This window comes from Lithobates pipiens, unplaced genomic scaffold (genome assembly GCF_037356315.1).
Source record: "Lithobates pipiens isolate NorthernLeopardFrog02 unplaced genomic scaffold, aLitPip1_a1.2 Scaffold_19, whole genome shotgun sequence".
NCBI lineage: Eukaryota > Metazoa > Chordata > Amphibia > Anura > Ranidae > Lithobates > Lithobates pipiens.
The window spans coordinates 487,079,195-487,367,552 of NW_027507764.1; the positions used below are offsets into that span (position 1 = coordinate 487,079,195).

The 288,358-nt window shown below is 45.1% G+C and overlaps 3 protein-coding genes across 9 annotated transcripts; 2 read left to right on the plus strand and 1 right to left on the minus strand.

The window, feature by feature from the left end:
* Positions 1-20,531: 20,531 nt before the first annotated feature.
* On the plus strand, positions 20,532-136,553 carry LRRCC1 (leucine rich repeat and coiled-coil centrosomal protein 1). Of its 5 annotated transcripts, none has more exons than XM_077492954.1 (20): positions 20,532-20,650; positions 31,125-31,208; positions 34,525-34,730; positions 41,589-41,654; positions 61,015-61,182; positions 64,685-64,857; positions 66,130-66,345; positions 67,256-67,449; positions 82,147-82,345; positions 86,146-86,294; positions 88,728-88,932; positions 90,492-90,631; positions 97,825-98,026; positions 113,047-113,232; positions 118,310-118,484; positions 119,515-119,678; positions 121,256-121,464; positions 121,567-121,704; positions 129,173-129,308; positions 135,046-136,553. In XM_077492954.1, exons 2-20 carry the CDS (start codon positions 31,150-31,152, stop codon positions 135,166-135,168), a joined length of 3,108 nt encoding a protein of 1,035 aa, XP_077349080.1. In that variant the 5' UTR covers positions 20,532-20,650; positions 31,125-31,149; the 3' UTR covers positions 135,169-136,553. The 5 variants fall into 5 exon arrangements, with proteins under 5 accessions (XP_077349080.1, XP_077349081.1, XP_077349084.1 ...); XM_077492957.1 differs by lacking the exon at positions 34,525-34,730 and adding an exon at positions 44,504-44,671 and having other exon boundaries at positions 20,581-20,650; XM_077492955.1 differs by lacking the exon at positions 61,015-61,182.
* Positions 136,554-189,039: 52,486 nt separating this feature from the next.
* On the plus strand, positions 189,040-237,119 carry E2F5 (E2F transcription factor 5). The gene is made up of 9 exons (XM_077492961.1): positions 189,040-189,280; positions 215,816-215,925; positions 216,166-216,327; positions 220,511-220,554; positions 226,657-226,721; positions 227,466-227,685; positions 229,210-229,401; positions 232,641-232,685; positions 236,755-237,119. The coding sequence occupies exons 1-9, from the start codon at positions 189,158-189,160 to the stop codon at positions 236,862-236,864; spliced, it is 1,071 nt and encodes a 356-aa protein (XP_077349087.1). The 5' UTR covers positions 189,040-189,157; the 3' UTR covers positions 236,865-237,119.
* A 4,722-nt stretch (positions 237,120-241,841) lies between these two features.
* Positions 241,842-264,506, minus strand: RBIS (ribosomal biogenesis factor). 3 transcript variants are annotated; one of them, XR_013277682.1, is made up of 5 exons: positions 264,370-264,505; positions 249,559-249,678; positions 249,361-249,474; positions 242,519-242,648; positions 241,842-241,941 (listed from the first exon to the last, which is right to left on the minus strand). XR_013277682.1 is itself a non-coding variant. In XM_077492959.1 (4 exons), exons 2-4 carry the CDS (start codon positions 249,670-249,672, stop codon positions 241,873-241,875), a joined length of 297 nt encoding a protein of 98 aa, XP_077349085.1. In that variant the 5' UTR covers positions 249,673-249,678; positions 264,370-264,505; the 3' UTR covers positions 241,842-241,872. The 3 variants fall into 3 exon arrangements, 2 of the variants coding, with proteins under 2 accessions (XP_077349085.1, XP_077349086.1); XM_077492959.1 differs by lacking the exon at positions 242,519-242,648; XM_077492960.1 differs by lacking the exons at positions 241,842-241,941; positions 242,519-242,648 and adding an exon at positions 242,791-245,387 and having other exon boundaries at positions 264,370-264,506.
* Positions 264,507-288,358: the final 23,852 nt, after the last annotated feature.

A 288,358-nucleotide genomic window follows, 5' to 3' on the forward strand; every position in this document is an offset into this window, starting at 1 on the left:
CATGTGGTGCCCAAGCGGCTGATGTTTTGGCCACGTGAGATACGCTTGAGACATATGTTGCAAATAGCAGCGGTGCGATCTGATGCACTCGTCTCAAAAAAGGCCCACACCAAAGAACTTTTAGAATAACGCGCAGAGGAAGCGCTCTGCGCAGGCGGAGCTCTGCGGTGTGATTCAGTCGGTGTGCTGCCCCTAAGCTGGCCCCCGGAGGGCATCCTGCCTCGTTGGACATGTGCCTCCTCCTCCTCCTCCTCCCTCCTTCCAGGCACCCACGTGGAGTCAGTGCCCTCATCATCCCCTCCCTCTTCATCGCTGTAGCAAACCTGGCAGTATGCTGCAGCTTGTGGAACATGACTGCCAGATTGCTGTGCTTCTTGAGCATCCTCTCTCTCTGCGCTCACGCTACTGCCTTCCTCTAGCTGAGTGTCATCATCAGAGCCCACCAAACACTGGGCATCCTCCTGGAGCATGTACCCAACACTGTGCTCAAAGAGTTCAGGAGACTCCTCAGGAGGACGTGGTGGGTCTAGGGAAGGAGTCACTGATGATGACATTGAGAGGAGGGACGACGATGTGTTGGCAGCTGCTTTTCTACTACCCTGAGACTGGGTGAGAGAGGATGAGGAGGATGAAGAGGGCTTGGTCATCCACTCTACCAAGTCGTTGGCATGTTGCGGTTCAACATGTCCAGCTGCAGAAAAGAAGGACAAGCATGTCCCATGGCCACGTGCTGATGACAATGCACCGCGTCCACGACCAGCACTGTTGTCTCTAGACACAGAGCCTGCTTGCCCTCTTTTATCGGCTCGCGCCTGTCTGCCTCTCCTTGCTGGCCTTCCAGACATGGTAATGGCCTGAAGGGAGTTGGGTAAAACAGTAGTTGGGTAGTTTATATTGTGCTGGAGGCACACAACACCCACTAACTCCTGCAGATGCCTTTTTTATAGAACAGCAGAGTTAAAGGGGTATATACAGATGTATACTGTGCTGTGCTGGAAGCACACACAACTTCCAATAACTCCTGCAGATGACAATCGGGCCCAAATAGAGAACAGCTATGTAGGTGGATTATAGCGGTATGTACTGGGTACAGAGCACGCACACAGCACGCACTATCTCCTGAGTGACACTACTGACTGCAAGCTCTATTGTTAAAGATGGACCACTAGCTATATAGGTGAGGTGAATATCACGGTGTATACTGCGGTCAGGGCACGCAGACAATAACCAGAAAACAGCAGAGTTAAAGGGGTATATACAGATGTATACTGTGCTGTGCTGGAAGCACACACAACTTCCAATAACTCCTGCAGATGACAATCGGGCTCAAATAGAGAACAGCTATGTAGGTGGATTATAGCGGTATGTACTGGGTACAGAGCACGCACACAGCACGCACTATCTCCTGAGTGACACTACTGACTGCAAGCTCTATTGTTAAAGATGGACCACTAGCTATATAGGTGAGGTGAATATCACGGTGTATACTGCGGTCAGGGCACACAGACAATAACCAGAAAACAGCAGAGTTAAAGGGGTATATACAGATGTATACTGTGCTGTGCTGGAAGCACACACAACTTCCAATAACTCCTGCAGATGACAATCGGGCCCAAATAGAGAACAGCTATGTAGGTGGATTATAGCGGTATGTACTGGGTACAGAGCACGCACACAGCACGCACTATCTCCTGAGTGACACTACTGACTGCAAGCTCTATTGTTAAAGATGGACCACTAGCTATATAGGTGAGGTGAATATCACGGTGTATACTGCGGTCAGGGCACGCAGACAATAACCAGAAAACAGCAGAGTTAAAGGGGTATATACAGATGTATACTGTGCTGTGCTGGAAGCACACACAACTTCCAATAACTCCTGCAGATGACAATCGGGCTCAAATAGAGAACAGCTATGTAGGTGTATATAGTGGTATGTACTGGGTACAGAGCACGCAGACAGCACGCACTAACACTACTGACTGCAAGCTCTATTATTAAAGCTAGATCACTAGCTATATAGGTGAGGTGAATATAGTGGTGTATACTGCGGTCAGGGCACAGACAGTAACCACTACACAAGAGCAAGATAGTAAATCAGCCAAAAACGATTGGTGTGTAACTGTGTTGAAGGTACACAGAACACCCACTGCTTCAGACGCCAACACACTACACGAGGCTGCCTTAATGGCGGCCTTATATAGTGTGGGGCGTGCACTACACAGCCTGAGCTATGATTGGCCACAGGCAGGATGCCTGTGGCCAACCATGGCTCTCCTCGCTGCTGGCGCTGCGATTGGCCAAGCATGCGGGGTCACAGTGCATGCTTGGCCAATCATGAGACAGCAATGCATTGCGCCATCGCAGTGCATTGTGGGCCACACGAATTTTGCCGCGAACGGCCCAAACGTTCGGAATTCGGCGAACGCACGAACGACCGATGTTCGAGTCGAACATGCGTTCGACTCGAACACGAAGCTCATCCCTAGTTGTTAACCCACTTTCAGTCATTTGAGTGTCACCTAGTGACAGTGCCGCCCCATCCCCCTCCTGCTGCAGGAATAAGCAATATATTTTGCAGAAGCAGCGGGTGGGGCTGAGGTTTCTACGCTGACGTTAGCGGGATGCGAGGAGGAGAGGACAGGGGAGACACAGCCAGATGGTGAAGGAGGTATTTTTTAATGAAACACAGAGAAAGGGGGGCACTGTATTAAGATACAGAACAGATAATGTAAAAATATATTGGTTATTCCTGCAGAAGGAGGGGGATGGGGCTGCAGTGTCACTAGGTGACATGCAAAGAGGGGAGGAGGGGGGACAGAGGAGACAGACACAGAAGAGCAGGCTGCGGATGACGGAGGCACGCAAACAGACCATGGTATCAGGCACTCAGCAGCCTTGATTATCGTGGTCTGTTTGCAGAGGGGAGGGTATAGCCAGGTATTACAGGTGTTACAGGGCCCCAAATTACACAGCACAGGCACTGTGCTGTGTAACATGATTTAAAGGAGCAGAATCTGTGTTGTTTTTTGGGGGGTTAACAAAAGATTTAATAAAAGCAGCACATTTTACACACATTACACATTGTTAGGCACGCAGTTAACCCATAGGTTGTCCATAGATGATAATTACTTTCCATTTATATAATAAAAAATTAAAAAAAACAGAGGCGATCAAATACCACCAAAAGAAAGCTCTATTTGTGTGAAAAAAAATGACATACATTTAATTTGTGTACAGTGTTGCATGACCGCAAAATAGCACAGTAGAGAATACCAAAAAATGCCCTAGTTATGAAGGGGGTAAAATTTTCCGGAGGTCAAGTGGTTACTAAGTGAACATACCAAAGAATAGAAGCCTCTGCTCCAGTCTGAGCAGATAAACAGCAATCTACTACACATGTATAAATCATTTTAAAGGGTTAAACAACTCCACTATCTATGATAATCACACATGGAAATAATTCTTAATACGCCAAACATTCCAGGCACTAAGGGTACATGAACTGTCAAAAACTAGTCACTGTTTACATGTCAAACATATCAAAGTCCTATAGCACCATGCTCACTTCTAACAAATAGCACATAACTGAGCCACTGCTCAATGTGTCAATGTACCCAAGGATAGGAGCATGTGAAACCTTGTCACACCTCAAGTTTGTTGCGTGCCCCCATGTGACTTCTGGCCAGGCCCAAAGCCATTTAGCTTTTCAATCGGAGTGGCTGTCCTAGGTATAGTGCAGTTGAAGGCAAGAACCAGTAGGCTGCGGTTTTGCAAGATGACTGTGGAAAACTAGTACTATTACAAAAAGGGGAAAAAAAAATTCCTGGAACTGCTTAAAAAATGTTATCTTTAATTTGTTAGTCAAGTCCATCTAAATCTACTAACAAAAAAAAAATTAAAAAATTATTGCAGCCACCACATTTAAAGTGGAGCTAAACCCTCCTCTTCTTTACAGCAAAGGAATCTGCTATTTTTCTGTGTTGCCAGCTGCAGTAGGGGGCAGTGTGGTGCTCGATTCAGCTCATCACATGGCTCCTTTTTTTGTTTTGAATTAACTTTATGATAAGTGTGCAAAACATACCCTTCATTCACTGCAATGTAGGGCACTGTGACGTGCTGTGCTGCCTTAAATTGCAGTGCAATTCATGGTGTGTTGCAATCAAATGCAGCATGTCTGCAATTTACGTCAGCATGCTGCAGTGCAGTACTAGGCTGCATTGCAATGTGAATAGGACACATAGAAAGCATCTGCTTCACATGTGTTTCTGATGTGACAGACATTTCAAAGTGTGGTAAAATGTCTGTCACTGCATATAGTGTGAATTAGCCCTTAATGGTTTGATCTGTACATGATACCAGTGTTGAGGTGCAAACAGGGCACATAGAGAACAATTGTTTTTTTGTGCACTTGCAGAATGCATGCAGAAAAACTGACATTTCTGCACATGGTGTGAACAAGGTCTTGAAGAGAAGTTTGGGATTTAAAAAAACACTAATACTTATCTAGGTGGGTGCTGCATCAGTACCCTGTTGCCTCAACACCCAAAAGTGAGCAATTTAAAGACTGCTGATCACTCAGTTTTCAACCTTCAGTGAGCAGAGAGCCAGTGACTGTCAGTCACCCCTTATAGTTATAATAGTCAGACCCCCGAATGGGGTAGTGGCACAATGTGGTCATGCTTCCCATCTTTAGCCCCTCCACAGTTGGGAAAGTCCCAACGGTCAGCAAAATGGGAGACTGGAGTCAAACGGAAAAAAAGTACTTTTGCACATAACATTGCGAGCGGATTACACAAAAAACATTCTTGCACAACATCAATATAGCATTTATTTTAAGGAGTATTTAAAGACAAAAATATAAGGCCCACTTATCAGATTCCTCACCCCCTCTGATGGCCCATTGATAAAATTGTATGGGGGGGAAGGGTTTGAGGTGACTTTGGCAGCCAAAAAAAAAAAAGCCTACAGCACTCTGCCTACATTTAAGGACACACATAACATTTGTACACATTTGGGGGGGGGGGGGGGGGTTATAAATTAATTTAAGGACACGAATAACATTTGGACAAATTTTAGGAGGTGTTTCGGGGAAAGCAGTACAATGGAGCTGACAATATACATTGTTAAGGGACTAGGCTATAGGTGTATATGGGCCCAGGATAGCATGCTGGGGAGGTTAGTGAAGGCAAATATGCATGTAGGCCAAAAAAGGAGCATTAAAAGCTTCCAGCATGCATGAGGATAAAGGGGACATTCACAGCATATTCCAATCTTGGTAATTAGGGAATGATGAAATAAATACAATACATTAGTAAACATTAAATACATATAATGTGATGTTAAAGGAGAAAACGTACCTTAATATAGTCCTTCTGCAGGACCTGGATGATGGCAGAACAGGTCTCTGGAATAATGATCCCCAGAGCCTGGGGGGGGAGATGCCTGTTGAGAACTTGAGGTCCTGCTGGCTTCTCCCAGTCACCAAGTACCACATTGTGTTGACTAGCCTCTGCTGGGGGGTGATGGCTTGCCGCATGCAGGTATCCTGCCTGCTGATATAAGGGGTGAGCAAAGCCAACAGACAGTGAAAAACAGGGTCTGTCATCCTGAGAAAACTCCTGAAATAATCAGGATTATTCTCCTGGATCTCACGAAGCAAAGGCATGTGTGAGAATTGGTCACGCTGGAGGAAGCAATTCCTGGTCCATGAACTCCTCGCCCAGTTCATGGACTGAACTTGGGTCAAAGTATAAACCCCAACACCAAGCCCCCACACAGCATGAACTGTACGGCGAGTACATAACCGAACCATGGTTTCAAAACGGTTGGCTGGTCAGAACGAACTTATCCGAATGCACTGAAGAACAGCAAGGCCTATGAAGAGCGAGCTGAAAATCAGCAATGAGCGGACAAGAACGCACTGAAAAAACAGATACGAACTGACTGCACACACTGAAAACCAGATAGAAAAGCACAAACTGAACAGCAGTAAAACGATCTGAAAAAGCAGTAGTCTGAAAAGCGTGAATCGTCTCTGACCAAACTTCTACTAACACCAGATTAGCAGAAGGAGCCCAAAGGGTGGCGCACTGGGTCTTGAACTTCCTTTTTCTAGTCCCATTGTACGTGCTGTACGTCACTGCGTTCTTGAAGATCGGACTTTGGTATGATCGTGTGTACACAAGACAGTTTCAGCAGAATTCCATCTGAACTGCTTTGGAAAAAACTTCAGCCCCCATTCACACCTATGCAAATTAGATGTGTGTTTCCCCGCATCTAATTTGCATAGTAGGAGAATGTGACTGGCTCCCTATGGAGCCGGTTCACATATCTCCGGGACGGCTGCGGATCGCACTGCAGAAAAAACGCGTGCGTCTTTGGCTCCGTTTCAGGGCCGAATTCAGGCATAGAATCGGCCCTGATTCATCCCTGAAACGGGGAACAGGGACGCACAGCACTCCTGTGCATTCTACAGTGGATTATAGTGTGAACTTGGGCTCAGCGTTTATTCCGATGTGATATGTATTTGTGTGTACAGGGCATTACCGGTTCACTGAGAGGATGAGGCAGCAGCCAGCCAGGCATCTCAGAGGATCCCGACATTAAACTTGGTCTCTTCAGAGTATAGACCAGCTGGGTGACATCAGTGGGCTTTAACCAGCTATCGGCTGAAGACGAGTTAAAAAATTGATTAACAAAGTGCACTCTTGTGATCCCCAGGAGAAGTAGGGCCAAAAGAGCTTTGGCCCTACTTCCCCTTTAACCACTTGCCTACCAGGCACTTTCACCTGCTTCCTGCCCAGGTCAGTTTTCAGCTTTAGTGCTGTCACACTTTGAATGATAATTGCACAGTCATGCAATACTGTACCCAAATTACATTTTTATGATTTTTTTGACACAGATAGAACTTTCTTTTGGTGGTATTTAAACACCATTGGGTTTTTTATTGCCTGCTAAACAAATGAAAAGCTTCTGAACGTTTTGAAAAAAACCAACCCTTTTTCTTTGTTTCTGTTATAAAATTTTGCAAGAAATTTTTCTTCTTCACTGAAGTGCACTGATGAGGCTACACTGATAGCCACTCATGAAGAGGCACTGATGAAGCTGTACTGATATGGTGGCATTGATGAAGAGGCACTTATGGGCACTAACATGCTGCACTGATAGACACTGATGAGGCTGCCCTGATCATCAGGGCACTGATGATTAATTCCCTGATTATCAGTGTAAATATCTGCTGTCACAAGAATGCCGGTTATCAGCTTTCCTTTCCTCACAGTGACAGCATTGAAGAAAGGAAATGCCGATAGCCATCATTTGTTTACATCAGATCAGCTGTTTTTGGTGACAGTTGATCACATGGTAAAGAGCTAATGCCATTGGCACTTTACCCTAATCAGTGATGTGCTGTGTCCAAGGGACACGGCTCACAACCGATCCCCGCAAGCGGTGTGACTGGGAGGACATTATATGATGTCCACCCAGAAGGAGCATAGTCCCGTCTGGCCTATAGCAGATTAAAACTGGTTAAAGTAGTTGAACTTCATAATGTTTTCTTCCTTAATGCATTCTAGGCATTAAAATAAAAAACATTTTGTTGCTTTTTTCTATTTTTCTTTTTTTTTTTCCATTTAGAACTGATTCTAAAACTACAAAAAAAAAAAAAAAAAAAAAAAAGGACAACCATTAAATTAAAAGGCAACTATAGTTTCTCATTTACTCATGACAAATGACTTAACCTATAAAATCTTCTTTTTAATTAATGAAATCTAAATCACTGTATCTGTTGTAGCAGTCTCCTTGGATGTTAAAATGGTGATGCATAAGATTCTCGCTAAAAAACAACAGACATGGTAGTTAGCATTTATGCTTGTTACAGCTCAGCAAAGAATATTCTCACTTTGGTTCTTTAGCTTCTTTTAAATTTAGGAATAAGAAGCAATTAGTAAAACATTGTTTGATCTTTAAAGTACTGTGCCTTGCAAAAGTATTCACCCCCTTGGCATTTTTCGGGTTTTGTTGCCTCACAACCTGGAATTAACATGGATTGTTTGAGGATTTGCATCATTTAATTTACAGAACATGCCTACAACTTTGAAGATATATATTTTTTTCTTTATTGTGAAGCAAACAACAAATAGGACAAAATAACAGAAAAAGTAAATGTGCATAACTATTCACCCCCCTAAAGTCAAAACTTTGTAGAGCCACCTTTTGCGGCTATCACAGCTCCAAGTCGCTTTGGATAAGTCTCTATGAGCTTGCCACATCTTATCACTGGAATTTCTACCCATTCCTCCATACAACGCTGCTCAAGCTCCTTCAAGTTGGCTGGTTTGCTCTTGTGAACAGCAATCTTTAAGTCTGACCACAGATTTCCTATTGGATTGAGGTCTGGACTTTGACTAGGCCATTCCAACACATTTACAAGTTTCCCCTTAAACCACTCAAGTGTTGCTTTAGCAGTGTGTTTGGGGTCATTGTCCTAGCCTCAAATCACACACAGAGTGGTACAGGTTTTGCTCAAGAATATCCCTATATTTAGCACCATCCATTTTTCCCTCAATTCTGATCAGTTTCCCAGTCCCGACTGCTGAAAAACATCCCCACAGCATGATGTTGCCACCACCATGTTTCACTGTGGGGATGGTGTTCTTTTGGTGATGTGATGTGTTGGGTTTGCGCCAGACATAGCATTTTCTTTGATGGCCAAAAAGTTAAATTTTAGTTTCATCAGACCAGAGCACCTTCCTCCATACATTTTTGGAGTCTCCCACATGCCTTTTCGCAAACTCAAAATGTGCCATTTTGTTTTTTGCTGAAAGTAATGGTTTTCTTCTGGCCACTCTGCCATAAAGCTCAACTCTATGGAGCATACGGCTTATTGTCCTCCTCTGTACAGATACTTCAGTCTCTGTTGTGGAACTCTGCATCTTCTCCAGGGTTATCTTAGGTCTCTGTGCTGACTCTCTGATTAATGCCCTCCTTGCCCGGTCTGTGAGTTCTGGTGTGGCTGTGGAGAGGAAGAAAGCTTCTTACTCTGACATACAATGAAGAAATATGTAGGTTGCAATTGCTGACCTGCTTCTGAAAAAGCCAATTGACTTACTGTTGCTCTGAGTCATTGGAATAAGTATTCAGAACAAATCAGTGCATATTACTATTTGATTTGTAGTTGTGAAAGAACCCTTAGGTCTCATTCCCCCCTAATGCTTTCTAAGCCCGTTTTATTTTTGCACGTTTTCACACAACACACATTGGACATTCTCTTTTAAGGAGCACTTGCGGAAGCCTCCTGTACTTTTGCTTCCGAGCTTTGTAGTCCCACCCATGCCTCCCATGCCTCCTGGTACTGAGTCGGTCAGTGAAGATGAACCCATGCACCTGGGCTTCACACATCTCTCTGCGGATGAGACAGCCTTTAGGAGGAGGGAGAGATTGTGCCTTTATTGTGGCCAGGCAGGCCACTTTTTGAAGTCTTGTCCTACCCGTCCAGGGAACGCCCGAACCTTGAGGTCCTGTCATGGACAGACCTTAGGTGGCATTGTTTTGTCCCCAGTTATCCAGAAGGATAAGCCCCTGGTTTTGGTCACCCTTTCTTGGGCTGAGTCGTCCATCGAGATACAGGCTCTAATCGACTCTGGGGCTGCAGGCCTGTTCATTGATGCTGCATTTGTTTCACAGCACTCGATTCTGCTGCAGCTGTGTGACACTCCACTTGCCATTGAATCTCTTGACGAGAGACCTTTACAGCCTGCCCATGTGACTCATGAGACGGTTCCATTGTCCATGGCCATAGGGGCTCTTCACCATGAGATAATTAAATTCCAAGTTATTTCCTCACCCAGGTTTCCACTGGTTATTGGTTATCCTTGGTTACAGAGGCACAACCCCTCTTTTGATTGGCTCCGTGTTGAGGTTCACTCCTGGTCACCACAATGCAGTGAGACATGCTTCCTGAAGGTATCCAAGGTCCTGTGCACCTCTTCACTCCCCTCCCTGCCAGAGGAGTACCACGATTTTAGCGAGGTCTTTGATAAAGGTCAAGCTGGTAGTTCGCCTCCACACCGGTCTTATGATTGCGCAATTGACCTTCAACCTGGTGCAATACCTCCTCATGGCCGGGTTTACCCTTTGTCGGTCTTGGAGGATAAGGCCATGGAGGAGTATGTTGCTGGCGCACTTTCTCGAGGTTTCATCCGCAAATCCTTGTCTCCGGCTGGTGCTGGTTTCTTCTTTGTGAAGAAGAAGAGCGGTGAACTGAGACCTTGTCTCAGTCATGTCACGATTAAGAATGCCTACCCGATTCCATTGATTACAGAGTTATGTGACTGCCTCAAGGGAGCAACGGTTTTTCACGAAGCTTGACTTGAGAGGGGCATACAATCTCGTGCGCATTAAGGAGGGCGATGAGTGGAAAACTGCGTTTAATACCAGAACAGGCCATTATGAATACCTGGTAATGCCTTTTGGCCTTAGCAGTTTTCCAGGAATTTATTAACAATGTCCCTGGAGAGCCACTACACAGATGTCTGTCGTGTGCTTCAGAAACTAAGAAAGGACAATCTCTATTGTAAACCGGAGAAGTGTGAGTTCCATCGTGAACAGGTTACAATCCTGGGCTATGTCATTTCCACTGCTGGTTTTTCGATGGACCCAGAGAAACTTTCGGCAGTCCTATAGTGGTCTCGACCTGTGGGTTTGCGTCCTCTGCAGAGTTTCCTGGGTTTTGCCAACTACTATCGGAAGTTTATTCGTAACGTCTCGTCTCTGGTCAAGCCCCTGACTGATATGACCAGGAAGGACGGTAACCCACAGAGTTGGTCTCCGGAGTCCATTATGGCCTTTGAGACTCTCAAGGCTGCCTTTGTTTCTGCTCCTGTGTTGGCACATCCTGATCCTACGTTGCCTTTTATCCTAGAAGTTGATGCTTCTGAGACTGGAGTTGGAGTCCTTCTGTCTCAATGTCCTAACTCTGAGAGCGCTATGCATCTGTGTGGCTACTTTTCCAAGAAATTGTCACCTGCTGAGTGCAATTATGAGATTGGTGACAGAGAGCTGTTGGCGATCATTTTAGCCCTGAAAGAATGGAGACATCTCCTTGAAGGTACCACTGTGCCTGTTCTTATTCTTACTGACCATAAGAATCTTACATTCTTGTCTGAGGCTAAGCGACTCTCTCCCAGAAGGGCGCGATGGGCTCTTTTCTTGTCAAGCTTTAATTACATTGTCTCATTCTTACCCAGTACTAAGAATGTAAGGGCTGATGCCTTGTCACAACAATTTTCCTCCACTTCCAAGTTGGAGGTTCCTATGATTCCTCCTGATTGTATCTTGGCTACAGTTTGCACCAGTCTTACTTCTCCTTTGGGTGCCAAAATTCTTGCTGCTATGGTCCATGCTCCCCCTGAGAAACCTTGTGACCGATGCTTTGTCCCAGAGAGTCTCCGTAGTGCTGTGCTCCAGACTTACCATTCTCCCAAGGCAGCTGGCCATCCTGGGAAGAATCAACTCATTTGAGCCATTTCCCAACAATTCTGGTGGCCTAGTCTATGGGCTGATGTTACTGCCTTCGTAGCTGCCTGTCCAGTGTGTGCTCTTCCAGTGGGCCTCATACAACCCATACCCAATGGAGAGAGGCCCTGGACTCACCTGTCAATGGATTTCATTGTGGAGTTGCCCAACTCCCAAGGCAACACTGTTATCCTTATGGTGGTTGACCAATTCTCAAAGATGTGTCATTGTATTCCACTTAAGAAGTTGCCTACCTCTAAGGAACTGGCTTCCATTTTTGCTCGGGAGATCTTTCGCTTACATGGGCTACCCAAGGTGATTGTCTCGGACAGGGGCAGTCAGTTAGTCTCCTGGTTCTGGCGAGCCTTTTGTGCACAGTTGGGAATCCAGCTTGCGTTCTCTTCTGCGTATCACCCGCAATCTAATGGGGCTGCAGAGCAAGCCAATCAGTCCTTGGAGCAATTCCTACCTTGCTATATTTCTGACCCCCATAAGAACTGGTCAGACCTATTACCATGGGCAGAGTTTGCTCACAACAGTGCCTTGAATTCTGCCTCCCGATTGTCTCCATTTATGGCGAATTATGGTTTCCAACCTTCCATGTTGCCTGACTCGTTTGTTCCGCAGAGTATTCCTGCATTAGAGGAGCATCTCTGTGGTCTTCGTTCCACTTGGGTACAAGTCCAGGAGGCTTTGCGTCATGCTAATGATAGGTACAGACTCCTTGCTGACCGCAGATGCCTGCCTGCGCCTTCCTACCAGGTTGGGGACGGGGTCTGGCTGTCATCTCGCAACCTCTGGCTTTGTGTTCCCTCACTGAAGTTTGCACCTCAGTTTATTGGGCCTTTCCGTATCCTTCGCAGGATTAACCCAGTGGCTTACGCGTTGGACCTTCCTCCTAGTATGCACATCACAAATGTGTTTCATGTCTCCTTATTGAAACCATTGGTATGTAACCGATTTACCACCTCTGTGCCACGCCCTCACCCTATTCAGGTTGAGAACCATGAGGAGTATGAGGTACAATCCATTGTTGACTCCGATGGGTTCCGTGGGCGCATACAGTACCTGGTGCATTGGAAGGGGTACGGTCCGGAGGAATGCTCCTGGGTTTCATCCTCAGACGTACATGCCCCTGTTCTTCTCCGTGAGTTCCATAGACGTTTTCCCCTCAAGCCCGGGGGCCCTCCGAGGGAGAGGGGTGATTGAGGAGGGGGTACTGTCAGGGCAGGCTTAGCCCTTCCTTCTCTGGGCTGGTTGCTCAGCTGTCGGCTAATTGCCAGCTCTCATTTCTCTCCACAGTTATCAGCTGTTCCTGATCATGCTTGTCTGACCTTCCTACTTAAAGCTGTTCATCTCATTTCACCTCTGCCTTCGCCTTGGTCACAAGAAACCATCTCCTGCGGTTCTGTTTAAAGACTGGCTTGCTGACATCCCTTCTGGTACTTATCCTGCTTGCTGTTGCTCTTACTTGGATCCCTGACTTCTGGCCTGGCTGATTACCCGATCTGGTTATTGAACTCTGGCCTGGCTGACTACTCTATTCGGTTACTGGACTCTGGCCATGCTTTGACTACACTTTTTCTATTTACCTTTTTATTTTTATTAATAAACAAGTGTGATTTAATTGTACTTCTGTTTCGTTCTCATTCATGGTTTCTGACACACAGTTTGTCCCCGCTAGACCTCTCTTCACACACCCTGCTGGTAATATACAAAGTCTGGACACAGGGTTGGAGATCCCATCCCACCCAAGACTGTGGAAGCTCCAACCTACAGAGCCCCAGGACAGAATACCAAAACCTGGAGAAAGCTGTGAAAGCAGTCTTCTCCAGTCCACATCTATGCTCTGCAGTCTTGCACCAAGCAAATGTGCCCACCCTGTGTCCCCCAAACTACCAATTTTACAGTGACAGCATATATAGCTATAGATCTATATATATATATATAGAGAGAGAGAGAGAGAGAGAGAGAGAGAGAGAGAGAGAGAGAGAGAGAGAGAGAGAGAGTTAGATAGAGAGAGAGAGTTAGATAGATAGATTCATTATAAACTGATGTAATACCTTTGGCTATCTTTAAATTAATTCTAATTAGTACTTATATTTTATAATATATATATATATATTCTATCCATCTAACAACATTATATTTGAATATAAGCCAATTTCATACAGTGTCATATATACACCATTCAAATTGACTACACACACTGTTTGAACATTGGATTATCTTTCTGATATTTCCAATGTATAAATTACTGCTATATACTCTGCAGTTGCTGTCGCCTCCCCCATTCTCTGTGGCTTCCTCTGCTCTGGCTGTATACACCGGTCACATTCAGGTATATTCACATGTATTGGATTGAGGAAAATATATAATTGCTTATACATAAAAAGGAATACTTATATCACTAAACCCCTGCCTGCATTTGGAGTTACCATTTAAACTGTCCTTCATTACAAGGTTTTTGTCTTGGGCCTCAGTATATCCCGCTGGCCAATCTCCTGCTGCGAGAGGAATGTACCCACCCCTCTCTTTGGTGACTTTTCCTAACACTTTAGTCCATTCAAAGACTGGTCTTGATGCCCAGATGCTGTATATTGGCAAATCTACAGACCCAGCCCACTGCCATATGCCTTCCCTTGTTTTTAAATGTTACATGATGGAATGTTGAAACTCTTTATGCTATCAAGTGCTATCATGTAAGTGTACAGGGCAAACCTTTTATACAACTTGCTTACTTGATTATAGATTCTGTACTAGTAGAAATGTACTGTTCCTTAACTATGTTATAGATACATTTTCCTCTTCACACACCTCTGAAGAAGGAGAAAGATCACACTCCGAAATGCGTTTGATGCAAAGAGGACTTCATATGCGTTGTAAATATGTTGACAACATCCAAAATTGTTTAAACATTCCATTGCTTTATATTTGTATATGTGCCATTTTTAGTGATCATGAAACTAACGATTATTTTATTAATTGATTAGTTGGCCGATTATTGTTTTGATTAATCGGTTAATAACCTTAAAAAAAAGTGTGGTGTATAATTTAGTTAATATGTAAAGTTTTAAAAAAAGGCAATTTTTCTCAAATATCTCTATGCAGTGGTAAACATAAATAACCAAATACATGGTTAGAGAGCAAAATATCTAATTCACTCTGAGAATAACAGACAGAAGAGATATACTGTATATACTATTAGAGGAGATATATAATGTGTATACTATTAGAGGAAATATACTGTATATACTATTAGAGGAGATCTACTGTATATACTATTAAAAGAGATATATAGTTACATAGTTACATAGTTAGTAAGGTTGAATAAAGACACCAGTCCATCCAGTTCAACCTGAGTATGTGTCTACAATTGTCCCTATCCCTGTACATTGCACACTCAAATCTCAAGGAGCCCACAATCCAAGGTCCCCATTCATATACTAGGGCCAATTTGGACTGAAGCCAATTAACCTACCTGCATGTCTTTGGAGTGTGGGAGGAAACCGGAGGAAACCCACGCAGGCACAGGGAGAACATGCAAACTCCAGGCAGGTAGAGTTGTGGTTGGGATTTGAACCAGCGACCCTTTTTACTGCTAGGTGTGAGTGCTAACCACTACACCACTGTGCCACCCAATACATAATATTGTATATACATATATTGTATATACTATTACAGAAGAGATATATTGTATATACTATTAGAGTAAATATATACTGTATATGCTAATAAAGGGTGAATCTGGTAAATATCAGACTCCGAGATCATTTTTTTTTATTTAACCACTAGGGATCCACGCTATAGCTGAATGACGGCTACAGCGCGGACCTGCTTTGCCGGGACGACGTCTAATCCCGTGCACGAGCGGCCAGCGTGCCCCCGGAGAGGCGCGCGCGGCGCGCTCTGTGATCAGCGAGTCTATGAGACTCGCCTGACCACGGATCGAAGCCAATGACAATGTCATGTGATCACAACAGAGCCGGTAATCGGCTAAAATCCGATCACTGGCGGCCGTGAGAGAGACTTCAGTCCCGATCACGGCCAAGTCATCAGTGCCCACCTGCCCCCTGCCAGTGCAACATACATATAGTAAAAGTGCCACCCATCAGTACCACCCCTTAGTGCCCATAGTGCCACCCATCAGTGCCCATAGTGCCACCTATCAGTGCCCACAGTGCCACCTATCAGTGCCCACAATCTGCCTTAACAACAGTGCTGCACCTCATATGCCACATATCCGTGCCCATCAGTGTCATCTACCAGTGCCCATCAGTGCCGCCCATCAGTGCCACCTATCAGTGCCCATCAGTCCCATCTATCAGTGGTACCTATCGTGCCCATCCGTGCCACCCATCCATGCCACCCATCCGTGTCATCTTATCTGTGCCCATCTTTGCCCATCAGTGCCGCCTTATCTGTGCCCATCAGTGCTGCCTTATCTGTGCCTATCAGTACCGCCTTATCTGTGCCTATCAGTGCCACCTTAACCGTGCCTCTCAGTGCCCACCAGTGCAGCCTATCAGTGCCCACCAGTGCCGCCTCATCAGCGCATTTCAATGAAGGAGAAAAATTACCTGTTTGCAAAATTTTATAACAAACTATTAAACATGATTTTTTATTAATTTTTTTATTTTGCATTCATTTTTGTTTGTTTAGCAAAAAATAAAACTCCCAGCTGTAATTAAATACCACCGAAAGAAAGCTCTATTTGTGGGAATAAATTATAAAAATTTCATTTGGGTACGGTGTTGTATGGCCGCGCAATTGTCATTCAAAGTGCATCAGCGCTGAAAGCTAAAAATTGGTCTGGGCAGGAGGGGGGTTTAAGTGCCCAGTAAGCAAGTGGTTAAAAATGCAGCATAAGGACGAGGATCCTGTGGTCTGATGAGCCCAAGATAAACTTATTTGGGTCAGATCGTGTCAAACATGTGTGGTGGCAACCAGGTGAGGAGTACAAAGACAAGTGTGTCTTGCCTACAGTCAAGCATGGTGGTGGGAGTGTCATGGTCTGGGGTTGCATGAGTGCTGCTGGCACTGGGGAAATACAGTTCATTGAGGGAGCCATGAATGCCAACATGTACTGTGACATGCTGAAGCAGATCATGATTGCCTCCCTCTGGGCCGCTGGGCACTATTCCAACATGATAATGACTCAAAAGATCACCACTGCCTTGCTAAAGAAGGTGAGGGTAAGACCCCTTTCACACCACACCGCCCATTGCATCGGCGGTAAAACGCCGCTATTTTTAGCGTTTATTTTTACCATTTCGGGCGCTAGCGGGGCGCTTTTACCCCCTCGCTAGCGGCCGCAAAAAAGGGTTAAAACCGCCGGCAATACACCGCAATAGCGGCATTTTGCCGGCGGTATTACAGCGCTGCCCCATTGATTTCAATGGGGAGCAGCGGTGGAGGAGCAGTAAACACACCGCTCCAAAGAAGCTGCTGGCAGGACTTTTTTCTGACGTCCTGCCAGTGTACCGCTGTAGTGTGAAAGCCCTCGGGGCTTTCACACTACAGACAATGGTGCAGCTTCTTTAGGGCGGATTGCAGGCGCTATTTCTAACGCTATAGCGCCTGCAAAACGCCCTGGTGTGAAAGGGGTCTAAAGGTGATGGACTGGCCAAGCATTTCTCCAGATGGACACTCTATTGAGCATCTGTGGGGCATCCTCAAACAGAAGGTGGAGGAGTGCAAGGTCTCTAACATCCACCAGCTCTGTGATGTTGTCATGGAGGAGTGGAAGAGGACTCCAGTGACAACCTGTGAAGCTCTGGTGAACTCCATGCCCAAGAGGGTTAAGGCAGTGCTGGAAAATAATGGTGGCCACACAAAATATTGACACCTTGGACCCTTTTCTGGACATTTTTACTTAGGGGTGTACTCACTTTTGTTGCCAGTGGTTTAGACATGAATGGCTGTATGTTGAGTTATTTTGAGGGGGCAGCAAATTTACACTGTTATACAAGCTGTACACTCACTACTTTACATTGTAGCAAAGTGTTGTCACATGAAAAGATAGAATAAAATATTTACAATATTTACAAAAATGTGAGGGGTGTACTCACTTTTGTGAGATACTGTATGACACCAGTCATTTGATGGTATGACAGTTTGGTCGAGGACACAAACAAATGTGACAGTTAGCATTCCTGGAATTCCAGAAATGTAACCTTTTCTGAAACCGTTAAATTACTCAATATAGTTCCCCTTTAAGATTTACTGCTGCTCTGAGCCTCTGGGCTTCAGCAAAATGGCAGCCTCCAGCAAGAAGGAACAGGAGGCAATTTACAGCACACAGTAATTTTGGAATGTATGTTCCTTGCTAAAGAACACTATTTTTTTTACCAATCTATGAGTAAAGTTCCACTTTAAGGGCACTCCAAGAGCAGGTAGCAGGTACATATTTTGTCGTTCTGTGAAAAAATGCACCACGTTTTACTCCAAAAAAAAAAAAAAAGTTGTGGAGCTTCATTGGGGTGTCTGTCTTATGTAGATTAGACTATACAAGTGAATGGGCTGCCCCATGTACAATGATGAAATGCTTTAAAACCAACTTTAACCCCTTCCTGCCCACCGTCAAATGACTGCGGTTCTTGTTCTGGGTGGACGTCATAGGACGGCCCTCCAGAACGACTGCTCTCACATGCAGCGCAGCCGCGTTGTGTTGCTAGGACACGGCATGACCCTAATCTGTGTAAATAGCCGCGGCTCTTTAACCATGTGATCGGCTGTGTCCACTCACAGGTGGTCACACGTAAACACGGAGATGCAGGTAATCGGCGCTCCTCGCCTCACACTGACAGAGTGTGAGGAGAGGAGAGCCGATCAGCTGCATCTCCTCACAGAGGACATCTAGGCATGTAATCAGGACACTCATCATCAGTACCCTAATTACAATTAAATGCCACTGCCAACAATCAGTGCCCACAATTGGCACCAATCTGTGCCCATGAGTGCCAGCAATCAGTGGCCACAAGTGCATCAACGGCACCCATCAATGTCACCTATCTGTGCCCACCAGTGCCACCTATCAGTGCCTATAAGTGCCGCATATTCGTGCCGCCTCATAAGTGCCCATCCGTGAAGTAGAAAAATTACTTATTTACAAAATTTACTGACAGAAACTAAGAAAAACTGGTCTTTTTTTGAAAAAAATAAAAATTCCAGGAATGATTAACCACTTCAGATCCGCGCTATTGCCAAATGACGGCATTAGCGCGGACCTACATTTTCAGGACTACGTCTATTGACGTCGTCCTGCTTACGAGCGGCCTGCGCGCCCCCTGAGGGGCGCGCGCGGCGCGCTCTGTGATCGGCGAGTCCGTGAGACTCGCCTGATCACCGATCCGTGTAAGGGGTCGATCCCGACCCCTTATCACGTGATCAGCTGTCAGCCAATGACAGCTGATCATGTGATAGAACGGAGCCGGTAATCGGCTATTATTCCTCCTCGCGCTGACAGCGCGAGGAGAGAAAAAAAAAGCCGATCACCGGCGGCCGTGATCGGGACATCAGTCCCGATCACGGCCATCAATACAAGGGACCACCTGCCACCTGCCTGTGCCCACCTGCCTCCCGCAGTGCCATCCTGAAGTAAAATAAAAGAAAAAGTAAGTGCCCCCCGTCAGTGCCCATAGTGCCCACAGTGCCACCCCACAGTGCCACCCAATCTGCCTCAAAGGTGCTGCACCCCAGTGCCGCCCATCAGTGCCCAGCAGTGCCGCCCATCAGTGCCCAGCAGTGCCGCCCATCAGTGCCCAGCAGTGCCACCTATCAGAGCCACCTATCAGTGCCACCTATCAGTGCCCATTAGTCCCATCTATCTGTGGTACCTATCAGTGCCCATCCGTGCCACCCATCCGTGCCACTTATCCGTGCCACCCATCCGTGCCATCTTATCTGTGCCCATCTTTGCCCATCAGTGCCGCCTTATCTGTGCCCATCGGTGCCGCCTTATCTGTGCCTATTAGTGCCGCCTTAACTATGCCTATCAGTGCCCACCAGTGCAGCCCATCAGTGCCCACCAATGCAGCCCATCAGTGCCCACCAATGCAGCCCATCAGTGCCCACCAATGCAGCCTATCAGTGCCGCCTAATCAGCGCACTTCAATGAAGGAGAAAAATGACCCGTTTGCAAAATTTTATAACAAACTATTAAAACATGATTTTTTTTTTTTTTGCATCTTTTTTTGTTTGTTTAGCAAAAAATAAAACTCCGAGCTGTAACTAAATACCACCAAAAGAAAGCTCTATTTGTGGGAAAAAAATGATAAAAATGTCATTTGGGTACAGTGTTGTATGCCCGCGCAATTGTCACTCAAAGTGCATCAGCGCTGAAAGCTGAAAATTGGTCTGGGACTGAGGGGGGTTTAAGTGCCCAGTAAGCAAGTGGTTAAATACCACCAAAAGAAAGCTCTATTTGTGTGAAGAAAATGATAAAAATTTCACATGGTTACAGTGTAGCATGACCGCGCAATTGTCATTCAAAGTGTGACAGCACTGAAAGCTGAAAAATGGCCTGGGCAGGAAGGGGGCGAAAGTGCCCGGTATTGAGGTGGTTAGAAAATACAAGCAGGATTGTGAGCTGTGTGGGTCTAAGCTGGTCCTCTGACATCCATCTATGAGCTTCTGTAGGTACGAAGCACAATGGAGAGAAGAACAGGCCACTCACTATTCCTTCACATAAACACACTGCCTCTTCCATTCCTCTACAGCCATAGAACAGAACAGCCCACTTCCATATCTACTACACTGCGCCCATAGAACCTTCCCAACCGCCATTCCCTCTACAGCCATACAAACTGCTCACTTCTAGAACACTTTACTACAATGTATACATAGAACTTTCCAACCGCCATTCTCACTCTACTCTGCTCTCGTCCTATCACCGCTCCCCTTTCATCTGAAATGCTGCCGGGCTACGGCAATGAGCAGCGCTCTCCTATTGGTTATTCGCAACCCCGGCCGCTAATTGGGACGGAGAGGAGAGGTGGGCGGATTTGGGCGGAGTTGGGTTCCCCGGGAAGTGTATGGTTGCCATGCCGCCCTGTACTTCCTGTATGGACTGTCCAGCCGTTACAGGGATCCGGATGGGGTGCCGGTGTGCGGCTGACAGTGCAGAGTGCAGGTGGGTGATGTGCAGAGCCGCTCCTCATAGCAGTGAAGGGTGTACAGTAGATGTATGGAGGAAAGCTGACGGGTGTGTGTTCTGTCATCTGTGTGAGGATGTGTGTCAGGGCGGACTGCCCCCTCTCTGCTCAGGACCTGAACACCCCATCATGGCTGTCTATGGTACTGCTGGGACTTTTAGTTCTCCAACAACCGGGGATCATGTGGCTTAACCACTTCAGGCTCAATGACCGGGCCATTCTTTGCGATTTGATACGGCGTCGCTTTAACTGACAATTGCACGGTTGTGCGACGTTGTACCCAAACAAAATTGACGCCCCCCCCCCCCCCCCACCCACAAATATCGTTTTCTTTTGGTGGTATTTGATTACCTCTGCGGTATTTATTTTTTGCACTATAGACAAAAAAAAGAGCAACAATTAAAATTAAAAAAAAAACGCAATATTTTGTACTTTGCTATAATAAATATCCCCAATATTTTATTTTTTATTTTTTTTTAAAAAAGCTCTTATTTTTTCTCAGTTTAGGCCAATATATATTCTTCTACATATTTTTGGTAATAAAAATCACAATAAGCGTATATTATTTGGTTTGCGCAAATTATAGCGTCTACAAAATAGGGGCTAGATTTATGGCATTTTTATTTTTTATTTTTTTACTAGTAATGGCGGCGATCTGCATTTAATTATTTTATTATGGCGGACACATCAGACATTTTTGACACATTTTTGGGACGATTGACAATTTTATATATTCATTAGTGCTATAAAAATGCACTGATTACTGTATAAATGTCACTGGAAGGGGAGGGGTTAACACTAGGGGGGCGATCAAGGGGTTAACTGTGTTCCTGACTGTGTGTTCTAACTGTAGGGGGAAGGGACTGACTAGAGGAAGTGATGTATCATGGTTCTTAGCTAATAGGAACTCACGATCTCCCTCTTCTCACAGAATAGGGATTTGTGTGTTTACACACACACACACACACACACACACATACACATACTTCGCTGTTCTGCCGCTCGTGGCCGGCGATCATCGCGACCACCGGCCACGAGCATCGGCACGCTTGCTATCCCGCTTAAAGGAGCCAATGTGTAGCTACAACGTCTCGCGGGAACGTGCCCACCTGCTGCAGTATAATGACAGTGACTGGTCAGCAAGTGGTTACAGTAGATGTAAACCAATCACTGCCACCTCATAGAAGCTCCAACCTCTTCATCAGACATTAAAGTAGAGGCAAAGCTTCTTCTTTCTTTCATTTTGGATATGAAAATGTAACGGAGGTTTAGAACCCCCCATTAGTTTCATTATTGCCATCTATGTCCCCATGTGAGAGATTTCTATTCATGTCCTGTCCCAAAGCCAAAACAGGAAGTGAAAGGCAATCCAAGGCTGTCACCAGAACTAGTGTCCCCCTTGGAAGATCCCCTCCCCCCCCATTCCTGTTCTGGTGACAACCCAAAATGTGGGATTTTCTTTCATTTCTAGTGATAATGGTAAACAGGACAAATTCGGGGGGGGGGGGGGGTATCTCTCTAATGAGGGCACTGACAGCAATAAAAGTGGCGGGTGCTTTATTCTCCCCCCACTCTATCCACAACTAATAATGGTTTATTCCTTTTCATTTTTTATTTAATTTTTTCGTTTTCTTATATATTTTTTTGTTATGTTTAGTTTTGTTTTTAATTTACCTATGTTTATAAACATGTATCCATTGTCTGTTCTATAAATGTTTCAATGATTGTGGACTACTATGTAACTTTTGTTGTAAATGATCAAATGCTTTTGGAGGTTATACACCCATTTAGTTGTATGTTAGATTAGACAACATGAATAAATGGTATTTCCCAGTCACTTGACTTCCTTTTGTGCTGCTGTGTGCTTCATATAAAGTCCCACCGCTTGTTCTCAATTTTAATCAATGATTGGGATGGAGGCAGTTACCCCTTTGGTTCTTGCCTCATTTAAAGTCCCCAAATTCCTTTTCTTCTCATTATAAAGTTTTTAATGTCTTAACCACCTGACATCCAAATGACGGCCACTGCGCGGATGTGAATATGATGGCCTCCCCTGTGCACGCTCTCTGCACGCGTTGTGATCGGAGTCACTGAGACTCGGGTGATCACCGATCCGAGTAAGGGGCCGGTCCTGGCCCCTTGCCATGTGATCAGCTGTCAGCCAATGACAGCTGATCACATGATGTAAACAAAAGCTTGGTGATGTTTTTTTTTTTTTTTCTTCTCACGTTGACAGCTGAGGAGAAAAAAAAATAAAAGCTGAACACCGGCTTATCTTAAAGGGACATCGGTCCCGAAACAGAAGAGGCAATTATGCCTCATTTATAGAGTAACAGTGCCCACAAGTGCCACCTATCAATGGCCACCAGTGGTGCCATTCAGTGCCACCCATTAGTGCCCATCACTGCCACCCATCAGTGCCGCCTCATCAGCGTACATCAATGACGGACAAAAATTACCCGTTTATAAAATGTTAAAACAAAATAAAAAAAAAGTTTTAAAAATTCGGTCTTTTTACATTTAAAAAAAAAAAAAAAAAAAAAAAAAAAAATCGCGCAGGTGATCAAATACCATCAAAGAAAGCTCTATTTGGGGGGGAAAAATTATAAAAATTGAATTTGGGTAAAGTGTTGTATGACCGAGCAATTATCATAGTAAGGTTGAATAAAGACACCAGTCCATCCAGTTCAACCTGAGTGAGTGTCTACAATTGTCCCTATCCCTGTACATTGCTACACCCACATCGGTCCCTACCCTCAAGGAGCCCACAATCCAAGGTCCCCACATATAATAGGGCCATTTTTGGAGAGAAGCCAATTAACCTACCTGCATTTCTTTGGAGTGTGGGAGGAAACCCACACAGGCACAGGGAGAACATGCAAACTCCAGGCAGGTAGTGTCGTGGTTGGGATGAGAACCAGCGACCCTTTTTGCTGCTAAGTGAGAGTGCTAACCACTACACCACTGTGCCACCTTCTATTGTACAACTTTTTAATGAGCCTGTGCAAATTGTAGTCTCAGTTTCCTGTTCTTAGTTGACAGAAGTGGCACCTGGGGTGATCTTATGCTGCTGTAGCCCATCTGCTTCAAGGTTCGATGCATTGCGTATTTAGAGATGGTATTCTGCATACCTTGATTCTAACGAGGGGTTATTTGAGTAAGGCTCGGTTCACACTGGATGCTGATATGGCTCACAGCAGGGGTCTTGTGCGTCTTGGTTCACCATTTCAGGTCCAATTTTGGGCTGAATTCTGACCTGAAATTGACCAAAAGATGCACAGGGCTCCTTTGCAAATTCACACCAGAGCCGCATTCGAGATATGTGAACCGGCTTGTCGTGGCTGCCGGGCACACGCATCAGGTCCCGACTCCCCAGTGATGCGGCAAGTGCACGCTCTCCAGAATGCTGGGAAGCCGAGGACGTCATATGACATCCACCTGGAGGGAGGAAGGGTTCCTGCAGCCATCATTTTACGATGGCCCAATATGGAAGTGGTTAAAAATTATGATTTAACCACTTCCCGACCAGCGCACGACGATGTACGTCGACAGAATGGAGCAGAGATCAGTGTTCACTAAATGAAAGCCCAACCCCCCCCCACCCCCCCCCACAGTTAGTAACACACCCCTAGGAACACTTAACCCCTACACTGCCACCCACTGGTTAACCCCTTCACTGCCAGTGTCATTTACACAGGAATCACTGCATTTATATAGCAGTGATTGCTGTATAAATGACAATGGTCCCAAAAATGTGTCAAAAATGTCCGATGGGTCCCCCACAATGTCGCAGTCACAATAAAAATCGCTGATCGCCACCATTACTAGTAAAAAAAAAATAATAAAAAATGATTAATAAAAATGCTATAAAACTATCCCTATTTTGTAAACGCTATAACTTTTGCGTAAACCAATCAATAATCGCTTATTGCGATTTATTTATTTATTTATTTTTTTTTTTTTTGTTACCAAAAATATGTAGAAGAATACGTATTGGCCTAAACTAAGGGAAAAAAATGTTTTTTTATATATTTTTGGGGGATATTTATTATAACTAAAAGTAAAAAATAATGCGTTTTTTTTTCAAAATTGTCGCTCTATTTTTGTTTATAGCGCAAAAAATAAAAACCGCAGGGGTGATCAAATGCCACCAAAAGAAAGCTCTATTTGTGGGAAAAAAAGGACGTCAATTTTGTTTGGGAGCCACGTCGCACGACCGCGCAATTGTCAGTTAAAGCGACGCAGTGCCGAATCGCAAAAAGTGGTCTGGTCTTTGACCAGCAAATTGGTCCGGTCTGAAAGTGATTAAATCAATCCACCCTGTTGTACATAGTAAGGTTGAATAAAGACACCAGTCCATCCTGAGTGAGTGTCTACAATTGTCCCCATCCCTGTACACTCCCATTGGTCCCTACCCTCAAGGAGCCGACAATCCAAGGTCCCCAGTCATATACTAGGACAATTTTGGACAGAAGCCAATTAACCTACCTGCATGTCTTTGGAGTGTGGGAGGAAACCGGAGTATCCGGAAGAAACCCACGCAGGCACAGGGAGAACATGCAAACTCCAGGCAGGTAGTGTCATGGTTGGGATTTGAACCAGCGACCCTTTTTACTGCTAGGTGAGAGTGCTAACCGCTACTCCACTGTGCTACCCAAACCAACTACTACTCCTCCTGCCCTCACCGTTTCCAACGAAAATATAAAAGTGCGGAAACTTTTTGAAGACCCTTCACAGATTTTATATTACTGTGAGTAGAGTGGGGATATTTACTGAAAACAAAAAGTTTTGTCTTTGCTCGTCTCTGGAACCGAGGCTTTCTGGCATACCATTGCCCTTCTCCCCACCTAGGACACCCTAACACTGCTCCTACACTAAGACCCCTTTAACACTGGCAGCGCCCATCGTTGGCACTAAAATGCTGCTTTTTGGGCTCTAGCGGGGGCGTTTTTTTTTCCCATAAAAAGGGTAAAAACTCCCATCTTGCAGCACTTTGGGAGCACTGCCTATGCATTGCAATGGGCAAGGCGTTGTGGGAGCACTAAATACAGCACTCCCAGAGATGCTGCTTGCAGGACTTTTCATAACTTCCCACAAGTGCGCCGCTCCGGTGTGAAAAGACGCACTGCAATGAATGGAAAGCGGTTTTCAGGCGCTTGGCAGAGGCGCTAAAGTGACTGAAAATCACCCCAGTGTGAAAGGGGTCTTAATGCACTGTAGCTAGACACACATACACTGTACGCTTAACTGTCAGTTGTGCAGTGAAGGGGCAGTGCGATGCGTGTTTCAGCACATCATGTTGTTTAGGCCTCATGCACACTGGATGTTTTTGGATGTTTTTACAGCAGCTGTTTTTGGCTTCAGACATTTTTTTTTTCTACAGGCAATAAACTCTCCAGCATGTTCTCCTTCTCCTATGTGTCAATGCACACATAAGCTGTTATCAACTGTTTTTGGCTGGAAAAAAACCCCCAAAACTAGGGGTTTTGAGAGGAGTTTTTCAGCTGCAAAAACCCTCTAACGTAAACAAAATAAAAAAAAAAAACGCTCAAAATCTTTTTTGATCCATTGGAGGCAAAAAAAAAACGATGAAAAATTGCTATTTCAAAAAGTTGAAAAACTCACTTCAAAGCTACTGGCGGTTTTAGAACATTATAATAACTTCCAGTGTGCATGAGGCCTTATAGGGATGAGCAGAATTGTGTTCGGACAAGTGTCTGAATCCGCGGAAGCTATCCTGCCAGGAAGCTGTCATAGCTGACATCTTCCCCTACCCCACAACTGCACACGGAGGAATATCTCCATCGCCTATGATTGGCTGTCACCATAAAGAGGAAGTAAACCCTAATGAGTTTACTTCCTCTTTGTTTCCCTGCAAAGGTAAAGCATAATGGACTACTATGCATCGCATAGTAGCCCATTATGTGTCACTTACCTGACACAGGAGCCAGCAAAGTCACCGCTGTCCCCTGTAGCACAGAGCGTCCATCTTCTTTCCGGGTATCGTGGCTCTGACACTGTGATTGGCTGGAGCTGCGATTACGTTACTCCCACATATGGGTAGGGAGCCGCCGCTAACGGCATATTGCCGTTAGCAGCGGCATGCTCAGTGCGCCTGCACGTCACTGTGCCGTAGACAGCGGTGCCTGTCTTTTTGCAAATATCTCCTAAACTGTGTAGGTTTAGGAGATATTTATTGGACCTACAGGTAAGCCTTAACCACTTGCTTACTGGGCACTTAAACCCCCCTCAGTCCCAGACCAATTTTCAGCTTTCAGCGCTGATGCACTTTGAATGACAATTGCGCGGGCATACAACACTGTACCCAAATGAAATTTTTATCATTTTTTTCCCACAAATAGAGCTTTCTTTTGGTGGTATTTAGTTACAGCTCGGAGTTTTATTTTTTGCTAAACAAACAAAAAAAGATGCAAAAATAAATAAATAAATAAATCATGTTTTAATAGTTTGTTATAAAATTTTGCAAACGGGTCATTTTTCTCCTTCATTGAAGTGCGCTGATTAGGCGGCACTGATGGGCTGCATTGGTGGGCACTGATGGGCTGCATTGGTGGGCACTGATGGGCTGCATTGGTGGGCACTGATGGGCTGCATTGGTGGGCACTGATGGGCTGCATTGGTGGGCACTGATGGGCTGCATTGGTGGGCACTGATGGGCTGCATTGGTGGGCACTGATGGGCTGCATTGGTGGGCACTGATAGGCATAGTTAAGGCGGCACTAATAGGCACAGATAAGGCGGCACCGATGGGCACAGATAAGGCGGCACTGATGGGCAAAGATGGGCACAGATAAGATGGCATGGATGGGTGGCACGGATAAGTGGCACGGATGGGTGGCACGGATGGGCACTGATAGGTACCACTGATAGATGGGACTGATGGGCACTGATAGGTGGCACTGATAGGTGGCTCTGATAGGTGGCACTGCTGGGCACTGATGGGCGGCACTGATGGGCGGCACTGCTGGGCACTGATGGGTGGCACTGGGTCGCAGCACCTTTGAGGCAGATTGTGGGCACTGTGGGTGGCACTGTTGGTGGCACTGCTGGATGGCACTGTGGGTGGCACTGTAGGTGGCACTGTGGGCACTATGGGCACTGATGGGGGGGCACTTTTATTCAGGATGGCACGGCGGTGGGCAGGTGGGCACTGGCAGGGGGCAGGTGGTCAGCTGTATTGCTGGCCGTGATCGGGACTGATGTCCCGATCACGGCCGCCGGTGATCGGCTTTTTTTTTCTCTCCTCGCGCTGTCAGTGGGAGGAGGAATAATAGCCGATTACCGGCTCCGTTCTATCACATGATCAGCTGTCATTGGCTGACAGCTGATCACGTGATAAGGGGTCGGGATCGACCCCTTGCACGGATCGGTGATCAGGCGAGTCTCACGGACTCGCCGATCACAGAGCGCGGCGCGCGCGCCCCTCAGGGGGCGCGCAGGCCGCTCGTATCCGGGACGACGTCAATAGACGTAGTCCCGGAAATGTAGGTCCGCGCTAATGCCGTCATTTGGCAATAGCGCGGATCTGTAGTGGTTAATCTAGGCTTACCTGTAGGTCAAAGTGGTCTGTAAGGGTTTACAACCACTTTAAGGCTTGGTTCACACTGGGGTGACCTGTCGGGCAACTTAGCCGCCTGACACAAATCGCGCTTCATTCAGTGCAATGGAACCATTCTAATCTGAGCGACTCAGAAAAAGGTTCCTGTCCTGTACTACTTTTTGTTTTTCACCCTGAATAAAACCTGTTATCTAGGTGGGACATACCTGGTTATGTGCATAGATAATTGTTTTTAACCTGCTGCCCACCCTCTTAAACTGCTTTTTTTTTTTTCTCTGTGGATGTGCATTGCTGGATCTTGGTCTGCAGCTCATAAAAGCAGTTTTACCTCCAAACTAAACAGTGCAGTCACTTATAGCACTTCACGGCCATGGCAAAAGTTAAATGGCATGTTGCATTCAGCAGGCAGTACCACTGCTGTATATGACCCATTCAAATGAATAGGGCCACAGTCCAACTATAATGCAATAGGGATGCACTGGTACCATTTTTTTTTTTTTTTTTTTTTAACGAGTACCGAAACTTGTTTTTTAGTACTTGCCGATACCTACTGCAACTGTTTTGTTTTCACTTCAGCTGTCCGCAATGGTACAAAGCATTGAAAAGTTATTTAGGAACAAAATAGATTTTTTTATTTTTTTTTTATTTTGTGCTTTTTCAATGTGAAATGTGTTAATATATATGTGTAAAAAAATATTCACTAACAAAACAACAACAAAAAAAAATTTATCGTTTATAAAATAGATGTGAACAAAGAAAAAAAAAAAGCAAGAAAATAATAATTACATGGAGGACAATAGGGAGTTCATTAAGGCTGATTAGAGCAAATTAAGGGTTAATAAGGGGTCAAATAGAGGAACATTTGTCAATCCCCTGCAGATGAAGAAACAAAGATACAAAAAAAAAAAAACAATGTTTCTTTTAATTTTAGTGTTTCAGCGGCTGAGCAATGTTGTTAATAAACATTGCCGGCTGCTTCTTTTTTATTTATTTATTTTTTTGACAGTTCCATTTACCCGGACTTCTTTAACACTTCAGCTGTCAACAAGGGATACCCATTGACAGCTCAAAGAAGCCTGAAAGTATCGGTGCATTTGTACGAGTGCAAATACTCGGTATCGGCACCGATACTAGTATCGATGTAACCCTACCCTGCAACCATGTGCACCAAGATGTTTCAATATTTTGAGGGTTAAATTAGGTGAGGAGGCAACATATCACCCCCTAACTGCCTGTCAAACAACCTTTAACCACTTGCCGACCGCCGCACGACGATGTATGTCCTATTTTTGAAGAGGGATATCTCGGTAACGGCAGCAGCTGCTGCCACAACCGAGATATCCATCTCTTCAGGCGGCGGTCGGCTGTACGATAACGGTGGTCTCCGCGGCGGATTAGCCGCGAGATCACCGCTATCGGCGGCGGGAGAGGTGCCACCCCCCCTCCCGCCGCCCTCCCGCACCTTCCGCCGCTTACCGAAGCCGTCGGTAGCGGCGGATGCGATCGGGTCCTCTTCCTAGCTGGGCATAGAGACAAGTGAAGCTAAGATGGCCCTCACTCATCTCTATACCATAGGAGGGCGGAAGCGACGTCAAAACGTCACTTCTGCCCATACCTCTTAAAGGTATATTTTTTTAAATGTCAGATTTTCTGTTTTTTTTTTTTTTATTTTTTTTTTGCATTTTAGCCCAAATATGAGCTCTGAGGACTTTTTGACCCCAGATCTCATATTTAAGAGGACCTGTCATGCTTTTTTCTATTACAAGGGATGTTTACATTCCTTGTAATAGGAATAAAAGTGATCCATTTTTTTTTTTTTTTAAAACAGTGTAAAAATAAATAAAATCAATTAAAATAAATAAGAAAATTTTTTTATTTTTTTTTAAAAACACCCCGTCACGACGAGCTTGCGCACAGAAGCGGGCGCATACGTGAGTAGCACCCGCATATAAAAACGGTGGTCAAACCACACATGTGAGGTATCGCCGCGATCGGTAGAGCGAGAGCAATAATTCTAGCCCTAGACCTCCTCTGTAACGCAAAAAATGCAACCTGTAGAATTTTTTAAATGTCGCTTATGGAGATTTTTGAGGCTAAAAGTTTGCCGCCATTCCACGAGCGGGCGCAATTTTGAAGTGTGACATGTTGGGTATCAATTTACTTGGCGTACCATTATCTTTCACAATATAAAAAAAATTGGGCTAATTTTACTGTTTTCCAAAAAAAGTGCGCTTGTAAGACCGCTGCGCAAATACGGTGTAAATAAAAGTATTTCAATGACCGCCATTTTATTCTCTAGGGTGTTAGAAAAAAACAATATAAAATGTTTGGGGGTTCTAAGTAATTTTCTAGCAAAAAAAACTGTTTTAAACATGAAAACACCAAGTCTGAAAAAGAGGCCTGGTCCTTAAGTGGTTAAAAAGCAATCCACTGCAGATAGACACACATGTGAAAGCTCAGAATAAATTACAAGACGAAAGCTGTTGGCTACTGGCTTGTTTATAGTTTTGTCGTATGTGATTTACGTCACCTCGTTCTGAACAATCTGATTTTTCCGACAACTTTGTGCGACCCTGTGTATGCAAGACAAGTTTGGGCCAAAATCCATCTGGAAAAATCCGATGGATTTTGTCTTTGGAATGTCCGATGTCCGACCGTGTGTACGGGGCATTACAGTACCTTCTGTGTTGAACTGTACTGTAATTGTGCTGTCCCCCCTCTACATTGTAAAGCACTGCGTAAACTGTTGGCGCTATATAAATCATGTATAATAATAACAGTGTACAGGGGGTTCTGAGTCTAATAAAACTGTTGCCTTTGAATGTAATGTAAATAAAATAAATGTAAACTGACTTTAAACTTGCCACACTTAGGAGCTGCTGATCATTCAGAAGAAAGATGGCCGATCGAGATCCTAGTAACAAGGAGTTAAGCTTGATGGATAAGCAAATCACCAGGTAAGCTGTGTGAATGTATCATTTTGGCTATGAATAATAAAATGACAACAAAAAAAATCTTTGGAATGCAGTGATTTTTCTTCTTTTTTTTTTTTTTTTTTTTTTTATTGATTTTTTTTCTTTTTTTTTTTTCCCAGTGACACATCTTTCTCTATCCAGTTTACACAAAATTAGTGCAAATTACAGTAACAAATGGTAACCAATCAGCTAGTGGAAACATTTTACAAGAGATGATTTCTGACTGGCTTCTACAGTGGGCTTTGCATGAATTGGTGCTTTTTAGGTTTGGACTTGAATTTCGATTTGAACGGTTCTACATTTGCAATATTGGCTGAACACATTCTAATGCATGAGAAACAACCTTTCCTATGCATATATACAGCTCCAGGAATAGAGCCAGGGTGTTGGGGATGATGTAACGCCAGCGTGCATGTGCAGGAGGAACGATATCGTTGGTCACAGAAGATTGTCATGGGACTTGGAGGTCTGTGGTGTCTGTGGAACTGTCATTGCTGGAGGAGGGCACTGTATAAGGGTACATGTTACAGCAAGAGCCCTTCCAGCAGACTTTAGTTCCACTTTCAGCGCTCAAATACATCAGATATGTTGGGGCTGGGCTGTCAGCTGTTTCCAGGCAAAATGCCACATTTCCAATCGTATCAATTCAGTGTTACTGTGGTGTGCTCAGAAACAAAGTACTGCATGAGTACCTTTTTATTCAGTGCAGTGCATTAGTGCTGCTGCAATGACTGACTAAGAATTCTATAAAATAAATAAGTAAACAGTAGGATGCATCTGGATTGGCACTGTATCTCTTAGCACACATCAGCGACTGTGATCCATGCAGCTGGCTGGTAGAACTGCACAATTCTGTCTAAAATGAGAATCACAATTTTTTTATTTTTTTTGCTTAGAATAAAGATCACGATTCTTGCAGCGTAACATCTTTCACATTATACAAAAAAACTGGGCTAACTTTACGGTTTTTTTTTTATTATTCATTGAAGTGTATTTTTTTCCCCCTAAAAAATTGCATTTGAAAGACCACTGCGCAAATACAGTGTGACATAAAATATTGCAACAATCGCCATTTTATTCTCTAGGGTCTCTGCTAAAAATTATATATATAATGTTTGGGGGTTACAACTCATTTTCTAGCAAAAAATACTGATTTTAACTTTGTAAGAAACCAGTGTCAGAAAAAGGTTTAGTCTTTAAGCGGTTAAACTGACCTCATTTACAGACCGAAGTTCATCCCTTTGATCTAAGAATGAAAAGTTACTAAGTTTGTAATTATCTATCAGTGTAGACAATGTTGTGAGAAACTTGACAGGTTGCCTGTTTTTTTTTTTTTTTTTTTTGACAGCTGAGTGAGCAGAGAACTCTCTACACTTGTTACATGAATGAATCAGGAGATTCTGCATAGAGATCATGGAGGGGTAGGGTTGAATCAAAATGACGATTTTTTTTAACAATTTATCGTGAAGCTCAAATATTCAAATTTTGTTCCCTGGTGTGGAGGAACGTCATACTGGTCATACATTGCCTAGACTTCCTAAATGCATCTTGGGATATAAAAGTTTTAAAATACTGGATAATAATCCAAAAATGTCAGCTAAACTATAACATGGAACTCCAGTCAAAACTTTTTTTGATGTTGGATAATTCTGGAAAAGAGTACAAACTCTTCCGGGGCTTTATTGCTAACTTTATTCATATTGAACAGATTCTTCTTTACTTCCAATCTTGTAGGTTCCCTCCACTGGGAAATTGAAGAAAAGGTAACTTTTCCCAAAACCGACAGCAGTAGTAACCTAGCAGAGGTTCTAACCTTTCCCAGCTCCCTAGGACTTTTGTTGTCAAAGTTTAAGCTTAGCCCTCCCACTCCAACCCCCTTAGCCTTCCTACTGGTCCGTGAGATAACCCATCACAATAGAATACCAATAGTAAGGCTTGGTGAATTGTAGTTTGTATGTAACTTCAACAACCCCTAGTTCTACTCATTGTTTGGTATGCCGTTTTCATGAAAGGCAATGTCTGTTCATGTATCTTTTCATCACATGCTTAATTTGAATTGCCTATGTTTGACAAGCCTACGGGTGAAGCCCTAACTGGGAGCATAACGTGTATAGGAACTGGTAAGCTACATTCACTGTGGATGCTGTTACTTATATCTTTTAAAGCGGGAGTCCGCCGGGACTCCGCGTTTTTTTTTTTTTTTTTTTTTTTTTTTTTTTTAAAGCCAGCAGCTACAAATACTGCAGCTGCTGACTTTTAAAATAGTGACACTTACCTGTCCAGCGCGCCCGCGATGTCGGCACCCGAAGCCGATCTCTAGATCGTCTCTCGGGTGCTGCCGCCGCCATCTTCGGTATGGGAATCAGGAAATGGAGCCTTTCGGCTTAATTTCCCGGTTCTCTACTGCGCATGCGCGAGTCGCGCTGCGCAATAAGGACGGTCCCCGCTGCCTCTGGGATCTGTGTGTTTCCCAGCAGGCAGCGGGGCACTTGCGGAAAGGGGCGGGCACTTGCGGAAAGGGGCGTAATCTACGCCCCTTTCCGCAGAGAGCTATCCCGGAAGTGGGTGCAGATACATGTACTGTACAGGTAATCTGCACCCCCCTCCCCCCTGAAAGGTGCCAATTGTGGCGCCGGAGGGGGGGAGGGTTCCGATGAGCGGAAGGTCCACTTTAGGGTGGACCTCCGCTTTAAAGCTGTTGACATAGCACTTGGGGTGCTTATTTTTAATGTGAATTTACCCATTGAGGAGCTTTTTAATATAATAGTACTATACAGAGAGCACTATTCCTGGTCCCATTTTATTTTACATGCATACCTACCTGAGGTGGAGTAAAGTTGGCCACAGATGCCTAAATAGCCCGTGGTAGGGCAATAAGTGCATTGAGACCTTGATTCATATTGAGGTCAAATAAGGAAGCTGGTGGAGAGTCGGAGGAGAACAGGAGTTTTATCCCCTAGAGCCAGAGAAAGCTAAAGGCCCATGGTGGGGCAACAAGTGCATTGAGACCTTGACTCATACTGAGGTCAAATAAAGAAGGCATTGAATGCATATGGGGTGGATCACCTGCAGTTTGGAGGAACTGAAGAGATTACTATTACAGAACATTGGTGGTGTTTTTTGTGGACACTTAAAAAGATTGTGGGTGGGTCTTTGTTTTTTTTTGTTATAAATCTTTTATGTTCATTTATGTGATTGTGCTACATATATGTTTATTACAAGTCTGGTTTACATTTTAAGAGTTCAATCTTTTATGTTCTGTATATTACAACTTCTTTTTTTTTTTTTTTTTAACCAGCCTGTTGGACATTAATTTGAACTCATTCCTCCATTCAATCAATTTGCACTGTAATCACATCTCTGAGATTGAAGGCCTTGCTCACCTGCACAATTTACAGCATTTGGACCTGTCATCCAACCTAATAAACCAGATTAAAGGACTTGATTCTCTGATACATCTTCAAAGCCTGAACTTGTCCTGCAACAAACTCACTAGAATAGAAGGTGTGTGATTTGTATGTAAATTGTATTGATATTGTATTCTATCTACGTGATGCATGTAACATTTGGACATATATCCCAAGATGTTATTATTCGCACTAGAAACTTAAAGAAGAGCTTTGAGGGAAAAAGCAGGTAGCCAATGTTAGCTGGTATTTTGTTCACTACAAAAAAGAAAAGAATGGAAGGCGTGCACACCTAGTGCATTACCAATGACAAATTTAAAATAATGATAAAATCCATAAAAAGTGGGTACTCACAAAGACGTTATGTGAACAAAATACCACAAAAAAACAGTCACTTGCAGCGCTACGGGGTGTTCTAAAAGGAAGGGCAACAGGGACATTGAGTGATAAAATCCGCTGGAAGTGACTGTTTTTCTGTGGTATTTTGTTCACATAACATCCCTTTACTTTCAGCGTCCGGTATGAGGGATCCTTATAACCATAGAGGCTACATAGAACTATTCTGTAAAAGGGGGCATTATGTGGTGCACCAGAGCAGCCAATTGTAAGTATTGCCTTTTAAGGATCCTATGGTTGCTATGAGTTGTGGCAGTTTTCACATTATTTCACACACATATATATATATATATATATATATATATAATATACACACACATATACATATTCTTTTCTACAAGAATTCAATATATTCAGTTTCCTGCTTATAACTTTTATCTATGTACATCCAATATTTCACCACTATTACTTTTAATATAAACAATAACCCCCCCCCCCCCTCCCAAAAAAAGGACCCCCTCAGCCCCATCCTTCCTCTCTCCTTCTCATCCCCTTTACCATGAAATAGGACGTATAAACTTTAGTAGCGAGATCATATAAAATAACGAAGGTAGGGAAAACAAATAAATCAACACCTTTATATTTACCTGCCCCCCCCCACACACACACACACACTCTATATTTAACCACTCCACAACATACAATCCAATTTCCTTCAACAAAATCAACACCATAAAACTACATTTCTTCTTTCCCTTTGCCCTTCATATACTCCCCCCCTCCCTTCCCTCCCTCCTCTCACCTCTTATTCTATTCTTGTGTCATTGTGCTCGTCGAGTGTCCTATTTAAACCCTTGTATGGGGAGGGGGAAGGAGAAAAGTGCCTCCTTCCCTCATCCCTTAAAACCTTCCATCATCTTTGTGAAAATGTGTACACCCAATGAATTTTAATACATTTTTAATTTGGAACTAAAATAATCCAGATCCTAAATCCCTTTATTTAGTACAGGTACTTATATAGTATCAGTCAATTTACACAGCGCTTTAAATATATATTGGACATTCACTGATGAGGATAGGCAACTCCTATCCTCATATTGATTAGTGGTTCCAAATTAATAACTACTGCAGTAGGGAACAGACAAAAAAGATACGCTCAGCATCTTTCCAAATAACTGTTCTGCTTTATTATGACGCAATCAAAGGTTTTTATACACATGATTATGTAGGTAACCCATTAATATTACAATTGTGCATTTATGGTAACAAGGGGCATAACATAGGCAGACTAATTCTAATCAGGACTCGAAAGAATGCAAATATGTAATGAAAACATTATTAGTGCTGTGTGCACAGTGAGCAAAAGCACCCTGAGGCGATTCAGTTCGCATAGGTAGCGCTATACAAGTTACTTATTAATTCTGTTACTCTCTGTAGATGCTGGCACTCTGTACTCTTAAACTACTTCTGATAACGCTTTTTACTGTGGCCTTTGCAGTAGCATTTAGAAAACATGTCCATACAGACAAAATGCATACTTGTAAGATCCTGACTTGGGCATCGGGTTATATCTTTTTATAATCTCTTGAAGGGATGTTCAGCTTTTGGTAACAGGTAAAACATGAAGTGGTATGTTATAAAAACAACTGTGTTGAACCCTGGCTCTATCCCACATTAATTTACTAAGGCAGCCATAACTGCTTGTGACTGATGACATAGTCCATGTGTCAAGCTGGAGGGAAAAGAGTGGCTGGCAGACATTAAATGATCACCTTTTCCAAAGTCCTGTTTCATAAGAAGTTGCCCCCTGTGGACCACTTGCTCTTCTCATTCTGGGGTCCTTAAAGTTGAATTATTAATCCCAACTATAATGGGCCAGAACTCGGGTGGAATCTGTGAGTTGCACAGACCCAGCAAGTGTCTGGGGCTATAATGCAGCATCCTTAGTCTCCTGGTCTGCTTCCATGTGTGAGTTTTAATGTTAGCATGGCTACCTCAACAAGAACCTGGAAGGCTGAGAACAGCCAATCAAATTAACTTAGCATGCTTGATTGGTTTACCTGCCAAAGTAAAACCAAACTACTGGCCCTGCAAATGGAACCAAAAGCTCTCTATATCTTGACTATATATATGAATATATATTCTTTTTATAGCTCACAGGCTTTGCTAAAACATGGAGCTCTGCTTCTTGAGCTGGGGAAAAAGGATCCAATGACTCAGAATACAGAGTATCCTTCTGAGTGATAAACTGCATACTTGGTATGGGTATTGTCATCCTCCAGTATAAAACTGGGATCAAATCTACAAAAAAATGTAATATCTGGATCTTCAGGGAGTGTACTGGGCTCACAGCAGCTGATTCCTACGTCATCAGTTTAACACATGTGGTTTTTCTTTTGTCTCCGGCCTCCTCCAATAGAGGCAATAAGGTGGCTGGATTCAAATGTATGCATTTTGCATTGTTAGATTTGTACATAAACAAAAAAATTCATATTTTGAACCTTTCGTTAGACAAACATTTAGTTACCTGTATATTTGCTGCACAAAATGTGGAACCATTAAAAATTAAATATTTGGCCAAAATAATGTCTGTAACTTTGTCCTAATAGCATCTTTGCATGAAGCTACATCTCTGATATATTGGGGTGAACCCTGCAGTACTGGGTCCAGCTTGCATAAATATATTACAATGGCTTGCTTTCTATCATGCGGTTTGTGTAAGAACTCCAGTTTCATGTTTCAAAAACACAACTTTTTTTCCTGGCAATATAATAATAAATGATAACAATACCCTGCGGTCATGCAGAGAGTCCATACATCCAAAATATTCTTCTGCTTATACCACTGCACTTACAAGGAAAAGGGGCACATCATTTCACAATCCACACAAATAGAAACAAAAGGACCAACAATCTGTATATGATGGACCAGAAAGCCAAAACGAAAAACTATAAAACAACTGGCTGCAGGTGACATCTACCCTAACAGGGTGTGTGGACTTGATGTGATGGGTCTGTTATATTTAAATTTTATTTATTATTACTCTCACATCACGGACCGCACATCAAGTGATTATCAGACCTTAAGATTTAATTTTTGTAGCAAAACTCATCTCACCTCATCCCGTATCTCATCCATCTTGGCTTTATTAAATATTATGGCAGCTGTATTCCAATTAACAACCTCATCTTAATCTTTTTTTTTTTTTTTTTCTCTCTCTCTCTCAATAAGGGCTTATTGTATAAAGGTAAAATTACAAAATTGTTATCTTAAACTAATCCCTAAAATTTCCAGATTAACCTGGATTTCATTTACAACCAAAGGTTGTCTAAACCAGTTTCAATATATCTATATTATTAACAAAATTGGCAAACTCATTAGAAATGAATACTCAAATAATAATTTCAATAGCGCACACTAATGTATATCCACAGATCTATTTCCTTCAAGTGGGACGGACATATTACTTAATTTTACTTAATTTCCCTTTTTTAAATGCACTGTTTCCACTATCAAAGGATATTGAATTTGTGTAATACACGGTTAAATGTAACCTTCATTTTACCATGTTTGGAAAACAGATTCAAAAATAATTGTGATCACATTGTTTCTCATTAGATTCCTTAACTTGGCACATTTTGTTATAAATGTTTTGTCTAAAAAACTGAAATTGGCATGGTGTCCTTCCAGCTTATCACTGACCTCTCATCCCAGCTACATTCTTTCAGGAGAGCGCAAAGGAGGGGGTCACATCTGCATACATGAGACACACGAGATAGAACTAAAGGTTCCAGCCTTCACATATCTACAGGAAGATCTCTCTAAAATCGCTTACATTTTTCCCATATGTACACAACACATGCATATCATTCTCTCACTTTTAACTCTTTACTATTTCCTTGCTTAACTTCTGCTTTCCTTATTTTGTTCTGCTATCCTTTGCATCCCATGTATTGTAATCCCATACTCTAGCTTCTATGATCAGATGGACAGCCATAGTGCTCATTCCATCCTCCTTCTCTGAAAACATATAAAGTATTCTGTTTTAACTCATTTCTCTATTTCTTGACTTTACTAGTTGTAGTGCCTGACTCCAAATTTATCCCGCAACTTAACATCAAACATCAAAATGTCCCTTTCTGTGTAGTGTTAATTAGAGGTCGACCGATATATTGGCCGGCCGATATTTGCCGTTTTTTAATTAATCGGCATCGGCCGATTGTGGTGAGAAAAAGGCAGATTTAGAACTACAGCGAGACTTGCAAATGACTTCTGTAATAGAAGTCAATGCAAGTTGCCTGAGTTTTCATAGAAGCAACTTTCCTCCTCTCTGGGCAGTTTAACCATTTAAAGACTAAATCTTTTCTGACACTTGTTGCTTACAAGTAAAAATCCTGTATTTTCTGCCAGAAAATCACTTAGACCCCCCCAAAAATTATATATATATTTTTTTATCAGAGATCCTAGGGAATAAAATAGCGGTTGTTGCAATATTTTATGTCACACGGCATTTGCACAGAGGTCTTTCAAATGCAATTTTTTGGGGGAAAAAAATACACTAATGATTTAAAAAAACAAAAACAAAAAAACCCTAAAACAGTTAAGTTAGCCCATTTTTTTTATTTTTTGTCCAAAAGTTTTGACTACCTGTTTTTTATTTAATATAGTTTTTTTTTTTTTTTTTTTTTTTTTTTTTTTTTATATAAATCATACATACAAGTAAACTGATTGGAGGTTTGTTTTGTTTAATAAATGTTTAAATGTAAGAAATTTTCTGTATCACTTATGAAGGCTGCTTTCACACTGGAGCGGGCAGGCGTTGATGGTAAAACGCTGCTAGTTTTAGCAACGCTTTACCATCATTTTAGCGGTGCTATTCGGCTGCTAGTGGGGCGCATATAACCCAGCTAGTGGCCGAGGAAGAGGTTAAATGTGCCTGTGAAGCACCGCTGCCAAATTGCATTGCATGTGCTTCGGCAGTGGTGCCCATTAATATCAATGGGCAGGAGTGGTGGAGGAGCGGCATACACCACTCCAAACGTGCTGCTTGCAGGACTTTTTTTTTTTTTTTTTAACATCCTGCCAGCGTATCGCCTCAGTCACACAGACTGCAGGGGAGCTGTTTTGCAGGCACTTTACAGGCGTTATTTTTAGCCCAAAAGCGCCTGAAAAACGCCCCAGTGGGAAAAAAAAAAAAATCGGCCCAAAAAAAAAAATCGGCATCATATATCGGCCATCGGCCCCCATGACTTCTAAATATCAGCATCGGCCAGAGAAAAACCCATATCGGTCGACCTCTAGTGTTAATTGTCACCTTTTGATCTATCCTGCTCACATAGATAGCTGTTTACTCTGCATGATTCTTGGTCCCTGTGGACTTTGGTGGTAACCCAGTTACCCATTGTGGATCCCTGTCCACTTTAACTATTAATCTAGGGGCTCAGTATAGGCAGAACCGCACCTTCGGTTCATATATAGCGCTCCTCTTGCGCTGGGCATTTTTGAGGGTCTCTTACCCTTCATTCCCTAACTTAATTTAATGCCTGTAATGACTGGCCGGTCTTCTCTACGTGTGCCTATACCCTCTTGCCTCTAAACTACTTTATCTAGCAGATGTACTACATTTACCTGTGAACAGCACTATTCTTCCCTTATCTATGACACTCCGATGGACAGTAGACAGTGACCACATAACGCATAACCACCAATCAATACAATTCGATTAAGGGGAGTAAAATAGGTACCCTTTGTCCCGAAAAAGCCTTACTGATCAAGGAAGTCTGATAACTCGAATGTAAGCAAAAGGCTTACTTCAGCCGGCAGATTATCAGAAATTCCCGGATCCCCTCAAGCTCCTCGGTTTGTATTCTCAGGGTCACCTGCAAATCCTCCTCCTGGCTGGCTTGCCACTTGAGCTGGACATTTTATAGATAGGCAACACCTATCCTCATACTGATTAGTGGTTCCAAATTAATAACTACTGCAGTAGGGAACAGACACAAAGGATACGCTAAACATCTTTACAAATAACTGCTCTGCTTTATTATGAAGCAATTGAAGGTTTTTATACACATGTTTATGTAGGTATCCCAATTGTACGTTTATGATAACCAGGGGCGTTACATAGGCATAATGTTCATAATTCTAATCAGGACTCGAAAGAATGCAAACATGTACTGAAAACATTATTAGTGCCGTGTGCACAGTGAGGACAGTGGGCAATACATACAAAATAGAATACAATTATATACAGAATTTACAAATTTCCATTTCACTATGCATGTGTGTAAATTATGCCAGTGAATTCCTCTCTGAATGCAGTTTTGGGGCATTTAAAAAAAAAAAAATAATTATGCCACTGAACATCATTATAAAACACAAACCTAAACGCCACAGTATGAATGGACACATTGGCTGAAATAGAGCTGTGTTCAGACGTATGGAAAATGCCTCTAAAAGCACCCTTTTTTTTTCCTGGCAGTTTACATGAGACCTAATTAAACAAAAAATGCAATTGTCAAAGGGTATTTTGTTTTATTTTCAACTATTGCTGTTGGTGATTGTCTTTGAGGAGTTTTTGCAGTATCTCTTAAATGCTTTCTTCTGATTTTTACCTCAGGGCTGAATAAGTTATTAAATCTCAGGAAGCTGAATTTATCGTATAATCGCATACATGACCTTAGTGGTAAGTGGATTTGCAACCTCTTGTTTCCGCAATTGTTTTTTGTTAGCTTGTGAATTGCCAGTGAAGAGCTTTTATTAATGACCAGACATTTAAGGCGAGACATCTTAATGCAATGGAACGCTTCATCATCTCTGTTTGTGTAATGGGTTGTGACAGTAACATCTTTATGATAATATCACATCTCACACGTTCCAGAAATGATTTGTATTTTCAAGCCTTTTTAACATATTAGAGTTTGGATGTATTATTGTACAGTCCGAACACAGTCAAAAACAAGGCGTAGATGCATCAATCTATTTTTTTTTCCTTTGCCGCATATATAGTAATGTAGGGTAAAGCCCTCCAGTTTGGGGTAGTCTAGCTCGTAGAACCCTCCCCCCCCCCCCCCCCACCTCCTTCTTCTTCTTCTTCTTTTTTTTATTTTTTTTTCAGTTTTCCAACTCCAGGTCCATAGAAATTTGTTGTTATGCCCTCCAACTGTCATTGCTTGTTCTGTATTCCCAAACTTGCTCAATGAAGCTTGCTGTGCTATCTTTAAAAATGAATGTCTCCACACAAAAGTATTTATGAATTTTGCTGAGTCCTGTTTGAATCTAAACTCTTCACATAATATAGCTGCTGGGCAATTTTAGAGAAACCGTCATTACTGTAACAATCACCTACTGTTTATGGGGTGATCATACCAGGAAAACTTAAAAGTAGAAAAGTTAAATGTGTATATTTTTTATATATATATATATATATATATATATATATATATATATATATATATATATATATATATATATATATATATATATATATATATATATATATATATATATATATATTATAAAAATAACAAACAAGCCTATACTTACGGTACCTTCTCTATGTAATGATTTTGCACAGAGCAGCCCGATGCTCTTCTGGGGTACCCCGCTGGCACTCCAAGCCCCTCCTCTTCATCAGGTGCCCCCACGGAAAGCTGCTTTCTAGGGGGGCACCCATGTGGGGTCGCTCTCAAGTCCCGCTGCTGCATCCATTAACGCAGGCAGCAGGACTCGGCCCTTCCCCCCCCCCACTCTCGTGTCACTGAATTTGACTGACGGCAGAGGAAGCTAATGGCTCCTGCTGCTACCAATCTGTCCACTGTGGAGAGATACAGTGGCTGGGGCCGCTGTGCTCATGCACATCCCTGGATTAGATCGGGTTTAGGTAAGAAAAAGGGGGGCACTGGGGGGAGCTGCAACACAGGTTTTTCACCTTAACCACTTCAGCAGCGGAAGGTTTTACCCACTTCCTGACCAGTCCATTTTTTTGCGTACGGCACAGTGTTGTTTTAACTGACAATTGCGCGGTCGTGTGCACCTGTACCCAAATAAATTTGATCTTTTTTTTCCCCCACAAATAGAGCTTTCTTTTGGTGGGATCTGATCACCTCTACAGTCTTTATTTTTTGTGCTATAAGCAAAACAGCAGATAATTTTGAATAAAAAAACAATATTTTTTTTTTTACTTTCTGCTATAAAACATTCCCAGTTAAAAAAAAAATAACTAAACTAATTTCTTCATCTGTTTAGGCCCATATGTATTCTGCTACATATTCTTGGTAAAAAAATCCTAATAAGCATATATTGATTGGTTTGCACAAACGTTATTGCGTCTACAAACTATGGGATAGATTTATGGCATTTTTTTACTAGTAATGGTGGTGATCAGGGATTTTTAAGCCAGACTGTGACATTGTGGCAGACAAAAAGTACACTAAGTGGTGCTTTTTGAGGTCTAGTGATCAGTGCTGAAAAAAAAATGCACTGATCACTGTATAAATGACACTGTCAGGGAGGAGGTTAACACCAGGGGTGATCAAAGTGTGTCCCTGGGAGGTGCTTTATAACTGTGTGTGGGACCGATGCACTGGAGGAAAAGAGATCTGTGTTTCAGCTTAGCAAATGACAATGTTTATATAGGCAGACTGCTGCTACGTCTCTCCACTTAACGATCGGCGGGTCGTGGCCACCGGACCCTATGATTGGCTTCCGCTGTGTCCAATCACAGTGGAACTGGCGCATCCCCTGCACCACGTACACAAAATAACGTACAGGTCCGTGATTTTGTGCAGCCGGGCTGCCCTGGCGCAGTATATATGCAGTGGGCAGTCCAGAAGCGGTTAATGCATAGAATGCATTAAGGTAAAAAACCTTGAGGCTTTACAACTACTTTAATTTCTAAGTCTACTTGCAGCAGCATTCTAAGACTAGCCTATCTAGTCCTGTAAACAAGAAATCTCTATACTTGCCTTATCTGTATCGGGTCTGGTCCCACGCTAAGCTGTTAGCGGCAGCTTCTCTGTGTAGGTGGGTGCAGGATAGGCAGCCGACAACAGATGCCCCATAGTAACTCTGTGGGTGATTTCGGCTCTCTCTTGCACACAGCATCCGCCAAGACTGGATTAGCTTCAGAAAAGGTATGTATAGCCAATTCTTATTTTATTTATTTATTTTTGCTTTTACAGGGTTAGATAGGTAAGTCTTAGATTGTGGCTGTGAGTAGATTTAGAGATAGTTAAATAGTTTTGGGCTGAACTGCTACTTTAAGACATTAGGGACCTAAGGGTTGATCCCTTTCACATTTGTATTTATTTTATAATTGTTGGCTGTAAAGGCTGAGGGTTTTTTGCCTCCCTGCATTCTATGCAGAAAGGTAAAATAACCTTCTGCATAGAATGCACCTTCTGCAACTAACACTCTACACCCTCCCCACCCTTTTCCTCAGTTCCTGCTGTACTTGCCTCTGTGGGTGATGAGCTGCCAATACAGTGGTCCAGAGCTTTGAAATCCCTGCTTTTCTCCCTCTTGCCTCTTCAGAGCTTCCAGGACAGATCAGCGATGCTTTGTGTCAGTGCTGACCAATTAGAATCGCTGTAATCCATAGTTGAGGTGCTGCAGAAAGAATGGGAAGAAGAGCGGGGGGTTTAAAATCCTCAGACCGCTGCACTGATTCACGTGGCAAATGACTTCTCATCGCCCACAGAGGTAAGTACCGCAGAGAGCAGAAGGGTGGGGAAGACTGTATAGTGTTCATCTTTTCATTTTTTCTGAAATGGTGAATTTACACTTTAATGAAACTGATACTAAGCTGTGTATATTTAAAAAAAAAAAAAAAAAGATTTATTAATGAAAAAGCAAAAGCCCATCCAACACTGGTTAACAGAATACAAGTGAAAGTGAAAATATACATGAACAGTGACAGAATACCTAACTAGTCACTTATGATACAATATATACAGTATAGGGCAGGGATATGCAATGAATGGACCTCCCAAATGTTGCAAAACTACAAGTCCCATCATGCCTCTGGGTGTCATGCTTGTGCCTGTCAGAGTCTTGCTATGCCTCATGGGACTTGTAGTTCTGCAACAGCTGGAGGTCCGCTAATTGCATATCCCTGGTACAGGGTATGTAGTACTGAGGGAAACTATATAACTTCCAGTTCTCGACTCTCGCATACCAGGAAGTACACTGATATTTTTGTTCAGGAGGATACAAAAGATACAATTTTCAGATTACATTAAGGCACAATTAACATTTCTAGATTTACTATTAGAACAAAACAATATATCACTATTGCGTTCAGGTCCACTGTAGGTTTGTCAATTTAATGGTATCACTTAAACCCCAAACTTTCTACATATATAAAGGAAAAACAAAAAATACTATTTCCCTTTAATTGGATTGCTGGCAGCAGTGTTGATGTTTGTGTCGGTTAAAAACCAGCCTAATATATTTTAAAACCACGGTCAGAATCAACATTAATATCTGTGTTCAGTATTCCCAGATTGAAGCTGAATGGTGCTTCAAAGGCTTTAAGAAAGCTAATTTAGTTTTCAACTGCTTTGTAAATGTTTGATTCTGATTCCCCTCAGACTGGCAATTGGCAAGCTAGAATTTATAGCTGAACTCCGGGGAAAGGAAAAAATGCTTCCTTGCCATAGGGCTGCTCCCACACTGCAAAGGTTTAACGCTCGTTTAGGTCTAGGGAATGCAAAAAGCAGTTTTATCTGATCCTCTGCTCCTACAGGCTCCCTCCAGGCTGTAAGAATGGTCCCCTCTGCCTCAGACATCAAGACCTATAGCCCTACAGTGGACATGAGGTTGCCAAGGGACAGTTCACTGTCGGAGTGTAGGGGTGAAAAGAAAAGCACTGGGAGAGCGGGGAACCGGTTAGGTAAAAGTGTTTTTAGCAACTCCCTAGACCTAAGAAAGCATTTAATTCTAGCAGTGCAGAGGTAGCCCCACTAGTGTAATAAATATATATATATATATGCGCCTCTGCACTTCTAGGGTTAAATGCTTGATGTAATTTATTGCAGTGCAGTCCCCTTTTTATATTACAGTGCCCCTAGCAATCACAGCCTCCTCCATCACAGTGCCTCTGCCCCCCTTTCCTCTCTCCCCTGCACAGGACTCCTACCTTTTAGCAGGGCAGAGGCTGTGATCACTTCGTGCTTCCTCTCTAGGGCTCCCCCGCCCAACCGACCATGTCATCCAATTAGCAGGGCAGTGGGTTGGAGGAGCTCTCCATTCCGATCTGCAGCTGCTCCTGCCCTGCTGATTGGATGCTATTGTTGGCCGGGTGGGTGAAGGAGCTGGGAGAGGACAAACTGGCAAGGCCGCACAGCAGGAGGTAAGCGACAGCTGCGGTCTGTGATAGCCCTGTGCGGATTATGGTCGCCGCTAATCCTCCTGCTGTATGGCCTGGTCAGCAACAGGCCGCGGCCTGTTGCTAGTTGGAGAGTTGGTAGTTGGAGATTCCGGTTTTCTTTATCGTACATCATGGGACACAGAGCCTTAACCACTTGCTTACTGGGCACTTAAACCCCCCTCCTGCCCAGACCAATTTTCAGCTTTCAGCGCTGATGCACTTTGAATGACAATTGCGCGGGCATACAACACTGTACCCAAATGAAATTTTTATAATTTTTTTCCCACAAATAGAGCTTTCTTTTGGTGGTATTTAATTACAGCTGGGAGTTTTATTTTTTGCTAAACAAACAAAAAAAGATGCAAAAAAAAAAAAAAAAATCATGTTTAATAGTTTGTTATAAAATTTTGCAAACAGGTCATTTTTCTCCTTCATTGAAGTGCGCTGATGAGGCGGCTCTGATAGGCTGCACTGGTGGGCACTGATAGACATAGTTAAGGCGGCACTAATAGGCACAGATAAGGCGGCACCGATGGGCACAGATAAGGCGGCACTGATGGGCAAAGATGGCACAGATAAGATGGCACGGATGGGTGGCACTAAGGGGCACTGATAGGTGGCACTGATGGGCGGCACTGATGGGCACTGGTAGATTACACTGATGGGCACGGATATGTGGCACTGGGGTGCAGCACCTTTGTTGAGGCAGATTGTGGGCACTGTGGGCACTGCTGGGTGGCACTGTGGGCACTGCTGGGTGGTACTGACGGGGGGCACTTAGTTTTTAATGAGGTGGGCACTGGCAGGGGGCAGGTGGGCACTGGCAGGGGGCAGGTGGGCACTGGCAGGGCTGGCCATGATCGGGACTGATGTCCCGATCACGGCCGCCGGTGATCGGCTCTTTTTTTAGCCGATTACCGGCTCCGTTGTATCACATGATCAGCTGTCATTGGCTGACAGCTGATCACGTGATAAGGGGTCGGGATCGACCCCTTGCTCGGATCAGTGATCAGGCGAGTCTCATAGACTCGCCGATCACAGAGCGCGCGCGTGCCGCTCAGGGGGCGCGCAGGCCGCTCGTGCACGGGACAACGTCAATAGGCGTAGTCCCGGCAAAGGAGGTCCACGCTGTAGCCGTCATTCGGCTATAGCGCCGGTCTCAAGTGGTTAAATAATTACTTAATGGGTTATAGACTACCTTCAAGTGTTGACACTGGTAAACCCAATCAAGGAAGTTTACTCCCAATATAACCCCTCCTCCTTCCAGGAGCACATCAGTTTTTATCGCCAGTGTCTAAAGGTGTCACAAGTGAAGATGTGCTCTGAGGAGCTCCAGGAGGGATCCAAGCTGGCTTTAAACAGCCTCCATAGACCAGATCCATCCAAAGTGCCATTGAGGCCTAAAGGGATGGTACCTGGGGCCTCGTACCCAAAGCACAAGGTTTTGCCTGTAACGCCTCTTTTTGTAGGCCTGGACCCCAGCAACCCAGAGCTTAGGTCTTGTTATGTTACCTAAAGCTTTCTGATAGGGTGTTTTTACAGGTCCAAGGCAGTTGGAACTCCGTTTTAGGGACTCAGTCCTTGAAGGTTTTCTACACAGCCCGCCGTGATGGGTAAAGGTTGGATTGTTTGTTAAATCAACAAATCGGGTGGCAAGGATAAGGTAAGGGAAAAAAAAACTTTGGTATTAAAAACATCTATGTATTTCTTCCAATAGGGAAAAATTGTTGTCATGCCTTTAAATCTCCACTAGAGGGAGTATGTGCACATAACTTACTCTGTTAATCACTGGGACCAGATGGCTTGCACCCGAGGGTACTTGGGGAACTCGGTCAAGTAATTGCCAGACCATTGTTCCTAATTTTACTGACTGGAATGGTACCAGCTGATTGGAGAAAAGCCAATGTAGCACCAATATTTAAAAAGGGCCCAAAATACATCCCTGGGAATTACAGACCAGTTAGCCTAACATCAATAGTATGTAAACTCTTGGAGGGGATGATAAGGGACTATATACAAGATTTTAGTAATGAGAATGGTATCATTAGCAGTAATCAGCATGAATTCATGAAGAATCATTCTTGCCAAACCAATCTGATAACCTTCTATGAGGAGGAGAGTTGCCAGCTAGATAAAGGAAGGCCCGTAGACGTGGTGTATCTGGATTTTGCAAAAGCATTTGACACAATTCCCCATAAACCTTTATTGTACAAAATAAGGTCAGTTTGCATGGACCATAGGGCGAGTAGATGGATTGAAAACTGGCTACAAGGGTGGTGCTAAATGGGCAGTACTCGGAATGGTCAGGGGTGGGTAGTGGGGTCACCCAGGGTTCTGTGCTGGGACCAATGCTATTTCATTTGTTCATAAATGACCTGGAGGATGGGGTAAATGGTTCAATCTGTGTATTTGCAGACGACACTAAGCTAAACAGGGCAATAACTTCTCTGCAGGATGTGGAAACCTTACAAAAATATCTGAACAAATTAATGGGATGGGAAACTACATGGCAAATGAGGTTCAATGTAGAAAAATGTAAAATTTGGGTGGCAAAAATGTGAATGCAATCTGTAAACTGGTGGGAGAACCTCTGGGGGAATCTAGGATGGAAAAGGACCTGGGGGTCCTAGTAGATGATGGGCGCAGCAATGGCATGCAATGCCAAGCTGCTGCTAAAAAAGCAAACAGAATATTGGCATGCATTAAAAAGGGGATCAACTCTAGAGCTAAAAATTCTCCCGCTCTACAAGACTCTGGTCTGGCCACCACACCTAGAGTATGCTGTCCAGTTCTGGGCACCAGTCCTCAGGAAGGATGTACTGGAAATGGAGCGAGTACAAAGAAGGGCAACAAAGCTAATAAAGGGTCTGGAGGATATTAGTTATGGGTAAAGGTTGCGAGACGCTTGAGAGGGGATATGATTTAAATTTACAAATATCATACTGGTGACCCCACGATTGGGATAAAACTTTTTCACAGAAGGGAGTTTAACAAGACTTGTGGCCACTCAGTAACATTAGAAGAAAAGAGGTTTAACCTTAAACTACGTAGAGGGTTCTTTACTGTAAGGGCGGCAAGGATGTGGAATTCCCTTCCACAGGCGGTGGTCTCAGCGGGGGGCATTGATAGTTTTAAGAAACTATTAGATAAGCACTTGAACGATTGCAACATACAGGGATATACAATGTAATACTGACATAATCACACACACAGGTTGGACTTGTGTCTTTGTTTCAACCTCACCTACTATGTAACTATGTTGTCTTCATTGTAAGCTCAGTCCGTGTCTGATTGCAGCAGCATGTAGAGGGAGACTCTGCAAGGTAAAAGAAAGCTGGAAAAGTGTTTTCTTTTCCCTGATGGGACCAGAGGGTTAGGGGGACAGCAGCGCTGTTCCCCCTCCCCCTTACATTACCCCCCCCCCCCCGCCGCAGGGGGGCGCGGAGGTCCAGCTAACACTGCTAATGTTTTACTGTGGCTATTTTTTCTTATTATATCTGTGCCTATTGCTGGAATGGTCTCTGCCTCCCCCCCCCCCCCCCCATGTTGGATCTGGACTCCAAAAAACGCCACGCACAGGCACTGGAAGATTTTAAGTAGAAAAAGGACGGAATTTTTTCTTGGAGGGGGCGGTGCCTAAACACAGTGCTGTGAATGTCCACGAAGACTCACATCAGGCTAAATACATATAAATACCACAGCTGTGACAGTTTCTCCTCGGCTGATGATGAAGAGACAGGCAGCCTGCAACACAAGGACACGAGCTGTGGGACACGTATGGGTTGCAAAACTGGCATTCCTAATACAGAAACTACACTCTTTTTCCCAGCACTCGGGCTAAACTTTTTAGCGGCTTTAAAAGTCATGACTATTTTCAGCAATTAAATGCAAATTTGTATAGTGCCTCTGTTTTTGTACTTAGGACTATGCCTGCCAAAAAAGACACCACAAAAAACAAAAAGATACTAAAGGTTTCATCGCCAGGCATTAGGATCTCGAGTCGCATTTCCACGCTATCATCCTCGTCTGAATTACCAGTTATGGCAAGCCAGGGTGAGCCATTGGCACAAATTGATGGTGCAGCTGCTTCTCACATCTCAGCCCCAGTATACGTGACTGAAGATGCCCTTTCCTCCTCCCTGCAGGGTCTGGAAGAAAGATTATCAGCTTTAATCGCATCCTCCATTCAAATGAATAGGAAGCGTGCTAGATCCCTATCCCCCACTTCAGAACTTTTGCAAGGGGGACAGTGGGTACAGGATGAGGTGTTAACCTCAGTCGATCAGGAGGAAAAGCAAAAAGATGATTCCTCTGCGGAGGAAAGGACGGTAGATGAACCTTTTTCAGCCTCACAGTCTGAGAAGTTGCTGATACAAACTCTTATAAGAGATGGTTCGTTCTACTTTCATGCTACCCCTAACGAAGTCTCCTGAAAGCTCAGCTTCTTCCTTGGGTTCCTTAAAACCTTCTCATCCTTTCCATGCGTTTCCTGCACATGCATTACTAGAACAGCTTATTTTTGCTGAATGGGGTCACCCAAATTGTCCTGTAGACAATGCACAGATGCTTAAGGATCCAACAGATAAAAAGTTGGAATCCCTGCTAAAATCTGCCTTTTCCTTGGCAGGTGCCGTTACTCAGCCTGCAGTTGCTGCGATAGGCGTCTGCCAATCCCTAAAGGACCAATTTAAACAGGCCCTTAGAGAGCTTCCTGCAAATGAATGCACAACAAGCTCAGGATTTGGCTGAACTCATAGTTTCATAGTTAGTAAGGTTGAATAACATCCAGTTCAACCTGAGTGTCTACAATTGTCCCTATCCCTGTACATTACACACTCACATTGGTCCCTACCCTCAAGGAGCCCACAATCCAAGGTCCCCATTCATAAACTAGGGCCAATTTTTGACAGAAGCCAGTTCACCTACCTGCATGTCTTTGGTTTGTGGGAGGAAACCAGAGTACCCGGAGGCACAGGGAGAACATGCAAACTCCAGGCAGGTAGAGTCGTGGTTGGGATTTGAACCAGCGACCCTTCTTACTGCTAGGTGAGAGTGCTAACCACTACACCACTGTGCCGCCCTACCAAAAGCATTATGCTTTGCCATAGATGCCATTTAAGATTCTATGCACCAGGTATCTCGCCTTACGCTTATGCTTGTGAATATGCATAGAATCCCCTGGTTAAAAAACTGGTCAGCTGAAGCACCATGTAAAAACCTCCTAACTGGGTTCCTTTTTCATGGGGAGCGACTATTTTGAGAAAACTTGGACAAATATAGCCAAACAATTTCTAGTGGCAAAAGTACTCTTTTGCCAGTCAAAAGAAAGTATAAATTCCCTTCATTTAAATGGGCTCTTTCCCCTGCGCCAAGGGCTTCCGCCTCTAGGCAGTGGCAATGGCCTCCGCCGTCAGACTCTATAGGAAAACCTCAGGGTCAGACCCAGGCTCAAAAGAATTCCTGGGGTCGGAAACTTCCAAAGCGGAAACCTAAAGCCTCATGAAGAGGTGAACCCCCATCACCAAGGTGGGGGAAGACTCCTGCAGTTTACAGAAGTATCGAAAAGGGAAATTCAGGACAGATGGGTCATCTCCACGGTAACGCTGGGGTACAAGCTGGGATTTCGGGACTTTCCACTGTCTCGCTTCCTGAGGTCAAGCGTTTCCAAAGATCCGGAGAAGAGACAATCTCTGTTTCAGGCACTAGACCGATTTTAATATCACAAAGGGTGATCATACAGATCACCACAAAAGAGCAAGGTCTGTCTGGGGTTTTATTCAAATCTTTTCATGGTACCAAAACCAAATGGAGATGTCAGGCCCATTCTTAATCTAAGAAATCTAAATTGGTTCCTGAAGAGCCGCTCTATTTGCATGGAGACAATCAGGTCAGTAGTTTCTATCCTTCTAGGAGGAGAACTTCTGGCATCAATCGACATCAGGGATGCATATCTGCATGTCCCTATATTTCCCGCTCATCAAAAGTTTCTGCGGTTCGAGTTAGAACAGTAGCATTTCCAGTTTGTAGCCCTGCCCTTTGGGCTAGCCACAGCCCCCCGGGTGTTCACCAAAGTGCTGGCCCCACCTCTAGCCAGGTTAAGGGCACAGGGCATAACAGTCATAGCGTACCTAGACGATCTATTGCTAATAGATCAGTCGGTGGCTCGTTTGGAGAAAAGCGTACGCATTTCAACCAACTAGTTGCTTCCGCGACTTTTTTGCAGGATCAAGCTGGAAGGAAAAACAAGTAAGTAATTCTGGTGGCACCAGCATGGCCCAGAAGGTCATGGTATGCAGAAATCGTAAAGATGACAGTGGAGGGCCCATGGTCCCTCCCACTATGGCCAGATCTGCTCTCACAGAGACCGATATGCCATCCTACCTTACTGTCTCTAAATTTAACGGCTTGGCTATTGAAACCCACATTCTGAAGAAACATGTGCTTTCCCAGTCAGTTATCTCTACCCTGATTAATGCAGCTTCCAGAACTATATATTATAGAGTCTGGAGGGCTTACGTTTCCTAGTGTGATTCCAAGGGTTAGCACACTCTGAGATATCGGAGATATATCATAGGCAGAATTCTTGCCTTTCTACAATTAGGGGTAGAAATTAAATTGGCCTTGAGTACTATCAAGGTCCAAGTCTCAGCTTTATCAGTCTTATTTCAGTGACCACTTGCTACTCATTCTTTAGTCCGGGATTTTATACAAGGGGTAATGTGGCTTAATCCGCCCGTCAAACCTCCCTTGAACCCTTGGGACTTAAACTTAGTTTTGTCTGTGTTACAAAAACAGCCATTTGAACCGATACAACATATTCCCTTAGTCCTTTTGACAAGGAAGTTGGTATTTTTGGTTGCTATATCCCCAGCAAGGAGGGTTTCAGAGCCATATTTGATTTTTCTTGAGGACAGAGTGGTATTACGCCCTTATGCAGGCTTTTTGCCAAAAGATATTGAACCTGAACCAAGATATTGTCCTGCCATTGTTTTTTTTTTTCCAAAACCACGTCCCAGGGAAGAGAAGTCACTACATTGTCTTGATGTGGTGAGAGCAGTGTAAGTCTATTTAAAGACAACTGCTCAGATTTATAAGACTGATGTCTTATTTATTCTGCCAGATGGTCCTAAGAAAGGATAGGCAGCATCGAAATCCACTGTTGCTAAGTGGATTCGGCAAGTGATAATTCAAACTTATGATTTAAGGGGTAAGAGTCCCCCCCTTTTAAAAAAAAAAAACAAAAAAACAAACTATTTTCAAATCAATGATGGGAGAATCATGTGAAAAACATAATTGAAAAAAGAAGAAAAGTAAATTCCCGGAAAGAAAAGCAGATTTCCGACCACTAAAATTCTTTTCTGTAGCAACATGCTGTGAAATTGAAGGTTTGGTTGGTCAAATTTTCGAAATCAATGGTAGCACCATCGGATCACAAAACTTATGATTTTGAAAAAGAATTTGTTCGCAATTTGACCCATGTATGGCTTGCATAAGGAACTAATTGTGTATTATCGTTACTAGAGATGCGCCGAAATTTCAGCTGCTGAAAATGGTGTTTCTGGCATATGGAGAAAAAAAGTGGCGCTAATGGGGATGTGTAAAAAATGAGTACTCCCTCGCTAGTGAGGAAATAAATGAGAAACCAAGGTGCTGCAAACACCTTAAGAGTCAAACACTACCCGTATAAAGTAAATAGATCAGTAATTGGCGTTGCATTCCTAAATAAATATAATTAAATAAAAATTGCTTCACTGTAAATAAACACAGTGATAACAATATAGTGCAAATGGCCATAAAAATAAATGACGGTAATAAAGGGCATATGTAATGAAGCAAAAATAATCACATGCAAATGTGTTGAGCAAATAGCTAGAAAAGGTTTTAAATTAACTGTGAATACATAAATAAATAAATATCACATAAATAGATAAATGAATAAGTCCATATAGCAAAAGTGCAAATAGTGCTAATAAGACACAAATGGATGCTCGCCAAGGTCCAAAGTGCACAGTGCAGTGTGAAGGTGTTCTATAGGATCATCAGGTGGAGGTTTTCTATAGAAAAGAGAAAACTTGTTGCACTATAAAGCTGGAAATCTAAATAGCTGCTACCACAATATTGTTGGATGCAATACAAAATATTCAAAAAATTCAGTGTAGCGCTTAAAAAAATATATACAAATAAATACAAACAAAAGTTCATTATTGGTGCCTTGAAGAGATGTCTTTATAATCACTAAATGAAGTCCATTTGGCCTCTTTGAAGAGATAGGAGAAGGAGACCATCACAAGCACCCAATCACACTGCCTCTTACCATCAGCACAAAAACTGTACACAGAAAGCAAAAAGCATGTATGGTCAGGTCTCATATTCCATCCTCTCCTTGGACTGATTTGCCCATACGAGAGAAATACTCTCATCCAGAAACCTCATCAGATGATATACATATAGATCTCAACCTAACCTGATGACGCACTATGGTGACGAAACGTTGGGTGACTGAGGGATCAGTGACGTGACGTGCTAGCTGTGAATCGAGGAGTGGTTCTGCCTTGTTGGTAGGAAGCGCTGGATGCTTTCCTTTCTATATGCCTTTATTGTATTTAGGAAATGTGAGTTTATATTTATTGGGGTTTATGAAATAAAAAAATCTTTTTTTGATGTCTGCGCAATGAGGAAATTTCTCTCATCTTTTTATACATGATAATCGTACTATTGATTTGGAGTACTCCTGTGCAAATAAGGTTGGGCTGAGATCTATATGTATATCATCTGATGAGGTTTCTGGACGAGAGCATTTCTGTTGGATGGGCAAATCAGTCCAAGGAGAGGGTGGAATCTGAGACCTGACCATGCGTGGTTTTTGCTTTCTGTGTACAGTTTTTGTGCTGATGCTAAGAGGCAGTGTGATTGGGTGCTGGTGATGGTCTCCTTCTGCTATCTCTTCAAAGAGCCCAAATGGACTTAATTTAGTGATTATAAAGACATCTCTTCAAGGCACTATATATATATATATATATATATATATATATATATATATATATATATATATATATATATATATATATATATATATATATATATATATATATATATATATATATATATATATATATATATATATATAATATATATAATATATAATGAACTTTTGTTTGTATTTGTATATTTTTGTAGGAGGTGTTCTATAGTGACATCAAATAACTCTGTGGCCGCGTACACACGGGCGGACTGTTCGTCCAACTTTGTCCGCTGAACAGTGTTTCAGCGGACAGTCCGCTCGTGTGTGGGCTTCAGCGGACAGTCTGACGAACAAAGTTTTTCGGAATTTCCGTAAGACTGTCCGCTGAAACTTGGTTTGAACAGTCCGCTCGTGTGTAGGCTTGTTCGGCAAACTAAGTCTCGCGCATGCTCAGAAAGAATTTACACGGCGAAGGTTGCATTGCAGTGTATCGGACGCCGAATTTCTCGTCCCGTCGTACGTGCCGTTCACGTCATCGCGCAAGTTTTCAGCGGACTGTTCGTTCGTCGTGTGTGGTCAAGTCCGCTCATGCAAATTTTGAACGGACTGTTTGTCAAACTGTTTGACGAACCTAGTTGGGCGGACAGTCCGCCCGTGTGTACGCGGCCTGTGACTTTCTGTGGAAGGTGGATCTTCAGTGTATAAAACACCCATGGGTGTACTAAATTATTACCTTACTGCTGTAAGGTAAACGGCATTAACCACTGGAGATCCGCGCTATAGCCGAATGACGGCTACAGCGTGGACCTGCTTTGCCAGGACTACGTCTATTGACATCGTCCCGTGCACGAGCGGCCTGCGCGCCCCCTGAGGGGCACGCGCGATGCGCTCTGTAATCAGCGAGTCTGAGACTTGCCTGATCACGGATCGGAGCAAGGGGTTGATCCCGACCCCTTACCACGTGATCAGCTGTCAGCCAATGACAGCTGATCATGTGACACAACAGAGCCGGCAATCGGCTATTTTTCCTCCTCGCGCTGAAAGCGTGAGGAGGAAAAAAAAAGCCGATCACCGGCGGCCGTGAGAGGGACTTCAGTCCCAATCATGGGCAGCTCATCAGTGCCCACCTGCCCCCTGCCAGTGCCACCTAAATATTAAAGTGCCACCCATCAGTGCCCACAGTGCCACCTATCAGTGCCCACAATCTGCCTCAACAACAGTGCTGCACCTCAGTGCCACATATCCGTGCCCATCAGTGTCATCTACCAGTGCCCAGCAGTGCCACCTATCAGTGCCCATCAGTCCCATCTATCAGTGGTACCTATCAGTGCCCCTTAACCACTTCCCACCCGGCCAATGCATATATACGGCCGGGTGGGAGCCGTCTATTCCTGACAGGCCGTTCAGGAACGTCCTTCAGGAGTAGCGGGATCGCGCGCGCTCGCGCAGCGGCGCGATCCCGATGTGCTCGTGTCACCCGGACACGGCACATCTCAGATCGGCAGGAGGGCTCTGTGATTGGCCCTCCTGATCACATGACGGCCGTGTCCAATCACGGCCGTCATGTGATGTAAACAAACAGCCGGTTGCTAGGCAATCGGCTCTCCTCTCCTCACACGGAAGTCACCGCTGAGGAGAGGAGAGCAGAACGCTGCAGCCGGCTGATGATCAGTGAGTATGGGCTGCTTTTTACAGCTTTTTACTCACTGATCATCAGTGTAGTGTCAACACACAACACAGTAAAAACACAGTCCCCACATATGTCCTCAAAACACACATGTCCCCAAAACATACATGTCCCCAAATAATAAAAACACATGTCCCTAATAATAAAAACATGTCCCCCACATATGTCCCACTAAAATCACATGTCCCAATGATTATCTGCACACATATGTACGTGATCACCTGCACACATATGTACATGATCATTTGCGTACATATGTCCGTGATCACACAAACCAATTATTATACACTTAACGGAATTTTTTTTACCAAAAACATGTAGCAGAATACATTTTGGCTTAAATTTATGACAAAATTTGATTTTATTGGATTTCTTTTCAAATAGAAAAAATAAAATATTGTTTTTTTTCCAAATTTCCGCTATTTTTGCGCTTATATCGCAAAAAAAAAAAAAAAACGGAGTCGTGAATAAATAACACCAAAATAAAGCTCTATTTGTGCGAACAAAATGATAACAATTTCATTTGGGTACAGTGTAGCATGACCGCGCAATTGTCACTGAAAGCGCTAGAGCGCTGAAAGCTGAAAATTGGGCTGGGAAGGAAGGGGGTGAAAGTGCCCTGTATTGTAGTGGTTAATGACACCCATCCATGCCACCTATCAGTGCCATCTTATCTGTGCCCATGAGTGCTGCCTTATCTGTGCCCCATCAGTACTGCCTTATCTGTGCCTATCGGTGCCACCTTACCTGTGCCTATTAGTGCCGCCTTAACTGTGCCTATCACTGCCCACCAGTGCCGCCTCATCAGCGCATTTCAATGAAGGAGAAAAATGACCTGTTTGCAAAATTTTATAACAAACTATTAAACATGATTTTTTATTTTGCATCTTTTTTTGTTTAGCAAAAAATAAAACTCTCAGCTGTAATTAAATACCACCAAAAGAAAGCTCTATTTGTGGGAAAAAAATGATAAAAATTTCATTTGGGTACAGTGTTGTATGACTGCATAATTGTCATTCAAAGCGCATCAGTGCTGAAAGCTGAAAATTGGTCTGGGCAGGAGGGGGGTTTAAGTTCCCAGTAAGCAAGTGGTTAAGAGAGAGAAGGGAGCAAATCACTCGAGATGAAATGGTTCCTGCGCTTCCTCAATTTGATATTCTTGCCCCTTTTTATTGCATTTCTACTCTGTATGCTGTTTAAAACATACAATAAAAATTCTTGGTTAAAAAAAAAAAGTAGCATGGATGCGTTCTTGCTGTGTTCTCAGTGCATTTCAATGGGGAGGTGCGTTTTTTTGGTCAGTTAAAAAAAATGCATTAGAAACTTTTTTTTTTTTTGCCACTACAGCGAATTCTCCAGAGGGACATAAATCAACTTTCCGTTTATCACTGTCTCATTTCGTCTTCACATCATTGTAGCATCTCATTATATATCAGAAATTATCAATATCAATAACAATTAAATTAAATATTTTTCCCTTATTAAATTCATATCTTTTATTCATCATACGCCTCTTTATTATTCCCATTCCCATTACCCATCCCCCCCCCCTCCTTTCCCAAGCTAAATGTCAGCGTTTTCCCATCTCCTCTTATCCTCCTCCCATATTGGTCTATTATGGTCTTAAATAATCTGCATAACTCCAATCCTTCTTAAAATCTTTCCAACATTTCCATTTTTTTATTATCTTCTCCACTACTCAACTTTTCCATCTTGTATACCTCTTCAACTGCATCTACCCACTCCCACATCGTTGGACTTTCCACCTCCTGCCACTTTTTGGGAATCAGTTTCTTCGCAAGGAGGTGTGGGATGATAGTTTCTGATATTGTTTTTCGTTACTCTTTGTTCCGTGGAAAAGTACAATCCAAGGATCCACCTTCACGCTTATTTTAGTTATTTCTCTTATCTTTTGCAAGATCTTTCCCCAATAGATTTTGATTTTTGGGCATCCCCACCATAGATGTGCCATTGTTCCTGTGGTTTTACAGCCCCTCCAACATTCTGCCGATCTTCCCTGTTGGTATTTTGCAGTCTTATCCGGCGTGTTGTACCATCTAGTTAGGCACTTCTAGTTCATTTAGGCTGTTTTACTGTCTATTGCCGAACAATGTGTTAATCTTAATATTTTGCTTATGGTGTCTTTATCCCTCTGTGTTCCTAATTCCTTTTCCCACTTTTTGATATATGGCGGGGTCTCCAGCTCTCCCACCGACATCAACAGTCCATACATCCTGGATACAATTCCTTTAGAGTTGTCTGTTGTACAGAGTCGCTCCAACATGGTCAGCTCCTCTCCAGATCTTATTGGTTGAGGTAAGCTTCCAATAAAATGGGCCAGCTGGAGATACTGCCATTCGCACATTACCATTAAGCCCTTATGTGCTAATTCCCTAAGTGTTATGAGTTTCCCTTCTTTCATAATATCTTTTATTTGTATTTTTTCTTTTTTTTATCCAATTACCTCCTATTTCCTTTTTCCCCGGGGAAAAAACTCATTTTCCTTCAGTGCTATAAACGGTGAATTAAAGTGCCCATTTGATTTTTTATAAACCCCATCCCACATTTTTAATGCTATTCATGTCAGCTCATTTGTGTTCGCATCCAAAACCCTAAATTTTGGAGGGTTCCATACTATTTTATCTAAATGTGCCTTACTATATGTGTATTCTAGGTGTATCCACCTTTTCTCATTTCCTGTCTCGCCCACCCATTCGACAATTCTAGACAGCACTATTGCCTTGTAATAGTTGTATATATCCGGGACTGCAAGCCCCCCTCGCTTTTTTCCCTGTTTTAATACTGAATAGGAAATCCTTGGTTTTTTATTCTTCCATATAAATTTAAGCAATAAGGATTTCAACTTTGAAAAATAACCAGCAGGGATTTCGATCGGCATCATTTGGAATTTGTACAAGATCTTTGGGAGGATAAACATCTTTAATGCGTTTATTCATCCCAGCCATGATAATGGACTATTACCAAGTCTTCTAAGTTCTTTTTTAATTTCGTTTAATAGTGGGATGTAATTTAGTTGATATATCTTCTTTAAGGAATTTGCCAGTTTTATACCTAAAATATTTCAACTCTTTACTCCATGTATATTTGCATTCTTTTTGGATCTGTTGTACTTCTTGTTTACTAAGGTTGATGTTCAAAATTTCAGATTTTATTTGGTTAATTTTAAAATTCGACAATTCCCCATAATATTCCAGGGCCTTATTTAACTTGGGTAATGTGTTCTTAGGGTTGCTAATATAGAACAATACGTCGTCTGCAAAGGCAGCCAATTTATGTACCTCTTTCCCCACTTAAATTCCTGTAATTTCCGGGTTATTTCGAATTGTAGAAAGTAATGGCTCTAACGATAATACAAATAAAAGGGGGGACAGAGGGCACCCCTGTCTAGTCCCATTTTCCATCTCAAAGGGCAAGGAGGGAGACCCATTTATCTTTATAGTTGCTGTAGGGTGATAATATAATGTTTTCATTAGACAACATTTTTAACACCACAAAGGAAGCACAATGGACCAGTGTGAAAACATACATAGAATTTAAAGAGATGCATTTTTCTTGAGCTTTTCTTGCACCAATACAGGCTGACCAATAAATTCATATTCATTTAATTTCATGATGTTAATTAAAAAGTCAAATGTATACATTTTTATATATAAAATTGTACTATATTTTTTTTAAACTGTCATTTAAATTTTTTGGCCAAGTCTACCCTGCATTTTCGGTTTCAGCACCAAGATTTCCATTCGGTGCTCCTCCTAATCATTACTGCACCAATTAGACTTGATTACTAAAATATATATATATTTTTTTGTAATGGATGTAAATTACAGCACAGCCTTGTTTTTTGCTTTGTGTCACTCAATAATCGGTTTGTTTTACAATGAAAGGATTGTAGCAGCCCAACTTGAACCCAGGTTACCGCCATAGTAAATCACAGCTGAATATAAATCTCACCTACGTTCTAGCCGGATTTCATGTGTATTTGGTGTCTTGTCCCTGTTTTCCAGGTTTAATACCGCTCCATGGATGGAATCACAAGCTTAGCCACCTTTATCTCCATAGCAACTGCATTAATAGCATGGACCATGTACTACAGAGTATGGTGGGGTTACAGTTTTTAGCTCACCTTACATTGCAGCAGGATGGCAAAGGCAACCATGTTTGTTTTGTAGCAGGTAACCAGTATAATATTTTTTTCTTTTGTTAGCTACATTATTACAGCAAAAACTTGTTACACTGTCACAGACAGTTACACTAATACAGACTAATTAGTGGTTGAAGGTAGATGATGAGCTACTTGAGATGGCCTCAGCAACTTGTTTTAGTAAATGGATTAAATTATTAATTGGGTGTGCTGTCTCTTTAAATGTAATTTATGAAAACATTTTGCTATGTGCAATCATCCAGCAATACAAATAAAATGTAAATGAAATCAATATGTGCATTTTGTGTAACAGATTTATCATGCAATAAAGATTAACCACTTCCCGACCAGCGCACGACAATGTACGTCGGCAGAATGGCACGGGCAGGCATATTGGCGTACAGGTACGTCCAATATTCAATGCCACCCTGCCATCGGGAGCGTGCCGCCGGCGGCGCGCTCCCGCACTGGTCGGGACCCCCGTGAGTCCGGTCGCGGGACCCGCGGACTAGATCGCCGCGGGCAACCCCGCGATCGTCTCATGGAGCGGCCAAATGGAGGAAATGCTGTGTAAACAACATTTCTCCATTCTGCCTAGCAACTAGTGACGCTGATCTCTGCTCCATGTGATTGGAGCAGAGATCAGTGTTCACTAAATGAAAGCCCAACCCCCCCCCCACAGTTAGTAACACACCCCTAGGAACACTTAACCCCTACACTGCCACCCACTGGTTAACCCTTTCACTGCCAGTGTCATTTACACAGGAATCACTGCATTTATATAGTAGTGATTACTGTATAAATGACAATGGTCCCAAAAATGTGTCAAAAATGTCCCATGGGTCCCCCACAATGTCGCAGTCACAATAAAAATCGCTGATCGCCGCCATTACTAGTAAAAAAAAAAAAAATAAATAAAAAATTATTAATAAAAATGCTATAAAACTATCCCTATTTTGTAAACGCTATAACTTTTGCGCAAACCAATCAATAATCACTTATTGCGATTTTTATATATTTTTTTTTATTTATTTTTTTTACCAAAAATATGTAGAAGAATACGTATCGGCCTAAACTGAGGGAAAAAAATGTTTTTTTATATATTTTTGGGGGATATTTATTATAACAAAAAGTAAAAAATAATGTGTTTTTTTCAAAATTGTCGCTCTATTTTTGGCTATAGCGCAAAAAAGAAAAACCGTAGGGGTGATCAAATACCACCAAAAGAAAGCTCTATTTGTGGTAAAAAAAGGACGTCAATTTTGTTTGGGAGCCACATCGCACGACCGCGCAATTGTCAGTTAAAGTGACGCAGTGCCGAATCGCAAAAAGGGGTCTGGTCTTTGACCAGCAAATTGGTCCGGTCTGCAAGTGGTTAAATATGTAAAAAAAAAAAAAATTATAATCATGTGACCAAAATGTATCAATTCAGAACTCCAAATTCAACATCATAAACTCTAAATCCATATAGCATATGTGGATGAATAAAAATGCAATTTCGCAATAACCTAATAAATATACTGAATAATAAGTCCAATAATTCATAGAATGTCCCAAAACTGGTGCTGTGAAAGATCCAAATACACAAAATCTCTTTCAAAAGTTCTCCACCACCAAGTGTACAAACTCCTTGCCAGAAAGATCAGACCTCTAAACTATAGGAGTTCAGTCTAGCACAGATGTAATAAACCCAGGTTCAGCAGCCTGGGATGTATCATCAGCAGCCTGTCCCAATAGATTGCTCCAGCATCTCTCCTAGGACTCCGGCAGCTCTGCACGTCAAACTCTGTGATATGTAATTTAGAGGTAACGGGCATAAACTCCATGGCCCAGTATCAAATAAATAAAGTCCAAGTTTTTAAAAAAAAATACTCGCATGGATAGTGATCAACCAGCATGAGACATCGAAAAATGGCTGCCTGACTCTGGTGTGCATAATGATGTCACAAGTAAGCTCCTCCTAATGTTTTTTTTTTTTTTTTTGGAAAAACACGTCTTTGGAGGGGACTGTTGCATTCCCCATGGTTCCATTGCAAAGGTAAATATATCTGACACTTTGTTAAATTTATAAGCTGTCTGGAGCTCTGTGTTTATGAGGTCTATTTGAAAGACAAAGACCAATCAACAACATAATCTGCTATTTAGTGAAAAAATATATATAATCAGCGCAATAAACAATGTGACTGTGAAAATAAAAATAAAATAATCAATATAATAGCCTACTAATAGGCTTGACGTGATTGCTGCCCACACCACTTAGAGTGTATCTACTTGAGACTCACAATAGGTAATAAACAAAATATAATATATATATATAGTTGTAGCTCAACCAAAAGCTCATAAATCAAGTCCAAATATTGTCAAAATTCCACCATAGTGCAACTTTCAGTGACAGTTCATGGATATCCAATGACTTCCGTGACCACCACCTCTAGCTTGAATGCCCGCTGACCTCCCATTGTAGACCCCACTACAGAGTCACACAAGCCTGTAGTAATATCTCTCAGTATGCCTCGGGGAAACCCTTCCTCCTCCTGGTGTTCCTGGACAAGACAGACCCCCTCCCAGGTTCTCATGATATGGACCCCATTACAGAGTGACACACGCCTGGTGAAATTATCTCTCAGGGTACCTCGGGAACATGAATCCTCATCACAGTGCACCTAGACAGCTCAGACCTCCTCCTGGGATCTCATTCAGTCATGTGTAGCAATACAAAACAAAGGCAAACCATAGTGCTATCTGCTAATAACATTTAATACAACTTAACTCGGGGATAAAATACTCACGAATATGAAACATTCATATCATCAATAATGATGAGAATGGAAAAAAACTTCCTGAATGGTGGCACTTCACACCTGTACACGTTACGCTCTCTAACCTGCTGAAGAAGCTCATTAGAGAGCGTAACGTAACAGGTGTGAGGTGCCGCCATTCAGAATGTTTTTCTCTGTTCAACTCATTATTGATCCCTGAGTTGAGTTGTGTTAAATGTTATTAGCAGAGAGCACTATGGTTTGCCTGTGTTTTATATGGCTACACATGACTAAAGGATTCAGGATTTATATAGCTCCAACAGTTTACGCTGCGCTTTACAACATTAATTTGTTGCCTGACCTGCCTGAAAACGGCTAAACTTGTCATCTTTTTCCATGGGCATCTTAATGTAGGAACATTCTAGTTGTTTAGTCTCATTAGCTGATTCCCCCCCCGTATTGAATTGTATATTAATTGTACGGTCTGCCCTAATGTTATAAAGTGCTGCGTAAACGGTCGACACTATATAAATCCTTTATAATTATAATAACAATAATAATTAGCCATGATGAATAAAAACGGGGTGTTAAAGGAGATGCTGCAAACTGCTTCCTTTTTTAATGATCGAATTTTTGGAAAATCTATAATTCTATTCCTGCTATTTTTTGATTGTAAATCCATTGGATTTTAGCACTGTGGTCATTATATGTAATTTAGAGATTGTCCTAAATTGTCTAAACTCTCATTCCAAAAACTATTATTTTTGTCTTTAGGATACCGAAATGTGGTTCTTGGAAACCTGGCACAGTTAAAAGCTCTGGATGGTGTTGGTAGATCAGGCGAGCCTGTTCTTGGGTTTGATGTAGAGTCTTTAGATGTTCCCAATCTTGACTTCCTGGAATATTTGATCACCTGTGATAATGATCCTGGCAGCAAAGAATTAAAGGTACCACGTTTGCCATTGTTTATTGTCTAATGAAGATTAGAAAATGTTAGTAAGCATCAAAATAGTTGTTCAGGGCAATGTCCTAGCTTTGTTTTTTGCTTTTTTCTGGCTCTCAGATTTGAGGCTTGCACTCTTTTTGTTAATGGTGCAGACTCAAACTGATAAGATTGATGCTGTATGTAATAATTGAAAGCCTAATCAATAGTGTGTTGATGGTGGCATAAACTATTAACGTATATCTAAACTAAAGGTGGCTGCTCTAGTTTCCTTTTTTCTGGATTTTTTTACTTTTACCTTGCTGTCCTGTGAATAACACAATTCCTGCCCTGTGGCTACACTCACCCCACTGTATTTCTGGCAAGAGAGAGAGCCATGGTTTTCATTCAGACTGGACTTCAAAAATGTGTTCCTTTCTTCTCCATTACAAGAGGGTGAAGAGATAGTTTACAAAAGGAAGATAATATTGCTTGCGCTTTCCGTTCAGTTAACAGGAAGTGACAAGGACACTGTATTAGTAATTACAAAATTGGAAGGGCTTGTTAAAAAATGTTCTTATACTGAAAAAAGAAACCACTGCAGTCACCACCTGGACTGGTAAGCTACAACACTTATCTGTATTCATAAAGGGCTATTAAAGGAGAAGTACAGCCAAAGCTCATTTGGTTGTACTTTTCCAGAGAAACACAGGAGTGCAGATCATTCTGCACTCCTGTGATCTGTTTCCTTCCAGGCTCAGGAAGGATCACAACCATATGGTCGGGACCCACCCACATGTCTGGACTGGCACCCGGCTCAGCCTCTCAGCAAGCCACTGAGAGCCTGAGCCGGGTGCTCCCGCCCCCCTCAACAACCCAGTGCTCCAGGGAGCGAGGAGAGGCAGAGCAGAGAGCGGTGACTGACAGCCACCGGCTCTCTGCTCTGCTGAGAACTGAGCGATCAGCAGGTTTTGATTGCTCAGGTCTCAGTCTTAGAGCTGGCAGAGACAAATGCAGCATCGGACTGATGTTGCATCCACCTAGGTAAGTATGATTCAGAAAAAATTCTCATACATCTTTTTAAATAAAATACTGTCTTACAGCCCTTGGTTAGGCATTTGTGTGTACTGGGCCTTTAGTATTGCTACTCTTTATTGTTTAGGAAAATAGACATTAAATGCGTTTGACACAGAGCATTATTTAAAGGAAATATATTTAATTTTATAGGGCTAAAAATAAAATTTTAAATGTCCCATTGCTAAATGATTTAAACACTGCACATTTATTTTATCACCAGAGCTCAACAAGTGGTCCTGTCATAACACCTCGAATCGATCAGGTTTTATCGCAGTATCGGCAGAGGCCTGTTGGCCTCAGTTCAGGGCACTTAAGTAGATGTATAGATGCTACGACCTCATCAGACCAAGAGTCCACCAAACATCATGATTCCACCAACATTCTGCGTGAAATGAGGATTAAGAAGTTGGAGGAGCAGATATCGGAACTTCTGAAGGTTTTTGACTTCTTACCTTGGTTGTGGCTCATTTTGTAATGTTCAAGCTGAACTCTAGGATTTTGGATACTTTGTAAAATGTACTGGCATACCACCTTGTGGACTTATCTCTATTATCTACAGCTGACGGTTTTACGGAGCTCTGTGAGTGCAATTTTTACAGCGCTCCCCGCGCTCTGACAGGAGATATGGGACTTACACAGCAACAGCTCTACCCGACCCTCCTCTCCACTGTCTGTTCACAGAAGGCTTGTATTTTTTGAATGAGTTCACATAATACAGAGCATTCTGTGATTGGTCAGGAAGGATTAAGGGGCTGGCACAACAGCTGTGTGTGACTGCAACTGCAGCAGCTGAGACCAGAATGTCCAGTGCTGGAACACGAAGTATAGCAAGCACGCTGTTCCTGGCACTCAGTAAACATGTCAATTGTAAATTAACCACATCCCGGCCTATAGCAAAATGATGGCTGTGAGGTGGCTCTCCCACTCTGACTGGATGTCATAGGATGTCCAGCAGAACAAGCCACTCGTGCGCACCCCCGGGGGCACACAGCACGGCGATCGGTAGTGTAATTTTTTATATTTTTTTGCATTTGTTTAGTAAAAAATAAAAAACCCAGTTGTGATCAAATACCGCCACTGCTCTATATGTGGGAAAAAAATGAAAAAAAATTCATATGGGTACAGTGTTGCATGACAGCACAATTGTCGGTCAAAGTGCGACAGCGCTGAAAGCTGAAAATTGGCCTGGGCAGGAAGATGCTGAAAGTGGCAGGTATTCAAGTGGTTAAAAAAGGAAAGTCCAGAAGCTTGCGTGCCCCTTGTTGGACATAATACAGCACAAGTGACTGAATTCTTGGAGTTCAGCTTTGAAGTGGCAGTTTTTAATGTATTTCTTTTATTTACAGGCTCCACGACCCAAACCGGAAACTCCTATAAAACCCAAGAGAGACACTGACCCCACAACTGAGAGTGACTTTGAAAGTGAGAAGGAAAATGTAAAGACCTCTGTAATTAAAAGGAGCAAAATTCCTGCTTCGAAGAATAGACAGACACAGAAACAAAACTGTCATCAGCAATCAAAGACCCGAACTTCAACTAGGTATCCCTGTGGCTAATCGCCTCTTAATCTTATTATTTACAAATCATTTTGTGAGCGCAATATTCCTTTTTGAAGTCCACATGAAAAATGCCTATTGCTGTGAGAACATCCATTAATCTTGCAGAAAAGAAACTAATGTGCAAGTGTATATGCTTCTAGTCCTCAGGCCCAATGCCAAATTGAAAAATGATTATCAGTTTTTGTCAAGGTAACTGATACATACTGATGCTGTTAAACTTGGTCTGCGCATCTATACTTCAAAAAATTCTGGTCATGAAAGGGTTAAGGAAATGGTGTTGGTAACCAATTATTCAAATTGAATTTCTTTATCCGTACTTCATGGGACACAGATGCTATAGTAATTACTATGTGGGTTATAGTCCACCTTCAGGTGCTGGACACTGGTACACCCTAAACAGGAAGTTGCATCCCTATATAACCCCTCCCCTTCCGGTAGTATCTCAGTTTTTTCACCAGTGTCTAAGGTGTTGGTCACGAGTGGAGATGTGCTGTGCTGAGCTCCACTGGAGCAATCCTTGCTGGGGCTAGCTATGCAGCCGGATCCATTCAAAGTGTCTTTTAGGCCGAATTGAATGGTACTCGGGCCTCGTATCCAAAGAAACAAGGTTTATACCTGTAACGCTTCTCTTTTTAGAGAGCTGGACCCCAGAATACAGTACTTTTGGTATTAAGGCCATAAAGTTTTACTGGCGGGGTGCTTTTTTACAGGTCCAGGATTGTGGGTTCCCCGAGGGTCCCCGGTTCCTGAAGGTTTGTTAACAGAGCCCACCGTGAAGGCTGAAGATTGGGTCTGTTGTTTTTTACCACTGAAAACCCTGCGGTAGGAAAGGTAAGTGGATTTTTCTAAGAAATCTTTGCATTTTCTAATGAAATGTCTCCTTTAATTAGTAAATGTTGTCATGCCTAAGTGTCACCACTGGGGGCTGTATAGCGCAAATACCTTCTCGTGCTTTCTCAAGAGATCACGCTGTGTCCGAAGCAGCAGGCTTCTTTTTCTTCAGCAGGCAGACCTCCAGGAAGTCTGGGGGGGTTTTCCTCTTCTCCAGACACCCCCCACCTGGGCTGTACTCTCCCACTCTCCTCGAGGTAAGCGTTGGGAGAGAGCAAAAAAAAACAAAAAAAAATTCAGCACACTGCTCCTACTCGGTGGCGGCTTCCAGGTCCCCTCCTCGCCATTTCTCCCACACAGAACGATCCCATCGGACCAGAGGCCTGCGCAGAAAAGCTTTTTTTCTCTTTCGTTCACTGACTGACACAGCTCCATTAATCTTGACCATAGGGTTGTTACGCCACCTTCAGGAGAGGACTTGGCAGAACATGTTATACATGTGAAAAAACAGAACTTTACAGTTCCGCCCAGGGAGTGGTCCCTCCAGTGACATCCCCTCAGCCTGCTTCCTGCAGCTCAGTTTTTTTCTGCCTAGTGAAGGAGATGGACCTAGGAACCATGCGGGCCCATGGGTCCTGGGATTTTTTTGCAGAAGTTTGTCTCTTGCGCAAGATTTTGGATCCTGTGATCTACTATCAACAGCCGGCTCGGTGACAGGCTGGATACCCTTATCTATGCAGTTTCCTCAGCCTGGCCATCGAGCGTGTGCAGACCATAGCTACGCGCTGGGTCGGCCACAACATGCCCCTCAGGATCCAGGGGCGGCCGGTGAGCGCGACGCTCCTGGGCACACATATGACTGGGCTACTGATGTCTGCATCACAGTGTGCCGTGTGGCCAGCAGGCACCCCGTACTCTTTGGGAGTGGGTCTGTGATGGGATGTCCCGAGCTCGTCCGGATGTTAAGTACAGCTCTCCCTGCCTTGGCGAGGTTGAGCAGCTGGGCATTCCCTGGGAGGTCGATTCAGGGGTCACTCTCCTCCCTCTCTTCTCTCCCTGTTTCTATCTCCCCTCTGTGGGGGATGCTGCAGATGGGCTGCTGAGCGGTGTGTGTTCCTATAGCCAGGGGTTCTCCAGGGAGCTCTCACCTGGATGGGGGGGCTGCGCTGAGTGGCTGTGTTCCTGGGTGTCTGTGGTCTCCCCTCTGGGTGTCTGGAGGTCTGCACATGCTGATCGCCATAGCGCTGTTCTGCCGCCATTTTCACTGTCTTTCCCCGTGTACAGTTGTTTGTCGGCCATGTTTGGTGTGCCTCAGTGGGAAGCATGGTCAGGAGCCATTTTACTGTAGTTTGGCGGCCATTTTTCCTGTGATAATGTCCCTTACACTGGATGGCCGGTGGCCATTTTGTTGTAGCCCAGCACGGTTTTTGTGCTCCGCGCTTGTCCCTGCTGCTCAGAACAGCGCATTTTTTTTTTTTCACTCGGGACACCTGGGAGCTGACACAGGGCACTAGTAGCTGAACAGCGCAGAACTCTGTCAGGGTGGTGAGTCCTGCGGTGGGGGCCCCTCAGTCTGCAGCAGCTAGGAGGGTGGGACTGTCCCCAAGGGTGGCAGACAGTGTGGGTCAGCATGGCTTCAGAAACTGATGTTTCTTCCCCCTAACTCCCTGTAATTGCAATCGGCTCGTCTGCAAACAGTGCAGTGCCTATGGACGCTTTGTCGGCGGTCCTGAAAATGTTTGTTGCCAGGGTGGAGGCGTTGTGCGGGTGCAAGGTGGTAGAAAGTGGTCCCTGCCCCGGGGAGACCTCGAACTCTGATGCAGACTCGGGCCCTGCTGAGACTGGTGGCCCCTGCTTTGTTGCTTCAGATGATGCTGACCAGGACCAATCGGACAGTGAGCATGAGTCCGGGTCCGCGCAAGAAAAGTGTTAGTTGGAGCACTTATCACAGCTGTGCGTGATACTCTGAAGATTCAGGATACAGCAGGATCCTCTGCTGAAGTAGTGGTCCCCTTTGGGTCCCATAAGCCAGCCTGTGCACTTATGGTGTTTCCATATCTGACTTATTTCGATAAGTTCAGATACAGAAATGGGGGCGACCGCAATGGACCTTTTCGGTCCCAAAAAGCATGGCGGTGCATTACCCCTTTGAGGAGAGCCTTCTTAAATAATGGTCGGCTCTTCCGGTCGTGGACCCCCCAGTATCCAGCTTAAATAAGTAACCACAATCCCTGTAGAGGGGACTCCTGTGTTTAAGGACCCCACGGGCAGGAAGGCTGAGGCAGTGGCCCATTCCTTGTTTACAGTTGGGGGGTCAGCAATACGACCAGTACTGACCACAGCACTTGTGTCGCAGACACTTACTGAATGGGCAAAACTTTTGCACCATGAATTGGAGAAGCAGCAGGCTACCCCCGTCTGTGTGGGTGCAGTCAACCCAGGGCCTCTGGTCGGATGAGGAATCCAAGTTGCAGTTCAATGTGTTCGAACTCCGAGCAATCAGGCTTTGCCTCTCCACATGGTCAATGAGACTACAAGGGCGTCCGATCAGGATCCGGTCAGACAACGCCACGGCGGTGGCATATGTCAAACATCAAGGAGGAACAAGAAGCTTGGCTGCAGCACGGGAGGTCTCTCACATCCTTCAGTGGATAGAGCGACAGGTACCGGCCTTGTCGGCCATTTACACCCCGGGAGTAGAAAACTGGCAGGAGGACTACCTAAGTCACCAGATGCTGGGCCCAGGAGAATGGGCGTTGCATCCAGAGATGTTCAGGCTACTGTGCCTGTAGTGGGGCACACCAGACATGGATCTTCTGGCCTCCCATCTCAATTGGAAGGGGCCAAGATTCGTATCCAGGATAAGAGATCCTTGGACAGACACGTCAATCACACTGGTGGCTCCATAGGATCAGTACCGACTGATCTACACTTTTCCTCCGCTAAAGCTACTACCACGTCTGCTCCGCAGAGTGGAGGCCGAGGGGGTTCCAGTAATACTGATTGCCCCAGATTGGCCTCGCCGTCCCTGGCGTGCCGACCCAGTACACCTGGTTGCTAAGGTTCCCTGGCGACTGCCGTTGCGAGAGGACCTTCTGTGTCAAGGTCCGATTCTCCATCCTGCTTTACCATCGCTGGTTTTAATGGCATGACTGTTGAGAACCAGGTACTAAGGAACCAGGGCCTGTCTGACTCAGTGATTTCAACTATGTTGAGGGCACAGAAATCTTCTTCTCGGAAGATATACTGTCATACCTGGAAGGCCTACATCTCTGTGTGAGCAGATGGGGTGGCGTCCGCGCACCTATTCAGTTTCCAGGATCCTGCTCTCCCTACAGCGAGGAGTAGACCAGAAATTGGTCTTAAGCACCATGAGGGACAAATATCAGCCTGGCTGTTTTTTTCCAACGACCCCGGGCGTCTCACTCTCAAGTGAGCACTTTTATTGAAGGGGTCCGGCATGTAGTCCCTCCGGTGTGTCCACCTTTACCCTTGTGGGATCTGAACCTGGTGCTATCGGCGCTTCAGAAACCACCGTTGAAGATCATCAGAAAAATTCCCTTGTTGACTCTTTCTCAGAAAGTGGTCATTCTAGAGGACATTACTTCGGCCAGGAGGGTTTTGGAACGGACAGCTTTGCCTTGCAAGTCGCCCTACCTGGTTATCCACCAGGATAAGGTAGTGTTGCGTCAGCAACCTTCTTTTCTGCCGAAAGTGGGTTTGGCATTTCACATCAATGAAGACATTGTGTTACCATCTGTGTGTCCTAAACCGACACATCCTAAAGAGGTGGCCCTTTATTCCCTGGATGGGACAGGGCTCTAAGGATATGCTTGTCTGCCACGGCTCCCTTTCGGAAGTCAGACTCTCTGTTTCGGTAGCTGGTCCGAAAAGAAGTATGTCGGTCTCGTCGGCCACCATTTCCAGGTGGATCAGACAGATTGTGGTACAGGCCTACACCTTGAAGGGGCAGGTGCTCCCCTTTCCTGTCACGGCCCATTCCACCAGGGCAATTGGGGCCTCTTGGGCTTCCAACATCGAATGACAGTTGCTCTAGTGGTAAGGCGGCGACTTGGTCATCTGTTCACATTTTTACCAAATTCTACAAAGTGGATGTAAGCGCATCGTCTGATGCCTGCTTTGGCCGCAAAGTTTTGCAGGCGGCCGTGTAATGTTGTAATTCTGCACTCCCTTTTCTGTTTAAAGAATATACAGTTAATTTTGAGTATAATGCACTGTTGCATTGTTGACCACAAGTTCTGATGCGAATAGATAAGGTGGTGACTCCCTTGTTAAGGAGCACTTCTGGTTGTGGGTGAAGTTTTTTTTATTTATTTATTTATTTATTTTTTAATGCTGTTCCCACCCTTCATTATGACACTGCTTGGGGACATCCCTATGGTCAAGATTAATGGAGCTGTGTCAGTCAGTGAACTTCAGAGAAAATAGGATTTTTGTACTCACTGTACAATCCTTTTCTCTGAAGTTCACTGACTGACAGAGCACCCTCCCCTCCTATTTTATGTTATACTGCTTGTTGACGTACTGAGCTGCAGGAAGCAGGCTGGGGGGATGTTACTGGTGGGTCCACCCCCTGGGCGGAACTGTAAAGTTCTGTTTTTTCACATGTATCACATGTTCTGCCAATCCTCTCCTGAAGGTAACAACCCTATGGTCAAGATTAATGGAGCTGTGTCAGTCAGTGAACTTCAGAGAAAAGGATTTTAGGGTGAGTACAAAAATCCTATTTATTTATTTTATTCTTTTAAAGAGGAGGGGGGCAAGGCTTAGCGCAGCATTGGCGTCCTCCAAAGACCAGCAGGGTAATGTGCTTTTTAAAAGCTCCATTTTTTTTTCTCCCCCGCTGCAAGCTGATAGAGGGACACGAGCTAAAATGAAAGAGGTTTGGTGACACAGACATTTCCTATTTGACACATTTACTATTTGCATCAGGCTGAGCATTAATGGCAGCGGCAGTGGCTGGACTATTGCTCAAGCAGTTGATTTCTTCTGGTAGTACCTCTGCTTTGTCCATTGGGCTAAGGTCAAAAGGGCAGGGTTGAAACACCCCCAAAAAAAGAGCTAAAAGGGTCTTCCTCAAGCTCTGGAAAGCCTACTCCTCTATACAAATGGCATCCTCTCCTGAGAGGGGGTGGCTGATCAGAGTGAGCATCGGGGCCATGAAATGTGTGCAACTGTTTTCAACACTGCAGCCCCTGTTTATTTTACTAAAAGAAAAAACTTTTCCTCAGCTATGATAGTTTTTTATTTTTTTTTAAAGTTTAGCAACTTTAATTCAGATACAGTTTAGCGACTTTAATAGCATCCCAGTAGGGGTTAAAATGCGACAGGTTCTCCTCCATTACCCAGGACCCTCAAACTGAGGAACTAGGGGCAGGAAAAGACAAATTCCCTCAGGGGACCATGGTGGGGCTGATGACTCCTCTTCTGGTGTCAAATGCAGGAGATTCAGCTGTTTCAATCTTAAGATTGATGGTGCAATTTCTTGCTGAATGATCCGCTCCACATTTATGTACCCTTAACTGAGTGTTTGGGTTCACTAAAGCCTCCTCAAGCTGTGCATGCCTTTTCCTCTCCAATCATTGTCAGAAAAGTTTTTTTATTTTTTTTTATTTTTTTTTTTTATATCTGAGAGGATCACCCAGATGAGCATTATTTTCCCACTTTATCCTATGATGGAGGGAATTCACTAAGTAGGGCATACCAGCAATTAATACTGCTATATCCTCTGTGAATAAGTTTGACTTGTCTGGTAGACAATGCTCAAATGCTTAGGGATCCAAGGGATAAAAAGTTGGGGTTCCTATTAAAAAAAAAAAACACTTTTATCTCTGGCAGATTGAGTGTCTCAGCCTGCGCTGACAGTAATTGCTTAATTGTTGAGAGACCAGTTTAAACAGGTCCAGGAGGCAGCTTTATGTTTGCAATAGTTGCTATGAGAGATTCTTTCCTTCAGGCCTTGCGCCCTTCGCTAAGCACCATGCAGAAGCTCCTGGCTAGTCTTCCTTTTTGCGGTGAAACAGTTATTTGGGATGTATTGAATAATACATCCAAAGAAGTTCTAGTGGAAAAAGTACCCCTTTTTCCATTTAGGAAAATTAGTAAATGTATTTTCTTTTCAAAGCTCCTTCTGTGCCAGGGGCATCAGCCTCCAGGCAGTCACGATGGCTTCCACCGTCAGGTGCAAAAGGTAATCCTCAGGGTTAACCCCAGGGACAAAAGAGGTCTTGGAGGGAAAAACTTACAAGATACTGAAGCCTCCTTATGAGTGGGGGACTCGCTCGATAGAGGGAATTCTTCTGCAGTTCTCAAGGATCTGGTGGGAAGAGTGTCAGACGAATAGGGGACTTCCTCAATAGCTCCAAGGTACAAACTGGAGTTCCAAGAGTTACCATCTCCTTGTTTTCTCAGATCAAATGTTCATAAGGATCCAGAGAAAAAAGTAATTCTATCAAGCATTGGACCATCTTTTGGCAAAAAGTGATCATGCTAGCCCCCATGTAAGAGCAGAGGTTGGGGTTGGTTAAATCCAAATGGACATTCTGGATCTCAAAAATCTAAATTAAATTCCTGAATATAACCACTTTTTTTTCGTATGGAGTCAATCCAATCAGTTATCTTCATCCTACAAGGAAGAAAACTGGCATCAATCAACGTCAAATATGCATATCTCCATTTGCCTATTTCCTCGCTCACTAGTAATATCTACTTTTCAAGGTGGAAAATCTTAATTTTCAGTGTGTAGCTCTGCTTTCCTGTCTAGCTACTGCACCTTTAGTGTTTACAAAGGTTCTGGCCCCTCTTCTAGCCAGATTAAGGGCCCAAGATATAACAATTATGGTTACATAGATGATCTGTTCTTGATAGTCCAGTCGATAGCCCGCTTAGACCAATGTATGGTCACCTCATTCAACCACCTGGAATATCTAGGTCAGATTCTCAAACTAGGAGAAATCTTCTTTAAAACCATGTAGAAGGCTAAAATACTTGGGTCTGATCATAGGTACACCCAGAAAAGGGTATTCTTGCCCCAGGCAAAGATCAGCGCCATAAAGGAACTGATTTAGGTGGTCGAAGCAAGATGAATTCTTCTATTCAACGTTGCATGCGGTTGTTGGGAAAGATGGTGGCTTCATTCGAGACCGCTGAAAAACAGTATCCTATTGGCTTGAAAAAAATGGTTCAAGCTCTAGATTCCCAATGTGTCTGACTCCAAAGCCTACGGCCACATCACCCTCAAAGCGCCCGATCTCGTCTGATCTTGGAGGCTGAGCAGGGTCGGGCCTGGTTATACACTGATGGATCACCTGGGAATACTAAGTGCTGTAGGCTGGGTACGCCGAAGCCTCAGTTTATGGTTAATATCCAAAAATCTGCAAAGGGGAAAATCCTTCCTTTAGTTGCCACTTAAGTTGGCCAGATCAGAAATGACCTTGGTTCTGAGGGCCTGAACGTTCAGTTTACGGTATTGTCCTGCCCGGATTCAATCCGACTATGCCACAGCAATGACTTATATTAATCACCAAGGGGACACAAGAAGTTGTGCGGCCCAGAGCAAGGTGAATCATATCCTATCTTGGGTAGAAAACAATGTACTTTGCCTATCGGCGGTCTTCATTCTAGGAATAGAAAATTGGCAGGCGGACTACTTGAGTTGCCAGCAGTTGTTCCCGGAGAATGGTTCCTTCACCTCGATTATCTTCCTGTCAATATGTCAAAGATGGGGGATCCCAAACATACAGTATTTCACAAAAGTGAGTACACACCTCACATTTTTGTAAATATTTAATTATACCTTTTTATGTAACAACGCTGAAGAAAATTATACTTTGCTACAATGCAAAGTAGTGAGTGTACAGCTTATATAACAGTGTAAACTTGCTGTCACCTCAAAATAACTCGACACACAGCCATTAATGTCTAAACCGCTGGCAACAAAAGTGAGTACACCCCTAAGTGAAACTTTAGCATGTACTTTAACATACTAAAGCAGAGCATGATCCCCTACCTTTGGAGACTGGGCCACAGGGCAGTATTCCATCATAATGACCCCAAACACACCTTCAAGATGACCACTGCCTTGCTAAAGAAGCTGAGGGTAAAGGTGATGGACTGGCCAAGCATGTCTCCAGACCTAAACCCTATTGAGCACCTGTGGGGCATTCTCAAGTGGGAAGGGGGAGGAACGCAAGGTCTCTAACATCCACCAGCTCTGTGATGTCATTATGGAGGAGTGGAAGAGGACTCCAGTGGCAGTCTGTGAAGCTCTGGTAAACTCCGTGCCCAAGAGAGTTAAGGCAATGCTGGAAAATAATGGTGGCCACACAAAATATTGAAACATTGGGACATTTTCACTTTTGGAGTGTACTCACTTTTTTGTCAGCAGTTTAGACATTAATGGCTGTGTGTCGAGTTATTTTGAGGGGACAGAAAATGTATACTGTTATACAGCAAGGTCCGGTATGCCATCCTACTTTATAAAAGCTAAATTTAATGAGACCCACACGTGGGCTATCAGGTTCAGTGCTTTCTATCCTGATTAATGCAAGGGAGCCGGCCTCCATAATTATATATTATGGAGTCTGGGAAGCATATTTCTCCTGGTGTGAAACCAGGGGTTGCACCCCAGGAAATAGGTCAAGGGTAGAATCCCTGACTTTCTGCAGATGGGGTGACAAACAAAGCTGTCCTTGAGTGCTTTCTAAGGACAGGTCTCGGCCTTATCTGTATTATTTCAACGACCACATGCTTCGCTTTCTTTGGTTCGTAACTTTATTCAGGGGATAACACAGCATAATCCCCAGATAGGTCACCCCTGGGACTTGAATTTAGTTTTGGCGGCATTACAAAACAGACTTTTTTATTTATTTATTTATTTTTATTTTTTTGACAAGGAAACAATTTTTATCTGGTACCCATATCTGCTGCAAGAAGGGTATCATAATTGGCTTCTTTTTCTTGTAAAGAGCCATATTATTATTGTTCACAAGGATAAGGTAGTATTGTGTCCTCATCCTAACTTTTTACGGTAGTATCAGGTTTTTATCTAAACCGGGCTATTTCTATCTTCATTTTTTCCAGAACCCTGTTCTATGGAAGAAAATTCCCTACAAAGTTCACTACATTCTCTTGATGCGGTGAGAGCAGTCTACTTAAAGACGACTGCTCCGATTTGGAAAACCTGTTCTGTGTTCGATGTTTTGTTCGTATTGCCTGAAGGTCCTAAAAGGACAGGCAGCATGGAAATCTACTATTCTAAATGCATTCGACAAGTAATAATTCTAGATTATAGTTTAAAGAGGTCGTTTCTACCCTCTCAAATTAAAATGCACTCCTCTAGGGCTGTTAGTGCTTAGTGGGCAGTGCATCACCAAGCCTCCATGGCTCAAATCTGCAAGGCCGCAACTTGGTCTTCAGTCCATACATTTACCAGATTCTATCAGGTGGATGTAAAAAGACATGAGGATGTCGCCTTTGGGCGCAGTGTACTGCGGCAGCAGTATAAGTCCTCTGATCTTGTGGTGCACTACTTTTGTTGTGTCTCCCTCCCCTCAGTTGGCATTGCTCTGGGACATCCCACATAGTAATTACTATGGCCCTGTGTCCCGTGATGTACGATTAAAGAAAATAGGATTTTTATAATGGCTTACCTGTAAAATCCTTTTCTTTGAAGTACATCAATGCACACAGAGGTCCTTCCCCTCTTGCTAGTATACACGTGTATTGCTTTGCTACAAAACTGAGATCTCCCGGTATGGGAAGGGTTATATAAGGAGGCAACTTCCTGTTTAGTATTCAATGTAAATAAGCCTTAGTGCTGATATTACAAATATGTAGAGACAAATTACAGCAATAAGATGAATAGAAAAAACCTAAATGACTAGGCTGCAACCATGTCAGTGTTCTGTCACTTTAAAATTATTGTTATATCTAATGGTGCGCTCTGATCAACTGCACACAGACTATAAGCCTACAATTTCTGAGGCTACTATAGCAATATATATCAAGCTTTGTTATTCACTGTGTAAATATGCAATATATAATGTGCAAAAGATAAGTAAACAAATATATGAAGGTGCAAAAGTACTGTGCAAATAATGCAAAAATATGTGCAATCACAACTATCTACTAGAGAAAAGAACCCCACAGCACTAAATGAATGCCAAACTTCACATCCAATTAAAGTGCAAATGTGCTTGTTAACATTCAACCTGCCTGCTAATTGGCGTATAGATTCCAAGAGAGACTAAGTCCCATAAGCGTGCAAATCGCAAAAAAATAAATAAATAATTATTTCTGTGAGAACAACTCTAATAATGTGCTATGTGCAAAAAAATAATTTAGTGACCACAAATAATCATATAAAAAATAAATAAATATATATATCTGTAGAAACAACTATAGCAGTGTGCTGAGCCCAGGAAAATATAACATCAATTAATAGCCACAGATTAATATATACGATAGTCACTTAATCCATATCTGTGTGCAGCTTCAAATATAATTGGATCATGAAAAAAAATTCCCCACTAATATCTCCAGATAGTGTTACTTGCGATCGTCTTATTCAAAGATAAAAACACTTTTCCAGCAACACTATTGGTCACGATCGTATTATCCCAGATCCGATCCAATCGTATTACGCCAGATCTTTGCACTAAATAGAGAAAACTTTCATTGCGCAATGATTACAATTCCTGTGTGATACACACACACCGATTACACTCACATAACCTAGCCAGCAAGTAGCGCGTTCAAACAATCAGCTGGAAAGGAGGCATTCCCCACACAAGCTTCCCTGCTTGCTGTGTTCACAAAAGGCTCCGAACGAGTAACATCACTGGCTCCACCCGACGCGTTGCATCATATGTCACATGACTTTATCAAGGGTAGCCATGTGATTGCTTATGCTGTTTATATATACCGCAAAACAGCGTGCCAGTTGCCATAGTGACTTAGAACTTCCTGTTTAGGGTGTGCCAGTGTCCAGCACCTGAAGGTGGACTATAACCCACATAGTAATTACTATGGCTCTGTGTCCCGTGATCAGGGCAGGACTTACCATTGGGCTTGACTGGGCTCAAGCCCATGGGCCCTGCCCAATAGGGGGCCCCACCAAGATACATAGCCGAGTGTGCTCGGCTTGGCTCCGCTCACAGTCACACCCAGTCCCGCCCTATGATGGACATAACACAGGGAATGGGCATGACTGTGAGCTGAGCAGTGTACACTCGGCTACTCACGGCTCCGCTCGGGACTGCGAGAGGACCCAAGAGCCGCCAAGAGGACCCGAGAGCCACCAAGAGGACCTGAAAGCTGCTGATACACAGGAATCTGTATCTCAGTGGTGCCATTTTTATACTTCAAGACTGCAATGACAAGGCTGCAAATGACACTGGACAAGGCTGCATTGATGGACGTTTTAGGTGGAAAGTTTAAGGAAAAAAACTTGCATTTAAACTTGGGGTGCGTGTTATACGCCAGTGCATGTTATACACCGATAAATATGGTAATGTTTAGAAGGTAGGGCCCGAAAGTGACTCAAGCCCAGGTGCCCCCACCACCCTAAGTCCTGCCCTGCCCGTGATGTACTTCAAAAGAAAAGCATTTTACAGGTAAGCGGTTATAAAAATCCTATTTATCAATTATTGTAGAATAAAACCTCTGATTTAAAGGGTATCAGATGTGGCTCTCTTACTGTGTAGTAGCTTCATTAATTCTTTAACCACTTGACCACTGGGCACTTAAACCCCTTTCCTAACCAGACCAATTTTCAGCTTTCGGTTCTCTCACACTTTGAATCACAATTACTCAGTCATGCAACACTGTATCCATATGAAATGTTTGTCCTTTTTTCACACAAATAGAGCTTTCTTTTGGTGGTATTTAATCACTGCTGGGTTTTTTATTTTTTTGCGTTATAAATCAAAAAAGACAGAAAATTTGGTTAAAAAAAAAATCTTTGTTAAAATTTATGGCAGAGTATTACACAGTGTTGCAGAGTATTACACAGTATTGGCAGAGTATTATAAAGTGTTGCAGAGTATTGCACAGTATTGGCAGAGTATTGCACAGTGATGCAGAATACGAGCAGCGCTGTGGGCACTACACATCCAGCCCACAGCACTGCTGCCATCTCTCCCCCTCTCTCCTCTCACTGTACCTATCGGTACAAAGAGGGGAGGGAGGAACCGGAGTCATGACGTGACGCCGGTTTGTTTACAAGTGATCGCTCCGTCATTTGACGGAGCTATCACTTGGTAAACAGCCGATATCAGCGGCCGTTTACCGTGATGCGCTGGGTCCTCTGGACCTGGCGGTCACGGATGTTCCCGGGGGCGCGCGGAAGCACGATTTTGTGAGGACGTCCACCCAGAATAAGCCAACCGCGCTGTACCCGCTTTCGGGTATGGCCCGGTCGGCATGTGGTTAAGACAGTGAATTTTCAACCTTGGTGAGAACTGGGCCCAGAGCTTTTTCAATGCCCTAACATTAAAGGAGAAGTGTGAGAATACAAAAAACAAACCTCTATACTCACTCCCCCACTGCGGCATCATTCTGATGCTGCAGCTGTCTCTAAGCCAGAGCACTAAGTGATCATATGATCACTGATCGCTCTGAGCTGAGAGTGATGACATTTCATTGTTCACTGAAGCACCGGGCTGGGGCAGAAGCTTCTGGCTCAGGCTCTCAGTGGCACACTGAAAGGCTGAGGCATCTGGGTGAATCCTAAGGTCGTTGTCGAGTCGCTTCCAAAGCCTTTAGTGGCAGTGATGTCAGCTGATAGCAGGCTTTAGCCAAAAAATAAAATGCCCCCCTGCAGGTCATAATGTACTAGTATGCACAACTTACTACTTGTGACAGACTTGCATTTCAAATGGAGCCTTCCAGTGGTGTGCTTTTACTGCTCTTGGCACTTCTATCTTCACCCTGTCTTCTTTTTGGGTTGCTGTCCAGCTGTTTGACTGCGTCACGACAGTGTCACTTCCATGCATGAGAATCACAATCTGGACACAGCGCTCTCTGCATTCACGGTACAGTCAGTCCTCCATCAATGCAGCGAGTACTGCGCTAGATATGCCATGAGCTGAAGCCGATGTTCAGACCTACTAAAAGACACAATTTCAGGCCCTTCACATTGCACCTACAGGTCAGGCTTACCTGTAGGACAATATCACTTTTAGGGAGGTTCACGCCATGAATCGCACAAGAACGCGCTGTGCGTTCCTGTGCAATTCACATGTGATACGGCTACAGTGCAATTTCAGCCTACTCATTTGAATTGGCTGAAATTGCACTGGACTACAGTAAAAGTATTGCATGCACTACTTTAAAGAATGAACAGCAACCAGACAGATCGCATTGTACTTTTGTACCAAATGATCCAGTGCAGGCAAACACATTGTTTGTGACCTGCACTTGGGGTGTGGTTAAAAGTGCATTGACACCCACCGCAAATAACAAGTGCAGTGCAGGAAACACACATGGAACTCTGTTCCCCGCACTGCATTCTGGTATCAACTGGTCCTAACTGCTAGCAATTTTTGTGTGAGAATGTTTTGTTGTATGTATACTGATCCTTCTATTTTGTGTTAAATAATAACAGTCTCAATATAAAATATGATTGTATATTTATTTTTTCAAATTTTCCCAGTAAACACATATGAAGTCCATTCGGTGGAGGAGCAGAGTTTAGTTATTCAGTCACTTTCTATTCAATTCACTTCGATGTGGTTATGTGGGATTAATCACCATTTCAATTCTGTAGAGCTGCAGCTTCCATAGGCAACAAGTATAATTATTTTCTATCATCCTACATTTTACAGCGTATCTAAGCAGAATGCAACCAGGAAAAAGAGCCCCAGCCCTCACAGGAAAGCACAGAGACCCAGCAGTGGATCGTCAGAAAGGGCAAATACAGACAGTATGGAACAGGTCTCTGCACGACTTGTTGGACCCTTGAGATCTCCGCAAAGAAGACTAGAACCATCAGTGTCCAACTCAGTAGAAGAATCTACATACAGGGTATGAAGTTATTAGCCATTAAAAGAGAAGTTTGGGTTTAAAAATAAAAAAACAATTATACTTGTCTAGGTGGATGCAGCATCAATCTGATGGTGCGGCTGTACCCCGCCACTTCTAAAACCTGAGCGATCAAAGGCCGCTGATTACTCCATTTCCAGTATTCACTGAGCAGAGAGCCGGTGACTGTCTTTGACGCTCTGCTCTACCCCACCAGCGCTCACTGGAGTGCTGGGCTATGGAGGGGGTGAAGTGCGGCCGCCACAGTCTCCCAGCAGCTCTCTGAGAGTTGGTCCAGGCGTCTCGGTGGATCCCGACTAAAAAGTCTGGATTTTTCTTGAGCCTGGACCAGCTGACTGACGTGGGCTTTAGTCTGCTGTCAGTTGAAAACTTGTCACAGGAGCATAGAACCAACTGCAGGAGAAGTCTACCCAAAATAGCTTTGGCCATACTTCTCCTTTTTAAAGCTTACCTGTATTCAAAAGTGAAAATGCTACTATTTCTCTTTACGGAGTTAGACTTGTCATAGACTGTATTGTAAATGGAAATAACCTGTGTCCAAAAGGGCTTAACCCTGGGACCACCAGATATGTAGATAAGTGCCTCTCTCAGAGCCACATCTCCAACAACCACTAGGTGTGGAGGGGAATATCTAATATGAAGAGGAGAGGGACCCTTTACCACCGCAAAAGGATCTTGAGATTATTTTCTTGGGCATAACTAGAGAGCATAGATTTATGAGTAAATAAGAAAGAAGTCTGCCAATCAGCGGTAGAAATATCTCTACCCATTTCCGTTAAACACATCCTGATATAAGTTGGGAGAATTTTATGGAGTGGAGAATCTGATATATTGTAGAAAGGCGATGTCTAGGCATCTCATGGAGAGGGCACAACTGTTTTGAACTCCATCAATAAACAGTGTGTATGTTTAGAGGCAAAGAGTTGCCTGGAAAAAGACAACAGATGGAGAGTCACAAGCCAGTGCCCTTGACCCACTCCTAGAAGCATGATGGGACTTGTAGTTCTGCAACAGCTGGAGGACACCAGGTTGCCTACACCTGATTTACAGAGTAGAGCCATCGTCATAGGTAAGGAGAAATTAAGTCAGTGGAGACTGTTTAAGGCCCCACTGGAGTGCCTGTAAATCAAATGGAGAGAGACCTTGTTCCATCATAGTGGACACCTTAAACACAGGAAGAGGGGAACCACTTGAGCATTTGGGAGAGCAGCGCAGCTGTGTGATATAATTCATAGTCAGGAAGACCAGTGCTGCCTTAATTTTGAAACTCTTTGGTTCCATATGTAGAAAGAGAACACAAGGTGTGAAAAAAAAATTTGAGCAGCGTTCTAGGGACTGTTTGAAAAATGTAAAGCAACTTGGGTAGAATGTCCATTTTTAATGTACTTATCCTCCCAAGCCAAGGAATTGAGACAGTGCGTACCTCATTTTTAAAAGTCAGCAGCTACATTATTGGTATTTTGTATTTTTAGTGATTGTAAAGGTTTGTTTGTTATTTAAAAAAAAAAAAAAAAGTAATGCCTGCCTGCTCTGTGTAAGGGTTTTGCACAGAGCAGCCCCGATCTTCCTTTTCTGGGGTGCCCCGACGGTGCTCCTACTCTTCATCGGATGCCCCCACATAGAGCAGCTTTTTATGGAAGCACCCGTGCAGGCACGCTCTCATGAGTCCTGCTGCTGGGTCCATTGAGAGACAGTAGGACTCTGGCCCACCCCCGGCTCCTATGTCACTGGATTTGAAAAAATTCCCCCAAGACAAAGGCATATGAAATACTCACCTTATGCTGCGTGCACACGACCGTTTTTCCCATCTGAATAAACTCGGAAGGTTTTTCCAACAGAGTTGCGCTGAAACTCTTCTGTACATGCGATCACACCAAAGTCCGATCGTCAAGAACGTGATGACGTACAACACGTACGACGGGACTAGAAAAAGGAAGTTCAATAGCCAGTAGCCAATAGCCTCCATCTCATACTTGCTTCAGAGCATGCGTCGTTTTTGGTCCGTCGGAACAGCATACAGACGAGCGGGTTTTCCCGATAGGAATTGGTTCCTTCCGAAATAGTTAAAACCTGTTCTATTTCTATGTCTGCCAGAATTTTCGTAAAGAAAAAAAAGTCCGATGAGGAATACACACGATCGGAATATACAATGAAAAGCTTCCATCTGACTTTTTCTGTTGGATATTCCACTCGTGTGTACGCGGCATTAGATCGAAGCCCCCACAGTGGCCCCAGTACACAGCTCTGATACAGGGGATATCTCCTAAACCGTGCAGGTTTAGGAGATATCCGGGGTAGCTACAGGTAAGCCTTATTATAGGCTTATCTATAGTCAAAAGTGGATTGTAAGAGTTTACAACTACTTTAAGGTGAAAAACCATGTAACTTTACAACCCCTGTAAGGAATAAGCAAGTAACATATGTGAATGTTTGTAAATAAAAACAACATTCTTCTTTTTTTTTTTTTTTTTTATATAATGTTCAATGCTTTACTGCTACTTGCAGGCCATAATTCTATTAAGTTTGGGTGAGTATGTTGAAAGATATTGTAGTAGTAGTATTGTTGTTTTCTTCTAATCTTTATGCCATCGTAGGCACTTTCACAGGTTTCAGGAATATGAAATGCATGAAGGAATTTGAACGTTAGTACGTTATAACAAAGAAGATTGTTTTACGAGACCAATGACTTTGGAAAAAAAAAGTTATTTACAGTGTGTCTTTTACACCAATTATGCTCCTAACTTCCTAGAGAATGGAAGGCACTGAAATGTGTGGGTTTTGCATCACCTAGAACAGGGTGTCTCCAAACTGCGCCCCTTTGCTAGCTTTATCCGACCCTTTGGGCACTATTTCCTCCCAATGATATTTGATCCTTTTCATAAAGATTTATTGGCAGGCAAATTCTGTTATAGGGTGACAACATTCTTTCCCTGTCTTCCAATTGTTGTCCTGCATGGTTATTGACATTCAGCCTAGGTTCACACTGATGCAAATCCTTTGTGTGAATGGCGTCCATGCAATTTGCTGTGGGTGTCAATGTTAAAATAAAGACACCCTGAAACAGCTTGCAGAACAGTGAGATTGCCAGCATCAGATCACTCAGGTGTAAACACCATGCAATGCGATTCAGGTGTGACAAAAAAGGGTCCTGCACCATTTTGGTGCAATGCGATTTAACCTATACAAAATGAATGGATCAAATTGCATAGGCATCGCATGTGCAGTGCAAGGAATGTGGTGCGAATCACATGCGGCGTCCCGCACCACACAAGTGTGAACCAAGGCTCAGTACGTGTATACCCAGCTTTATACTGCCTTTAGAGAACCCGTTGAGGTGACCTGGGAAATCTTTTATAATCGTATCAGACCCAGTGAATGGATCGTTGAATGCAAGGTTTAAAATTGCCCCCAGCACCACTTTCACCCTTTCACTCCTGATTACCCTGTGTGTGTGTGTGTGTGTGTGTGTGTGTGTGTGTGTGTGTGTAGAGACAATATTAGGTAGCTGAACGACAAGCTTTGTATGCCTGACTCCTTGGTCCTTTCAGCTGATATCGCGTGTCAAAATGGCAATCATGCTGTCTCTTTACTAGATGCCCCTAAGGACTGGTGCTTACAAGCTGGGTAGAAGTAACAGAACTTCTGTCAGTCTTATATTATAGTTCTTGTAGAATAATAATTTCCAGGTACTTGTACGGTACTAGAGCCTGTATGTGTTTTTATGAGGCAGTACTTTGAAGTTGTTAGGATTTTATTCTGATTTATTCGTGTTTGCTTTGCAGGCACTTGTTCAAGAATTGGATCAGGAAAGAGAACGGCGATGGAAAGCTGAACAGCTTGTTGTAAAGTTAACAGAAAATTTCAAAGAGTTGCAAAGTCAGGCTAAGGAGGAGAAAGACCTAAACAGCATGGCTGTATACACCACGGATCGGTGAGGAAAGCTGCAAAATTCTACATAATTGGACCATCAGCCCATTGGGATATATAATCCTAAAAGATCTGAACTTTATAGCCTGTCAATATTTTTGTTTATTTGCCACATTAATACAGTTTTCTGTGTTTTGTAAATCTTGGGATTTGGTTTTTACACGTATTCTTTTTTTTTTTTTTTCTTTATAGACAAAACATATTGGCAATTATTTATTAAGTACATAAAGAATGACAACCATTTAGAAATTGTTTGATGGTAGGATAATAAACGTGTTGAAAATCATTGTTAGGCCGCGTACACGCGGGCGGATTGTCTGCCCAACTAAGTTCGTCAGACAATCCGACAGACAGTCCGTTCAAAATTTGAATGAACGGACTTGACCACACACGATGAGCAGACAGTCTGCTGAAAGCGTGCGTGATGACGTGTACAGCACGTACGACGGGACTAGAAAAACGACGTCCTATACACTGCAATGCAACCTTCGGCCGTGTAAATCCTTTCTGAGCATGCGCCATACTTAGTCCGTCCAACTTGCCTACACACGAGCGGACTGTCCGCTTAAACCAAGTTTGGACGGACAAAACCAAGTTTGAACGGACAAAATTACGGAAATTCCGTAAGACTAAGTCCGTCAGATTGTCCGCTGAAAAAGTCAGCTGAAGCCCACACACGAGCGGATTGTCCGCTGAAACACGGTTCAGCGGACTAAGTTGGACAGACAATCCGCCCGTGTGTACACGGCCTTAGTCTAAAAATACTAGTTGTATGATTGTCATGCTGATCCGATCTGGAGTAAGTATGTAGATTACAAGTTCTGACTTTACTCTGACTTTCTAATCTGCATGCTTTTTCAGCACTGTAACTCAAAATATTGAAGCTAGAGACAGCGGGCAACTAATATTCTCAGTAGAAATATGATAGTGATAAAGATCACTGTTGTGTTTGAATGGATGGATTCAGTTGTTTAACCTTTTTAGCTGCCAGGCCCTGTGCTCCATTTTTACACTTCATCGGCCAAGCCTTTTTTGCAATTTTTTTCATTGCTTCTTTATTTTTCCCTTAGGCCCCTTTCACACTGGGGCGGTGCGGGCATCAGCGGTAAAGCGACGCTATTTTTAGCGGCGGTATGCGGCCACTAGCAGGGTGGTTTTAACCCCCGCTAGAGCCCGGAAAAGGGTTAAAATCGCCTGCAAAGCGTCACTGCAGCGGCGCTTTGCCGGCGGTATAGCCACGCTGCCCCATTGATTTAAATGGGTAGGAGCGGTGAATACACCACTCCTTCACCGCTCCAAAGATGCGACTAGCAGGACTTTTTTCACCGTCCTGCTAGCGCACTGCTCCAGTGTGAAAGCCCTCCAGCTTTCACACTGGAGTGAAAGGGGCCGTTTTTTTCAGGCGCTATTTTTAGCACTGTAGCGCCTTAGTGTCTGAAAATCGCCTCAGTGTGAAAGGGGCCTTTACAGCTTTCAGAGTTTGTTAAAGGACCCCCCCAACCATATTTTTTTCTGAAAGCACATGACCAGTATAAAGCAAATAAGGTGCTACTGATTTTTATGGCACAATGATATTTCCGCAAATGTTTATCAAAACAATATTTCTGTTAAAAAATACACTAGAATCATTATTAGCAGATAAAAACACAGTACATTTTATATAATTCCTACTAAATATAAACGTTTAACCTGTATTGAGTTAATAAATAACAAATATATTGTATTGCACAGAGCAGGTAAGTATAACACGTTTGTTCATTGTTTTTTCATTCCTTTAGATTCGCTTTAACAGCAAACTATATACCTTATCTTTAACCAAGTCAGCAGAAAGTTTTTTTTAAAGTACATGGTAGACTGTAAACACTGATGGGCCCTAGGTAGACTGAACACTGAATGCACATCTGAGTTCTAGGTTTTCTATGTCTAACTTTCATGGGGAGGGTGTAGGGTGGGTAAAGCTGGCCTGATCCTCTTCTTTTTGGGTCCTTCTCCAACAGTCCTGGCTCCTCCCCCCTGCTATGCCCCCAATAGCAAGCCCTTTGCTATGTGCACTTGAGCAGGCTCACTCCCGAGCTGTGCTCCTTGTGACCATTCACACACAGAGCACAGCTCGGCCCCTCCCCCTGCATTTTGCTCATTGGCTCACTGGCTGTGATTGACAGCAACATGAGCCAATGACTCCCGCTGCTGTGTTAGCCAATGAGGAGAGAGAGACCCAGGAGAGCTGCTGTTCTCATGCACATCACTGGATCAACATGGGGTGCAGGTAAGTATAAGGGGAGGGGGGGAGCTGCACCCAGGTTTTTTTACCTTAATGCATAGAATGCATAGAAGGCATTAAGGTAAAAAAAAAAAACTCTGAGCCTTTAAAACCACTTTAAGCAACATCTAATATTGGAGGAATAATGTATTTTTTTTATGTGTTTTTGTTTTGTAGGATTAAAGAATTACTTCTGAAGGAGAAAAATGCGAAATGTACATTGCAAGCACTTGTGCACCAGTTAAAAGAAGAAAATGAGCGGCTTACCGATAAAATAAAGCACTCTGCCAGTAAAGAAGAAGAATATCAGCAAACCTTTAGAAAGATGGAAGATGCAATGTCTAAATTAGAAACACGAAGAATCCAGCAGGAAGCGCTGGAGGTACAAGATATTCATAGCCTTTTCAAAATGAATTTTTAACATAATTTTTCTTGTATAGACTTGGCATTCAACAAGAATCGCCGCTTTCAATGTCTGCTGCCTAGGGAGTTTATTTCATCAAATGTAACTGCACCTGTCTACATAATATAGCTAATTTGCCAGAATGTGTGCCTAAGGTCACGGTTCAGACAAGATGCTTGCAAGCTGCATGCAAAGTTTTATACTTTAAGGCTGGGTTCACACTGCTGCGGCTAGGAGACCTGGATGTGATTCGCACCGCACTGCAGTGCAAATCACATCCGATCTCTGTGCGATGTGAGTTCAGCCATACAGATAGTATGGCTGAATTCGCATCGCACCCGCTCCAAACTCGCATAGGACCCTTTTTTTGGTCCGCAGCAGAATTGGGTGTTCACACCATGCGATCCGATTCCTGTCCGAGTTTGCAGATCGCACTGCGATATGCGAACTGATCTGGGGGTGTCATTAAGGTTTCACTGACACTCCCATCAGTCCGCATAGGGCAGTGTGAACTGCCGGCGGGAGGCATGCGATGCGGGAACCCGCCGCGGATTCGCTTCAGTGTGAACCCAGCCTAATGCAGAGAATGCATTAAAGTGGTTGTAAACCCTTTTGTTTGCCTTTTATCTATAGGTAAGCCTAGAAGAAGGCTTAGCTATAGGTAGTGGAAATTTCTCCTAAACGTGCGCCATTTAGGAGATATTTCACTTGTAGTGCGCCAATGTCGTCATCAGTGCATGTGCTGTGAAGAAACGGACCACCGTGCTGTTTCTTCCACCAGCGTGTGCTGTGACTGACGGCTTCTGTGCACATGTGTGGGAGTGACATTATGCGACTCTGGTCAGTCACAGAGCCGAAGTCCCTGGCTCTGGAAATAAGAGGGGCGAAGGTGGAGGCAGCCTGCACAGGGGACAGCGCGGGCTTAGTTTGCAGGTAAGTGTCACATAATGGGCTAGTATGTGATTCATACTAGCCCATTATGCTTTTACTTTGCAGGCCTTTTGGGGAGCAAAAGAGGAAGTAAAGGCCATCGGGGTTTACTTCCTCTTTAAGGTAAAAAAAATGTTCTGCCTTTAGAACCACTTTAAGGCAGATCTGAGCTGCATTTATGTCTCAAGTGCCTGACGTAAAAACTGGCCAAACACTTTGTTGGATCGGCATGACAGCCAAGCAATCACCTCACTTCCATGAGAAGGAAGTGAGTAGCAATCTCAGTGGGGGCAGCAGACAGAGGCACTAACCTTTCCCCAAGCACAACTAATGTTGGATATCACTAATTTTAAGAATCAAGCTATGTGTTGGTATCCCCACTTTACTTTATTTCAACAGCTCCTCTATATAAACCAAGTTAGAAGCTATGCTAATTGACTTTTTAACAGATAAAATACATTTTTTATTTTAAAAAAGCGTAGTCCTCTCTTTATATTGATTGTTTCTGTCGTATTGATTGGCTGTGTGAGCAGACATACACAAAAAGGGGTAATATTATTATTTTGCACTTTTCTCTAAATCTAAAAAAATATTTTACTTGAATGCAGATGAAACACATGCAGGAAGCTGAATGCAAAGTAACTGCCTCCAAGAGAGAAATTGAGTTGCTTCGAGGATCTGTGCGCCAACACAAAGATAAAGTCCAACAGCTCCATGAACTGCTTACATCAAGGGAGCAGGCACACAGGTACTTCTGATTGTCACCAGCACGTCCCCTCCCCACAAGCTTCTAAATACTCAGACATGAAACGCAGTCTAGCGTCAACCGTTTTCATCAGTTTAATCTCTTGCTGGGAAAGCCCTGTTCAGAAGCTGGATGTAAAATTTTGCCTGGCTATTATTTTATTTAAATGTATTTCCAAGTGAAATAAACATTCTGAACCATGAATGTAAATTACCAGGTTTACATCTAATGCGTTTAGCTTCAGATTTGGTGGAATCATGAAATCATACGTCCCTGTGAAATTGTTTTCTACAGTTGAATTGAATGTTTCAATAATATTGTTGCCACAGAAATTGATGCGACATTTCAGGATGTGATTTCAGTACACGTTTCAAGTTAGAGAGTTTACCTGCCAAAACGTAAGCGCTATTAAACCCAAAACCAAAAATGTAATATATTACAACTTACCAATTATTAGCTTAGTTTTTCTTTTCTTTTTTTTAGGCTTTTATTTTCCCCCCTTCTGGTTTTAACTGATGATCTGGCCATTAACACACCTCCTGTATTAGGATGCCCCTGTTCTAGAGGAAGAAGCACAGAGACCCCTTTGGACAGCAACATTGTCAGTCTGGGTGAGGGAAGTGTTAGACGCACTAGCAGATTTAGATACACTAACAAATTGAACCCAAACTACACCCCTGTCGGTGTTAAATGGTTTGTCTCATCCCTGTAAGGAGAGCTTGTTCCTTTTGGAAACCAACAGGCTCTCGATGTTTCCCCTGTTATGTATTAAAATACATCTGCGGATTACTGAGCGCGAGTAGGGTTATTCCGGAAGTAAGACTATTATGTATGCATTAACCCCCCCCCCAAGTTTTGAATATCTCTAGTGGGACAGGCGGGATGGAATGTTATATTGTGTAATCTCATCGCTTGATGCTTCCTATATATGTTATACAGTGTTTCTTTATTGTTCATCTTTTGATTTTCTCACATAAGTCTAAAATGTGCCTGATGATATACTAAGTTTAACAGCAACATATACTCTTCTGTGACATAAACAAATAATAATAGGATTTTTATAACCGCTTACCTGTAAAATCCTTTTCTTTGAAGTACATCACGGGACACAGTAGTTACTATGGGGGTTATAGGTCACCTTCAGGTGATGGACACTGGCACGCCCTAAGACAAAAAGTGCCCTCCCTATATAACCCCTCCCACGACTGGGAGTACCTCAGTTTTGTAGCCAAGCAATACACGTGTATACCAAGAAGGGAGAGACCTCTGTGTCCCTTCAAAGAAAAGGATTTTACAGGTAAGCTGTTATTAAAATCCTATTTTCTTATCCTACATCACAGGACACAGAGGCATAGTAGTTACTATGCGGGATGTCCCATAGCAATGGCAACTGAAGGGAGGGAGACACAACAAAAAAGGGCATTAAGAGACTAGAGGACTCATACTGCAGCCTGCAGTACACTGCGCCCAAAGGCGATATCTTCATGACCTTTTTCATCAATTTGATAGAATCTGGTAATTGTATGGACTGAAGACCAAGTTGCGGCCTTGCAGATCTGAGCCATGGAGGCCTGTTGATGCACTGCCCAAGAAGCACTAACAGTCCTGGTGGAGTGTGCTTTAAAACGAAAAGGAGGAATTTTCCTCTTTAGACCATAAGCTTGAACAATCACTTGACTAAGCCATTTGGAAATGGTAGATTCTGATGCTTCCTGTCCTCCTTTTAGGATCTTCTGGCAATACAAGCAAAACACCTGTTTTGCGAATCTGAGCGGTCACCTTTTGGATAGACCTTGACCGCTCTCACTACATCAAGAGAATGTAGTGACCTCTCTTCCACAGACCAAGGGTTCTGGAAAAAAAGAAAGCAGAACCATATCCTGGTTTAAATGCAAACCTGTCACTACCTTCTGTAGGAATTTAGGATGAGGCCGCAATACCAACTTATCCTTATCAATAATCAAATATGGCTCTTTACAAGAAAGAGCTGCCAATTCCTATACTCTTCTGGCAGAGGATATGGCAACCAAAATAATTATCTTCCTCGTCAAAAGGACCAAGGGAATATCCCGTATAGGCTCAAAGGGCTTTTTCTGTAAAGCCGACAAGACTAAATTCAAATCCAAAGGGTTCAGGGGTGTCCCGACTGGAGGATTAATCCGCATTACCCCCTGAATAAAGTTACGAACAAGAGAAGCAAGAGGCTGAAACAATACTGATAAGGCCAAAACCTGGCCCTTCTTGATAGTACTCAAAGCCAGCTTAATTTCCAATCCCATCTGCAGGAATTCAAGGATCCTACCTATGACATATTTTCTGGGGTGCCAACCCCTGGATTCACACCAGGAGACATATGCCTTCCAAACTCTATAGTATAGGACCCACGGTCCTTTAAATTTTAGCGTTTGTAAGGTAGGATGGAATATTGGACCTTGTGCGAGAAGGTCTGGCCACAGCGGCAGGTTCCAAGGGTTTCCTACCGCCATCTTTATGATCTCGACAAACCAAGATCTTCTGGGGCACCCGGAATCACCTCCTTCCCCTCCTGCTCGATCCTGCGAAGAAGGTGCGGAAGCAGCAGAACTGGAGGAAACTCATAGATCAGTGAAAACTGATCCCATGGAAAGACCAAGGCGTCTGTTCCGCATGTCAACGGATTCCTCGTCCTTGATACAAAGCTGTCGACCTTGTTCTGGACGCAAACAGATCCACGTCTGGAACACCCTATCTTTGACATATTCACAGAAAGATGTTGGGGTGAAGGGACCATTCTCCCGGAAACAATTGTTGGCGACTCAAGTAGTCTGCCTGCCAATTTATCTGGGTGCTCCCACTAAGAATACATCAGCTTTTTTAGCCATGAATGGATAGGAAAGATATCAACAGATTGGGGAGGCTTTAGTGATCCCAAACCAGAGGTGGGCTCACTATTCCTGCGTTACAGGCAGTAAAGAAGTTGAGCGGACCAACTTAGTAAGGGTGTGTAACAGCCTCTTCCTGATCCTTTGAGATAACTTCATGATCTCTCCCCCATTGTTTTTCACTATGAGGGTCCTGAGCAATGGACGGGGATCTGCTATGCTTGGGCCCACAGTGGGAATTGAATAAAGCATCAGTCTTCCGTTCCAAACTTAAAATGTTTTTTAAAAAGAAGAAAAAAAAACTCCTACCAGAAGGAATGCATACACTGCTAGGTCTATAGTCCAGCACAATTGCTGCTATTAATACCAAGCCTGATGCAGCAGTAAAAAATGTGTCAAAGGAAATGCCTGTGTCCCCAAACCTGTTAATGCCACCTCTTTGCTCTTGTGTCCCTCCACGCCTGCAGTAACACACAAATGTGCTTTTAAAAATGTACCTTCTCGTGTTTGGGCATCGGAGAATGCTGACGCTGCTTAGCCCCCCCACCCCCCTCCCCCCCCCCCCCCCACGTTGCCTACAGCTCTTCCCACTTTTTAAAAGTAAGGGTTTTTGCGCTAGTTCGTGTCCTTTTTTCTTAAAAAAAAAAAAAAATTCTGAGGGGGAGATTGTCAGTACAGGGGGTTGATAAGTGGGGAGCCCCCCCCCCCCTTAAACTTATCGGAGTTCCTGCTATCCAACTGGATGAGAAAGCATTTCAGCTCTCTGACACAGCGCTGTTTCCAGCAGCATACACCGCAGGGTTTTCTGTGGTAAACCAACAGACCCAATCTTCACCCTTCACGGTGGGTTCCGTTAAACCTTCAGGAGCTGGGGATCCTTGAGGAAACCCACAATCCTGGACCTGCAACAGCACCCCACCAGTAAAACTTTATGGCCTTACTACCAAAAAGTACTGGATCCCAGGGTCCCGCTCTCTAAAAGGAAGCATTCACAGGCAAAACCTAATTTCTTCAGCTACGAGGGCCCGGGTACCATTCAATTTGGCCAGAAGAGACACTTTGAATGAATTCGGTCAGCATGGCTAGCCCCAGCAAGGATTGCTCCAGTGGAGCTCAGCACAGCACATCTTTACTCATGACCAACACCTTAGACCCTGGCGAAAAAACTGAGGTACTCCCAGGTGTGGGATGGGTTATTTAGGGAGGGCACTTTTTGTCTTTTGGGTGTGCCAGTGTCCATTACCTGAAGGTGGCCTATAACCCACATAGTAACTACTATGGTTTTATAACCAGCACCTAATCTTTGTTATACCGGCAAATGCTGATTTGGTACTTTTTCAAAATGTTCTGAAAAAATATTGGAAATGAAAAGCAACAGGCGTACTGGCTGGATTACCAGGTGAAAGTAAATGAAAATAAAAAAGAAAACAAATGCAGCCATCACATCTGAGAATTGGTAAGCTGCAATATAATATCTTACACCTTGCTGCCTCCTCTTTGGACAAACAGTCCTTCATTGACCACCTGGTCAAACTCAATGAAGTCATCCTGTACAATGCAAGACCAACAGTCCTGTATTGTGCAGAAGGACACTGAGGCCCCGCCCACAAGCTTGGATATCAGACAGCGCTGGCTGCTGGGGAAGGGAGGAATAAGATGAGTATATAACCTTATTTATTATCCCCTAGGTGAAATGAGCAGTTAATCCCTGCAGTGGGAAGGGCGTTCTATTGCATTGGTTAAGATTTCTTTGTCCCCAGAGTTTAGGTTTAAGGGGGACAAATGTTTCCAAATCCAAGCACTTTAGTTTTACTTATTTGTGTGTGGGGGGGGGGGGCTCTTTTTGCGGCACTAGAAGTCTGACTGTGCTAATGCAAAGTTCTTGTTATATGATCAGTGCATGCTGGTATATTTTGGGGCAAAATAAAGTCTCAACAATGCTTGTCACAGCCAATTTTTAAGTTGCTTATTTTGTAGTCTTGTAGCTGCAGCCCTTTTATTTTAATTGAAAGAGATGATGCAGCAGCTATCTTTTTTTTGTTTTTGTTTTTTGTTTTTTTTTTGCTATATTAATGTTATATGTTAATGCTATATTAAAGTTTTTTGTTTTATGTTATTTTTAAAAAAAATAAACATGTTGTACTTGTCTGCTCTGTGCAGTGGTTTTGCACAGAGCAGCCCAGATCCTCTTCTCGGGTGGCGCTCCTGGCCCCTCCATCCTGCCAGCTGCCACCAGAGCAAGCAGCTTGCTGGATCAAGAGGGCGCTCAAATAAGTATTCGGGGGGGCTGCTGCACACAGAATTTTTATTTTATTGCCTTTACAACCACTTTAAAGCGGGAGTCCACCGGGACTCCGCGTTTTTTTTTTTTTTTAAGCCAGCAGCTACAAATACTGCAGCTGCTGACTTTTAAAATAGTGACACTTACCTGTCCAGCGCGCCCGCGATGTCGGCACCCGAAGCCGATCTCTAGATCGTCTCTCGGGTGCTGCCGCCGCCATCTTGGGTATGGGAATCAGGAAATGGAGCCTTTCGGCTTCATTTCCCGGTTCCCTACTGCGCATGTGCAAGTCGCGCTGCGCAATAAGGACGGTCCCCGCTGCCTCTGGGATCTGTGTGTTTCCCAGCAGGCAGCGGGGCACTTGCGGAAAGGGGCGGGCACTTGCGGAAAGGGGTGTAATCTACGCCCCTTTCCGCAGAGAGCTATCCCGGAAGTGGGTGCAGATACCTGTACTGTACAGGTATCTGCACCCCCTCCCCCCTGAAAGGTGCCAATTGTGGCGCCAGAGGGGGGGAGGGTTCCGATGAGCGGAAGGTCCACTTTAGGGTGGACCTCCGCTTTAAGGGGAACCCTGTATTTACTATACTAATTTATATGTGTACTGCACAATGCCAATGCTAAACAAATAAATTCATTCAAAGTATGCCTGCCAATAGTGAAGGTGTGCTCAGCTGATTCAATACTGAAATGCAGGCACCTAGGGAGGTTTCTGCACACACTTTTTCTCAAGCACCCATTGGATCCCTAAATTTCAGCTCACTGTATATGCCAACACTTCCTGTCAGTTATGAAAATGTTCTAAACATAAATAAACTACAGCCACCTTTAGGCTAGGTTCACACTGCTGCAATGCGGGAAAGCTGCAAATCTACTGCGGGTTCCCGCATCGCATGCCTCCCGGCGGCAGTTCACACCGCCCTATGCAAACTGCTGGGAGTGTCAATTAAAAGTTAATGACACCTCCAAATCAGTTCGCACATCGCAGTGCGATCTGCAAACTCGGACAGGAATCGGATCGCATGGTGTGAACACCCATGCGATCCGATTCTGCTGCGGACCAAAAAAAGGGTCCTGTACGAGTTTGGGCCGGATGCGATGCAAATTCAGCCATACTATCTGTATGGCTGAGATCGCATGCGATCTGCAGTGCGGTGCGAACCACATCCGATTTTGGACATCGCAGCAGTGTGAACCTAGCCTAAAGTATATCTTTACTTTTCTTGCCATGAACTGCAGGACCCCCAAATCCTAGGAGTTCTAATATGGAGGTCTTGATATTTCCTAACCCACTCTCACTTGCACATCTACACACCTTCCTATTCGATCCTGATGATGGATGGATGGGGGGGAGCAGCCAGCCAGCTCTTGACACTGCTAGAAAATGTCAAAATTTACATATTGAAGCAACAATATATGTAGAGATGGCTATACAGTATTTATTTTCTGTTTAGGACATTGGTATGTGAAAGCATGCTGGTGTCCATATGTCAGTCCAGCTTACCTGCTCAATATAATGGGAGCTCCATCACCCAGAATAATTTGGTATGCAAGTATCAACCAGCTCCATGACGTAAATGACCAGCCCTACCCCTCTCATACCCCGGGCATCACTTTTTGCCAGACTGAAGACTTGAATGGAAGCTTACATTTTTTTTTTTTTTTTTTTTCTATTGACCATTTTCCTTATAATATCTGATGGTTTATTTGAATCGCCTATAAACATTTGGACTTCTCTACACTCATTGTTTAGCCATGGTGAAACATTGCAAATTGCTTTGCAAGGATGGTGATAATGCATGGTTAGCTTACAATCTAACAATTTTTGTGTGTTATATGTAAAATGTGATTGGCTTCCTTGCTTAGCTGTTCTGTCACAACCTGGAAAATGAAAAGGCCATTAAGCTGAATAAAATGCAATATAGCTTAGTTATGCAATCAGCCATTTAATTTGCTATACTAAAGCCACCTGAGGCTTTTTCTGTTTTCAAGAGATCACCTTGCCTTGTATGCACGAGCTGTAGTGCACTTTTACAATGTCTGTCTGTCATTGTCAGAACGGAGCTGGAGGCAAGAGTGCCATTAAATGGGCCTGAATTCCAGGAAGCTGTGGCCAAGGAAGTGTCCAGAGAAGGGCAACGTCATAACCAGCAGATCAAAGCGTTCCAAGAGAAGATCAGCATGCTGACACAGCAGTATGCTGATTTAGAAGATGAATTTCGTGCTGCTCTGGTTATCGAAGCAGGAAGATTTAAAGAGGTACTACGGTGTGTAAAATATATGCACCTGAGTGAGAAAATGTAAACCTTAACGTCTTGATTAGCTCATAAACACAGTCACATACCTGTAGGCTTAAACTGTAGTTTGAACCCATATCTTTTATTTCTTTGATGCAGTCTGTCTACCAAAGAAGTAAGGTATGTGCAGGTATTTTTTTATGTCTTATGCTGACAGCAGGCTGGTGATCCGGACCACTGTGTGAACACAGAGCACAGCCGCCCGGATCTCCAGCAGTCTGATCTGCCTCATGCACAGTGCTCCATTCATCAATCTGCTCAGGGAACGTGTTTGTTGTTGATTGGATCACTGTACAGCAGGATATTGGACTGCTGGAGATCTAAACCAAGTTATTCTGTTTTTAGAGCAGTAGTCCAGATCTTATGAGTGCTGTCTACACATGGCTCTTTGATATAGGCATACTGCACGAACACACAATTTAAAAATTAAATGTCTTATTCTATGCATGTTTTGAGACAAAAATATAGAACAGATATGTTATATGTCAGGTTATCTGATTTTATCTCCTTGTTCTTCATTGTTGAATTCATATGTAGCATGTTATGTTCCCATCCTTCCTTACAAATCAACTCAAGTAACACATGCACCTCACAATTAGAGTATCGGATAAAATTAGAGGAGCAAAGCTGGAGTGAGCGACTTCTTCCCCTGCCTAGGCAACAATAATATAAAGTGGTTGTAAACCTTAGACATGAAATATGAACAAAGTGAATCCCACTATAGTGTGTACTTGTACCAATTAAAAGCACTAAGTGTAATTTCTGTCTGCTGCTTCATTCCTCTCCCTCCGATCAACTCTTCTCGCTAAGCTCTGCAGAGTATACCTTCTGCTCTCCACACCCTTTTTTTTATTTATTTTTTCTGACAGCCCTGACAAGCTTTATAAATTCTGGGCTGTATAGAGTTGAGGGCTGCAGATAAACCGGTACTTATGTAGAAGGATTTGTTTCATCTCTGTGTATCAAAGACCAGTCACTTCACTGGGTATATGTAAGTTTACCACTTTACCCCTTCCCACTGCCGACCCCCAGTCATTAAAGAACTTCTTCTAGATGCTGGTAGGCAGGCATTTGGGTCAAGTGACCACTGTGATTGGCTTTCACAGCAGTCGCATGATTGGAAAAGCTTGGAAAAGCTCCCGTTCACAAGTATGCATTGGGAGCTTTTTTTTTCCAGTCCCCACCGGAGACTGTGCTGGGAGTGTGCAGGGCCCGTGCTCTCAGCACAGTTTTGTATTTACATAGGGCCGCATGTATACGTGAGGCCCTTGAGGTGAAAACTTCACTCTCAGTTGATATTGGCCATTTTTAATCCTTATGCTGCTAGTATTCGTAAATAGATGGGAAGGTGTATTATAATTTACTTGTTTTGACCTCTTTTTTTTTTTTTTTACATTTTTTCAGTTACTTCCTGGTTTGTTTGCTTAGGCAAATTATGTCATACATCCCAGGAGTCTTCTGGAGGGAAGGAGGGGCTTTCTCAACCAAGCACGCCCTCCTACCTGCATAATTGAGCTAAGGACAGATTTCAGGAAGTAAATGCTACATGAATCATCTGCTCTTACTGATGATGGCCACTGCCAGAAATGCTTGGGGTGTGCTTTGTAAAGTGATTTCTCTGCAAAATAAAGCCTAGATGTATGGATTGATATTGCAGGATTAATCGTTAAAATAAATAAATCACAATCTCGATTCAGCCCCCTCACGATCTCTATGCAGCATTTACACGATTCAGTCATATAAGTGCAGAGCCGTTCTCTACTCACTCGGAGCTGTCAAAAAAAAAAATACGAGCAGCCTGCCAAGTTTATCACAACATTGTCAGCACTGGAAGATAACTATAAACAAAAGTATATTTTTTCTTCTTCTTGTTCTTTTTAAATCAAAGTAATGAACTGTTCTGTAAATGAGATCAGTTTAACCACTTAAAGCGGAGGTCCACCCTAAAATGGACCTTCCGCTCATCGGATTCCTCCCCCCCTCCGGCGCCACAATTGGCACCTTTCAGGGGGGAGGGGGGTGCAGTTACCTGGATAATCCAGGTAACTGCACCCACTTCCGGGCTAGCTCTCTGCGGAAAGGGGCGTACATTACGCCCCTTTCCGCAAGTGCCCGCCCCCTTCCGCAAGTGCCCCGCTGCCTGCTGGGAAACACACAGATCCCAGAGGCAGCGTGGACCGTCCTCATTGCGCAGCGCGGCTCGCGCATGCGCAGTAGGGAACCGGGAAATGAAGCCGAAAGGCTCCATTTCCTGATTCCCATACCCAAGATGGCGGCGGCAGCACTCGAGTGTCGATCTAGAGATCGGCTTCGGGTGCCGACATCGCGGGCGCGCTGGACAGGTAAGTGTCACTATTTTAAAAGTCAGCAGCTGCAGTATTTGTAGCTGCTGACTTTTAAAAAAAAAAAAAACGCGGAGTCCCGGCGGACTCCCGCTTTAATGACTAATGCTCCCTACACACATTACGGAAAGCACTTTACTAATGATCCGATTATCGTACGATCGCTTTGAAAGTGGTATTTTTCTTACCATTTTCGCATCGTGTGTACGGGCCATTAACCTTTTTCTGACACTTTTTGCTTGCAAGTTAAAATCTGTATTTTCTACTAGAAAATTATTTGGAACCTCCAAACATTATACCGTATATACTCGAGTATAAGCCGAGATTTTCAGCCTCTTTTTTGAGGCTGAAAGTGCCCCCCTCGGCTTATACTCGAGTCATCGCCGTCTGACTGCTCGATCAGCGTATCGAGCAGACAGACGGCGGACATACTACAATTTGAAAGCCGCGCCTCCTTCTCCGCCTCCGCCTGTGATAGGCGGAACACTGAATTTCCCAGCAGCCTGTGTTCCGCCTATCACGGACATCGTCTCATCCTCGTCCGTAGTACGAGGATGAGACGATATCGGTGATAGGCGGAACACAGGCTGCTGGGAAATTCAGTGTTCCGCCTATCACAGGCGGAGGCGGAGGCGGGGCTTTTGAATTTTAGAATGGCCGCCGAGGCGATCCTGGCAAGGCACGGGACGGAGGCAAGGCACGGCAAGGCACGGCACGGGACGGGACGGAGGCAAGGCACGACACGACACGGGACGGAGGCAAGGAGGCAAGGCACGGCACGGGACGGAGGCAAGGAGGCAAGGCACGGCACGGGACGGAGGCAAGGAGGCAAGGAGGCTCGGGACACAGGTAGGCTGGACACACACACACACACACACACACACACACACACACACACACACACACACACACACGGACACACACACACAGGGATGGATGGATGGAGACACACACACACAGGGATGGATGGATGGATGGATGGAGACACACACACACAGGGATGGATGGATGGATGGAGACACACACACACAGGGATGGATGGATGGAGACACACACACACATGGATGGATGGACACACACACACACAGGGATGGATGGATGGATGGACACACACACACACAGGGATGGATGGATGGATGGACACACACACACACAGGGATGGACGGACACACACACAGGGATGGACAGGCATGTCTCACCCTCGGCTTATACACGAGTCAATAAGTTTGCCAGTTTTTTTGGGGGTAAATTGGGGGCCTCGGCTTATATTCGGGTCGGCCTATACTCGAGTATATACGGTATATAATTTTTTTAGTAGAAACCCTAGAGAATAAAATTGTGGTTCTTGCAATATTTTATGTCACACTGTATTTGCGCAGCGGTCTTTCAAACGCAATTTTTTGGGGAAAAATACACTTTTTTTTTAATTTTTAAAAACTAAACAGTAAAGTTAGCCCACCAAATTTCTTTTTTTTTTCTATAATGTGAAAGATGATGTTACACCGCGAGAGTCGTGAGAGACTTGTGGTCTTTATTCTAAGCAACAAAATCCTGATTCTCATTTTAGCCAGAATTGTGCAGCTCTAGTGGATGTGTTTGCTTCGATTATTAAAAATGAAATAAACAGCGTTTGTGGTGTTCAAATACAGTGTAGTTCCACTTTAAGCTCTATTGATGCTTTCTATTTGACTGGTGACACAAGATCAGTGTGCTCATTTTTTTTTTTTTTTTTGGGGGGGGGGGGGTGTCCAAAGAAATTTTCAGTTGTTTGGATCATGGACATGCATGTGGCCATTCAGTAGTGTCTGTGGCAGCTTTGTTTGTCTGGATTTTGTGACTTGAGATGTCACTAGAATTAGGTATTTGCTGGCAAATAACCTCTTCCAAAAAAAAGAAATTACTTATGGGCAATTGCCATTTTGCTGATGATGCCCAAAACTTAGCCAGTCCTGTCCACTGGTAGGTTGTTTCTGGACTTGTGAGGGCTTTTTGATTTAAAGTGAAGCTGAGTATTGCCCATACCAAACAAAGTAATAGGTGCATCCTTAACGTTTTTTTCTCTTACGTTCACCGAGTGACACAGCTCCTTTCTTAGACCATTGGGTTGTTACGCCACCTTCAGGAGAGGACTAGGCAATAACAACCCCTCAGCGTGCTACTGCAGCCTCAGCCTAATGAAGGAGAAGGACCTAGGAACCCTGCGGGTCCATCGGTCCGTGGATTTTTCTGCAGAAGTTTTTGCTTTTTGCGCAAGATTAAACATCCTGTGATCTGCTATCAACTGCCGGCTGGGTGACAGGCTGGATACCCTTATCCTTGTAGCCTCCCCAGCCTGGCCAGACCAGGCTCCGTGCTGGGTCGGCCACGACATGCCCCCAGCTCCAGGGGCAGCCGGTGGGCGTAATGCCCCAGGGGGAAAAACATATGACCGGGCTACTGATGTCTGTGTCACAGTGTGTCGGGCCAGCAGCCACCCCGTACTGATCGGAGAGTGGGTCTGTGATGGAATGTCTCCTAGCTCTTCAGGACTGGCAAGTACAGCTCTCCCTACCTCGGTGGGGTTGAGCAGCTGCTGGGCATTCACTGGGAGGTCGATTTGGGGGCCCTCACCTCCCTCTCTTCTCTCCCTGTCCCTATCTTCCGCCCCCCCTCCCTGTGGGGGATGCTGCATGGGCTGCTGAGCGGTGTGTGTGCCATAGGCGGGGGGGTCTCACCTGGGGGGAACTGCACTGGATAGCTGTGCCCTGGATGTGTGTTGGTCTCTCCCCTGGGGTGTCTGGAGGCTGTGACTGCTGATCGCTGTAGCGTTGTTTTACCACCATCATTGCATCTTCATTGCATACAGTGCTCGGTGGCCATGTTTGGTGTGACCAGGGAGCAGCATGCTCTGTCTCCATTTTCCTGTAGTCCGGCGGCCATTTTCCCTGTGATTATGTCCTTTATACTGGACACTCAGTGGTGTTTCTTCCTTGAAATCCAGGCAATTGCAACCGGTTCACCTGCAGACAGTGCAGTGCCTCTGGACGCTTTATCGGCGGTCCTTAATTTGTTTGTTGTCAAGAAGGAGGCGGTGCAAGATGCAAAGGTGGTAAAAAAAAGGCCCCTGTCCTCTGGGGAGAGCTCTGGCGCAGACTCAGGCCCTGCTGAGGCTGGTGACCTGCTCTGTCGTTTCAGCAGGACCGATCAGACAGTGAGGATGAGTCCCCATCCGGGTCTGTGTGCGACAAAGCGCTTGTTGGAGCACTTATCACAGATGTGCGTGATACCCTGAAGGTTCAGGAGCCAGCAGATCCCTCTGCTGATGTAGCGGTCTCTTTTGGGTCTCGTAAGCCAGCCCGTACACCTAAGGTGTTCCCGTATCTGACTTATTTTGATAAGGTCATATACAAGGAATAGGGTCGACCGCAATGGACCTTTTCGGTCCCCAAGTACATGGCGGTGCGTTTACCCCTTTTGAGGAAAGCCTTCTCAAAAAATGGTCGGCTCCTCTGGTCGTGGATCCGTATCCAGGTTAAACAAAGTATCCAGGTTAAACAAAGTAACCACGATCCTGGTAGAGGGGACTCCTGCTTTTAAGAACCCCACGGACAGGAAGGCAGAGGGAGTGGCTCGTTCCTTGTTTAGAGTTGTGGGGTCAGCAATAGCAAGAAGCAACAAGCTTCCCCTGTCTGGGTGGAACAAGCACACCAGTTAGTGCAAGGCCTTAAATACGTTTGTGACACAGCCCTGGATACTCTTCCTCTGTTATCCAGGGCTTCAGTGGCAGCAGTGGTGCTGAGGCACCTGATTTGGCTAAAATGCTGGTCGGCTGACCAGGCATCTAAGAAAGCCCTGACGGATCTACCCTTCCTTGGCTAACCGCTCTTTGGTGCCTCATTAGATGACATTATTAAAAATGCCATAGGTGGTAAGAGTACGCTTCTCCCACAGGCCTGGGAAGGCTAAGGAGCTACGCCGTAGGCAAGGGCCTTCTTTTTCCGCTCACAAGCGGCTTTTTCGCCCACCCAGGGCTTTGGCTAAGCGTCTCCAGCCCAACAGGACGACTTCTGAAGGACAAAAGCGTCCCTGGAACCACAAGCCTGCAAGCAAAAGTGCTACCGCATGAAGTTTTGCTCCCGCCCGCAACACGGGTGGGGGGGGGTTGCCTTCGGGAGCTTGCAGCCCGGTGGGCTTCTCGGGTGTCCGACCAATGAGTCTGCGATCTGATTTCCTCAGGCTACAAGATAGAATTTGTCTCTTGGCCACAAAACAGATTCTTCCCCTCCAGCATACCCGTGCTCCCGGCTCGCCGTGATGTCCTATTGGGGGCGGTAAGAGACCTGCTGAGTCGCGGGGTGATAGTACCGGAGCCGGAACTCTTCCAGGGGTTCTACTCAAATATGTTTGTAGTCCCCAAAAAGGGTATGTCCAATTTTGGATCTAAAAGCCCTCAATTACTTTGTAAAAGTACAGAGGTTCAGAATGGAATCAGTTCGCTCAGTAGTCGCTGCACTCCATCAAGGGGACTCCCTGGCATCTTTGGACATCCAGGATGCGTACCTGCATATACCCATATGACTTCGGCATCAGAAATTTCTGCGATTTGCAGTGGGGGAAGCCCACTACCAGTTTGTGGCTCTCCCTTTTGGCTTGGCATCAGCCCTCCCGAGTCTTTACCAAGGTATTGGCTCCTGTTTTGGCATTGCTGCGACAACAGGGGACCGCGATCGTGGGTTACCTAGACTATCTCCTCCTCCTGAGAGCATCTTCCGCCTCAGAGTTAGAGGAGAATGTGGCGATCACCATGCAGACCCTGCAGGAATTTGGGTGGCCGTTGAACCTAAAAAAGTCGGTGATTGTTCCAACTCAGCGTTTGGAGTACCTAGTCTTACTGCTGGACTCCATGGAAGTGAGAGTATTCTCCCTTCAGACAAGCTGCAGACTCTCAGAGCCACAGTAAAACTGCTGATGATCATCGCTACGATTCTGCATGCAAGTCCTGGGACTCGTGGTTGCCTCCTTCGAGGCAGTACCATATGCCCAGTTTCACACCAGAGTCTTGCAGAAGGAGATTTTGACAAAATGGGACAAATCTCCGTTGTCCCTGGATCGGCACATTCAGGTGAGCCAGTTAGTCAGGGATTTTACATTTACTGCCATGTACATCCCAGGAGTGGATAACTGGCAGGCGGACTATCCAAGTCGCCAGATGCTGGACCCGGGAGTATGGGCGTTGCATCCGGAGGTGTTCAGGCTACTGTGCCTGCGATGGGGCACACCAGACGTGGATATTCTGGCCTCCCATCTCAATCGGAAGGTTTCGAGATGCGTGTCCAGGACGAGATCCTTGGGCAGACGTGTCAGACACGCTGGTGGCTCCGTGGGATCAGTACCAGCTGATCCATGCCTTTCCTCTGCTGAAGCTGTTACCACGTCTGCTCCTCAGAGTGGCGGCTGAGGGAATTCCAGTAATTCTGATTTCCCCAGATTGGCCCCAGCGTCCCTGGTATGCAGACCTAGTGTGCCTGGTGGCGGACGCCCCATGGCGACTGCCGTTGCGAGGGATCTCCATCCTGCTTTACCATCGCGGGTTTTAACGGCATGGCTATTGAGAGCCAGGTGCTGAGGAAGATTCTAATTATGCTGAGAGCACGGAAATCTTCTCGGAAGGTATATCATCGTACCTGCAAGGCCTACATCTCCGTGTGTGGAGAAAGGATGGCGTCTGCGCTCCTTTTCTGTATCCAGGATCCTGCTGTTTCCACAGCAAGGAGTAGACCAGAAATTGGCTTTAAGCACCATTAAGGGACAGATATCAGCTTTGGCTGTCTTTTTTTTTTCAGTGACCCCTGACGTCTCACTCTCTAGTGAGCACTTTTGTTCAAGGAGTCCGGCATGTAGTTCCTCTGGGGCGTCCACCGTTACCCCCGTGGGATCTGAACCTGGTGTTATCGGCGCTTCATAAACCGCCATTTGAAAATATCAGAGAGGTCCCTCTTTTGACTCTTTCTCAGAAAGTGGTCTTTCTAGTGGCCATTACATTGGCCAGGAGGGTTTTGGAACTGACGGCCTTGTCTTGCAAGTCGCCCTATCTGGTTATCCACAGGAATAAAGTGGTGTTGCGTCCTCAACCTTCTTTTCTGCTGAAGGTGTTTTCGGCGTGTCACATCAATGAAGACATTGTGTTACCATCTCTGTGTCCTAAACCGACACATCCTAAAGAGGTGGCCCTCCATTCCCTGGACGTGGTTCGGGCTCTGAGGGTGTATTTGTCTGCTACGGCTCCCTTTCGGAAGTCAGACTCCTTGTTTGTTTCGGTGGCTGGTCCTAAAAAAGGCATGGCAGTCTCGTCGGCCACCATTTCCAGGTGGATCAGACAGATTGTAGTATAGGCCTATGCCTTGAAGGGGCAGGTGCCCCCTTTTCCGCTCACGGCCCACTCCACCAGGACAATTGGAACGCCTTGGGCCTTCCGACATCAAGCGTCTGTGACTCAAGTGTGTAAAGCAGCGACTTGGCCATCTGTCCACATGTTTACAAAATTCTACAAGGTAGATGTCAGTGCATCGGCTGATGCCTGTTTTGGCCGCAAAGTTTTGCAGGCGGCCGTGTCATTTCAATTGCACTTACATTTTTTTCCTGGTTTTTGGTAAAAATATGGTACCTTTTAAGAAATGCACTGTTGCATTCCTTACCGCAAGTTCTGAGGCGGTTTGGAGGTAGTGACTCCCAGATTGAGGAGCACTCTGTTTTTTTGGGGGTAAAAAAAGTTCTTGATTATTCCCACACCCTGTTGTTTTGTGGGTAAAGTTTTTATGCTAGTTCCCACTTTCCATTGTGGGTGAAGTTTTTATGCTGTTTTCCCACCCCTCGTTTGGTATTACTTGGGGACGTCCCAATGGTCTAAGAAAGGAGCTGTGTCAGTTGGTGAACGTAAGAGAAAAAAGGATTTTTTTTACCCACCGTAAAATCCTTTTCTCTGTAGTTCACCGACTGACTCAGCACCCTCCCCTCCTATTTTTGTCTACGTTATACTACTTATTGACATACTGAGGCTGCAGTAGCAGGCTGAGGGGTTGTTACCTAAGGGACCACCCCTTGGGCGAAACTAGAAAGTTCTAGTTTTATTATAACATGTTCTGCCTAGTCCTCTCCTGAAGGTGGCAACCCAATGGTCTAAGAAAGGAGCTGCATCAGTCAGTGAACTACAGAGAAAAGGATTTTACGGTGAGTACAAAAAATCCTATTTTTTCTCCAGCTACCTGAATCAAATGTCAAATGGAGCTTTGTTTTCTGCCATGTAAACATTTTATGTCCATTGCTTTATTCCTTTTGAAAGGAAAGCATTACAAATAATTTAGGTTTATTTAGGTTATTATTGCTCTGATTTTTTTTTTTTTATGCTGTAGTCATTAAGATACATTCATGGTAGGAAAACTACTATTTGTTGATGGCAATACAATACTTTATTGGAATTGCTTTAAACTAGGAGAATGCCGTTGGCCCCCTGTAAGTAATAGATGACAGTAGTCAATACTGGTCGGGCACCCAGCATCTCGCATCAGAGGACAAAGCAGAGCTTGGAATGAACACTGTGATTTACTTTGAGATGGAAAAGGGAAATATGGACTGATTGGGAAATTATATCACACAGCAAATATAAGTCATGCAAGTGTCTGTCTTTGGTAATAACCATTCTGCTTTTCCATTAACTTCAACATTATGCCAACCCCTTAAAAACATTCTTCACGGAAATGTGTGTATAGATCATAAAATGCAGTTAAGCATCAGCAGCGGAAATCACTTCTTCTGGATGGAAAATCTCTGGGGCATTCTGTAGCTTTATTGATATTGAAAGATTTAAGGGGAGATTATGGTTTTAATTGTAAATCTTTACTAGTAATTGGAAAAAGTCTCAGGATATATAGAGGCAAAGTGCATAATAAAACCCCTAAGAACACATCCTTGTGGCCTAACCAAAATATGACAAATGCTCAGTCTGTTTAGTGGAAACATTTGCTGTAGGAGATATTGGCGCTGCTGCTGATGACCTCTACCTGAAAATCCTAGTTAGCCAGCTGTCTGGCCTCAGTGCTTTCTGCTGACACAAAACACTTGTGCAGCCAGTGAAATCTGTGCTCTTGATCTATTTTTTTTCCTGCTTAGTGGCTTAAGCAGCTTTTGCTGCAATGCTTACCTTCAATCTGGATCTGTTCTCAGTCTTCTAGGTGAAATGGAGACCAGTGTCTCTACCCACTACTTCTAAGATCAAGAGCAGTGTCATCGCCCAGCCTGGGCTTTGAGGATTACTGTACTGGACAACACCAACACCTCATTATGTCAGGGTCATTTGGTGCAGTAGTAAGGCCTGTCCCATTGCCGCTGCTGGGAGAAGACCAGATCTGGTATGTCTTTAAACCAGAAAAAAAGAATTTATTTATAATATATGTGTGTATATGCATATACACTCACTGGCCACTTTATTAGGTACAAATACTTGGTAACACAAATTGCTAATCAACCAATCACATGGCAGTAACTCAATGCATTTAGGCATCACGAGGACAACTTGCGAAGTTCAAATCGAGCATCAGAATAGGGAAGAAAGGTGATTTGACTTTGAACGTGGCATGGTTGTTGGTGCCAGATGGGCTGGTGTGAGTATTTCAAAAACTGCTGATCTATTTGGCTTTTCACGGACAACCATCTCTAGGGTTTACAGAGAATGGTCCAAAAAAGAGAAAATATCCAGCGAGTGAGTTGTGTGGAGGAAAATTAATTTTTGGTGTCAGAGGTCAGTGGAGAATGGGCAGACTGGTTTGAGATGATAGAAAGGCAACAATAACTCAAATAACCACTTATTACAACCAAGGTATGCAGAATATCATCTGAACGCACAACACATCGAACCTTGAAGCAGATGGGATACAGTAATAGAAGACTACACCGGGTGCCACTCCTGTCAGCTAAGAACAGGAAACCAAGGCTACAATTCGCACACTCGCCAAAATTGGACAATACAAAATTGGAAAAACATTGCCTGGTCTGATGAGTCTCGATTTCAGTTGCGACCATTCAGTTGGTAGGGTCAGAATTTGGCGTAAACAACATGAAAGCATGGATCCATCCTGCCTTGTATCAACTGTTTAGGCTGGTGGTGGTGTAATGGTGTGAGGGATAGTTTCTTGGCACAGTTTGGGCCCCTTAGTACCAATTGAACATTGTTTAACCAGTTCAGCCCCCCGGAAGGTTTACCCTTTTCATGACCAGCCAACTTTTTGCAATACGGCACTGCGTTACTTTAACTGACAATTGCGTGATTGTGCAACACTGTACACATCTGTCCTTTTTTTCACCACAAATAGAGCTTCCTTTTGGTGGTATTTAATCACCTCTGCGTTTTTATTTTTTGTTTTTTTGTTTTTTTTTACGCTATAAACAAAAAAAATGCTGACAATTAAAAAAATATATATTTTTTGCTTTCTGCTATAAAACATATCCAATCCACAGATTGATAGCAGCGGGCACCATTGGCTTCTACTGCTGTCAATCAAATTATGTGAAGGACAAGGTCGAGCTGCCCTGTTTGTTTAAATGGACGCAGACAAGGCGGCTCGGTAGCGAGCCCCCACGAGTGCCCCCATGGTAAGTGGCTTCCTGTGGGGGCACTCATCGAAGAGGAGCCAGGGGTGCCGACGCACGACCCCAGAAGAGGAGGATCGAGGCTACTTTGTGCAATACCATTGCACAGAGCAGGTAAGTATAACATGTTTGTTATTTTAAAGTGGAGTTCCACCCAAAAATGAAACTTCCGCTTTAGGTGATGGTGACACAATCCACTCCCCCCCCCCCCCCCCGCCATGCCACATTTGGCATGTAATTTTTTTGGGGGGAGTGGGTACCCAGTTTTTAGAGGGAACCAAGCTCCCACTTCCTCCTCCTGGCTCTGTGGCACCAGAAGGAAGTTCACCTCTCCCCTCTCCCAGAATTGTCCAGCCATTCACCGTGCGAAGCACGCGCTCCGCTGCGAAGCCATAGCCGGACGCCCACAGTTATAATGCCGGCGCTGTGGAGAAGAGGGGGAGAGGAGCGAGTGTGCCTGCATTGCTGGACCGTGGAACAGGTGAGTGTTTGATTATTAAAAGTCAGCAGCTACACTTTTTGTAGCTGCTGACTTTTAAATGGGGGGAACTCCACTTAAAAGGAAAAAAAAACTGAAGGTTTAATGTTACTTTAAAATGGTTGTAAATCTCAGACATGAAAGATAAACAAATTATATCCCTCTGTGGTGTGTACTTGTCTCAATCCAGGGTACCAAGTGTGAATTCTGTCTGCTTCGATTCTCAGCTATCAGCATGAGTCACATCTGACAAGTTTTCCTGACACAGAGAGAAAAAAAGGTGACAGTGGTGGGACCTCAAGCGCACAGCTTTTGTGTCTCGGCTCTGTTCCTGTGTGGAGGGGGGGGGGGGGTCTCGTTCCTCCAACCAGCTGTCGGAGCTATCCTCACTGATCTCTGCAGTGTGTGATTTCAGCTCTTTGCCCCCCTTTTTTTTTTTTTTTTTATGTCAGACAAGCTTTATAAGTTCTGAACTTTGAATTAATGTAGAGAAGAAAAGAGTACAAATAAAGGGTACAACCTATGTAGGAGTATTTGTGTATCACTTGAGGCCAGTCACTTCAATGTGTATATACAGTGCATCTGGAAAGTATTCACAGTGCAGTTTTTCCACATTTTATTATGTTACAGCCTTATTCCAAAATGGATTATATTCGTTATTTTACCCAAAATTCAACAAACAATACCCCATAATGACAATGGCAAATACGTTTGTTTTGAATTCTTTGCAAATTTATTGAAAAAAAAAAATCACATGTACATAAGTATTCACAGCCTTTTCATGACACTCAAAATTTAGCTCAGGTGCACCCTGTTTCCACTGATCCTCCTAGAGATGTTTCTACAACTTCATTGGAGTCCACCTGTTGTAAATTCTGTTAATTGGACATGATTTGGAAAGGTACACACACCTGTCTATATAAGGTCCCACAGTTAACGGTGCATGTGAGAGCACAAACCAAGGAATTATCTGCAGACCTCTGAGACAGGGTTGTTTCTCGGCACAGATCTAGGGAAGGGTACAGAACAATTTCTGCAGCATTAAAGGTCCCAATGAGTACAGTAGCCTCCATCACCCGTAAAAGGAAGAAGTTTAGAACCACCATGCCATAGTCAGGGAGGTGACCAAGAACCCGAGGGTCACTGACAGAGCCTCCAGCATTACTCTGTGGAGAGAGGAGAACCTTACAGAAGAACAACCATCTCTGCAGCACTCTACCAATCAGGGCTGAATGGTAGAGTGGCCAAACGGAAGCTACTCCTCAGTAAAAAGGCACATGACGGCCTGCCTGGAGTTTGCTAAAAGCCACAAGAAGGACTCTCGAACCATGAGAAACAAAATTCTCTGGTCTGATGAAACTAAGCTTGAACTCTTAGGCCTGAATGGCAAGAGTCATGTCTGAAGGAAACCAGGCACTGGCCAATACCACCCCTACAGTGAAGCATCCGTGGTGGCAGCATCATGTTGTGGGAGTGTATTTCAGCTGCAGGAACTGGGAGACTAGTCGGGATTGAGGGAAAGATGAATGCAGCAATGTACAGAGACATCCTTGATGAAAACCTGCTCCAGAGTGCTCTAAAACTCAAACTGGGATAACGGTTCATTGTCCAACAAGACAACGACCCTAAGCACACAGCCAAGATGACAAACGCGTGGCTGTGGGACAACTCTGTTCATGTCCTTGAGTGGCCCAGCCAGAGCATAGACTTGAACCCGATTGAACATCTCTGGAGAGATCCTAAAATGGCTTTGCACCGATGCACAGGTACTTAAACAAAGTATTGAGCAAAGGCTGTGAATACTTATGTACATAGGATTTATTTTCGTTTTTTTTTTTTTATATACATTTTCAAACAAACATCTTTCATTATGGGGTATTTGTTTTGTAGAATTTTGAGGAAAATAATGACTGTAATCCATTTTGGAATAAGGCTGTAATATAACAAAATGTGGAAAAAGTGAAGTGCTGTGGAAACTTTCCGGATGCACTGTATAACCATTTACAACTACTTTAAACCTCCTGGTGCCCTTGTCAGGCAGTCCTGCTATTATATTTGATAGTGGGACATACATCATAGCATTACTTCTTTTTTTTTATTTTATTTTTTTTATTATTAGTTGTCCACAAAAGAGGACGGATCTTTGCATTTTACATGTATTCTTGATGTGCATGCCTAAATAAATGTAATTCATCTTGGTAATTTCAAAGGCAGGTAATTATTTGAAGGTCCATTTAAGTGACTCCTTTTGCTTTCACTGTCCAATAGGTGTGTGCTTGTTGTCATGCAAATTTTATGTTGTTCATATAAACCAAGAAATCATTGTACCAATAAGCATTATTGAGGTAGGTACTTGGTGTGCTGGCCCAGCTGTGCCTTTCTGTATATAGTTTGACTGCCTGGATAAAGACTATAGACCTCTAGTGGGCACGGCTTTTACCACTTGCTGACACTGCTTTCAAATCCGTGAATATTCAAAGTGTTGTACACAGATTACCCATAATAAAAGTATAATGTGATAATGTGTGTTTGTTGCATCAGGTGAAAGATGGCTTTGACAGCGTCACAGCAGAGCTAGCAGAGCATAAGGAAGCACTATCCCGCCTCCGGCTGAAAGAGAAGCAGTCAGCAAGTTTAATCCAGGAGCTTACCACTATGGTGAAGGAACAGAAGACCAGGATCGCAGACATCACCAAAACCAAACAAGAAGTCATCAAAGATTTGAAAGTATGTTTGTGTTGTACTTTAAATTGACAATTCTCCAGATACAAGAACATGTAATGTTTTAGATTGTCTAATAATTAGCATTGCCTTTTAATATTTTTACTGGAATTCCAACAATTTCTATGTGGTACTGAATGGTCTAGGGGAGTACTTTGAGGGATTTAAGCAGGGTGTCTCAAGAGCTGCATCCAGTGTGAGTAATTATTGGTCCCATCAGTGAAATAGTAAAGGAATCCTGAAGACTTCTTTACCATTTGACAAAAGCTGTTCTTTATCCTCTGGTCAGAGAGAAGTCCCCCAGTGGAGAAATGATTCTGCACCCTGATATAAATGATCTAACAGATAATCCCAATGATCTCTTTTCTGGTCTTAAAACTTTTATGATATTGAAACATGACGGTCATTTTTGCTAAACTAGTAAAGTAAACTTGGAAAACTGGGGTATGTTATTTTTTATTTTGGAAGTATTGGAGGTATGTTTTTTTTTTTTTTTTAAGTATATCAATAGCCAGAACTTTAAACAGGTAAATTGGAGTAGGGGATAATTAAATAATTGGCAACCACCCCAACCTATAACTGGCCTTTGCAGCAAGGTGCACAGAAAAGGACGATGCACATCACAAATAAACAAAGGATTTGCCAGCCTGCAAAACAAACAAATTGACCTTGCCTAACAAGTCATGTGAAAAGCAGGGTTTTGTTGACACACATTTGCAAATGTATGCTTAACCACTACAGCCCCGGACCAATAAACACCTTAAGGACCAGAGGTCTTTTTCCAATTTCGCACTGCGCTGCTTTAACTGGTAATTGCGCGGTCATGCAATATTGCACCCAAACTAAATTTGCGTCCTTTTCTTCCCACAAATAGAGCTTTCTTTTGATGGTATTTGATTGCCTCTGCGATTTTTATTTTTTGCGATATAAATGGAAAAAGAGCGAAAATTTTGAAAAAAAAAAGATATTTTCTTCTTTTTGTTATAAGAAAAATCGAATAAACTAAATTTTAGTCATACATTGAGGGCAAAATTTATTCAGCCACATGTCTTTAGTAAAAAAAAATGTCAATAAGCGTATATTTTTTGGTTTGCGCAAAAGTTATAGCGTCTACAAACTAGAGTACATTTTCTGGAATTTACACAGCTTTTAATTTATGACTGCCTATCTCATTTCTTGAGGTGCTAAAATGGCAGGGCAGTACAAACCCCCCCCCCAAATGACCCCATTTTGGAAAGTAGACACCCCAAGGAAATTGCTGATGGGTATGTTGAGCCCATTGAATATTTATTTTTTTTGTCCTAAAGGATTGAATAATGACAATAAAAAAAAAAAAAAAATTTTTTACAAAAAGTTGTCACTAAATGATATATTGCTCACACATGCCATGGTTATATGTGGAATTGCACCCCAAAATATATTCCGCTACTTCTCCCGAGTATGGGGATACCACATGTGTGGGACTTTTTGGGAGTCTAGTCGCGCACGGCACCCCGAAAACCAATCACCACCTTCAGGATTTCTAAGGGTGCAAATTTTTGATTTCACTCCTCACTACCTATCACAGTTTCGAAGGCCATAAAATGCCAAAATAGCACAAAACCCCCCCAAAATGACCCCATTTTGGAAAGTAGACACCCCAAGCTATTTACTGAGAGGCATGTTGAGTCCATGGAATATTTTATATTTTGCCACAAGTTGCAGGAATATTACAAACTTTTTTTTTTTTTTTGCACAAAGTTGTCACTAAATGATATATTGCTCACACATGCTATGGGCATAAGTCAAATTACACCCCAAAATAAATTCTGCTGCTTCTCCCGAGTACGGGGATACCACATGTGGGGGACTTTTTGGAGCCTAGCAACGTACGGGACCCCAAAAACCAAGCACTGCCTTCCGGATTTAAATATAAAATGCTACCAAAAAACTGTTAGCAATCGCAGGGATCAGGCCTGACTCTGCGATCGCTGCAGTTATGTGTTTAGTGTTTTGTAAGTGACAGTGATCGATCGATACTGCACTTGGGTGGGCTGGGCAGAGGGGCAAAACGCAGGTGCTAGCAGGTATCTGGGCTGATCCCGCTAACAATGCGTTTTTTTGGAACCCTGAACTGCTGGGGACGCTAGTATAGATCTGATCAGATCAGATATTGATCTGTTCAGATTCTATACCACTACAGGAGGTTTATGCTTTGCGTGTGGGTGTTAGCGGTACTGGCACTAACCTAGCGCTGCCTGGGGCGACGCAGACCCTGACCCTAAAACCTAATTGATATCACCCGCCGGGTGATCAGGGGATTGATGCTATAAAAAGCAAACTAACCAGAGTCACCCGTAACACTTATACGGTGATCAGTGGTGAAAGGGTTAACTAGGGGCAATCAGGGGGTTAAAATTTTTATTAGGTAGTATATGGGGGTCCCTGGCACTATATAAAAACCTGACGGGGAACCTAAATAACTAACTGGCTAACCAGCATCACCAGTGACACTTATACTGTGATCGCTGGTGAAAGGGTTAACTAGGGGCAATCAGGGGGTTAAAACCATTATTGGGTAGTATATGGGGGTACCTAACGCTATAAAAACCTGGCGATGAACCTAAAAAAATAACTAGCTACCTAACGACACTAGTGACACTAATGCAGCGATCAGAAAAATGATCGCTTAGTGACACTGGCAAAAGAGGGTGAAAGGGTTAACTAGGGGCAATCAGGGGGTTAAAACCATTATTGGGTAGTATATCGGGGTACCTAGCGATATAAAAAAATGGCGGTGAACCTAAAAAAAATAACTAGCTACCTAGCAACAGTAGCGACACTAATGCAGCGGTCAGAAAAATGATCGCTTAGTGACACTGGCAAAAGGGGGTGAAAGGGTTAACTCTAGGGGCAATCAGGGGGTTAAATCTTTATTGGGGGGTGATAGGGGGCTACCCTGGACCTAACACTAACTGCCCTGACAGTTTTAACTGTTACAACTGACACTGAATGCATTGATCAGTAAAGAAATGATCAATGCAATCAGTGACACTGTGACTGGGGGGGGATCGGGGGGGTTTGTGTACCTATGTGTACCTATGTGTCAGTGTAGTGTTTTGGTGCACTTACTTTTAGTCTTCTCCTCGTAGTCCGGTCAAAAAGACCGCCCCGAGGAGAATGACATCACTTCCTCCTTCCTGTGTAAACAATACACAGTGGGAGGAAGCTCATCATTGGCCAGGAGCGATCCAGAGGGGTGGCCAGAAACCAATGGCCATCCCCTCATCACGGATAGCTCCTGGAGGGAAACGGACCGCCGTATCCAGCGGGAGGGGGTCCGATCGGACCCCCCACCCGCTGGAAGGCAGGCACGTACATCTACGTGCTTGTGCCTGCCTGTGCCATTGCGATGACATATAATGGCAATACGGCGGTCCTTAAGTGGTTAAGCCACTGTGCCCACGTCAAGGGACCTCTGAATACCAGAGTCCTAAATTTCCAGAGCTTCCATAGTAGCACATATAAGAATGGATAGATTATGGGCAGGTATGCCCAGAAGGAGTCCACTCTTCCTTAAAGGCACAGGGACGCACGTGACGCACAGCACGATCCCAAGGGCAGTGAAGGCATGCAGTCCGTCACTGCACCCAATTCATCCAACTGTACAGAAAAGTGGTAACCACCCCAACCTAAGGTGCACATGGAAGGGCAATGTACATCACAAACAAGCAAGATTTACCACTCAATGATTAAAACCCCTGTTTGTTTGTGTGTGTGTGTGTGTGCGCGTGTGTGTTTGTTTTTTTTTTGTTTTTTTGTTTTTTTAATAGTGTGTCCCATGGTGAAGATTTTCCTTCACTTCCTGTCCTATCGACACTGCAAGAAGTGAGAGGAAATCTCTTCAAAATGAGAAATCTCTTGATTGTTGTCACCAGAACGTGTGTCCCTTTTGGAATATTTTCCCTCTATCCTTGTTTTGGTCATTGCTTGTATGAACAAATAGAGTGAATCTCCTTAATGGGGACACAGACAGCAAAAAAAATTGATACAGGTTTAAAATCCTTCCCTACACTATCCAAAACTGGAAGAAAAATAAATTTTAGATACAGGATCATTTTGGTACTGGGTGCAAGGTGCTGAAGGGACTGGACTGAAAGTGAAATTCAGGTACTTACATTAGTTGTAAAGTACCTTTAATGACTTATTAACCGGTTCTCAAGTGGCTCGTGTCTATTTAAGGGGGCAGAATGGCTCCCCTGCTCAAAACAGGGTTTCCTTTAAGAGCTGCCAGAGGGGGTGCGCGCCGCTGCGCATTGGGGAACTCGATGCGCATGGCCAGCGGTTGCAATCTCATGCATGAGCGCCAGCACAGGGATTTGTGTGTGTAAACACGCAAATCTCTGTGCTGTCAGAGCAGAGGAGACATGTTGTTTGTTCCTAGTAAGTAGGAACAGCGATATGTCTCCTCACCTACTCAGTCCAATCCCCATACAGTTGTTGCAATACTGCTAAAAATCACAGATCACTGCCATTGCTAGTAAAAAGAAAAATAATAATAAAAATGCCATAAATCTTCCCCATAGTTTGTAGGAGCTATAGCTTATTGGGATTTTTTTTTTCTACCAAAAATATGTAGAAGAAAAAAATATGTATAGATAGTTTCTAAGCTGGTGAAGAAATTTGTTTTTTAAAAGCATTTTTGGGGGATATTTATTATAGCAAAAAGTAAAAAATATATTTTGTTTTCCAAAATTGTCGCTCTTTTTTTGTTTATAGCGCAAAAAATAAAAACCACAGAGGTGATCAGTCAGCACCTAAAGAAAGCTGTATTTGTGGGGAAAAAAGGGATGCAAATTTTGTTTGGGCAGCATTCATTTTGGACAGCATTGCATGACCACGCAATTACCAGTTATAGGGACGCAGTACCAAATTGTAAAAAAGTGCTCTGGTCAGAAGTGGTTAATGAATACAGGGCTGCGTTATTTTGTGTCCTTTTTTTTTTTTTTTTTTTATCTGCCCGTAGTTCAGATTTAATTATATGCTGTGTTCCTTCTGAGAAGAGTGAGTTGCTTTCAATAACACTGTTTTACTGTATCTGCAGAGTAAAATACGCAACCTGGAGATGGTGGCAGAAGAAGAAAAACAAAAAACTGTTCAAATTCAGCTTCTAAAACAAGAAAAGTCTAAACTCATTTCACAGCTCACTGCCCAGGAGTCACTGATCGATGGATTAAAAGCTGAAAGGAAAATATGGGGACAAGAGCTCACCCAGCAAGGTAAGATCATTATATTGATGTGTAGAACACAACGCGCTATTTCAAAGAGTTGGCTACAGTGTGCTTCTCTTAATTCTCTCAGATCTCGCTTGTGTTTTGCTCGTCTCTCTTCTGGGATTTTATACTGAAAGTAATTGTGTCACGTACCTGGTCCTGAAGCTGAAATGCTGAGAGGGCTCTCCTTGCGGCTGAGTGCTTGGTGTCCCTGAAGGTGGAAACAGGGAACATCAAGACCGGAGCAGCAGGGATTGCCAGCTGTGCCACAGATGGGAGGTGCAGGTGTAAAGATCTCTCTGTAGGTGGATACCAGATGAGGTGAGCAGTGGGACCCAGTGATGATTGTGCAGACTGCACACAACAGGTTGCAGTGGAGATTGCAGCAAGTTGGATTACTGCAGGTAAGTGCTGCAGGCTGGGTACTGTGAGTAAGCACCAGGGCAGATGGGGTGAAGCAGGAAGCGTAGTTATGGACGGATGCCAAGGTCGGTAAGCCAGCGGTCAGCAGACAGAAGAACAGAGGCGTGGTCAGGAATCCAAAGTCATACACAGGACAGGAGACAAGAGTAGATCTGTGGAAAATCTGAGGTCAGAGTTGGGAGAGCGATGAGGTATCCAAGGGCAGGCCGGGTAGTAAACAGGAGATCAGAAGCATAAACACACAGGAACAGGGACAGTGTCCATGTGCTGCAGTCACTCTTTTAAAGGCCAGAGGGCGCCAGGATCTGACAAGCTTTGCGTGCGCCAGCATTCACACGTCTTCGCAATGGTGAACTTGCATTCGCAATACGTGTGCGGGTGTGGCCATATTGGAAATTGCCCACTGTGCCAGGCCTGTGGGCAACTCTCCCCCGGATAGACTCCTAACAAGTTGATTTGGAACCAATAACATGATCAGGCACTGCAGCTGTATTGTCTGCTCTGAATGATGATGTGATTCAAATGGACTTGTCTCAAGGTGCATAATGTAGCTATTGTATCCCTTTTAGTTATTAATCTACTGATTGTGTATCCCCTCTGCTCTGTATTATAGGTGTCTCACTGGCTCAGGATAGAGGAAGGCTTGAAGCTAAAATTGAAGTTCTTTCAACAGAGATGGAATCACTGAAAAAGCAAAATGAGCGTGACAATGATGCATTAAGGATTAAAACGAAAATGGTTGAGGATCAAACAGAGACCATTAGGAAGTTAAAAGAAGTGAGTAATGTTTCCAATGACTGCTGCTGTACACAACCTTTTAATCAGAAATAAACATTCCACAACAACCTATCCGCTCTATTGCATTGCAGTAACGTTCAGCAACATTACCAGTGTTTTGCGCCATGCATTGCTTTTTTTGTTTCTAAATGGGACCCCCATGCACTTTGCTGATGGATATTATGGAAGGTGGTACAAGAACAGTGTCGGCAAGACAGCAGGAGCCAGAGCTGTCTCCCGCTCCATTTGTTGTGGAATGACGTCTCTGCTGCCCCATTTCAATCTGCATTGGAGGCCCTTCTGCAGCAAAATATTTTAACACAGAAAACGAAGGCCCTTCAATGAAATATCATGGAGGGCGCTGCATCTCACACAGCATGTGGGTCTCATCCGGATTATGTTTTATAAATCCATTGCTCTAAGAACTATTGTATCTGAAGGGCTGAATTACACTGCTTCCGAGCACCACAAATCAAAAACACAATCTAATTCATTTTTAATATTCAAACCGAACTCCGTCCATTCATGTCTCCATACTTTCTGTTGATAAATCACTTTTTATAAACACCCCCCTAGCATTTCTAACCGTGGCCATCTTGAGTAAATGATTTATGTAACATTTACTTCCTGTAATCCTTATGCCCTTAGCTCATGTGCTTAGCTGAGAGAATCCCTCCTGAAGACTCCTGGGATGTATGACATTATTTGCCTAGGCCTGGAAACCAGGAAGTAACTGAAGAAATGTAAAAAGAAAAGTTCAAAACAAGTACATATGGATATACTTTCCTATCTATTTACTAATGCTAGCAGCATAAGGATTAAAAATATTCAATGTTGATTTAGAAAGTGAAGTTCTGCTTTAAATCTGCCAAACACTGTAGAAACCAGGAACCAGGGTGACCTTGTTGTTTAAAGGGGATGTTGGGGGAGTGTCAACCTCCCAATGCCACTTTAGTGAGATTTCGCTCAGAGGAGCAGGGCTGTACAGGGTGTATTGTTTCCCCACTCATATTAATAGTAGAAAACTGCAACTTTGCCATGTGGAGCATCATCTGCACTTCTTATAGTTTTATTACTTAAGCAGTCCTGATGAAGCTTCTGATTTGGGAGTGAAACCTGTTGTTTTTTTTTAGGTGTACTGTTTAGCACAATTTGTAAGGCTGGCACTGTGACTTCTCGGTATATGTTTGTGGTGGTTTCCATGGTCACCAAGAGGACTGGTAGTGCAGTTTGGTACTAGTAGGCTGGAACAGTTGGCATGCTGGGCTTTAGGGAGTTTAGACAATTCCTTCAGTAGTCACTGCTTCTTTAGTCTATTATTTCATGCCTACAGACAGAATTGAGGTTGAATGTATTTACCTCTTTATGTACCTGCAGAATGTGTAATTCCTGCATACTGACACATTTTCATTTTTATATATATATATAATATATGTATTACAGCCCAATAAAATTTTCTGTTTTAGCCCCCAGTGGTTTTGATGTGTGGGTTGAGTGCATTTCCATTTTTTCCTGATTGGCTAGTATTCCACTTATGGGGCCTATATGATTCTGATATTAGAATTTCTTATTGTCAGGGGCTGCAAGAGAGAGATGAACGCATCAGAAAGCTGCATGCACAAAATCTCGAGATGGAGAAAGCATTAAGAGAACAGAATGATGAAAGAGCAATACAATTACATGAGCTGAAAGAAAAGCTGGAAAGGCAAACAGAAAGAAAGGAGGAAATCAAACTACAGCTAGAAGAGAAGGAGGCTGAGCTGGAAGATGTGAAGAAAGCTTATAGGTGATTAAGCAGCCTCTGGAGCAGAGGTTTTAGTAAATGTAGCATGTGCTGTTTGATGTGAAATCTGTGCTCATTTGAGGCATTTGCGCTTTCTATTCATAGTGCAATGAATAAGAAGTGGCAGGATAAAGCAGAATTATTAAGCCAGCTTGAAACGCAAGTCAGGCAGATGAAAGAGAATTTTGATGCCAAGGAGAAGCGACTGATTGAAGAGAGAGACAAAAGCCTTCAAAACCAAAAGTGAGTATAAAGCTATGCTGGATTTAAACTTTATAAAGGTTTGGTGAATCCCACTTTATATCCAAATGATTAGTAGCCTGTTTTATGTGTAATGTCTGTCTATTATGTACTCCTCTCTGCTCCCCTTTGCAATTACTTTGACAAACTATCACTGCTTGATACTTTTGTAGAGTATCCTAATGCATTGTACATCCCCTTGGCAAGCTCAATATTATTGGCATAATATGTGTTTTTCAGTTAATACACACTTAGTCTCTTATATATATACAGTGGCTATAAAAAGTCCACACGCCCCAGTTAAAATGTCAGGTTTCTGTGATGTAAAAAAATTAGACAAATAAATAGTTTCAGAACTTTTTCCACCTTTTTACTGTGACCTATAAACTGTACAACTCAATTGAAAAACAAACTGAAATCTTTTAGGGGGGAAGTAAAAATCCAAAACTAAAATGAGGTGGTTGAATAGGTGTGCACACCCTCTTTTATAACTAGGGATGTAGCCGTGTTCAGAATTAAGCAATCACATGAAAACTCATGTTAAATAGGAGTCAGTACACACCTGCCATCATTTAAAGTGCCTCTGATTAACCCCAAATAAAATTCAGCTGTTCTAGTAGGTCTTTCCTGACATTTTCGTAGTCGCATCCTACAGCAAATGCCATGGACCGCCCAGAGCTTCCAGAGTATCGGAGGGATCTCATTGTTAAAAGGTATCAGTCGGAAGATGGGGTGGCATTGGATATTAGATATATCATGGAACACAGTGAAGACAGTCATCATCAAGTGGCACAACAGTGATGTTACCAAGAATTGGACGTCCCTCCAAATTTGATGAAAAGACAAGAAGAAAGCTAGTCAGGAAAGCTGCCAATAGGCCTACAGCAACATTAAAGGAGCTTCAGGAATATCTGGCAAGTACTGGCTGTGTGGTACATGTGACAACAATCTAGTATTCTTCATATGTCTGGGCTATGGGGTAGAGTGGCCAGACGGAAGCCTTTTCTTACAAAGAAAAACATCCAGGCCTGGCTAAATTTTGCAAAAACACATCTGAAGTCTTCCAAAAGCATGTGGGGAAAATGTGTTATGGTCTGATTCCAACAGATATGTTTGGCACAAAAACAACACTCCACATCACCAAAAGAACCCCATACCCACAGTAAAGCATGGTGGTGGCAGTATCATGCTTTGGGGCTGTTTTTCAGCTGAAACTGGGGCCTTAGTTGAGGTGGGGGGAATTATGAACAGTTCCAAATACCAGTCAATATTGGCACAAAACCTTCAGGCTCCTGCTAGAAAGCTGAACATGAAGAGGAACTTCATCTTCGAACATGACAACGACCCAAAGCATACATCCAAATTAACAAGGGAATGGCTTCACCAGAAGAAGATTAAAGTTTTGGAATGGGCCCGCCATAGCCAAGACCTAAATCCGATTGAAAATCTGTGGTGTGATCTGGGCTGTGCACAGGAGATGCCCTCGCAATCTGACAGATTTGGAGTGTTTTTGCAAAGAAGAGTGGGTAAATATTGCCAAGTCAAGATGTGCCATGCTGACTCAAACAGCCTAAATGCTGTAATAAAAGGTGCTTCAACAAAGTATTAGTTTAAGGGTGTGCACACTTATGCAACCATATTATTATTATTATTTTTTTTTACTTCCCTCCACCTAAAAGATTTCAGTTTGTTGTTCAACTGGGTTGTACAGTTTATAGGTCACAATAAAGGTGGAAAAAGTTCTGAAATTATTTATCTTTGTCTCATTTTTTTTACATCAGAGACCTGACATTTGTGTGTAGACTTTTTATATCCACTGTCTATAAGAACTATTGACAGAGCAGTTCATGCAAGCCGTGTACACACAGGCATCCATGCAGGGTGTTTTGTGCACATTCCTGACATTTTCAGTGCTCTCTGAATCCCAGGAAAAAAGCCATATAGTTCAGTCCAAACAAGCACTCAATAATGCATCCTTTGGTGGGCCCTCTCAGTTGCAGGAATAGCAACAGACAACTTGCTGTTCTGCATCAGGCACTTGTACGTACCAGGCTCAAGAAACTGGATCATTTGTGTGTTGATTTGCTCTGGAACTGTTCCCTTTAGAGTCTGAAGTTGTTAAACTGTGGTCAGTTCCCACTGTGGATCCACCAGTGACCCACTTTTAACAGAGATGCCACTATTTTTTTTTTCTTTTTTTTAATAAAACTCCAGGAGGTTTATGTCATAATGTGCTATTATGCACTGCCTATCAGCACATTATGGCAGACTTCCCTGTCAAACCAGCCCTCCAACGCTGTGCTGTCACTGCTTCAGCCAGTCCTGGGTGCTTCCACCTTTACCCGGACTTTTTTCTGGGGCCGCTCTCTCTGGCCACTTGAATGGGCGGGCCTCAGTAACATCACTCGCACTGATGCGCACAGTAGTCATTTCATCGCGGCACAGAGCAGTTGTCGTAATTGTGGTCTGAGCTGCGCATCTGTAGCTCTAATTACATTACTGTTGACAGGCTGGGAGAAGCATTTAAATAGAAAAGACCACAAAGGTCTCTTCTTTTATAAAAACGGTTTGTCAGTGTTTTTTCAATTTATGACTTTAATACTGCTGTAATCTGCCAAACCATGCCAGAATGTAATGGTTCCCTTGAAAAGAACCCTCATCTGCCAGGGTAGATCTCTCTTTCATGGAGTGTGTGAAACAAATGTTTGGAGTCTTATGCGTTAGTTGTGATGGCTTGTTACAAGCATCTAAGCTTATGTCCCGCATGAGTCGGATGCACAGAGCAGTTGTTCTGCAGAGGCACTTATGCCATATTCAATGAGCATCTGACTTATTTGGCCTTCAAGGGAAGTCGTCTCTTCAGCCCTGCACTTGACCCTATGATTGATAATGCAGCAGGTGGCCAGAGTCCTGCTTTAGTAAAAGGAGTCTAGATAGAGGTCAGCTGAATCTTGCCCTTTTCCTTTATTTACTTTTGCAGTGGGTGTTCACAGGCCCTTAGAGGTTGATTTCCACTCAGATGTCCGTTAACTCCTCCAAAAAGCCTTCATTAAGGCGTGCCCCACTTCTACAGGGGGAAGTTTAGTGTGCATCCTGGCGGGTCCTTGAGTAGTTTGCCTGTCTAGCTTTCAGCTAGACTCTTGCCTCTGGTGCCCCCTTCATTTGCTCCTTTATTATCTGGACAATGCACCTTACACAGAGGGCTAATGATGCAAATTCACCCGTAGACAATGAAATGAACAGATTTCAAAAGTGATAAGACAAAATGGTATGCAACCCTCAGGCGTGGAAGCAGAACAAAGCTTATGTATGTGGTGATCCCAGAAAAGGAACATGCAGATGTAGAAAAGATATAAATAAAAATGACAACAAGGTTACCTCTCGGTAATATAAGGCAAATAGAGAACTAGTAGCTCCCTACCATCTCTAGAGCTCAAGGGAGGGAAAGTCAAAGGGCTCGTTTGGGTTCAGGTAGTTAAAGTTTGCCCAAGGAGTCTGTTAAGAGACTATAACTTGATGGACTATGAGGAGGTCTGAAGATTTATTTATTTTGTAATTTATTTGTATGCTTGGAACTGTATTGTTATGTAGTGCGCTGCGTCGCAGTACAGAGTGTAAATGTACCTTGTTGAATTATTTGTTTTTTTGTATATTTTCTTGCAAAATAAAGTATACATTTTCAACCAAAAAAAGTTTGCCCAAGGAGTTGATGAGGTCTCATTTTAGGTACCAATCAGTGTAGTGAAAGGGACGTACAGCAGATTGTAATTCCTCCTGGGTGAGTGTAAATTCCATAAACTTTCTCCATCTGGCACAGAAGCGCAGAGTAGATTGAAAAATCAATATGATGGTGTCCAACCTCTCTAAGTTGAATAGCGATAATAGCCTTTGTTTTATAGTCAGAAGGCAAAGTGGTGAAGGTTTTATCCAGGTACTCATAATCGCCCTGCGAGCCACCAGAAGGCATAGCTGGGTCCATTGTGAGAGGTTGTGTGATGTCAACAGTCGGCTTCATGGATCATTGGAGTAATCACATTCCCGAAGATCGGACTGCCTGCAAAGTCTGGATGAATTGGGAATCACTGGGTTTCCAGTGTTGGCAGTTACCTCTCACTGGTGGTTGAAGAAGGCCAGATCCCTTACTCCGAGTGGTTTCTCCCCCCCCCTCCCTTTTTTTCTTTTTTTTTTCTCCCTGTCCCCTCTAAGCCCCCCTCCTAGTTGTCAGGGGCTTTAGTTCAGAGCAGGCCAACAGACCTGCCTCTGTAGACCAGGTTACCACCACCATGATCCTTCAGCCTTTTTAGGTGACTGGGGTAGTTTCTTCCACCCATACCAGAAGGGCTTCACTCGCTCAGGGAATCCCGCCTTGGGTACGTTTTCTAGTTTGGACTCCATTGGACACCATCTAGGTGTTGCAGTGCTTTTGCCTCTGGAAATGAATAGGAGTCCTCCCTGCCCTGGGGAGATTGGCCTGGTTTCTTCTGTTACATGCAGACAGTATCAGTCTTGCTCACATGGTCTTTCACAGAGACAACACCTTGAATACTGCTTTTCCTCAGCCGGTAGTCTCTGCACCAAGAAGAAAGGTTTGCACACCTAGGTGTACCCCAGATCCTTCATGACAGGCAGAAATCATTGCTGGAGGGCCTTGTGCCTTCCTAAATTGTCAGCAGTCAGAATGCATTTGCTTCCTACTGCAGGTAGCACCAGCTAAGGATAGAGTATGTGTCTGGAAAACCGAGTTTATGCCTGTGCTCAAAGAAATCTGCGCAGAACTGTGCACAAAATCAGGGCTGTGCACGCATCTACAGGTGTGTGGGTGTGTGTGTGCGTATTTTCATGCTCATGAGCAAGCCTGTTTGAGTGGACTTTGGCATCCTGAGATCTAGTTAAAGCACTGCAAGACTCGAGATCATTGCTGAGTGGTCGTCGGCTCCTACCTGTGAACTGGTCCTGTTTTTATGTCTGTGTTCTGACCCAGCTTGTGACCTGACCTTGCTTCCTGCATGCTGTTCCACCGTCCTTGGCCTGGCTCTGACTCCGCTCTTGGTTCCTGATGTTTTACCTCTGTCGCCCAGTTGTTGCCAACTTTTGCCTGCCTGATCACCCATCTGAGATCCTGCATCTGCCAGCCTGCCTGCTGCATAGTCTTCAGTTCCACATCTGCAACAAGATCTTCTGGCCCAGATCTCCTATAGGCACCCATGCCACTCTGTGACTTGTTATATCCTGTCATCAACCCTAGGTAAAACTGGACAAGAAGTGTAATGCCGCGTACACACGGTTGGATTTTCCGATGGAAAATGTTCGATGGGAGGTTTTTTTTTTCAGAAATTCTGACGTGTGTAGGCTCCATCGGACAGTTTCCATCAGAATTTCTGACAAAAAAATCTGTTGTTGGAAATTCCAATCGTTTTGTACACAATTCCGACTCACAAAGTTCTAGGCATGCTCAGAATCAAGCAGAACTGCCGCACTGGCTATTGAACTTCAATTGTCTCGGCTCGTTGTACGTCTCGGCGTTCGGAAATTTCCGACAAGATTGTGGGGCTGTGTTTATGCAAGACACGTTTGAGCCAACATCCGTTGGGAAAAAAAATCTCATGGATTTTGTTGTCGGAATGTCCGATCGTGTGTATGTGGCATAGGGGAGGCCCTCTCGTCAACTAAACCAGATACAGTACATGACAGTAGTACAAAGGACTTAATGGGACCAGTTCACCTGGAAATTGGGCTTCCTTTTGTAAGGGAGGTGTCTTCCAGTTGCCCTTAATTGGGTGAATATTCTTAAAGGTCTTGCTAGGATGCCTGTTCCTCCACTCCACAGCTGTTGACACTTTGCTGGGGAGATCAGGAGTTTATTAGACCATGGCTTGTATATGAACATTGTCTGTATAGTAAGTAGGGATCCGCAGGCCGTACCTGGCCCGCCAGCGCTAATTTTCCGGCCTGTCAGTGTCCGTTCAAGGGCACCCAGCCCGTAGACATGTTCCCTGCTGCCCTCTTCATTGGATAGCAGTGAGTATCACAGGGCTGGATAGGGTCGGGAACCGCTAAAGTTAACTTTTTACATTAAACAGCAGGTGATTGGTTGCCAGGCGATTCTAGCAACCGATCACCAGACTGTTGATGTAAAAAGTTAACTTCAGAAGTTCCCATCCCCATCCAGCCCTGTGATACCAGCTGCTCTCTGCTCTGCTTTTGTGTCCATGGGCAGAGGACACTACAGTGTGTGGGGGGGGGGGGGGGTGCAGGGGCAGAGGTCACTGCTTTGGATTCACAGAAAACTTGCTATGGGAGAGGGAGGCAGAGGATACTATGGGAGTCATGTGAAGGGGGACAGAGGACACTGCAATTGGGGGGGGGGGGGGTCCTGTCCCCGTCTCCAGACCATGCTGACTGGCAGGGCTGGCAGCCACCCTTGGGTGCCAGGATGGGGGAGGGGCAGTAAAATCTGAATCCCTGGCCACATGCTCTCTCAGGGTAAACTGGCTTTGTATTAGTGAAGCACCATAAAGTGAGGTAAACCTGTACTGTTATTACTATGTTAGGATTATTCTTATCTTCATTTATTAGCAGGTGAATGCGGCCCTCTATGCATTCACATACATTGATTCAGGCTCTTAAGTGGAAAAAGATTTGCTGACCCCTGGTATAGCGTATAGCTGGCATACTTCGCCCGTACCTGCCAATTATTGTCCCTCACTTGGTAACCCCAATTTCAGCCTTACACAAGCTATTTCAGTTAGGACCTGGCAGATGTACTCGTACAGTAACATGCCAAGTAGGGTCCTAATCGACATGAAATCTCCATCCCACACGAGCACAGAATGGGTCCAAACAGTTGTATACGTTTTTATTGCATTCCACTCAACTTGCATGTATCGAAACCTCCTAGTTTAATACTGTGGATCCAAAGAGGTCTGCCATATGAAGTTACCATAACTTGACTCCAAAAATTCATAATATCGCTGCATATATTCCAATCACATAAAGAGCCACGATGCATGCCTAAATGTCCATCATTGCCATCACTATACAAAAATACATGTCCTGGGAGTTTGTTCCTCCTCAAGGTGATGTCTGCTTGTGTAGGGGGTATAGTCTTGGTAATGCTTTACCCAAATTGAAGCATGTTCGGTAGAGGGTAACACAGGTTCTTGCTCACAGTTTTTCTATTTGCCAGTGTCAAATCCTCCTGTAGGTGGCAGTATAGCCCTGATTGGAACTGAATCATGCCCTACAATGGACTCCAAGAAAGGGATTTCTGCCTGGTACAGCCTCATAGACCATTACATATATGTAATGTGCACATTAATAAAAACATGCTTAAGTAGGTTAATTAAACACAAGGAATGCATCAGTTATACTTTATAAGAACATGTCCCATCTATAAGTACTGAAAGTGTGTGTATGTGTGTAATATTTTTTTTCCTGAATTCACCTATGTGGTAAATCTTTGTCTGCATAGGGTTGTAATGGAAAAACTTCATTCTGTGGATGATGCATTTCGAAGACAATTGGAGTCCATTCTAGCCGCTCATCAAGCTGAAACTATTAAAGTAGCCAGTGAAAAACAGAAGGAAGTAGAAGCAGCAAATGAAAGGGTAAGTATCTACACACTTTTGTCCCAAAGTAAATCATGGCTCCTGTACCCACTCCACACAGCGGTAAATAAACATATTTAGAATCTTTGATGAAAATGAAAGCCACATGTCACTTTAGGGGATTGTTTTTCACTGATTTGGGCTAACCAGCTTGAAATGGTTTTCTGCAGGTTGACTGTTTTACTCTATACTTATATAAAGCTGTGTTTCTCGATGCACAGTTGCATACTGGTGAATAAAAAATTGACTTCTTTTGCTTTACCCACAATCTTTAAAGCTGGACTCCAGGAAAGAATCTATAAAATATGCTGGTGTACTATGAGTTAAGTCCAGTGAGGTGTATGTCATCTTTTGGGCTCTTTTATTTACATCTGATGGTTTTACAGTGCTCCAGGAGTACAGCTATCTCTACACTCCTGGTGTTCTGATAGGAGAAACAGTGGCTTCTCACACACAGCATCTCTGCTCGCCCCTCCCCTCTACTGCCCATTCACAGGAGCCTTTGTATTTTGTAAAAGAGTTCACATAACACAAACCGCTCTGTGACTGGACACAAGGACAGGAGTGGCAGGCACATGGGCTGCATGTAAAAATGAAAACTGTACATTAAAGATCTTCTTCCATAAGGCACTCCGTTGGACTTGTTTAGCCCATTTCATATTCCTGATATATGCCTGCTCTACCGTGTACCTGTATGGAAAAGTATCCTGTTCTATTTATATTGCTTCCTTTGTGTGAAAGTCCTGGTGTTCCTGCTAGCCCCCTTGCTTTCCTATTAGAAACTGACCATATTAAGAAGGAGAGCACACCGTGGTCAGTTCTCTAGCTAGTCTGCTCTCCTCCAATAATTAGACTTGTCCTGACATGTCCATGTGATCACTTCTAAAAAAAAATATATATAAAAAAACATTATAAATAGTTTTTTTTTTTTTTTTTTTTTTTTTATCTATACACAAATGTTTTGATTTTCATTTCAGTTTTAAACTGAATGGGTTGTTTTACAAGGTGATTGTTTACAGTCACTTTAACCCCTAGTAATCCGAAACATTTTCCAAAGTGGCTCCTTTCCTGGAGGTTCAGCCTTGAGGCTGGAGCCACAATAATTTGGCTTGAGTTGCAGTCCGTACTTGGTAAAAAATTTTTTTTTTTTTTTTTTTTTTAAATAATGCATTCAAATGCATTTCCATTTTTGTCTAAAACCCTTATAACACACAGCAACAGATTAAAAAAAAAAAATTCTGAAATGTGAGTTCCTTCAAAGAGCAAGCTTTTAAAACGCTTAGTCGGTTCACACTGGGGCAACACGACTTACAGCACAACTTTGAAAGGTGACTTGGAGGCGACTTAAACGTGACTTACAATACGACATCAAGTCACCCCCAGGCCAGGCGACTTTGGCTGTAGCCAATCACAGAATAATCAGCTCTCTGGGAGGAAGGAGTTTTCCTCCATCCCAGACCGCGATATTGCGTCAATCTCACCGCTTTTATCTGCAGGATTGACACCTTGCGAGCCCCGTCGTGGTATGAATCATGAGGAGGAACTCCACACCAATTTTAAATAAAAAATCAGCAGGGGTTCCCCTCCAAGGGTATACCAGGTCCTTAGGTCTTTTATCCGAGCATGCAGCCCGGCCGGTCAGGAAAGGGGATGGGGATGAGTGAACACCCCCCCAACCGTACCAGGCCACATGCCCTCAACGTGGAGGGGTGGGTGCTTTGGGAAAGGGGGGTGCCCTGCAGCCCCCCACCCCAAAGCACCTCGTCTCAATGTTGATGAGGACAAGGGCTGTCGGGGTCTGCATGCGGGGGGCTTATCGAAGCCCTTTTAATAAGGGTGCCCCCCAGATCCCGGCCCCCCACCCTAATGTGAATGAGTATGGGTTACATCATACCCCTACCCATTCACCTGGGGGAATAAAAGTGTCATTTATTAGGCAGCTCCGGGGGTCTCTTCCGTCTTCAGGGGTCTCTTCAGACTCCTTCGGCCTCTTCTCCTGCTCTCTGGTTCTTCTCCCACTCTCCGGCCTCTTCTCCTAGTCTCTGGTTCTTCCCCCGCTCTCTCCGTTTCGTCTGCCGGGCTCTTCCGATATCATCTTCCAGCTCTTTTACTAGCGTTGGCCCAGTCTTCTGCGTCGTCTTCTTCCCTCTTCTCTATCTCCGATGTTGACACAACGCTCACTCCCGCTGCAATGCCGTGTGAGCGGTGCGCAACGACTTGTATAGTCATGGGGCGTGGTCACCGGGTGATGTCACCAGGTGACCCCGTCCCTTATAAGGTCACAGTCCCAGCATGTCCCGGGAGAATCAGTGTGATGGGATTGAGCTGGAAACACATTCTCATGGGCAGGTACTGTAATTTCTTTACCTGTAAAGTCGCCTCAATATAGATGGAGATCTGACTTGGAGGCGACTTCCATTGAATTCTGTGGGTACAAGTGGCCTAGAAGTCGGATTGAAGTAGTGCAGGAACCTTTTCTGAAGTCGGAGCGACTTTAGTAGTGTACATTAAAGCGGGAGTCCTGCCGTTTTTTTTTTTTTGTTTGTTTCTAAAGTCAGCAGCTATAAATACTGCAGCTGCTGGCTTTTAAAATATGGACACTTACCCCTCCAGCGCGCCCGCGATGTCGGCACCCGAAGCCGATCTGTCGATTGGCTCTTGGGTGCTGCCGCCGCCATCTTCAGTGTGGGAATCAGGAAGTGAAGCCTTGTGTGTTGTATTTTTTTTACATTTTTTTTTCCACAGGTGAATGGATAGGGGTACAATGTACCCCATACTCATTCACATAGGGTGGGGGGCTGGGATCCGGGGGCCCCCTTAATAAAGGGGGCTCCCAGATTCCGATAAGCCCACCGCCCGCAGACCCCAACAACCAACGGCCAGGGTTGTCGGGAAGAGGCCCTTGTCCTCATCAACATGGGGACGAGGTGCTTTGGGGTGGGGGGCCGCGCGGGGCCCACTCCCCCAAGGCACCCCCCCATGTTGAGGGCACGCAGCCTGGTACGGCTCAGGAGGGGGGGGTGCTCGCTCGTCCCCACCCCCTTTCCTGGCTGGCCGGGTAGCGTGCTCGGATAAGGGTCTGGTATGGATCTGGAGGGGACCCCCACTCCATTTTTCCGGCGTAGGGGGTTCCCCTTAAAATCCATACCAGACCTAAGGGCCTGGTATGCTATCGGAGGGGGAACCCACACCACATTTTTTTTATAAATTTGGCGTGGAGTTCCCTCTTGAGAGCTGATAATTCTGTGAGAATCGCCTCCGTATAGACGGAGATCCGACTTGGAGGCAACCTCCATTGAAATAAATGGGTACCAGTCGCTTACAAGTCGTATTGAAGTAGTACAGGAACCTTTTCTGTAGTCGGAGCGACTTCAGTAGTGTGCATTAAGACGGCTCTCATTCACTTACATTGATTTTTACATGTAGCGTGACCTGAAGTCGGATCTGAGTCGCCCCTGTGTGAACCGAGCCTACGTTTTAGTAAATCTACCCCTTAGTTTCTCTCTTTAAATATGGTTTCAATAAATAAGTAAAAAGCAAGAAAAGCTAAATGCAGACAGACACAAAAATGCAGATCAGTTGGTAAAGGAAGTTTTATATGTAAATGAGTCCAAAAAAAATTAACTGACTGCAAGTCCTGGGGTGCAAACTGACCAAGCAAGCATGAATTTGCTTCTGTGTCTTATGTGGTTTATGTTTAAAACCAGAAGCAGGATCATCAAGGTATTTCTCTTGAATGGAGTGATTCAAACTAATAGACTATAATAAAAGTATACACAGGCAAACACACACATAAATAAAATGCAAAATATCAGGGTAGTGTACACTTTACAATATTTCTGTCCAAAACTTTTATTTATGTTTTTGTAGTTTAAAACCTTTTTTTTTCCTGCCTTTGTCCTATTTTTGAGGACGATACTAAGCTATGCAGGGCAATAATTTCTCCGCAGGATGTGTAAACCTTGCAAGAAGATCTGAACAAATGAATGGGGTGGGCAACTACATGGCAAATTAGGTTTAATGTAGAAAAATGTAAAATAATGCATTTGGGTGGCACAATTTGAATGCAATCTATACACTGGGGGAGAACCTCTGGGGGAATCTAGGATGGAAAAGGACCTGGGGGTCCTAGTAGATGATAGGCTCAGCAATGGTATGCAATGCCAAGCTGCTGCTAACAAAGCAAACAGAATACTGGCATGCATTAAAAAGAAGATTAACTCCAGAGATAAAAGGATATTTCTCCCACTCTACAAGACTCTGGTCCCGGCCACACTTGGAGTATGCTGTCCAGTTCTGGGCACCGGTCCTCAGGAAGGATGTACTGGAAATGGAGCGAGTAGAAAGAAGGGCAACAAAGCTAATAAAGGTTCTGGAGTTATGAGGAAAGGTTGCGAGCACTGAACTTATTCTCTCTGGAGAAGAGACGCTTGAGAGGGGATATGATTTCAATTTACAAATACCATACTGGTGACTCCACAATAGGGATAAAACTAAAGGAAGGGAGTTTAATAAGACTCGTGGCCACTCATTAAAATTAGAAGAAAAGAGGTTTAACCTTAAACTATGTAGAGGGTTCTTTGCTGTAAGAGCGGCAAGGATGTGGAATTCCCTTCCACATGCGTTAGTATCAGCGGGGGGCATCGATAGTTTCATAAAACTATTAGATAAGCACCCGAACGACCACAACATACAGGGATATACAATGTAATACTGACATATAATCACACATAGGTTGGTCTTTTTTCAACCTCGCCTACTATGTAACTATTGGGGACTGGAAATTTGCCTCAAATGAAGGGTACCCCCTCTCAAACATTTATTTATTTTTACCGGGAACACTCCTATTCCTTTCACAAGTGTAAAATTGAGGATTTTTATATGACTCCAGCATGCCCCTTCTCCCCCCTCCCCCCTCCCCCCCCCCCCCCCTTCTCCATATACAGTAACTCCATCTTTTTGCCAGAACTCATGGATTGCATTTCTTCATTTCTCTTTCAACATGCTGCTGAGTAAATGGCCATATAATTGCGGTTGCAACTGTTGTACTTGAATGGCTGAATTTCATTTGCCTTATAAGTACAAATAGCAGAAAGGGTTGTGGGAGGCAAAGAACAATGGTCTTTTCCCAAAGTCTTGTGCCAGTCGTATTGGTGATTTTCTCTGATCGACCTCCCGTGGGCACATTCTTTCTTTATTTGCTTACATTGCAATAGTTGTCTTCTGCATCTGCAGTTATGTTCTTTATTCTTTCATAGTTACTGAGTAATCTGGTTAAAGGGAACCTTTCAAAAAACAAACATAATAACTGTCATTGCTGTTAGTGGTGGAGGCTCCGAGGCTGTCACCCTTATCCTGGATTTACTACCTAGTTATCCACTGACATTGAGCAAGCATTTAGTCGGTGCAATCTGAAAAGTTAGAAAAAGCATACAAGGCAAGCAGTGTGAGTGGCTGCCTAATCAAGGAAGCTGGGATCAGAATGTAAACGTGAAATAAAAAACACATTTAAATTGCTACTTGCATATATGTCATTTCATACCATGTCATGTCACCCATAATGAAGAGCATGGTAAATGCATTCGATCATAAGACCCTTTGCTGAAGGGATTGATGTAAATGTTCTCTTTAAAAAAGTTTCATATAATTTGCTACATTATAAAAATGCAGGTAACTACAAAACAAGAATGTGTGTTACTATAATACAACCTCACTAACGCCCACTTTGTTGTTGCAGGTTTATCAAGTAGAAGAGGAAATGCGGCAGCTCTTGCAGGAAACTGCTAACAGTAAGAAAGCCATGGAGGAAAAGATAAAGCGGCTCACTAGTGCATTAAGTGACATTCAGCAACATTTCTAACATTTTAACAGAGCGGAAGGAGATTTTATGTTGCTAAACAGGCTAAAGTTACATCTGTTTATAGGTGTGTCCATAATTTAAAGGAAACTTGTATTAGAAGAATATGCAGACTTCTATTGCTGTGATCTCCTTCTGAAAATGCTGCTTGCCTGTCTGTCATGCCCACTGGCTTTCAAAGTCCTTTAATCTCAGACAGCCATGCAGTTAGCATATTCATGAGGTCAGCAATGGCAGTATACATAGAATTTTATCTTTTTAAAGTGTTTTCATATAACTGACTGTAATAAAAAGAAAAATATTATTTATTAATCTATTTTTATTTTCTTTCTCATCCATTGAAGGACGCAAAGACTTTCATGTTTTGGGTTATACTGCGGCCTACAAGAGTATTGGACTCTGGCAAACAAACTGTAGGCCAGCCCAGGATAACCCCACTCCCAGTATGCCTCTGTTCTTTTTTCCCCTTCTAGTGTCCTAAGTCATCCTGGATAGTTCCTGAAAGGGGGCACCATCTTTTTGTTCCACCATCTCTAGGCTCAGACCATCTTCTTATGGTCTCAAGGATGGGTTTCCTACCCTTCCTGTTGAGGCTCATTCTACTAGATTTATTGCCTTTCAGCATCAAGCAACTGTTCCCAGTTCTGCTAGCTTGCCATCTGGTCTTCTGACCACATGTTCTCAAAGTTCTACCAGGTGGATTTTGCAGCCTCATCTGATGCCATATTTTCCTGGACCTGTTCGCATTCGTTTGCTGTGTTGCCCACCCTAAGGCCCCTTTTACACTTGTGCGACTTTGGACATCAGTGTCACATGACAAGTCGTACCCCATGATAACCATTCATATCTGTCCGACTTCAAGTCGCACCGACTTTAAAGTAGTCCCTGTACGCGACTTTGATGCGAGTTGAGGTACATAGATCTAAAGTTTACACAGGCATTCCCTGAAATCCCAGCAAAAATGCAGCCACAAAATCTCCCGACTCTAAATTCTTGGCACTGTGAAAGGGAGCCCAAGTTGGATGGCTTTTGGACATCATTAAGGTGAAAGACTTGACTTCCTCCTTGGATAAAAAAAATAGGATTTTTGTACTCCGTAAAATCCTCATTTTGCAGTTCATTGAGGGACACAGGCCCCACCCCTTATTATCATGCTCACTGTACTGCTTTGTTACAAAACGTAGGTATGCTGGTAGAACGAAGGATTATCCTGGGCTGGCCTACTATTTTTTTTTTTTTTCGGTTTTATTTTTTTACCAGTGTCAACTAGGCAAGTGTATTACATAAAGGTTAAAGACTTCTTGTGGACTTCAAAATACATTTTATTTTGTTTAAGCATATAATTGTACTGTGTACTTATTGTTTTTAATAAATATTTTTCACTAAAAGGGTTTGAGGCTTTTTAATTCGCCATGTTTTCAGAAAAAAATTGTATAAAGAAACCGCCCAAGAACATCCAAGTTTGGCAGATAATGTATAAAAAAAAAAGTGCTATTAATTCAAAACAAATTGCAGTTAAGCACAGTATTGCGCACACACACCGAGTCTGCCTCCTGTTGAACGAAAAATCTGACCTCAAAACATCCATTATTTAAATTAAAGATATTGATTTTTCCTGTCTAAAGACTTTTATTTTAACTACTATGGATTATACTGTACATCCAGTTACTGTTGGGCTGCATGTAAATGGGTAAGTGACAAAAATAACTGGTTGTTAAAACATTGCCATAAATGCATGTAAATGTACGTTTGTTTTTTATGTACTCCCATTGCAGTCTACAAAGCTAAAAACTAACTGTACCACCACACCGAAAGAAGCACTTTCACCTTTTGACTTTCAATAAGTTTTTATTTAGACTTCACAGAATACATAGCGTAACCCATACAAATATCTGAATAAAATGACACAAAAGATGCCATAGGCACCTGTACCTTTTCAAAAATCTCACTGCGCCATGTGTCATTCAAAGCACAGAGCCGGTGACTGACAGTCTCTAGTCACTGAAGAGGAGAACTGAGCGATCAGCGGTCTTTGATCATTCAGTTCTGGGTGTAGCGACAACGGGGCATAGATGCAGCATCCACCTAGGTGAGTGTATATGTTAGTTATTTTGAAATCCCACACTTCTCTCTCGTTCACATTTTTTTGAACCAGTAATTTTAAAAATGTGCCAAATGACATCACTGCCTATACTTCATTCTGCCACAACTGGAGTACAAGGAGGAAGATTACAACTGGTGTACGGACACATATCTCTTCAATTTGAGTGCGAAAGCATAGGAATTTGCCCTCGTGCCTAAATCTATAGCTATGTCTTTCCCGCTTACCAATCTCTTACTTTCTAAATGTGATGGGCACTGCCTATGTGCACTCAACTGCCCACCTACATTTCAGTTTTTGATACATAAGTATGCTCACAAGAGACCCTGTTGACACAAAAACGGCAGGTAAAAAAAGCAAAATTGAGCATTTTAAATGTGCAGCATTATTTTCTTTTCCATAAAATATTAATTGGCATCATGCCTCTGAACTGACCAACACATTTTGATTAGTCAAATCCTTTCTTTTCTCCTAGCTTTGGTGTGTGTTTCCCGAGACCTTCATCTCCTTCTTAATTGGAGATTCTTGAAGACATTGTTTTTATATTCTTGCAGCTTTGTGTGTTGCATCACAGAACACTAATTCATCAAAATAAACATACCTATGGGCTCTTCAAATTCATAACATCTTATGCTACCATATGACATATGATCTAGACCAGCCTTTTTCAACTAGTGTGCCTTATGGGTTCTTCAGGGGTGCCTTGGAAAGATGAAATTGCTCCAAATTACCCAAAAATTGTCAACAAGCTTGCAGGTGCATCAAGACTGACTTTCTTGCTACACTAAGCTACAGTTTTTTTATTGTGCATGATTACAACCTTGGGCACTGGGCAGGCTAGCTGCCGGTGTTCTGGCATATACTGTCTGGGCATCGGATACTGTCCGCCCCGCACTGTGCAGGCGTAGCGCTTGCGCAGTACGGAGCAGAAGGAGCTTCGGAAAATCTCCGAAGACAAATGGCGCCTGCGCCGTGAGTCGAGGTGGTAGCCCACCCATCCAAGTGAACATAGGGCCACCGATACTAGAGGGCCCCTTGCGGGCTCGCTGCGCTCGCCACTCTTCGCTCGCCACGCTTCGGGCACTTGGGTGGTGGGGCTAGAACCTGGACTCACGGCGCAGGTGCCATTCATCTTCGGCTAATTTCGGAATCTGTGTGTGCTGTGTACTGCGCATGCGCAGTACACAGCGGACACTATCCGATGGGGGACACAATATGATAGGACACCAGCTCCTAACACACAGTGATGTCATTGGTTGATAAGGAGGACATCGGGTGCCTAAGGACATCCTTGTTTACACCTCTCCTTTTAGTAAACATTGCGGTCCCGTTGGCTAAATGAGGGTGAAAGAAACACTGGAATACTAATCTGTACCAGTGTGCAAAGGCGTATTTTCTTTGTAAGAATAAATCGCCTTTAATTTTGGGTGCCCTATGTGTGTCAATGCTGCTGCATTATGAAAAACTGTAAGCTTGGTTTCTTACATTTTAGACTGCGGTGCCTCGAGATTGTGCATCATTTTAAAGGGTGCCTTGACTGAAAAGTGTTGAGAAACACTGATCTAGAGTTTAGACTTTATCAGTTAGGGATAGTTTTAAAGATTGCCACAAACATTGGTGACTAGTTGGATCGGTATATAAAATTAATGCCTAATGATGTCTCTTGACCAACCTATCACCAAAATAGAAGTGTTCCTGTTTAGGGAAATGGAGTAAGAAAGGGAAAACATTCATTCGTGGAAGAGAATAAACAAATGGAGATTTGTCAGGGTTCCCTAATCTGTTTTTTTTTTCTTCGTGTCCTGAGAATGCTCATTGAGGAGTCTTATGAGTTACCTGTAAATATTAAAGATGAACCTGCTCCCCACTGCATGAGTTAACTGCTAACTTTGCCTGGGGGATGATGGATAAGGGGATATACTTTCCTTATTCCTTGCACCAGAAGGTTGAAGCTGGATTGGTCAAAACTCGCTGACATCCTCTTCTAAAATGCAGGACCAGCAGCCCTGTGGTATAGGATCAGAAGAACACCAGCAATTGGGGTAGCTTTAGGTGTACACTGTGCAGGTGGCACAATACACCGACTGTAATTGCAACAGCCTCAAATGAAATTCAAAGACACTGTCTCTTCTATCTCTCTCCGCTGACGCACCACACTACGCAAGGCCGCCACGCAGGCGGCCTTATCAAGTGTGGGGCGTGTACTAAACCCCCTGAGCCTAATTGGACAAAGTCACCCTGGCTTTGGCCAATTACAGCTCGCTGTACAGACAGCAGTGATTGGCTAAGCATGTGGGTCATAGTGCATGCTTGGCCAATCATCAGCCAGCAATGTACTGCGATGCCGCAGTGAATTATGGAATTATTTGGAACGAACGGCCCATAATGTTCAGAATTCGCTGAATGGGCGAACAGCCGATGTTCGAGTCGAACATGGGGTTGACTATAAGTGCTCATGTACACGGACGTTTTAAAAAACTGGCTGCAAAGCTAGCTTCGACGCCTGGAAAAATCGTCGTGATTTTTACCGCGTTTTGCATTGGCGTTTTTGCGCGTTTTTGCGCGTTTTTTAGCGTTAGCGTTAAGTAGCTTTTTTTAAGAAACACATCTCTTGGCTATAGGACTCAGAAAACAAAGAAAATATGTTGCGCGTTTTTGCGCGTTTTTGCGCGTTTTTGCGCGTTTTCCCGCGATTCGCGTTTTTACAGCTCTAGCTCCACGCCACGGAACGCACTGGTCCTGGGTTTTTTTTTACAGCTTAAAAACGCCTATGCCATTTGCAGCTCAAAAACGCCTAGGTGGGCATGAAGCCATAGACTAACATGGACAGGCCTTTTTAAGCTGCAAAAAAAGCTCAAAAAAGCGGCTGTAAAAACGTCCGTGTGCATGAGGCCTAACACAAAGCTCATCCCTAATCGGAATATGTTTTAATGAAGGGTAATCCGGCCGTCCCCGTGGGATGCCACTTACGGTGAGGCTCGTGATAGTATCTCTATCACCCCTCCTTCCAGGATTTGTTTTTTATATATTTCTAATGTGAAATTCATTGTGAAGATTCGTTCATTGATTAATGGATAATGATTACTTATAGTTTGATATCCACAGGTGTTTTCCATTGACAATTAACATCACACATGCTCTTGTCTAATTGTTTAATTGTCTAGGTGTGTCTAGCTATGATTAAGCACCATATCTGGTGTGAAACGTGTTAACTGTGCATGTTGGTCTGTACTTATCTGTGGATGCTTTGGATTCTGTTTCTTTATACACAATTAAAGGTGAATATTGGAGTACAGCTATCCAGTGTATTTCTGTCCTCATGTTCCTGTTGCAAACAGAGCCGGCACCCATTTTGTTGTGGAGACAGCTAATTCTAGGAGGGGTGATTATCTTGCAGCGCCGAACTTTCATTATCTCATTACTTTAACCTGATGGTTGCCCTCCCATGGCCCGGCATTTTGGATCTGTTTTTAACCACTTTCAGACTGGACCAATTTGCTGGTCAAAGACCAGACCACTTTTTGCGATTCAGCACTGCGTCGCTTTAACTGACAATTGTGCGGTCGTGCGACGTGGCTCCCAAACAAAATTGACGTCCTTTTTTTCTCACAAATAGAGCTTTCTTTTGGTGGTATTTGATCACCCCTGCGGTTTTTATTTTTTGCGCTATAAACAAAAATAGAGCGATAATTTTGAAAAAAACGCATTATTTTTTACTTTTTGTTATAATAAATATCCCCCAAAAATATATAAAAAAAATGTTTTTCCCTCAGTTTAGGCCGATACGTATTCTTCTACATATTTTTGGTAAAAAAAATCGCAATAAGCGATTGATTGGTTTGCGCAAAAGTTATAGCATTTACAAAATAGGGATAGTTTTATAGCATTTTTATTAATAATTTTTTATTCTTTTTTTTTTTACTAGTAATGGCGGCGATCTGCGATTTTTATTGAGACTGCGACATTGTGGGGGACCCATCGGACATTTTTGACACATTTTTGGGACCATTGTCATTTATACAGTAATCACTGCTATATAAATGCAGTGATTCCTGTGTAAATGACACTGGCAGTGATAGGGTTAACCAGTGGGTGGCAGTGTAGGGGTTAAGTGTTCCTAGGGGTGTGTTACTAACTGTGGGGGGGTTGGGCTTTCATTTAGTGTACACTGATCTCTGCTCCAATCACATGGAGCAGAGATCAGCGTCACTAGTTGCTAGGCAGAATGTAAAAATGTTGTTTACACAGCATTTCCTCGATTCGGCCGCTCCGTGAGACGATCGCGGGGATGCCCGCGGCGATCGAGTCCGCGGGTCCTGCGACCGGACTCACGGGGGTCCCGACCAGCGCGGGAGCGTGCCGCCGGCGGCGCGCTCCCGATGGCAGGGCGGCATCGAATATTGGACGTACCTGTACGCCAATATGCCTGCCCGTGCCATTCTGTCGACGTACATCGTCATGCGCTGGTCGGGAAGTGGTTAAATTGTTTTTTAAATTGATTCATCAAACTCAATGTGCCTAATTCTACTGGTCCTAACGAAGCCGATGATCTGCCTTATAAAAGACTTTATGCACAGCTTTGGTTGTAATGTACTATATTGATAGCAAAATATGCTTTTTATGTTGTATAAAATAAAGACAAAATTATTTTAGACATATTGTTTGTTATTAGTATTTGTTCATATGCAACTGTGCACACAGGGGTATATTTAAAGTCCCAATACCCTGTGTTCACATTTTTTCAATATAGTTACACTCGTTCCCACAAACAAAAACTCTTTGCAATTGTCTCAGTTAAGAGCACTAAATGTCATTTTTGTCTGCTGCTTTGTTCCTCTGCAATCAGCATGAGTTTGTTCTTGCAAGCTTTCCTGACGCCAAGAGAAAAATTGTGACAGAGGAGGGGTCTCCAGATGATTGACAGCCTCAGCTCTGTTGCTGTGTGAAGGAGGTGTGTCTCTTCCCCCCCAACCAGCTCTCAGAGCTCTCCTCACTGAGCCCTGTAGACAAGCCAATCAGCGGATCCACCAGGGACCCATCGATCGTTTGGGAAAGAAGCAGAAGGGAGGTCTGCCTATGTAAACAAGTCAGAGCGATGTTCTGTCAGTAGTGAAGGTAGTGATCCTGTGTTTCCGCTAAGCAGGGACATGGAACTCTGCCTTCCCATAGCACAAGCACCTCCTCCACAGTAGCCAAGCACATTTTAGACACACATTTAACCCTTTGATTGCCCCTAATGTTAACCCCTTCCCTCACAGTGTTATCAATACAGTGACGGTGCATATTTGTAGCACTGATCACTGTATTAGTGTCCAATTTGTCTGCTGCAATGTCACAGTCCCGCTATAAGTCGCTGATCCCCGCCATTCCAAGTAATAAATAATACAAAATATGCTTATTGTGATTTTATTTTTACCAAAAATAAAATCCCAATCAGTTTTTCGTTGCTTTCTGGTCCGCTTGTTACTGATCTTCAGCTCCCTCTTCACAGGCCTTGCTGTTCTTCAGTGTGTTCTATTAAGTTCGTTCTGACAAGCCGACCGTTTTGAAACCATGGTGCGTGTACGTACTCGTCATATAGTTCATGCTGTGTGGGGGCTTGGTGTTGGGGTTCATACTTTGACCCAAGCCCAGTCCATGAACAGGGTGAGGAGGAGTTCATGGACCAAGAATTGGTTACTGCAGTATGACTAATTCTCGCACATGCCTTTGCTTTGTGAGATCCAGTAGAATATTCCTGATAATTTCAGGAATTATCTCAGGATGACGGACCCTGTTTTTCACCATCTGTTGGCTTTGCTCTCCCCTTATATCAGCAGGCAGGATACTTGCATGCGGCAAGCCATCACTCTTGAACAGAGGCTAGGCACCCTGTAGTACTTGGTGACTGGGAGAAGCCTGCAGGACCTCAAGTTCTCAACAGCCATCTCCTCCCAGGCTCTGGGGATCATTATTCCAGAGACCTGTTCTGCCATCATTCAGGTCCTGCAGAAGGACTATATTAGGCCAAGTTTTATCCCTTAACATCACATTATCTGTATTTAATGTTTGCTAATGTATTGTATTTATTTCATCATTCCCTAATTACCACGATTGGAATATGCTGTGAATGACCCTTTTATCCTCGTGCATGCTGGAAGCTTTTTTAATACTCCTTTTTTGGCCTACATGCATATTTGCCTTCACTAATAGAGATGGACGAACTTCCGATAGGACGTTTCGCGAACACGGCCGAAAGTTCGTGAACCGCAAAGTTCGCGGCGGGCCCCATTGACTTCAATGGCAGGCGAACTTTAAAAACCTACAGGTCATATTTTCAGCCACAAAATAATTACTAGCTGTGCACACATAGTCCCACCACATGGCCCCTGACATAACACATGTATGAAGTGAATCTGGGATCGGGAACTACAAGCATTCTCTTTTTATATGTGAAATTTTGACAATTCAGGACTCGGGAGCGCATGAAAGCAATGGAGGAGAGGAAAGGTCAGGGTAGGCTATGAAGAGGGTGCAGGAGATGATCACCAGCACCGTGATAGAGTGCACTGACACCAGCACCGTGATAGAGTGCACTGACACCAGCACCCTGATAGAGAGCACTGACACCAGCACCCTGATAGATAGCACTGACACCAGCACCGTGATATAGAGCACTGACACCAGCACCGTGATAGAGTGCACTGACACCAGCACCGTGATTGAGTGCACTGACACCAGCACCGTGATTGAGTGCACTGACACCAGCACCGTGATATAGAGCACTGACACCAGCACCGTGATTGAGTGCACTGACACCAGCACCGTGATATAGAGCACTGACACCAGCACTGTGATATAGAGCACTGACACCAGCACCGTGATAGAGTGCACTGACACCAGCACCGTGATTGAGTGCACTGACACCAGCACCTGATATAGAGCACTGACACCAGCACCTGATATAGAGCACTGACACCAGCACTGTTAGAGTGCACTGACACCAGCCCCGAGATAGAGAGCACTGACAACAGCACCGTGATTGAGTGCACTGACACCAGCACCGAGATAGAGAGCACTGACAGCAGCACTGATACCAGCAACTCGCTGCTGGGCCCCATAAATATGACACCGCTCAACCTCTTCAAACAGGAGGGTACGGGCATATAGTACGGTGTGCTTTTTTGTTTTACAAGGAAGTGAGCCAAATGTAGAAAAAAGGTCTGTGTGCTCAATTAAGAAAATCGTTTAGAGATATACATGGTCTACTGGTCACATGTGTTGAATTCCTCCGAGATCCATGCCTCATTCATTTTTATAAATGTGAGGTAGTCAACACTGTCGTGAGCTAGGCGAGTGCGCTTATCGGTCACGATCCCCCCTGCTGCGCTGAACGTCCTTTCGGACAGGACACTGGACGAGGGGCAAGCCAATAGTTCCATTGCAAGTTGGGCAAGCTCTGGCCGGAGGTCAAGCCTGCCCACCCAGTAGTCCAGGGGTTCATCACTCCTAAGAGCGTCCACATCGGCCGTTAACCCGATGTAGTCGCACACCTGTCGGTCTAGGCATTCCCTGATGCTGGATCCGGCTGAGACCCGTCGATGGGTCGGCTGAAAGAATGACCTCATATCAGAAGTCACCAACACATCTTCAAGCCGCCCTCTTCTTGCAGGTGCTGTTGGATTGGTACCCGCAACTCTTTCTCTGGGAGTAGAAATTCCTCCTCTGGCAGCGCAAGCAATATCAGAATGCAGCATTTCTTGAAGCAAGGCCTGAAAGTGCTCCATTCTGACAGCCCTCTGTGACGGTGGTAACATTTCCACCATTTTGTGTTTGTACCGGGGTTCTAAGTACGTTGCCACCCAGTACTGGTCCTTGAACCTTATGCTTTTTATACAGGGGTCCCTGTTAAAATGCTGGAGCATGATGGCCCCCATTTGCACTAAACTGGAAGCCGAGTGGTGGCCTGGCTCCTGCTCATCATCCAGGATAATGTGGTCCTCGTTCTCCTCTCCCCATCCACGCTCAACAACAGGGATCCCAGAAAGCTTTAAAGCATGCTCTTCTTGCTCCTCCTCATCCGCCCCAGCACCATCCTCCTCTGACTCCTCTTCAGACTCCTGTTGTTGACTTGTCTCAGATAGAGTAGCCCCCCCCCCTGGGAATTCATCCAGCATTGCGACTTCCTCATCTTTCCGCTCCTGCTCCTCCACGGCTTGATCAATGACACGACGAAATGCACGCTCCATAAAGAAGGCATAAGGTACCATGTCACTGATGGCGCCATGGTTGCGACTGACCAGTTTGGTGATCTCATCAAATGGCCGCAGAAGTCTGCATGCGTCGCGCATGAGCAGCCACTGGCGTGGTGAAAAAAAACCAGAACCTGTTCTGCCCCAGAGTTCGTACATGTAGACGTTAACTGCATGTTTCTGCTAGAGCAGCCTATCAAGCATATAGAAGGTTGAGTTTCATCGCGTCGGGCAATTGCAAATAAGACGTCTGACTGGCAGATTCTGTCACCGCTGAACGTTAGTAAGGCGAGCCATGGCCGTGTAAGATCTTCTGAAATGGGCCGAGATTTTCCCTGCCTGCCGCAAGATGTCCTGGACCCCAGGGTATTTGACAACGAATCGCTGCACGACCAAGTTTAAGATGTGTGCCATGCATGGCACGTGTGTAATTTTGCCCTGTTTCAATGCACTAATCAGATTGGCCCCGTTGTCACACACCACTTTACCAACTGTCAAATTGAGTGGTGTTAGCCAATGATCTGCCTGTGAACGCAAAGCTGAAATGAGTGCAGGGCCAGTGTGGCTCTTGGCTTCCAGGCACAACAGATGCCGCACAGCATGGCAACGTCTCACCTGGCATGTCGAATAGGTTCTGGGGAGCTTGGGCGTGCAGCGGAAGAGACGCTAGCAGCGGGAAAGGAGGAGTCAGCCAAGGAGGAGAGGGAGGAAGATGGAGTAGGAGGAGGAGAAGAGCCAGAGCTGCATGCAATCCGTGGCGGTGAAACCAAATCTACACAGATGCCACTGGTTATATGCTTGACAGCCAAGTGAGGAGAAAGGAGAAGGAGAAGTAGAAGACGAGGCTGGACGGTGAGAGCCTGGAGTGTGGCTTTGTGTGTTCCGTTGCTCCCACTGGGCTCGGTGATGGCAGCTCATGTGCCTTCTTAAGGCGGTCCTCCCTAGGTGAGTGTTGGGCTTACCACGACTTATGCGTTGACTGCAAAGATTGCAGATGGCAACACTATTGTCATTAGCAGACACGTTAAAAAAAGCCCACACTGTGGAGCCATGTGCCGGCGTCCTGGGAGTGCCAGATGTGACCGTACATGGTTGATGCCTCACTCCTGATACATTCGCAGTCTGCTTTGTCCCTCCTGTGCAGTTCTTCCTGCTTCTCCTTCCTATCTGCTGGTCCATATCTCCCTCTGAACTCCCCTCTTCTTCCTCTCTTGTGGGCACCCACGTGACATCACTAGACACGTCATCATCGACGTCACCTTCCCCACTGCAATAATTAGAGATCTCGGAGTAGGCAGCAACAGCGGGGACCAACCTCCTCCCTGGGCTGATCTGGGTACTGTCGTCAGACTCCTGAGTGGCGGTTGTTGCTACCTCCTCTTCCTGATCCAATGGCAAGAGTGGCTGGGCAACGGAAATGTCTTGATATGGAATGGAAAATAATTCCTGTGACTCAAGCGGAAGGTATATGGTGGTGGTGGTGTTGGTGGTAGTGTCTTTGGGGGTGCACAGAGCAGAGAGTGAAGAAGAGGGTGCAGATCGAGAGGATGAGGAGGGTGCAGAAGAGTAAGGCTGAGTGAGCCACTCAACCAAGTCTGGTGCGTCCTTTGATGTAATCGCACGCACCTTCTGCAATTTGCCACTTTGGCTCAAGTCTGTTGCTCCTGCCCTACCCCTACCACCCCTGCGGAAGGGCCTGCCTCTTCCTCTGCCTGTCATTTTTTTAAATGACCCTGTGACAAAAGTCTCTAGAGAAGTGCAGTATGTATGTGGAAGAAGGTATATAACACCCCGCTTCAATCTGTCGTTTTTGGGGGCCACTGGTCTATCATACCAGTTATAATACTTTTTTTTTATTGCGTTTGTCACTTTTTGTAGTATCGCTGCAGAACCGCTCTGCAGTCACAATGCTGCACAGTGGAAATGCACTATACTATGCTTTCTATATGTGCAAGTATTTTATACGTGTATCACACACCTATATACTGCACACCAAATAGTACACCTATACCAGTCCTTAAAAGGACCTTTGTGGACCTAGTAGCTAGTGATTTGCAGACTGTCCCTCAGTCCCTACACTGATAAAGGACTGCTGCAGAATAGGGCAGCAGTCAGCAGCAGTGCACCAGCACTCTATATATTGTACACCTATACCAGTCCTTACAAGGACCTTTGTGGACCTAGTAGCTAGTGATTTGCAGACTGTCCCTCAGTCCCTACACTGATAAAGGACTGCTGCAGAATAGGGCAGCAGTCAGCAGCAGTGCACCACAACCCTATATATTGTACACCTATACCAGTCCTTACAAGCACCTTTGTGGACCTAGTAGCTAGTGATTTGCAGACTGTCCCTCAGTCCCTACACTAATAAAAGACAGCTGCAGAATTGGGCAGCAGTCAAGTATAATATTCTTTCTATATTTGGAAGAAAGTATATTATACGTGTACAACCCTATATACTGTACACCTATACCAGTACTTAAAAGGACCTTTGTGGGCCTATTAGTAATAGCTAGTGACTAAACTGACTGTCTCTGCTCCACACAGCGTCCTGTCCCTACACTGACAAAAGACAGCTGCAGAATCAGTCAGCAGTGCACTCCGCAATCACCAGCACAGCAGTGCATCAGAACCCTATATACTGTACACCTATACCAGTCCTTAAAAGGACCTTTGTGGACCTAATAGTAATAGCTAGATAGTGATTAAACTGACTGTTCCTGCTGCACACAGCGTCCTGTCTCTCCCTACACTGACAAAAGACAGGCTGCTGCAATCACCAGCACAGTAGTGCACTGAACCCTATATACTGTGCTACACCTATACCACTCCTTAAAAGGACTTTTGTGGACCTAATAGTTAGCGATTTGTGTCACTACAGTCTCTCCCTGCTCCACACAGCGTCTTTTCCCTAAACTGACATAAGACAGAATGTAAAATGGCCGCCAGATCAGGTCTATTTATAAGGTAGGGGGAATGTCCAATTGTCCATGTGCTGAAATGTCTCAATTGGCTGTCCTGTACCCCATGATGGATGTGTCATCATGGGTCAAAGTTCTTTCACACTGTAAACACATATGTCTGCCGGGCGAACAGCGGCAATATTCCGCTGATGGGGCAAATTGCGAACACGCAAAATTTGCAGCGAACCGACCGCCAGGCGAACAGTTTGGCCATTCCTATTTACTAACCTCCCCAGCATGATATCCTGTGCCCATATACACCTATAGCCTAGTCCTTTTAACAACGTATATTGTCAGCTCCATTATAGTGCTTTCCCCAAAACACCCCCTAAAATGTGTCCAAATGTTATGTGTGTCCTTAAATTAATTTATAACCCTCCCCCACCCCCTAAAATGTGTCCAAATGTGATGTGTCTCCTTAAATTCAGGCAGAGGCTTTTTTTTTTTTGGGCTCCCAAAGTCACCTCAAACCTTCTACACAATTTTATCAATGGGCCATCAGAGGGAGTGAGGAATCTGATAAGTGGGCCTTAAATTTTTGTCTTTTTAAATACTACTTAAAATAAGTGTTATACTGATGTTGTGCAAGAATGTTTTTATGTAATCTGCTTGCAATGTTGTGCAAAAGTACTTATATTTTTTTCTTGTTTGAGTCTACAGTTTCCTTCAACGCCACAGGAATGGCAGACTCCCATTTTGCTGACCATTGGGACTTTCCCAACTGTGGAGGGGCTCTAGATGGGAAGCATGTCCACATTGTGCCACCACCCCATTCGGGGTCTTACTATTATAACTATAAGGGGATTAATAGTGTAGTGTTAATGGAGGTGGTGTCGGCACACTATGAGTTCCTCTATGTGGATGTGGGGAAGAATGGCCGGATGTCAGATGGAGGAGTCTTTGCCCAGGCGGAGTTTTACCAGTGTCTCCAGACTGGTGTCCTGTCATTGCCACCTGATGCGAACAACATGGAAAGAGTCCCCTTCGTGTTTATTGCAGATGAAGCCTTCGGTCTGGGCAAGCACCTGATGAGGCCATTCCTCCAACGGACCCTCACCCCGAAAAGGAGCGTTTTTAACTACCGCCTGGCCAGAGCAGGAAGAGTTGTTGAGAATACCGTCAGGATAATGGCCAGCCGGTTCCGACTGTTTCTGACAGCAATCCATATGGTGGACTACAAAATAAACCACATCATCCTGTGCTGCTGCATCCTGCACAATTATTTAAGGAAAAACTCTCTGAATTATCTAGCCTCTGTTGGGCCTGAGGCCAGACCTATTACAGACAATTCCCTGACGAGCCTGGATACTGGCCGTACTGGCTTGGCACCCCAAAGCACCTGTGAAGTTTGGGAGAAATATGTTAATTATGTTATGGGTAGAGGGGCCATTGCAATTCCAGACAATGTATAACATTTTTAGCAATTCAGTTTTTGTCTCCTAGGTTCTGCTAGTGCACTTGTAGTGCCAAGTGGATTTTCCTTTAGTAAATAAGCTCCATTGTCACTGTAAACACAAACTTACTTACAAAACTGGTATTAAGCATTGAAAGAAGAAGCCAGGCATTGTTGCATTTCAAAATGTTTACTCTGTGCACATTCACACATGTATGTTTAGAAAATGTGTTAAAAAAAAAATCACAATATTTTTTTTTATATATATATATAAATTTTCCTCAAAATATTATATATTTTTTTCACAATTTTTTTATATATTTTTTCCTCAATATATTATTATTTTTTTGTTTATTTTTTTACAAACAGGCATGTTTTAAAAAAGTGGTCCCCAACCTTTTTGGCAAGTGAATGAAAATTGTGGCAAGGCCCGGGGGGGGGTGAGCGCATGGGGGACGGTGGCTTTTCGCGGCCAATTTGTCAGGAAATGGCTGGTGTTAGCACTTCATCACAACACCATGGTTAATATGGTGTCAGGATGATTGAAGTGCATCATTTTTATTATTATATTGTAATATAAAATGAAATAGTTCAACTCACCATAATGCAGAATCTGTCACTAGATGCAGCTTGTCACTTGCTACCAGCTTGCCACGTTACCTATCACCAGATTTCCACATGCCACCAGATGCAGACTGCCACATGCCATCAGATGCAGATTGACACATGCCACAGTCACATGTCACCAGATGCAGATTGCCGCAGTTCAATGCCACCAGATTGCCACGTCACCAGATGCAGATTGCCACAGACACATGCCACATGCCACCAGATGCAGATTGCCACAGTCACTTGCCACGTGCCACCAGATGCAGATTGCCACATGTCACCAGCCACATGCCACCAGATGCAGATTGCCACATTCACTTGCCACATGCCACCAGATGCAGATTGCCACAGTCACTTACCACATGCCACCAGATGCAGATTGCCACAGTCACTTGCCACATGCCACCAGATGCAGATTGCCACATGTCACCAGCCACATGCCACCAGATGCAGATTGCCACATGTCACCAGATACAGATTGCCACAGTCACTTGCCACCAGATGCGCATTGCCACAGACACATGCCACCAGATGCAGATTGCCACAGTCACTTGCCACATGCCACCAGATGCGCATTGCCACAGTCACATGTCACCAGATGCAGATTGCCACAGTTCAATGCCACCAGATTGCCACGTCACCAGATGCAGATTGCCACAGACACATGCCACCAGATGCAGATTGCCACAGTCACTTGCCACATGCCACCAGATGCAGATTGCCACAGTCACTTGCCACGTGCCACTAGATGCAGATTGCCACAGTCACTTGCCACGTGCCACCAGATGCAGATTGCCACATGTCACCAGATACAGATTGCCACAGTCACTTGCCACCAGATGCGCATTGCCACAGACACATGCCACCAGATGCAGATTGCCACAGTCACTTGCCACATGCCACCAGATGCGCATTGCCACAGACACATGCCACCAGATGCAGATTGCCACATGTCACCAGATGCAGATTGCCACAGTCACTTGCCACAGCCACCAGATGCAGATTGCCACATATCACCAGATACAGATTGCCACAGTCACTTGCCACATGCCACCAGATGCCGATTGCCACAGACACATGCCACCAGATGCAGATTGCCACATGTCACCAGATACAGATTGCCACAGTCACTTGCCACCAGATGCGCATTGCCACAGACACATGCCACCAGATGCAGATTGCCACAGTCACTTGCCACATGCCACCAGATGCGCATTGCCACAGACACATGCCACCAGATGCAGATTGCCACATGTCACCAGATGCAGATTGCCACAGTCACTTGCCACAGCCACCAGATGCAGATTGCCACATGTCACCAGATACAGATTGCCACAGTCACTTGCCACATGCCACCAGATGCGGATTGCCACAGACACATGCCACCAGATGCAGATTGCCGCAGACACATGCCACCAGATGCAGATTGCCACAGTCACTTGCCATATGCCACCAGATGCAGATTGCCACAGTCACTTACCACATGCCACCAGATGCAGATTGCCACAGACACATGCCACTAGATGCAGCATCTTAAATGCAAATTGTCACTAAGCACAGAGGCAGTGCAGTGGAGTGGAGTGGTGGATTCCGCGTGAGAGAGAATAGAGGTGATGCAGGGCGGGCTGTGAGAGATGATGTAATCTCTCTGATCCCCCGCTTCACCTCCAACAGTATACTGGCCGGGCTGTGTGGGCGGAACAGCGGTGATGTGGGCGGAACAGCGGTGATGTGGGCAGGCAGTGGGAGATGATGTCATCTCTCTGCTCGCCTGCTTCACCCCCAGCAGTCTAGTGGCAGGGCTGTGTGGGCGGAAGTGCGCTGATCGCTCTGTTCACCGCCGCCGCATCTCAGTGCACACTTCGCGGCCCGGCTGCAAACGGGCTACGGCCCGGTATTGGGCCGTGGCCCGGGGGTTGGAGACCCCTGTTTTAAAACATAACATACAGAACTCTGAAACTTACAAAGTTCAAGATATAAAAACTGAAGGCAATGTCAGACATTATAGTGTCAAAAATGTCTTGATATTGCCATAAATCTGATGGGGTGGTGTCACCTCTGTAAAAGCCAAATTTGGAAGATGCACACAAATTGGGAGTCCAAATGGGTAATGTCAACATGTGTTATCTCCCATCATGGGGGATCAATGGACATGGTTTGGGGTTGCAATCCCTTCCTCTCACCTACTAGAGTTATGAGGAAGGGGTTGCACCCACAAAACGCGTACATTGAGATCCCCTGATTGCAGATAGCACAGGTTGGCACACATCTTACAATGTACAAATACAAAAAACTTTTTGGGGTAATCAAAAAAAAACATGATCGGATTTGAGGGAAAAAGGGATTATATTCTCCCCAAAACATCGATCATGTTCTTAATTTCCTGCTGCATTATGTCAAGGCAATTTCGCATCGCGTCTATCTCCCCATTTCACGCCATAATTTGTTGAATAAGGGTTTGGGTACTTGCCCTACTGAAACGTGCCCCTGATTCCTCTTCCACAACCAGAACATCACCTAAAATTGTTGAAAAAACATGTATTTAGAAATATGCAGGCATACATAGTTCACAAATTAAAAGTATCGCCTCTGGTTGGTATTATTAATAGTTAGTACCATCATCCAAAAGTCATTATATCCAGAAAAAAAGAAAAGGTTTTTTGGTGTGGGAATACCAGGGATAGTTGCTTATGCTAATCCTCAAGGCAGATCCCACCCAAAAAAATTGAAAATTGGATTATATCGGTACTATCAAAAGAAAAAAACAAATAACATTTAAAATATCATCTTATTTAATAGACATATAAAGAACACAAAGGACAAACATCACCTTTATTAAAATACAAATTATACATATCAAAATAGTAGCGTCTTTAACAATTTCTCCAAAAAATGGGGAATTCAAAAGTGCATAGGGATCTCCTCTACTAGTTTCGCGGTATAAAGACCGCTTCCTCAGGAGGATATCTATACAAAATATAGTGATTAATACAGAGCAATTAACAAGCAACAACAAAATATAATGAAACATAGTAATCAACAATACCGTATATACTCGAGTATAAGCTGAGATTTTCAGCCCTTTTTTTTAGGCTGAAAGTGCCCCCCTCGGCTTATACTCGAGTCACGCAGATCAGGTAGGCAGGCGGCGGCCATTCCACTATTCAAAAGCCGCGCCTCCCTGTCTGTGATAGGCGGAACACTCAATTTCCCAGCAGTCAGTGTTCCGCCTATCACGGACATCCGCTCATTCTCATACTACGGACGAGGATGAGAGGATGTCCGTGATAGGTGGAACACTGACTGCTGGGAAATTGAGTGTTCCGCCTATCACAGACAGAGAGGCGCGGCTTTTGAACAGTGGAATGGCCGCCGTCTGTCAGACGAGGAGGAGAGGTGCGGCATGGCACACAGAGGCTGCAGAAGGACAAAGAGGCTGCAGATTGGCACAGGTAGGCTGCGATGGACACAGGGATGGACGGGACACAGGGATGGACACAGGGAGGGACGGGACACAGGGATGGACACAGGGATGGACGGGACACAGGGATGGACACAGGGATGGACGGGACACAGGGATGGACACAGGGATGGACGGGACACAGGGATGGACACAGGGATGGACGGGACACAGGGATGGACACAGGGATGGACACAGGGAGGGACACAGGGATGGACACAGGGAGGTATGCAGCTGCAGATGGGCATTGTTGACCCTCTTTTTCCACTCTTTTAAGCTGTAACAGTAGCTGCTGCATGTCTCACCCTCGGCTTATACACGAGTCAATAAGTTTTCCCAGTTTTTTTGTGGTAAATTAGGGGCCTCGGCTTATATTCGGATCGATCTATACTCGAGTATATACGGTAAGTCATTTTATGAAAAGGGGACAAAAGAATCAGCTCACCCTGAATTCAGGAGGATGGGTTACATACAACGGAATTCCCATATATATTTCCTCCACGGTGGACATGGGGGATTGGCCCAAAGGCCCTAGGGGAGCAGAGGAAAAACAGACTCCTAGAAAGATTAAAAAAATATATATATATATATCTTTTAAGTTTATTTTTGGTATATAGAAATCTTGCCTTTATGAGAGGGGAAAAAAAAAAATAATAATATTTTTTTTATATAAAAATATAAAGTTAAATTAACTCACCAGAAAAAGGATACAATTCAATTTCTTGGTGTATCAATCATATGGATCTATCAATTAAAGATCACTGAATTGTGTCTAATAACTTGGTTATAGAATGCGGTTCCATAAAAGTATCATGTGCAGTCAGGTCAGTATAGATGAATTGCCACCAATGCAGATCTGTAGATATAGGTAAGGCATATGCTATAATGAACCAAGTAAGCAGCAATGGCATCTAGCTTAGGCGTGTAAAGAGTAATTTACCTGGCAATGGGAACTATCGAAGTAAAAGTCTGCAGGGGAGTCTGTTAATCCATCTGAAGCCTCCAGCACAGCCGCACGGTCTGCCCATTCAGCGGTCAGTATGGCCGCTTAAATAGGCTCCCCAACACACACATGTCAGACGTCATGTGGTCAGTTCCTCCACACTGCGCATGTGTGGTATTGCTAGCGCTAATGCAGAAGTGCGCAGGGGAACGCTAACGGACCCATAGGTCCCAGTGTTAACCTCTGCAAGCCAGCGAGGAATAGTATTACCTGGCCGGCCAGGAGGAACACATGTCCGCCAGGGGGAAACAAAAGGAAAAAAAAAATAAATCCGCCGTGAGAAAAAAAAAAAAACACCAACGTTCATCAAGGGTGAACCAAGCTTAAATTTAAATGTCAAATCAAATTATAAGATAAATAATACAAATAATATATAAACATCACAATAGCATTTAAATATCAGGGTTATTGTAGTACCCTGGTATAGAAGCAACTTCATTATAAATTAGACGAACCCTGCACAGAGAGAAAAAACAAAACAAAAACATAGGCATATATAGATTATCTGAAGCTTGGGTGTCAGACACTCACCTGGTGGGGTGCCCATCTTGCCCACTTCCTCCACCTCTCCTTCCTCCAGATCCTCGTGGGAGCTCGGGCTAACTTCCCAATCAGGCTGGCAAGGTCGTGGATCCCTGGGATTCTCTGACTGTTGTCTGAGTCTTTTCTCCCCTATCATAATGAAACAAAAGGTATACTTAGCACACAGATATTTGAGTCCAGAAATAGGAATATGAAACATTGCTTTGAAGTGCTGTACAATTGTCTGTTTGGGAAGAGATCCAAGTTGAAGACATGATTAAAACTCCCTTTTTATCAAGCTGGAATACTTACCTTTTTTGGCCAAGTTTCCCAGATGGAGACACCAAAAGTATCCACTGGAGCACCTCTGTGGGTTACTCTAAAAAATGTGCTCTGGTCTCCCACACTAGTGCTCCTGAGTCCAGATGTGTAAACAGCTGCTGAGTGTCCTCTCCTTACATTCCACTGAATCAAGTTTGCAATTCATTCTAGTTTCAAACACATCTAGATAACAATGTCCTAAACTTTTTTTAATAGGACAGATTAGCATGACCAAAATGTAGGTATAACCCTGTACCAGCTAAATACATCGTATTTATTGGCAAGCGAACGATGAGTGTACAGACCATGTTTCCCATCATAATCCTCCCTGCGCAAAATACCAACTATCTTGACTATTTCATCAAAGGCCATGTTGGTGGCCTTCAAGCTCCTTCTCCTGGATCCGGATGTTTGGGGCTCCGGGCTTTCCTCCTCGCTAGTGGAAAAATGTGTCTTCAACATGTTTATCCTACTGTGCACCAAATAGAGAAGGGGTGAAAAAGAATGTCAGGGGCGGGCGACGCAGGCAGAGTTTGACACATGCACAGTGTATATAAAGCTAACACGCATCTGTCATACGTACGATCTGTGTGTGTGGCGAGCGAAGGTAAACAAATTTGAACTTGGCCCATCACAATGGCCTATACTGCTTCAAGATTGAGGCTTATATTGGGATAAGATTATGAGTTTAGGCTGACATTGGTGTTTTTGTTTTATCAAGCTAACAAGTGTCGTACATTCGATCTGTATGTGTGGGGGAAGGACGAACCAGACTGAAGCCAGGGAATCTCTTTCGACCCTTCCCTGCAGCCTTCTCTCCACCCTTCCCTCCCCCCCAGCAGAGGCTTCCCAGGAACAACCTGGGCCTTCCATCCTGGAAGAAGTGGATACGCCCAGCTGGAGTCAGGTGTATTCGTTTTTAGATATATTTATTCTCCTAATATTAATGATGTTAACTAGATGTTATAACTGCTTACAAATCAATGATTTTATACCAAAAAAGATGTATACATATCACTAGACAGTAGTGGCCAAAAATGTTGGTGACCAGCTTGAAAAATGCTGGGGTCAGAATGATAGTATTTTCTATTTATTAACATTCAATTTGCAAGTCATGAGCTGAAAATTGTGTGTGATTGATGAAGCAAAAACTACAACTATGTCCCTTTTTTATACACGGGATGAGCTCAGCCAGGAGGAGGGTCTGGAAAGCGTCAGCCAGGAGGAGGGTCTGGAAAGCGTCAGCCAGGAGGAGGCCGTGACCAGTGTCAGCCAGGAGGAGGCCATGCCCAGTGTCAGCCAGGAGGAGGCCATGCCCAGTGTCAGCCAGGAGGTGGCTGGACCCAGTAGGAGCCTCACTCAATCCCAGGTGCCTCCCCTCTGCCTTACCACCAAAAGGCCCAGGAAGGGGACAATAACAGAGGACGCAGCACTGGGCCTCATTTGGGAAGCCAGACATTTCCTCAGGAGCCCCCCCCCCCCCAATGCTGAAGAGGCCTATGGCTGCTACCTAGCTACCAAGTTGCTGGAATTTGAGAAAGGACAACGCCTCCTCTGTGAGGCATTTATTTCTGATGCCCTTCAGAAGGGGTTCAGGGGCCAGCTGACTGAGAACAGCCACATATGTGAGCTCACCCATCCTCCTCCTGCCACAAGTCCACCACCAGAGCCACAGCCTCCAAGGAAGGCTGCAGGGAAGAGAAAAAAGTAATGACCTGGATTCAGTCTGGTCTGATGGAAGACGCAGGCTGTTGTAGTACCACAAACTAGGAACAGATATGTTATCTGCTGCTGGTCCTGATCTCTGGGATTCCTGGACCAGATTGTGCTCCCTATTATATGGGCTCCTCAATTTTCTTTTCCACAGACTTGTTGATGTGTGCCACAAGTTTCACAAATTCCGCAAGTTTGTCCAGCGTTGACTTCCTCTTTATTTTGTTACCCAGAATAAATGGATATTATATATATATATATATATATATATATATATATATATATATATATATATATATATATATAATGATTGATATAGTACTGCAAATAAAAATGGCGTATAACTATTATGGGAGTTACAAAACAACATGGACATCTTAATTATACCATAGTGTGAACTAAAAGACATTCAGAATTACCATAAAGGCAAACTTTTTTTCTTGATTCCCACATTGTAGCTACAAAAAATGTACTATAAAGCCCCAGAGCCAACTTTCCATTCATGTGGCACAATAGATTAAGCTGCCCATGGACATCATGCTGCTGATATACAGAGCCAAGCGTTTTCTATATTTCCCGTTCTCCGTGATACAAGAGCCTACTATTACCTGCAGAGATTTCATTTCAAAGGCTGCTGCAGCCTGCTGAGCCACTAATGAAGGAGCAGTTTTGTTTCCTACCGATCGTCCACTTTAGTTAAGCAAGACTATTGTTTGGAATGTTAATTTGTTACATTTATTTAAAGTGGACTGCAGGCAAATATAAAATAAAACTTTAGTTTAATCATATATTAATGAATACATTTATTTTAAGATCGGCTATTATAAGCATAGGCCATCTGTATGTTAACTCACTGCAAACTCCCCCTTGGAAGTTAGGAGCTGTGAATTAATCAGGAGTTTATTTAACCACTTCAGCCCCGGAAGATTTTACCCCCTTCCTGACCAGATCACTTTTTTGTGATATGACACTGCGTTGCTTTAACTGACAATTGCTCCGTCATGCGATGTTGCACCCAAATAAAATTGACGTCCTTTTTTTCCACAAATAGAGCTTTCTTTTGGTGGTATTTGATCACCTCTGCGTTTTTTTACTTTTTGTGCTAAAAGGCAAAAAAAAACAATTAAAAAAAAAAAGCAATATTTTTTACTTTTTGCTATAATAAATATCCCCAAAAAATATATAAAAAAAAATTCTTTCTCAGTTTAGGCCAATATATATTCTTCTACATATTTAATAAAAAATCGAAATAAGCGATATTGATTGGTTTGCGCAAAAGTTATAGTGTCAACAAAATAGGGGATAGATTTATGGCATTTTATTTTATTTTTTTAATTATTAATAACGCGATCTGCGATTTTTATCGTGACTGCGACATTATGGCAGACACATCGGACACTTTGACACCATTTTGGGACCATTGTCATTTATACAGCGATCGGTGCTATAGAAATGCACTAATTACTGTGTAAATGACACTGGCAAGGAAGGGGTAAAACACTAGGGGGTGATCAAGGGATTAAGTGTGTCCTAGGGAGGTCTTCTAACTGTGGGGGGGGGGGGGGGTGTGGGCTTACACTTACATGACAGCGATCACTGCTCCTGGTGAAAGGGAGCAGTAGATCTCTGTCATGTCTACCCTGGTGACACCCAAATCTACTTCTCTACCCCTCAGCTCACTCCCTCTGTCTCCTCACGTATCACTAATTTACTATCCGATATATAAGTCTGGATGTCACACCACTTCCTCAAACTCAATCTATCCAAAACCGAACTTCGAATTTTTTCTCCCCCATATGCCCCTTCCCCTGATCTCTCTGTCAAAATCGATGGCACAACTATAAGCCCATCCCCACATGCCAAGGTTCTAAGTGTAGTCCTGGACTCTGAACTCTCCTTCAAGCACCACGTCCAATCACTGTCCAAATTCTGCCGCCTCAACCTCCGCAAATTCTCCAAAATACACCCCTTTCTAACCAATGACACAACAAAGCTCTTAATTCACTCGCTGGTCATCTCCCGCCACAACTACTGCAACTACCTTCTCATTGGCTTATCTCTACATAGTCTATCACCTCTTCAATCCATCTTGAAGGCTGGTGCCAGACTCATCCACCTTACCAATCGCTCTGTGTCTGCTACTCCTCTCTGTCAATCAATCCAACTGGCTTCCACTTGGCCAAAGAATTTAATTCAAAATACTAACAACTAAGTACAAAGCCATCCACAATTTAGCCCCCAGCTACATCACTAGCTTAGTCGTTCTCTTGGTTCCTCTCAGTACCTTCTGCTCTCTAGCTCACTCATCACCTCCTCCCATACTCGCCTAGAGGACTTTTACAAAGCCTCTCCAGTCCGATGGAATGCCCAACCCCAATCTGTCCGCTTATCTCCTACTCTATTAGCTTTTGGACGATCCCTGAGAACCCTTCTCTTCAGAGAAGCCTATCCTACCCAAACCTAACAACAACTGTTTTTTCATTTTCTCCATCAGCTCACCCCCTAGTTATTGCCTTTTATTTCCACTTGACCCTCCCTTCTAGATTGTAAGCCCTAACGAGCTGGGTCCTCTGATCCCTCCTGTATTGATTTGTATTGTAAGTGTACTGTTTGCAATCATGTTGTAAAGCGCTGCGCAAACTGTTGGCGCTATATAAATCCTGTATAATAATAATGTCACTAGGCAGAACAAAGAAATGCCTTGTTTACAATGGCATCTCCCCGTTCTTTCCACTTCAAGACACGATCGCGGGCCCCCGGCAGACATGCCGTCATTTAAAGGGGACGTACCTGTACGGCCATTTGCCCAGCGGTGCCATTGTGCCGACGTACATCGTCATGCGCTGTTCAGCTAGTGGTTAAGCTGGCAATACTTAGCTCAGTTTTCTCTTGTTCAGCCCAACAAAAGAATCCCCACCGCCGGCTAGGGCATTCAACAGCCGTGGTACCAGCAGCTGCCTGAATGCAATGGTGCTGCCAAGAAGTGGGCTTTAACTACTTGAGGTTCAGAAGGTTTTACCCCTTTCATAACAAGGACATTTTTTGCTATTTAGCACTGCGCTACCTTGACTGGTAATTGCACAATCATGCAATCCTGCACAAAAATAAATTTATATAACTTTTTTCACACAAATAGAGCTTTCTTTTGGTGGTATTTGATCACCACTGGAGTTTTTATTTGTTGCAATATAAATGTAAAAACAATATTTTTTGCTTTCTGCTATAACACCTATCCAATGAAAAAAATCGAATTTCTTCATTAATTTAAGCCAAAATGTAATCTTCAGTTCATCTTTCTCTTGCATCATAGATGGTGAAATAATTCCTGCCCCATATAACATAAGATTTGTACATACCATGCGTTGATCTCTTCCGATTTAGGCTTGGTTCACACTAGTGCGATGCGGGAAACCTTGCAGGTCTTGTGCGGGTTCCCACATCACACCTGAGCTGCAGGCAGTTAACACTGAGGCCGCGTACACACGCGGGGACGGTTCGCTCAACTTTGTCCGTCAAACAGTTTCAGCGGACAGTCCGCTCAAAATTTGCATGGACGGACTTGCCCACACACGACGAACGAACAGTCCGCTGAAACCGTGCGCGATGACGTGAACGGCACGTACGACGGGACGAAAAATACGACGTCCTATACACTGCAATGCAAACTTCGGCGTGTAAATCCTTTCTGAGCATGCGCGGAACTTAGTTTGACGAACAAGCCTACACACGAGGGGACTGTTCGCTGAAACAAAGTTTCAGCGGACAGTTTTTCGGAATTTTTCCGAAAAACTTTGTTCAGCAGACTGTCCGCTGAAACTGTCCGCTGAAAGCCCACACACGAGCGGACTGTCCGCCGAAACACTGTTCAGCGGACAAAGTTGAGCGAACAGTCCCCGCGTGTGTACGCGGCCTCACATCTGTGAAATGCTGCGAGTGTCATTGTAAACTTAATGACACCCCCCCCACATTGGTTCTCAGATCCATTTTGGTGCAACTACTATGTGATTTCAGCCATACAATTTGGCTGAATTTGAATCGCAAAGACATTGCATGCAATGCGGTGCAAATCACATGCAATGTCTGTGATCACACCAGTGGAAACCAAGCCTTATTCCCACCATAAAAGTTAAAATGTCTTATATACTCACTACATAGATGACAGCATTCTACTCTAAAGCAACAACAATCTGTTTTATGATCAGTAACATTGTTTTTTTCCAATCATTCTTGGTTTGCCATTGCTTTGTTTTCATTTAATGGCTGTGCTTATCTATAAATGCCACTCATTTGTTCAGATGGATTATACAATTAATCATCTGGAACAAAGTGCTTTTAGCAGTGAGTTTGTCACTGAAAGAGGATAGCCTGCTAATTGACAATAATATCAGCAGGAGAGCCTTGTATTTAGAAAAGCTGCTCAGGGATTTGTGCCTGTCTTTTCTAGAAGCCCAACAATCAAACAGTTCATTATTACAGACTAAATTAAATAACGATTAACATTTTCACTTTTGTTTTTGCTTACTTTTTGAAAAAAGTCAAAGTAAATGCCTTAAAGGACTTAAATTTGTAACTTTCAAGCACTCTCAGACCTTGATGATCTATTTTTATATGGTTGTCTTTTGTATAGAAGCTACTTTCTACAAAACAATAATAAAAGAACATATAATTGCTGCAAAAAACAATATGTATTTATTATTTGTTTTGCAGCCCAGCCTGCAAAGCATAGCAACTGCAATCAGTGGCTCGCGGGTGCAATGCCAGGGTTGTGCAGCTCTATTTCCATACCAAGGTAGTTTCAATGGACTACAAGTTTGGTTACCACTGCTCTTAAGTTGTGTGAGAAGTTCAAGTCCATCAGCCACAATTTTCTTTTAGGGATAGGGATACAATCTACTACTGATTTGATACATACAATCTACTGTGATTGATATGATATGTTTAAGTATATATCTATTATTTTGTGTTTTGTTTATATGTGCAGTGAGAACTGCTGAACTCTCATGCATCCTGAGGAAGCAGAACAGAGAAACACGTTGACTCATGAGGACTTACGGCCACAATAATTACTATCATACAGATTAGTTAGTTAAGCAATTATTACAAATCAATATAGTGGCCAGTAAGTCAGCAGTTGTACTTGTTATATTGTGCCATACCTTGTTTTTATGGCTGCCTTGTCTTACAGTGCCTTGAAAGGTAATTCATACCCCTTGACATTTTCCACATTTTGTCATGTTAGAACCAAAAATGTAAATGTATTTTACTGGGATTTTATGTGATAGAAAAACACAAGGTTGCACATAATTGTGAAGTAGAAGGAAAATGATAAATGGTTTTCATTTTTTTTCTTTTTTTACAAATAAATATCTAAAAAGTGTGGCATGCATTTGTATTCATCCCCCTGAGTCAACACATGAATATGCTTTGATTTAAACCATTCCATTGTAGTTCTGGCTGTATGTTTAGGGTCGTTGCCCTGTTGGAAGGTGAAGGCGAAGCGCAGACATCATGGCTCTTTCCTGAGTGGCTCTGTCATGAGTGATGCGCAGTTTCACCAACGCAGTTATCAATTCTGATCATGTCCTCTCCTCTGCTTTTTTACAGGTAAATATCTATCCATCTGTACGCTCTACTCTGCTGAACTGACATTACTGTTACATATTTGGTAAATATCTACCCATCTATATGCTCTACTCTGCTGAACTGACATTACTGTTACATATTTGGTAAATGTATTCTGCTGCTATATCTTTAAACTTCCATATTTAATGCTAGCTATATAACAACCTCACTACAATAGCAACATTACTAGTGATTGATCTCAACCCCATTTGGCTTGAGTGATCATGAGAGGTAATGAGCTTTATGACCCTAGCCTGTGAACCTGAAATGGACCAAAAGATGCACAGGACTCCTGGAGTCTCCCTATAAATTTAAAGCAGCCTATGGGGTGGCGCAGACAAGGGCAAGGTGCAGGCACCATGGCTCTTTCCTGAGTGGCTCTGTCATGAGTGATGCGCCGTTTCACCAATGCAGTTTAACGAAAGCAGGATAACTAAAGCTGGATGAAGATACAACAAGTACTTTGCTCCACTCTGCAAGGCGGCAAGCAAACCAGCATTTGATATTTTTTTTGTATCAAGTCAGATTCCCACTCTATCTACTACGATGTTCCTCATTCTCTTCCTTCTCACATCAGTGTCTTCTATCCTCAAATTATCCTTACTCTACCCCTCCTCTCTACCCTGCAGCATGCACATATCACCCTCACTCCTATCCTTTTCCTACTACTGCACCCATCATCTCCTGCATTTGCTGCATCCACATGCTGGCATAAACTCCAGGGCCACTAGACATGTGCACTCATGTACATCCCACTCCCATCTTGCGTTCCTCACCCTTCTCCTTTTCCTAGTCTCAGGTGACATTTCTCCTAATCCTGGTCCGCCGTTCTCAAACTGCAAGCACATCTCCAGCACCCCTCCTCCTCTGACAACCACCGGAATCCACTTAATTTAGTTTCTATCCCCCTGCTTCCTCAAAGCAGCCCACCTATATCATGTGCCCTTTAGAATGACTGCTCCATCTGTAACAAGCTAACATCTGTACATGACCTCTTCATCTCTCATGGCTTTAACATACTCGCCATAACTGAAACCTGGCTTCAAAATGTGGACTCGGCTTCTCCTGCTGCCCTCTCCCATGGTGGTTTCCATTGGACTCACTCCCCCAGACCCAATGGACAGAAAGGAGGTGGAGTTGGATTCCTTCATACCCACAATACACCTTCCAAGTCCTTCCCATCCCTCCCTCTCTTTCCCTCTCTTCTTTTGAGATGCACAGTATTCGTCTGTTTTCTCCTATTTCTCTGAGAATTGCAGCAATTTATCAGCCTCCTGGACCAGTGTCATGCTTTCTTGATGACTTTGCTGCCTGGCTACCCTACTTTCGCTTCTCTGAAATACCCACAATCATTCTTGGTGACTTTAACATTCCTGTCAGTGTTAACAGCCCAACTACAGCTAAACTTCTCGACTTAACCTCATCTTTTGACCTAACCCAATGGACACATACTTCACTCACTCCAATGGTAATACCCTTGACCTTGTAGTCTCCCATCTCTGCAACCCTGGCAACCTCACAAACACCCCCTTTCCTCTCTCTGATCACAACCTCATTAGTTTCACTGTATCCTTGCCTCCAACCACCCATCCCTCCAAGCAGCAAACAATTACTTGTAGGAACCTTTGCCACCTTAGCCCTTCTCTTCTCTATTCCGCTACTGACCACCTATATGACATAATCTCTCCCCTGTCCTGATCTGGCCACCTCTGTCTACAACAGTTCAATCTCATCATCACTAGATGCACTTGCTCCTCTAACTACACGCAGAATCAGGCCCCAACCGTTACAAACCTGGCAAACTGACAACACTAGACATCTCAAGAGACATTGCCGTGCTGTTGAACGAGTGTGGCATAAAACCAAATGCCTGTAAGATTTCACCCTATATAAATCTGCCCTTCTAAAATACAATTCCTGCCTCCATGCTGCCAAACAAGCCTACTTTGCTTCTCTCATTAATACTTTGTCATCAAGTCCCCGTCGGCTCTTCTCAACCTTTAACTCTTTCCTTCGTCCCCCACCCCCTCTACCCACTAACTCACTCACTTCCCAAGAGATTGCCAATCACTTCAAAGACAAGATTGATGCAATTCGTGAGGATACCTCCACTGTGTGTACATCTTCCCCACCCAACATACCTGGCCTAACATCACATTCAACACTCTCCTCTTTTGAATTGACTACTACTGAAGAGGTTACAAAACTTTTCTCAGATGCCCACCTAACCAATTGTCCCTTGGATCCTGTTCCCTCACAACTACTAAGGTCACCCTCTTATTCTATCCTATGCTCCCTCACTCACATCTTCAATCTCTCCCTCTCTAGTGGCACCTTCCCCTCCCCTCTAAAACATGCGCAGATCACCCCATTCTTAAAAAACCCTCACTAGACCCCACCAATCTGAACAACTTAAAGCGGGATTCCACCCTAAAGTGGAACTTCCGCTGATCGGAACCCCCCCCCCCCTCCGGTGCCACAATTGACACCTTTCAGGGGAGAGGGGGGTGGAGATACCTGTCAAAGACAGGTATTTTCACCCACTTCCGGGCATAGACTCCCACGGGAGTCTACGCCATTTCCTGCCCTGCCGCGCTGTCTGCTGGGACACACACGGGTCCCAGTGACAGCGCAGAGATTTCCTATTGCGCGACGCGGCTCGCGCATGCGCAGTAGGGAACCGGGAAGTGAAGCCAATTCGCTTCACTTCCTGATTCCCTCACCTAGAATGGCGGCAGCAGCAGTCGAGGCCCGAGCGGTCGATCGGCCTCGGCTGCCGGCATCGCTGGAACCCGGGACAGGTGAGTGTCCATTTATTAAAAGTCAGCAGCTGTAGTATTTATAGCTGCTGGCTTTTAATATTTTTTTTTTTGGCGGAATCCCTCTTTAAGACCTATCTCATTGCTCCCATTCACCTCTAAACTTCTAGAATGCTTAGTCTACAACCGTCTTAGCTCCTACCTCAGTGAAAATAACCGTTACAGTCTGGCTTTCGCTCGCAGCACTCCATGGAAACTGCCTTACTAAAACTCACTAACGATTTACTAACTTCTAAAACCAACAGCCAGTACTCCATACTCCTACTACTTGAGCTCTCTGCAGCCTTTGATACTGTTGACCACCTACTCCTCCTCAATAAACTACATTCCCTTGGCCTCCGAGATTCTGCTCTATCCTGGTTCTCTGCCTATCTATCACAGCGCTCCTTCAGTGTCACCTACAACTCTGTCTCCTCCTCTCCATTGCCTCTTTCTGTGGGGGTCCACCAAGGTTCTGTTCTTGCACCCCTTCTCTCCCCTATCTACACCTCCTCCCTTGGTCACTTGATAACCGCCCACGGCTTCCAATACCACTTATACGCTGATGACACCCAAATCTATCTGTCTACTCTTCATCTCACTCCTTCAGTCTCCTCTCGCATTACTAACTTGCTAACTGACATATCAGCATGGATGTCACACCACTTCCTTAAACTAAATCTCTCTAAAACTGAGCTATTAATATTCCCCCCTGCACATGCCCCCCTCCATGACTTTTCCATCAAAATCAACAATGCAACCATCAGACCCTCCCCTCCCGCCAATGTACTAGGTGTAATCCTAGATTATGACTTGTCATTTCAGCCCCAAGTCCAATCGTTGTCAAAAGTTTGTAGAATTCACCTCCCTAATATCTCTAACATTCTGCCCTTTTTAACAAATGAAACCACCATGCTCCTCATTCACTCCCTTGTTATCTCTCGCCTTGGCTATTGCAACTCCCTTCTTATTGGCCTGACTCTCCATATGCTATCACCTCTTCAGTCTATCATGAATGCTGCCCGGTTTCCAGACTTATCCACCTTACCACCCGCTCAGTGTCTGCCAACCCTCTCCTCCAGTTCCTACACTAGCTCCCAATCACCCAGCGAATTAAATTCAAAATACTAACTACAACATACAAAGCCATTCACAACTCTGCCCCGAGCTACATCACCAATCTTGTCTCCAAATATCACCCAAATCATCCCCTCCGCTCTTCTCAAGACCTCCTACTCTCAAGCTCTCTTGTCTCCTCCTCCCACTCTCGTCTCCAGGATTTCTACAGAGCCTCTCCCATCCTCTGGAACTCGCTACCTCCACTGATCCGGCTATCCCCTACTCTTGCTACCTTCAGGCAATCCCTGAAAACTCATCTCTTCAGGGAAGCCTATCATGTTTCCAACTAATCTCCTACCACTTCCATCAGCTCATTCCCCACAGCTTAACCTTTTGTACCACCTGCCCCACCCTATTAGATTGTAAACTCTTCTGAGCAGGGCCCTCTTAATCCTCTTGTAGTTTATTGTATTGTAACTTTATTGTCTCCTTTTATATTGTAAAGCACTGCATAAATTGTTGGCTCTACATACATCCTGAATAATAATAATAATAACCTCCGCCCCAGTCTCAAGTCTTTTGCATACTCTAAAAGATTTTCTTTTAAGATTGCCCTGTATTTGGCTCCATCCATCTTCCCATCAACTCTGACCAGCTTCCCTGTGTCCCTGCTGAAGAAAAACATCCCCACAACAGGATGCTGCCACCACCATGTTTCATGGTGGGGGTGGTGTGTTCAGGGTGATGTGCAGTTTTAGTTTCCACCACACATAACTTTTTGCTTTTTGCCACTGTTCCATAAAGGCCAGATTTGTGGAATGCACAACTAATAGTTGTCCTTTGGACAGATTCTCTCAACTGAGCTGTGGCTCTCTGAAGCTCCTCCGGAGTTACCATGGGCCTCTTGGTTGCTTCTCTGATTAATGCTCTTCTTGCCCGACCTGTCAGTTTAGGTGGACGGCCATGTCTTGGTAGGTTTGCAGATGTGCCATACTCTTCATTTTCGGATGATGGATTGAACAATGCTCCGTGAGATATTCAAAGCTTGGGATATTTTTTTATAGCCTAACCCTGCTTTAAACTTCTCCACAACTTTATCCCTGACCTGTCTGACCTTCAAGGTGCTGTTTGTTCACTAAGGTTCTGTAACAAACCTCTGAGGGCTTCACAGAACAGTTGTATTTATACTGAAATTAAATTACACACAGACGGACTCTATTTACTAATCAGGTGACTTCTAAAGACAATTGGTTCCACTAGATTTTAGTCGGGGGTATCAGAGTCAAGGAGGCTGAATACAAATGCACGCCACACTTTTCAGATATTTATTTGTAAAAAATTTGGAAAACCATTTATCATTTTCCTTCTACTTCACAATAGTGCCATTTTGTGTTGGTCTGTATGGCCAATCCAAAAACGTACGACGGGACTAGAAAAAGGAAGTTCAATAGCCAGTAGCCAATAGCTTCTGTCTCGTACTTGCTTCAGAGCATGCGTCGTTTTTGGTCTGTCAGAACAGCATACAGACAAGCGGTTTTCCCAATAGGAATTGGTTCTGTCAGAAATATTTAGAATGTTCTATTTCTAGGGCCGTCAGAATTTTCGATAAAAAAAAGTCAGATGAGGCATACACACGATCAGAATTTCCGATGAAAAGCTTCCGGCGGACTTTTTCTGTCGGATATTCTGCTCGTGTGTATGCGGCATAACACATGAATATGCTTTTAACTAAACCATTCCATTGTAGCTATCTGAATGTTTTGGGTCATTGTCCTGCTGAAAGGTCCTGGCTCCACCCATCCTCCCTTCAACTCTGACCAGCTTCCTTGTCACTGCTGAAGAAAAGCAACCCCACAACATGATGCTGCTACTGCCATGTTTTACGGTCGGAATAGCGAGTTCAGGGTGATGTGCAGTTTTTTGCCACACATAGCATTTTGCTTTTAGGTCAAAAAGTTCAATTTTGGTCTCATCTGACCAGAGCACCTTCTTCCACATGTTTCTGTGTACCCCTCATGGCTTCTTCCAACCTGCAAAAGGGACTTCTTATGGCTTTCTTTCAACAATGGCTTTCTTCTTGCCACTCTTCCATAAAGGCCATATTTGTGGAGTGCACGAATAATTGTCCTGTGAACAGATTCTTCCACCTTAACATCTATCATGAAGCTAGGCTATTTGTTTCCCCTGGTGTTTGATAGCTTAAGCTGCTTCAGACTCCCTTCCAGTTGACAAATACAGCCATAGCACTGGGTCATATGCCAAAGAGTGGATCTCTGCAGCTCTTCCAGAGTTACCATGGGTTTCTTGGCTGCTTCTCTGAGTAATGCTTCCCTTAATGCCCAGCCTGTCCGTTTAGGTGGACGGCCATGTCTTGGCAGGTTTGAAGTTGTGCCATACTCTTTACATTTTCAGATGATGGATTAAACGGTGCTCCATAAGATTTTCAAAGCTTGGGGGGTTTTTAATTTTTATTAATCTAACCCTGCTTTAGACTGGGTTCACACTATCTTCGCATGCGGCTCACAGCTGGGGTTCGGTGCGTCCCCGTTCACCATTTTAGGTCCGATTTCAGCCTAAAATTTTTGACTGAATTTGGACCTGAAATGGACCAAAAGATACACAGGGCTCCTGGACAAATTCGCATTGGAGTTGCAGCCGAGATATGTGGACCGGCTTCATGGAGAGCCGGTCAAATTCTCCTGCTATTGCGAATTGGATGCAGAAAAGCCACATCCAAATCGTAATAATGTGAACCCAGCCTTAAACTTCTCCACAACTTTATCCCTGACCTGTCTGGTGTGTTCCTTGGCCTTCATGATGTTGTTTGTTCACTAAGGTTCTCTAACAAACTTTTGAGGGCTCATAGAACAGCTGTATTTTTATATATATATATATATATATATATATATATATATATATATATATATATTTTAAAATGTGAAAACCATTTATCATTTTCCTTCTACTTTACAATTATGTGCCAATTTGTGTTGGTCTATCACATAAAATCCCAATAAAATACATCTACTTTTTGGTTGTAACATGACAAAATGTGGAAAATGTCAAGGGGTGTGAATACTTTTTCAAGGCACTATGTATTTAAATCTTTTGCAATAAAGAACCATATTTTTTATTTTTTTTAAAATGTTTATTTGGTTTTACAAATAAAAGGTTACACAACATAGCTGCACAGTAAATAAGTTTACAGATACAGGTACCTGCGTAGTAAACATGAAACAGTAGACTGCATACAATCCATGGGTTTCGTGATAAACGGACCCGAACGGGTCTATAGTAGTCTATACGATCTAAGTATACCAGCTAAATAATTACATTCCGTAGCCCTAGGGTAAATACCCTCTAAAGTGGGGGAAGAACGGGGTGACTTAAGGTCCTGATAAAAAATCCCCAGCCTAGGGTCCAGTATGTCAAGGTGGCCTAAAGTCCGCAGGATCTCCACGGGAAAGTAGTTTGAGTCTACCCAGAGATCCAGCAAGGTCGCTTTGATGATACCAAGCCGTGAAACGAAATGGTTGCATGGCCGCCTGGATGTCAGAGTGAGTTAACGTGGCCTCCATATATTTGCGCCACGGCGCAAAGAAACGGTGTGCAGGTCTAGGATTCCTGGTGATGGTATCCAATCTTTCCATGTAGAAAAGCGATTCAATGGCCTTTTGCATCGCTGGTAGTGTAGGCGGAGTCTTGGAGATCCAAGATTGCATAATAGTCCTACGAGCAACAAGAAGGGCTAGCTGTGCCCAATGAGAAACTGAGGACTGAATTCCATCTCCCGTCGGGGGCGTTTGAGGTGCGTAACCAAATACACAAAGCATAATATCCTTCGGAATCCGTTGTTTAGAAACAGAGCCAACATAAGTAGTTACTGTGTCCCAGTATTTTTCTATGGCAGGGCATTTCCACAGTCGATGGATTAAAGTGGGGTGAGGCGTAGAGCACCATGGGCATATTTTCAGGTTCATATTATTTTTTATCGACGTAGACAGGGTAATAGGCTCTGTGAATTATCCTAAATTGTGTTTCATGCCATGCTTCGGAAAGTGTGAGTTTACGTGTTTGCCGGTAGCCATCCTTAATTTTATCAGGGAGAGATTCATCTCTTAGGAGGGTCGCCCATTTCTGAAAAGGCGTGAGACGGTATTTGTCATACTGGTGCTAAATGAGGTAAGAATAGAGGTTAGTAAGGCTGCTTTCACACTGGGGCGGTATTCAGGCGTTACAGCGCTAAAAATAGCGCCTGTGTAACGCCTGAAAAAAACCGGCCCCTTTAACTCCAGTGTGAAAGCCGGAGGGCTTTCACACTGGAGCGATGCGCTGGCAGGACGGTGAAAAAAGTCCTGCTAGCCTCATCTTTGCAGCGGTGAAGGAGCGGTGTATTCACCGCTCCTAAACCGCTCCTACCCATTGAATTCAATGGGACACCGCGGCAATACCGCCGGCAAAGCGCTGCTACAGCGGCGTTTTGCGGGCGGGTTTAACCCCTTTTCGGCCGCTAGCAGGGGGTTAAAACCACCCCGCTAGCGCCCGCACACCGCCGCTAAAACGACGGTAAAGCGTCGCTAAAAATAGCGGCACTTTACCGCCGACGCCGCTCCCGCTGCAGTGTGAAAGAAGCCTAATTGAGTAGTCCCCTGACTTCAATACAGTGTCGATGAAAGACTGCTGGAAAGGGTCCGTCTGGGGACCGCATTGCGAGCTTAAGTAATCAGTCAGCTGGCCATAGTAGAAAACATGGGTCGGTGATAGTGAGAATTCTTGAGATAAGGCTGCAAATGATTTAAACTTATGATGGCCAGCTTGATATAAAGCTTTCGTGGACGTGAGACCTTTCAGTTTCCATTGCGAATAGATTGCATGCAGAGTGGACGGGATAAACGTGGGGTTCCCTTGGATAGGTAGATGACTCGAGATGGTGGCCGGTAGGCCTAATAGTTTGCGGGTTTCTCTCCATGCAATGTTAGTGTCTCTGATAAGCAAATTAGATTTCAGATGAGGTGGCAATGCATGCAGGTTGGAGTTAAGAATTGCTGCCAGCGAGTATGGGGAAGCCATAGCCCCTTCCAGATGGACATTACAATATCTAGAGTTGCCCGAAAGCCAGTCCAGACCTTGTCGTAATAAACATGCAAGATTATAAAAACGAATGTTGGGCACACCAGCACCTCCCTCGGTCTTCGGGAGGCCTAGTTTAGGTAGAGCTATACGTGCTCTCTTACGTGACCATAGAAAGGCTGATAGTGCCTTGTATAACTTCTGGATATCTGCGTGTTTCAGCAGGAGGGGTATGGTCTGCACGGGGTACAGTAGACTGGCAAAGGATATCATTTTAAATAAATGGCATCTCCCGAAGAGCGAAATAGTCAGGGTCGCCCATAGGTCTAATTCCTGTACAATCTTAGATAAAAGCGGGGGTAATTAAGCCCATATAATGAGGCCAGTTCACGACCTATGTGTACTCCTAGGTATGTGATATGGTGTTTGGCTATTGCAAATGGGGACTGATGTGTCCATTTGTGAGCCAATCTGGGATTTAAAGATAGAATCTCACTTTTGTCAAAGTTAATTCGGAAACCCGAGCAGCTTTAAAAGGTGTCAAAGATGTTCTTTAACTTAGCAAAGTCGGAGATGGGGGTCTGTGGTAAAGAACCATATTTTTATGAAGTTTTATGTATTCCCCACTCAATGGCAGTAACATTCTTTGTTTTTGTTTTTTCATATTGACTATGAGTGTGATTACCACTGTACTAGTGTTCCACTGAGAAGTCGAAATCCGTCCGCCACTGTCTTGTAGTTCATTCATTCACAGACCTCCGAATGATGCTGCTGTGTGGGCGGACAGTTGCTGCAGGGAAGATACGGCATAGGGGGGCACAGGTATAATATATAACATGGTCCAAAAAGTGGAGCTAGCCTTTTAAGTTGAGCTCCAAAGAAGCAGCTTAGTGCACAGTTGGAATTCATATATGTAACTAATTTCACTTGCTAATGCATTGTAATTCTCTTTGGCTAGTCTTGTGATTCTCTTTCACTGCACAGACAAGCAGAGGGCACCACTATTTTCAATTCAGCATTAGTTTCCGATGTCACTGCTCTGAAACATCATTAATTGTCCAATGAGCCAAAGGTAATATGGGATATTAGGCCGCAGTCCTCTCACACAGCAGCAAAGGGGTTGTTTACTTGATCAGATCAGGGAAACAAGAGAGCTTAGGCTGACCCATTTATAGCCTCTCCTAGAGTTCTCTCCCTAGAGCAGATGCCCTGCTGGGAGGTGTAGTTTTTGGATAGATCTGCAGGTCATAAATGACTGTTCAGGACACTACAGTTCCCACAATGCTCCCTGCTTGACTTTGGAATATAATACATGTAATTCGAGCCCGGCGCTAGGGGAACACAGAGTCAGTCTAAGAAGGGAGGGTGTAAGTCTGCAGTGCCAGATAACTGTAGTCCACTGTCTGCTACATCCTCCCCCCACTTGAAAGTCTTTGGTCCTCGAAGACAGGATACAATCTCATTAAGTTATCTATTGATTAGTACACTTAAATATAGGCATCTAATGATTCTACTAACTAAAAGCTACAGTAGCAAACAACTAATAGAGGGATTTTCCAACAATGAACTATATACAGCATCACAAACAGTTATATCATTTTGATGACAGGACAATAATAAATTAGTGACCCCACCAGTAGTGTCAGAGGGTGGAACAGGGTCATCCTCTTCCAAAGGTTTGGTAGAGGAAGCTGCCATTTGGCTACAATGTTGAGCTGTAGAAATTAGTTTATTGTAGCTTTCTCCAAGGGTGTCATATGTTAGTCTCTTAGGAGGACGGATTTGGCATCTAAGCTTTGAGTATATACTCTCTAAAGGTTCAGGTTCATGATCCATCCCACAAAAACTACAACTGGGCTCTGGTTCTTCCAAACTGTTGGGAGAAGTCTCTCCTCCTCCCTCAGGGATAGGGGGAACTGGGACTTCTCCAAGATCTTGTGCTTCGGGGTTGTTGGCGGGTTCTAGTTCAAACCCTTCCAGTCCCTCTCCTAGGGGAGTCTACAGGCCCTTCTGTCTCAAAAGGCTGATGTTCTGCTCTTTTGGTTTTTGAGATGTTTCATGTTTCAGATTCTAAGCAAAAAAGTGGCAATACAGAGCTGTCTAAATAATATAAAAAAAATCTGTGCTAAAACCACTGAAGTGAGAAATTAAGAACCGTGAATAAATTAAAAGCTGCAACTCAAATGTGAGATACCCACAATAACATCAACATATTTGTACAAAAAAGCTGCGCTATAATGAGTGAAGAGCTATATGATATCAAATGCATACAGCATACTGTGAAAAATAAAAATAAATGTGATAAATCCTATACACAAATATTGCATACAATAGTAAATACTATCATATATACGATCTGTACACCATAACCACTAAATTAGAGGCATAGTCTTTTTCCAAATGTGAAAGGTTATTAATCCATTTTCAAATACAGCAATTCTTCATAAGATCTCCACTGTGACATGACACACAACAACAGCGAAAAAGTGCCTAAGAGAGAGTGAGGGTCCTCCACCACCAGCAATACTGCCGCTTAACAGCTGCTTTGATCCCTAAATGAGACCAGATATCACCAATGGCTTACCACCCAGCCAGGGTATAGGTAGCAGGGAAGGTGAATCCTTAAGGGCGTCCCACTCAGGCAATATTAGGCTCCTATGGTCACACTGCTTGTTTCCCACATACAAGAAAAAGTAACCACCATTGCATAATATTGTCACTTATTTTATTAAAACAAAGGTAATATTGCACTTACATAGTAAACAAGACTTCCAAATGTGGCACAGTGATATGCAGTCAAGACACAGCAGTGGAGACTGATCAATGGCAATCCTTAAGGTAATTCAGGGATAAGATGTTTGTATACATGTCCTGTGGAGTATGATAGTGACTGGTACTAGATTTGTGGGCAGGTGCCCGCTCACATATCTAGAGACAGTGTAGGAACTTCCTGAAGAGCTATCCCAAGTCAATTCTTCCTTCTGCAGAACGGGCTGAGATGACGGACTGGCTGCTGGAACAGTGAATCACCTGCTCCTGCTGGTTTCAGTGATGCTGAGGTGGTGCTCTCCATGTAGCTAGCAGCATCGGACCTTCTGGGAGCATCTTGTTGCTGCGCGGTAGGCTGCAGTCCTCTCGCACAGCAGCAAAGGGGTTGTTTACTTGATGAGATCTGGGAAGCAAGAGAGCTTGGACTGACCCCTTTATAGCCTCTCCCAGAGTTCTCTCCCTAGAGCAGATGACCTGCTTGGAGGTGTAGTTCTTGAATAGATCTGCAGGGAGAGGGTAAGTCTGCAGTACCAACTGAAGTTCACTGTTGGCAGATAACATATATAACACTGTATAACACACACATTAAATAGGAAGTAAACCCTGATGAGTTTACTTCCTCTTTCATTCCCTGCAAAGGTAAAGCATAATGGACTACTATGCATCGCATAGTAGTCCATTATGTGTCACTTACCTGACACAGGAGCCAGCGAAGTCACCGTTGTCCATCTTCTCGGTGGGTCACGCTGCCCCGCAGCTGTCATTCGGTGAAGCCGCGACTATGTCACTCCCGCGCATGCGAACGGGAGTCGCCACACGCGGCATATTGCCGCTGACGGTGGCGCGCTCAGCGGTGCCTGTCTTTCGGCAAATATCTCCTAAACCGTGTAGGTTTAGGAGATATTTATTGGACCTATAGGTAAGCCTTAATCTAGGCTTACCTGTAGGTCAAAGTGTGTTGTAAGGGTTTACAACCACTTTAATTTTAAGAGGGAAGTTTCAGCGAACGAAAATTAAATTTTAAATAAAAAACTTTTAAGCAAAATAAGGGTCAGTGCCTGTCAATGGAGCCTTATTAGTGCCCATTTGCAGCCTTACCAGTGCCCATCTGCACCCTCACCAGTGTCCATTAATGCAGTCTGATCAGTGCCCATCTGCAGCCTCACCATTGCCTGTTAATTCAGTCTCAGTGCCCATCAATGCAGCCTCACCAGTGCCAGATTAAACAGAGACCCAATCTCCTGTGTACTCAGCTCAGCTCGGGGTCACTCACAGTCCTGCTCATTGCCCATCATTGCAGCCTACTCAGTGCCCATCTGCAGCCTCACCATTGCCCGTTAATGCAGCCTGCTCAGTGCCCATCAATGCAGCCTCACCAGTGCCGGATTAAACAGTGGCCGGATCTCCTGTGTACTCAGCTCAGCTCGGAGTCACTCACAGTCCCGCCTCCTAGCCCAGCTCCTATGATAGAGATTACACTAGTCCAATGCTGGGACATGTGACATCAATGCTAGGAGCCATCCAGGAGGTGTGACTGCGAGCCAAGCTGAGTCGAATACATAGGAGATCTGGCATCGCCCCCTCCTTCCCCTCTGAGGCAGCCAGGTATTGGAGTATAACACCCACCCACAATTTGTCCCCTATTTTCAGAGGGAAAAAGTGCATGTTATACGCCAATAAATATGGTATATAGCTATACAACGGCTAAAATAAGTATTGAACGCGTCATAATTTTTCTAGGCAAATATATTTCCAAAGGTGCTATTGACAATTTTCACCACATGTTGGTAACAACCCATGCAATCCATACATACAAAGAAACCAAAACAAAAAGGTTTAGAAATTAAGTTATGTGTAAAAAAAATGTAATGACACTGAGAAAAAGTATTCAACAGGCTAACTGGAATTTGTTTAATACTTTGTACAAAATCCTTTGTTGGAAATTACAGCTTCAAGATGTCTTCTGTGTGAAGAAACTAGTTGCATGCATTGCTCAGGTGTGATTTTGGTACATTCACCCACACAGTCTACAAATCTTTAAGGTTTTGTGGGCCTCTTCTATGAACTCTGATCTTTAGTTCTTTCCATAGATTTTTTATTGGATTCAATTCAGGTGATTGGCTGGGCCATTCTAGCAGGTTTATTTTCTTTTTTGGAAACCAATTGAGAGTTTCCTTGACTTTGAGTTTGGCATCATTGTCTTGCTGAAATGTCCACTTTTGTTTCATATTCATCATCCTGATAGATGGTAGCAGATATCTATCAAGAATGTCTTGGTACATTTTTCCTTTCATCCTTCTCTCAATGATATGAAGTTTGCCAGTACCGTACACTGAAAAATAGCCTTACACCATGATGTTCCCACCTCCAAACTTCACTGTTGGTATGGTGTTTTTGGGATTATGTTCAGTGCCATTTGACCTCCAAACATGGTGTGTATTATGGCATCCACACAATTTTGGTCTCATCTGACCAGACTATATTCTCTCAGTATTTTACAGGCTTGTCTAAATCTTGTGCAGCAAACTTTAAACAAGCTTCATCATGCTTTTTCTTCAGCAACGGAGTCTTGTGTAATGAGCATGCATACCAGCCATGGTGGTTGAGTGCATTACTTATTGTTTTCTTTGAAACAATTGAACCTGTTAATTCCAGGTCTTTCTGAAGCTCTCCACAAGTGGTATTTGGCTCTTGGACAACTCTTCTGATAATTCTTTTCACTCCTCTCAGAAATCTTGTGAGGAGCACCTGATTGTGGCCGGTTTATGGTGAGATGATGTTCTTTCCACTTCTGGATTATGGCCCCAACAATGCTCACTGGAACATTCAGAAGTTTAGAAATCCTGCTGTAACCATCGGTATGTTTTGCAAAAACAAGGTTGCAAAGGTCTTGAGAGAGCTCTTTGCTTTTACCCATCATGAGAAGTTTCTTGTGCAACACCTTGGTAATGAGACACCTTTTTATAGGTTATCAAGTGAGACTGAACCAGCTGATAATATTTTGCACTGAGAAGGGGCAGGATTGCTAAAATTTATATTTTTATTCTAATTACTGATAGATTTAAGCTGCTGTCTTGGCTTCCCATGCCTTTTTGCACCTCCCTTTCTTCATGTGTTCAATACTTTTTCCCTGTGTCATTCCATTTTATTACACATGACTTAATTTCTGAACTTATTTGTTTTGGTTTTTTTGTATGCATGGACCTGGTAATCTCAAACAATGCAGAGCTTATTACCAATATTCATATAAAAGAACATCTGGGTAGCAGTGACCATAACATGGGTTCATTTAATGTTAGCTGTAAGCAACAAACACATACGCGAAAGATAAAAACACTTAACTTTAAGCCCACGTACACACGGTCAGAGATTTTGCCAACCAAATCCGTCGGATTTTGCCCGTCGGATTTAGTCCGACGGATTGTGTCCGAAACTGTTGCATACACACGGTTGGGCCAAGTTGGCAAAAAATCAGATCTTTCAGAACGTGATAACGTAATTTCGTTACGATGGGACTACATTCAGGCTAGTAGCCAATAGCTTTGATGTAGGAATTTGATCTGAGCATGCGTGGCACTTGGTCCGATCAAAATGCTATACACATGATCGGATTACGTCCGACCGGCCCAGTTGATCGGGAAATATTTCCAACATGTTGGAAAATTGGGTCGGACAGAGATTTGGACGGAATCAGTCCGATGCATCAGTCCGATGCAATATCTGATGACACGGTCCGATAAGACTCATTCTGACAGATTCTCCGACCGTGTGTACAAGGGCTTAGAGAGCAAATTTTCCAAGGATGAGGGCTCCAAAGTATATTCCCTTGGGCAATAAGTTTAAAAGCTAAAAATCAAACCTATGTTAAATAATAAGAAAATAACTTTTAAAAAAATATAAATGCAGCACGGTCTTGGGGACTTCTTGGATTTACCTGCTCATCTGCCTCGCCATGACCCTGTGAACCAACCCACCTGACACTTTGAGTTCAGACATCATTGCAGCACCTTTAAATAATATGACAACACTCAATGCGTTTATATTCTATTAACGTTTACTGGAATACTTCTGTGAAGATATGGTTGTACAAAGGAGGTAATGGTTCAACTGAGCTTGGGATAACAGCACAAACTCAGTTGAGTGATTACTCAGGAAAATGCCAGTTAAGGCAGTTGGCAACAACAGATTATTATATACACATATGTACAATAGATTACCACATGAACATAACCTGTAAGGATAAGCAGAGGTTAAGTATCAATTCTGACCACACTTCTAGAAAGAAAAACCCAGGCCGGTCTGTTTAACCTTTAATCCTAATGAGAGATGAAGCTAAACATGGATGGTGTGAGGGCCCTTTAAGTAGCAATGACAGAATGTCCCCGTTTCAGATCTGATGGTCTTCACCAGCAGTCTGAGCTCATTAATTATATCCAATAAGGTGTAGTAACAGAGTGATAGTATATCTGATGATGACTGTAGCTAAAAATCCTTATGTACGGTGTTCAAATAAAGTTGCAGTGAAGTGTTCCCAAAGTAAAGTTGCCTGTGCACAGTGTCCCAGTGACAACAAAGGAAAGGTTTGCAAAGATGGGCAGTGGTCCTCTTACCAACGACCAGACCGATTCTAAGTCTTCCAGCTAGGGAATCCCCTATGGACATCCTGGCTGCGGACTCGCTTGTTAGCGACCACCCATTGAGGAGCACGAATGTGGGTCAGTGCACTGTAGTGGTGGTACTGGTCAGATGTCCGATGAACAGCAGGCAATGCTGGACCCCTTCTCGGCCAGGTCAGATGACTGTGGACTGCGTGGTAGGCCGCTCACTCTCCCTGCACGGAGAGATCCTTCACACACGAGGCCCAGGAAGAAGAAAGCGTGGGGTGGGTCTCTGGTCTCCTTTGTAGCTCTTCCCAGCAGTCTCTCTGGTGGTAGCAAGGATCCCTGGGATATGTAGTCTGGGTGTACAGTCATCCAGGCAAATAGCCATCTGATGGAACTACTAGTCCCACAATCCCTCTGGTTGGGCTCACAAATATGATGTCAGTCCAGTAAAGCTGGACTCTAGAGGGACAATACGACATACAGATAGGGCAGAGAATAGCTGTTCATTGCAATTTTAGTCCATATTGCTACATAAAAATGAAGGAACACTATCGTCATTAAAATGCAACAAAGAATAAAACAGAATATGTAAAAAGGAAATCAAGGATGCAAAAATTCAAAACAAATGGCATATTGCAAAAGATAGTAGGGCAAACCCCCAAAAATTCTTCAAATATATTAACAGTAAAAAGGTCAGGTCTGAGCATGTAGGCCCTTTACCAAATAATCTAGACTGGGGACAAAGAGAAGACAAATTTATTAAATACTTTCTTCAGCTCTGTGTATACAAAGGAGCATGGGGGAGCTCATGTCCAAAATGAGGGTGGTAGTGACACAGCCCCAAATGATCCACAATGGCTCAAAAGTGATATGGTCCAGAAATATTTAGACAGAATAAAGGTGGATAAAGCACCTGGACCAGATAGCATCCACCCATGCTTCCTAAAATAATTGAGCTCTGTCATTTCAAAGCTATTGTTTCTCATTTTTATGGACTCATTAATGATTGGAATGGTACCACTGGATTGGCATAGGGCCAATACGGTGCCCATATTTAAAAAGGGATCAAAGTCTTTACCAAGTAACTATGGACCTGTTAGTTTAACTTCTATAGTCGGGAAGATACTGGAGAGTTTAATAAAATACCACATTCTTGACGGGTTTTTGCTGGAAAAAAATATTTTAAGCAACAGACAACACGGATTCAAGAAAGACAGAAGTTGACAAACAAACCTGATTTCTTTTTATGAGGAGGTAAGTAAAACCTTGGAGAAAGGGGTGGCTGTAGACGTCGTGCACTTAGATTTTGCAAAAGCGTTTGACACAGTTCCCCCCACATCACTAATGTGTGAGGTAAAGTCTACAGGCTTGGAAAGATCAATTTGTAAATGGATAGAAAACTGGTTAAAAACAAATTCAGAGAGTAGTCGTTAATGATTCTTACTCTGAATGATCTAAGGTTATCAGTGGTCTACCCCAAGGTTCAGTGTTGGGATCCTTACTTTTTAATATCTTTAAAAAAGATATCGGGTTTGGGATTAAAAGTACTATTTCATCACTCTCATTAAAAATGTATCATCCCGTCTCCATCAACTCTTCTCTGCCTTCAACTTTCTACTTCGCACTCCACTGCCTCCACCCACTAACTCACTGCCCAGGAGATCGCCAATCACTTCAAACAGAAGATTGATACAATTCGCAAGGAGATCTCTACTGTTCAGGTACCCTCCATGTTTTACACCTTGAGTCCACAGGTTCAATCATTACATCCCTCTTTCAACCCCATCACTAAATTACTTGCCACGTCCATCTCACCACCTGCCCTCTGTATCCTGTTCCCTTGCAAATGCTACATTCACCCTCCAGCTCTATTCTACACTCTCTAACCCACATCTTCAATCTCTCCCTCTCTTCTGGCATCTTCCCTAACTCGTTAAAACATGAACTTGTCAGCCCCATACTTAAAAAGCCCTCACTGGACCCATCCAATCTTAACAACCTATGCCCCATCTCCTTGCTCCCCCTTTTATCCAAACTCCTTGAACATCTAGTCTACAACCGCCTGAAAGTCCACTTTGCTGATAATAGCTTTCTTGATCCCCTTCAGTCTGGATTTCGTCCTCAACATTCCTCAGAAACTGCTCTCCTAAAACTAACAAACGATCTACAAACGGCCAAAACTAAGGGACACTATTCTGTACTCCTACTCCTGGACCTCTCTGCTGCCTTTGATACGGTTGACCACCTCCTCCTCAAAAAAAAACTTCATGCTTTTGGTCTCCATGACCTTACTCTTCGCTGGTTCGCTACCTACTTATTTTAGCCGCACCTTTAGTGTTACCTATAATTCTATAGTTCTGTTCTTGGACCTCTCCTATTTTCAATCTACACCTCCTCCCTGGGTCAACTGATCCAATACCATCTCTACGCTGACGACACTAAAATCTATTTCTCTACCCCTCAACTCACTCCTTCAGTCTCCTCACGTATCACTATTTTACTATCAGATATATCAGTCTGGATGTTGCACCACTTCCTCAAACTTAATTTATCCAAAACCGAACTTATCATTTTTCCTCCCTCACGTGCCCCTTCCCCTGATCTCTCTGTCAAAATTGATGGCACAACTATCAGCCCATCCCCACATGCCATGGTCCTAGGAGTAGTCCTGGACTCTGAACTCTCCTTTAAGCCCCACGTCCACGCACTGTCCAAATCTTGCCGCCTCAACCTCCGCAACATCTCCATAATACGCCCCTTTCTAACCAATGACACAACAAAGCTCTTAATTCACTCCCTTGTTATCTCTCGCCTTGACTAATGCAACTCCCTCCTTATTGGCCTACCTCTGCATACTCTATCCCCCCTTCAGTCCATCATGAATGCTGCCGCCAGGCTCATCCACCTTACCAGTCACTCTGTCTCTGCTACTCCTCTCTGTCAATCTCTCCACTGGCTTCCACTCACACAGCAAATTAAATTCAAAATACTAACAAATATCTACAAAACAATTCACAATTCTGCCCCCAGCTACATCACTGACCTAGTCTCAAAATACCAATCTAATCGTTCTCCTCATTCCTTTCAAGACCTCCTGCTCACTAGCTCACTCATCACCTCCTCCTATGCTTGCCTCCAGGACTTTTCCAGAGCATCTCCAAGCCTATGGAACTACTTACCCCAATCTGTCCGTCTATCTCCTACTCTATTAGCTTTTAGACGATCCCTGAAAACCCTCCTCTTTAGAGAAGCCTATCCTACCCACACGTAACAACTGTATTTTTAATTTGTCCATCTGATCATCCTCCACAGCTACTACCCTTTGTTCCACTTGACCCTACCTTCTAGATTGTAATGTAGTGTCTTTGCAGATGACACCAATCTATGCAGTGGAATAATGTCCTTACAGGATGTCTCCAATTTACAAGATGACCTCAATGCACTGTTTAATTGTACAAATAAATGGCAAATGAGGTTTATTGTTGATAAATGTAAAGTTATGCACTTAGGAGCTAAGAATATGCATGCATCATACATACTAAGGTGGGTACAACTGGGGTAATCCATAGTGGGGAAGGATCTGTTTTTTTTTTGTAGATCATAAGCTTAATAATAGCATGCAATGCCAAGCTGCAGTTTCCAAAGCGAGCAAAGTCCTTTCTTGTATTAGGAGAGATATAGACTCCAGAGAGAGTTCTATCATTTTGCCCCTGTACAAATCGTTAATAAGACCTCATCTGGAATATGTAGTTTGGTTTTGGGCACCAGTTCTCAAAAAGGATATCTGGGAACTGGAGAAAGTGCAGAGAATGGCAATCAAACTGATAAGAGGCATGGAGGAGCTCAGCTATGAGGAAAGATTAGAGAAACCAAATTTATTCTCTCCTGAGAAGATGAGATTACCCACTTCCTTACCCGACCATTATCATATGACATCTGCAGATGGAATCTCACATCCTGGGCGGGCGCCATATGACGTCCTCGGCTTCCCGACGGAATAGGGGGCACACGCGCTGTTGCGTCATCAAGGAGCCGATGTGCGTACCTGGCGGCCACGATGTCTGCCGGGCACTTGTGATCGCTCATGACAGAGCAGGAACGTGGATCTGTGTGCCTAAACACACAGATCCACGTCCTATCAGGGGAGAGGAGACAGATTGTGTGTTCCTAGTAAATAGAAAAACTGATCGGTCTCCTCTCCTAGTCAGTCCCATCCCCATCACAGTTAGAATCTCTCCCTAGGTAACACATTTAACCCCTTGATCACCCCTAGCTTTAACTCCTTCCCTGCCAGTGACATTTATATAATAATCAGTGCATATTTATAGCACTAATTGCTGTATGAATGTCAATGGTCCCAAAATAGTGTCAAAAGTGTCCGATCTGTCCGTCTCAGTGTCACAGTCACGATAAAAATCACAGATCATGGCCATTACTAGTAAAAAAATAAAAAAATAAAAATGCCATAAATTAATAACCTATTTTGTAGGCGCTATAAATTTTGCACAAACCAATCAATATACGCTTATTACTTTTTTTTTTTTTTTTACCAAAAGTATGTAGAAGAATACATATCGACCTAAACTGAGAAAAAAAATGAAAACAAAATTGGGCATATTTATTATAGCAAAAGTTTAAAATATTGTGTTTTCTTCAAAATCGTCGCTCTTTTTTTGTTTATAATGCAGAGGTGATCAAATATCACCAATTTGTGGGAGGGAAATATAAAATATCATATGAGTACAGTGCTGCATTGACCGAGCAATTGTCATTCAAAATGTTACAGCGCTGAAAGCTGAAAATTGGTCTGGGCAGGAAGGAGATGAAATTGCCCTGTATTAAAGTGGTTAAAATCTGATATGATCAACATGTACAAATACATAAATGGTCCATATAGTGAACTTGGTGTTATTCACTTTAAGGTCATCACAGAGGACAAGAGGGCACTGTTTACGTCTAGAGGAAAAAAGATTTAATCTCCAACTACGGAAAGGGTTCTTCACAGTAAGAGCTGTGAAAATGTGGAATATACTCCCTCCAAAGGTGGTTCTGGCCAGCTCATTAGATTGCTTTAAAAAAGGCCTGGATTATTTCCTACATGTACATAATATAACTGGGTACTGACATTTATAGATAAAGTTGATCCAGGGAAAATCCGATTGCCTCTCGGGGGGATCAGGAAGGAATTTTTTCCCCTGCTGTAGCAAATTGGATCATGCTTTTCTAGGGTTTTTCGCCTTCCTCTGGATCAACTGTGGGCAAAGAACTGTGTATATGGGATTGTATGATTTTTTTTTTTTTTTTAACTAGATGGACTTGTGTCTTTTTTCAGCCTGACTTACTATGCAACTATGGATTTCATGGGTTGTTACCAACATGTGGTGCACATTTCATGTAAATAGCACCTTTAGAAATATATTTACCTATAAAAATTATGACAATACTTATTTTACCCGCTATACACACACACACACTCTGTCCAGAAAAAGTGTAGCCTTAGTTAATATAACGAGAAGGGTTTGTGTAACATCGATATAATCTGGCAGCCAAGGTAGAGTGGACTAGAATGAGCATGGTTGAACAATGATGACTTCACAGTACTAGTCAGTGTGGGGTTCTAGACTCCATTGAGTGAACATGTGTACTGTGTGGCCATCACATTCAGAATTGAGAATGAATAGAGCAACAAATCTGCATCAAATGTCATGTTCAGCTTGAACATTCCTATGTGGAAACTATTTGGATGATTCAGAAAGCTTTCGGGGATGATGCAATGAGTACAGCCTAAATAAAAGTGTGCCACAAATGCTTCAAAGATGGTTAAAATCTATTGAAGGTGAACCACATTCTGGAAGGCCTGCAAGAATCAGAACAATTAAAAATGGTGAACGTGTACGGGCTGCAATATACAAAGATCAATGACTGACAGTGCGAGAACTTGAAATTGAGTTTATTCCAAAAAATTATTTTGCAGAGTGTTTTTAACAGTGGAACAGATGCTGGAAGAACTGTGTGAGGTCCCAAGGTGCGTACTTTAAATGGGAACTGAAGCATCATTGTCCTATGTACAATGTTTCTTCTATCTTGTGTCTGTATCATGATTGTTATGGTGTCAGGATGATTGAATCGCATTATGTCTATTATTAGATTTTTTTATATAAAATGAAATAGTTCAACTCACCATAATGCAGAATCAGTGGGAGCTCTGAGCATGCCACTTGCCACCGTCACCTGCCACCAGATGCCATCAGTCATCCCTAGAGTTCCTCTTTACATGAGGTGCCCTCAGTAGGGTCACTCCTTACACCAGGCATTCTCAGCAAAGTCCCTCCTTAAATCCAGAACCCTTTTATCCTTCTTAGCCAAGGAAGCTGCTATCTTAGCCACTGTTTGATCTACATGTAGCATGAAGCACCCTCTCAGTTAAGCTGCTAGAAAAAATAGGCACATTTAGTTCTTTTGTGGCTCACCTGTAATCATTGGAATAGCTTGTGATTAGGCTGCTCTGGGCTCTGCAGGCTTAATGTTTTATTGCTTTCCCCTGTTTGCTGGAGCCTTTCAGAATATAGTGGGTGGGAGAATCAGACGAGCATCCTGAATAGTTATGTGGTTCCAGCCAATCCCTGGGGAAAGGTGCTCAGAAGGTGCCTACGAGAGTGCATAAATAGTTTGGATACTCAGACAGCAAGGTTCTTCTCAAGGAGGAGAGGTTTCCATCCAGAAGGGCTGATGCCCTTTTAATCAGCTCAGTTGAAGATTCTTCTTGTCTCTTATCAAGGTCCCAACTGTGCATAGCTGGGGGCTATCCTGCTACAGTTCTTTAAAGCTAAGAGAAGGTCTTCACTATAGATCTGGTCTGACAGATTCACTGTGAAGCCTGCAAATATTAGAGTGTCCTCACATTTCTGTTCAGTGTTCTGGAGCATCCCACAGCTTCCCTACGCCCCATTCATATTAATTTGCAATAAACTTCAAAAAGGCAACCTAGACTGTTTACCGAGCCAGAAGAGTGAATGTTGCCATTTGGCTGGCTGCCGTAGCACATTTCTGGGAGAAGAAGTATAGTTCCATTTTAAACTGAAATTTCAGCTAGGATTAAAACTGCCATCTGACAGAAAATGCAAGATAAAACCTTGCCTTTTCTGCCGAGCCAACTGATGTAAAGATCTATCATTACACCTTTTTTTACTGTTCTTTCCTATATGGGACAAAGTACATGTAGCACCTTGTTTCATGTTGCTGGGTGCTTCTTAATTCTAGTTGTGAGGTCTGAATTGCACCCCCTCCTGCCATGGCCAATCTGACAACAGCTAAAAAGGAAAGGGGTGCTTCAAAATGGCAGCAGGTCTCAGATCTCACCACTATCCCAAGACAAGCAACAGCAAGAGGAAAGCAGAGAGGGAGGGGCATGTCAGCCTCTGCATTCTTGCCATGCTTGTCTCAGAAACGTGGTCTCAACATGACAGGAGATTTGCAGAGCGTGGCAGTAGGGGAGGACCCGAGGGAGGGGAGTACATGGAGCCACGCACTGATCATGAGACATTGGGCAGTGCTCAAGTGGTCAGTCTTTGCCTGGCCAGGAAAAACTAGTTGCAGGGAGACCACAGGCTTTTGTCCCACGTTAAAGACGGTCCTGGGGACACCAACAGGGGACATTCCCATACACAGGTTAGGCAAATTAGGTGCTCGCGAAGGCCCATTGGATCGTGAGGCCTTAGGCGAGTGCCTAATTTGACTAATTACATACAGTAGTTGCCAACATTGTAAAAAAATGTATAAGGACGCTTTTTTGTCTGGAGGCGGGGTCTTATTATAATTAGGGGAGGAGCATTCATTTGTAGGCATGATGTAGCAGGAAAAGAAAAATGCATTGTGCAACGCAGCGAAAAATGGGCATGGTTTAAACGAAATGGTGGGTGTGGCTTAAACGGGGTGTGGCTCAAAGGGAGTGTGGTTAGAGTCTGAGAAAGAGAGAGGGAGAGAGAGAGAGAAAGAAAGAAAGAGATATGGGAAATGAGAGAGAAGGAAGGGAAGAAAGGCAGATGGAGGGACAGCAGGCCCAGATCCTACACCACAATAGAAATATTTGTATTTCAGAAAGTTCAGAAAACCGACCCAGTGTGAAAGCAACCTTAGTGTATTAGCCGCAGCACCAAACAGCCAGAGCTGTGTGGTCACATAACGGTTCAGAAGAAAAATAACGTCTGGAGAAAGAGATTTAACCTTGACATAGGGGAAGGCTTCACAGAAAGAGCTGTATAAATGTGGAATAAACCCCATCAAGAACTGGTTCTGTCCAGCTCAGTAGATCGTTTAAAAAAAAAGCCAGATGCATTACTAAATGTACAAAATATAAATGAATATTAAAGAGGTTGTAAACCTTCGAAAAAAAAAAAAAAACCCTGCAGGACAAAGGCACAATGAGCTAGTATGCATCCCATAATTGCTTATTATGAAATACTCAACTTAGAATGATGTCCTGCAGTGCTGCCCGCACTCTGCTCTCACGGCCGACATCTTTCCCAGAGTTACTTCCAGGTTTGCAGGCTCCTGTGCTGAAATTGGCCAGAGCTGCAATGACGTCACTCCCACACGGGTGCCGCCAGTCACAGGACGGGTCTGGAAGAACTGGCACGAGCGCACCAGTGACGTGGACGGCAGCATATATAGTAAATATCTCCTAAACGGTGCAAATTTAGGAGATATTTGCAGTACCTACAGGTAAATCTTACCTGTAGGTACAATTAAAGAGGAAGGGTTTACTTCCTCTTTAAGTTTACGGGAATAGCACCTGGGGTAGTTGGTCCAGGAAATATCAGATTGTCTCCTGGGGGATCAGGAAGGAAAGTAAGTACCCCGCTGCAGCAAATTGGATCATGCTTTATTAGGGGTTCTTTTTGCCTTGCTCTGGAGAAACTGTGGGAGTATAGGATCATGTATAAAGAGGTTTTCTATTTGTGTTTTTTTCTTTTATTGGTCGAACTAGATGGACTTTCTTCAATCTGATTATGTAATGAAAGGTATTTCCACTGAGATTTCTTGCTGCCTGCAACATACATAAAAGCTGCATGAAGGCAATGTTTATAACGTGAGCTACTGTAGCCTTTACTTCTACTTTAACCAATGTTACATTTTCTGCTTAAAAAAATGACAATCTTCTCGGTGTTACATGGTGAATGACACATGATGTCCATCCATAGAGCTCAGCCCAGCACCATGCAGGGGAAGTCTGCAGCACACTCCCTCGGGATCCTCCAGCCACGTGCTCCTGTGTTGTTCTCCTAGTCATCCAATGCCAGACAGCTTCCATGTTTACTATTCAATGCTGATTGGCTCACTCCGGGGTGACGTAATACCACTGAGCCCATACTAGCTATTTGACTGAAAGCCATACTTGAAAAGGGAAAACACACAAAAGGCAAAAAACGATAACGAGACGTGTGTTGAAATTAAAAGAAACCCAGCTCCGTTTACAAGCAATTACAACACCACTAAATAAATCTTTCAGGCATTCACTGTTTTTCCTTCCTTCTAAATTTGCCAATTGTCAACATGGCCGCACCAGCTTCTCGTGGCGCTTTCGGTCCCTTAAATATGTCGCCTGTAGGTGCCTTCAAGTTTCAGTCTCCAAGGCAACCGCGCGGCTGGACGTCACTTCCGGTGTGGTGGTTTCTCTCGTGGAGTTCCTCGTGCTCTTGCTGGATACGGAACGGTACGGGTGTGGGGCGGGCTGGCTGTAGAAGCCCGCCCCGGGATGACAGGCATGGCGGAGCCGGCGGGAGTGTCCAGCAGACATGAGAAGAGTCTGGGGCTCCTCACCAGCAAATTTGTGTCCCTGCTGCAGGAGGCGAAGGACGGAGTGCTAGACCTGAAAGTGGTGAGTGACCTCTGACCCCGGCCTGTCACCCTTGACCGCTGTCTCCCCTCTGCGGAGCCTGGCCTGTCACCCCTGACCGCTGTCCCCCCCCTCCGCGGAGCCTGGCCTGTCACCCCTGGCCGTTGTCCCCCCTACGCGGAGCCTGACCTGTCACCCCTGGCCGTTGTCCCCCCTCCGCGGAGCCTGACCTGTCACCCCTGGCCGCTGTCCCCCCTCCGGAGCCTGACCTGTCACCCCTGGCCGCTGTCCCCCCTCCGCGGAGCCTGGCCTGTCACCCCTGGCGGCTGTCCCCCTTCCGCGGAGCCTGGCCTGTCACCCCTGGCGGCTGTCCCCCTTCCGCGGAGCCTGGCCTGTCACCCCTGGCGGCTGTCCCCCTTCCGCGGAGCCTGGCCTGTCACCCCTGGCGGCTGTCCCCCTTCCGCGGAGCCTGGCCTGTCACCCCTGGCGGCTGTCCCCCTTCCGCGGAGCCTGGCCTGTCACCCCTGGCGGCTGTCCCCCTTCCGCGGAGCCTGGCCTGTCACCCCTGGCGGCTGTCCCCCTTCCGCGGAGCCTGGCCTGTCACCCCTGGCGGCTGTCCCCCTTCCGCGGAGCCTGGCCTGTCACCCCTGGCGGCTGTCCCCCTTCCGCGGAGCCTGGCCTGTCACCCCTGGCGGCTGTCCCCCTTCCGCGGAGCCTGGCCTGTCACCCCTGGCGGCTGTCCCCCTTCCGCGGAGCCTGGCCTGTCACCCCTGGCGGCTGTCCCCCTTCCGCGGAGCCTGGCCTGTCACCCCTGGCGGCTGTCCCCCTTCCGCGGAGCCTGGCCTGTCACCCCTGGCGGCTGTCCCCCTTCCGCGGAGCCTGGCCTGTCACCCCTGGCGGCTGTCCCCCTTCCGCGGAGCCTGGCCTGTCACCCCTGGCGGCTGTCCCCCTTCCGCGGAGCCTGGCCTGTCACCCCTGGCGGCTGTCCCCCTTCCGCGGAGCCTGGCCTGTCACCCCTGGCGGCTGTCCCCCTTCCGCGGAGCCTGGCCTGTCACCCCTGGCGGCTGTCCCCCTTCCGCGGAGCCTGGCCTGTCACCCCTGGCGGCTGTCCCCCTTCCGCGGAGCCTGGCCTGTCACCCCTGGCGGCTGTCCCCCTTCCGCGGAGCCTGGCCTGTCACCCCTGGCGGCTGTCCCCCTTCCGCGGAGCCTGGCCTGTCACCCCTGGCGGCTGTCCCCCTTCCGCGGAGCCTGGCCTGTCACCCCTGGCGGCTGTCCCCCTTCCGCGGAGCCTGGCCTGTCACCCCTGGCGGCTGTCCCCCTTCCGCGGAGCCTGGCCTGTCACCCCTGGCGGCTGTCCCCCTTCCGCGGAGCCTGGCCTGTCACCCCTGGCGGCTGTCCCCCTTCCGCGGAGCCTGGCCTGTCACCCCTGGCGGCTGTCCCCCTTCCGCGGAGCCTGGCCTGTCACCCCTGGCGGCTGTCCCCCTTCCGCGGAGCCTGGCCTGTCACCCCTGGCGGCTGTCCCCCTTCCGCGGAGCCTGGCCTGTCACCCCTGGCGGCTGTCCCCCTTCCGCGGAGCCTGGCCTGTCACCCCTGGCGGCTGTCCCCCTTCCGCGGAGCCTGGCCTGTCACCCCTGGCGGCTGTCCCCCTTCCGCGGAGCCTGGCCTGTCACCCCTGGCGGCTGTCCCCCTTCCGCGGAGCCTGGCCTGTCACCCCTGGCGGCTGTCCCCCTTCCGCGGAGCCTGGCCTGTCACCCCTGGCGGCTGTCCCCCTTCCGCGGAGCCTGGCCTGTCACCCCTGGCGGCTGTCCCCCTTCCGCGGAGCCTGGCCTGTCACCCCTGGCGGCTGTCCCCCTTCCGCGGAGCCTGGCCTGTCACCCCTGGCGGCTGTCCCCCTTCCGCGGAGCCTGGCCTGTCACCCCTGGCGGCTGTCCCCCTTCCGCGGAGCCTGGCCTGTCACCCCTGGCGGCTGTCCCCCTTCCGCGGAGCCTGGCCTGTCACCCCTGGCGGCTGTCCCCCTTCCGCGGAGCCTGGCCTGTCACCCCTGGCGGCTGTCCCCCTTCCGCGGAGCCTGGCCTGTCACCCCTGGCGGCTGTCCCCCTTCCGCGGAGCCTGGCCTGTCACCCCTGGCGGCTGTCCCCCTTCCGCGGAGCCTGGCCTGTCACCCCTGGCGGCTGTCCCCCTTCCGCGGAGCCTGGCCTGTCACCCCTGGCGGCTGTCCCCCTTCCGCGGAGCCTGGCCTGTCACCCCTGGCGGCTGTCCCCCTTCCGCGGAGCCTGGCCTGTCACCCCTGGCGGCTGTCCCCCTTCCGCGGAGCCTGGCCTGTCACCCCTGGCGGCTGTCCCCCTTCCGCGGAGCCTGGCCTGTCACCCCTGGCGGCTGTCCCCCTTCCGCGGAGCCTGGCCTGTCACCCCTGGCGGCTGTCCCCCTTCCGCGGAGCCTGGCCTGTCACCCCTGGCGGCTGTCCCCCTTCCGCGGAGCCTGGCCTGTCACCCCTGGCGGCTGTCCCCCTTCCGCGGAGCCTGGCCTGTCACCCCTGGCGGCTGTCCCCCTTCCGCGGAGCCTGGCCTGTCACCCCTGGCGGCTGTCCCCCTTCCGCGGAGCCTGGCCTGTCACCCCTGGCGGCTGTCCCCCTTCCGCGGAGCCTGGCCTGTCACCCCTGGCGGCTGTCCCCCTTCCGCGGAGCCTGGCCTGTCACCCCTGGCGGCTGTCCCCCTTCCGCGGAGCCTGGCCTGTCACCCCTGGCGGCTGTCCCCCTTCCGCGGAGCCTGGCCTGTCACCCCTGGCGGCTGTCCCCCTTCCGCGGAGCCTGGCCTGTCACCCCTGGCGGCTGTCCCCCTTCCGCGGAGCCTGGCCTGTCACCCCTGGCGGCTGTCCCCCTTCCGCGGAGCCTGGCCTGTCACCCCTGGCGGCTGTCCCCCTTCCGCGGAGCCTGGCCTGTCACCCCTGGCGGCTGTCCCCCTTCCGCGGAGCCTGGCCTGTCACCCCTGGCGGCTGTCCCCCTTCCGCGGAGCCTGGCCTGTCACCCCTGGCGGCTGTCCCCCCCCCGCGGAGCCTGGCCTGTCACCCCTGGCGGCTGTCGCCCCCCCCCCGCGGAGCCTGGCCTGTCACCCCTGGCGGCTGTGTCGCCCCCCCCCCCCGCGGAGCCTGGCCTGTCACCCCTGGCGGCTGTGTCGCCCCCCCCCCCCCCGCGGAGCCTGGCCTGTCACCCCTGGCGGCTGTGTCGCCCCCCCCCCCCCCCGCGGAGCCTGGCCTGTCACCCCTGGCGGCTGTGTCGCCCCCCCCGCGGAGCCTGGCCTGTCACCCCTGGCGGCTGTGTCGCCCCCCCCCGCGGAGCCTGGCCTGTCACCCCTGGCGGCTGTGTCGCCCCCCCCCCCGCGGAGCCTGGCCTGTCACCCCTGGCGGCTGTGTCGCCCCCCCCCCCCCGCGGAGCCTGGCCTGTCACCCCTGGCGGCTGTGTCGCCCCCCCCCCCCCGCGGAGCCTGGCCTGTCACCCCTGGCGGCTGTGTCCCCCCCCGCGGAGCCTGGCCTGTCACCCCTGGCGGCTGTCCCCCTTCCGCGGAGCCTGGCCTGTCACCCCTGGCGGCTGTCCCCCTTCCGCGGAGCCTGGCCTGTCACCCCTGGCGGCTGTCCCCCTTCCGCGGAGCCTGGCCTGTCACCCCTGGCGGCTGTCCCCCTTCCGCGGAGCCTGGCCTGTCACCCCTGGCGGCTGTCCCCCTTCCGCGGAGCCTGGCCTGTCACCCCTGGCGGCTGTCCCCCTTCCGCGGAGCCTGGCCTGTCACCCCTGGCGGCTGTCCCCCTTCCGCGGAGCCTGGCCTGTCACCCCTGGCGGCTGTCCCCCTTCCGCGGAGCCTGGCCTGTCACCCCTGGCGGCTGTCCCCCTTCCGCGGAGCCTGGCCTGTCACCCCTGGCGGCTGTCCCCCTTCCGCGGAGCCTGGCCTGTCACCCCTGGCGGCTGTCCCCCTTCCGCGGAGCCTGGCCTGTCACCCCTGGCGGCTGTCCCCCTTCCGCGGAGCCTGGCCTGTCACCCCTGGCGGCTGTCCCCCTTCCGCGGAGCCTGGCCTGTCACCCCTGGCGGCTGTCCCCCTTCCGCGGAGCCTGGCCTGTCACCCCTGGCGGCTGTCCCCCTTCCGCGGAGCCTGGCCTGTCACCCCTGGCGGCTGTCCCCCTTCCGCGGAGCCTGGCCTGTCACCCCTGGCGGCTGTCCCCCTTCCGCGGAGCCTGGCCTGTCACCCCTGGCGGCTGTCCCCCTTCCGCGGAGCCTGGCCTGTCACCCCTGGCGGCTGTCCCCCTTCCGCGGAGCCTGGCCTGTCACCCCTGGCGGCTGTCCCCCTTCCGCGGAGCCTGGCCTGTCACCCCTGGCGGCTGTCCCCCTTCCGCGGAGCCTGGCCTGTCACCCCTGGCGGCTGTCCCCCTTCCGCGGAGCCTGGCCTGTCACCCCTGGCGGCTGTCCCCCTTCCGCGGAGCCTGGCCTGTCACCCCTGGCGGCTGTCCCCCTTCCGCGGAGCCTGGCCTGTCACCCCTGGCGGCTGTCCCCCTTCCGCGGAGCCTGGCCTGTCACCCCTGGCGGCTGTCCCCCTTCCGCGGAGCCTGGCCTGTCACCCCTGGCGGCTGTCCCCCTTCCGCGGAGCCTGGCCTGTCACCCCTGGCGGCTGTCCCCCTTCCGCGGAGCCTGGCCTGTCACCCCTGGCGGCTGTCCCCCTTCCGCGGAGCCTGGCCTGTCACCCCTGGCGGCTGTCCCCCTTCCGCGGAGCCTGGCCTGTCACCCCTGGCGGCTGTCCCCCTTCCGCGGAGCCTGGCCTGTCACCCCTGGCGGCTGTCCCCCTTCCGCGGAGCCTGGCCTGTCACCCCTGGCGGCTGTCCCCCTTCCGCGGAGCCTGGCCTGTCACCCCTGGCGGCTGTCCCCCTTCCGCGGAGCCTGGCCTGTCACCCCTGGCGGCTGTCCCCCTTCCGCGGAGCCTGGCCTGTCACCCCTGGCGGCTGTCCCCCTTCCGCGGAGCCTGGCCTGTCACCCCTGGCGGCTGTCCCCCTTCCGCGGAGCCTGGCCTGTCACCCCTGGCGGCTGTCCCCCTTCCGCGGAGCCTGGCCTGTCACCCCTGGCGGCTGTCCCCCTTCCGCGGAGCCTGGCCTGTCACCCCTGGCGGCTGTCCCCCTTCCGCGGAGCCTGGCCTGTCACCCCTGGCGGCTGTCCCCCTTCCGCGGAGCCTGGCCTGTCACCCCTGGCGGCTGTCCCCCTTCCGCGGAGCCTGGCCTGTCACCCCTGGCGGCTGTCCCCCTTCCGCGGAGCCTGGCCTGTCACCCCTGGCGGCTGTCCCCCCCCCGCGGAGCCTGGCCTGTCACCCCTGGCGGCTGTCCCCCCCCCCGCGGAGCCTGGCCTGTCACCCCTGGCGGCTGTGTCGCCCCCCCCCCGCGGAGCCTGGCCTGTCACCCCTGGCGGCTGTGTCGCCCCCCCCCCCCCGCGGAGCCTGGCCTGTCACCCCTGGCGGCTGTGTCGCCCCCCCCCCGCGGAGCCTGGCCTGTCACCCCTGGCGGCTGTGTCGCCCCCCCCGCGGAGCCTGGCCTGTCACCCCTGGCGGCTGTGTCGCCCCCCCCGCGGAGCCTGGCCTGTCACCCCTGGCGGCTGTGTCGCCCCCCCCGCGGAGCCTGGCCTGTCACCCCTGGCGGCTGTGTCGCCCCCCCCCCCCCCGCGGAGCCTGGCCTGTCACCCCTGGCGGCTGTGTCGCCCCCCCCCCCCCCCGCGGAGCCTGGCCTGTCACCCCTGGCGGCTGTGTCGCCCCCCCCGCGGAGCCTGGCCTGTCACCCCTGGCGGCTGTGTCGCCCCCCCCGCGGAGCCTGGCCTGTCACCCCTGGCGGCTGTGTCGCCCCCCCCGCGGAGCCTGGCCTGTCACCCCTGGCGGCTGTGTCGCCCCCCCCCCCGCGGAGCCTGGCCTGTCACCCCTGGCGGCTGTGTCGCCCCCCCCCGCGGAGCCTGGCCTGTCACCCCTGGCGGCTGTGTCGCCCCCCCCGCGGAGCCTGGCCTGTCACCCCTGGCGGCTGTGTCGCCCCCCCCCCGCGGAGCCTGGCCTGTCACCCCTGGCCGCTGTCCCCCAAACCCCCCCCCCCCCCCCGCGGAGCCTGGCCTGTCACCCCTGGCCGCTGTCCCCCAAACCCCCCCCCCCCCCGCGGAGCCTGGCCTGTCACCCCTGGCCGCTGTCCCCCAAACCCCCCCCCCCCTGCGGAGCCTGGCCTGTCACCCCTGGCGGCTGTGTCGCCCCCCCCCCCCCCGCGGAGCCTGGCCTGTCACCCCTGGCCGCTGTCCCCCAAACCCCCCCCCCCCCCGCGGAGCCTGGCCTGTCACCCCTGGCCGCTGTCCCCCAAACCCCCCCCCCCCTGCGGAGCCTGGCCTGTCACCCCTGGCCGCTGTAACCCCCCCCACTCCGCGGAGCCTGGCCGCTGGTCACCCCTGGCCGCTGTCGCCCCCCTCAGCGGAGCTATGCATAAACAATACTATTTACTCCATAACCACTTCAGCCCCTCAAGATTTTACCCCCTTCCTGACCAGAGCATGTTTTGTGATTTGGCACTGCTTCACTTTAGCTGACAACTGCTGGTCATGCAATGTTGTGCCCCCCCAGAAATAGAGCTTTCTTTTGGTGGTATTTGATAGAGCTGCACAAGTAATCATGATCTCGATTTAACCCCCATGTTGCCAATTCTTTCATATAACAAGTGGATAGACTTGTCTGCTCACTGGGCTGTCAATAAACCATCTGGACAGTCTGCCAAGTTTTTAGCATGAAACATTGTAACTATTCCTTCTTAGATCAAAGGAATAATCATCTGTGTGTAAAGAGAAAATCCAGGCAGGAAGTTTAACCACTTAAAGTCTAAATCTTTTTTGACACTTGTTTTTTAAGTTAAAATCAATATTTTTTTTCTAGAAATTTTTGCTGGAAAATTACTTGGAACCCCCAAACATAATAGAGATAGATATCTATCTATCTATTCTCTCTATCTATCTATTTATTTATTCTCTCTATCTATCTATCTTTCTATTTATTCTCTCTATCTATCTCTCTCATAGAGTATATATCTATATCTATATCTCTCAATTGCTGCAATATTTTGTCACTGTATTTGCCCAGTAGTCTTTCAAACACATTTTTTTTGGGGGAAAAAAAATAAACCCCAACCACGAAACTGTAAAGTTAGCCCATTTTATTTACTTATTATTTTTTATTTTTCTGTTTTAATGTGAAAGTTACACCACGAGAATTGTGATCTATCTTCTAAGCAAATAAATTGTGATTCTCATTTTAGCCAGAATCGTGCAGCTCCAGTAATTTTGATCACCTCTGCGTTTTTTTTTTTTTTTTTTTTGTTTTCCAGTTTTTTTATTAGTAATGACAGTGATCTGTGACATTATAGCAGACATATCTGACACTTTTCACACTATTTTGGGACCATCGTCATTTATACAGCCAGTGCTATAAAAATGTACTGATTATTGTGTAAATGACACTGGCAGGGAAGGGGTTAAACACTATGAGGTGATCAAGGGGTTAAGTGTGTTCTAGGGAGGTGTTCTAACTGTAGGGGGGATGGGCTACCACTGACATGACGGCAATCACTGCTCCTGATGACAGGAAGCAGTGGCTCTGTCATGTCACAAGGCAGAATAGGAAAATGCTGTTTACATGGGCATCTCCCTGTCCTGCCTCTGCACACTGCAATTGCAGGCTGCTTGCGAACTTAGAGTTCCCGGGGAACGCTTGTGCGGCGGGCGTGCGCCCAATAGGTGTCAAATTTAAAGGGACGTACAGGTACACCCATTTGCCTGCCCATGCCATTCTGCCGATGTACATCTGTGTGCGGTGGTAAAAGTTAAAAAAATAAAATTAAAAATGGTTGAACAGTCAAATGAAATGAAATAAATGGTAGTGAAGGTTACCAGTGACCTCAGAGTGGATAAGGGGAAACAATCATCTGGGAGGCTTGCCTGAAAGATGGTTTGAACATCGATCGCCATCCAAGGAAATGGAGGGGAGAAAATTCAGTTCCCAGAAGGGGAGCATGCTGGCAAAACCTGCTAGCACCAGGTGGATGCCACGGCTGGATGGTGGTCAGGAGGATGGAAAGGCAACCTGTGTAAGGTAAACGGCCCCAGAGGGAACAACCAAGCCGAGCGGGGTCGATATTCTTAGTGCACCTATGCGCCTTCTGTGATGTCACTGCTGTGCTGGAGATGAAGGGGAAAGGTGTCCTGGAGTCAGTTGTGTAAGTGTCCACTGTTCTGTTGCCGTGAATTGCATGTTTCGCGCGCATGCGCTTTGTCAAAGCCCCTCAGCCTATCAAGCCTGACTGCTGTCCCCCTACACTGACCCCAGCTTGTCACCCCTGACTGCTGGCCTACACTGAATCTGCCTGTCACCCCGGTCTTGTGTATATCTGACCCTAGCCTACCAAGCCTTTCTGGTGTCCCCTACACCTGACCCTGGTTTCAATTCCTGACTGCGTTCTCCTAAACCCAACCCTGGCCTGTCACCCATGACAGCCATCTGTCTGACCTTGAGCCTAACAAGCCTGTCTGCTGTCCCTACACCTGACCCTGGCCTGCCACCCCTAAATGCTTTCTGCTACACTGACCCAGGCCTCACCTCCATCTACTGTTCCCCTCTCTTTTGGCTGCTGTCTGTACTGGCCCTGACTTGTCATCCATGACTGCTGTCCAAACAGATCACCCCAGCCTGTCCCACCTCAATGTTGACCACTATACCTGGTCTGTCATCCCTGTTTGCTATCCTTTACGCCTGACCCTGGTCTGTCACTTCTGTCTGCAGCTCTCTTCCCTTACTGCTGTCCCCTATTCCTGAGCCTGGCCTATCGCCCCTGTCTGCTGTCCTCTGTACCTGGTTCTGGCCCGTTATCCTGGTCTTCTGTATTCTTTACCGGTTTGCTGCCCCTTATACCTGATCCTGTGCAGTGCTTTCTGTGCATACAATAAATTTACATCCGCAAATGTCTTTTTTGTGATACATTAATTCTTCATTCCTTTTGACTTCTTAATTAATTTTAGTGCTTATTATAGTTATCCACTTCAGTGCTTAAATATTTTAAATGCCACCACCATCGCTGGATGTGCTCTCACCTGGAGCCTATGACTTTACAATGTATGCAAAGTCAAAAAAAGCCAGTGAACTTTATGGTTTCAACCTTTTTGTCCTAAAGAAGCAGTTTCTCTTAGCGTTCCACAGCACTCCCACATATTCCACCACCGCTCAAAGGAAGTAATGCCAAATTCCCTGGGCTGTCGCCCATGTCTGCTGTCCCCTATACCCGATCCTGGGCTGTTGTATCATCTGCTGCTCCCATACCAGAGCCTGGCCCATACACCTGACTGCCTCGCCTGCTGGCCAATGCAGGCTATGGGAGTTAATATCCTGCAGTCAGTCATGGCCTGACAGCGGTTCCCTATCAGATGGGCCCAGCTGAAAACACAGGATGTCAGCATTTTTTTCAGGTTCAGGGACATCCCAAGAAAAGCTTACCACCTTCTTTAGAACCTTTGTTTTCTTTCTCTCTGATAAATCCTCTATTAAAGTGGAAGTAAACTTCCAACATTACATTTTACCTATATGTAAGCCTATAATGAGGCTTATCTATAGGTAGTGTAAATATCTCCTAAACATGAACGGTTTAGGAAATATTTAGCATACATGCAGCCAGTGACATCGCTGGTGCATGCGCTCCAGAGGAACCGTGCCGTTTCTTTAGAACCCTGTGTCGTGAACAGTCGCTCCTGCGTGCATGCACAGGAGTGATGTCATTGCGGCTCAGAGCTGTAGTCCACGAACCCAGAAGTGGCATAATACTTTGTTTTCAGCTAAGTTTTACATAATGTGCTGGTATATACTAGCACATAATGGATTTACCTTGCAGGCAAGGGGGGGGGGGGGTGGTAGAGAAACAAAACATTCAGCGATTTACAACTGCTTTAAAGCAGGGCTAAATTTACTCCACAATACTTGCCTCCCTTTAGGGGTCTGACGTCTCTCGTCAGCATCTTGTACCCAGCTTCTTCTGGGTAACCTGCTGTGGCTGATCTTTTTGGCTGGTGAGGGATGACATAACTCGTGTGCAGGAGTGCAGCCATCCCAACATACAGGTGCTGTGCCGGAATGTAATCTGAGCTGCTCTTGTGCAAGTCGGTATACATTCCAAAGACTGGAAGCAGACAGGTTTCTTTTATTGCAGAAGGGACATTGCATGTCCCTTCTGCAATAAAGAGCCTCCCTGCTCAGTTTAAGAGGTGAGGCTTTAGTTCTGCTTTAAGATGACCATGTCCACTATAGCATTGCACAGCAATTGGCTATACTACCTGGGTGTACAACAGCCTATGGTGCTTGGCACAAAAGGCCCCCCCATTCCCCCTCCACAGCAGCAGAGTTCGGAAGTACCCCTTTGCATACACTACACATGGCAGATCCAAAGCACAAGGGAAAGAAAGGGTCAGATGACCTCGCTAACTCGGAATAATTGCCTCCAGTCTGTTTCCCTTGCCTTTCTTTGGACACTCCACTGGCCTGTTGGTTGCACACCCTTGCTTCTTTTAATCACAAGTGGAATTTTCTACCACAATGTTTTATTTTATGGGCAGAATATCGGGCCTTATAGAGGCTATTAATATAAGGGGTTGAAAGCATGCCTCTTCAGTCATTGCTGCACGGAGTCTGCCAGATCGGTCATTGCCTCCCTTTGGGAGACTTTAGTAGATGTTTAGGATGCCACTTGCATGTTCACATCTTTCTTCCCCCATCAGCTCTATCTGCCTTTTATCTGCTTCAGCCTTTTGCGGTTGTACTGTGCACCCAATTACACTCCAGACTGTTGCAACACAACATCTTATCTGTATGGGACAAATGGACATAGTTCTTGGACCTCCCACTGCACCTGAGCTGCAAGACCAGACTTGTTGTCATGATGGATTGCCAACCCAGGGCTGGAGTTGGGAAGTTTTTCCTCCAAAAACATTAGGCGTCCTTGTGACAGATGTCAGCCTGTCAAGCTGTGGAGGAGTCCTTTATGCCCTCTCAATATAGGTAATGTCCCATCTTCTCATCAGCATCCTTGAGCTAAAGCTGAACCCTTCAATTTGTGAGGGCATCTGATAATCCAGTTGAGCAATGCCCTGGTCTATATCGACCAAGGGGGTACCAGAATGCATGCGTGCATACATAAGAGGGAAGATGACCTGATCATCTCTTGGTCAAAGCTACATGTTTCAGACTTCTCCACATCCCAGGTTTGGAAAATTAGCAGGTAGACTTTTAGTTGTCAGTGTCTGGATCTGGCAGAACGGGCTCTTTATATGGAGGTGTTTCAAGCCCTTTGCCACAAATGAGGGGGGGGGGGGGAGGGGGATGCTGGATATGGATCTTTTGGCATCCAGATTCAGCAACACCTGGACCCTTGGGCCCTTGCAGTAGATGCTCTGCTAATATTTAGGTGTTTCTCATAACAATTAATTTTCCCAGGAGATGGTGATACTGAAACATACTCCGACACTTAACAGACTCTCTGTGGAATAATCCTCTACTTGGTCACCGATGATGGTGGCAAGGCTGTTGTCTTCTTCCTGCTCTCCAGAAAGCTAGGAAATGGACTTCCCAGAAAATCTACCAGTGAATTGGGAAGATCTATTTTGTTTGTGAGACTTTATCCTAGTAATCTGTGCTCTGCAGTCTCTCTCCTTTCTCCAGTCTGGTCTGGATTAGTTGAGCTCCAGGGCCTGAAGGCAATAGGAATCTATCTGGTGCAACAATCTATTGTATTGAATATTGAACCTCCAGACAGAGTGCCCCTTGTCACATATGGATGTATTTATACAAAGTGATTGATTATAACCTCCTGGAGAATATATTAAAATTCCTGTCTAACTCCATTGGGGAGATTTTAGAGCCACATAAGGAAAGTGGGGTGCAGTAATTTCTCAGACAGAAATTGAATCAGACTCTGCAGAAGATGGTGCTGTACATGGAAGTACAGGTTTGTGAGTTGTACTTGCTGTCAGGAACAGTCCTGGAGACCTGTAGTGTAGAACTTGTTTAGCTTCTATATTTCAGCCTCTGCTTCTGCCTCTTGTGACTGGTAAAGCACAGCTGGTATGAGTAGATTATCAGCTTGGCCAAAGCTTTTAATATGAAGACGACAAGTTAAAGAACACTGGGGCTTGACCTCAAACTATCAGGAGGAAAGTTCAAAACTAATCTTCGAAAATATTTTACCAAGAGTAGTTGATGCTTGGAATGGACTTCCAGCAGTGAGTCAGTCCAGTCATGCGTGGGATAAACATGGATTTATACGCAAAGTAACTGTTGTATAAAAGAAATCTGTATATTAAAAAAAAAACCTGGGCAGACTCGATTCTCTACTTGGTCTCTTTTTGCTGTTTCTCATGTATGTTTTCTATGAAATACAGCAAGTTAACTTCCAAAAATGTGTTGTAATTCTCATTTAAAGTGGTTGTTAATCTGTGACATGGAAAATTGACAAAGCGTATTCCTCTTTTGGATATACTTGCCTCAATATAAAGCACCTATTCTGTTTTCTGTCTGCTTTGTCTTCCCTTGCTATCTGCATGGGTTACCTCTGACTGGCTATACCAACACCACAAACTCAGGAGATGGTCCTACCCCTCTCTCCAGCACATATCCATTCCCACCACTCAGGTCTCAGGTTACACCCTGCTCTCTGCTTTACTGTATGCGAGTTCAGACTTGCCCCCCTTCTCCCCTCCACCTTAGGAATTGGCCTTCAAACTGTGTAATTTGAACTGTAGAGAAGGCTGCAGATAAACAAGTACAGTGTATGTAGTCTAGAGCTGCATGAGTCTGGCTAAAATGAGAATCGTTTTATTTTTTTGCTGCTTAGGCTGGGTTTACACTGCTGCGGTTATGAGAACCGGATGTGATTCGCACCGCAGTGCAAATCACATCCGATCTCTGTGCGATGCGAGTTCAGCCATACAGATAGTATGGCTGAATTCGCATCGCACCCGCCGCAAACTCGCACAGGGCCCTTTTTTTTATTTTTTTTATTTTTATTTTTTGGTCCGCAACAGAATCGGATCGCATGGGTGTTTACACCATGCGATCAGATTCCTGTGCGAGTTTGCAAATCGCACTGCAATATGCAAACTGATCTGGGGGTGTCATTAACATTTCACTGACACTCCCAGCAGTTTGCATAGGGCAGTGTTTTTTTTATTTTTATTTTTTAATGGGATGCAACTCCAATTTAACTTAAACAAGTGTCATAAAAAGATTTCCAAGTAGTTAAACTTCCTGCATTTACACATTGTTAAAATCCAGGCAGTCTGCCAAGTTATTTTTCTTTACACACACAGAAGATGAATGTTAATATTAAATCATGTTAACAACTTGGCAGACTGCCCTATGTTTTCTTTTGACAGCTGAGTGAGCAGATAAGTCTCTCCACTTGTATGAAAGTATCGGCAAACTGCAATAGAGATCGCTATTTTTTAACGATGAATTGTGCAGCTCTAGTATGTGGGAGGATTTGTTTCGCCTATGTATCACCTGAGGCTGGTCACTTCAGTGGGTATATATGGGGTTTTACAGCTACTTTTAAAGATCCATGCATTGTCCTGAAATGTTGTCTTCCATATAAGGGGGCTATGTATGGATATTGGGTAATTTTCTTTGGCAGTTACTTGACATTACATGATGTGTAAATGTTCTGTCTGCTGAGTGGTCTGTCATGCTCTGCTTGACAGTCAGCCCACACAGTATGGGCGCTCATGTTCTCATTCTGAAAGCTCTCCTGTGGTGATTGGTAATTTATTACAGCTTGCTAGTCTTCCATCTTGCCTAGTGAAGTCTAAGTTTCTAGATGAATAAGACTGCTCATTGATTTCAGGGAAATTCTTTTTAATGCAAGATGTATTTTTCATGTCTTCTGGGTTACTGCACTTTGGCTGTTTGTCTCTACCAGTGGCTCTAAGCTGAAATGTTAATTAAAAGGGGTTAAACGCCTCTAAAATGAACAAAGCATGTACTTGTGGCAGACATAGCACTTGTGGTAGAGTCTTCCTGTTCTCTCCCTTCCTCTGCTATATGAAGACATTTTATAAAAGATAGGGACTTTGAGGAAAACATGGCCTGGTAAGGCCCAATAATTCCATCCCTAGGGACTTTAAATGATAACACGGCCTGGTAAGGTCATGAATATCCATCCCAATTACCTAACCAAAAAAGAGGTGGGGGGGGGGGGGGGGGATAATTTACAAGGGAGATGGGACTTTAAATGTAGCACATGGAAGTAAAAGGGTGAATGTAAAGGAGTTTTATTGATACATCAATAAAAATAGACAAAAATACATAATAATAGTACAAATTGAGTAGTAATACAAAATAACATACGGTACATATAATACATATAATAATACATATGATAATAAATTCACTAAATACACTCCAATTAAAGAGGAAGTAAAGTAAACCCTGAGGAGTTTACTTCCTCTTTCATTCCCTGCAAAGGCAAAGCATAATGGACTACTATGCATCACATAGTAGTCCATTATGTGTCACTTACCTGACACAGGAGCCAGCGAAGTCACCGCTGTCTCCTGTAGTCTGGCGCATCCATCTTCTTGGTGGGTCTCGCCGCTCCGCCGCTGTCATTCGGCGAAGCTGTGATGACGTCACTCCCACGCATGCGCATGGGAGCCGACACGCACGGCATCGTCGTCATTGACGATGCCGCGCTCAGTGCGCCTGCACGCGGTGCCTGTCTTTCGGCAAATATCTCCTAAACCGTGTAGGTTTAGGAGATATTTCTTGGACCTACAGGTAAGCCTTAATCTAGGCTTACCTGTAGGTCAAAGTGTGTTGTAAGGGTTTACAACCACTTTAAGTGCATTAATAATATAAAATGGGCAAAACAATATAAATCTAGATAAAAATAATGAATTCATATGATGTAAACAATTAAAACGTTTCCTCATTCGTCTCAAAAAGACATGGTATATGACAGTACTTTCTGCAGGACCTATGACCTCACTACTCCTGAAGGGGAGTAAGAATTCTATAATGACATAGAGGCCTTAATACGATTTGCACCGTTTTCCTTTTCCCCAGTTCACACATGTATAAATTTCACTCCCCCTTCTGTACACCATTGTGTTTTACCCACCACTCGCATATCCTTCACGCCTTCCCCCCTTTCCTCCTATCTATCTATCATTTCCCTACTTGGGTTTTCTTCAGTTCCCTGCCCCTTTCCCTCCCCCTCCTTTTCTTATTTTCACTTCCTTCCCTTTCCCTTTAGAATGTCTCTGCAAGTCGCCCACCCTGGGTATCGTCCATATCAGTACTGGGTGTTCGTTCACCTCAGCTCCCGTTTGGAGCTGTTTTCCAGAACGCTTTTTCAGTCCCACTACCGCATCAGCTACACAGCGAACTCCAGTAAGTTAGCTTTGGTTGGGGTGATTATGTTGCTCCCCAACCTTGCTTCTTTAGCCAATTATATGTAATGTATATATTTTAATTTTTTTATACATTTAATACATTTTTCTATTTTCATATAAAAAAATTTTTTTCTTAGATTCCATATATACCTGCTCCTGATGAATGGCGGTTAAGCCACGAAACGCGTAGCTACCGGTTTCCATGTATTTACCAAATCGTATTAAGACCTCATGTCATTATAGAATTCTTACTCCCCCTTCAGGTTTAGTGAGGTTGTAGGTCCTGCAGATTTTACCTCTTAAGTACTGTCATATACCATGTCTTTTTGAGACGAATGAGGAAACTTTTAATTGTTTACATCATATGAATTCATTATTTTTATCTAGATTTATATTGTTTTGCCCATTTTATATTAATTCACTTAATTGGAGTAAATTTATTATCATATGTATATGTATGTTATTTTGCATTACTACTCTGTATTTATTTGTACTATTATGTATTTTTGTCTATTTTTATTGATGTATCAATAAAACTCCTTTACATTCTCCCTTTTACTGTTTTGCTTCCATGTGCTGCATTTAAAGTCCCACCTCCCTTGTAAATTATGTCCCCCCCTTTTTCTCTCTGCTATATGCATGTGTTACTTCTGATGGTGGTTCTGGATACCAGACAAAAGACCCCACATTTTTTTTTTTTTTTTTTTTTATTTCTTCATTAGCCAAAAAATTGTAATAAAATTACAACTTCAAAAAACTCGCTGTGCCTTATACTAAATACCTTGGACTGTTTATTTTCCAAAAAGCGGTCATTTGTACTTTCCTGACATTACAGAGGAAATGAGATGGGCCATCGGTACATTAGAGCTGCACGATTCTGGCTAAAATGAGAATCGTGATTTTTATTTATTTTTTTGCTTAAAAGATGGATCACGATTCTCTCGGTGCAACATCTTTCACATTAAATCAAAAAAAAATTATGCTAACTTTACAGTTTAGTTTTTTTTATTTGAGGTGTATTTTTTCCCAAAAATTGCATTTGAAAGACCGCTGGGCAAATACAGTGCAACATAAAATAATGCAGCAATTGCCATTTTATCCTCTAGGGTCTCTGCTGAAATATCTATCTCTCAAAAAATACAGATTTTTAACTTCACAAAGAAGTGTCAGAAAAAGATTTAGACTTTAAAGTGGTGTTGCCACCCAAAAAAATAGCTCAAAATTCATAAAAAAAAAAAAAAAAAAATTGTAAATGTTTTTTTTTTCCCTGCCTCTAAATGCCTGTTGCTAGGGGGTCCCTTGTAGTCTGCCAGGCTGGTGGCATCACTTCCCCTCGCACCGCACAGTCACCTGGGACCTGTCACGTGTCCCAAATGACTGTGCGGCGTATCACAGTGCCCGGTGCTGCTCATGAATGCGCAGTGGGTGCCTGGCTGTGAAGCCACAGCCGGGTGCCCACAGTAAGAATGCGAGCGCAGCGGGGAACGAGGGGGGGCTTCGCTCCCTCGCATCGCTGGACCCTGGGACAGGTAAGTGTCCGATTATTAAAAGTCAGCAGCTGCAGTATTTTTATTTTTCTTTTTTTATAGAAGGCACCCCACTTTAAGTAGTTAAACTTCCTGCATTTACAGGTTGTTAAAAGCTTGGCAGACTTCCCAGATTTGTTTACACAAGAAGTTCTATCGCTTTGATCTAAGAAGTAAGCTTAGTTACAATGTTTCAAGTTCTAAACTTGGCAGATTGCCTGGTGTTGTGACAGATACAGTCCGCCTATCGAAAAAGTGTCCGCCCTGCACTTTGCAGGCGCATCGCTTGCGCAGTACGGAGCACAAGGAGATCCGGAAAATCTCCGAAGATGAACTGCACCGTGAGTCCAGGTGCAAGCCCCACCATCCAAGTGGACATGGGGTTGCTCATGTTAGAGGGCCCCTCGCCCCTACAGTAGGGAGGAAAATAAGTATTTGATCCCCAGCAGATTTTGTAAGTTTGTTCACTTACAACGAAATGAAGGATCTATAATTTTTATGTCTATTTTAAATGCTAGAGAGAGAATGTCACCCAAAAATCCAGGAAAAACACATGATACAAATGTTATAAATTGAGTTGCAGTTCAGTGAGTGTTTAACTCGGTGAGTAAAATATGTATTTTTGATAGCCAAGCAAAACGTGACTCTATGGAAAAACCCTTGTTGGCAAGGACAGAGACAAGATGTTTCTTGTACTTGGTGACCAGGTTTGCATACATCTCAGGAGGGATTTTGGTCCACTCTTTACTCTTCTCTAAATCTTTAAGGTTTCTTGGAAATTTTGAAGTTTCAGCTTCCTCCATAAATCTTCTATAGGATTAAGGTCTGGAGACAGGCTAGGCCATTTAAGGACATTTAATATGCTTCTTCTTGAACCACTCCTTTGTTGCTGTGGGTCATTGTCAAGCTGGAAGACCCATCAAGGACCCATCTTCAGTGTTCTGGCTGATCAAAGAAGGTTCTCATCCAAGATTTTACAATACATGCCCCCATCCATTGGCCCCTCAATGTGGCAAAGTTGGTCTGTACCTTTTAGCAGAGAAATGGCCCCAAAGCCTAAAGTTTCCACCTCTGTTCTGGACTATAAGGATGGTGATCTTGGGGTCATATTCAGAATTTTTTCTTCCTCCAAACATGACGAGTCCTTCTCCTAAAGAAGACACATGTACATCCATGCCAATGAACATCTAAATGATTGAAAGTGCTGTGGTCAGATGAGACCAAAATTGAACTCTTTGGTATTAACTCAAGTCGCTGTTTAGCGTTACGAAGGAGGTCTGGTGTTAGAATATTTTCTCTCATTCTGGCGTGCGGTGATATGTAACAGGTGTATCAATCATTTCAGGTGCCCTGCCACATGCGTTTGTATGTGTGTATATGTTGGGAACTCCTCCCCCAATCACTTCTGGGGCTAAAAGGCCCCTATGTGACCCAGAACATGTTTTCTGATCACGAATGAGGTGTCAGGCTTTTATGGGAATGCTTGATCATGTTGTGAAGCACTGAGCAAACTGTTGGCGCTATATAGAACCTGTATAATAAAAATAATAATAATGTGGGTATTGAGGCAAGTGGGTGAGCGTGACGGCTAAGCAGCTAGCATTTTCAGAAGGGGAATAGGAACCAAACTTCAGATGTTATCCTGCGGTCATCTCTATCCTTGCTTAAAGCGGTTTTGTACAGAAAATTGCAAGTTCATCTTATTCAAATGGCTTTGGAACATAGATGCAGTTATGACCATTGAAATAAAATAATATGCAGTATTTACCTTTTTATTTTTTATGTTTATGCCGACTGCCGGGCTCTCCTCCCGTGGGAGTAGGCGTGTTTATCGGCTTCGCAATGGTCCCTGGCAACTTTTTGAGCTATTTCCCAGGAATCCGTGGAGGACACAGTAATGCCGAAATCTCATGAGATTTCGGAAGGAGGACGCCAGTCACGTGATGAGGGCGTGTCCGAAACTGCCATTTTGAAAGTGGGCAGGCAGCTCTATCTGCCATTACCACTATAGCACACGAGGCAAGAGGAAGGAAAACAAAGAGGACACTCAATGAGCATGTGCGAGATGGAGCGGTGGATGCTGGGAGCTCAGCGTCATCGCATCCAGGAAGTAAATGCCTGTGGGCTTCAAACGCCCACAGTGAAAATGGAAACCGCTGGACTGCTTTTTTAAAAGTTTTTTCCTTAGCAATGAAATCGTCACGCCGGGGGTTAAAAAGACGCCGATCGTGACTGCAAAGACACCATAGGAATCGCCCACCAGTGACACAGGTAAAAAAAAAAAAAAAAAAAAAAAATGGCAGTGGAATCCCACTTTAAGCATGTTGGGATGCTTGTATGATAGGCAGATATACAGATACACTGGAACGGTTGAGTGGCTGTTATGTGAGTTTTCTACCTGTTCATTATCTGTCATTAAAGTTGTGGTACAGAGAGGACTAGATATCATTTTTTTATTTTGTTTGTATATGCTGCTGATTGTGAACTCACACCACTGATTAGAGGGCCTGGAGGCCTGGAACGGAGCAGAGGATGTCTCACACTTTACCCTGATTAGGGGACTGCTTACTGGGACCCACTAGTAACACGGGGGGTTCTAAGTATGAGGTGAGCTGCCATCCCATCACTGGTGGAGGATCACATTTGAACAATTGCTATTTAGCCCAGAGGCGGAAGATTACTGTGTGTGTGTGTGTGTGTGTGTACTTTTTCGGTGTATTTTTACTTTTTTGGACTCCCTAATTGACTTTTTTGATTCAATATAGTAACATCAGTTGTTACCAAAGCTGCAACACCGTTGCCCAATATTTAGCCACTTTTTTCCATTTAGCTTTATCTTTGTAGGTTGCGCTGCAGACATTTTGTTATCTTAAGATTGAAGTGAGTGATAACACTCTTTGACGCAGCAATTTGAACATTTACACTTTCACCTATTGAGTTGTTTTGGGCTGATTTAAGGTTTTGTTTATTTAGAACTGCACTGGAAGCTTTTTTTTTTTTTTTCTTCTCTTTGTGGAAAGCCTACTGTTAAGCAATGTTTAGTCATGCAGGGGTGGATAATAAACAAGGCCTGGGGTATGTAACCTTTTCTGGAGAAATTGTAATCTGGGTCTTCCCAATGGTGCTCATGTGATCTGTTAGAGATGGATCCAGGGCTGAAACGATTAATCAATATCAATAATAGATAATAAATCGTTAACAATTTTCATTCTCGATTAGTTGGTCCGCACCTTCCTCCCTGCCGGTCCGTTAGTATCCTGTGTATCCTCCTGTGTCCTACGGATGCACCATGTCCGAGCAGCAGCTATGCCTGCTCGCATTCTCCACCCAGCCGGTGTCCCACCAGCAACACGCCTGCGCTGCTTTCGGCTCCTTCTCCACCCTCTACCCAGCAGCCTTCCGATAGACCCACCGCAGAGCACAGGCGCAGCAAGCCCTCGCTTTCCAGCGCTGCCGTGACTGGAGGGTGTGCTCTGCACATGCGTGCATCCATCTCCCGGCTTCGGGGTGCCCTTCGCGCCATTCGGAGGAGTCGGCCAAGTCATGTGTGGTGGGTCTGGACTGAGACTCCGCCCGACACCACCCGGCACACCAAGGAGGAGCCGCTGTCGCCATGAAGGGGTGAGAGAACCCGAGACACCGTAGGGGGGAGGGGAGCACTGAGGAGGTGGGGCAGTGACACCATGTGAGGGGAGGAATGTGTCATCTATACTGGGGGGACGTGTGTGTGTGTGTGTGTGTGTGTGTGTGTGTGTGTGTGTGTGTGTGTGTGTGTATATATAGCCCCCTTTTCAGATTTATTTATTTACCTGCAGGTAATTCTCCCTGCCCCATGTGTGTTGCATGGCGGAATAGTACCCCATCATTGGTGTTTTGTTCTGCAGTTTTTTCATTAATACTTTTAAATAAATGGAAAAATTGCTGTTTTTTTTTTTTTTTTTTTTTTTTTTTTTATCCGATTAATCAAAAATATAATCAGCCGATTAATCATAGTCTTGCTCAGGGTCATGAGATCTGGCTGATTTCAGGGTTTAAACAATGATGATTAGGGTTGCATGGATATCGGTACCGATACTAAGCATTTGTACATGTACTCATGCAAATTCTCAGATACTGAACCCGGGAAACAAATGGTCAAGTCGGGAGTGAAAGATGAGGGTTTTAGGTATTTTTTCCTGTAGATGAGCTGCAGTAAAATTACACTTTTTGTCTTGGGTTTAGATATCCTTACAATAACCATCAGAACTGATCAGAAATCTGTTTGCCGGGGTGCAATGGATCCGTCCGCCAATGGGTGCTGCAACTCTTTTTGCACGAAGACCTTGTGTAGATAAAAAAAAGGCAAACCGCCAGTGAGTAAGATTAAGCTTACTTCATGGTGGCTTACATGGTTTAAGGGCTCATTTACATTGTCACTAAATAAAATGGTTACCTTAGCCCCCATGTGGGTCTTGGTGCTTCAAAGCGTCTCCAAAGGCTGCATAGAAGTCTGTAAAAAGGAATACTGCGCTGTGACTAAAAAAAACCTCAAATGTAAAAAGCAGCAAACATCACTGAAAGACAAAATGGTTTAAACGGTTTCACTGCATAGAAGTCTGACAGCGCTCACTTGGGGCACCTGATGCTTTTGAGGGTCTTTTTATTCAGTTAGCTTTGTTTTGGAGGCATGAGATATCCCTGCATGCAACAAGCATACCAAAAAGCAGCAGTCTCTTCTGGTTCATGTGTATATATTCTGTAAGTGTGTGGTGCAGATGTCCTATCTGGTTTGCAGCATGGAGCAGCAGGAAAGTGAGCGGGGACTGGTGCAACTAGCAGATGGCACGCATGGAGTGCAACATTGGCATGCTTGAACGTGATGCATAGCATGGGAACAACATGGCGGGAGGTGAGAGGGAACCAGAGGATCAGCAGAGGGGGGGGGGGTTACTACTGAGCGGAGGATCAGCAGAGTTGGGGGGGGGGGGGGGTTGGGGGTTACTACTGAGCGGAGCATCAGCAGAGTTGTGGGGGGGGGGTTACTACTGAGCGGAGCATCAGCAGAGTTGTGGGGGGGGGGTTACTACTGAGCGGAGCATCAGCAGAGTTGGGGGGGGGGGGGGTTACTACTGAGCGGAGCATCAGCAGAGTTGGGGGGGGGGGGGGGTTACTACTGAGCGGAGCATCAGCAGAGTTGGGGGGGGGGGGGGGGGTTACTACTGAGCGGAGGATCAGCAGAGCTGTGGTACAAATCTGGAGAACTGCTGAACAGGGATACTTATAAGCTAGGGATTTGCTGAGTGGGTATTCTTTAAAACAAATAGAAAATCAACACACACTTGTACATAACATAGGGCATTTGCCAAGCTTTAAAAAGCATCACAGAAGCTAAAAAAAAAATGAAAGCATGTTGAAGAGGTAGACACTTTTAATGTGTGTTTTTAAAGCTGAAGCAAGTTTAAATGAGCCCCAAGTCTCCTCACTATAAAGGGAGCTTTTGTGTCCCTGAAACAATTATGTTCAAATAAGTAAGATAAATAATTTCTAAATGCTGATTTGTTTACCATTCCTAGCACTACTGTAGACAAGGGGTGTTTGAATATGATCACAGACTCGGTGCATCATGATTCTGACGTTCACGATGCTGTGAGTCGGCTGCATCAATTTTTGATGTCATTTGTCGCTGTGTAGTGCTCTGCCTCTCCAGGAGAAATGGGCAGAGCCTGCATGGTGGATAAAGCCCCTTCCCTCTCACTGAAGAAAGTCAGCTGATGAGCTGACAGCCAGTACGGTGCAGGGGGGAGGAGCTGAAGGTGACCCGACATGACCAGAGGAATCACTAGTGGCATCAGAAGGGGAACGGGGAGTCAGCAGGTGAGTGCCAGTGTCGTTGATCCGATCACCCCTCTGCCTCATCCCACCATGCCTCTGCCACTGGAGAAAAGTGTGTGTGTGTGTGTGTGTGTGTTTTTTTTTTTTTTTTCTCTCCCATGCGCAGTAATTGTGATGCATTGTGGACAAGATAATCCTAATTGAATCGTGAGACCAGTGAAGATGTGCACCCGTACTGTAGACCTTGCACCAGGTTCACCGTTTGGGTGTGTGCAGATTGCAGAATGGTTTCACATGTACATCGTTTCTGTAGTCAACTCAAATGTTTGGCAGCTCAGACCCTGTGTGATCAAATAAAATCCCTTGTACAGTTAAACGAATTGCTTCTTTGCTGGTAACGAAAATTTTAAAAGGAAAGTGTTTTTGGTTTTGCTGACCTTTTTTTCAAGTTACCTTTTTAAGAGTCAAAGAAAAAAGAGAACTGCACAATCCCCAATATTTCTATTAGGATTTAAACCAATCTACCTTAAACAGGTGTATCTTGTGATCTATAACTCTAACACACCAAACTTATGACTGAATAAACCATAAAACATTACTTATAATTGTATACAGTGAATATATATGTTCCCTCATAGGCTTTGAACCAAAAAGGAAAAAACATGTGCAATTCAAAGAAAAAAAGGCATATAAAGTAAACTCAAACTGTTCTAAAACTATATGTGATAACATAAAGTCCATAAACAGTCCAACTGGAGAGACACCCTGTGTGGAAGGGATCTATTCAATCGTAAAGCTTTTCAATCAGCGTGAAGAAAAACCAGGTGCACCTCCACCAGACAAGTAATAATAGCCCCTTACCAGATGTCCCGGTAGGGAGCGCTTAATCACAAAATGGGTCTGCAGATGGATCAAACTTGAGCCCTCCAAATGGAACACTACCGTAAGGCAGGTTGGGAGATACACCAGTCATAAACCGTCCAGCATGGGAAGACGCTGTTTTTAAGCGGGACTCAGATGTATGGCATTGTAGAATCAAGGAGGGTTCACCATAGGGAGGAAAAAAAGCGCTCCAAATAGTGTAAAATCATTTATTAAAACGAATGTAAAAAACAAGAGATGCACTTACAAACATGAAAGAACATCGGGCATATCATCAAACTGGGCAAGCGTCGGCCGATCGCGAGCTCCAATCGATATCCCTTCTAGTACCAGTTCACATGAGGCAAGTAAGCGTGTCACGCCACCCAACGCGTTTCGTGAAAAATTCACGTCGTCTGGGGTATGGGTGACACGCCATATTGCCTCCATTAAATAGTGAGTGTTGGAACAAGCCACCTCCTCCGCTGTCTGAGAGCCTCTTTCACTTCCGGCGTCAAAGGGCCAAGCCTCACTCCCATATCCAATAGAATGCGAGGTCACAGGGCCAAGACAGCGGAAGTGATGCTCCCATGTCCAATGACGTGCAAGATCAGGGGGCCAGGGCGGCGGAAGTGATCCATGCAATCACCCGCCCCTCTCTGTTTACGTCTGAAAAAGGCGCTCATTACGACGGCGTGACAACACGCCGTACGTAACGAGCGGATGCCGTCACGTCGTGGATCATGAGCGGATGACAACACGACGTGCGTAGCGAGCGGATGGGCGGCGCACACCACCCACTACAAGGAAGTGTGTGCGCTCCATCTGATACCATGTCTCGCTTTCAATGATATGGGCGTAACGAGCGGATGACACCGCGCCGTACGTAGCAGACGGATGAACGGCGCACATCACCCCTTACATGGAAGTGTGTGCGCTTCATCTGGTGCCACGTCTCACTTTCAATAAAACGTGGTAATAGCTACGGGCCTCCATAGCAAATAAATCTACCTACTTATCCCAAAGGAGGAAGATATATATAGGAGGAAGATGTATATACCTCAAATAAAACTAAATTAAGACAGGGGAGGAGGGGACTGGTCCAACCACAAAATAAAAATTGCTAACTGACTATTAATAGTCAAAATAGATAAAAACATGCAAGGCACTTCATAATGCATATCTAACTCATTATGTAGTTAAACACTTCGTAATGATAAAATAGCGGTATTGAATCAGCTACAAAGTTCACCCACAACAAAAGGTGGAAGGGACATACACAACTGTATTATATGGAACTCAATGTATTATGAGATATAAGATATTTCTCTCTTAGAATAGAAAAATGGGAGCTTGCAAGAACAACCATCAGACGCTAAAATAAGGTAGGGAAATCCACAGATATCCAGATCCCATGATGTCTGATGGAAAAGTCATATCTGTTTAGCGTCTATACCTGGAACACCGGAAGTGAAAGAGGCTCTCAGACAGCGGAGGAGGTGGCTTGTTCCAACACTCACTATTTAATGGAGGCAATATGGCGTGTCACCCATACCCCAGACGATGTGAATTTTTCACGAAACGCGTTGGGTGGCGTGACACGCTTACTTGCCTCATGTGAACCGGTACTAGAAGGGATATCGATTGGAGTTTGCGATCGGCCGACGCTTGCCCAGTTTGATGATATGCCCGATGTTCTTTCATGTTTGTAAGTGCATCTCTTGTTTTTTATATTCGTTTTAATAAATGATTTTACACTATTTGGAGCGCTTTTTTTCCTCCCTATGGTGAACCCTCCTTGATTCTACAATGCCATACATCTGAGTCCCGCTTCAAACAGCGTCTTCCCATGCTGGACGGTTTATGACTGGTGTATCTCCCAACCTGCCTTACGGTAGTGTTCCATTTGGAGGGCTCAAGTTTGATCCATCTGCAGACCCATTTTTGTGATTAAGCGCTCCCTACCGGGACATCTGGTAAGGGGCTATTATTACTTGTCTGGTGGAGGTGCACCTGGTTTTTCTTCACGCTGATTGAAAAGCTTTACGATTGAGTAGATCCCTTCCACACAGGGTGTCTCTCCAGTTGGACTGTTTATGGACTTTATGTTATCACATATAGTTTTAGAACCGTTTGAGTTTACTTTATATGCCTTTTTTTTCTTTGAATTGCACATGTTTTTTCCTTTTTGGTTCATAGCCTATGAGGGAACATATATATTCACTGTATACAATTATAAGTAATGTTTTATGGTTTATTCAGTCATAAGTTTGGTGTGTTAGAGTTATAGATCACAAGATACACCTGTTTAAGGTAGATTGGTTTAAATCCTAATAGAAATATTGGGGATTGCGCAGTTCTCTTTTTTCTTTGTCTCTATATGTATATTACACTTTGGGTATATATTAGAACTGCTGCATCACACATTTTTGTTAAGTACACACTGTAGCGCAGGTTTCCTCTTCTTTTTTTCACCTTTTTAAGAGTAGCTTGTGTTGAGGATAATGGTCTTTGTGAAAATGGCACAATGTTCTGCCCCGGGGGGTCAGATTTTAGATCTCCCAGCTCAGCAGGAAGTCATTACATGTGTCAAGGTTTGTATGGCATTGGCTGCTTTCTCTTAGTGTAAAAGTTTGCCTTTCTTATAGCAAAAAATTAAGGAAATTTTATAATGGCATGTGCTGATGCATACATTTAGGTATAAACTTTTATTTGCATTAATCTGATTATTTTTATGTTGTATAAATCTAGTTCTAACCCTTCCACACTCTCTCAAACTCAAAGAAAAAAGTTTTTGGTTAATAGACACTTTTTAAAATGTACAATGTTAGTATTGCGCATATGAGACGTGGCTGTTTTTAAAATGTATTTGCTTTATTTAAGTCTTTATGTAATGGTTTCCTTGTAACTTTTCAGGCGGCTGATACACTGGCTGTGAGACAGAAAAGAAGAATTTATGATATTACCAATGTATTAGAGGGGATCGGATTGATAGAGAAGAAATCAAAGAACAGCATTCAGTGGAAGTAAGGATATATATATATTTTTTTTCTCTGCAGATTTCTTTAGTTTAAGATGTCATTTTTGGAACTAAATCGTAATGCCCGTTGGCAAATGATATATATTTATACTGAGGACATGCCGTTTTGGCTTCCTTGTCATTGGGCTTTCTCGCATTAATATGAATTATCTCTGCTTTATTGGCACTTGCATTTAGCTGTACTGTAATATTGTATCATGCGTTTTTGTTTTGCCCTCCTGTTTAGGGGTGTTGGCGCCGGATGTAACACAAAGGAAATTCTAGACAGACTCAGGAATCTTAAAGCAGAAATTGGAGACCTGGAGTTGAAAGAAAAGGAGTTGGACCAACAGAAAGTGTGGCTGCAACAGAGCATCAATAATGTTATGGACGATTCCGAAAATAAATTATATCCTTTTATTGGCTTCTTTAAAAAGACTGTTTTGCATTCTGAACTATTAGGAAGTAATTGGTGATAAGATGTTCTTTTAGCAATTTTTGATATATCAGGAGGTCCGCTACCTAATTTTTAGGTGTCTGTTTACAGACTGCTAGCATTCATGCCAATGGTGTGGGAAACCCACTTTTCACATGTGGTTCTTGCACTGCTTTAAAACCTCATTGCATTTGTGATTGGCAGCAGGTGCGTTTGCCTGCCCTGGATCCCATGGCACACTAGTATCATGTGATCTGGTTGGTGTGTTTTTTATAAAGTGCTTTTGGTGTGGTCCGGCTTGAATTCATCCCATTCAAATGAATGAGCTGAAATTACTCCACACCTGGATGATGCGTGAATCATACAGGAATGCGCAGTGCATTCCTGCGCAAGTCATGGCGTGAACAAGCCCCTAGTGACAAGATGTGACTCTTGTACATCTTGATTCAACCTCCCTCCCCTGATGAAGCCAAAGGTCAGCCAGTTTGACCTGTAGAATGTCACATGCATTTTTCTACTAGTGCTAAAGCTGCCAGCAAAATTGCCCAGAGTAGTTTAATTCGCCTGTAAGGGTCTTTCTTTTCATGATCAATTAGTTGGCAGATTATTGTTTTGATTAATTGGTTAATAACCTTAAAGTGTGGTGTATAATTTAGTTAATATGTAAAGTTTAAAAAAAAAAGCCATTTATTCTTAAATCTCTCTATGCACTGGTAAATATAAATGACCAACTATATGGTTACAGAACAAAATCTCTAATCCGATCTGAGAAGAACACAGAAGAGATATATTGTATATACTATTAGAGGAGATCTATACTGTATATAGTATTAGAAGTTGAATCTGGTAAATTTCATCAGACTCAGATCTTTTTTTTTTTTTTTATTTAAGGGGAAAAAAAAGTTAGACTGCAAATTTTCAAACAGAACTGTAATATATTATATGCTGGCCATACATTTTTCTAATCGTTAGTGGGGTCAAATTGACATTTGTTTTTAACCACAGTGACAGGAAAATTTAGAAATAGAAAACTGCTTGATCAAAGGAATTTTCAGCCAGTGTATGTGGTTTTCGTTCAGAAATGACATTCATTTTTAGCCAGTTCCCTACTCGCCCATAGTCGTATGACACCCACAGATGGGATCTTCCATCCTGCGTGGGCGTCGTGACGTCCTTCCATTCCCGGCCGTCTAAGGGGCGAGCGCGTGCCGCCGGCGTGCGCCCACAACGGTACTCGGGACCCGGTGCGTGTGCCCGGCAGCCGCAATGTCTGCTGGGCACCCACGATTGCCCAGGAACACAGCAGGACTGTGTATGTAAACGGATCCACGTCCTGTCAGTGGAGAGGAGACCGATTGGAGTGTTCCCAGTACAGAGGAACACCGATCGGTCTCCTCCCCGTGAGTCCCCTCCCCCCACAGTTAGAATCACTCCCATAGGGAACATATTAACCCCTGCAGCGCCCCCTGGTGTTGACCCCTTCCCTGCCTGTCACATTTACACAGTAATCAGTACAATTTTATAGAACCAATCGCTGTGTAAATGTGAATGGTCCCAAAAATGTGTCAAGTGTCCGTTTATGTCCGTCATGAAAAATCGCAGATCGCTGCCATATATACCCTAATTTGTAGAGGCTATAACTTTTTTGTGCAAACAATCTATAACGCTTATTGCAGATTTTTTTTATTTATTTTTTAAATGGGATATTTATTATAGTAAAAAATATTGTGTGGTTGGTTTTATTTTTTTATTTTTTTTTTTTTCCAAAATTGTTGCTCTTTTTTATTTATAGCGCAAAAAATAAAAAAACGCAGAGGTGATCAAATACCACCAAAAGAAATCTCTATTTTTGGGAAAAAATTACGTCAATTTTGTTTGGGTGCAACGTCGCACGACCACATCAGTTAAAGCGACGATGTGCCGAATCGTCTGGGGCTGAAGTGGTTAAACAGAATGTTAAAAACAAGTGAAAATTTCAAACATTCTTTCATTCAGCAAATGTACAAAGATTTTTCATATGAATTAGAGCTGCAACTAACGATTAATTTGTCTGTCGACTAATCTATTGATTATTTTTTCAATTAGTCAACGACTATCCGATTATTTTTTTAATGAATCTAGTGTGTTTGTTTTTTTTTTTTTTTCTTTTTTTTGATTAGCCAATTAATCCTTTGGATAACCTTGAGAGTATTGCATGGGCAGAGTATTGCATGGGCATGGAGGGATGGCTGCTTCCATCCGACCTCTCCCCTCCACTGCACAGATCAGTACAGAGAGGGGAGAGAGAAACTGGCGTCATGTCATGACACCGGTTTGTTCGGAGCGATCACATTGTAAACGCCTGGGTGTAGAAAGATGGCCGCCGCTTCGGAGCTAGGCCGAAGCCGCGGTCTCAGCCTTAGAATCACGGCATGTGCGCACGGATCGGTGACGATCCGTTGCACCCCTAGGGACGGCGGCACGGAGGGGGAGAAGAGGGGGGGACGGCGGGGGAGAAGAGAAGGGGACGGCGGCATGGAGGGCAGCGCTAGATACTAAGCACTGCCACCACTGTGCCACATCGACGCCCAGAACGCATGTCGGCGTATTTTCTTAGTCGGCGTAGTCTATTACGTCAACGCGTCGTGGCAGCTCTAATATGAATATTGTCTGAATATTGATCCGTGTGGCCAGCATAAGGCTCGGTACACACCTATGCAGTTTGCTTTTGATCTGTTTCTACAGTGCTTTTTGCTGTACGTTAAGTATAGTATAGAGTGCCCCAATAGCAAGGTAAAGAGAACTTCTGCCTTTAGAACCCTCACTTCCTGCCGGATTACATGTCCCACGTGGCATTGCTCCTCACACATTCACAAGGTCTCAGGCACTTACTGGCATTTATGGATGATGTGCTGCACTGTATTTCCTAATATGTAAACAAATAATGCTTTCTGTATGCAGGTCAACTAATCGGCTGAAACAGTAATCGATTAATTTCATAATCGATTAGTTGTTTCAGCCCTAATCATAACAATTTGCCTTTAAAGCCATGAACGGAGTACCGTATATACTCGAGTATAAGCCGAGATTTTCAGCCTCTTTTTTGAGGCTGAAAGTCCCCCCCTCGGCTTATACTCGAGTCACCGCTGTCTGACTGCCCGAACAGCGTGTCGAGCAGACAGACAGCGGCCATTCTACCTTTCAAAAGCCGCGCCTCCGCCTCCGCCTGTGATAGGCGGAACACTCAATTTCCCAGCAGTCAGTGTTCCGCCTATCACGGACATCGGCTCATCCTCGTACTACGGACGAGGATGAGACTATGTCCGTGATAGGCGGAACACAGACTGCTGGGAAATTTAGTGTTCCGCCTATCACAGGCGGAGGCGGAGGCGCGGCTTTTGAACAGGGGAATGGCCGCCGACGAAGAGCGGCGATCCTGGCATGGGACGACACGGAGGCTCGGGACGGGACGACACGGAGGCTCGGGACGGGACGACACGGAGGCTCGGGACGGGACGACACGGAGGCTCGGGACGGGACGACACGGAGGCTCGGGACGGGACGACACGGAGGCTCGGGACGGGACGACACGGAGGCTCGGGACGGGACGACACGGAGGCTGGACACACACACACACACACACACACACAGGGATGGATGGACACACACACACACACACACAGGGATGGATGGATGGACGCACACACAGGGATGGACGCACACACAGGGATGGACGGACACACACAGGGATGGACGGACACACACAGGGATGGACGGACACACACAGGGATGGACGGACACACACAGGGATGGACGGACACACACAGGGATGGACAGGCATATCTCACCCTCGGCTTATACACGAGTCAATAGGTTTCCCAGTTTTTTGGGGGTAAATTGGGGGCCTCGGCTTATACTCGGGTCGGCCTATACTCGAGTATATACGGTAGTCCTCAACACAAAGGTGCTGTTTGGCAGTAGAAAGGCTGACCTTTTAGTTACTGCACAGAGTGATAATTGGCTTTTTAGATGACTAAACTATTGTAGTAAGACGTATTCTACTGCAATTTGAGAACGGTCTCTCCTTATGTTGGGCTACATTATGTGCTTTTAAACACAAGAAGAATATTTTTGCTGTTTATCATTGCCAACATTACATTCCTTAACATAGTCCTACGTTTTCTTTTGTAACTCACGATAACCTGTGTAATTGTTTTAATGGTAAGTGCATTTTTTTTTTTTTTTTTTCTGTACTGTTTCTTTAGTCAATTTTTTATTTTTATTTAATCTTTTGCTAGATTACTTGGAACCCCCAAACATTATTACTTTTTTTTTTTATCTTTTTCTCCCTCTAACACCCTAGAGAATAAAATGGCGGTTGTTGCAATATTTTCTGTCGCACTGTATTTGCGCAGTGGTCTTGCAAGAGCATTTATTTTTTATTTTTGGGGGGGAATTTTTTAATTAAAAAAAAGTTAGCCCAATTTTTTTTTTTTTTATATTGTGAAAGATAATGTTACATCAAGTGAATTGATACCCAACATGTCGCACTTGTGCCCACTCGTGCAATAAACTTTTACCAAAATCTCCATAGGCGACATTTAAAAAAAATTCTACAGGTTGCGTGTTTTAAGTTGCGTTATTGCTCTCGTTCTACCAATTGCAGCAATACCTCACGTGTGGTTTGAACACAGTCTTCATATGCAGGCGCTACTCGTGTATGCGTTTGCTTCTGCACTCAAGCTCATCAATGTTTTTGTTTTTACCTTATTATTATTTTTTTTTTTTTTTTTTACTGTTAAAAAAATTTGACACTTTTTAATTCCTATTACAAGGAATGTAAACATCCCTTGCAATAGAAAAAGCATGACAGGACCTCTTAACTATGAGATCTGAGGTCAAAAAGACCCCGGATCCCATATTTACACTAAAATGCAGTAAAGGAGAAAGCGTCATTTAAAAAGCGAGAAAAAATGGCCCTTTAAGAGCTGTAGGCAGAAGTGGTGTTTTGACGTTGCTTCCGCCCTGCAATGATCTGGAGACAGGTGGGGGCCATCTTCCCCCCCCCCCCCCTCACTCATCTCCATGTCAGGCCACGGGAAGGATCTGATTGTCTCCGCCGATGGCTCTGGATCGTGGCTTGGGGGGGGGCTCTCCCCCGCCGCCAATTTAAAAGGTGATCTTGCGGCAGGTCCGCCGCAGAGACTACATTTATCTTAAACCAGACTGCTCACTGAAGAGGATACCGGGGTTAGTTGCTACCATAACGATATCCTCCTTTGAACAGCCAACATATAACTATGTGCATTTATCTATTTTGTGTGTGCTGTGTTTGCAGGAGCCTGGAAAGCATTGCACCAGCAATCAGCAGATCGCTGATGCCATGTAGGTCTCCGGCACACTTGGTGTATGGGCTTTCCTGTACATCCCATGCGGGTAAACCGATGCCCCTGACGTAGAACACTCGAACTGCCAGGGTGCTCCACAGCGCCATGGTAGTTCATTGAGAACTAAAGGCTGACAGCTGCTGAGGATTTTGGGGCTTGTAGTTCATTTAGACACATGGATCTGTGTATGAATGGCTCGTCGGTGTGGGTGGCGCCCCCACATGGCCGTGCTGTTTTTCAAACCGTGGCAGCTAGTACAGGGAACATGTTGCACCCTAAAATTGGTTGGAATATGTAACATGTTCCCTAAGGTGAATTTATCCTTCAACCGAGGCTACATATGCTTGCAAACTGATGTTGGTGTGCAATGTAACGCATTAAGACTTGTATTGTGTATTAAATGATGGCAGATCAGCAAGCTAAAAAAGTGTGTATGTATATAATGTATGTCTTGATATTTTTCCAGAAAACCTGAATGTAGTTGTAACAGAATTCGTTTTTTTCCAGTGTTTATACAGCACATGTGATGTTAGCGAGCCTTTTAAAAAAAAAAAAAAAAAAAAAAAAAAAGTGAGTTGCCATTGCTGACCTGGTGTTTTTAAAGGTGCAGGCTGGGAAGCTTGCAGTGTATACAGCCACCTCCTACCTATCTGTTCATGGCTTTTGCTTTTCATCTCAGCATTGCTGTTATAGGCCAAGTCATGTTGAGGGGGACACGGCTATTGCTCTTTAAAGTGTAACTAAAGGCAATACTTTTGGAGAGTGAAGAGGCATTAGAACAGTTTTTACTACTTTCTCTGCCCCGTTAGGAAGATTTGCTTTTTCTATTTGTTCTGTTTACATGTATCGAAAGTAAAAGAATCCCACATTTTGGGTTGACGTTGGAACACTAATAGAGGGGGAAATCTTCCAATGGGGACACAATAACAAATATGCATTATTCTGGTGACACACTGGGATTTCCTCACTTCCTGTTTTGCCTATGGGACAGGAAGTTGAATGGAAATCTCCCCAATGGGACATAGATGGCAAAAAGTGGACTGGGGTGATGGCCCTTCTTTACTTTATCCAAAATGGGTGGGGGGTGTTTTTTGCCTTTTTAGTTGCGCTTTAACCTTACATTATTGTAATTTTTTTTTCTTTCTCTTTACTGTACAATACAGGGTATCTTCTCCATTATGGTTGTGGTTATACTGTCACCTTCAGGAATTGGACATAGGCAAAATATACAGGAACTCCTCTCCTAGGCAAAGCTTAAGGGGTTGTTTTATTTTTTATTTTTTGCTAGTGTCGTAGGTGATGGAGGAACCTGAACACTGCACCCCATGCAATATATCCCCTGGGGGTCAGTATGTTGCATACAGTTCTGACTCGTTCACTATTATATCTGGTTTCTTTGCTACTTTTGGGTCCCCTTGCATCAGTTCCTTTGTGACAAAGGGAGGAGTGCTTATCTGCTATTGCTGGGGTACAGCAGTTATCCAGAATACTTGCCAGCTTGGACCACATTGTTTGTTTGCAAATTGAAGCGTTCCTTCCACCCTCATTATATGAGGTGGAACCAGTGGAAGATAAAGTAGAGGAAAGGAAAATTAATGTTCTGGAGGAAGGGGGACACAGAAGAATCCTCATCCAAAATATCTACTCCTGAAAAATCACAGGGTCAGAGTTTATCATGGACCAAAAAGACCTTTTTGTGATTTTTTTTTTTTTTTTTTTCTCTGGGAAGTTGACTGGAATAATAAAGTCCTGGATTCTCAGATCCTCTATTCTAAGGGTTAAAAGATTTGGGTTGTAGCAGCCGCCACAACATCCTCCATCCTTTTTGTACGTGCTCCTTTTGAAGGATGTTTTGGACTCGGACTGGGCACCCCCTGACGAGGTGTTCCGTGAAAGGTTTCATTAGAAATAGCCTATAGCGAGTAGGGTCACTAAGCAATGAAGTATGCCTTCGGTGGATCCAGCAGTTTATCTCGTGAAGATGCTTGCGTATCTAGTGGATGAGGTCCTGTTAAAGATGCCACGCACAAACGCCTGGAGGCCTAATTTAAAGCCTTAATTTACTCTGGTGGGGGAAGCTTTACTGCTGGCAATTGCAGCTGTAGGCCTGTGCCAAAGTCTTAAGGCCTCTCGCATGATGGAGGGAGCCTACTAGTGGACGTATGGAAACAAGCCGACACCTGGAGAATTTCCCACATGCAGCAAATTTCTTGTCCATATACATGTGCAGGAATTTATGGTTGATCAGCGGCATTACCCTGCAAGAAGCATGTGGAACATTTACCTTTTCAAGAGTAAAGATTGTTTGGTCCTTCCTTGGATAATTACATTGAGAAGGAGGCTATGGATAAGAGGGCTGTTACCACTTAAAAAGAAGGCTAAACCCAAGGTTCAAATACCTGCCGCTCTGCCTCCAAGCCCAAACCCCGTTCTCCATTGGGAAAAAACAGACTCTAAAGCCTGCTAAGTTGGGGAACATGCCCTCTTCTAGAGGTCGACCGATATATCGGCCGGCCGATATATCGGCCGATATTTGCCGTTTTTTAAATAATCGGCATCGGCCTTGTGCTGATAAAAAGCCGATTTAGAACTACAGCAGGACTTTGAAATGACTTCTGTATAGAAGTCAGTGTAAGTTGCTATAGAAACTCTTTCCTCCTCTCTGGGCAGGCTGCCAAGAAAAGAACTAAATGATACAATGTTTACACTTGAATGAATGAAGTCATCTTGGTGTGTAGAAGTTCTCAGTTTAACCATTTAAAGACTAAATCTTTTCTGACACTTGTTGCTTACAAGTAAAAATCCTGTATTTTCTGCCATAAAATCACTTAGACCCCCCCAAAAATTATATATATATTTTTTAGCAGAGATCCTAGGGAATAAAATAGCGGTTGTTGCAATATTTTATGTCACACGGCATTTGCACAGAGGTCTTTCAAATGCACTATTTAAAAAGTAAAATAAACAGTAAAGTTAGCCCATTTTTTTTTTTCGTCCAAAAGTTTTTGACTACCTGTTTTTATTTTAATATATAGGTTTTTTTTTTTGTTTTTTTTTTAATCTAAATCATACATACAAGTAAACTGATTGGAGGTTTGTTATGTTTAAATGTAAGAAATTTTCTGTATCACTTATGAAGACTGCTTTCACACTGGAGCGGGCAGGCGTTGATGGTAAAACGCAAGTTTTAGCGGCTCTTTACCATTTTAGCGGTGCCATTTGGCTGCTAGTGGGGCAAATATAACCCAGCTAGCGGCCGAGGAAGAGGTTAAATGCGCCCATGAAGCACTGCTGCCAAATCGCATTGCATGCGCTTCGGCAGTGGTGCCCATTCATATCAATGGGCAGGAGTGGTGGAGGAGCGGTACACATCACTCCAAACGTGCTGCTTGCAGGACTTTTTTTTTTTTTTAAGATCCTGCCAGCGCATCGCCTCAGTGTGAAAGCACTCTGTCTTTCACACAGACTGCAGGGGAGCCGTTTTGCAGGCACTTTACAGGCGCTATTTTTAGCCCAAAAGCGCCTGAAAAACGCCCCAGTGGGAAAGGTGTGTTAGATCAAGGGGGGATTAAAAAAAAAATAATAATAAATAAAAAAGGAAAAAAATAAATAAATAAAATCGGCCTAACATATCGGCCCAAAAAAAAAATCGGCATCATATATCGGCTATCGGCCGCCATGATTTCTAAATATCGGCATCGGCCAGAGAAAAACCCATATCGGTCGACCTCTACCCTCTTCACAATAAAGTGGTGTCCCACTTGCTCTGCAAAGGCATGCCAATGATCCCCTTACCAAAGGTTTGGCAGGGGAGGAGAAGGTCTGCAATGTAGTGGCTGCAATCTAGAATTTCTAAAAATTCCTCCTCTGTTTTTATGCTTGTATGATGGTTCGAATCCAAAAAGATTTGCTCTTTTGCAAGCTCTCCATTCCCCCCCCCCCCTTTCTGAAGGAGTGATCATTCCGGTTTCGGAGGACAGAGAATTTGCCGGTTTCTAATATAGTGATGTTAGTCTCATCTTGTATCTCAAGAGATTCAACAAGTTTCTATGAGTGCAGACATTCCAGGTTTAATTTGTGTAGTCAGCGGTGGCCTCTCCAGCAGGAGGATTCCTGACATCGGTGGATATCAAAGATGCTTGCGTGCGTGTTCAATCTTTCCAAAGGTTTCTTCAGTTTGTAATGGAAGACTGCCACTTTCAGTTTGTGGCTTTACTGTTCTGCCTGTTCACAGCTTCCAGAGTGTTCACCAGTATTCCTCTTGGCTCTCACTGCTGTCAATCATAGCCAGTGAGCCAATGAGGCAGAAAGAAGGGGGCCAAGCTTCAGCTCTGTCTTATGGATGTACAGAGGAGTGGCTCAGGAGCGAGCATGCAGCGGTGCCCCCAGGGCAAGCGGCTTTGTCTGGGAGCACTGCTCGAGAAGGCGCAGGAGTGCTGGTGGGGGACTTGAAGAGGAGCTGGTCTGTGCAAAACTACTGTACCGGACATGCAAGTACAACATGTTTGTTATATTAAAAAAAGCGAAGCTTTAATACAACTTGAAGCCTTTCCTTGCAGGGGTGGGGAAGAGGTTATGCCTAGGAGGGGATTTTTTGTCTTTCTTTTTTTTTTTTTTCTTGTGTGGGTTTTTTTATTTTTTATTTTTGTCAATGTTTAAATACCTTAAGGTGGCAACATAACTATATTATAATGGAGAGGAAGATGCCCTGTGTCCTGTCATGTATAGGTGAACCTTTTTTCTCATAGCATGGCATTAACGGTTCTTTTGACTAATTTCACTTTTTGCCTTGTGATGCTCTATAATTAACTTTGCGCCTGCAGGGCTTGTGGCAAAGTTGCAAACTGCTCAAGGGTCTCTATTCATGAAGAAAAAAAAACTAGTCTATTTTATTCTGTTTTTAGAATGTATTCAACATGATTACTTTGTTGCTTAGGTGACACCCTTTTGGCAGTTCAAGCTCCTTCTGGTACACAACTAGAAGTTCCCATTCCAGAAAAGGTAAGAATGGCTTATCACCTGTGTGACCAAGGTCTACCAATGACTTTCTCTTGTTGCTTGCTTTTAATCTGGTTAATATATACATTATACGTATTTTGGTATATCTATTCTAAGAGTGCCAAAAAAACCGAATGCAGCACCACCCGACAAGCTGCAATATATACTTTTGTTTGTATACAAAGCGAAGTTGGTTCATTTATTTCCACCTTTATTTTATCAGAATGCTGCCACCTGGTGGCTGATGGCTTCTTGCTTTTCCTTTCTTGGTAAAAATAAAATCCTATGTTTATCATTTATCTGTTTTAAAATTATGCTGAGATTAAGATGTATGGCTTCTTTAAAATTTGCAGGCAACTATCACTAAAAGCGGGAACCAGTCTGATATTGTTTGCTTGTCAGAGCTTTTAATCTGCGGCCTTGCCCTGTAACATTGCTTGTAATGTGTTTTGTGAGTGAGATGGATGATGTACTTTTGCTGCTTTCAGTTAAGCTACATCAGTATATTTAATCAACAGACAATGCTGAAATATCCAGACACGCTGTCTGAGATGAACAGAAGATTGAATGTAAATTAATACCCAGCAGTGGAACACAAAGCACTGTGTGGGTTTTTTCATCTGACATGGGGATTTTAAAATGGAACAATATAAACTGTGAGCTCTGTTACTGAAATGGAGCAAATGGCTCTTGTTTTCTCACAACTTCTCACAATTTTTATTTTTTCCTTTTTTTTTTTTTTTCCAGGGCCAAAATGGACAAAAAAAGTACCAGATCAGTTTGAAGAGTAGCTCTGGGCCAATTAATGTGCTTCTTATTAATAAGGAATCTAGAACATCAAAGCCTGTTGCTTTCCCAGTGCCCCCACCTGATGACATCACACATTCTGACACTTCCAGGAAACGACACACCCGAGATCCTCAACCAGAGCATGTGCCGCGTAACAACCCATCACAGTCCAGTACAAGTAGGTAATCATAGGACTACACGGAGGTTCAATTAAGTGTGGGGTGTTTTTTTTTTTTTTTTTTTTTTTATTATATTTTTGGCAAAGAACTCGCCTTGTATGGGATATTTCATTTTCAAAACTTAAAAACATGTCTGGTCATTCTAGGCTCTTGGCATTTGCCACGTTCGCTGTCAGGAATTCAATTCGATCTACATACCAAGCCTTTCTATACCAATGGCTTAGAAGATCTTGCTTCTCTACATTGTGAATTTGTGTGTGCCTAAATCTTTCAGATGTTAAGGCCTGTTCACACTAGAATGATGTGCGGTAAACAAGTGGTCTGTGCTGATTTCCTGCACCGCAATCCAATTGCATTGTTCTTGATCTGCAGTGGCTGTCAGTACAAAGTTAATGACGCTCCAAATGCACTGTGTTTACCCCCACTGGATCACGTGGTAAAAAAAGTACAACGCGATCCCGTTGCAGTGTATTTCCAAAAGTAGTGCATACGCCATCTTTTTGTTGCAATGGGCTGAAATTGCACTGCACAGAACTGCATGCGATTTTCACAGTGTTCCTGTGCAATTCACATGCAAATCCTAGTGTGATTGGGCCCTTATGCTAGTACAATGCAACTCCTTTTATATTGCATGAATGAGAATATTGGCGGGAGGGGCATAATGTTTTGACTTTTTTACTGCATCTTCGGGGCATTTCATTTTACTAGCAATGTGCTGGGGTCTCCTTTCTAAAGCTGCTGTCACACTGAGGTGCTTTACAGGTGCTAAATCGCTAAAAATGGCACCTATAAAGAGCCTCTCCTCACTCCAGTGTGAAAGCCAAAGTGCTTTCACGATGGAGCAGTGTGCTGGAAGGACGCCAGCTGGAAGTCATGCAAGCTGCATCTTTGCAGCCCTGTAGAAGTGGCATATACACCGATCCTGCCAATTGAAATCAATGGGCAGCGCCGCCAAACCACCGGTATAGTGCTGCTGCTTTTTCAGCCGCTAGCGAGGGTTAAAAGCACCCTGCTAGTGGCTGAAAACCATAACAAAAGGTGTTGCGATCTGTTGTCTGGATTTCAATTGTGTGTGTGTGTGTGTATGTATGTATGTATGTATGTATGTATGTATGTATGTGAATGATAGAGTGTGTGTGTGTGTATAATATATTAATAATCTGTCTGTCATCTCCTCTGTCTAGATGACTAGATTGGCCTTTGTATCAATGGGGTAGATTTATTTAAACTGGTGCAGCTCTGTATGTTGACAAAGACCTGGAAGCCGATTGGTTTTAATGCAGACATTAACCTGATTTTGCACTCTTTAGTAAATAAATCCCACAGTGTCCCTACTAAGAACAAGAGTTTTGTCAAAGCCATCAGTGTGATGCTTACTTTCAGGGAAGGTCTGCTGAGGACAATAACTACCGTGTGTTTTTTTTTTTTTTTTTTTTGAAAGCATGTTAATCTAAAATTTCTATAATTTATTTTGGTTAGGAATCATATTTCAAATGTTCATTTTCATTTTATCATCTTTGTAGATGAAAATATGCAGGAGAGCACTACGAGTAGCTTTTCAGAACTGCCAGATTCGTTTTTGTATCCACTAACTTCAGATCTAACTCAGACTACTGCCAGCTCAATTGATTACCAACCACAGCTGCTTCCCCTGGATGTCGGCAATATCCTCAAACCTAATTCATTCGACATGACAAAAATGGATGATCAAGAAGGTGCATTTTTTTTTATTTTAACTAGAGTTAAAAGTTCTTTCAAACATTCGTAAAATGTAAGTCCTATAAGTATGTTATCAAATGATTATAACTCTTCCCTGGGCTTTCAGAATATTCACTGCTGACTCCAGATGTAGAAAGCTTTTGGACTATTGTGCGTCTTCAGTGGTGGCCTTAATTTATAGCCTCTGTCTCCTCCCTGTCTGGGCACAATAACGTCTCTCAGCCATTTCTTGTTGCGTCTATACCATCACATTCTGCTTTAGATAATCCTTTTGGTCCAGCCAATGATGGCACAGATGGTGGGCCATAGTACACATTTTTATTTTTTTTGCCTGTTCTGGACTGTTGAAGTGTATAGTATGTATAACCAAAATGTATTTTATTTTTTGGTCCTGGTGACCATTGTCGCTAAGATAACATATGATGGGAAATTCATAATTACAGTTGCCACCAAAAAAGGAGGTTGGGGAAAATGTTTGAATAACTGTTTTACGAACTGCTAAGAGGGCAATTTCTCACTATGGAGAATTTTCCCTTTACTACTTTTGACACAGGACATGAAATGAAGGGAGATCTCCCCCCCAATAGGATACGGTGTAAAACCAGGCTGACTAGGGTTTCAAAGTGGTTCTAAAGGCAGGTGGTTCTAAAAACCCACCTGGGTGAATCCCCCAACACTGCAAAACTTGGACACCCTGGGTGGATAATTTCCTCCCTACAGATTTTGACACAAATTTGCTTGTACCGTAAATCTCAGAACACCATTGTCTCGTTCGATGGCCTACCAGGGGATCCGTGTGGTCCCGCCAACATCTCTTCTTTCCTGCACGCCCTTCTCTTCCTCTACATACTATCCTCTACTTTTTCTGCCTACTGGATTCTTTTTTTTTTTTTTTTTTTTACTTTGACCAAAATGTTTTACTTATAACTCCTATAACAAGGATAAGGCTTATTGCCTAGACCTATCCTACGGCCTTTATTCCCCTGACCTGCAGTGGATGAGTTTAAGTTCTATACTGTTCGGTGATGCTCCCCTTTCCACTGTAAACGCCCTCTGACACTTGACATGGTCTATGCAGCTGTTAATATCACCATACCCTGTTCTGTGATGTTTGGTTGTTACAGCATAAACCACACAGAAGTTGTACTGTGAGATATGGTCTATATTTTCAACCTAGATTACTTCTGGTTGTATTCTGTGGTCTTTAATAAAAAATTTGAACAGAAAAACCCACCTGGGTGCAGCTCCCCCTCAAATACATGAGCCTCATCTTGATCTAGCAATGTGTATGAGAGCAGAGGCCCTTGGGTTTCTCTCTCCACATTGGCTCCCACAGCAGAGGGAGCAATTGGTTCCCACTGCTGTCAATAACAGCCAGTGGGCCAATGAGGAGTGTATATATACTGTGGTCGGGTAGCTTTGCATGTACGTGATTTGGCATTACCAGTTATAGGGTGCCTGTGGCCCCTGCCTGGATTTGTACTGTAACTCGGTAAAGCACAATTGGGTCAGAAGGTCCCAGCCAATGATTTATGGGTGGAACCTGCATGTAGGCTTTGAATCACAATAAAGACCTCTGTCTACTCACACTTGACTATTACAGAGAGCAGTGATGTGGCTGTTTTTTATTTTTCGTCCTTCAAAGCAGGGATTAAAAACGGCACATAATGCACACATGACGCTTGTTAGGCACACAGTTAACACTTCCCAGCCAGTGTCATGAGTACAGTGACGGTATATAGTATTAGCACTGACCTTTGTATTGGTGTCACTGGTGATGTTCATGTCCGTAAAGCCCTAGCGCACACCACCAGTGTTTCAGTTTTTTGATTATTTTTATTTTGTTTCCTAACCCGGAGTGTCGAACGGGGAAAAAAACTTGACCGCTCCGTTCAGAGCTGTTGCCACCCACCCCCCTGCCAGAACTCTCTGGCCAGCGCTCTCAAGCATTGGCTGAGAGCCATGATTGTGAGCCAGTAAGCTGCTGGTCTTCCAGTATGCACGTACAACAGAAGCTAGCCAAACGGCAAGCTTCTGTTAGATTGGCTGCCATACACACAAGACAAATGACTTGCTGAAATCTGCCGCCTCTGCTCCATAGAGAGCTATGGATGGCCTGATTAGGTCTGCCTGAGAAACTTTACAAGCAGACCTGATTGAACAGCCCGTGTGAAACCAGCCTTGGCATGTTAAATGTAAGGTTTGCTTTTTACATATGACAAATCAAATTTTTGTTAATTTAGATCAGTGGTTTCCAACTTCGCTCCTCAAGTACCCTCAACAGGTCATGTTTTCAGTATTTCCCTCGCCTTGCACAGGCGCTTTTATTTTTAATGTCTGTGATTTGGTATATGCGGCATCTATTCTATTTAAGTGAAATTCTCAAAACATGGCCTGTTTGGAAGTAATTGAGGCCTGAGGTTGACCATATGAATTTGTGAAAATTTGAATGCATTTTTTTTTTTTCAAGTGTATTGCCATATTTGAAGGCACGATTTGAATCGCCAATCTAATGTTTGCTTGTTTTAAAATATGTTAAAGTAATCTATTTCCATGAGTATAGTTTTTCAGATGATTTTATCTGCGATCACCAGATTTCCTCGAATGACTTCTCCATTCTTGAGTTCTGAATTACAGCGGGGGTGTGTTTTTTTTATTTTTTTAATATTTTTTTTTTTTTTTTTTGCACCTGATTAGAGCCATAGGGGTAGTAACATGCTTCAAAATGGGGTGGGTTTGGGGTGCAGAGCGTTGTTCCTGGAGGACACTCAGGTGTGAAGAATAGCGAATTAATATTTGCTATTTTAACATTGAATTGCCTCTCCACCAATCAGGAAGTGCTCTGATACCAGTTTTTCAAATGGCTGAAAGGACAGGTCATCCTATTGGACACCTAAGAGGGGGGAGATCCCTGGTGGAAGCCGCCGTGATCCACAGAAGGATAAAGAGAGCTGCCACTCGCCAGACACGCTTCCTAGGTGGCGTAAGTGGGCAGGGATTTTATGTCCTGACTGTCCTCCGTGGGGGGGGGCTGCACTTGTTTCTACAACCTATTCCCAACAGTCCCCATTTTCAGGTCCCCTAATCTTAAATCAGTAATTTAATCACCATCACGGTTTAATTTGAGTGAAAACGCAATGTTGGGGAAATGTGTTTTTGTTGTTCAGTTTCAGTACTAGACAAATTGTTCACAAAAAAATTATCTAAATGGGGTGTTTTTGTTTTGTTTTTTTAGGTCAGATAAGTGGTGACTTAATTGATGAGCTAATGTCTTCGGATGGTAAGTATTACCACTTCTTATTTTTACACTGATCAGCCATAACTTTATGACCAATGACAGGTTAAGTGAATAACTGGTTATCTCCTTCAGGCCCGTACACACGATCTGACTTTTTGACAACAAACATGCAAATTGGTGGTTTTGGTGCAACATCCGACCGTGTGTACGCTCCATCTGACAAACTATTTCAGTTTTTCACTGGACTTTTGTTGCCTGTGCGAACAAACAAACTTTTTGACAACTTAAGTCCAGTGGAGCAAAGCCCGCTCGTGTGTACACAAAACCATCGGACTTTTGTACAAAGTACAAACAAGCATGCTCAGAACCAATGCAAAAGATCAGACAACAATACAGAAGTTGACCAAAGGTGGTGCTGGAGTAATTGAACGTCCTCTTTTGAAGTGTTGTCAGTACGTTGAAATGTCACTAAGTTCGTTTTTGTTGCCTAAAAAGTCAGATCATGTGTATGCGATACAAACTTGCGGCCAACGCCCTTTGTACAAAAGTCCACGGGAAAGTTTGTACAAAGTCCGATTGTGTGTATGGGGCTTTACAGTGGCATCTGAAAGTAGGTGGGATGTTTTGGCATGAAGTAAACATGTTGTACCTGAAGTTGATGTGTTTAAAGCAGAAAAAAGGGCATCGCAGTTTGAGTGGGGCCGTGTAGCTGAAGACCAGTAGGGGTGCCCATGCTTACCCCTCCAGTCAAAAGCGCCTACAACGGGCATGAGGACAGCGGGGAAAAGATGGCACCATAATGGGAAGAAGGCAAGCTGGCAAAGTGAATCATTTGGGCAATGTTTTTGTTTTACTGCAAAGACTTGGTATGTGTCAAGTAACATCAACATGAATGGCAGGACCAACTACCTAAACATTGTTGCTGATCAAGTACCCTTCATGGAAATGGTATTCCCTGATGGCAGTGGCCCTTCTGTAGGATATTATGTCCTGACATACTGCAAAAATAGTTCAAGGATAGTTTGAGGAACACTAGTTCAAGGTGCTGACTTGACCTCCAAATTCTCAATATCTCTCTTCAATTGAGAATCTGTGGGATGTGCTGGAAAAACAAAGTCTGATCTAAGGAAGCACCACCTCACAACTTACATGACCTAAAGAATCTTCTGACAGTTTGGTGGCACATCACAGCGTAGCTTCAGACATTTAGTGACATCCCATGCATTGATGAGTCAGGGCTGTTTTGGTGGAAAAGGGGGACCTTAAATATTAGGTGAGTGGTCCTAAAGTGTGTGTGTGTGTGTGTGTTATACAGTGCATCCTAAAGTATTCACAGCGCTTCACTTTTTCCACATTTTATGTTATAGCCTTTTTCCAAAATGGATTAAATTCATTATTTTTCTCAAAATGCTACAAACCATGCCCCATGATAATGTGAAAGAAGTTTGTTTGAAATCTTTGTAAATTTATCAAAAATAAACAAAAAACATCACATGTACATAAGTATTCACAGCCTTTGCTCAATAGTTTGTTGAAGCAACTTTGACACCAATTTCTGCCCCAAGTCTTTTTGAGTATGATGCTACAAGCTTGGCACACCTATTTTTGGGCAGTTTCTCCCATTCTTCTTTACAGGACACCTCAAGCCCCATCATGGTTGGATGAGGAATGTCGGTACACAGCCATTTTCAGATCTGGTTCAAGTCTGGGCCACTCGGGGATGTTCAGAGTTGTCCTGTAGCCACACCTTTCTTATCTTGGCTGTGTGCTTGGAGTCATTGGCCTGTTGGAAGATGAACCTTCACCTGGCCTGAGATCCAGAGCACTTCAGAACAGGTTTTCATAAAGGATGTCTCTATATTGCTGCCTTCATCTTTCCCTCGATCCTGACTAGTCTCCCAGTTCCTGCCACTGAAAAACATCCCCAAAGCATGATGCTGCCATCACCACGCTTCACTGTAGAGATGGTATTGACCAGGGGATGAGCGGTGCCTGATTTCCTCCAGAAATGACGCTTTCCATTCAGGCCAAAGACTTCAATCTTAGTTTCTCGTGGTCAGTCCTTTAGGCAAACTCCAGGTGGGCTGTCATGTGCCTTTTTACTGAGTGGCTTCTCTCTGGCCACTCTACTATGCAGGCCTGATTGGTGAAGTGCTGCAGAGCTGATTGTGCTTCTGGAAGGTTCTCCTCTCCCCACAGACATCTGTCAGAATGACCATTGTGTTCTTGGTCACCTCTCTGACTAAGCCTCCCTTCTCCCCCCTGATTGCTTAGTTTGGCCGGGCGGCCCACTGTAGGTCTTGGTGGTTCCAAACTTCCATTTGTGGATGTTAGGGACCACTGTTCTCATTGGGACCTTCAATGCTGCAGAAATGTATCTGTGCCTCAATACAATCCTGTCTGAGGTCTACAAAACAATTCCTTGGCCTTCATGGCTTGATTTGTGATCTGACATGCACTGTTAAAGGAGAAGTATAGCCAAAGCTCATTTTGGCTGTACTTCTCCTATGGATCACACGAGTGCAGGTCATTTTGCACTCCTGTGACCTGTTGTCAGCAGAGAGCAGGCTGACGTCACAGATGTCAGTCCAGGCTCCACGTCGTCACAACCAGAGTTGGAATCTGCCAGGTGCCTGGACTGACACCTGACTCAGCCTCTGTGAGCTGCTGAGAGCGTGAGCCGGCCACTTGCGACCCTCCACAGCCCAGTGCTCCAATGAGCAGAGAGGTGAATGACAGTCTGCAGCTCTCTGCCCGGGGAGCTCTAAAAACCGAGCGATCACGCTGTTGTCAGTGTAGAGGCGCCAGGGGACAGGTGCAGCATCGGACAAATGCTGCATCCACATAGGTAAGTATTTATACTTTTTAACTGTGTGTCCGTATATAGACAGGTGTGTGCCTTTCCCAATTGTGTCCCATCAACTGCATTTAACACAGGTGGACTCCCTTTAAGTTGTAGAAACATCTCAAAGGATGATCAGTGGAAACAGGATGCACCTGAGCTCAATTTTGAGTGTCATGGCAAAGACTGTGAATACTTGCGTACAAGTGACGCTTTCACTTTTTTATTTTTAATACATTTGCAAAGATTTCAAACCTTTCACGTTGCCATTAATTGGGTATTTATAGAATTTTGAAGAAAATTCATGAATTTAATCAGTTTTAGAATAAGGCTGTGACAATGTGAAAAAAGTGAAATGCTGTAAATACTTTCTGGATGCATTGTATCATATCTGTCGCACACATACTACCCATGACTACTTTGAGATTAAAAGTATGTGGTGTGTGTGTGTGTGTGTGTATTATATTCTATTATATATATATATATAATTTTTTTTTTTTTTTCTCCTAGTATGTGATCGCAGGGGTAGTGTCACAATGAAGTGTGATATTTTTTTTTATTGGTGTCTTAAGATTTGCATTAAGAAATTTTAATTGCGTGTATAGCTTTGTAACTGTATTTCTAGGCACTGGTTCTCTTATGAATGTTAGTTCTCAGACATCAATTGCATACCCAAAGTTTTGGATTCTTGTCAGCATAGTACAGTATGCTTGCTTTTGTATTCTGCACAAGTTCATTCACCGTATGTAGGAGGAAGCAAATGGCATACTTTGGGGGTTATTTACTAAAGGTAACTCCACTTTGCACTACAAGTGCACTTAGAAGTGCAGTCGTCATAGATCTGAGGGGGACCTGCAAGGAAAATAGCTTTTTTTGCTTGCACATGATTGGATGATAAAATCAGAGCTTCCTCTCATCTACAGCGACTGCTCTTCCAAGTGCCCTTTTTAGTACACTTGTAGTGCAAAGTGTATTTGCCTTTAGTAAATCGACCCCCTTGTCTACACTAGTCTGTCCTATATTTTTATTTGAAGAATAAGTTCACATTTTGTTATATCTGTATTTGGTGTGTAACATTCAGCAGACTTGTGACCATTACTGGGATGTGGTTGTGGATAGTTGCCCCAAGAGATAAAATCTATATATAATTTCCACTGCTCTATTTTTTATTTTACAAAAGGTGAATTTAGTCTTTTTTAAAATGTCAGCTGAAAAAATCTTAACTGCTGTATATCATATCTAATTTTCTGTTTGTCTTTTTTATCACAGTGTTCCCTTTGCTGCGGCTTTCTCCCACTCCAGGAGATGACTACAGCTTCAACTTGGATGACAGTGAAGGAGTTTGTGACCTCTTTGATGTGCAGATTCTAAATTATTAGATCTAATTCCTCTTCTGGATTTCTGTCTACCTCCTTCCTGCCTTACACACACCGTAGCATCAAAGTTGAGGTTTTTTTGTTAAGTGACATTTTTTTTTTTTATTACGAAAATTGTTTTTAGAGCAAATACTTTATTCAGCAATTAACAGTGGATGATTATAAACCAAATTTCGTTGACACCGATTCTACACACAATTTGGTAAAGCTTTATTGGCAATCTGTTAATGACTTAAAGGGCCCCTTGTTGCCTAACCAGCCATTTTGTGAGCCATTGTTTATCTGCCAGCTTCCTTTTACCATTTCCCAAGTATTGTGTGCTGCAGTGAAGTCACTAGAATCCAGTGACTTGATAGGTTTGTGAATATTTGTACAGCAAATTTTCATGCACAATGCCCCTCCTAGCTGATTAACAGCTCTTCTTGCAGACAACCATTAAGATGCTCTCTTAAAACCGATGAAAAAGACAGTACATATTTCTGGAAGTAACAAGATTTTTTCATTCTACATGAAGACCAGCGGGCAAAGGTTAAGATTTGTCAATTCTTTATTGCGGTTTCCCAGTATAGAAGAATGCTTCCTTGTCAGACCAGAGCAAGTAAGGGAAAACCTCTGCTTCTGCAGAGCAGTGTTGGACCCTTTTAGAATGTTTTTGTTGATGTAACTACTCTCCAGTGTGGTCACTAACCTCTGTCCATGTCACAGAAGAAAGGGGAAGTCTTAGCAGGGACAAGACAACATCTCATTAACCATAAAAGACTCCTGAAAAGTTATCCATGCTTTTTTAAAAGTGATGGGCCTGCCATTGCTTTTTAAGAAAATGCTAGTTTCCTCTTGGCTGGGTCTGATTCCATGTGTATCTAAAACAAAAAAATATATTGTAGATTACCAGTTTTTCAGCTAGGTGCCTGCGTTGCACTAGGTTTTTCCTTTTTCAGGCTTTTTAGTCTTTTTTTTTTTTTTTTTTTTTTAACCAATTTGTCAATACAGAGCCATGGTTGCCACTCAGGCTGTACTGTGAAACATTGGGGGTTGTTTACAAAAGTCAAGTGCAAACTGCACTTGGGAGTGCAGTCGCTGTAAATCTGAGGGGAAGCTCTGCTGATTGGATGATAAAATCATGTGCAAGCTAAAATATTCATTGTTTTTATTGCATGTCTCCTTGGATCTACAGCGACTGCACTTTCAAGTGTACTTTGCACTTGTAGTGCAAAGTGGATTTGCCTTTTGTAAATAACCCCCAATGTCTTCATCTCTATTACATAGGGAGTAATGGCTTTAGTAGTTTACAAAAGAAAAAAAAAATGTATAACTCTGCCACCATCACAGCTGAAGACTGGTAAGCTGCAATAAATCGCATGTTTGGGTTGTTAAAGTGGAATTACACTGCATCTGAGCACCACAAACAAAAAAATTAAATACCATTTTTAAATATTCAACGTGTAAACATCAATCTATGGATCCATGCTTTAGTTTACGCTGAAATAACTTTGAAAAACACCCCCAAGCATTTCTGGCTGTAGACCTCTTGAATAAGGGCAGTTGATTCATGTAGTATTTACTTCCCAGAATCCTTCTGCCCTTAGCTCAGGCATGCAGGTAGGAGGGTGTGGTTGGCTGAAAGAACCCCTCCTGGAGACTCCTGGTATGTATGACCTTTTGCCTAGGCATGGGAACCAGTAAGTAACTGAAGAAATGTAAAAACAAAGTTTAAAAGTTCAAGATAATATACCATCCTATCTATTTTACTAAAGCTAGCAGCATCAGAATTAGAAATGGTCAATGTTAATTGAGAGAGTGAAGTTCCGCTTTTTCTAGGTCTGGGAATTAAAAGTCATACTATGGGGCTTATTTACTAAAGCTGGAGTGTAGAAAATTTGGTGCACCAGATTTTGCACACTCCAGTTTTAGTAAATCTACCCCTCTGTCCATTCACACTTCTACGACTTTGGACATCAAAATCAGATGACAAGTTGTACCCCATATTTTCCAATAATAACCAGATATGTATGTATGTATGTATGTGTGACTTCAAAGTAGTTCATGCACTACTTTTGGTCTGACTTTTTCATGCAACTTTAGGGCCATAGATTTCAATGTTAAACCTCAAAAGTTGCACGAAAATCATACCTGCAACAGTTGTCCATCTTTGGACAAAATCCTACCTACCCAACGTTGCCTTAAAAAGTCGAGCTGATTTGGAGTTGTACAAGTGTGAATAGAGCATACAAGTTGCAATCCCTTATCTTTATACCCAGGCCAGCAAATTGGCACTGAAGTCAAAACATTGACAGCTAGGTAACTAGCATTCTTAAAGCAGATTTCTTCCCAAAAGTGGAACTTCTGCTTATTCATCTCCCCCCCTCCGGTGCCACATTTGGCACCTTTTTAAGGGGGGAGGAAGGAACTAGGGGGGACCCTTCCCCACTTCTGGGAGACAGTGGCGGGGCCAGGCCAATTTGAAAGCGCAGCACCCTTTGCACGTGAGCAGTAGGGAACTGGCTGCGAAGCAAAAACTGTTCACTGCCAGGTTCCCTTACCAGCAATGGCGGCTGCTGCACCTGACAGCCAAACTGAATTAGCAGACTCCCTGGACAGGTAAGTGTCCATATATTAAGTCAAGTGCTGCAGTAACCCCCGCTTTAAAAGAGTTCAGCAATGTTATCCACCCATGATTCGCTTCTAAAGTAGTTTTTATTTTTTTTAAATGCTTCTGTTTTAGTATAAGGGCGAAGTACACCTTTGCAGAAAAAAAGTACATTTATTTTTTTTATTGCAGGAGTCTGGAAAGTATTGCACCTGCGATTAGTGTATTGTTTGTGCAATATGGGCTCCTGCAGACATATCATCCTGCTATCCTCCCTATTGAAACAAGTCTGTCTGCTGTGGTGGCCAGATGGTACCTGTGGTTTTTATCAATTCACAGAAATCTGTGCATTAAAGTGGCTGTGTGAGCAGAGCCCTGCACTGCTGCAGTGTTTTTGAAAAGTGACAGTGGGTGCCCCCCCCTAGTGTCACACCAAAGGTGAACGGATCTTTGAATGGCATTGATAACAGATATTGCACCTGCATTAGCAAAGAAATGTTTAGTAATGATTGTCTTCAGGAAAGGATGCTTTTTTTATTTATTTTTTTGTTCCCCCTCCTATCCTTGGAACATATTGTTGGCAGGTGTGTTAAATTTTTACATTTCACAGTAACCCTTTAATGATGGATACCTTTGTTGGCCTTGCATACTTTGAGCTGCAACAAGTATGCAGATTAGGACTTTATGATCTAATATACTCAAAGTACTGGGATGAGGTTCAGTATGACAGTCTGGTAACTGTCTCTCAGGCAAGAGTAGTAATGGCAGCCTCTGTTCTTTAGTTTTTGAATAGTGGGCAAATAGTTAGAACCCCTGCACCGATGTGCACGGGAGCAGTGGTTCTCTCCCTAATTGGCCAAGATGCACGCACGAGCAATTGAGGAAGGGGCGGGGCTGAGCTGCATTCTGTGTCTTATGATGCAGAGAGCTGGTGTTCTGTCAAAATAGCCAATTCATCGAGATCTCCAATTACATCACTTCTGGTTACTGTAAACCGGCAGTGATTTGGAGGTTTTGACGACTTGCTGTTTTGACACATCAGCAAACGTACACTCTGGTACATGGTATTAAGAGTGGATATTGTTAGTCCGCTCTGATACTAACCAACTAAATGGCCTCCTTGTTACCTGCTGTTGTGTCAAACCAGCAAAGTCTTCATGTACCAGAGTGTGCACGCTTGCCAGTGTTGTGTCAAAACAAAGTCATCAATCTCCAATTAATGATGGTTTAGTGTAACCAGAAGTGACATAATTGTAGATCCTAATGAATTGGGTATTTTCATGGAACACCAGCTCCGGCATGAGCACGCACGAGTGCCCTCAAAGCAGTCGGCAAGGGGGAAATGCCCAGAGAAAAAGGAGGCTAGGGTCTCTGCTCTGCAAAAACCATTGCACAAAGCAGGTATACGTTGAATGTTTGTTTTCAAAAGGAATTTTTTTTTTTTTTAAACGCGGCCTTCTTCACTCTGTTCAAAATCAGGAGGCAAGCCTAAGGGTTTTATAATCCCAGAAGGATGTTGGTCCTTCAGAACACTTCATTGCTAATGACTGACCTGGGGAAAACAAACTACTTGCTCAGCCCCCCTCCTTCAGTAGTGCTCACAGTGGACCAGCTTGGATTGTGAGGGCTGATGGCATTAGTTGCCAGCAGTATGACATTTTTTTAAAATGTGCAGTTGGCTTTCTGATTTGGATCAAGTGGGTTTGCATTCCTATAGATCTGTATGGGAAAGCAAAATGTTATCAAAAGCCTATTGACACAGGTCTATAGTTTATTGTAGTTTGACATCTAAATAGTTGGGCTGTCTGACTTTTTGATCCATTAAGTGAGTGGGAATTGCTAGTATGTGCTCACTAGTGAGTTCATAACTAACAATTCAATGTACACTTGTCATTTTCCTAATTATTCTGGGAAAGTAGTAAGAAATCTGAGTGTCGGTGGAAAGCACCACTCCCCTTCAGTTTTAAAACCTAATCCCCCATAGGACCCTGTTATTTCTCTTTGCCACCCTTTTTTGTTTTCTATATAGTAACCCCCAGCATATTAAATGGAAGACTAAGGAAGTATTTCATGCAGCTATTTGGTGCCAAAACTTTGGACTTGTTCCACTTTTATGAAATATTTTAGTCAGTCCTGAAGAGCTTTATTTTAATTTTTTTTCTGTAAATAACCACTGCCAAGTAATAAGTAAACCTTCCATTCCTGGTTGGGCAATTTTCAAGTGCCTTGTAGTGGATAGCACTTTTTCCATTCTAACATGTTGGCTTTGTATATTTGCCTGTATTTGTTAATTCTCCATTTCTCCGGTTTTTGTAACTACATATTGCTGTAATGTTAATTTTCTGATCCTTGTAACTTTTTTTTTTTTTTAATAAACATGTACAGACACTACAAAGGTTTTAACTGATTTAATATAAAATAGGGCTATAGCTGTGAAAGTAGATCTGCAGCATTGTCAACATCTGCGGGGGCTTCTGGTGTTGGCTTGGAAATCTAGAAAGAATAAACACAGAAATTCAGTTCTTGGTGTGTACAGGTTAATGAACTATGCAAAAAAAAAATGATCTACATTTTATGCAAGCTTCAATCTGTCACAAGTACCCTCATAAATAATTTGCTTCCCTAAAAACAAGCAGTGGGTGATTGTGAAACAACACTAACAAATAACACGGGGGCTCCAAAAGAGGGACATGCACATGATCTTCTCTGGAAACTGCTGTAAAGGGTATGTCCATTTGCTATAGGTTTGAGACTGGGTTCACACTTGATTTGCATGCGGCTGACAGCAGGGGCCCGGTGCATCCCTGTTCTGTTTCAGGGACAAAGCGGGCTGAAACTGGGCCAAAGATGCACAAGACTCCTGTGCAGTTTGTTCCACACCGGAGATGTAAACCAGCTCTGAGAGCCGGTCACAATCTCCTGTCATGCGAATTGGATGTGGAAATCCACATAAGTGTGAACCCAGCCTTAATTCAAGGTGGGGGGGGTTGTCTTCTCTCGACGAAGGTCGCCTAGGGATTCATCATGCTCTTATAAGATGAGATGGTCTTCACACACATCTCCAACCTACCTTCACATGGAAATGACGAATCGATTTGCGTTTGAGGATTTATTGTGTGTTTTTAATCAAAGTGCTGGCATAGACAGGTCTTGTAGATCCCCGCTTCCTCCATAAAGGGTACTTGTCACATACAATATTGCTGTCACAAGAAATGGGTATGTTACAAAAAAAAATTGGGCTATGTATGTTTTTTTGCATTAAAATTCAACGTGGTCTTTTTACCAAGAAATTGTAAAAAAAAAACTGCACAAATGCTGTTGCATAAAAAAAAAAAATTTCAAAACCAATCATTTTTTCTAGGGTCTCTGCTTTTAAAAAAAATATTAGGGGTTTTAAGTAATTTTCTAATAAAACCCCCAAAAAACACTTACATGTAAACAAAGTAGTCCCCCCACAGAGCCAGTCACTTGTACTGTATGCCACACAATGCTGGGGATTTTATGCTTGAGGACTCTAAGAAATATCAGCGTGTGAGGCAGAATGTACAGGGATGCAGAGTAGTCGCTAAGGCATTCACCCACTATACACACAGATTTCATAGAGAACTGTTTTTCTTTGTGCCCTTGCAGAAAAACGCACGTTTCTGCACCATGGCATGAACAAAGCCTAAAAATGTATGCCTAGAAAAGCCACCTGGGCTGTTTCATTCTTCTCTACTGGGGTAGCAGCACATGCTTATTCTGGGCTGGTGAGTAATGCTGACTCTTGTTTTACTGGTCTCTCATATTCTAGAGTTTTGCTCTGGTCAAGAAGCAGTAGTGATCCTAACAGTGGTTAAACAAAAAATGAATATAAACCTATGTATGTATTTTTGACTTGGGGCTAACTTACACTTCAAAATATTGCTTCGGACACACTGTTAAAGCTCTCTGAACGCCAGTCAAACCCCTGTCACTAAATAAAATGGTTAGCTTACAGTCCTGTTTACGCTTTGCTTGGTGCTTCAAGTGAGCTTTGCCATAAACTTCTATGGAGGCTTTAAACACTTTGAAGCATCACTAAAGCTACATGGGGTATCCTTTTTGAAGCAAAAGCAAGGTGTAAACAGAACTATAAGCTAACCATTTTATTTGGTGACATGAGTTTTGACTAGGGCTCGGAGAGCTTTAACCACTATGCATCTGCACTATACCCGAAAGACTGCTACAGCACCCAGTTGCCAGGAGGGCGGCAACGGCGCGCATCGGGGGAAATTCTGTGTTGCACACAGCCAATCACAGTGGCCATTTAGCACTCGATCTGAGTGTCCAATGAAAGATGATCTCATATGTAAACTGAGATCATCTCTCATTGCTGGCGCTCCCTCCTCACACACAGACCGCGTCTGAGAAGGGAGAGCTACCTGCTGCAGTGTGAGTGGGAGAAAAAAAAAAGTGACAGGTACTGTAGTATTAGTGTCACGTGTCATCAGTGCCACATGTGACTGTCCTGGTGCTCCAGAGCCTTCAAAAGTGTAATAGGTAGTCAACAAGTTAGATGTGTAATTTATGCTCCTAGAACATGTGACGGTGCTCCCTGCATGTTGGGCCTCTAAGTGGCTAGGCTGTGAAAGTCCCACACCTAGTATTGTAATACTCAGCAGAATGTATTTTGGGGTGATATTTGTGGTATACACATGCCATGTGAGAAATGACCTATTACAATTTTGTAGAGGGAGAATCTTCATTTTGCAATGAATTGTGGGACAAATATGACATCAAAAACCTCACCATGCATCTTACTAAATACATTGGAATGTCTACTTTCACAAAAGTTCATTTGGGGGGTATTTGTACTTTCCTGGCTTGTTTGGGCACCAGTACATCAGGTGTGATAATTTTTTTTTTTTTTGATTTGAACCACAGCTTGTAGGCTCTCTAACTTTCACAAAGACCAAATGGTGGATATTAATTTGGGTTATTTTTACCAAAGATATGTAGCAGTATAAATTGTGGCCAAAATGTATGACGTGAAATGAATAATTTGCAAAATTTTATCCCAAGCTAATTGTTGGTCTTTTTTTCATTTAGAGCGCAAAAAATAAAACGCGTGATCAAATAACACCAAATGAAAAAAACATTCTTATGGGTACAGTGTTACATGACTGAGTAATTGTCAAAGTGTGAGAGCACTGAAATCTGAAAATTGGTCTGCTCACGGGGGAGGGAGGGGGTGGTGGTTTAAGTGCCCAGTAGGCAAGTGGTTAACAAAGCCTGTACGAAGCCTTTTTTTTTTTTTTTTTTTCTTTTTTGCAGAAAGTGTAAACTAGCCATCACTCTGTGTTGAAGCTGAAGCAAGTGTAAATGAGCCGTTAACGTACTTTCTATTGCTCTCTGCCTCCTCCAAATCCTTTTTTATGACAGTTTTCATTCTCCATGGTCCCACAATTGGTAAGAATGTACAGTGGGTAAAAAGTATTGCACATGTCGCCATTTTTCTACATAATGTATTTCAAAAGGTGCTACTGGCATGAAAAATCCCCCACATGTCGTTAACAACCCATCCATCGAAAAGTAAGCTCAGAAATGAAGTTATATGTAATAAAATGGAATGGCACAAAGTATTGAACACGCTACTTGAAGTTTATTTAATACTTTGTACAAAATCCTTTGTCAATGACAGCTTCAAGATGCCTCCTGAATGGAGAAACTAGTTGCATGCGTTGCTCAGGTGTGATTTTGGCCCATTCTTCCACAGTCTTCAAAGCTTGAAGTTTCTGTGGGCATCTTCTATGAACTCTGATCTTTCCAAAGATTTTCTATTGGATTCAAGTCAGGTGATTGCCTGAGCCATTCTACCAGCTTCATTTTCTTTCTTTGAAACCAACTGAGTTTCCTTGGCTCTGTGTTTGGGGTCATTGTCTTGCTGAAATGTTCACCCTTGTTTCATCTTCATCATCCTGGTAGATGGCAGCAGATTTTTTTTAAATCAAGAATGTTCTGGTACAGTTTTCCATAAATCCTTCAAAAATATGAATTTTGCCAGTACTGTGTGTTGATAAAACAGCCCCACACCATGATGTTCCCACCTCCCAAACTTCACTGTTTGGTATGGGTGTGTTTTTGGGTGATGTGCATTGCCGTTTGACCTCCAATCATGGTGTGTATATGGCTTTCAGTTTTGGCTCGGCTCAGCCAAAACAAGAATCGAGATTCTCGCAATCTAAAATTTTTTTTACCATATAGAAAAAAAAAAAGCTTTTTATTAAAGTATTGGTGTACAGTCGGCCCAGGGTCCCTGGATGCAGGAAGAATCCTGCTTTACTATCACTGATTTTAACGGCATGGCTTTTAAAATCCAGGTGCTAAGGGACCGAGGACTGTCGGCTTCGGTAATCTCGACTATACTGAGGGCGCAGAAGTCCTCTTCTTGGAAGATTTATTATCGTACGTGAAAGGCCTACATCTCCATGTGTGAGGAGATGGGGTGGCATCCACGTACATATTCAGTTTCCAGGATCCTGCTGTTTTTTGCAGCGAGGAGTAGATCAGAAACTTGAATTAAGCACCATTAAGGGGCAAATTTACGGTGAGTACAAAAAAAACTTTTGTGAGCTTTTCAGTTTTTTTTTTTTTGTAGAATTCTTTAGAGGGGTGTGTCCTATGCCTACATACTTTTGCTAATATACAGTGGGGGGGACGTAAAGTATTCAGACCAACTTAAATTTTTCACTCTGTTATATTACAGCCATTTGCTAAAATCACTGAAGTTCATTTTTTTTTTTCCCCCTCAATGTACACACAGCACCCCATATTGACAGAAAAACACAGTTTTTCAGATATTAGAAAAACTGAAATCACATGGTCCTAACTATTCAGACCCTTTGCTCTGTATTTAGTAGAAGCACCCTTTTGATCTAATACAGCCATGAGTCTTTTTGGGGAAGAAGCAACAAGTTTTTCACACCTGGATTTGGGGGATCCTCTGCCATTCCTCCTTGCAGATCCTCTCCAGTTCTGTCAGGTTGGATGGAAAGCATTGGTGGACAGACGTTTTTAGGTCTCTCCCGAGATGCCCAATTGGGTTTAAGTCAGGGCTCTGGCTGGGCCATTCAAGAAAAGTCAAGGAGTTGTTGTGAAGCCACTCCTTTGTTATTTTAGCTGTGTGCTTAGGGCCATTATCTTGTTGGAAGGTAAACCTTCGGCCCAGTCTGGGGTCCTGAGCACTCTGGAGAAGGTTTTTGTCCAGGATATCCCTGTACGTTATCTTTCCCTCGATTGCAACCAGTCATCCTGTCCCTGCAACTGAAAACGCCCCCACAGCATGATGCTGCCACCACCATGCTTCACTGTTGGGGCTGTATTGGACAGATGATGAGCAGTGCCTGGTTTTCTCCACACATACCACTTAGAATTAAGGCCAAAAAGTTCTATCTTGGTCTTGTCAGACCAGAGAATCTTATTCTCACCATCTTGGAATCCTTCAGGTGTTTTTTTTTTTATAGCATACGCCATGCGGGCTTTCATGCGTCTTGCACTGAGGAGAGGCTTCCGTTGGGCCACTCTGCCATAAAGCCCCGACTGGTGGAGGGCTGCAGCGATGGTTGACTTTCTACAACTTTCTCCCAACTGCATCTCTGGAGCTGAGCCACAGTGATCTATGGGTTCTTCTTTACCTCTCTCACCAAGGCTCTTCTCCCCCGATAGCTCAGTTTGGCCGGACGGCCAGCTCTAGGAAGGGTTCTAGTCGTCCAAAACGTCTTCCATTGAAGGATTATGGAGGCCACTGTGCTCATAGGAACCTTAAGTGCAGCAGCCATTTTTTTGTAACCTTGCCACAATGCTGTCTGAGCTCTTTAGGCAGTTCCTTTCGACCTCATGATTGTCATTTGCTCTGACATGCAGCTGTAAGGTCTTACATAGACAGGTGTGTGGCTTTCCTAATCAAGTCCAATCAATATAATCAAACACAGCTGGACTCCAAGGTATAGAACCATCTCAAGGATGATCAGAAGAAATGGACAGCACCTGAGTTAAATGAGTGTCAGAGCTGGTTCACACAGGGGCAACCCGGGATCCGACTTCAGGTCACGCTGTTGAGAAAATCAATGGTAGTGGATGGAGCAGTCTTAATGTAGACTACAGCAGTCACTCCGACTTCAAAAAAGGTTCCTGTATGGCTTCAATCTGACTTGTACCCATTGATTTTAATGGAAGTCGCCTTCAAGTCGGATCTCCATCTATTTTGAAGCGACAATGTCGCCTCTCTAATATTAAAAACCAGCATGGGTTCCCCCTCCAAGGGCAAACCAGGCCCTTAGGTCTGGTATGGATTTTAAGGGGAACCCCCCCTACGCCCAAAAAAAATTTTTTTTTTTTTTTTAATATGGCGTGGGGGTCCCCCCAAAATCCATACCAGACCCTTATGTGAGCATGCAGGCCGGTCAGGAAAGGGGTGGGGGTGAGCGAGCGCCCACCCACTCCTCTCTCCCCCCCCCCCCCCCCCCCCCCCGTACCAGGCCACATGCCCTCCACATGGGAGGGTGGGTGCTTTGGAGAAAGAGGCGCCCTGCGGGCCCCCCATAGTACCCCTACCCATTGACCTGGGGGAAAAAAAGTGTCAAAAAAAAAACACACTACAGGTTTTTAAAGTAATTTATTAATCAGCTCCGGGGGTCTTCTTTCGACTTCTCCGCTATGTTCGGCCTCCTCTCGCCGGCTCCTCCGCTATCATCTTCCAGCTCTTTTGCTAGCGGTGGCCTGGGCTTCTGCGTCGTCTTCTTCCCTCTTTTCTTCCTGCGATGTTGACACGATGCTCTCTCCCGTAATGCCGTGTGCAGCCACTTATATAGGTATGGGGTGAGGTCACCCGGTGACCCTGCCCCTTATGACGTCAAGTCACAGGGCATGCTGAGACAAGTGGCTTCACACCACTCACACAGAATTACAGCGGGAGAGAGCGTTGTGTCAACATCGCAGGAAGACGAAGTTGCAGAAGCCTGGGCCACCGCTAGCAAAAGCGCTATCTTCTTACAGCTGAGGAGACGTCAGAAGAACGGGAGAAGAGGCCGAACAGAGCAGAGAAGTCGGAATAAGCTGATTAATAAATTACTTTAAAAACCTGTAGTGTTTTTTTTTTCCCCCTCAGATGAATGGGTAGGGGTACGACGTACTTCATACTCGTTCACATAGGGTGGGGGGCCGATGGCCAGGGTTGTCGGAAAGAGACCCTTGTCCGCATCAACATGGGGACAAGGTGCTTTGGGGTGGGGGCCGCAGGGAGCGCCCCACCCTCCCATGTTGAGGGCATGCGGCCTGGTACGGTTTGGGTTGTTGAAGGAGAGAGAGATGCTCACTTGTCCCCACCCCCCTTTCCTGACCGGCGGGGATGCGTGCTGTCTGGCATGGATTTTTCGGCATGGGGGGGGGGTTCCCCTTAAAGTCCATACCAGACCTAAGGGCCTGGTATGCCCCTGGAGGGGGGAACCCATGCTGGTTTTTAATTTAAAATTTGGAGTGGAGACCCCCTTTTGAGAGCTGATTATTCTGTGATCGGCCATGGCCAAAGTTGCCTGGCGTGACTTTAAGTCGCACTGTTATTCATACTTAAAATCATTTAAGTTCAAGGAGTTGCAATATAACAGAGTCAAAAATGTAAGGGGGGTCTGAATACTTTACGCCCTCACTGTATGTGCCCATCACAAAAAGTTGTGGGGTGTGTAATGGGCATAATAATTCCAAACAGATGCAAGTGTGCATGTGTGTAACAGAGTTCAACGACCCCCATAATGTTTCATAGGAGGATCATTAGTAATAGAATGCAAAGATAAATGCATTTTATTCACAATTAGTTACCTGCATAAAACCTGGACCTAATGGGTGTCCACAAATTTCTTGTGTCATTCAATTCACCATAAAACATGCTTTTCTTACCTGGCTTGGCTTTGCTTTTGATTCAGACATCTTTTTCAGCTGGGCAACATCTTTGTGCAGCTCTGTGAAAGCTTTGTTGACTTTGCTCACTTTGTCATTATTGGAGACGTTGAGCTAATAAAGAAATATATACAAATATATAGAATTGTTTCATAATACCAGCAATATCCAGATAAAAATAGAAAAAAAAACACCTACTTTCTTTAGTGTGGACTTTACTGGTTTGGCTTTGTTTTTGGCTTTTATACTTCGACTGTTTGCGACATGAAATACATTATTTTGTTTCTGTCCTTTTCCTTTGCTTTTGGCCATTGTTTACTAGGAAAGAAAAAAAAAGTATTGAGGAACAAGAACAAATGTGCTCACTTCTTTGAAGAATTATTTGCATCCTAGGACCCATCCACGTGGCTGCAGAGGGCCGTACACCGTCAAGAGATGCATACTAGAGCTGCCACGACGCGTCGACGTAATCGACTACGTTGACTAAGAAAATACGTCGACGTGCGTGCAGGGCGTCGATGCATTACAGTGGGGGCAGTGCTTGGCATTTACCGCTCCCCCTCCGTGCCGCCGTCCCCCTCTCTTCTCCCCCTCCGTGCCGCCGTCCCCCTCTCTTCTCCCCCTCCATGCCGCCGTCCCTAGGGGTGCAACGGATCGTCACCGATCCGTGCTCACATGCCGCGCTCCGCGGAGCGCTCCGCGGTCTCGGCCTTAGGAGAGGCCGCGGCTTCGGCCTAGCTCCGAAGCGGCGGCCATCTTTCTACACCCAGGTGTTTACAATGTGATCGCTCTGATGGAGCGATCACTTGTAAACAAACCGGCGTCATGACACGCCGGTTTCTCTCTCCCCTCTCTGTACTGATCTGTGCAGTGGAGGGGAGAGGTCGGATGGATGCAGCCATCCCTCCATACCCTGCCAATGCAATACTCTGCTCTGCCATGCCATACTCTACTCTGCCCTGCCATGCCATACTCTACTCTGCCCTGCCCTGCCATACTCTACTCTGCCCTGCCCTGCCATACTCTACTCTGCCATACTCTACCCTGCCCTGCCCTGCCCTGCCATACTCTACTCTGCCCTGCCATGCCATACTCTACTCTGCCCTGCCATGCCATACTCTACTCTGCCCTGCCCTGCCATACTCTACTCTGCCCTGCCCTGCCATACTCTACTCTGCCCTGCCATACTCTACTCTGCCCTGCCCTGCCATACTCTACTCTGCCCTGCCATACTCTACTCTACTCTGCCCTGCCATACTCTACTCTGCCCTGCCATACTCTACTCTGCCCTGCCATACTCTACTCTGCCATACTCTACCCTGCCCTGCCATGCCATACTCTACTCTGCCCTGCCATGCCATACTCTACTCTGCCCTGCCATGCCATACTCTACTCTGCCCTGCCCTGCCCTGCCATACTCTGCCCTGCCCTGCCATACTCTACTCTGCCCTGCCATACTCTACTCTGCCCTGCCATACTCTACTCTGCCCTGCCATACTCTACTCTGCCCTGCCATACTCTACTCTGCCCTGCCATACTCTACTCTGCCCTGCCATACTCTACTCTGCCCTGCCATACTCTACTCTGCCCTGCCATACTCTACTCTGCCCTGCCATACTCTACCCTGCCCTGCCCTGCCCTGGCATGCCATACTCTACTCTGCCCTGCCCTACTCTACTCTGCCCTGCCCTACTCTACTCTGCCCTGCCCTGCCATACTCTACTCTGCCCTGCCCTGCCATACTCTACTCTGCCCTGCCCTGCCCTACTCTACTCTGCCCTGCCATACTCTACTCTGCCCTGCCCTGCCATACTCTACTCTGCCCTGCCCTGCCATACTCTACTCTGCCCTGCCATACTCTACTCTGCCCTGCCCTGCCATACTCTACTCTGCCCTGCCATACTCTACTCTGCCCTGCCATGCTCTACTCTGCCCTGCCATACTCTACCCTGCCCTGCCCTGCCCTGGCATGCCATACTCTACTCTACTCTACTCTGCCCTGCCATACTCTACTCTGCCCTGCCATACTCTACTCTGCCCTGCCATACTCTACTCTGCCCTGCCATACTCTACTCTGCCCTGCCATGCCATGCTCTACTCTGCCCTGCCATGCTCTACTCTACTCTGCCCTGCCATACTCTACTCTACTCTGCTCTGCCCTGCCCTGCCATACTCTACTCTGCCCTGCCCTGGCATGCCATACTCTACTCTGCCCTGCCATACTCTGCCCTGCCCTGCCATACTCTGCTCTGCCTTGCCATACTCTGCTCTGCCTTGCCATACTCTGCTCTGCCTTGCCATACTCTGCTCTGCCTTGCCATACTCTGCTCTGCCTTGCCATACTCTGCTCTGCCTTGCCATACTCTGCTCTGCCCTGCCATACTCTGCTCTGCCCTGCCATACTCTGCTCTGCCCTGCCATACTCTGCTCTGCCCTGCCATACTCTGCTCTGCCCTGCCATACTCTGCTCTGCCCTGCCCTGCCATACTCTGCTCTGCCCTGCCATGCCATACTCTGCTCTGCCCTGCCATGCCATACTCTGCTCTGCCATGCCATACTCTGCTCTGCCCTGCCATGCCATACTCTGCTCTGCCCTGCCATGCCATACTCTGCTCTGCCCTGCCATGCCATACTCTGCTCTGCCCTGCCATGCCATACTCTGCTCTGCCCTGCCATGCCATACTCTGCTCTGCCCTGCCATGCCATACTCTGCTCTGCCCTGCCATGCCATACTCTGCTCTGCCCTGCCATGCCATGCCATACTCTGCTCTGCCCTGCCCTGCCATACTCTGCTCTGCCCTGCCCTACCATGCCATACTCTACTCTACTCTGCTCTGCCCTGCCCTACCATGCCATACTCTACTCTACTCTGCTCTGCTCTGCCCTACCATGCCATACTCTACTCTGCCCTGCCATACTCTACTCTGCCCTGCCCTGCCATACTCTACTCTGCCCTGCCATACTCTACTCTGCCCTGCCATACTCTACTCTGCCCTGCCCTGCCATACTCTACTCTGCCATGCCATACTCTACTCTGCCCTGCCATGCCATACTCTACTCTGCCCTGCCCTGCCATACTCTACTCTGCCCTGCCATGCCATACTCTACTCTGCCCTGCCATGCCATACTCTACTCTGCCCTGCCATGCCATACTCTACTCTGCCCTGCCATGCCATACTCTACTCTGCCCTGCCATGCCATACTCTACTCTGCCCTGCCATGCCATACTCTACTCTGCCCTGCCATGCCATACTCTACTCTGCCCTGCCATACTCTACTCTGCCCTGCTCTGCCCTGCCATACTCTACTCTGCCCTGCCATACTCTACTCTGCCCTGCCATACTCTACTCTACTCTGCCCTGCCATACTCTGCCCTGCCATGCCATACTCTGCCCTGCCATACTCTGCCCTGCCCTGCCATACTCTGCCCTGCCATGCCATACTCTGCCCTGCCATGCCATACTCTGCCCTGCCCTGCCATACTCTGCCCTGCCCTGCCCTGCCATACTCTGCTCTGCCCTGCCATGCCATACTCTGCTCTGCCCTGCCATGCCATACTCTGCTCTGCCCTGCCATGCCATACTCTGCTCTGCCCTGCCATGCCATACTCTGCCCTGCCCTGCCATACTCTGCTCTGCCCTGCCATGCCATACTCTGCTCTGCCCTGCCATACTCTGCTCTGCCCTGCCCTGCCATACTCTGCCCTGCCCTGCCCTGCCCTGCCCTGCCATACTCTGCTCTGCTCTGCCCTACCATGCCATACTCTACTCTGCTCTGCCTTGCCATACTCTACTCTACTCTGCTCTGCTCTGCCCTGCCATGCCATACTCTGCTCTGCCCTGCCATGCCATACTCTGCTCTGCCATGCCATACTCTGCTCTACCCTGCCCTGCCATACTCTACTCTACTCTGCCCTGCCATGCCATACTCTGCCCTGCCATGCCATACTCTGCCCTGCCATGCCATACTCTGCCCTGCCATGCCATACTCTGCCCTGCCATGCCATACTCTGCCCTGCCATGCCATACTCTGCCCTGCCATGCCATACTCTGCCCTGCCATGCCATACTCTGCCCTGCCATGCCATACTCTGCCCTGCCATGCCATACTCTGCCCTGCCCTGCCATGCCATACTCTGCCCTGCCCTGCCATGCCATACTCTGCCCTGCCCTGCCATGCCATACTCTGCCCTGCCCTGCCATGCCATACTCTGCCCTGCCCTGCCATGCCATACTCTGCCCTGCCCTGCCATGCCATACTCTGCCCTGCCCTGCCATGCCATACTCTGCCCTGCCCTGCCATGCCATACTCTGCCCTGCCCTGCCATGCCATACTCTGCCCTGCCCTGCCATGCCATACTCTGCCCTGCCCTGCCATGCCATACTCTGCCCTGCCCTGCCATGCCATACTCTGCCCTGCCCTGCCATGCCATACTCTGCCCTGCCCTGCCATGCCATACTCTGCCCTGCCCTGCCATGCTCTGCCCTGCCCTGCCATGCCATGCTCTGCCCTGCCCTGCCATGCCATGCTCTGCCCTGCCCTGCCATGCCATGCTCTGCCCTGCCCTGCCATGCCATGCTCTGCCCTGCCCTGCCATGCCATGCTCTGCCCTGCCCTGCCATACTCTGCTCTGCCCTGCCATGCCATACTCTGCTCTGCCCTGCCATGCCATACTCTGCTCTGCCCTGCCATGCCATACTCTGCTCTGCCCTGCCATGCCATACTCTGCTCTGCCCTGCCCTGCCATGCTCTGCCCTGCCATGCCATGCCATGCTCTGCCCTGCCATGCCATACTCTGCTCTGCCCTGCCATGCCATACTCTGCTCTGCCCTGCCATGCCATACTCTGCTCTGCCCTGCCATGCCATACTCTGCTCTGCCCTGCCATGCCATACTCTGCTCTGCCCTGCCATGCCATACTCTGCTCTGCCCTGCCCTGCCATACTCTGCTCTGCCCTGCCCTGCCATACTCTGCTCTGCCCTGCCCTGCCATACTCTGCTCTGCCCTGCCCTGCCATACTCTGCTCTGCCCTGCCCTGCCATACTCTGCTCTGCCCTGCCCTGCCATACTCTGCTCTGCCCTGCCCTGCCATACTCTGCTCTGCCCTGCCATGCCATACTCTGCTCTGCCCTGCCATGCCATACTCTGCTCTGCCCTGCCATGCCATACTCTGCTCTGCCCTGCCATGCCATACTCTGCTCTGCCCTGCCATGCCATACTCTGCTCTGCCCTGCCATGCCATACTCTGCTCTGCCCTGCCATGCCCTGCCATGCCATGCTCTGCCCTGCCATGCCATGCTCTGCTCTGCCCTGCCATGCCATGCTCTGCCCTGCCATGCCATGCCATGCTCTGCCCTGCCATGCCATACTCTGCTCTGCCCTGCCATGCCATACTCTGCTCTGCCCTGCCATGCCATACTCTGCTCTGCCCTGCCATGCCATACTCTGCTCTGCCCTGCCATGCCATACTCTGCCCTGCCATGCCATACTCTGCTCTGCCCTGCCATGCCATACTCTGCTCTGCCCTGCCATGCCATACTCTGCTCTGCCCTGCCCTGCCATACTCTGCTCTGCCCTGCCATGCCATACTCTGCTCTGCCCTGCCATGCCATACTCTGCTCTGCTCTGCCCTGCCATGCCATGCTCTGCCCTGCCATGCCATGCTCTGCTCTGCCCTGCCATGCCATGCTCTGCCCTGCCATGCCATGCCATGCTCTGCCCTGCCATGCCATACTCTGCTCTGCCCTGCCATGCCATACTCTGCTCTGCCCTGCCATGCCATACTCTGCTCTGCCCTGCCATGCCATACTCTGCTCTGCCCTGCCATGCCATACTCTGCTCTGCCCTGCCATGCCATACTCTGCCCTGCCATGCCATACTCTGCTCTGCCCTGCCATGCCATACTCTGCTCTGCCCTGCCATGCCATACTCTGCCCTGCCCTGCCATGCCATACTCTGCCCTGCCCTGCCATGCCATACTCTGCCCTGCCCTGCCATACTCTGCTCTGCCCTGCCATGCCATACTCTGCTCTGCCCTGCCATGCCATACTCTGCTCTGCCCTGCCATGCCATACTCTGCTCTGCCCTGCCATGCCATACTCTGCTCTGCCATGCCATACTCTGCTCTGCCCTGCCATGCCATGCTCTGCCCTGCCATGCTCTGCCCTGCCCTGCCATGCCATACTCTGCCCTGCCCTGCCATACTCTGCTCTGCCCTGCCATGCCATACTCTGCTCTGCCCTGCCATGCCATACTCTGCTCTGCCCTGCCCTGCCATACTCTGCTCTGCCCTGCCCTGCCATACTCTGCTCTGCCCTGCCATGCCATACTCTGCTCTGCCCTGCCATGCCATACTCTGCTCTGCCATGCCATGCTCTGCCCTGCCATGCTCTGCCCTGCCATGCTCTGCCCTGCCCTGCCATACTCTGCCCTGCCCTGCCATACTCTGCCCTGCCCTGCCATACTCTGCCCTGCCCTGCCATACTCTGCCCTGCCCTGCCATACTCTGCCCTGCCCTGCCATACTCTGCCCTGCCCTGCCATGCCATGCTCTACTCTGCTCTGCCCTGCCCTGCCATACTCTACCCTGCCATACTCTGCCCTGCCCTGCCATACTCTGCCCTGCCCTGCCATACTCTGCCCTGCCCTGCCATGCCATACTCTGCTCTGCCCTGCCATGCCATACTCTGCTCTGCCCTGCCATGCCATACTCTGCTCTGCCCTGCCATGCCATACTCTGCTCTGCCCTGCCATGCCATACTCTGCTCTGCCCTGCCATGCCATACTCTGCTCTGCCCTGCCATGCCATACTCTGCTCTGCCCTGCCCTACCATGCCATACTCTGCTCTGCTCTGCCCTGCCATGCCATACTCTACTCTGCTCTGCCCTGCCATACTCTGCCCTGCCCTGCCATACTCTGCCCTGCCCTGCCATACTCTGCCCTGCCCTGCCATACTCTGCCCTGCCCTGCCATACTCTGCCCTGCCCTGCCATACTCTGCCCTGCCCTGCCATACTCTGCCCTGCCCTGCCATACTCTGCCCTGCCCTGCCATACTCTGCCCTGCCCTGCCATACTCTGCCCTGCCATGCCATGCTCTACTCTGCCCTGCCCTGCCATACTCTGCCCTGCCCTGCCATACTCTGCCCTGCCCTGCCATACTCTGCCCTGCCCTGCCATACTCTGCCCTGCCCTGCCATACTCTGCCCTGCCCTGCCATACTCTGCCCTGCCATACTCTGCCCTGCCCTGCCATACTCTGCCCTGCCATGCCATGCTCTACTCTGCTCTGCCCTGCCCTACTCTGCCCTGCCCTGCCATACTCTGCCCTGCCCTACCATACTCTGCCCTGCCCTGCCATACTCTGCCCTGCCCTGCCATACTCTGCCCTGCCCTGCCATACTCTGCCCTGCCCTGCCATACTCTGCCCTGCCCTGCCATACTCTGCCCTGCCATGCCATACTCTGCTCTGCCCTGCCATGCCATACTCTGCTCTGCCCTGCCATACTCTGCTCTGCCCTGCCCTGCCATACTCTGCTCTGCCCTGCCCTGCCATACTCTGCTCTGCCCTGCCCTGCCATACTCTGCCCTGCCCTGCCATACTCTGCTCTGCCCTGCCCTGCCATACTCTGCTCTGCCCTGCCCTGCCATACTCTGCTCTGCCCTGCCCTGCCATACTCTGCTCTGCTCTGCCCTGCCATGCCATACTCTGCTCTGCTCTGCCCTGCCCTGCCATACTCTGCTCTGCCCTGCCCTGCCATACTCTGCTCTGCCCTGCCCTGCCATACTCTGCTCTGCCCTGCCCTGCCATACTCTGCTCTGCCCTGCCCTGCCATACTCTGCTCTGCCCTGCCCTGCCATACTCTGCTCTACCCTGCCCTGCCATACTCTACCCTGCCATACTCTGCTCTGCCCTGCCATACTCTGCCCTGCCATACTCTGCCCTGCCCTGCCATACTCTGCCCTGCCCTGCCATACTCTGCCCTGCCCTGCCATGCCATACTCTGCCCTGCCATACTCTGCCCTGCCATGCCATGCCATACTCTGCCCTGCCATGCCATACTCTGCTCTGCCCTGCCCTGCCATACTCTGCCCTGCCCTGCCATACTCTGCCCTGCCCTGCCATACTCTGCCCTGCCCTGCCATACTCTGCCCTGCCCTGCCATACTCTGCCCTGCCCTGCCATACTCTGCCCTGCCCTGCCATACTCTGCCCTGCCCTGCCATGCCATACTCTGCCCTGCCATGCCATACTCTGCTCTGCCATGCCATGCTCTGCCCTGCCATGCCATACTCTGCCCTGCCCTGCCATGCCATACTCTGCCCTGCCCTGCCATGCCATACTCTGCCCTGCCCTGCCATGCTCTGCCCTGCCATGCCATGCTCTGCCCTGCCATGCCATGCTCTGCCCTGCTCTACTCTACTCTACTCTGCCCTGCCCTACTCTACTCTGCCCTGCCCTGCCCTACCCTACTCTACTCTACTCTACTCTACTCTGCCCTGCCCTGCCCTGCCATACTCTACTCTACTCTGCCCTGCCATACTCTACTCTACTCTGCCCTGCTCTGCCATACTCTACTTTACTCTGCCCTGCCCTGCCATACTCTACTCTGCCCTGCCATACTCTGCCCTGCCATACTCTGCCCTGCCATACTCTGCCCTGCCATACTCTGCCCTGCCATACTCTGCCCTGCCATACTCTGCCCTGCCATACTCTGCCCTGCCATACTCTGCCCTGCCCTGCCATACTCTGCCCTGCCATACTCTACTCTACTCTGCCCTGCCCTACTCTACTCTGCTCTGCCCTGCCATACTCTACTCTACTCTGCTCTGCCCTGCCATACTCTACTCTGCCCTGCCATACTCTACTCTGCCCTGCCATACTCTACTCTGCCCTGCCATACTCTACTCTGCCCTGCCATACTCTACTCTGCCCTGCCATACTCTACTCTACTCTGCCCTGCCCTACTCTGCCCTGCCATACTCTACTCTACTCTGCCCTGCCATACTCTGCCCTGCCATACTCTGCCCTGCCATACTCTGCCCTGCCATACTCTGCCCTGCCATACTCTGCCCTGCCATACTCTGCCCTGCCATACTCTGCCCTGCCATACTCTGCCCTGCCATGCCATACTCTACTCTGCCATGCCATACTCTACTCTGCCATGCCATGCCATACTCTACTCTGCCATGCCATGCCATACTCTACTCTGCCATGCCATGCCATACTCTACTCTGCCATGCCATACTCTACTCTGCCATGCTCTGCCCTGCCATGCCATGCTCTGCCCTGCCATGCCATACTCTGCCCTGCCCTGCCATGCTCTGCCCTGCCATGCTCTGCCCTGCCATGCCATGCTCTGCCATGCCATGCTCTGCCATGCCATGCTCTGCCATGCCCTGCCATGCCATGCTCTGCCCTGCCCTGCCATGCTCTGCCCTGCCATACTCTGCCCTGCCATACTCTGCCCTGCCCTGCCCTGCCATGCCCTGCCCTGCCATGCTCTGCCCTGCCATGCTCTGCCCTGCCCTGCCATGCTCTGCCCTGCCATGCTCTGCCCTGCCATGCTCTGCCCTGCCATGCTCTGCCATGCCCTGCCATGCTCTGCCCTGCCATGCTCTGCCCTGCCATGCTCTGCCCTGCCATGCCATGCCATGCTCTGCTCTGCCATGCCATGCCATGCTCTGCCATGCTCTGCCCTGCCCTGCTCTGCCATGCCATACTCTGCACTGCCCTGCCATACTCTGCACTGCCCTGCCATGCCATACTCTGCCCTGCCCTGCCATACTCTGCCCTGCCCTGCAATGCATAGCTAATCAAAAAAAAAAAAACACTAGATTCATTAAAAAATAAAAATAAAAAAAATAATCGGATAGTCGTTGACTAATCGAAGAAATAATCGATAGATTAGTCGACAGACGAATTAATTGTTAGTTGCAGCTCTAATGCATACATTTCTGCACCTAGCGGTACAAGTGTTGCATACAGAGGGCGGCAGCAGCCTGTGCAAAACATGAGAAAGCTGCACCAGTTAGCTGGTAACGTCACATCTGCGCATTTACATGTGTATGGGAACACGTGAACAGCTATCGATGCTTACACAGCCACAGCCTGTCCTTGACATGTACCTGTCACTTCTGGAGGCAGAAATGTGTTTGTTTTTATTTTTTTTAAACTTAGGACTCACATGAACACAAAGTTATCTAATGTACCATGAGCATGGGTCCACACTGATGTGATGCGGGAAACGCAGTGAATCCTGCCCATTGCCCGCACCACAATCGCACAGCATTTATGCGATCTGCTGCGGGTGTCAATGTTAGATTAACAACACCCCGAAACAGCTTGCAAAATGCTGTTGTCATTTCCAGAATCACATCGGTGTGAGCACCCATGCAATGCGATTTCAGGTGCGGAATAAAGGGTCCTGCACTATTTTTGGTGCGGATGCAATTTGAGCAATACAAAATGGATGTCTCAAACTGTACCTCAAAGACATTGCATGTGATGTGCACAGAAATGTGGTGCGATTCCTGTACATTGCGGGACACTGCATGTGATTCGCACAAGCCTCAACCTGGGCTAAAGCAACATGCTTGTTTGTTTTCCAATCAGAAAGATATTGGAAAAGGTCATCTCTGTATTATTATTATTGGTACTTTGCATTTTAGGAAATGTTTGTTAGCCCCCTTTCACACTGGTGTGTGCTTTTCTAGGGTGAAAAAAAGTACATGCAAACTATTCAACATTTAAATCCTATGTAACTGTTCACACTGTGCTTTGAAGTCATGCATCTTTGTTGCAGTTTTTTTTTTTTTTTTTTAAAGTGCATCAGAAGGCACCTTTCATTGTAAGTCAATGGCATTGCATAAAAAAAGGCACATCAGTGTGAAACGGCCCTGAAACAGTGGGTGCACACAAGCATCTGTAAGGCCTCTTTCACATGGGAGGCCAAGGTGAGGCAGTAGAAACAGAGCTGAGCCATGGTTTGGTTGCCCACCTAAAGTGTGAAATACAGCCGGAGGAGGTTGTTCACATTCCACACCTGCAAATTTAATGCGACATGCCAGGGCGACAGATGACTGCGCCGCAATTTTTCATAAGAGGTCAGCAGTTGCAGCCTATGTATTTCAAAGATTCCTTGCAGGGCACTATACAGCAGAGCTCAGACTAGGCGAGGGAGTTATTTCAGCGGGTTATGCTGTAGTGCACATTTAAAGTGAAATTGCAGCTATATACCGGACTAGTCTTCAAGTGGTTTTAAAGGGTTAATGTTGTTCACCTCAATGCACTCTATGGGGGAGGGACAAGACTTGTATGCTGGACCACACAAGGTGAGGCTTGAAGTGCACACAAGGCGTGTCTGCATGTCACATAGGAGCTGGAGACAGAACACTGCTTTTCTGTTTGCTACTTGAATCTGGTATGTGCTGTGCCCAGTAATAAAGAGGGTGTCTGTATGTGTGAGAAAGTGAATAGGTTACATAAAGGAGATAATCTGTAGGAGGGATATTCTGGACAGTGGCATTAACTGACCTTCCCACTGAAAGTAAAAGACTGGGGGAAAGGATGATTTACTTAAAGTGGAGTTCCGCTTAAAAAAATAAAAATAAATAAATAATAAAGTCAGCAGCTACAAATACTGCAGCTGCTGACTTTTAATAATCGGACACTTACCTGTCCCAGGGTCCAGCGATGCGGGGGAATGACGCTCCGCTTGTCTCTCCCTCCTCTCTGCGGCGTCGCCATTGTAACTGTGGGTGCCCAGCTGTGACCTCACAAACGGGTGGTCATGCGCAAGATGCACGGCGCACCATGACTGGACCGGGCAATCGCCTGGGACCTGTGACGTGTCCCAGATGATTGCTGAGAGGGAGGGGGGAGAGGTGCGCTGGGAAGAAGTGAGAGCTGGACCCCCCCAAAAAAAAATTAAATGCCAAACGCGGCATGTCAGGGGGCCACCGTCCCTTAAATCAGAAGTTCTATTTTTGGGTGGAACTCCGCTTTAAACGTGAGAGTGCAATGGTAGCCAACTTCTAACTTCAGTTTGTTCAATTAAGCTTTGCCAAAAAAAAAAAAAATGAAAGCGGATTGGTTTCGATGTGGAGATTTTGCACACTCCAGTTTTAGTAAATCAACCCCTGTGAGTGGATGCCTTTGCAGATATGTGAGGTCTGACATGTTATGTGTTGTAGTCTTGATGCTCATTTGAGGATATGATTATGTTGGCAGCTGCAGACAGGATTTATTGCATTTGTACATTGTGGGATCTATGGACTAATGGGGATCTGGTAGTGGATCCAGCAGAAGAGGATCTTAGGGAAGGTAATGTGACTACACATAAATCTTAATAAGGATCTGACAGCTCATAGAGAAGAGCTGGTGACTACACGTGAAGTCGTTATAAAGGGGTTTTTTTGTTCTTAAAATAAACATGTTCTACCCACCTGCTCTGTACAATGGAAATAAACAGAGCGACCCCAAACCTCCACTTCTAGGGTCCCCAGCTAGCACTCTAGGTTCCTCCTCTTCTGTGTCTGCTACCCTACCAAGCCACTTGCTATGGGGGTAGACGTTCACAGTTGCTCCTGATACAGGCTGTGTGCATCCATACACAGACGCACAGCTAAGCCCCACACACTCATTATTTGATTGACAACGGCTCCGGCTGCAGCCTCTCTGTCCTGTGCATGCAGGGAGAGAGCTGGATCAAGTGAAGGCTCAGGTAGGTATTTAAGGGGGTGAGGGGGCAATACTGCTACTGGGTCTTTTTTTACCTTAATGCAGGGAACGCATTAAGATAAAAACATCTTTGCTTAAGGTCATACTAAAGTGTTTTTTGGAGTGGAGGCCATACTTAGGCCAACAATATTGCACAGAAAGCACTGTCTTCTGCTCCTCCTGGAGTCCCCCACTGGCGCTGTCGCCTCCTTGCTCCAACTGCCCGCTTAGCAAGCTATGTGCTAAGGAGGCACTGATGCATGCATGCTTCTGACCCAAGCAGTGTGTATCCATAGACACACAGAGAGCTGGTAAGCCATGCCCCCGCTCCCTCCTTACAGGACTGTACTGGCAGCAGCAGGAGTCTATGACTGCTTCCCGTGAAAGCAGAAAGTAAAGGGAGCAGTGCTGGACCCAGGTAAGTATTCAGGGATTTTTTTTGGGGGGGGGGGGGGGAATAGGACAGAATTGTGGGGTATATTTTACCTAATGCAGAGAATGCATTAACCTCTTCCCACCAATAAATTATGGAGTCTCTCTGTGGGTGGGCTTTAATGCAGAGAGGCCACATATATGTGGGCCTACGTAAACACAAAACTGCGTCGAGAGCGTGCACCCTCCCAGCACAGTCACCATCGGGGACCAGGAAGTTCCCAACACATACTTGCAATCGGGAGCTTTCCGATCATGTGACAGCCAATCATAGCAGTCATTTGACCCAAATGCCCACCGCCACCTCCCCACCCTTTGAGAACTTCTAGATGGTGGAAGTGGGCATTCAGGTCATGTGACTGCTGTCATTAGCTGCCACACTGATCAGGATCGGCAAGCTCCTGATCGCAAGGACAGGGGTTAAAAGGATTGTAAACCCTCAAGGTTTTTCACCTTAATTATTTTTATGCATTAAAAGCAGAGGTCTGCCCCCAACTGCAAAAATTAAAAACCTGCAGCTGCTGACTTTTACTAATCGGACACTTACCTGCCCTGGAGCCCAGCACTGCAGCCGATTTTTCCATCAGCTGTCGGGTGCATGCCACCTATATTGTGAGTAACAGAACCTGGCAGCGAAGCCTTACGGCTTCACGTTGGAAACCCTACTGCACATGCGCAATGTTTTGCCCCCTCTCTTCTACTGGCCCGGCAGCAAGGGAAGGAGGAGGGAGCCCGTGAGGCTACGTCAATACCCACGGCTGAGGCTCCCGGAAGTGGGAACAGGATACCTGTGAAAGACTGAGTCCTGCTGTCTGTGTCAATAGACGCAGCAACAGGACACGGAAGCCCACCTGCATGAGTGCCCTGAGGGAGAACGGCTCTCCAACAGGGCACTCAAGAAGAGGAGGAGCCAGGAGTGCCACTGAGGGATCCCAGAAGAGGAGGATTGGGGCCACTCTGTGCAAAACCAATTACACAGAGGAGGTAAGTATGACATTTTTGGTATTAAAAAAAAGAGAAGCTTTAGATATCCTTTAAGGAAAAAATTTTGAACCACTTTAACAAAGATCTGCAGCTGATCACGCAGCACATGCACATTGATCTGAATGGGGATCTGCCAGTGGATCCAGCATCAGGGAAGGTAGGGGGACTATATATAGATCTGAGTGGGGATCTGCCAGTGGATCCAGGGAAGGTAGGGGGATTATATATAGATCTGAGTGGGGATCTGGTAGTGGATCCAGAGAAGGTAGGGGGGGGGGGGGGGCTATATATAGATCTGAGTGGGGATCTGGCAGTGGATCCAGGGAAGGTAGGGGAGCTATATATAGATCTGAGTGGGGATCTGGCAGTGGATCCAGGGAAGGTAGGGGGACTATATATAGATCTGAGTGGGGATCTGGCAGTGGATCCAGGGAAGGTAGGGGGACTATATATAGATCTGAGTGGGGATCTGGTAGTGGGTCTATATATAGATCTGGTAGTGGGTCCAGAGAAGGTAGGGGGGCTATATATAGATCTGAGTGGGGATCTGGTAGTGGGGCTATATATAGATCTGAGTGGGGATCTGGCATCGGGGAAGCTATGGGGACTACACACGAATCGTTTACTCTCAATACAGAGTCTCTCAGCTTCTATGTACCAAGCCTGAACATACAGAGAATCGGAAGGACCACTCCAGCCGATCGTCACTGAACATGCACAGCCTCCCCCCTATATATAGGAGAGGTCCCATGCCCGGACATTACAGGCTGCTCCTGGTTCTCTGCATTATCCAGCCAGGCTGTACTAGACGTACCGCCCCTTCGGCCTGTAACCCCCTCCACATGCGGCCACCCTCCCCAATGTAAACACACATTACCTTCCTCTAGCATGTGGACTGAGCGGAGCCGGAAGCCGGGTAACATAGAGAGGGAGGACGGGCAGCGGCGCTCTGTACACCTCCCTGGTCTCGGTGGTGGTGGGAGGAGTGGAGAGTAGATGATGGATGTGTGCAGTCTTATCTCTCCATCACTGCTTGTTACAGACATTTCTGGCAGTAAAGTGAAAATTGAGTACTGTCCGTGATACTTTATACGGCTACATACATACGGCTACAATCACATTAAGTATAGCAGTAAAGTGAAACTTAATGTCTGTTTATCACAAACAATGTAATTACAGGTCATCTTATACAAAGGGGGTGATTTAAAAAGGTGTTTGCGGCACATTCCAGTGGAGTTGATGTAGTCGGAGACCTTGCGTCACATTTATATAAACCCGCCGCATTTCCATTGTTAGTACTGATATGTGCAACACATTCATGTAGTTCTTCCGTCTCATTCATACGGGTGCTGAGGCCTGTAGTCTGTGATTGGGCCCTGTGTTTGTGCAGCTCGAGCTGCCAGGCGCTGCGTTGCAGGCAGTTAATATGAGGCCTCATTCACATGGGTGTATCTTTGTGTATACCCATGTGAGGACCACCTTTGCGTACATAAGATGTACACGTGCTCCGTGCAGGCAGCCCCATTCATTTCTGTGGGGAAGCACAGTGGCTACATGGACACATGTGCTGCCCACAATTTGACAGTGCGTCCGTGTGCATTCCGGGGACATGCACCTGCATGGCTGTTGAATGGTAGCAGCAGATGTGTCCAGGAAGCCACTGCTTCCCCATAGAAATGAATAGGGCTGCCTGTACTTTTTGTGCAGGTGACGATCACTGATGACATGTAGGTCTCCTGCAGACCTGTCAGTGTATCAGCTACCTTGTACAAAGAAGCCATTACATGCTGACATAAAGAGAGAATGAACTACCACAGTGCCATAGTAGTTCACTGAAAACTACAAGCCAACAGCCACAAAGGCTTCCGGTCCTTGTAGTTTTCTATTCACAGAGGACTGTGAATCAGTGACGTGGCTAGGTGGGCAGGACCCCACTCGCCCACATTTTTTTAAAATTGTGACAGCTAGCAGGGAAGTAGAAGATTCCGGCTAGCTCTCAGATCAGGGAAGTGCGGGGGCCAGTCCATTTATAACATGTTACACCCTGAATATAGTAACATGTTACGAAAGGTGAACTTATCCTTTAATCATTGCAGCATACAGGATCATTGTGAGCAGGCAGGGACACGTGTTTACCTTAGATTGTAAGCTCCTTGAGGGTAGGGATTGATGTGAATACAATAAATATGCAAAGTGTGACATAAATTGACGGTGCTATATAAGTACCATAAATAAATAAATAAATAATTGCAGAATATAAATTGCATGTCTCCTCTACAATAAAACGCCTGCCTGTTCACCGTGTATCATAGCAGAAATTTAGTTCCACTTTAACTATCTGCATTCAGCACCTGGTGTATCAAGCTGCATAAACATAAGGCCCATATACAGACTACAGGCCTCAGCACTCATGTGAATGAGACCCTATTTGCAACTCTTTTACTGTATAGCTTTATTGCAACACATTCATAGAGAAATGCTACCATATCTTTGATAAAGGAAATGAAAATAAATAAGACTTCTTCCATGTTGGAGAATTTTGTGTCACTCATGTAATTATTGTGCGATATCTTCTGCGGCAATATTTGTGGTCTCGTTCACACAGTCCAAAATGTCCTCTTTACTATGGTGTCCAATAACAGCACTGGATTGCAGCACTGTGCACTGAAGAAAAGTACCACTTGCAATCTTTTTTTCAGCAGGTTGTACGGCAAATTACCAAACAACCATGCCACTGTTTGAATAGAACTTTATAAAAAGAATAGCCCGGAGAAAAGACATATAAATGGAGGGCTATGCATGAATGGGTTAACAGAGAGCATAAAAATGTAAGGTGGAAGATGATTGGTAGTCTGGGAAGGGGAGGAGTCGGCAGGGGGAGAAGAGCAAGTACACCCCTCCCTAGCGTCAGTGTGAGCGGAGGTGAAAGCGTCCCACCCTCCCTCCCTAGAATAGGTTGATTATATGTTAACATGTATTCCTTTACAGATGTCTTGGATGGGATGTCGTGGCAGATGGCGGGTGTTGGTCGTTGCCGGTGAAGGAAGATACCCCTCCCAAGAAAAGGTGAATGCAGGACCCATCGGGGGTATGGGCCCGTTGGTGGTATTCCATCTAACAGTGGTTTAGATGGAATTTGGTGAAAGGGTGCACTGCGGTCAGTGGTTTGGTTGTCTCCGAGCTAGCATGTCAGCTGGAGGCCTAGTTTACTGTTGAAAGGTACCGCAGTGCATGGCGAGGATCGTTATGTTATTGGTGGGGGGGGGGGGGGGGGATGTCCTGCGTGGACCAACGTGATCAGATGACGTTGTAACAGATGTTTGTTTATTATATGTTAATTTAATGAATTTTGTTAATAAAGGGGCTGTTATGGCCAATAATGACTCCAGGAAGGTGTGGTCTCCCTTAATGGGTTGGAACGTATGGAGTAGGGTGGCTGGGTTAGCAGAGGTATTCAACATCTATTACTATGTTATATCTGATACTTTAGTGATGTCCCTGGGTTATTGCTATAAAGTTCAGACAAAAAAAAAAGTAAACAGCCCAGTGCGCTGGGACTGTTTACTCCCAGCTCACACCAGTGGCCATGTGATCCGTGCTGATTTCTAGTATGAACATGCCCTAAAGTTCCTCTGGAAGTGATATTTTACACATTTTCATTAGGCTACATTCACACGGTGGGTTAGCCATTGTGCAAATCCCAGTGCCCAGAATCGAAGTGCCCAGAATCGACTGATTCCTGGAGCTGGGGTTGACAGGTGTGTGTGGATAGCTGCACCCAACAAGCTCATACACTGCAGTGACAGGCTATCAGCAGCCGCAGAAGTTTGTGCCTGTTCACATGCACTTTCTGCACACAGCTGTCAATCCCAGCCGCAGCAATCAGTATATTCTTGCCATTATGCTTTGCACCATGGCTAAACACCTGTGCAAATGCAACCTCCTGGTAGACATGATGAGCTTATCGGACCATTGCCTGGTACATACGATGAGCTTATGGGAACCACCGGCGCCACCGGACGGAAACCCACAGCTTAAGAGGACCGTTTCTCCCCGGGAGCCCTGTGATGTCCCCCACAAACTTCTCTTCCACGTAAACGTGATGTGCCTGAACTATTCCAACAGAGAGTGAGTCTATTACTTTATGAATAAATACCTGTGATCTGAAATACTGCACTTAGGTTGGCGCTGTTTTTTGTCTTCTGTTTGTATAGATTATCTATAGTAGTTGTCAAATTACTAGCTATAGGATGCCTCAAGTGCAATCCCTGATATCACCAAAGGCCTCTACGCCATATTTTTATTAAATGTAATGCTGCAGAAAGCTGTCAAAGACTGCAGATATAATACAAGAGATGGTCAGAGACTGCAGACATGGTATAGCAAATGGGCAGAGACTGCAGACATGATACAAGAGACAGTTAGAGACTGCAATCATAATACAGGAGATGGGCAGAAACTGCAGACATGATTTAGGAGATGACCAGAGACTGCAGACGTGATACAAGAGAAGGTTAGAGATTGCAGACGTGATACAAGAGATGGTCAGAGACTGCAGACATGATACAAGATATGGTCAGAGACTGCAGATGTGATACAAGAGAGGGTCAGATATAAGGCTTTGCACAGAACAAAGCCAATTTTTCCCAGCACACTGACCAGCTAGTCAGCAATAAAAGCCCACCCCAACTTATTAAAGTTTAATAAAAAAATTAAGGCTCCCCTACCTTCATGTATATATATATATATATATATATATATATATATATTATTATATAATATATATTATTATTTTATCTAGTCTTTTATTTTCTATTCTATTCTGTTTTACGCTATTCTTTTTTTATTCTATTCTGTTTTCCTATATTCTATTTTTGCCATAATTTGAATTGAGGAAGACGGCTATATTCTTCCTATTTTATTCTGTTCTATTTTTTTTATTGTATTCTTATTGGTTCTTTTCTTTTCTACTCTGATTGGGTGGGGAGGCCATGAGGGGAGAGCTTGGCTGAGCTTGAGGAAGAAGAGGAGAGGGTGGACATGAAGTGGAAGAGGAGGAAAGGGGACTATTGGAAGGGGAGAAGAGAAAGGATGGGAGGGATACAGAGGATGTAGAAGAGATAGAAAAAGAGGAAGAAGGAGAGGCTGATTGTAAAGAAGAGGAGAGGGGACTTTGGGGGGGGGGGGGTTGTTTGGGTAGATAGGATGGGATGGAAACAGAGGAAATAGGAGACATAGAAAAATAGGAAGAAGGAGAGCAGTTCTGCGGGGCTACTCGGCGACCCCACATGACTCCACATATAACCCACCAAACATTGAAAGGCAAATTAAAATAGAAAAACACAAAACCATAATAATATATGATGATAAAACAATAATGTAACCTTAAATTATATTTTAATAATGATATTAATGTTTCAGCAGTAATGGTGATACAGATTTCCCAGAAATGTGGCACCCCCTGAGTTCCATTACAGAAAGCAACCAAAATGTCTGAAACAACAAGCAAGGGCTAAATCTATGTAAATTTTTTTATTTTTGGGTTACTAGCTGCTGGTGAGCCCAATTATCGACCAATGTACTGGAGGAGACAACCTTATTTGGGTTGGTAGTGATGGGTAAGGGTAACTGAGACTTGGTGATGACACAAAAAGATAAGAAACTCAGCTTGTAATTGAACTCACCAGTAGCCACCAAAAACTGAGACTCTCAATGCGGATGGAGCTGGCCTAAATCCATCCAAAGAACGGTACAATAATATATAAAATGTTATTTTCTGGCAGCAAAAAATTTATCCTTTACAACTCTGAAGTCACAACATCAACAGCGCACCAGGGACACATGCAGGATGAACAAATGTCAAGGGCTCAGAAATGGTAAACGATAGCATGAAAACCTGTAATCCATGTGCAATTCTTTTCTGTTCCGAATGAGTTTTTCAAAAACAAATTTTGGAAAAAAACTAAAATTTGAAAGAACGAAAATTCGAAAAGAACGAATATCCGAAATTGTGAAAATCCTAAAGAACAAAAAACATATAGATAATTTCTATTATAATAAAATTATTACTTTTATTAACCATTATTATAGTTTATTATTATTATTATTAATATTATTATTTATTAACTACTTAAGGACCACCTCCTGTACATATACGTCGGTACTTTGAAGAGGGATGTCTCGGTAACGGCAGCAGCTACTGCCACAACCGAGATATCCCTCTTTACAGGAGGTGGTCCTGTTTACGATAATGGTGGTCTCCGCGGCAGGTTCACCGCGAGATCACTGTTATCGGCGGCGGGAGAGGTGCCACCCCCTCCCACCGCTCTCTAATGCCCTCCGCTGCTTACCGGAGCTGTCGGTAGCGGTGGAGGCGATCGGGTCCTTCATGTTGCTGGGTATGGAGACGAGTGAGGCTAAGATGGCCCCCACTCGTCTCTATACCATAGGAGGGCGGAAGCAACATCAAAACGTCACTTCCGCCCATACCTCTTAAAGGAACATTCTTTCAATGTCATTTTTTCAAATTACATTTTTTTTTTCTTTTTTTATTGCATTTAAATCCAAATATGAGATCTGAGGACTTTTTGACCCCAGATCTCATATTTAAGAGGACCTGTCATGCTTTTTTCTATTGAAAGGGATGTTTACATTCCTTGTAATAGGAATAAAAGTGATCCATTTTTTTTAAAAACAGTGTAAAAATAAATAAAATCAAGTAAAATAAATAAGATTTTTTTTTTTTTAAAACACCCCGTCCCGACGAGCTCGCGTGCAGAAGCAAATGCATACGTGAGTAGCGCCAGTATATGAAAATTGTAGTCAAACCACACATGTGAGGTATCGCCGCGATCGGTAGAGAACAAATATTCTAGCCATAGACCTCCCCTGTAACACAAAACATGCAACCTGTAGAATTTTTTAAATGACGCAAACGTTTGACGCCACGAGCGGGCGCAATTTTGAAGCATGACACAAAAAATTGGGCTAATTTTACTGCTGTATTATTTTATTATTCAAAAAAGTGCATTTTCCCAAAAAAGTGCGTTTGTAAGACCACAGCGCAAATACGGTGTGAAAAAAAGTATTGCAATGACTGCCATTTTATTCTCTAGGGTGTTAGAAAAAAAACAATATATAATGTTTGGAGGTTCTAAGTAATTTTCTAGCAAAAAGAAAAAGAGCCCTGGTCCTTAAGTAGTTAATAATAATAAAAATAAAAACTATAATAATAGTTATAAACTATTAAATTATAGGTATTGGAATTTCACATTATATTTCACAATATAAAAAAAAAATTGGGCTAACTTTACTGTTGTCTTATTTTTTCATTCAAAAACGTGTATTTAAAAAAAAAAAAGTGCACTTGTAAGACCGCTGCGCAAATACGGTGTAACAGAAAGTATTGCAACGACTGCCATTTTATTCTCTATGGTGTTAGAAAAAAATGTATAATGTTTGGGGGTTCTAAGTAATTTTCTAGTAAAAAAAATGTTTTTAACTTGTAAGCAACACATCTAAAAAAGAGGCCCGATCCTTAAGTGGATCGGGACAATAGGTGGACCCTCTATTATGGAAGGTGAAAAGCGCAATGGGAATTACCAGCTGTAGCGTGTCCCAGGACCCTGTAGTGCAGATGATGTCCGTCTCTTCAACCATCCGTCCCACACTCAGTTTAAATCGTCCAGGCACCCAGTAATACCCAAAAATAAACATAAGGCTCCAAGTAGTGTAAAAACCCTTCGGGTATTTATTGAAGGGACAGAGCACTCAAACAAAGGGTGGTAGCTAGTGCATTAAAAATAGATAAAAATCTGCAGCATAAAGGTAGAAAGACTTGCGGTGACTACTCAGTGTGCCCTCGCCCTGTATAATCTCCTGTTATGGAATACTTTATTCTCTTGTAAAATAAGATATCTTATCTCAATCTCTTGTAAAATAAGGTATTTTATCTTGGATAGTAACATACAGAATCTCAAGCTTGATTAACTTGGGTGAGGTGTTTGAACTTACTCTGGTATTCATTTTGCGGATGTTACAATATAAAAGCATCAATAAAGTGGTACATACCATCCAAAAAGAACACAACTCATTTCTGTTCATGGACAAATTAAAGCCAGTCTGTGATTGGATACTATTAATATGCGCTGTGGATATTTCTGTTATTACTGCAGCTTTTCATGTAATAGCATGAAAAATTTACTTTTTGTCACAGGAAGATAAACATTTGGCCACAACAATTCCTGCCTCCAATAATACCAAAACATTTGTGTTTGCAAATTGTGTTTGATTAGGGACCTCAATGACTCAATAGAATGTTTGTTGGTACTTAGTACTTAGATAACTTAAGTTACCTAAAACAAAATTTTCACTCCAGGTGCCCACCAGAGGGTGTCTCCCAGCAGCCAACAGACCCCAGTAATCAGATGCTGGCTGCTGGGAGGGTATTTAGGTTCTCTCCTACTAGTGCCACATTCTGCAGTGCTTTGCTTGCTGACAGATACGGCAAACCATTATCTTATTCCTGCTGCTGCCCTATTTGTTGTTTCCTGTTGCCTTATACCTGTTCTTTCTTGTTCCTGATCCCAGGGTTGGTTCCCCCTTCCCATCTGTTCCCTGTACCTCCAGTTTTCTCTGCTTCTCTGTGTCCCCCCCTTGTATATATTGTATATAACTCGTTTTTAGGTTTTCTTGTTAATTATTAGTCAAGTATTGTGTCCCTGGGGTTTTTGGTTCAATTATATTTTCTTGTTTTCTGTGTGCTGGTGTTTGTAAATATTTTATATCACTGTAAATAAATCTAATTTGTAGTCAGAGTCTGGATACTGAGAAGACAACTTACCCCAACTACGGCGACCTGAGGTGTGCCATGGTTGCGTGGAACAGTATGCTTAAAAGAGGGCAAGAGAGTATGAAATAAGCAGTATGAGGGGTATGGATGAGAGGGAACCAGAAGACACTACGAGTGTGTAGGGAAGGAGGGGGGATTATAAGCCCCAAGTTTCTCCTTCCTACAAATTCAGGCTAGCCATTGGCCAGCCTTCTAACTTGCAGTCAGAGTCTGGATACTGAGAAGATGACTTACCCCAACTACGGCGACCTGAGGTGTGCAGGAATATATCAACTGTAACAAGATGATTTCCAATGACCCATGTATTTGATAATGTGGGACGGGACCCCTTGCTTTGATGCAGAGGAAGCCGCCTCAATCCTAAATGAATGACCTGAAAACCATTTTGGATTTAATCCCAAACTAACGAGCAAAATTCTAACATGTGCAATGAACTGTCTGGAAGCCAGAGGTTGCGTAGGGAAAGGAAGTAATGGCCTGTCAAGAGGAGCTGCTGCAAACATGGAGGAAAGCTGATCCAAGACATCAACTGGACACCAGATAGTGTTGGTTTTGTAATAACTGATAATGAAACCCTGACCAGTCTGTTGGTTTTTGTTATTGGGTAGTTGAAGTGAAAAGTGATCAGGACATCTGGTGAGACTACCCTCGAGGAGCACTGGTGCATTGTGACTGGCTTGGGATACCTCCCTGGGTCTGAGGAAAATTAATTAACTCAGGAAGACAGCAGCCTTGAGGACAAGGCAGGAACCTGAGCCAAACGGTGAAAGGGATAACAAATCTGACAGCCCACGGAACATCCGGCCGGTGATTTGCAGACGTGTCAAACGTGACTGACCCTGATCTCTCTGTATACATTTCAAAATGGCTTTGATGGGATGAGCCGCAAAAAAGGATGGACTATCATGATCCTGAAGTGACAAAGTGCTGAATGCCTGAGAATTACAGTTTGATGGTATTGAATGAAAGGGACAATAGGGAGCAAAAGCCAACATGTATTTGACATCCTCGACCGAATTACAATAATAATGGGTCATGAATCTAGAAAAACACTTCTAAGCCATCTTGTAAGCCTTGAGTGTATTCATGGACAACAAAGAATTCGCCAGGTTGGCAGCCTGCACCCTGAGTCCAGCTAATCCATTGTCAACGTGGAAAAAGGAGGTATTGGCTTGCCCACCCAATCTGCTTCCGGATGCTGTAGGAAGAAACTTCGGTAATCAAAACGAGATAAGGCATCAGCAGCCACATTACAGACATAGGTGATAAACTCGCCCTGAAAATGAAAATTATTCTTGAGGCCCACCCATGTCAGCCTATGCATGGAGGACATTGTAATGAGTGGCCCGGATCTATCCTTATTAATGATTTTGGCTGTGGCTGAACTATCGGTAAAGATATTGACTGTGTGGCCAGACCAAGTGGGACCCCAAGTGACAGCTGCTACAACTATTGGATAAATCTCAAACCGAGCAGAAGTCTGAGAAAACCCGTAAATGTTGAAAACCTCAGGGGGCCATGGAACGGCCAACCATTGACATCCACAAATTGCTGCAAACCTACTGAGGCTGCTTCATCAGAAAAAATTCTGGGGGACACGGCAGTAGGAAGATGGATAAACTTGGAGATACCATTCCAATTGTTCAAAAACTGGTCCCACATGAGCAGATCAGCAGCCGCATCGGCTTGTAACCTCACAGCTGAATCTGTGTCCTGGCACAGAGGTAGGAGAGCCAACAACCTAGACACAAATGACCTGCCTTGAGGAATAATCCTCATGGCAAAGTTGAGCATGCCTAACAAAGACTGAAAAACCTTCCTAGAGCAAACAGGGGACCTGACAAGATTGTGAATAGTGCCAAAAATCCTATCCAGCTTTTCTTGAGGCAAACTGGCGATCATGTGATTGGTGTCAAGGGTAACACCTAGGAAGGTAATAACCATGGAAGGCCCTTACACCTTGTGGACAGCTAAGGGAACGTTTAAATCAGAAGACAGTTCCGTGAGTGATTCAAGAACCTTGGGAGACTGCGCAGGGCTCTCTAATAGCAAAAAAAAATTGTCCAAATAATTAATGACCCCATGACACCCTTTACGATTGGACAATATCCAATTGAGAACTAAAGCAAAAGTGTTGAAGAGCCACGGACTACTCTTGGACCCAAAAACCAACTTTGTGGCAAAATAATACTGCTCCCCCATTTGAACCCATGACATTGCCAGAAGGTCGGTTTGATGGGGAGGAGTTTAAAGGCATATGAAATATCGGCTTTAGATGTGCCCCTACCTGACTGCAAAATGAGCTGAATGGTCAAGTCCACTGACGAATATTGCAGCGAAAATTCTTCTGAAGGAATAAGAGAATTCAGACTAGGTATATGTGAGGAATCAGGTGCAGACAAGTCATAGATTAACCAATGTTTATTTGAAAATGTACCCTTAAGCACACCAATGGGGCTGACCCTCCACATACTAAAAGGTGCAGCAAGAAATGGCCCTATGAAGAACCCCTTGGATAACTCTACCTGTAACAATTCATTGACTGGTGGCAGATAATAGGTTAGCACATTCAAAAGCCTGCAAAGGTAAAATAATAAGGCCTGTATGAAAACTGTCAGAAAACCCCCCTACAAGAAATTGCCTGAGAGGTGGGGATGGGTGGTGTAACAACCAGAACTCTAACCTGGAAACATTTTGGGGTGTGCCCTGAAGCATTTGGCGCAAATATGAAGGAGTCTGCATTGATTGTAGTTACAGGTCAAGTAATTGAAATTGTTGCACAGCTGAGCCTTGCCTAAAAAATGTATGGGTCTGCCCAGTTTGTCTACCTGACCCGATGGCTCTGTGGAGGATCCACTGGACACCTGCCTGGCAGAACCCGAAGACAGGGAATGCTCCAGATTGGGACACCAATTGGTGATGTGGGCTGATGACTGACAATGGCCACATGTTGGAGATTTCTGATTGGCAAAGTGCATACAGAACAGTTCCATGCGCCCAAGTAGCTGCGACCTTCACTGAAAAAGACCGGTGATGGTTGTAGAACGTAGAGCCATCGTACTTGTGAGTCAGGCCACCCATCTGGTGGAGATAAAGGTCCAACTCCTCTCTCCTGCCAGGACTAACAGCACAAATGATGTCTCTGTAAATACCAAAGGACAGAACAAATTCCGCTATGCTGAGTTTACGATTGAGCCTGTGGTCTCTAGTTTTGAGAACCACAGAGACTTCCCCACAAGCATAAGAGTTGTTTTCGACAACGTCTTGTGACACAATGAGCAGGGATGCCAGATTTATATCTTTCCCCTCTAAGATATCTTTTTTGAGGTTGGCAGGGATGAAGGGCGCAGGGGACACATATGGCAGCATTGCTAGTGGCGAAGGAATAACTACAGGTAATTAGTGATGGCCGAACGGTTCGCCCGGCGGTCGTTTCGCGGCGAATTTCCGACTTTCGCCGTCCGCGGGTTCGAACGCCTTTTTCCGTCGTTCGCCCCGGCGGACTTACGTGTTTAATGTATACAAGAACTTTAACCTTTCGTGACACGTTTATCATGTGTTACAGGACAACCAATTGAGACATGACAGCTCATGGACACTTGGACATTCCCCCTAACCTATAAATACACCCGATCCGGTGGCCATTTTACATTCTTTCTTCTGTCACTGTAGGGAAAGGATCCTGTGTGGAGTAGGGACAGAGAAAACGCTAGCTATTTGGTACACAAAAGTTCTTTTCAGGACTGGTATAGGTGTTAGGTCAGCAGCCTGAGTTTCTTTTGTCAGTTTAGATAAAGGGACAGAGCGCTGTATGCTGCTATTTTAGGGACAGCTCAGCCAGATTAGTCTTTCTTCATCATCATCATCATCATCATCATTAGCTGTTACTATCAGGTCCACAAAAGAGCTGTTCCAGCTAATCGTTCCAGCCTACTCTTTTTTGCCAATTTGTATAGGGACAGGCAGGAAGCAGTGTGTCAGGCAGTGAGGATAATTTTAAAGACTTGCTGTTACTATTAGTTCCACAAAGGTTCTTTTCAGGACTGGTATCAGTGGTACGGTAATAGGCTTGTACACGTATAATATTCTTTCTTCCAAATATAGAAAGAATATTATACTTGACTGCTGCCCTTCTGCTGCAGTCTGCTAATCATTCACAACTCACTTGTTCCACAAAAGTTCTTATAAGGACTGGTAACTTGGTCTGTCTAGGGTGCTACGGTACATAGGCTTGGGTGCGGTACAGTCTGCTGTTCTGTAAGGACCGCTATCGGTCCACAATAGATAGGGTTGCCGTGCACTACTGCTGACCGCTGCCCTATACTGCAGCAGTCCTTCAGCGGTATAGGGACTGACGCACAGTCTGCTAAACACTAATACACAACCTGCTTGGTCCACAAAAGTTCTTATAAGGACTGGTAACTTGGTATAGGGTGCTACGGTACATAGGCCTGAGTGCGTTACAGTCTGCTGTTCTGTAAGGACCGCTATCGGTCCACAATACATAGGGTTGCCGTGCACTACTGCTGACCGCTGCCCTATACTGCAGCAGTCCTTCATTGGTATAGGGACTGACGTACAGTCTGCTAATCACTAACACACAACCTGCTTGGTCCACAAAAGTTCTTATAAGGACTGGTAACTTGGTATAGGGTGCTACGGTACATAGGCCTGAGTGCGTTACAGTCTGCTGTTCTGTAAGGACCGCTATCGGTCCACAATACATAGGGTTGCCGTGCACTACTGCTGACCGCTGCCCTATACTGCAGCAGTCCTTCATTGGTATAGGGACTGACGTACAGTCTGCTAATCACTAACACACAACCTGCTTGGTCCACAAAAGTTCTTATAAGGACTGGTAACTTGGTATAGGGTGCTACGGTACATAGGCCTGAGTGCGTTACAGTCTGCTGTTCTGTAAGGACCGCTATCGGTCCACAATACATAGGGTTGCCGTGCACTACTGCTGACCGCTGCCCTATACTGCAGCAGTCCTTCAGCGGTATAGGGACTGACGCACAGTCTGCTAAACACTAACACACAACCTGCTTGGTCCACAAAAGTTCTTATAAGGACTGGTAACTTGGTATAGGGTGCTACGGTACATAGGCCTGAGTGCAGTACAGTCTGCTGTTCTGTAAGGACCGCTATCGGTCCACAATACATAGGGTTGCCGTGCACTACTGCTGACCGCTGCCCTATACTGCAGCAGTCCTTCATTGGTATAGGGACTGACGTACAGTCTGCTAATCACTAACACACAACCTGCTTGGTCCACAAAAGTTCTTATAAGGACTGGTAACTTGGTATAGGGTGCTACGGTACATAGGCCTGAGTGCGTTACAGTCTGCTGTTCTGTAAGGACCGCTATCGGTCCACAATACATAGGGTTGCCGTGCACTACTGCTGACCGCTGCCCTATACTGCAGCAGTCCTTCATTGGTATAGGGACTGACGTACAGTCTGCTAATCACTAACACACAACCTGCTTGGTCCACAAAAGTTTTTATAAGGACTGGTAACTTGGTATAGGGTGCTACGGTACATAGGCCTGAGTGCAGTACAGTCTGCTGTTCTGTAAGGACCGCTATCGGTCCACAATACATAGGGTTGACGTGCACTACTGCTGACCGCTGCCCTATACTGCAGCAGTCCTTCATTGGTATAGGGACTGACGTACAGTCTGCTAATCACTAACACACAACCTGCTTGGTCCACAAAAGTTCTTATAAGGACTGGTAACTTGGTATAGGGTGCTACGGTACATAGGCCTGAGTGCAGTACAGTCTGCTGTTCTGTAAGGACCGCTATCGGTCCACAATACATAGGGTTGCCGTGCACTACTGCTGACCGCTGCCCTATACTGCAGCAGTCCTTCATTGGTATAGGGACTGACGTACAGTCTGCTAATCACTAACACACAACCTGCTTGGTCCACAAAAGTTTTTATAAGGACTGGTAACTTGGTATAGGGTGCTACGGTACATAGGCCTGAGTGCAGTACAGTCTGCTGTTCTGTAAGGACCGCTATCGGTCCACAATACATAGGGTTGACGTGCACTACTGCTGACCGCTGCCCTATACTGCAGCAGTCCTTCAGCGGTATAGGGACTGACGCACAGTCTGCTAATCACTAACACACAACCTGCTTGGTCCACAAAAGTTCTTATAAGGACTGGTAACTTGGTATAGGGTGCTACGGTACATAGGCCTGAGTGCGTTACAGTCTGCTGTTCTGTAAGGACCGCTATCGGTCCACAATACATAGGGTTGCCGTGCACTACTGCTGACCGCTGCCCTATACTGCAGCAGTCCTTCAGCGGTATAGGGACTGACGCACAGTCTGCTAAACACTAACACACAACCTGCTTGGTCCACAAAAGTTTTTATAAGGACTGGTAACTTGGTATAGGGTGCTACGGTACATAGGCCTGAGTGCAGTACAGTCTGCTGTTCTGTAAGGACCGCTATCGGTCCACAATACATAGGGTTGCCGTGCACTACTGCTGACCGCTGCCCTATACTGCAGCAGTCCTTCATTGGTATAGGGACTGACGTACAGTCTGCTAATCACTAACACACAACCTGCTTGGTCCACAAAAGTTCTTATAAGGACTGGTAACTTGGTATAGGGTGCTACGGTACATAGGCCTGAGTGCGTTACAGTCTGCTGTTCTGTAAGGACCGCTATCGGTCCACAATACATAGGGTTGCCGTGCACTACTGCTGACCGCTGCCCTATACTGCAGCAGTCCTTCATTGGTATAGGGACTGACGTACAGTCTGCTAATCACTAACACACAACCTGCTTGGTCCACAAAAGTTCTTATAAGGACTGGTAACTTGGTATAGGGTGCTACGGTACATAGGCCTGAGTGCGTTACAGTCTGCTGTTCTGTAAGGACCGCTATCGGTCCACAATACATAGGGTTGCCGTGCACTACTGCTGACCGCTGCCCTATACTGCAGCAGTCCTTCATTGGTATAGGGACTGACGTACAGTCTGCTAATCACTAACACACAACCTGCTTGGTCCACAAAAGTTCTTATAAGGACTGGTAACTTGGTATAGGGTGCTACGGTACATAGGCCTGAGTGCGTTACAGTCTGCTGTTCTGTAAGGACCGCTATCGGTCCACAATACATAGGGTTGCCGTGCACTACTGCTGACCGCTGCCCTATACTGCAGCAGTCCTTCATTGGTATAGGGACTGACGTACAGTCTGCTAATCACTAACACACAACCTGCTTGTTCCACAAAAGTTCTTATAAGGACTGGTAACTTGGTATAGGGTGCTACGGTACATAGGCTTGAGTGCGGTACAGTCTGCTGTTCTGTAAGGACCGCTATCGGTCCACAATAGATAGGGTTGACGTGCACCACTGCTGACCGCTGCCCTATACTGCAGCAGTCCTTCAGCGGTATAGGGACTGACGTACAGTCTGCTAAACACTAATACACAACCTGCTTGGTCCACAAAAGTTCTTATAAGGACTGGTAACTTGGTATAGGGTGCTACGGTACATAGGCTTGAGTGCGGTACAGTCTGCTGTTCTGTAAGGACCGCTATAGGTCCACAATAGATAGGGTTGACGTGCACCACTGCTGACCGCTCACCTATACTGCAGCAGTCCTTCAGCGGTATAGGGACTAAGAGTTTTGTCACAGGGTCATTTAAAAAATGACATGCAGAGGAAGAGGCAGGCCCTTCCGCAGGGGTGGTAGGGGTAGGGCAGGAGCAACAGGCTTGAGCCAAAGTGGGAAGTTGCAGAAGGTGCGTTCAATTACTTTAAAGGATGCACCAGACTTGGTTGAGTGGCTCGCTCAGCCTTACTCTTCTGCACCCTCCTCATCCTCTCGATCTGCACCCTCTTCTTCACTCTCTGCTATGTGCACCCCCAAAGACACTACCACCAACAACACGACCACCACCACCACCACCACATACCTTCCGCTTGAGTCACTGGAATTATTTTCCGATCCATATCAAGAGGACATTTCTGATGCGCAGCCACTCTTGGTATTGGATCAGGAAGAGGAGGTAGCAACAAGCGCTACTCAGCAGTCTGACGCCAGTACCCAGATCAGCCCAAGGAGGAGGTTGGTCCCCGGTGTTGCTGCCTACTCTACTTATAGCGGTGGGGAAGGTGACGTTGATGATGACGTGTCTAGTGATGTCACGTGGGTGCCCACAAGAGAGGAAGAGGAGGGGAGTTCAGAGGGAGATATGGACCAGCAGATAGGGAGGAGAAGCAGCAATGACTTACATTGCACAGCAGGGACAAAGCAGACTGCAAATGTATCAGGAGCGAGTCATCGACCATGTACGGTCACATCTGGCGCTCCCAGGACACCGGCACATGGCTCCGCAGTGTGGGCTTTTTTTAACGTGTCCGCTGCTGACAATAGCGTTGCCATCTGCAATCTTTGCAGTCAACGCGTTAGTCGCGGTAAGCCCAATACTCACCTAGGGACGACCGCCTTAAGAAGGCACATGAGCAGCCATCACCGAGCCCAGTGGGAGCAACGGAACACACAAAGCCACACTGCAGGCTCTCACCGTCCAGCCTCGTCTTCTACTTCTCCTTCTCCTCTCTCCTCACAATTGTCCTCCACTCCACCTTCCATCACGCCAAGCTCACATTTTTCTGCAAAAAGGCAGGCTTCCGTGGGCCTAATGTTTGAGCGTAAAAAAATGATGACGCCGGATAACCCTCTTGCCCAACGGTTGGCGGCTGGCTTGTCAGAACTCATAGCCCGCCAACTACTGCCATATAAACTGGTGGACTCGGAGGCCTTTCGCAAATTTGTGGCCATTGGAACACCACAATGGAAGGTCCCAGGAAGGAAGTATTTCTCAGAGAAGGGCATCCCAGAGCTATATGGCCATGTTCAGCGGCAAGTGAATGTATCTCTGGCACACAGTGTCGGTGCCAAGATACATCTGACCACAGACACGTGGTCTAGCAAACACGGGCAGGGAAGGTATATCAGTTTTACTGCCCACTGGGTGAACCTTCTGACGGCCGTCAAGCATGTAACCCGTGGCACCCGTGTAGATTTGGTTTTACCGCCACGGATTGCATGCAGGCCTGACTCTTCTTCTCCTCCTCCTACTCCATCCTCCTCCCTCTCCTCCTCAGCTGCCTCCTCCTTTTCCGCTGCTAGCGTCTCTTCCACTGCACCGCCCAAGCTCCCCAGAACCTATTCCACATGCCAGGTGAGACGTTGCCATGCCGTGCTGCGTCTGTTGTGCCTGGAAGCAAAGAGCCACACTGGCCCGGCACTCCTTTCAGCTTTGCGTTCACAGGCAGATGAGTGGCTAACACCGCTCAATTTGACAGTTGGTAAAGTGGTGTGTGACAACGGTGCCAATCTGCTTAGCGCATTGAAACAGGGCAAAATCACGCACGTGCCGTGCATGGCACACGTCTTAAACTTGGTCGTGCAGCGATTCCTTGTCAAATACCCTGGGGTCCAGGACATCTTGCGGCAGGCAAGGAAAATCTCGGCCCATTTCAGAAGATCTTACACGGCCATGGCTCGCCTTGCTGACATTCAGCGGCGACACCATCTGCCGGTCAGACGTCTTATTTGCGATTGCCCGACGCGATGGAACTCAACCTTCTATATGCTTGATAGGCTGCTCCAGCAGAAACGTGCAGTTAACGTCTACCTGTATGAACTCTGCGAAAGAAACGGTTCTGGGGAGCTGGGTTTTTTTTCACCGCGCCAGTGGCTGCTCATGCGCGACACATGCAGACTTCTGCGGCCATTTGAGGAGATCACCAAACTGGTCAGTCGCAGCCATGGCGCCATCAGTGACATGGTACCTTATGCCTTCTTTCTGGAGCGTGCATTGCGTCGTGTCATTGATCAGGCTGTGGAGGAGCAGGAGCGGGAAGATGAGGAAGTCGCAATGCTGGATGAATTCCCAGGGGGGGCTACTCTATCTGAGACAAGTCAACAACAGGAGTCTGATGAGGAGTCAGAGGAGGATGGTGCCGGGGCGGATGAGCAGGAGCAAGAAGAGCATGCTTTAAACCTTTCTGGGATCCCTGTTGTGCGAGGATGGGGAGAGGAGAATGAAGAGGACGACATTATCCTGGATGATGAGCAGGAGCCAGGCCACCACACCGCTTCCACTTTAGTGCAAATGGGGGCCTTCATGCTCCAGTGTTTTAATAGGGACCCCCGTATAAAAAGCATGAGGGTCAAGGACCAGTACTGGGTGGCAACGTACTTAGACCCCCGGTACAAACACAAAATGGCGGAAATGTTACCGCCGTCGCAGAGGGCTGTCAGAATGCAGCACTTCCAGGCCTTGCTTCGAGAAATGCTGCATTCTGCTTTTGCGTGCGCTGGCAGAGGAGCAATTCCCACTCCCAGAGAAGGATTTGCGGGTACCAATCCAACAGCGCCTGCAAGAAGAGGCCGGTTTGAAGATGTGTTGGTGACTTCGGATATGAGGTCATTCTTTCAGCCGACCCATCGACAGGTGTCATCCGGATCCAGCATCAGGGAACGCCTAGACCGTCAGGTGTCCGACTACATTGGGTTAACGGCCGATGTGGACGCTCTGAGGAGTGATGAACCCCTAGACTACTGGGTGGGCAGGCTTGACCTCTGGCCAGAGCTTGCCCAATTTGCAATCGAACTGTTGGCTTGCCCCTCATCCAGTGTCCTGTCCGAAAGGACGTTCAGCGCAGCAGGGGGGATTGTGACCGATAAGCGTACTCGCCTAGCTCACCACAGTGTTAACTACCTCACATTTCTAAAAATGAATGAGGCATGGATCTCGGAGGAATTCAACACATGTGATCAGTAGACCATGTATATGTCTATAAACAATTTTTGGAATCAAGCACACAGACCTTCTTAATTCATTTGGCTCACTTCCCTGACCCAAAAAAGCACACCGTACTATATGCCCCTACCCTCCTCTTTGAAGAGGTTGAGCGGTGTCATATTTCTACTGGGGCTGCTTATTATGAGGGGTTCCCACCATCCCTGTGCTGTGCTGACTTCCTCCTGGGTGTTCTTATTATGAGGGGCTCCCACCATCCCTGTGCTGTGCTGACTTCCTCCTGGGGGTTCTTATTATGAGGGGATCACACCATCCCTGTGCTGTGCTGACTTCCTCCTGGGGCTGCTTACGGTGCTGCTGTCAGCGCTGTATGTCACGGAGCTGCTGTCAGCGCTGTATGTCACGGAGCTGCTGTCAGCGCTGTATGTCACGGAGCTGCTGTCAGCGCTGTATGTCACGGAGCTGCTGTCAGCGCTGTATGTCACGGAGCTGCTGTCAGCGCTGTATGTCACGGAGCTGCTGTCAGCGCTGTATGTCACGGAGCTGCTGTCAGCGCTGTATGTCACGGAGCTGCTGTCAGCGCTGTATGTCACGGTGCTGCTGTCAGCGCTGTATGTCACGGAGCTGCTGTCAGCGCTGTATGTCACGGAGCTGCTGTCAGTGCTGTATGTCACGGAGCTGCTGTCAGCGCTGTATGTCACGGAGCTGCTGTCAGCGCTGTATGTCACGGAGCTGCTGTCAGCGCTGTATGTCACGGTGCTGCTGTCAGCGCTGTATGTCACGGAGCTGCTGTCAGCGCTGTATGTCACGGAGCTGCTGTCAGTGCTGTATGTCACGGAGCTGCTGTCAGCGCTGTATGTCACGGAGCTGCTGTCAGCGCTGTATGTCACGGAGCTGCTGTCAGCGCTGTATGTCACGGTGCTGCTGTCAGCGCTGTATGTCACGGAGCTGCTGTCAGCGCTGTATGTCACGGAGCTGCTGTCAGCGCTGTATGTCACGGAGCTGCTGTCAGCGCTGTATGTCACGGAGCTGCTGTCAGCGCTGTATGTCACGGAGCTGCTGTCAGCGCTGTATGTCACGGTGCTGATGTCAGTGCTCTGTATTACGGTGCTGCTGTCAGTGCTCTGTATCTCCTGCACCCTCTTGTTTGCCTACCCTGGTCCCTGACCTTCCCTCTCCTCCATTGCCTTCATTAGCTCCATAGTCCTGAATTGTCAGAACAATTTCCCAAATAAAAAAAAAATGCTTGTAGTTATCGATCCCAAATTCACCTCATACATGTATTATGCTATTGTCCAGGTGGTGGGACTACGTGCTACCCCCTAATAATTACCCCGTGGCCGCAAATTCGACCTAAAGGTTTGCGAAATTCGCCTCCCATTGAAGTCAATGGAGCCCGCGGCGAACGGTCGTTTTCGCGAACGTTTGTGCCCGTTCGCGTTTCGCGTTCGCGAAACGTCCCGTCGGAAGTTCGTCCATCACTACAGGTAATGGCATGTTGGTATTACCTGCAGAGGTGCCAGCTTGCATAGAGGCTATGGGAGCAGCAGCAACTTCCACCCTGGCTGGGCGAGCCTCCATCACATCCATCCTATCTTGCAGCAGTTGAGCTGAAGTGGAGAGTGTGTTTAGGACTGTGTGAATGTGGGTTAGTGTCGAGAACAAGGACACATTCTCTGCACTAGTGGATGGCTGTGGCTGGGACGGGCTAGAAAATAAAAGCCTGAACAACTCCGCTTTCCTGGCTGAGAATGGAATGCCCCTGTGTTGGAGCTCTGCAATGAGCTTTGGTATAGTCCAGTTTCTCAGAGGTGGGCCGCTGCCGTGCTGTGAACCCCTAACAGGAGTAGGAGGGATGAAGGCAAATTTGTTGCTCTCCGAAACATGCGACATGTCCGAATCTGTGGAAAAACCCAACTTTAGACCATCAGACCCCAGAAAAATGAAATGCTGAAAAAAAAGAAAGAAAAATTTAATCCTGAAAAAAAAACAGACACCCTACCATGCCTAACTCTGAATGAAAATGTAGGTGCCGTGAAACAAAGTAAACAAACAGGAACAGTGCGTGATGGTGAATCTAGTGACTGTAACCCCCTGTGTGTATGTAGCAAGTGAGCTTAAGTAATCTGCAGCGCAAAGACAGTTAATTAAAAACGAACACTCAGAGCTTGGAACCTACAGACCGTGGTAGGCAGAAATAATAATGTACCGTATTTACCAGCGTATAACACACACTTTTTCCCCTTAAAATCAGGGGAAAATTGTGGGTGCGTGTTATACGCCGATCCCCACCGATCCCCCGCCGATCTCCGCTGACTGTGAGCGGAGAGATCGCCGCCGAGATACACATAGCCGAGTGTACTCGGCTCTTCTCGGCTCTGCTCACAGTCCCACCCAGTCCCACCATTGGACCTGTGTTATGTCCATCATAGGGCGGGACTGGGCGTAACTGTGAGCAGAGCCGAGAAGAGCCGGTTACACTCGGCTATGTGTATCTCGGCTCCACCCAGTTCCTGCAATCTCGGCGGCGTTCGATCCGCTCTGGCAAATCTCGGCGGCGCCAATTTTAAATCGTCCAAGCAATGGACACCGTGGAAAGGCTGCACTGGGTCAAGGCTGCACTTGGTCAGGGGTGCACTGGGTCAAGGCTGCACTGGAACAAGGCTGCACTAGCAAGGCTGCACTGGCAAGGCTATTTGCAATGCACTTGGAAGTGCACAGTGGATTTGCCTTTAGTAAATAACCTCTATATATGAAAATGATTGTGCTAGATATGATACATCACCAAATATGCTGGAGTGAGAGCAATAATTCTAAGGTCATCATCAACGTTTAATACTAAATCAATTAACCAGATTCCTTTTCAGAGGGGCGGTAAGAGCTGCCGCTAATGTAAACTTAGCCTTACAGAGAGTTAAAATGATCTAGCAAGTGGTGTTGGACACAGACATATCACTTAGGAGGTCAATCAGCTACAGCTCAAGGAACCTCTAGCAACCTCTGGAGGAACCCTAGGATTCCAAGGAAACATGCTTGGAGTATTGTCTGTTCTAGACCGTGTGATAAAATGGTGGTTCTAGTTGCGCGGTAGCTCATAATGGAATAAAAAATATGTTATAAGAGAAACAATGGCTGAAGTTGATTGTTAAATATGTAATTAATTTATTTTTATGAATCTAAGGACTATGCATAGTTTATCAATATAAGAAATACATTTGTGGATATGTACAGTGCTGGGAGTGGAGCTGGTGTGGTTTCTGAATGTTTGGATTATTATGGGTAAGTTATTGGAGTCAATAAGAAATCAGGATTTTGATATTTGCATGCTTTGTTGCCATAGGATAACTGACACTTTTTCTACTGGAAAAAATAACTGGCTTTTTTTTTTAATAGGAAGATAAAAATGGCTTCCACACTCCCCCCAATTATGATTTGCATGTGAAGCCTCCCTTTGTCCTTCCCCCTTCTTTACAAATAGTCCTGTTGGGTGAAATGCGTTAGCCAGGAGGTTCAGTGGGTGGAGACTGTTTTTGTGTTTGCAAGTTCTAATGAACCAGGATCCATGTGATGTCATTGGAGTACGGTGGCCTGTTTTTTTATTTACTATGTGTCTGAAGTGCAGACAGCAATTGACGCAGTGCAGGAGGATTCGACTTGGAGTGGAGAAGAAAATGATCACAGACATGCATGGATTTTTTTATGTACTGGATATATCTTTATCTTTTAGGTTTCCTGTGAAATGGGGTCAGTGTCAGAGCTGTGTGCTTTCCCTCCCCTCTCACCATAGTACTACATATAAAACACACGAAAAAATCCTCAAAGTTCCACCCTGCAAAAGTATATATAAATGTCCTGAAGGAGTCACCGGTACTGTATCAGAACAACAATAAATTAACATAAAACACAGTTTTTTTTTTTACTTAGCTCCAAGGTATACTGTATATACATATAGTAATGTCTTCCCTACTCAGGCTGTCCAGTAAACTCACTCATGTGGTATAGTAACAGATCAGTAGAGAGCTTACTGGTTGCCATCATCCCCCAATGATATAAATAGAAGACTAGAACTTCAATTAAATGACTGTAAGGGCAATTAAAAAGGAATCAAAAACATGTGAACAAAGTTAGAAATAAACATGTGCAGAATGAAAAAAAAATGCAATCGTAATAAAATTTTCTTTGTTTAGTTTTGTCCCGTTTACTCATTTTTGACCAGATTCAAATTTTTCTCAATGGATTCGAAATAGTCAAATTGAATTCAACGAAAATATCAAATCAGTCTGAAGGGACTATTGAGGGGGGAGAAGAGAGAGGATGGAATAGAAACAGAGGGAATAGAGGAGATAGAAGAGGAAGAATAGAAGGAGAGGGTGGGCATGAAGGGGAAGAGAGAGGACTATTGAGAGGGGGAGAAGCTAGAGGATGGGATGGAAACAGAGGGAATAGAAGAAGAGAAAGAAATAGAGGGTAGATGTGAAGTGAAGAGGAGAGGAGAAGGGACTATCGGAAGGGGTAAAGAGAGGATGGGAAGAGAAACAAAGGAAAAAGAAGAGACAGAAGAGGAAGAAGGAGTGGGTGGACGTGAAGTAGAAGAGGAGGAGAGGGAACTATGGGAGAAAAGAGAGGATGGGATGGAAACAGAGGGAATAGAAGAAGAGAAAGAAGAAGAGGGTAGGTGTGAAGTGGAAGGAGAGGAGAGGGGATTATCGGAAAGGGTAAAGAGAGGATGGAAAGAGAAACAAAGGAAATAGAAGAGACAGAAGAGGAAGAAGGAGAGGGTGGACATGAAGTGGAAGGGGAGGAGAGGGTACTATGGGAGAAAAGAAAGGATGGGATGGAAACAGAGGGAATAGAAGAAGAGAAAAGAAAGGGTGGGCATGAAGGGATCTTGGTCCTCCTCATCAGATGTCTTCTCAGTGGTCCATGTTCATCTTCCTCCATAGCCTGTTTCCCTGAAAATAAGACCTAGCATGATTGTCGGTAATGGCTGCAATATAAGCCCTACCCCCCAGATAAGCCCTAGTTAAAGTCCTTGTAGGTCTTATTTTCAGGGTAGGGCTTATTTTCGGGGAAACAGGGTATGGCTTATTTGGGGGCAGGGCTTATATTTCAGCCATCACTGACAATCACGCTAGGTCTTATTTTCAGGGAAACAGGGTAGATCTTATTAGTCTTCATCCATGTCTTCTTGGTGGCCCATGTTCCTT

Coding starts and splice junctions, on each gene's coding strand:
- LRRCC1 (XM_077492954.1), top strand. CDS start 31,150: ATGGCCGATCGAGATCCTAGTAACAAGGAGTTAAGCTTGATGGATAAG. Junction 41,655..61,014: donor TCGCATACATGACCTTAGTG/GTAAGTGGATTT, acceptor CCTGTTTTCCAG/GTTTAATACCGCTCCATGGA. Junction 121,705..129,172: donor AAAAGCCTTCAAAACCAAAA/GTGAGTATAAAG, acceptor TTGTCTGCATAG/GGTTGTAATGGAAAAACTTC.
- E2F5 (XM_077492961.1), top strand. CDS start 189,158: ATGACAGGCATGGCGGAGCCGGCGGGAGTGTCCAGCAGACATGAGAAG. Junction 189,281..215,815: donor GAGTGCTAGACCTGAAAGTG/GTGAGTGACCTC, acceptor GTAACTTTTCAG/GCGGCTGATACACTGGCTGT. Junction 232,686..236,754: donor TGAGCTAATGTCTTCGGATG/GTAAGTATTACC, acceptor TTTTTATCACAG/TGTTCCCTTTGCTGCGGCTT.
- RBIS (XM_077492959.1), bottom strand. CDS start 249,672: ATGGCCAAAAGCAAAGGAAAAGGACAGAAACAAAATAATGTATTTCAT. Junction 249,475..249,558: donor TAAAGTCCACACTAAAGAAA/GTAGGTGTTTTT, acceptor TTTCTTTATTAG/CTCAACGTCTCCAATAATGA. Junction 241,942..249,360: donor CAAAAGCAAAGCCAAGCCAG/GTAAGAAAAGCA, acceptor TATTCTTTCTAG/ATTTCCAAGCCAACACCAGA.